General features: G+C 40.9%; 4 protein-coding genes and 2 pseudogenes across 11 annotated transcripts in view; 4 read left to right on the top strand and 2 right to left on the bottom strand.

The window, feature by feature from the left end:
- The first annotated feature begins 1484 nt into the window (after positions 1–1484).
- Positions 1485–84781, top strand: RNF169 (ring finger protein 169). Its single transcript, XM_019946579.3, has 6 exons — positions 1485–2011; positions 31784–31857; positions 56696–56842; positions 62308–62426; positions 82544–82643; positions 83095–84781. The coding sequence occupies exons 1-6, from the start codon at positions 1510–1512 to the stop codon at positions 84277–84279; spliced, it is 2127 nt and encodes a 708-aa protein (XP_019802138.1). The 5' UTR covers positions 1485–1509; the 3' UTR covers positions 84280–84781.
- Positions 39340–40651, bottom strand: LOC109551973 (small ribosomal subunit protein mS31 pseudogene; annotated as a pseudogene).
- Positions 43408–49181, top strand: LOC109551965 (glyoxalase domain-containing protein 4 pseudogene; annotated as a pseudogene).
- Positions 84782–86377: 1596 nt separating the features above from the next.
- XRRA1 (X-ray radiation resistance associated 1) lies at positions 86378–190973 on the bottom strand. 2 transcript variants are annotated; one of them, XM_033862277.2, is made up of 19 exons: positions 190756–190973; positions 188196–188252; positions 185243–185340; positions 172673–172854; positions 169531–169602; positions 168270–168342; positions 165097–165194; positions 159755–159888; positions 145319–145447; positions 144343–144560; positions 121450–121490; positions 118443–118568; positions 100538–100631; positions 99655–99770; positions 96521–96874; positions 93824–94022; positions 92945–93060; positions 92628–92733; positions 86378–92232 (listed from the first exon to the last, which is right to left on the bottom strand). In XM_033862277.2, exons 3-19 carry the CDS (start codon positions 185334–185336, stop codon positions 91976–91978), a joined length of 2409 nt encoding a protein of 802 aa, XP_033718168.1. In that variant the 5' UTR covers positions 185337–185340; positions 188196–188252; positions 190756–190973; the 3' UTR covers positions 86378–91975. The 2 variants fall into 2 exon arrangements, with proteins under 2 accessions (XP_033718168.1, XP_073664555.1); XM_073808454.1 differs by lacking the exon at positions 185243–185340 and adding an exon at positions 98548–98712 and having other exon boundaries at positions 190756–190969.
- A 98-nt stretch (positions 190974–191071) lies between these two features.
- Positions 191072–215241, top strand: SPCS2 (signal peptidase complex subunit 2). The gene is made up of 5 exons (XM_004327910.4): positions 191072–191228; positions 202909–202992; positions 203591–203751; positions 208325–208459; positions 214460–215241. Exons 1-5 carry the CDS (start codon positions 191115–191117, stop codon positions 214644–214646), a joined length of 681 nt encoding a protein of 226 aa, XP_004327958.3. The 5' UTR covers positions 191072–191114; the 3' UTR covers positions 214647–215241.
- A 10862-nt stretch (positions 215242–226103) lies between these two features.
- Positions 226104–244938, top strand: part of NEU3 (neuraminidase 3) — an 18999-nt gene continuing 164 nt past the window's right edge. The window contains exons 1-4 of one of the 7 annotated variants that reach the window (XM_073808457.1): positions 231072–231210; positions 231615–231678; positions 233322–233495; positions 240095–244938. The exon at positions 240095–244938 is cut by the window's right edge and continues 164 nt beyond it. In XM_073808457.1, the coding sequence (XP_073664558.1) occupies positions 240116–241171 (1056 nt within the window). In that variant the 5' untranslated portion in view covers positions 231072–231210; positions 231615–231678; positions 233322–233495; positions 240095–240115 and the 3' untranslated portion in view covers positions 241172–244938. The other 6 variants (XM_073808455.1, XM_019946587.3, XM_073808459.1 and 3 more) reach the window with 6 other exon arrangements.

Genomic DNA, 244938 nt, shown 5'->3' with positions numbered 1-244938 from the left:
CTGGTTTACTATCAGCTCAGGTACTGTTTCCAGGCAATCTCATGGAAACCCAGGGCCTCTGATGCCTTCCATTACATTATGTTACTTTTTTTTTTTTAATTTGCTCTCCTTACAAAACTTGTGCTTTCTTATAAAGATTCCCAAGAGGAAATGCCATTTGCTGAATGCCTTCCTGCTCCAAATCTACTTTAGTGCAAAAAAGCAAAGGGTGAGAGAAGCGCTGTAGCACAACCTTCTCTCTGTCAGAGGGAAGCTATTGTTTCTCTTGTACCCTCTGCATCCAGAAAGGGGACTGGCACCAAAGTCTGAGCACCTCACTCAGTGACTAAGCCAAGCAGGAATGGTGTGGTCAGAGCTGTCCTTTAGGAAGTAACCCTAAGAACTATGGAGGATGGATTGGAGGAAGAGAGTCTGTGGGCAGGGAGACAATTTATAGAAGCTTCTGCAATAATGTAGGTGAGAGATGATGAGACCTGAATTGGGCAGTGGGAATGGGATGAAGAAGAGACGATAGGTAGGAAAATGGTCATTTTGGTGGGAGAATTGACAGAACTAAGAAACTGACAGATGTGGGAGATGAGGGAGAAGTAAAGATTACCAGGTTTGGAGCTTGAAGAACTGGGAGAATCGTACCTTTACTGGAATGAGGGAAATAAGAAGAGCTGTTTTGAAAGGAGGGTGGTAGACAGTGACTTTAGTTTGGTACATGAGGGATGCAGACATCCAAGATGATGCTTCCAGCAGGCAGTTAACTATGCAGGGCTGGACTCAGGATGTGTGGACTGCAGATATCAATTCGAGAGTTTCAGCTGGAAGAAAATGTGAGGTGGGGTATGGGCTGGTGGGGGGGGCAATACACGGAAAGGAGTAGAGGACTGAGGCCTGAGCCTAGAGGAATACCCACATTTAAGCCCGAAACAAGGGGGAGGGCTCAGGAAAAGAGTCTGAGAAAGAGCTGAGAGAGGGAAAAAAAAAACAAGGAAAGTGTAGCTTTGCCAGCCAAGGGAGGGAAGTTTCAGGAAGGAATCTGGAGAGAGAGTTTACTGAGATGTGGACTGACAAGAAGCTGCTATTTTTGGCAGTTAGTTGCTGGTCAGGGTAGGACTGGTCTCAGTCACAGCAGCTATGAAGCAGAGGCAGGGTTCTGAGTAATTCACATACTCCCCAATCACATTAGCCTCAGTTATCAGGGTATTGCAGGATAAATAAGTGTAATTACTTCATAAAGTTTAATATCGCTCAGTTTCCAAATAAATCCCCTCAGTCCTCAACTTAATTTGGCCCACTAAGAGGAAATCGCAAAGAGTAGAAGGCGAGGCCGAAGACCAGATATATAAAGGATAACTAATAAATATTAATGAGGTTTCACCTCACGCCAACCATGTCCCGAGAGACCCTCTTCTGGCGCCCCGCCCCTCATGAATATGTATATAGCGGTGCCCGCCGCGCACTGCCCCGCCCTCTACTCTTCTCCCTCGCAACGGACTCTCCCTACAAACGGGAAACAAGATGGCGGCGGCAGGTCCGAGTACTCGGGCCTCTTCCGCGGCGGCAGCGGCAGCTCTGAATCGGCGGGGTCGGCGGGGCCGCTGTGACGAGATGGCGGCAGCCAAGACTGGGACCCCGGGCCCGGCCTCTGGCCCCGCGCTGCTGGTGTTGCCGCCGCCGTTGCTGCAGCCGCCGCCACCGCCGCGGCCGGAGGAGTCGGACTGCGCTGGGTGCCTGGAGACCCCGGGGGAAGCGGCGGCCCTGCCGTGCGGCCACTCGCTGTGCCGAGGCTGCGCCCAACGCGCCGCCGACGCGGCGGGCCCGGGTTGCCCGCGCTGCCGCGCCCGCGGCCCGGGCTGGGCCCGCCGTCGGGCCCGCGACAACTGGCAGCCCGACGCGGAGGTGCTGGGCGAGCGCGCCCGCCGCGGCCCACCCGAGCGCTGCCGCTCGCGTCGTGACGGGGGCGCGGCCGCCACGGGGCCCAGGCCCGAGCAGGAGACGCGCGGCGCGCCAGCGGAGCCAGGTGGAGTTTCCTCTCCTCCCCTTGGGGTCCGGAGCGAGGCCGCCGCGCCCCGGCCTGGCCTGGTTAGGGGGTGGAGGGTCCCAGGCCCTGGCCCTGCTCGAGCGGGTGTCGAGAGTTCTCGTGGGGTTGGAACCGGGCTTTGCCCAGGTGCAGTATGTGTTTCTGAATTTTGAACTTCGGGATGAAGTACGGGCACGATGGATTTGGAGTCAGAAGTTTGAAGGGAGCCATAGCATTTCTTGGAACAAGTTAGGGCCAGGTTGGAATTGGTGAGTGGAGGAGGGTACCGAACTTTGTAGGGGCAGTGGAGGATCCGAGAAGTGCTTGATTTAGTGTTGGGTGAAGAGCTTGGGGTTGAATTGCTTGTAAAGATGTGATCCCTGGGCCTGAATGGGTCAATGAGAGGTGTGGCATATACGGAGTTTGAGGGGCAGATTAGATTGATTTTGAGGATGCGAAGGGAGCTTTTCAGACTTGAGCGTCTGAGTTTACATGTGCAGTTTTCACAAAATCTTGAAAAACGCAAGAGCCTGGCACGTAGAGAAGACGTAATAAATGATGGCTATTTATATTTATAATAACTAATAATAAGCTCCAGCAGTGCTCTGCAAAAAAAGATGGATGGGGTTTAAAAGTTCTGGAAGCGGAGATTGGTTGGCGGGGGCTGCTTCTATCTCGATGGCAGTAGGTTTCCTACTATTTTCCTGGCAATTAGGAGTCCGTTGAAGGACTGTTGTCTACAACTTCTTTGCCTTCCCCCCGTCCTCCCCCCGCCCCCCCCCCCCCAGCAGCCTGCCACTCTTTGGTGCTGAGCTTGACATAGAAAGTGCCTGTTGAAAACATAAAACAAAACTGTTATAACTTGGGACTCTTTGAGACACACCCAGTCAACACAACAGCTAGAGTTCTTTGATAAAAGCTTACCTAGGAAGAGATTTTTCAAGAAACATAATTAGGAAAGGACAGATATTTGCACCTTTTGTGTTGGGAATTCTGCCATGTGCTATTTTCGGTAGGGAAAAGGAGACATTGCTTGTGTATGAAAGTGCAGTCACTAGAAACTACAGGTTCCAGAATGCAGTCTGTTTTGATTCAAGCAGTCAGACACCTGCCACTGTCCTAGGATACCTTATTTTTATTTCTGTCTTACTTTCTGTGTTCCTCGTTATTCCTTTTAAGCTTCATAGCATCCTTATGAGATAGGTACTTTTATTTCCATTTTATAGATGGAACTGAGGCCAAGAGAGGTTAAGTAAGTTGCCCAAGGATGAAAACCCAGTTCCACCTGATTGCTGCTCAGAAAAGGGATGAAGCCCTCCCCAAACATCATCTATGCTATTTAATTTGCTTCAAATTCTGAGATTATGGGGAAAAAAATTAAGACAGCATTTTTCTGGTCTCCATACTAGTACTATTGATTGTATGGTCACGTAGGATACAAATTTCTATTTCCGAAGCCTGTACTCCTTTGTGGAATATCAGGTCTGAGATTTGAACCATGAGAGGGTGTATGACTTGATGATTTGTGCATACTTTTTCCTTGAAGAAATTTGTGTATCAGTGATTAAGAAAAACAATATAAAATGAGATTTCAAATTAGGCTCTGTTGAGTCACTGAATATCCACCAATTACTTTATATGTTTGTATGAGGACCATTATGGAAAATATTTTTCCTTAAGTGTTCTTATTGTTGGATCATTGAGTGTATATAATTACATGCTTGTTAAGTCAAAACATTATAGAAGAGTATTGCTGAACAGGGTTTGGGAATAAACCCTGTTTATCTTCTAGCTTTAGCAAGTTGTCTAGACCTCTTGAGTTTATATGCAATATTTTTTAATTTAAAACTTTAATAGGCAATTCACATAATTCAAACAAAAATATAAGAAAGTATACAATGAAAAGGTTCCTCCTACTCCTTTCTTCATTTCCCATTTTCACCAAAGATTCATGTTGATTCTTCCACAGTTTCGTTATGCTTATACATGGAAATTCAAATATATTTATTTTATTTTTTGATCTTTTTACATAAAAGGTTATATGTTATATGCACTGGTGCTTTTTTTCATATAACAATACATGATGGATATCTTTTCATATCAGTACATAGAAGGTTTCTTCATTGTACTTATAGTTACAAGGAATTTCATTGAATGGATGTAACATAATTTACTTAATCATCTATTGATGGATATTTAGGTTGTTTCCAGTCTTTTGCCATTATGAATTATTGTTTATAAAATTGTTTTACAATATATATGTATGTTTTTATGAATAGTTCACCTGTAGCTTTCACCAGATTCTCCAAGTGTTGCAAAAAAAAAAGGTTAAGAACTTTTGTTTTAACCCAGTTCCCTCATTCTACTGAAGAGAGAACTGAGGCCCAGAACAGAGAAGAGAGTGACCAGGTCATTGTGGGTTAGTAGCAGATAACAAGGGCTGAAAGGCTAACCCTTAAATAAGGGCTAAAACATAACCTAATTCACAGTTAAATGTTCATGATGGTTTGTAATAGACAGTAAAAATACCAGTTTCATAATAATTACATCACACTTTTATTAGTGGGAAACAGCAACAAAATTAGCAATTTTAGGTTAATACAGAAGTATATTGCTTAGCAGTATTCTTTTGGCATAATTAGGTCAATTGATAAAAGAAAGGGCAGACCTGCTTTATAAAACTGGAAATAAAATTTTGTAGTAAATTCACTGGTATTTAAGTGAAATTCTTAACTTTTTTTTTTTTTTTTTTTAAATTTCTTGAAGTCCCATGGCTCTTTTGGAATTGAATTGAATTGAATTTTGGAATTTTTTTTGAAAAAAGTGCAAGAGTTTGTGTGTGTTGAAAATTTTGGTTGTGCTGGTGGTATTTTTGTTTTTTGTCAGCTTCTCAAGATTTAAAGTTCAGAACCTTAATAACGTCTGTATTAAGTGTTTTATTTTATTCTTACATACACTGTCAATTTGCTTTTGGATACAGTATCAGTTAATTTGTGCAGCAGTGTGTGTTGAAGGTTAAGTCAGTGATCATTTCAAGATGAACCTAGACTTCAACTGTATGTTCTATGAGGATCTGCAGCTCATTGTATGTATTGACATATTAAGTATTTGGACCATATTGAGCAATATTAAGCAAGTATGTAATGAGTGCCTACTCTGTGGCAGACACTGTTCTAGATCCTTGGGTGACATCAGTGAATAAAATAGTCAAAGATCCCTCCCTCTTAGAGCTTATATTCTAAATTTAGAAACAGTCCTGGTCCATTGATTTTTAAAAAAGAAGATTTACCATACAGACATACATAGGTAGATTTGCAAATATAAGAACATTTAAGCCTCATTGATAAGAATTTTTTTAAATTAATTAATTAATTAACTTATTTTTGGCTGCGTTGGGTCTTCGTTGCTGTGCGGGTTTTCTCTAGTTGCAGCGAGCGGGGGCTACTCTTCATTGCGGTGCGTGGGCTTCTCATTGCGGTGACTTCTATTGTTGTCGAGCGCGGGCTCTAGGCGCGCTGTCTTCAGTAGTTATGGTGCAGGGGCTTAGGTGCTCCACATGTGGGATCTTCCTGGACCAGGACTTGGACCCGTGTCCCCCTACACTGGCAGGCGGATTATTAACCACTGTGCCACCAGGGAAGTCCCAAGCCTCATTGATAATAATTAATTTTAAGAATTCATTTAGTCTTTTGAAATCAAGGATGATCATTCTAAATTATGCTGCCTTTGAACTTGAAACCAGGACCTTTTAAGGACAGTTCTTTGTCCTTTTACCATGGGTAATAATTGAAGAGAAAAGCTAGACAAAGGCTGATGAATCTTTAAGTTGGCAGTTTAATTTTTTTTCTATTTGTAGTGTTAAAAGTGCATTTCAAAAATTGAATAATTCAAAAAAATTGAATAGTGCCCCATTTATTCCTTCCCTTTATCCCACCCCAACCTCCCTGTTCATTTAGGGTTGACATTTATCCATTAAAAAAATTTCTTCTTTCTGTGAAAAACAAGTAGTTCTGGTTTATTACTCAGTTGGCAGACAATGTTTGTTATGTGTGCAAACCTAAATTGCATGTAGGACTAGTGAATAATGAAATCATATGATTGTAGTGTAAAAGGACAGGAATTTCCCTTGTCTGAAGGGATTTGTCTTAAAATGTATAAAATGACTCAACTTTTTATCCTAGTAACACATATTCCAGAATTTGAGTGTCCTTATGTGTTTTACTAATGTGGAAATATTTGCCTTGTGTTTTTTAAAACTCAGGATGAGATTACCTTATAAACTAAGCCTTAATTACCATTGACAGAATAGCTCCATTCTGTAGAATTCGGGATTGAGCAGCAGGAATTTAGGTGTTATTTGTTTTCCATTCATGTTTCTACTCCCTGTCTAATTTCCATTTAATCTTAGAAGACTTGACTGCCTTGAATTCATTTGAATCTGAGTTTGCTTTAGTGTAGGATGTAGGATATGTTTGTCAAATTTCATTCCACTATTTCAGTGAGCATTTAGGGCACACACTTGTGTAAGAGAATACAATAAAAAAGATGGGTAAGTCATGGTTCCTGTCCTTTAAGATTCCACAGTCTTGTTGGGGAAACACACCTTATCAAATAATATACAAAGTGTAAGTGAGGTAAATGCATAATGCCAAGAAGAATAGAACAGTGGGATAACTGACAGTCTTTTGAGGAAACTTGAGGAAGGCATTTGCGCTGTGTGTTGGAAAAAGAATAGGAGTTCACCAGGTGAGGGAAGAGGAGATGGCCATTCCTGGCAAAAGAACTTGCACATACAAAGGCATGAAGGCATTTGCCATATTCAGAGACAGACAGGAAGTTAAATATAGATGGAATGTGGGGCTGGAGTGGGGAAGGAGGAGAGAAGAGACTACAGAAGTTTGATCATGAAGGTCATGGTATGTCATGCTGAAGGAATTTGGGACTTTATCCTATAGACAGTGTGGAGCCCTTAAAAATATTTAAGTAATGGAATGATACTGTCATAATGTGCTTTAGAAAGACAGTATTGGTTGGAGTGTGGAGGAAAGATGTGAATAGAAACTGGAGGAAGGGAGTCTAGTTAGGGGACTGTTTTAGTAGTTCAGACAAGAGGTGAAGATGGGCTGGACTAATGCAGTGACTGTGGGGATGTTTCCTTTAGTTATTCATTAATTTAGTAACCATCTGAGTTGAGGGCCTTCTGTGTGCTAGGCACTGGGGCTGCAAATAGAAATAAAGCATAATTCTGTCTCTTAAGGTCAGTGTAGTTGAGAAGATTGCTATATAAATGTGTAACTGGAATGTGGGGTAATAAATGCAATAACTGTAACGCAAGATATAATTGTAGAACACAGTATGGTATATATTAATTGAGCAAGTTAATGGAACAGGATCTGGAGACAGACTATCTGTGTTCAAATTCCAGGTCTGCCATTTATAGCTGTTTGTCTTTGGGCACATTGCTTAATTTCTCTGTACCTTAGTTTCCTCATTTTGAAAATGGGGATAGTAGTGGTAGCAAAATCATAAGGTTGTTGTTAAGACTGAATGAGTTATTAGCATATAAAGAACTCAACAAATGTTAGCTCTTTTCACAAAAAAAGAGAACCCAGCTTGGATGGGTCAGGAGTGGCTTCCTGGAAAGGCAGACACTTGACCATGAGTATTCAGTAGGCAGATGAAGGGAGGATAAAACTGAGGGAAATAAGTACTTTTAAAAACATAGGAGTATGAAACAAAAGGAGAGTTCTAGGGATTGCAAATATGGGTAGTTGGAGCATAGAGTACATGTGGGAGAGTGGAAGGAGGCAGAATTGCAGAAATAATCAGTTACTGGATAATAGTGGACTTTGAATGCCATGCTAAGAAGGGGGGATCCACTGAAGAGTTTGAAAGAGGAGTACATCTTTGCACTCTAGAGAGATCACTCCTATAGGGGTAATGTAGCAAATGGATTGGAGATCCCAGATTTCTTTTAGCAAGATGGCTAACTTATCTTAGCTAAAGACTCTGTTGCTACAAATATCCAGAAAAGCTGGATGATAAACAACAGTTCTTTGAAATGCATTTCTGAGCTTGCAGGAAAGACAGGAAGATCTCTAGATTCCCAAAACAAAAATGGAACTAAAACCCAAAACTTCATTAAGAACTTGAGCTCATGCTGTGACAAAGATGAAGGAATTGAGTGAGGGGTTGTTTCTGGTTTTTTTATTCCTAGTGATTGAGTTTTAACTGTGGAAAAAGGAACCAAAACCAAGACTTTTGCATCAGGCTGGGATTCCTGATGTGCTGCATCCTAGGTGAAAGGGTGGGCTAGAGAAAAATCTTCCCACTGACACAAGGAAATAAGAAATCTCGTCTTGGTTTGCCTGGACTCTATACAAAGAGGAAATGGAAAAAAAGCTTCCCTGAGAAATTGAAGCACAAGACCTATGCCTTGCTCATATTTGCGACCTGAGTCGCAATATCAGGTATCCCCATGCTAGGAAATTAATATAAAAGCTGGCTCCAAGCTAGTGATACCACTGGGCCACCTGGAGAAAGGAAAAACAAGACTTGAAGGGGTACTGTCATATCTCAGGCCACAAGGAATTCTCACAGAAGAAATAAACCCCACAGAAGATGAATTTATAATTAAAAGTGACACACAAGGAAACAATTTTCTACCACAAATGAGAGTCAGCAGATATTACAAGCAGGAGGATTACAGCTCTAAGAACTGGGATAGTAGAATGTCAGTTTGAAAGGTAATTTAAAGTAGCATATTTTAAGTGACTAAAGACATTAAACAAGTAATTGACATCCCAATAAATGAATAAGACGTGAAACATATATTTGGAAAAGAACTAAACATAATGAAAAACAGAGAGGTTAAAAAAATGCTCAGTAGGGCTTCCCTGGTGGCGCAGTGGTTGAGAGTCCGCCTGCCGGTGCAGGGGACACGGGTTCGTGCCCCAGTCCGGGAGGATCCCACATGCTGCGGAGCGGCTGGGCCCGTGAGCCATGGCTGCTGAGCCTGTGCGTCCAGAGCCTATGCTCCGCAACGGGAGAGGCCACAACAGTGAGAGGCCCGCATACAGCCAAAAAAAAAAAAAAAAAAGCTCAGTAAGTAAGTGATAGTTTACACAGATGAAGAGAAAGTAGTAAGCTGGGAGTTAGATATAAGGAAATCCTGAGAATGCAGAACAGTAAGATGAAGGAAAATATGAAAGAGGTGGAGAAATGAAAGACTAAGCAAGAAGACACAACATCTAATAGCAGTTCCAGAAGGAGAAAAATAAAATGAGGGAAACATGGAATTTGAAGAGATGACATGAGATTTTTTTGGAATTAATTTAAAAAGACATGAATTTTTAGGTTTAAGCTCATGAGGGCCTAGCAAGAATTAAATGAGCAAACCAAAAACAAACCCCACAACTAAATACATTGCAATGAAACTGCAGAACACCAAAGACACTTTTATAAGCAACCAGAAAGGAAAGGCAAAGGAGCAAGAATCAGACTGAGAGCAGATGTCTCTTAATAAGAGAGGGCAGAAGAAACTTGAATAATATCTTCCTAGTGCTGAGAGAGATCAGAATTTCATACTCAGTTATCATTCAAGAGTGAAGGCAAAATAAAAGTATTTTCAGATGAACAAAAATATGGAGAATTTACCACACTGTTTCTGAAAGAACTATTACATGAAAGAATGCACTTCTGCAAGAAAGAAAGGTAACTTAGGGGAGCGAGAAGGATACAAGAAATCATGATAGGGACTTCCCTGGTGGCTCAGTGGTTAAGAATCCGCCTGCCAATGCAGGGGACACAGGTTCGAGCCCTGGTCCAGGAAGATCCCACATGCTGCAGAGCAACTAAGCCCATGCACTGCAACTACTGAGCTTGTGCTCTGGACCCATGAGCCACAACTACTGAGTCTATGTGCCACAACTACTGAAGCCCGCATGCCCAGAGCCCATGCTCTGCAACAAGAGAAGCCACTGCAATGAGAAGCCTGTACACTGCAACAAAGAGTAGCCCCCGCTCTCTACAACTGAAGAAAGCCCACGCGCAGCAACGAAGACTCAATGCAGCCAAAAATAAATAAATTAGTTAAAAAAAAAGAAATCATGATGAGAAAGAAATTGGCTCGGTAAACGAAGAATTGACTGTATAAAACAAAAATAATTATGACTGATTTGTTGGGGCTAAAACCAAAGTGGAACTAAAATATCAGATGAGGATAAAATGTAAGCTGGGAGGGAAAATGACCAGCATTAAAGAGTTATATATAGTTCAGAAGGAGGATAGAGATATTAATTAACTTTAAGCTTTCAGTCAGATGCATATTAAAAATTGAAGGATAACCACTAAAAGAAAAGAAATGCAATGTATAACTTCATCTACTATGTATATATAGAACCATACACTTCCCAAATTAGAGAATATACATTCTTTTTAATTAAAAGTGAAATTTTTATGTAATTTTATGTAATTTATGTAATTAGGCACAAAGAAATTATCAACAAATACCAAAGCTTGATATATCAACTATGTTTTCTGACCCCAATACAATAAAATTAGAAATTAATAACAAATATAACTGATTCTCCTCACCTCCTATCCATGTTTGGAAATTTAAAAAGTAAAAGCAAAAAATAAACTAAAAATAAATGGATGAAGAACAAATTCATGGAAACTGGAAAATATTTAGAATTAAATAACAGTGGAAACACTATATGTCAAAATCTGTGGAATACAGCAAAGCAGTACTAAGAGGAAAAATTTTTTTCATCTTTATTGGAGTATAATTGCTTTACAGTGTTGTGTTAGTTTCTGCTGTACAACGAAGTAAATCAGCTATATGTATACGTATATCCCCTTATCCCCTCCCTCTAGCGTCTCCCTCCCACCCTCCCTATCCCACCCCTCTCGGTGGTCCCAAAGCACCGAGCAGATCTCCCTGTGCTATGCAGCTGCTTCCCACTAGCTATCTACTTTACATTTGGTAGTGTATATATGTCAGTGCTACTCTCTCACTTCGTCCCAGCTTCCCCTTCCCCTCCTGTGTCCTCAAGTCCATTCTCTACGTCTGTGTCATTATTCCTGCCCTGCCACTAGGTTCATCAGTACCATATTTTTAGATTCCAATGTATGTGTTAGCATACGGTATTTGTTTTTTTCTTTCTGACTTACTTCACTCTGCTCTGTATGATAGCCTCTAGGTCCATCCACCTCATTACACATTACTCAATTTTGTTTCCTTTTTATGGCTGAGTAATATTCCATTGTATATATGTGCCACATCTTCTTTATCCATTCATCTGTTGATGGACATTTAGGTTGCTTCCATGTCCTGGCTATTGTAAATAGTGCTGCGATGAACATTGTGGTACATGTCTCTTTTTGAATTATGGTTTTCTCAGGGTATATGCCCAGTAATGGGATTGCTGGATCATATAGTAGTTCTATTTTTAGTTTTTTAAGGAACCACCATACTGTTCTCCATAGTGGCTGTATCAATTTACATTCCCACCAACAGTGCAGGAGGGTTCCCTTTTCTCCATACCCTCTCCAGCATTTACTGTTTCTAGATTTTTTGATGACAGCCATTCTGATTGGTGTGAGGTGATACCTCAATGTGGTTTTGATTTGCATTTCTCTAATGATTAGTGATGTTGAGCATCTTTTCATGTGTTTGTTGGCAATCTGTATGTCTTCTTTGGAGAAATGTCTATTTAGGTCTTCTGCCCATTTTTGGATTGGGTTGTTTGTTTTTTTGATATTGAGTTGCATGAGCTGCTTGTATATTTTGGAGATTAATCCTTTGTCAGTTGCTTCGTTTGCAAATATTTTCTCCCATTCTGAGGGTTGTCTTTTCATCTTGTTTATGGTTTCATTTGCTGTGCAAAAGCTTTGAAGTTTCATGAGGTCCCATTTGTTTATTTTTGTTTTTATTTCCATGGGTCAAAAAGGATCTTGCTGTGATTTATGTCATAGAGTGTTAATGCCTATATTTTCCTCTTAGAGTTTTATAGTGTCTGGCCTTACATTTAGGTCTTTAATCCATTTTGAGTTTATTTTTGTGTATGATGTTAGGAAGTGTTCTAATTTCATTCTTTTACATGTAGCTGTCCAGTTTTCCCAGCACCACTTATTGAAGAGGCTCTCTTTTCTCCATTGTATATTCTTGCCTCCTCTGTCAAAGATAAGGTGACCATATGTGAATGGGTTTATCTCTGGGCTTTCTATCCTGTTCCATTGAGCTATATTTCTGTTTTTGTGCCAGTACCATACTTTTTTGATTACTATAGCTTTGTAGTGTAGTCTGAAGTCTGGGAGCCTGATTCCTTCAGCTCCATTTTTCTTTCTCAAGATTGCTTTGGCGATTCAGGGTCTTTTGTGTTTCCATACAAATTGTAAAATTTTTTGTTCTTATTCTGTGAAAAATGCCATTGGTAATTTAATGGGGATTGCATTGAATCTGTAGATTGCTTTGGGTAGTAGAGTCATTTTCACACTGTTGATTCTTCCAATCCAAGAACATGGTATATCTCTCCATTTGTTTGTATCATCTTTGATTTCTTTCATCAGTGTCTTATAGTTTTCTGCATACAGGTCTTTTGCCTCCTTAGGTAGGTTTATTTTTAGGTATTTTATTCTTTTTGTTGCAGTGATAAATGGGAGTGTTTCCTTAATTTCCTAAGAGGAAAATTTAAGTGCCTATATCATATTTCATTGAATCTTAAGATGTCATCATTTGTGAGATGGACTATTACTTTCCAAATACAGTGCTTTCCTATCACTTAGACTTTGAAACTTTATGCTTACTGAAAGAACTCATATATATTTACTTAGATATAGATTTAGCATATCACTCATGCATATATTTATAAAAGGAAGGGAAGTAACAAATTAGTAGAATATTCCTGTGACTTCATATGCAGAGTTTGATTCTTCTAAATCACTTTCTGATGGAAGCACAGAGGTTTGTGTTTTTCTACATAGTATTGCTCACAATGTCATTGAGAGCATTGGTGATAGAACATTTCTTAAAAGAGTGCTCCACAGCTATGTCCAGCATTTTCTTTCAAACTGCTGGCACCCATCAAATTTTGATCCTGATGTTTTCTTGAACTGGCCAGCAGGTATCAACAAAAGGTTTTCAGATGAGACTCATAGTTCTTTGTCAGATGGTCTGTAATAGGTTTATTGACTAACATTGAGAAGTTCCAGTTGTCTAGTCATGCCACCAGGGATAACTGCCAAGTAACTACTACTTTTGCAAGCTTATTCTTTAATTGTTTATGTTCATACATAGATAAGCAATGACAGTTGCACCATCACTGCTTGCCCGACTGACGGTGATTGTAAGACTAATTGTAAGAAACATCCCAATTTCAGCAATATTAATATGAAAAAATTTATGTCCTAGAATCTGTAAGGTTTTTCAATAGAAGAAAGCCTGAAAATTATTAAGTGGCCAACTGAAGAAGCTAGGAAAGTAACAGCAGATTAAACCCAGAGGAAGTAGAAGTTAGGAAAGAATAAAGATAAGAATAGAAATTAATGGAGTAGAAAACAGTGAAGAGGATTAATAAAACCAAAATCTAACTCATTGAAGATATTAATATAGGCTCTATGTTATAGACAAATCTCAGGCAAGATTGGTCAATGAAAAAGAAACACAAGAAAGTGTAAGAAATGTTAGGAATGAAACAGGGAATATGACTATAGCTATGATAAGGATTTCTAAAACCCCATACATATTGAATATGGAAAACTTTATGCCCATGAATTTGGAAGATTGTGTAAAGTAGTCGGTTTCCTAAAAAATACAACCTATTGCAGCTGAGTCAAGAATAAGTAGAAAATATTAATAGAAATGTAACTAAAAAAGAAATTGAATAGTAAAATCTACCCACTAAGTAATGTGTGGATGCAGTGAGCAAAATCCGGAATGTGGGAAATTACAGGACAGATGGCCCATTTTTTCCCCACAAATACATGAAGAAGAAGGGGAGAAAAGCAATACATAGAAGGGAAACCTGCAGATTAAAAGACAAAACCAATTTAAGCGTATGGACTAATTTGGATTCTGATTTGAAAAACTGTATAAAAATATTTGATAGGAATTTGAATACTGACTGGATATTTGTTGGTATTAAAGATTATTAAATTTTTAGTGTGAAATCTTTTTTCTGGTTACATATTTTAAAGAGTCCTTATTTTTAAGAGAGATGCTAAAATGTTTATAGGTAAGATGATATGGTGTCTGGGATTTCTTCAAAACAATTTATTCAAGGGGAGAGGGAACAAGTAAAGATTTGGGAAATAGATGAAATAAGATTGACAATGGGTTGACTGTTGAAGCTGGGCGATGGATATGTTGGGGTTCATTGTACTGGTGTCTCTAATAAATATGTGAGTCATTTTCATAGTAAAAAGCAGGAAAAAAAAATCTATCCATTAAAGGAACACAAGGCACAGATGGTTTTACAGGTTACCCAAATATTGAAGGATGGATAATCCTTGTGCAGACCATTCCAGGGAATAAAAAATGTTTCTAGACTCATTTTGGAGGGCTTTTACAACATGACATCAAAATCACACAAAGGCAGTATAAGAAAGGAAAAATATAGGCCAATAAATGTAGATTTTAGAAGTCCCAAGTGAAATCTGCACTAGTCTAGTAGTGTATTTTTTTTTAAAATCACAATCAAGTAGTATTTATTCCGGGAATGAGAGTTCAGTTTAACATTAAGAATCTAATGTAATTCACCATATTAATAAAGAGTAAAACCATATGATCATCTCAATAGATGCTCAAAATAGCATTTGACAGAATTTACCATTCATTTATTATTTTAAAAGCTAGAACACTTGGAATAGAAGGGAATTTTTTTTTAATTTAATTTTTTTTAGTGGAACTTGTCAATACGAATGATTAGTGGCCAAGAACACTGAACCAGGGTTAAATAGTTTAAAAAGTAATTAAGGGTCCAGTAACATGTCCTCATATACTTGAATTTGGTAGATGACAGGTGGCATTACAAATCAATGGGGCAAAAATATTTTCAGTTGTGGATAGTTAGCTAACCTTACAGAAAACAAGGAAAAATAGATCTTTACCTCACACCATACATGAAAAGTTAATACCAGATCAATTAAAGGTCAAACTATAAAACTTAGAAAATACTAGGGGTATCTGTGAAAGTGGGATAGGAAGAATTCTTTAAACAAAAAATACAGAGTAAAGGAAAAGATTGATAATTTGGTCACATTAAAATCAAAACTTCTGTATGATAAAAGATAAAGTAGGGAGATGAACCACAGAATGTGAGAAAATACTTCCAATGTAATAACAAAAGATTAATGTCCAAAATATATGAAGAACTACAAATCACTATGACAGACACCTCATTAGAAAAATGGTGAGGGGATTTGAATAGACATTTCACAGAAGAGGGAAACTGAAAGGCCAATAAAACACCTGGAATGATTCTCAGTATCGTTAGTAGCTAGGGAAGAGATCTAGAATACCAAGGGAAGATTGAGCTAATACATGAACAGGGATATTTCTCCCATTCTGGTGACTCTGTACTCACTGCTGTCTAGTTCTGGACAATGTTAATTGTTTGAAATTTAAGTTTCTATTGAATTAAAATATTCTTCCCTAGTTTCAATATTCAAGTATTTAAAGACCATGATTTTTTCTATCTAACTTCTTAGGCTAAACTTCTCAAATTCATCTCTTTGCTCCTCTTTCTCCCTTTCCCAGATTTCTGGTCATACTACACTACTTACAGTTCTTATAATATAGTATGCTTTTAGAAACCTTTCTGACCTTTTGTCACCTATGATTATTCTGCCTGGAATATTCTCCCTGTTATCCTTCTGTCAGATTCTACTCAGGTGAAACAAGTGCTCTGTGAATTTTTTTCTCAAATAGGAGTTGATTGCCTTCCTTTGTGACACCACATGAGTATGTGTATTCGTCATGTCACTGGATTTCAGTCCCTTGTTTGTGTGTCTGTCTCTGGCATTATACTGAACTCCTTGAGGTCAGGGACTATGTCTTTGGGTATTCAGCACTTAATATGGTACCTAGAATGTGTTAGATACTCAGTAAATGTTTAATAGAGGAAAAAGAGTCCTAAAAAAATCCTTAAAAAAAAGATTTTTGATTATATATGATGATTCCTTTATCCTTCTGTTCATCTTTAAATATGCCACTCAGAATTGACGCTCATGCTTTAAATAATGCCTGACCAGTGCAAAATGTAGTGAGGTTTACCATCTCTCCATCTGGATGCTAAATTCTTATTAATGCTGCCAAAGATTGCATTGGCCTTGCTCATCCTGTACGTAACAGAACTACAGATTCAGGATGAGCAACTCAGTTCTCAAAACAGAACTGAGCCAGTCTTCCTCATTACATGTGTGTACAATTAAATTTTTAAGCCTGAAGACAACTTATATCCAGTTTTGGTTTTTATTTTTCTAAATAGCAGTGGACATATTTTCTCTTTACTTCTGTTTTGCCATTTGTGTTTTGTCTAGTGTTTGGTTCTGTAAAAACTATTATGATAAAACCTCAAATGATTGGACCCTGTTAATTTGTTGTTGACTTGGACTTTACTAAAGTTTACTTTTGGTTTCATTATAAAGAAAAGCTTTACAAATTGATCTTCTTTCAGACAACAAATTCTTTAAAAGATCTTAGTACAGTATGGTGCTGGTTTTAAAGCACTTTCTCATTGGTATATTCAACAAAAAAAAATTTAAGCCACTGTTTTATACTGAAACACATACCTAGAGATCATCCCAATAGGTTCAAGAAAATCTCCTAGTTTGGGGAATCAGAGGCAGAAACAAGTAATTATAACACAGGTAATAAATCCTACTACAATTGAGGTAAGTGCAGAATGTTGTGAGGACCTGCAGAAGGCTAATGTAATTCTCCCTGGGTTAAGTGAGAAACGCTTTGCAAAGGAGAGGGCAATAAACAGGGCTTTGAACTGATTATCATACAGTGAAAAAGAAAAAACATTGTGGGAAGAGGAAGTGGCATATGTAAAGAGACAGGGTCTGGCATATCTAGGAATAGTGATTATGTGTGAAGGCTGGGGAGGGGAGAGTATTGAGGGAATATGAGAAAATATGGCTGGGGTGGTAGACTGAGTCTTGTTTATAAATCTTGGAGGCAGAGGGAAGCCAATGAAAGTTATTAAGCAGGAGGATGATAGGGTCAGGTCTGCTTTATAAAGAACTAGGGAAGCAGTGTTGAAGATAGAAAGACAAAGAGTCTTAAGAGACAGGCCAGTTAGGCTACCATTTTAATGTGCACAGAATCTGTACCAAGAGGGTACTGGAGGATTAGATGAGATAAACATCCCTGTTAAAGTAGGTATTACTCCCATTTTATGGATGAAGAAACAGGCTTAGCAAGGATAAATACTGGTAGATACAAAGCCAGTGGGTAGTAGATTTGAATGCAGGTTGGTATGGTTCGAAATCCTACACTCTTTCTAATTTTGGTATCATTCCACTTTGTGGACTATTGTGGATGATTTTTCACCTCAAAAAGAGCAGAAATTAAGTCCAAAGGCTTTTGTCCAGGGTGGTGGTGGATATAGAGATGGGGACACCCACATGGTCTTGGTCTGCCTAGGCCTGCATGGCCTTCATCTCTGCAGCATTCCTGTACCTACATTTGCTTTTGTGACCTCCTTTATAGTGTGCCTCATGCTTGGACTGTGCTGAGCCAGTTTGGGCTGCCTTGCTGTGCCTGTTGTTTGGGCCATTTCTGGATTCAACAAGGAACCTTACACTTTGACTCTACTCTTGGTTAATACCTGCTTTTGCAAATTCTGTTGATCTCTACTCTCTTTGTCTTTTTCTAATCTAGATGTCTTAGTCAATTTGGGTTGTGATAACAGAATACCATGGATTGGGTGGCTTGTAAACAACAGAAATTTATTTATCACAGTCCTAGAGGGTGGCAAGTCAAAGATCAAGACTGGTAGATTCAGTGTCTCGTGAGGACCTGCCTGCTGGTCCTCACTTGGTGGAAGGGGCAGGGAGCTCTCTGGGGTCTCTCTTTTTTTTTTTTTTAACATCTTTATTGGAGTATAATTGCTTTACAATGGTGTGTTAGTTTCTGCTTTATAACAAAGTGAATCTGGGGTCTCTTTTATAAGCGCCCTAATCCCATTCATGAGAGCTTTGCCCTCATGACCTAATCACCTTTCCAAGACTCCACCACCAAATACCATCACACTGGGGATTAGGTTTCAACGTATAAATTGTGTAGGGGACACAAACATTCAATCTATAGCACCAGGGGTTAGGAAATTACATTCAGCAGGCCAGATCCAGCCTACTGCTTATTTTTGTAAATTTTTATTGGAACACAGCCATACTTATTCATATTGTCTATGGCTACTTTCATGCTACAATGGCAGAATTGAGCAGCTGTCTTTTGGTCTGCAAAGCTGAAAATATTTACTATCTGGCTGTAAGTCTACACAGACTTAGGCTGCTTAAGACTCATTATTCTTTCCAGATCGAGGTACAAATCAGGTTAATTTTTTAAGCTAAGGAAGCAAGATGCAACTTGGAATTTGAATATTTATCATTAATTTTTATTAGCAGTTAATAAGCACCATGTAGTTGTCCCACTTATATATAGAGAAAAAAATCTCTGATGCCATTTTTTTCTTACAATTCTGAGAAATTTCTATCTCTGAAAAGATTAAGTAGAATTTTTTCTTATAAGGATGTATCTAACACTTAATGAATATCAATTATATATCCAGCATTGTACAATACATTAAATCATGTCATTTAATCATTCATAACAATTTATTTGGGAAGTGGGGAAACTGAGGGCTAGAGAAGTTGTAGTGTGCTCAGTGTCACACTGATAAGTGATGGAGTCTGATTGTTCTCCACAGCCTGGGATCTTTCTTACTTTTGAAAGTTATCTGGCAAATGTATGGATGGTGAAGTGCTGTAACTGTATGGGGAAGATCCTGCCCAAATTTGGCATTGTTACCACATAAAATTAAGGAACATCTTATTCCCCAAGCATGCTGGATAACTGAAGTTTTATTGTTTATTAATAGTTTTATTAATATTAATAAGATTAAATATGGTGGTATCCTTGTTGATGACAGGATGAGTTTAGATTCCCTAGCCTAATGTTGAAGGTTCTCTATAATTTGGCCCCAGCCTACCCTTTCTGGCCTATACAACTCTCCTACATAAACTTTCTGCTCTAGCAGAATGTATTTATTTACTATCCAGGCTTCACACTTAAAAAAAATTAAAATTGTGGTAAAAAACACATAACTTGAAACTTACTGTCTTAACCTTTTAAGTGTGCAGTTCAGTAGTGTTATCACACTTTGGTTTTGCTTTGTTCACATGGATTGCTCTTCCTCCATCTTTTTTTTTTTTAAAGACTTAAAAAAATTTATCTGGCTGCGCTTGGTCTTTTTTTTACAAATTTATTTATATTTTTTAATTTTTGGCTATGTTGGATCTTCATTGCTGTGTTGGGTGGCGAGCGGGGGCTACTCTTTGTTGTGGTGCGCGGGCTTCTCATTGCGGTGGTTTCTCTTCTTGAGGAGCATGGGCTCTAGGTGCACGGGCTTCAGTAGTTGTGGCTCGCGAGCTCTAGAGCACAGGCTCAGTCGTTGTGGCGCACGGGCTTAGTTGCTCCGCAGCATGTGGGATCTTCCCGGACGAGGGCTCGAACCTGTGTCCCCTGCATTGGCAAGTGGATTCTTAACCACTTGCGCCGGGTCTTAGTTGTGGCACAGGGGATCTTTGTTGTGGCGTGCAGGCTCTTTGTTGTGGCATGCTTCGAACCCGGGCCCCCTGCATTGGGTGCGCGGAGTCTTAACCACTGGACCACCAGGGAAGTCCCTTTCCATCTTTTAACTTAATCTAAGTTTTACCAGTTAGACTCAGCTTCATCCAACCTTCCTAAAGCCTTGACTCTCCTTCCCAGCCCTTGTTCTCTTGCTCCTACAGATGTCTGTTGGAACATTTGCTTGTAAGATGCATTTGGCAATTGTTCATTTTGTGACTTTGCATTTGTCATCGTCTCTGTAATTATTTAAATCTCTTCTTACAACTTTTTATGACTTTGTCTTAGCTAATAAGCTATGTTAATAAGTGCTTTGGGGAAAGGGTCTCATGCCTTTTTTTGGTATATGTTCTCTTCCCACAGCACCTCCCTCTTCCTCACTGCTCATTTCCCTCTTTAACTTCCTGATCTCTGATAACAGTTTTCATTATTCTTACACACTTATGTGTGATATCTTGATATGTTATCATTAATATTTTCTTCTCCTTTTGTGACTTCTACAATTATATTGTTATTTCTTTTTCCATTTGTTATTTCCATTTCTATATTTAATGTTCATGTTTGAAATTATAAGGCATATTCAGTCTGGCGTCTGCATCTCTCATTTAACATAAATGGTTTCCTATCTAATTAAAGCAATATTGCATTTTTTATAATTTATTTTATTTTATTTATTTTTGGCTGTATTGGGTCTTTGTTGCAGTGCGCAGGCTTCTCATTGTGGTGGCTTCTCTTGTTGCAGAGCACAGGCTCTAGATGTGTGGGCTTCAGTAGTTGTGACTCACGGGCTCAGTAGTTGTGGCTTGCGGGCTCTAGAGCGCAAACTCAGTAGTTGTGGCGCATGGGCTTAGTTGCTCCGCGGCATGTGGGATCTTTCCAGACCAGGGCTCGAACCCGTGTCCCCTGCATTGGCAGGCAGATTCTTAACCAGTGCACCACCAGGGAAGCCCAATATTGCATATTATTAAAAAAATATTTCTATATAATTTTGATGCCAGGATAATAGTACATTGTATGGACTGTCTGTAATTAGCCTAATCATTCCCTCAATATTGGACATTTAGGTTATTCTCAGTTTTTGTTTTGCAGTTATGAACAATGTTGCAGTGAAAATCTTTTTATGTAAAAGTTTTTCTGTATTTTAGATTATTTTCTAAGATTCCTAGAAATTATTAGGTCAAAAGTTACAAACATGTTTTAAGTTCTTGGTATGTGAGTTGTGACATCTTGATTTCATTAGTTCTTTGCCAAGGATAGTTTTAAAACACAGTTTGAGTTACTATAGCAGTAATCTGCTATAGTGTTAATTATGGTACTTAGGTAAGCAGCTTTCAAATTTGATATGAATATTTTCTTAACTTTTAACTTTTTCTCTGTGCACTTCCTCTTCTTTCCAGGTAAACGCTCTTTATATTGCCTCCTGTAAATTGTTAATGTCTTGGGCAAGTAGGTAAAGGAGCAATTGCATTAGTTTAAGACAGTTGGTACTTGGCTGTCATCTGCACTCTTGGAGAGTTAGAAGGAGTAAACCAAAAAAATAGTAGACAAAATGGAAAGCACTTTAGTTTGGTTTTAGAACGTATTTGTGGTTCACTCCCCATGTTTCCACCTTCCTACTTCTAAATGGTATGCCTAATTTGACATTAAAGTTTCTCCTTTCGAATATTCCATTTGAAGGTAGTTCAGAAGTTTGGTGGGTAGTATAAGCAGGTAACCTTGAGATTAATATGGATAATGACCTCTTGGTTCCTGTGTATCTTTGCACTTACATAGGTTTTGTTGTAGAAGATGTACTTTGATTCATTGTCTTCTTTTGCTGTTGTGTACCTCTACCTCATGCTTTTCTGAGCTGCAGTCAGGTGTTTAGTTGTATAACTCTTCGACATTCTATAGTAGTTTCACTTGCATATGTTTTTCTTTCCCTAGTAAGATTGTAAGTTTCTTTAGGACTTGGACCTCACGTTTTCTACCTTTATTAGATTCCTTTCTTGACTTTCTTAAAAGAATATTCTCTCCTTTTGTCTTCTTCCTCACTGCTTGTTCCCTCTTTATTAATGGTTTGTGGTTTCATGACGAAAATCTTGTCTTCTCCACTGCTTATGAAGAATGTAGATTTTGCTTCTGGCTATGATGGAGCAGATTGTAGCAGACCAGAACTCCTGCTGAGAATAACTAGAAAAGCCTGATTTAAAAAAAAAATCTATATGAAGGCATTGGTAAATTGCCAAGGCAGCCAGGACTTCAGACATTTGTGGATTCTTGGCAAAGGGAGAGTATAGCTATTAAGAGGCAAAAAAGCCAGCAGAGCTTTCTTCATGGGGCTAGGGATACAAAAATTATAGTTCAGGACTGCCAAGGCAGCCAAAACTTGAGAGACCAAGATCCCAGAGAGAAGGGAGGTGCATCTCCCTGCCCCCACCCTCCGCCCCAGGCCTCTCTACCTGCCTTTTTTTCTCTTGAGGCATTTGCAGATTCTTTAACTGTGTAGGGTAAAAGGTTAAGAAGCTTCCCAGAAGCCTAATGAAAAACAGAGCACTCTTTTAGCAGTTCTTCAGTGTTGAGGAGAAAAAAGTTGAAGGCCTTCCAAGGAAGGCAGGCTTGGAAAATACCCTTAACTCTCAGTTAGATCCTCAGAGGGCTACAAACTAGGGTAGAACAAACTTTTCAAGTTTTACAAAGCCTGCAGCCAACCTTGAATAAGCTCATGTCCTGAATGGATTGTGAGGTGATCTACCCTTAGTCTAATTGCCTGTCAGAGAACATGGTGAATCTTCTGTAGGATGTTATATCATCCACAGCCTTTATAGTTTTTCATAACACAATGAATGGCATTCCAACAAAAATTACGTGGTAAACCAAGAAACCAGACCAGGAATAAAAACAGACAGTATAGGAAAGGATCCATTGTATCCCAGTCACTTATAATTTATTCAGTCATTCTAAAATAGAAGGACATTTAGGTTGTTTCCAGTCTTTAGTATTGCGATTGATCTGCAGTGAATATTCTTGTCTGTACATCTTTGTACATGTGTATGATACATCATTAAGATAACGAATACCCTTGCTAACTCTTGTCTTTATCAAACTTTTTTGATATTTGCTAATCTGATATATAAAAGTGTTTTGTTTCAGAAATTTTTAATATCTTGAAATGAGCGAAATTGAGCATATTTTAATTTGTTTACAAGTCATCTGAATTTATATTTCTGTAAACTGCCTGTTCATGTTCTTTGCCCATTGTCATATAGGGTTGTTCAGCTTCTTTTTCTTCTTCTTTTTTTTTTAATATTAAAGAGGTAATAAAGAACAGTGGGTAAGAGGACCAATTCTGGAGCCAGATTGCCTGAGTTTAAATCATAGCTCTTTCATTTACAGCAGTGTAGCCTTGGGCAAGTTATATGCTCTGTGCTTCAGTTTCTTCATCTGTAAAGTGGGGATAATAGCATCTCTCCATTGGGTCATTATGAAGATTAGATGAGTTAAAATATAGAGTGCTTAGAAATGGGCCTGGCATGATCAAAGTGCTATATAACTGCCAGTCATCAGAATGATACTGGTGGTGGAGATAGAGATGGAAATTAGCAGAGAGATTTTTTTATTTGCCCAAGGACAAATAACTAGTAAGTGGGAGAATTCAAATTAGGATCAAGATCTTGGGACTCTTAAGTCCAAAGTTCTTTTTCATTCTGCTGCACTAATAAGAAATTGAATGTACAGGGGTAAAAACTCAAGCATAGCCAGGTACCAAGGGATGTTTACCTTTGGATTTGAGAGTTATTGGGGTAGCGTCTTCCCAATATAGTTCAGTGAGGTTCTTTTTGTAATTTTGTATTGAGTGTGGATTCTTTGACAATGATACTTTATTCCTGAGGGTTTGGTGCAGTTAGCAAAATGCTAGTCTTATAGTTTGTTTTGTTTGTTTGCCTTTATTAATAACCAGTCACCCCACCCTAGAGAAAATCTTTTTCAGGAAGGACGATCAAGGAAATATAGCTGCTCCTACAGTTCACGTTAGACTGAATGCAGTACTCAGCTTTGGTCATTGGCCATGTGTGTTTGTCATTCTTAGGGTATTAATATCCTTAGAGAGTTTCTCTTTCAAACATGGTGCAGTTGACCCTTGAACAACATGGGGATTAGTGGCACCGACCCCCCTGCACAGTTGAAAATCTGTGTATAACCTTATGTGGATAAGTGGATTCAACCAACCTCAGATTCAACCGCAGATCATATGGTACCATAGTATGTATTTATTGAAAAAAAATCTGCATATAAGTGGACCTGCGCAGTTCAAACCTACGTTGTTCAAGGGTCAACTGTAGTTGTCAGAGGACAGGCATTAAGAAAGTACTTCCACCACTGGTTTCATTTATAAATACTAAGATACTCAGCAGCTCAGTGACACCTGGAATAGTTTCTAGTATTTCTTTTCTGTGAGATGAAGGAAGGGTGAATGGTTGTTTCTGTGCTACTGAAACACTTGAAAATCCCTATAGATTCTGGTGGAGGGATTGGTGGATTTTGGGACTAATTCCTCTGGACTAAGGAGGGTGATGTTGCCTTTTCTGCTTCTTTTGACATGTTGTTGCTGTGCTCCCCCACCGCCCCTGCCAGCCCAAGAATTTATTTCTTAGAGCAGTTTTAGTTTTACAACAAAACTGAGAGGAAGGTACAGAGATATCCCATATGATCCCTGCCCCCACACATTCATAGCCTCCCCCATTGTCACTGTCACTCACCAGAATGGTAGATTTGACTCTTGGTGTTGTACATTCTGTGGGTTTGGACAAATGTATAATGAAATTTGTCCATCATTATAATATTAGAAAGAGTCTTTTCACTGCCCTAAGAATCCTCTGCTCTGCCTACTCATCCCTACCTTCTCCGTCCTTGGAACTACTGATTTTTTAATTGTCTCTAAAGTTTTATCTTTTCCAGAATGTCATATAGTTGGAGACATACAGTATGTAGCATTTCCAGATTGGCTTCTCTTATTTAGTAATATGCATTAAAGTTTCCTCCATGTCTTTTCATAGCTTTGAAAGCTCATTTTTTTCTTTTCCAATCATAATTACATTTTATTTATTTTTTAAAATTTTTATTGGAGTATAGTTGATTTACAATGTTGTGTTAGTTTCAGGTGTACAGCAAAGTGAATGAGTTATATGTATACATATATCCACTCTTTTTAGATTCTTTCCCATATAGGTCATTACAGAGTATTGAGTAGAGTTTCCTGTGCTATACAGTAGGTTCTTATTAGTTATCTGTTTTATATATAGTAGTGTGCATATGTCAATCCCAGTCTCCCAATTTATCCCTCCTCCCTCCTTCCCCCAAGTAACCACGTTTTTTTTCTACATCTGTGACTCTGTGCTTTGTAAGTAAGTTCATTTGTACCATTTTTTTAGATTCCACATATAAGCGATATCCTGTGATATTTGTCTCTGTCTGACTTACTTCACTTAGTGTGATAATCTCTAGGTCCATCCATGTTGCTCCAAATGCCATTATTTCATTCTTTTTTTATGGCTGAGTAATATTCCATTGTATATAAGTACCACATCTTCTTTATCCATTCATCTGTCGATGGGCATTTAGGTTGCTTCCATGACCTGGCTATTGTAAAGAGTGCTGCTATGAACATTGGGGTGCATGTATCTTTTCTAATTAGAGTTTTCTCCAGATATATGCCCAGGAGTGGGATTGCTGGATCATATGTAGTTCTATTTTTAGTTTTTTAAGGAACCTGTATATTGTTTTCCATAATGGTTGTACCAATTTACATTCCCACCAACAGTGTAGGAGAGTTTCCTTTTTCTCCACACCCTCTCCAGTATTTATTGTTTATAGACTTTTTGATGATGGCCATTCTGACTAGTGTGAGGTGACACCTCATTGTAGTTTTGATTTGCATTTCTCTGATAATTAGCATCTTTTCATGTGCTTTTTGGCCACCTGTATATCTTTTCTGGAGAATTGTCTATTTAGATCTTCTGCCTGTTTTTTGATTGGGTTGTTTGTTTGTTTGTTTTTGACATGGAGCTGCATGAGCTGCTTGTATATTTTGGATATTAATCCCTTGTCAGTTGCTTCGTTTGGAAATATTTTCTCCCATTCTGAGGGTTGTCTTTTCGTTTTGTTTATAGTTCCTTTTGCTGTGCAGAAGAAGTTTAATTAGGTCCCATTTGTTTATTTTTGTTTTTATTTTCATTACTGTAGGAGGTGGATCAAAAAAGATATTGCTGCAATTTATGTCAAAGAGTGTTCTGCCTATGTTTTCCTCTAAGAGTTTTATAGTGTCTGGCCTTGAATTTAGGTCTTTAATCCATTTGGAGTTCATTTCTGTATGTGGTGTTAGTGTTCTGATTTCATTGTTTTACATGTAACTGTCCCGTTTCCCCAGACTTATTGAAAAGACTGTCTTTTCTCCATTGTATATTCTTGCCTCCTTTGTCGTAGTTTAGTCAACCATGGGTATGTGAGTTTGTTTCTGGACTTTCTATCCTGTTCCATTGATGTATATTTCTGTTTGTGTGCCAGTACCATACTGTTTTGATTACTGTAGCTTTGTAGTATAGTCTGAATTTGAGGAGTCTGAGTCCTCCAGCTCCATTTTTCTTTCTCAGGATTGCTTTGGCTATTTGGGGTCTTTTGTGTTTCCATATAAATTATAGAATTTTTTGTTCTAGTGCTGTGAAAAAATGCCATTGGTAACTTGATAAGGATTGCATTGCATCTGTAGATTGCCTTGAGTAGTATATTCATTTTGACAATATTGATTCTTCCAATCCAAGAACCTGGTATATCGTTCCAGCTGTTTGTGTTATCTCTGATTTTTTTCATCAGTGTTGAAAACTCATTTCTTTTTAGCACTGAATAATATTCCATTGTCTGGATTATCAACTTTCATATTATAATAGACAGTTATTTTACCAGCAAAAGTGAGTTTATTTGGGAATAGCCAGAGGAATTGCAGTTCAGGATATGCAAACTATGGCAGACCAGAGACAAATCCAGAGAACAAGGAAGTGGAACTTGCTTTTATAGGGAAAAGAGGGGAGTTGGGAAGAGCTGTAATAACCAAAGAGTCCATTGGAGGAAGCTGGGAGTCCAAAGTATGGAGGCTTCTCATCAGTTGAGCTGCTGCATATCTGATTGGTGGAGCTGTTTTTGGATGGAGAGAAGTTTTCTTCTTCCTGCTGGATAGTAAAGTAAGCAACACCTTCCTGTCATAGATGTAGGTGTATAGCTCTTCCTATTTGGAGTAACTGACAGATGCAGTTGGGGGGGGGGGCATGAGCGCTCCCCCTACAGGCCTGTCCCTACTCTGATTTTAGCTGAGGTTTCTTTAATTAATTTCACTGTATCTACCTCAGTTTATTTATCGATTTACCTTCTGAAGGATATCTTGTTTGCTTCCAAGTTTTGGAGGTTATGGCCAAAGCTGCTATAAACATTTATTTACAGGTTTTTGTGTGGATGTAAGTTTTTAACTCGTTTGGATAAATATCAAGGAGTGCAATTACTGGATTGTATGGTAAAACTATGTTTAGTTTTGTAAGAAATTGCTGGATTGCCTTCCAAAGTGGCTCTACCATTTTGCATTCCCACCGGCAGTGTTTGAGAATTTTTGTTGCTCCACATCCTCACCAGGATTTGGTATTGTCAGTGTTTTGGATGTTAGCCCCTCTAATTAGGGGTGTAGTGCCATCTCGTTTTAATTTGTAATTCTCTAATGACATATGATGTTGGGCGATTTTTTCATTTGTTTATTTGCTATGTCTTCTTCTTTGCCATATATTTTCTTTGGTGAGGTGTCTGTTAAGGTCTCTTGCCCGTTAAAAAAAAAATCAGGTTGTTTTCTGATTACGTTTTGATAGTTCTTTGTTTATTTTGGATAACAGTCTTATATCAAATACATCTGTTACAAATGTTTTCTTCCAGTCTGTGGCTTTTGTTCTCACTCTCTTGACATTGTCTTTTGCAGAGCAGAAATTTTTAATTTTAATGAAGTCCAGCTTATCAATTACTTATTTTATGAATCATGTCTTTGATATTATGTCTAAAAAGGCATCACCATACCAAGTCATCTAGGTTTTCTCCTGTTGCTCTGGTTTTATGATAGTATTGCAGGAGTTTCAATCACAATTTCAACTTTTGGAGTGGAGGGAGTTGACATATGACTCTAGGAAGGCAGAGGGAAGTAAAGAGAATTTTGAGAAAAGTCAAGTCCCACATCAGCAGACAGGAGCTATTTTATTATAAATGAGTGTTCTTTCTGTACTAAAAGTCAGGGAACCTGAAAGGTTAATCATGACTGATAAATATCTTAGTATAATTAATAATGTTCAGTGTATACATGTTCTCCAGTAAGCTTTAAGAGACACTGTAAAAGACTTTGATTTAAAAAGGGAGATTTTTATTTTTCGGACCTTTTTCAGGTGGATTGAAACCATATTTCATAAGGCTTCAAAGAAATTATTTTCATGTTATAGCTACTGTTATATAAGTTTAAAATCCTAATAGCATTTTTACCTATTATATTAAACTTTAATAGAGTATTTCAGAATTTAGAGAAACCTGTTGAGTAGTAAGTGAAAATGAAATAAAAATATTATTACAGGCATACCTTGGAGATATTGAGAGTTTGGTTCCAGACCACCGTAATAAAGTGAATACTGCAATAAAGCGAGTCACATGAATTTTTAGGTTTCCCAGTGCACCTAAAAGTTAGGTTTACCATAATTCAAAAAGAGTCATGTACCAAAATGTTCATTGCAGCTCTATTTACAATAGCCAGGACATGGAAGCAACCTAAGTGTCTATCAGCAGATGAATGGATAAAGAAGATGTGGCACATACATATACAATGGAATATTACTCAGCCATAAAAAGAAACGAAATTGAGTTATTTGTAGTGAGGTGGATGGTCCTAGAGTCTGTCATACAGAGTGAAGTAAGTCAGAAGGAGAAAGACAAATACCGTATGCTAACACATATATATGGAATCTAAGAAAAAAAAATGTCATGGAGAACCTAGGGGTAAGATGGGAATAAAGACACAGACCTACTAGAGAATGAACTTGAGGATATAGGGAGGGGGAAGGGTAAGCTGTGACAAAGTGAGAGAGTGGCATGGTCATATATACACTACCAAACATAAAATAGATAGCTAGTGGGAAGCAGCCGCATAGCACAGGGAGATCAGCTCGGTGCTTTGTGACCACCTGGATGGGTGGGATAGGGAGGGTGGGAGGGAGGGAGACACAAGAGGGAGGAGATATGGGAACATATGTATATGTATAACTGATTCACTTTGTTATAAAGCAGAAACTAACACACCATTGTAAAGCAATTATACTCCAATAAAGATGTAAAAAAAAAAAAGCAATGATAACATGACATCTCATAGAAATGTAGGGAAAGTCCACTGCACGCTAAGGAAGGAATGAGAGTAAAAAAAGCAAGTAACATCTTAAGAGTCTTAAGAATTTTTTGACCTTGTAGAGTCCTGGAAAGGTCTCTGGGACACCTAGGGATCAATGGACACACTTCAAGAATTACTGGTCTACATCTTCAGTGATGAAAATGAAGTATGAACTGTGAAAATGAAAGAAAAAAAGAAACAATTAGCACCAGCTTTTTTTGACAATCATCTTAAACCAGTATATACATGACAATCATTCTATGGTGTCTTTTATTTTTTATTTTCTGCACTAAAAAAATCAAGTTCTAACGCCTTACTTGAAAAGGTTTATTATTATTATCATCACCCTTTTAATTTCTCTAGGCTTCTTCAGAGTTTGTTTCACCCAGAACTTCACAACTCTAGAATTATATGGTCTGAGTTAAATATTATATGTATCATAAAAACTTGCGTGTCTGTTCTATTTTTGCCCAAAAAACCCCACAAAAAACTATATTACACAGAAATCCAGAGCAAGTAATGAAATTTGGCAGGCATCAAACAATGCAAATTCTTCCCCAAATGGCTTTTCTCTACATTAAGTCTCTTCAGTTTTCTTGTACATTAATAGTTGGATGGAGCCAAAGTAGTTATTTACTTTAAAAATGGCAGTAGCAATGAGAATGCTTTACAGCAAACTAAAAGTATATATAGAAAGCATATATACATATCTATATAGAAAGAAATTTGAATTGTGTAGTATAAAAATTACATGTTTTTAGTATAATTTTGGATTTATTAATTTCTCTTATAATCTTTTTTTTTTGCTCTGTTGTAGGTTCATACAAGTGCATAATTATTATAGCTTCTTGATGGGTTGCCTTTTTCATCATTATGTAATTTCCCTCTTTATACCTGTTAATTCTTTTTCTCTTAATTTTGCCATGTGCTTGTGCTAGTCCTGTGGCCTTGGGCAAGTCATTAACCTCTCATTTTCATTATTGTAAAATGGGTATAATAACTACTTTATAAAGTTTCTGTGACGATTCACTGAGAAAATATAAAGTATCGTTCAGGTAATAGGTTCTCCATAAATGGATTAAAAGAATTTTTTTGACTTAAGGGTTTTGCTTTTCTCTTCCTTCTTCCCCTCCTCTTTTAAAGCATCTAGTTTTAGATACTATTTGCCAATAATTAGAAATGTACTTAAGAGATATGATTAAAATAGTCATCAGGACTTTTTTTTTAAGTGGGTGAAGGTGATGTCGTATTTGCCTCCCAAGACCCGGGTCTAATAATTCTCTTGGTAGAGCTTTAAGTTACTGTTTTCTGCATCTGTATTACATCCAGTGTTTCTGTCTAAGAATCTTCCACATTTCTCTGGTGTATATGAGTCTTTTTAAGGTAGTTGAGACAACTGAAAAAGGACAAAAGTCAACTTTTTGAGGAGCCCACTTTTCTACAACAAATATTATCAACCTGAATAGGATATAGAGTTGTTAGTAAGTCTTCAAATAAATACTGTGTTTAAGTCTAAATATACATAGGGGTGTATCGAAGTGTCATGTACATTTAAGGAGACAGAAGTGTGTATTTTCTCCTTCCTTTTTGATAGCATTTAGGACTTATCTTTTATTCCTGTTCTTAAGTTGGATTTTTATTGTTTATATAGCCAGTGTGTATTGTGTGCCTTCTGTGGGCCTGGATATAGAGAAGGGGAGAAAAGAGAATTTCAGCTGAGAAAGAGCATAAAAGGGTTAGAAGTATATGGCATATATATATTGTAACCAGATAGTCAAGAGATGAAAGACACAGTGCTTTAGAAAGATAAAGTTGTGATCAGTCTCTGGAAAACCTTGAGTGACATATTGAAGAGTTTTGACTTTATTCTGTAAGCTGATCAAAACCACTGAAGGCTTTGAGGATAAAAAATCAGGTTATATACTGAAAATATAAGTTGTATACAGGAAAATAGTCTGTTGGCAATGTTGAAAAAGAAGTAGAAAGAAACATTAGTAACAAAGTATTATGAGTAAAACTTTAGCTTATTTAAAATGTTACTTGGTAACATTGAACTAGGAGCTTTAAATATAGTTTTCCTTGGGGTCTTTTAACATGTTACATTTATCAGTGAGACCCTTCAGACCACTCTATATATTGATAAACTAATCTTCCAGCCTGTGTTTATTTTCCTCCGTAGCCCTTAGTACCACCAGTTGTATTATATACACACATTTGTTTGTTTATTGTCTGTTTCCCCCCACAATATTGTAAGCTCCATGATAGTAAGGACTTTATTTGTTCAATGCTTCTCCCCAGTGCTTAGAACTGTGCCTGGTTTATACCCTTTAATAAGTATTCATTAAATGAATGAATGAATATTCAAATTGTGGAAGATGACCACAATTTTTATGTGGTTTATGATGTGGGGGCAGCAGTAGGACAAGATCTTGGTTCCTTCCTAGAAAGTTCTGTTAAAAAGTGTTTTCTTTTCCCTTTCCTGCAGAGTTTATATTCAGAGCACCAGTCAAATTAAGCAAGCCTGGGGAACTTCGTGAGGAATATGAAAGCCTGAGAAAGGTACAGTATAACAGTATACATATCATTATGCCATTCATTTTCTTAAAGTTAATTGAAATGATGACATTAAAGAATGCTTAGTGGGATTTTTGATTTACTAGGGATTTTTAAAATTTATAATGCAGAGCCTGTCTTTCTGTACCCTACCTTATACTGGTCTAGTTAGATTCTGTAGCTGTAATGGAAGTAGAGTAAACCTTAACTCAGAACCCCTTTTAAGCTGTCCTTTCAAAGATGAAAATGTAGCTCACACGGCCTATCACACACCTGCTGCAATAACTGGCCACCAAGAGTGGTATTCTTGGCATTTAAATGTTAGATAAAATCTAACATTTAAGCTTTAATAATAATAGCTTGTCTTATTTTTCTTTATCTTGCAAGGTTCCTCTAATTACATGTAGCTGGTATTATCTTTTACTGCTTTCACTCTCTTAAGTACTCCAGAAGAACTGTAACTTAGACTAGTAAGCGTAGTGGAATAATTTTCTAGTTAGGGAACGTTTACCATTGGGAAAGCTTTTAGCTGTGTCCACATCATCTTATTCTTGATGTTTTCAAGCTAATAGTCTGGGAATCACTTGGAAGATTAAGACTTCAGAAAGACTGGTAATAAGAAGTATGTTATAAGATTTGTATCATCCTTCCCTAGCCCTCTCCCTGAACCACCATCCCTTACCCAGGTTCATAAACGATTAGATAATCATTCTACATGTAGATATTTAATGTTTTATAAAGGCAAATAATCCACTTAATCTTAATCAGACATCATCATAAAACAGAGGCAAGACAATAACATGATGGCATTTTAGACTGAATGAAAAAGATCAGTATTTAATAAGGTCATGTTAAAAAGAAAAGATAAAAAACTGTGCTTAATTACTGTATATTCTTTGATCTTTTCTTTTAAATGAGAGTGTCAAATGCTGACTTGGGTCCTCATGCTCCTTTTGTATTGGTGTTGTGAGTTTTTTTGTTTTTCGTTTTAAATCAGTTACAAAGCTTTTTTCTACATAGAAACAAATTATTCTCGGGGGCTACATCAAAAGAACCACAGATTTCTCTTAAATAAGATTCCAGAATATGCAGATATTTAGTTTTAATATAACTTTTCAGAAACTTGGAGAATATGGAAATTTTGAAGCTGTCAGCTTGAAGATAATGAGAAAACAGGGACTTGGAGGTAGAAAAAGGAGGTAAAGCAGAAGGCATAGTGAGTGTAGAGATTTTTTTATAAGCCTTGGGAGAGAGAAGGATACCTTGGGGAACTGTTCCTTCGTCCTGTTAAGAAGGAGGGACAGGAAAATCATTTTAAAAGCGACTGATAACATAATGCTGTTGAGTGAAGCTAGGATAATCTCATTCTGCATAAACTGGATTGGGTTTGAAAAACACTCACCTGTGTCATTTGTGTTAAATAAATGTTAAATAGGTTTCCCCCCACCCATACTCCAAGTACCCAGGTTATCCTACACTCATTGTATAACCTGGAAAATGGAAATCCAAGTCATAAAATCAAAAGGCACTAATATGGCATACCCATGTAATGGAATACTATTCAGCAATAAGAAGGAATGAACCACTGATACATGCTACCAGATGGATGAGCCTCAAAAAGATGCTAAGTGAAAGAAACCAGATAAAAGAGACCACATATTGTATGTTTCCATTTATAGAAAATGTCTAGGAATAGACAGAAGTATAGAGACAGACAGTAGATTAATGGTTGATTGAGTAGGGATGAGAATGGGGATTAACAGTAAATGATCATGAGTGACTGTATTACAGCGATGAAGATTTCTAAAGCTGATTTATGGTGTGTTCCACAACTTGGTAAATTTACTAAAAATCATCGAATTATATACTTGAAATGGATGAATTATATAATATGTAAAAATATGCCTCGATAAAGTAAAAAAAATTAAGGCACTAGACATTTGGATGGAGAACTTGATAAAAAAGATGTCTCTTAGAATGCATATTTTCTGAAACAAAACAAATATATAATTATCTAGATGAATCCCTAGGGGAGGGAGATGTTTAAAAGTTTCTACTGAGCAAGCGATGGAAATTAATTCTATATAACTCATCATTACTAATTTGACGTGTAATACACTATTTAGTATACTTTATTATTTTGTTTAAATGACAGTAAAAACCTTTATAAGGGCTATAAAACGTTAACAGGAAATTTTATTCCCCTAATTCTTGTTCTTTTAAAAGATGTTTGCTTACTAATCATAGATCCCTCCACCCATGGTGTAGTGTTATGCTTACTGAGGTTACTATGTTTCTAAATTTTATGATTCTATAAATAGGCTTATATTTCTAAATATGTTTAAAATTTTCTTCCTGCCATGTGTTGTAGTTAATTTTGTCTTTTTTATGCAGGAATATGCAGAGCAAAATGTGAAAGTTCTCCTTTTTCTTATTTTCCACTTTCTTCCCCAGAGATAACGAGTGTCAACAGTTTAGTGTATATCCTAGATCCTTTATATATTTACACACACACACACACACACACACACACACACACTCTCTCTCACACATATGCTTTAGTCTTTTTTAGTATAAATAAGATCATGATGTATATTCATTTATTCATCATATATTTATTATGTCCTTACTGTGTGCCAGGTACTAAGAATATGATGCTGAAGAAGACACCCAAGGTTCTTGACCTCGGGGAGATTTCATTCTAGTGGGGAAGATGTACAGTAAATAAGCAAAAGAAATTTAATATATATTAGTAAAGCAGGGTAAGAAGAGTTAGAGGGGAGTGGAAGGGAAACTTGAGACACAAAAAGACTGTTTTTGATACAGTGATCAGGGAAAGTCTCAGAGAAGGCAACATTTAAGTTGCTACCTGAAAGAGATGAGGGAGCAAGCCAAGTAAACTTATGAGGAAAGAGCATTCCCAGCAAAGAGAACAGCAAATGCAAAGGCCCTGAGATAGAAACAAGTTTGACTTGTTTAAGGAACACTGTGGCTGGAACTGAGTGTACAAGTTGTGGAAGGTTGGTTTGGGGATTTGGTAAGATGTGAGTTGGAAGAGATAGAGGGCCAGATCAAAGAAGGCCTAGTTGCTTGGTAAGGACCTTAAATTTATTTTAAGTGTGATGGGAAGCCAGTAATATGATCTGAATTATACTTTTAAAAGGTCTCTGGTTGTTGTGTGGGGAATAAACTGTAATGGGTCTAAGAATTAGGAATTGGATTTACTGTGAATAGTAGAGACCCCAAAACAGTGACTCAAATAAATTAGGAGTTTTACTTTTCTCCAGTAACAAAAAGCTGGAGGTAAGCTGTCCAGGGCTGATTATGGCAGCTCTAGGACATCAGGGATGCAGGCTCCTTTTTGTTCTTCTGTTTAGACATCTTCAAGTGTGCCTGTCTCCTTGTGATGTGGATCAACCATCGTTGATCCTTCTGTAGAATCCCATCTAGACAGAAGGTAAGGCAGAAGGGCCTATGTCAGCTGAATTGGGTCTTTTAAAGAGCCTTCTCCAAAGCCGTACCGAGTGACTTCACCTGTATTTTGTAGTTGAGTGTCACAGACTCCCTCTAGCTGCCAGGAAAGCTGGGAAGCATAGTGTTTTAGCTGGGTACATTAACTTCCTAAGTAAAATTAGGGTTCTTTTATTTACTTATTTTTATAAATTTATTTTTATTTTTGGCTGCGTTGGGTCTTTGTTGCTGCACGCGGGCTTTCTCTAGTTGCGGCATATGGGTGCTACTCTTCGTTGCAGTGCACAGACTTCTCATTGTGGTGTCTTCTCTTGTTGCAGAGCATGGGCTCCAGGCGCGCAGGCTTCAGTATTTGTGGCTCGCAGGCTCTAGAGCTCAGGCTCAGTAGGTGTGGCGCACGGGCTTAGTTGCTCCGTGGCACGTGGGATCTTCCCAGACCAGCGATCGAACCCGTGTCCCCTGCATTGGTAGGCGGACTCTTAACCGCTGCACCACCAGGGAAGTCCCTAGGGTTGTTTTAGTAAGGAATGAAAGAATGAATACTGGAGTGAGAGGCCCGCGTACCGCAAAAAAAAAAAAAAAAAAAAAAAAAAAAAAATGAATACTGGGTAGGCAGCTAGGCTGTCTCTGCCTCATGGGACAAGAATGGAAATAAGACCAATTAGAACACTTTTGGAGTAAGCAATGGGTTGGGTTTAACGAGGATTAGGATTTTACCAAAAGTATGACAGAGGGAATGATGCTGTGGACTTGAAGGTGTATACGAAGAAGTTGTTGTAGTTTTGGACTGTGGTTATTTTAAGGAGGTTGCTTGAGGAAGGAATTGAGGACATGGTGGACAATGAGAGTGGTAGAGTCAGTGGACTGGAAGTTTTGATGGTGTTAAAGAATTATAAAAGTAGGGTGACTAGCATATAAGTAAAGTTGGAAACCTAGAAGTCGTCGTCTAAATGTGAGAGGGTTAAATGTGAGACTGGGTGGTGGTTTAGTTATTGAACATGACAGGGTTTAGGGTATGATTATGGGAGGAGGTGACTGAAGTAGGATGGAAGAAAAGATTTATCTAGAAGGAAGTGAAGAAACTGAGAGAATATACTGATATTGAAATCTTCAGGAATATCACTGGAGTAGCTGGGCAGAAACTTAAGTGCCAAGGTTTTCTGTGAATAAGGGGAGTTGACAGGTGACTACCTCAAAGAGGGGTTGTGGGTATTACAGTCTGATGGTAAATACTTCATAGAAGCTAGGAATTTTGAGGAATAATATGATCTGTTCTGTAACCAGTTTTTTTTTTTTTCCCTCTAACAATATGTGCTTTTTTTGTGGAGGGGCCGCAGGTGCTTTCATATAGGTACTTTTTTCATACTGAATGGTATTTCATAGTGTGGATGAGGCATAATTCACTTAACCATTGATCATTTAAATTGTTTTCCATTTCCCCCAGTTTTGAAGAGATGTTGCACTAAACACACATGAACATATCTGAGCAAATACTGCCTTTAAGTTAGATTGCTAGAAGTGAAAGTGCAGGTCAGATTGTATATACACTTCGTATTTTGGTGGATATTCAAAAGACTTCTTTCAACTTAACTCTCTTACTAACAGTAAAAGAGAGTCCCTTTTCTTTAAATCTTTGCTAAGCCTTTATCATTATTTTTAATATTTTGCTATCTGCTGAATAAAATATCTCATTGTTTTAATTTACATTGCCCTGGTTACTAGAGAGGAGGAGCATCTTGTGCTTACTGGCCATTTACAGGTTTTCTATGAATTGCTTACTTATAACCTTTAGGTGTGAAAACTAGTTCCATCTTTTGGATATTTGTGATCTTGATTGCTAATGGCATGCTGTATTTTCTGTGCTTTTATAGATGTATTCTATTAAAAAGAAGTTTTCTGACATTTTATGGTGTTTTCAGTAGAAGGAGAAAATTAGCATGTGCTCAGTCCTCCATCTTGTTACATTGATTGGGGAAAGAATTTTGTTATATTCATTCTTGAATATTTATATTCTTATTATATATTTTTTGAATTTTATTTTTTTATACAGCAGGTTCTTATTAGTCATCAGTTTTATATACATCAGTGTATACATGTCAATCCCAATGGCCCATCTTGTTATATTCTTGTCTGCAGTAAATATATGTTGAAATGAAAAAATAAGTTTTATGGAGAAATTATTTCAATATTGATCTCTTTATGGTTCTCATCTATATAAGATTGACTGTTGGTCATTTTGTGTTTTGAAATAATTGATTCATCCCTATAAATTCTATTTATTGGTTGCATTAAGCTTATTATTTACACCATTATTCCTTCTGCTTATGCAGTTTGTTAGGTGCTTAACTTTGACCACATGGTTAAATAATAGTTGCTTTATATTAGATTTTGGAAACATATAATCCAGCATGCCCTTGTTTGTCTTCGTTGAATCATTAGACTCTGAAAGGTTAAAGGTAGGGGAAAAAAAACAGCCTTTGCTTCGAAACTGCTTACCTCCCTGGTTTCTGTAGTGGGAAAGATGAACTGCTTTTGATAATTCTGCGGATCACATGAGTGGTTTAGGCTTTCTCTGAATTGGTTTACTGACCTATCCATTTTCTTTTTTCTCCCTCACCACTGGTTCGTTTTTGAGGAGTATTTTCTCCCCATTGCTGGCTGAATTATTCAAGTAGTAAGCATGCAGTTCTAGTCCTTAGCCAGAGCACAGAGTAATCAGATACAGTCAATGGGTTACTGAAGTGAGTAATGACTTTATAAGGCAGACATTAACTTTTCTGAAGGAGTTTTTTAAAGGTAAGTAAACTTTTAGGGCCTAATTATCTTTGAAATAATATATCTTTAAAGTTCCTTTTATTATTTTTCTGCCATAAACTGTAAAATATAGTGTACTTTATTAAAGCTTGAACATTTCACTTAAATCTGTTTGGCTGTACAGTGTATCATGAGCTGAATATTGAGCTGGCCTTTCCCTTATTTTTTTAATTTACTTATTTTAAAAGAAACTTGTATTTATTAAAATATATTCTGTTGCACCATGGATGCAGCAGGTTGTTTGCTTGTTTAAAACATTTTTTTCCTATTAGATTGTGAAATCTTTCAAGATGGATCTGTTTGTTTAGTCTCTTTAACTCTCCACCACATCTAATATAATATCTTGCACTTATATATTTATTACACATGGATTGAATTGTTCATCATCCAGTTTCAAAGCCCCTTCTTTTAAGAGAAATGACTTGTGTAAGGATATACAGCTGGTTCATGATAGAACTAGATGTATTTTAAGATTTCTAGAGTTCTTTTTACTACATTATTTTCTGTGCTTCTTCCTCTGAAATGTCAATATGTAATCTTTGAGGAAATGCATACTTGGGTATGTGCTGATGTGCATCTTTCTAGAATAAGAAATAAATACAGAATCTCATAGTACATCTTTAAGAGCAGGTAAGCTGTATGGTACTAAGAAGGAAAAACTCTCAAAAGAATAAGTTTTAATTTTGACTGCACGAGGGAACAACTGTTTAGTTTATAGGATGTTCAAAATCTGAAAGTGTTAACGTGGTTGTCTTTTGCTATTTACAACCACCCAGACAAGGAGAAACAACTTTATCAAGTTATATGCTTTTCAAAGAAAACAGCACATTTGGGAAATACAAAGCATGATCAAATTTAATTAGAATTGCAGGTTATTCATGTTATATCTGTAATGTCCTGTTTTTCCTTGTCTCTTTCATTTATGAGAGGAGACGATCAATAGTTATAAGGTTACTACATTAGTATAGTATTTTATGTGGTTTAGAGACTAGTTTAAATAAAATCATTTCAGTGCTCCTTGAAAGCCAAATGAGAGAATTTTCTAGAAATAGTCACAACTCTTCTGTCCCTTGTACAAAATAAAACATTTTGTTAAAGTATCTGATTAGTGAAGCTTATAGTAAATTTAAACAGCTTTATTTTTTCTTATTTATAAAAGGAAGCAGAATTATAAAATTCTGTGAATTGTAAAAAGAAAAAAAATTATAAAAAGATTTAAAGGAGAAAGGGAAAATTACCAGTAATTCTGCCACCTAATAACCATATTTAAATGTTTATTGTATTTTTTTCTAGTCAAATTATTTTGTTTATAATACCAATCTCCAATAGCTTGAAATAAAAATTTCCCGTTGAACTGTATGTCACTCTCTTTAAGAACATCCTGTTTTTCATTAAAGTAATTTCTAAACCACTCTAAGTGTTCGACCTTCTGCTTAACACTCAGATGGGTTTTTGGAAAGGCCAGGTCACCAGCTCCATGAAGTGGCGAGTTGATCCTTGTTTTGGAAAATCCTCCAGGTATTTATCCAGAAATATATGTTAATGAGATTCTGAACCCTTATCATCAAAACCTGCTTCATTGTTAATTGGGACTCCCACAGGTTCTCCTCTTTTGTCCATTGGCTCATCTCTTCAGAATCATTCTGAAAGGACTGTTCATTGACTGTGGCTAACTGCTTAGCAGATTCCACAATCCAAAGTGAAGGTGTTGTCTCTGTGTGTCAGGTGCCTCTTTAGTAACTGCCTTAAGCCCAAAAATATTAAGCCTCTTGCCTTTGAATATATTTTTCCTAAAACTTGTTCTAAGATCAGTGGTCTTAAGATCAGGTTGAAGATCCTGACCAACATCATCATCATCAGCTCCTTCATCAAACTGCATCTGATTCACTAGTCTTGTACTAACTCTAGCTGTGGCAGGCAGATCTGGCAACTTTCGTAGCTGATATGATGTTACTGAAACTAATTTTAGTTCTTTTGCCCTCTTTCTGTGCCCTTGAGTCTTCCTTGTGCTGCTGAAGCAGCTCTGACTTGGTCATCTGCTTGTCAAAAGGGGTAGTCTGCAACAGCAGGTGCAGCCACCACCAACTCAGGACTCAGGGATTCACTTCTCTTTTGGGGACATCTTCTGGAGCTTTTTGAAGCCTGCTAGTTGTAGCCTCCACACTTTTAAGTTGTCTTCTGTTGGGTGGCTTTGTTGTTTGTACATTTACTGTGCTTTCAACTTTCATGCCCTTAATAATATTTATCAAGTCTTTTTTCTTATTCTTCTTTACACTGTCTTGGCTGTCTCTCTCCTTGGAATCTCATGGATTGGAGCCAAATGCTTATCTTTCTTGCTGTAGATCATGCTGTTAGTACCAAAGTATCTTTGGATATTATTTTTTTTGTTCTGACCATTATATTCAGAGAAGGGAATAACACAAATTGCAGCTACCAATTCCTCTGGGCCTCCAGAGCACAAAGGGAGGTGGGAAAGGGGGCAAAGGGGTAGGGAGCCCCACACTCTTGGAAACATTGTGGAGAAACAAGCTGAAATGGGAATACAATGGGGGTAGTGCATCCTCTGCCAAACATGCCCCACCCCCATTACGCTTAGTGAATAAGTCAGACAGAGAGAGACCAGTACTGTATGATTTCACTTATATGTGGAATCTAAAAAACAAATGAACAGACATAACAAAACAGAAAACAGTTATAGATACAGAGAACAAACAGGTGGTTGCCAGAGGGGAGAGGGGAGGAAAGAAATAGGTGAGGGAGATTAAGAGGTACAGACTTACAGTTGCAGAACAAATGAGTCATGAGTATGAAATGTACAGTGTGGGGAAATATAGTCAATAACTATGTAATATCATTGTATTGTGACAGATCATAACTAGATTTATCATAGTGATCATTTTGAGTACAGAAATATTGAATCACTATGTTGTGTAACAGGAACTAACATAGTGTTGTAGGTCAGTTGTACTTCAAGAACAAACAAGCAAACTTACAGAAAAAGAGATCAGATTTGTGGTTACCAGAGGCAGGAGGTGGTAGGAAAGGGAATTGGATGATGACAGTCAAAAGGTATAAAGTTCCAAGTTATAAGATAAATAAGTATTAGGAGGTAATGTACAACATGATAAATATAATTAACACTGCTGTATATGAAAGTTAAGAGAGGGACTTCCCTGGTGGTGCAGTGATTAAGAATCTGCCTGTAATGCACGGGACACGGGTTCGAGCCCTGGTCCAGGAAAATCCCACATGTCGCAGAGCAACTAAGTCCATGTGCCACAACTACTGAGCCTGTGCTCTAGAGCCCACGAGCCACAACTGCTGAAGCCCGCATGCCACAACTACTGAGCCCACGTGCCTAGAGCCTGTGCTCCACACAGGAGAAGCCACCACAATGAGAAGCCTGCGCACCGCAATGAAGAGTAGCCCCTACTCACTGCAACTAGAAAAAGCCTGCATGTGGCAACGAAGACCCAATGCCCCCCCCCCAAATAAATAAATAAATTAATTTAAAAAAAAAAGAAAGTTAAGAGTAAATCCTGAGTTCTCATCACAAGGAAAAAAATTTTTCTTCTTTAATGTTGAATCTGTATGAGATGATGGATGTTCTCTACACTTATTGTGGTAATCATTTCATGATGTATGTAAGTCAAATCATTATGCTACACTTTGAACTTGTACAGTGCTGTATGTCAATTGTATCTCAGTAAAACTGGAAGGAAAAATGTTTATCATAAACTTAAGCTTAAGACTTTTTACAGAATAGATTTAGGATCACACTTTACATGCCCTTTTTACTGACTGTTTTGTTTAACATATCATATGAAGCTTTCCATATCAGTGTATTTTGATCCATGCCAACATTTTTAATGGCTGTATAAAATAACAGAAAATATCATTGTGATATATTACATGCGTGCCAATATTTTACTTAAAGCCAAACCATTCAAGAATCAGAAATCACTTTTAAAAATATGATATTTAAAAAAGATTCCACAAGATAATTTTAAAAATTTCCCATCTCTATCCAAATCTGTGTAAAAATTCACAGGTAATCCACTTTCAGTAAAATTGCCAGCTTGGTTTTATTTTTCTGGTTTCAGATGAGAGTTTAAAACCTCATTTGCTGCTTACATTTGAGAGTCCACTTTTTGTTTGTTTATGTCAAACTTTAAAAAAAATTGCAGGTGCTCAGTAAATCACAATACAAATGATGTGGCTATTTTGCCCTTAGCTGACAGGCAGTTTATTAAAGTGCTTAAGAGCCATCTAAGTTCAAATCCTGACTCTCCATGTGAATTTGGGCAAGTTAGTTCATCTCTCCATTTCTTAGTTTCCTGGTCTGTAAAGTGGACCCCATAGTACCTAGCTTAAAGGGTTATTGTGAAATAGTGCCTGGTACATAGTAATCCATATATAAGAATTATTATTATTCTTTAAAATTTGGAATTAAAAAAAATCTAGCACAGGGCTTCCGTGGTGGCGCAGTGGTTGGGAGTCCGCCTGCCAATGCGGGGGACATGGGTTCGTGCCCCGGTCCGGGAAGATCCCACATGCCGTGGAGCGGCTGGGCCCGTGAGCCATGGCCGCTGAGCCTGCGCGTCTGGAGCCTGTGCTCCGCAACGGGAGAGGCCACAACAGTGAGAGGCCCACATACCGCAAAAAAAAAAAAAGGAAAAAATCTAGCGCAAAGTAACCCCCCTCCATTACTGCCATTTTTTAATTTGTTCATTTGAGTGAGAAGTGGCTGACTGTCAAAAAGTCATGGTTGGAAGCTGGAAAGTTAGTGGTATGAACCATAAATGATTCCCAGTTTTCTTGAACTTTGGACAGTGAAGACCTGTCTTTGCCTTTTCATAATCAATGATTTAGAGCTCTTACTTTATACTTCTTGTGAGTGCACGCCCCTTCATTTAGCCTTTTAGCTTGGCAACTAAACATATGACTTAGTATCTGCTGGTTCAATTTATGTATAAACTTGAACGCTTAAAATTAATTTTATATGCATTTCTGTAGAGCACATGTAATAATTTAAAACCTATATTAAAGTAATTTAAAACACTTTATTACATAAAGGAGAAAATTTGTAAAATGTTATATTGGCATAAATATTTAAATATACTTTATTCTAAACATAACATTTAAATTGAAAGGTGTTTAAGAATTTAAAGTGAAGAGAGCATAGTGTTATCAGTTTGTTAAAATTAGGTAAGAATCATAAGAGCAAATAGTTGCTTTGGTGCTATTTATGTGATTGTTCAAGTAGAAGTCATGGCTTTTGCCTTGTATGCAAGATTTGCTATGATTTCTGGATTCTGTGAGATGGAAGCTTCAAGTAGTCCTTACTTACCCCAAACACTTGCTTTTTGTGGGTAGCATCAGCAGTAGTCACCAATTAGACCCTATATAAGTGGTAACTGTTAGTATCAAATGAGAGCCTAGGAACCAGATGGAACCAGATGGAAGATGCAAAGCATTGATCACTATAGATACCAAAGTAAATTGAAATGTTCTGATATTAATTTGAATATCTAACAAGTTCATCATGGTCTGGAGCAGTGTTTCTGAAGCAGTGGTCCCCAACTTTATCAGCTTATAATATATATTCTTTTCATAACCCCCTTAATAATTTAAAATATTGTTAATGTCTTCTATTAAAGAATAAGCCCTAGATAAGCAACAAAAATGTATTCAACCTATGTATTGAGGTATTTAGTGGGTAGAACCTTATGGACTATAAGTATATGATTTGTTAGATTGTTAAAAATATATTGAAAATTAAAGATTTCCATCACTACCTTTGTGAATCCTCTTAAGGGTCTGGGGTCCCAGTTTGAGAACCTTTGGCCCAGAGATAACTAGAAAATGTAGGAAATGAGTTATATATGTATAACTCATATAATTTACTATATGTTTTTATATATAATATTTTATAGGAAAAATCTGTTAGTTGTGTGTTAGGGGAAAGATTAAGGAAACACCATGAGGCTAGAAGGTCCTACAACTCTCACAAATTATTTCTGTAGTCTACTATCAGAGGGTGGTGGACCATTTTACCAATTTAGATACGAAAATGAGAAAATTATGGATGCATGAGCCTCTAATCTTTAAAGTGCCATTGGGATTACTGTGCTGGTGTCACCTGTGGGCAGCGCGGCGCTGTACCCGTGAGGGGTGGGTAGTGTAGGTGGTCATAGCGACTCTCAGGGCTCTGCACTTCATGTTCAAAGTGGAAAACCACTTCCAGATGTTTCTATTGTGATGTCCTGGGGATGAAGGCCTTATGATGGGAAATGGAGTAAATCAGTGATAGAATTTGGACCTGAGGATGATCATTTTGTTGCAGAACTGACTTACAGTTATGGCATCGGAGACTGTAGCTTGGCAGTGACTTCATGGGTATCACGCTTGCTTCTAGCCAGGCTGTCTGCAAAGCCAGGAAGCTGGAGTGGCCACTCAATGAAGTCGCAGTAGGTGTCTTTGAAACCAAAGCCCCCAGAGGATATAAATTCTATTTGCAGAACCGCAGTCCACCTCAGTCAGATCCTGTATTAAAAGTAACTCTAGCAGTTTCTGATCTTCAGAAGTCCTTGAACTACTGGTCTAATCTGCTGGGAATGAAAATTTATGAAAAAGATGAAAAGAAGCACAGAGTTTTGCTGGGCTATGCTGATAACCAGTTTAAGCTGGAGCTACAGGGCATCCAGGGGGCAGTTGATCATGCAAGCAGCTTTTGGACCAATTGCCTTTTCTTGCCCCCAGAAAGAGTTGTCAGACTTAGAAGACTTGATAAAAAGGGAGAATCAGAAGATTCTGACTCTCCTCGTGAGTTTGGACACTCCAGGGAAAGCAACAGTGCAAGTGATCATTCTGACTGACCCTGATGGACATGAAATTTGCTTTGTGAGGGAAGAAGCGTTTCGAGAACTCTCGAAGATGGATCCAGAGGGAAGCAAATTGTTGGCTGATGCAATGGCAGAAGTTAAAAGAGATGAATGGTTTGCTCCACAAAATAAACCAAAGGCTTCAGGTTAACTGAAGACATCACGTGGAACAGGCGTTAGTGATTCCTGTCAAACACCTGTGACGCCTGATGTGTGATAAATGCTCTCACAACTTGATGGTTTCCTATACAGGCAAAGAGGCTGGAGTGGTGAAAATTTGTGTATTTTAACCTTTGAGAGCTCTGATATATTTTAGAGAGAAAATCCTATCATTATCAGTCCATTTAGAGGAGAACTCTTGCTGACATCTGCGCTGTCACTGTAAGGGCAAATTCTGTGTGTGACTGTGTTAGATTAGTAATAAATTCTTCTCCAGCCTGGGACAGCTATATGGAACATTATCTTTGGTTGGGGATGGAGGGAATTTTGATAAGCATGTAGATTTAATGAGAACAATTAAATCCAAATTTAAAAAAAATGCCATTGAGCAGCACTCTTCCCACCAGCCCTGTGTTCATGGCACTGTCGGGTTGGTTACCTTTTATTGTGGAATTGAGAGAAGCTCCCCAAAGCATGGGGACTGGTAGAGTCGCCAAAATAGGTATAGTTTGTATTGCAGAGAATATTAGTTGGAAGACCTATTAAAAATTGATTAGTCCCATCATATCTTTCATTTCGATCACATTCTTATAGAATCTAAGCACCATGCAAACAGCTTTGTCATTTTTGATCAGGGCTGTATCCTCAGCACTAAAAGCAATGCCTAACACATAGACTGTAGTGCTCTGTAAATATCTGTGGAATTAAACTTATTGAACACAGGCCCTATGTCCAGAACTAAAGTGGGAGGGGGGAAATCAAGGATGAATAGCATGGTTCCAGGTTGATAGAAGCTCATAGTGTCTGAGGGAAGGGAAATTTGAAAACAAGCAATTGGACACAAGCAATTTGTGTTAAAAATCCGTGGTAGAAAGAAGTATGTTCTGGATGTTATGAAATGTATTTTAAAATATTTCATTTGAAACAGTGTGGTGTATATGTGTTTTGCTTTAAACTCTAAGGATGGCTAGTTAACATTGAAGTACTAATAGGGAATACATACTCTGGAGTAGTTACTTAGCATTTGAGAGACTATAATCAGAACTTTCTCTGCATAGGCTCCTATAAGCCCTTCAATTATTTCTATAATCACCCAGCATCTGAGGTTTTTTAACTTGCATAATGGATGTTATAAATGATTTCTAAATTGTGTAATATTTAAACAAATATAAAAAAACAATAAAATGAACAATAAAACCCCTGTATACCCATCACTCAGATTCTACAGTTATGAAGATAAATAATTTTTCATGGTGAAATGAGTATTATTCAAGATATATGGATTAGCTACAAATATTCTATAGGCATCTCCACCCTTCCATGAACAGGATTTAAGAATCTAGCGAGCTCAACAGTCTATTCCTTTGACGGCACCTTGCCCTATGGCTAGGAATTCTGTTTGCTCCTGTGTTTAGCTGTTAGACAGTTCAACTACCTGATTCTAATTAGAAGACTAGTTGAAGCCTGCTACTAGGATATTGCCTTGAGAAACCTGTCATACAGATTTTTTTTTTTTTTTTTTGCGGTACGCGGGCCTCTCACTGTTGTGGCCTCTCCTGTTGCGGAGCACAGGCTCGGGATACGTAGGTTCAGTGGCCATGGCTCAGGGGCCCAGACACTCCGCGGCATGTGGGATCCTCCCGGACCAGGGCACGAACCCGTGTCCCCTGCATCGGCAGGCAGACCCTCAACCACTGTGCCACCAGGGAAGCCCCCAGATTGTTTATTGTAGTATCTAAAAGGATAGAAAGCTAGCTGGAATTTCATGATACTTATATAATAGGTTGTGCTGTAAAATATATATGACATAAAATTTGCCAATTTAACCACTTCAAGTGTACAATTCAGCGGCCTTAAGTACATTCACAGTGTTGTGCAATCAAAACTGCTTTCTTTTTCCGAAATATTTTGATCACTCCAAACAGAAACTGTGTACCCATTAATATCTCCCCATTCTACCATCACCCCAGGCCCTAGTAACCTCTAACCTTCTTTCTACAAATTTGCCTATTCTAGATATGTAAGTGGAATCATATTGTATTTGTCCTTTTGTGACCTGGCTTATTTCACTCAGCATAATGTTTTCAAGGTTCATTCACATTGTAACATGTTTTAGTACTACATTCCTTTTTTTGGCTGGATATCCCATTGTATGCATATATCACATTTTGTTGATCCTTTCATCTCCTTCCCACTTTTTGGCTCTTGTGAATAATGCTGCAATAAACATTGGAATACAAGTATCTGTTTGACTCCTGGTTTTATTTTGGGTATGTAATTAGGAGTGGAATTGCTGGGTCATGGGAATAATTGAATGTTTAATTTTTTGAGAAATCGTCATACTGTTTTCTACAGCAGCTGCACCATTTTGCATTCCTACTAGCAATGTATGAGGGCTCCAATTACTCCATGTTCTTGTTAGCACTTGTTATTTTCTGAGTTTTAAAAAAATAATCATTCTGGTGGGTATCTCGTTAGGTTTTGATTTGCATTTCCCTAATGAATAATGATGTTGAGCCTTTTTTCATGTGCTTATTGACCATTTTATATCCTCTTTGGAGAAATGTCTATTCAAGTCTTTTGCTTAGTTTTGAATTGGGTTGTTTGTCTTTTGGTTGTTTAGTTTTAAGAGTTTTTTATGTATTCTGAATATTAAATCCTTATCAGATACATGATTTGCAAATATTCTCTCCCACTCTATAGGTTGTCTTTTCACTTTTTTGATAGTGTCCTTTGCACAAAAGTTTTTAATTTTGATGAAGTCCAATTAACCTGTTTGTTCTTTTTGGCATAAGTTGTGTATGCCTTTCTATTTGGCTTTTTTACTCAGCGTAATTATTTTGAGATTCATTCACTAATTACATGTATCAATAGTTTATTCTTTTTTATTGCAGAATACTATTTCATTGTATGGATATGTCACAATATGTTTATCTATTTGCCTGTTAATAGAAATTCGGGTTGTTTCCAGTTCTTGGCTATTACAAATAAAGCTACTGTGAACATTCACATGCAAGTCTTTGTATAGAATAGAATTTTTTTTCTCTTAGGTAAATACTTAGTCATGAGAAGGCTGGATCATATGGTAGGTGTGTGTCCTTTTTTAAGAAACTGCCAAACTTTTCCAAAGTGGTTTTACCATTTTAATTCCTACCAGTAGAGTATGAAAGTTCTGGTTTCTCTCAATCTTTGTCAGCGTTTGCTGTGGTGAGTCTTTTTAATTTTAGCAATTCTAACTGGTGTGTAGTGGTATCTCATTGTGGTTTTAATTTGTATTTCCCTGATGACCAGTGATGTTGAGCATCTTTTCATGTGTTTATTTGTATTTTCTTGCTGTTGAATTTTGAAAGATCTTCAGGTACAAGTCTTAACGGGTATATGCTTTGCAAATATTCTTCTCCCAGTGTGTGTCAGTCTTTTCATTTTCTTAGAGCCTTTTGATGGGTAGAAGTTTTTAACTTTCAAAAAATACAGTTTAGGGCTTCCCTGGTGGCACAGTGGTTAAGAATCCGCCTGTCAATGTAGGGGACACGGGTTCGAGGCCTGGTCTGGGAAGATCCCACATGCCGCAGAGCATTTAAGCCCGTGGACCACAACTACTGAGCCTGCGCTCTAGAGCCCACGTGCCACAACTCCTGAAGCCCCTGCACCTAGAGCCCATGCTCTGCAACAAGTGAAGCTACTGCAATGAGAAGCACGCACACCACAACGAAAGTAGCCCCTGCTTGATGCAACTAGAGAAAGCTGCTCACAGCAACAAAGAACCAAAGCAGCCAAAAATAAATAAATTTATTTATTTTTTAAAAAATACAGTTTATATATATTTTTTCCTTTGTGGATTTTGCTTTTGGTGTTATATCCAAGAATTCTTTTCCCAGCCCAAAGTCGCAAAGATTTTCTCCTATGTTTTCTTCCAGACATTTTAGAGTTTTAGGCTTTACATGTAGGTCTGTGATCCATTTTGAGTTTTTATATATGGTGTGTGTATGGATTTCCCAGTTATTCTGGCACCATTTGTTGAAAAGACTATCCTTTCTCCATTGGATTGCCTTTTGCACCTTTGTCAAAAATTAGTTACCCATATATTTATGGGATTATTTCTAAACTCTGTATTGTATCTGTACCATTGATCTGTTTGTTTATTTTCACACCAATACCATGCTGTTTTGATTATTGTAGCTTTATAATAAGTCTTGAAATCCATTAGTATTAATCCTCCAATTTTGTTCTTTTTCAAAGTTATTTTGGCTTCTTGGTTCTCTGTATATCCATCTGAATTTTAGTATTGGCTTGCCAGTTTCTACAAAAAAACTTGCTGGCATTCTGATTGGGATTGCATTGAGTCTATAGATCAATTTGGGGAGAACTGACATCTCAATAATTGAGTCTTCATATCCGTCAACATGGTATTCTTCTATTTATTTAGGTCTTCTTTAGTTTCTCTTGGCAGTGTTCTGTGGTTTTCACTTTCCAGATATTTTGTCAGATTTATCTTAAGTATTTCACATTTTTGGATATTACTGTAAGTGTTATAATTCTTGCGAGTATGTAAAAATACTGTTGGTTTTTATATTTTGATATTTTATCCTACAACTGTGCTAAACTCATTTAGTAGTTTTAGTAGCTTTTTTGTAGATTCTGGTGGATTTTCTACATGGAGGATCATGTTGTCTGTGAATAATGACTGTTGTTATTGGAGGACTTTACTTACAGATTTTAAAATGATAATCATCAAGACACTATGGTGTCGGCATAAGGAAAAGACATATAATCAGTAGAATAGAGTATAGTCCTGGAATAAACCCACTCATATATAGTCAGTTGATGTTCACAAAGGCACAAAAGTAATTCAGTGGCAAAAGAACAATCTTTTCAACAATGGTGCTGGAACAAACTGAATATCCTATGAATAAGTAAAAGTCAATCTTGATCTCTCCTTTATACCATATACAAACATTAATTCAAAATGCATCATAGACTAAATGTAAAAGCTAAAACTATGCAGAAGAAAACAGAAGAAAAAGTTATTGACCTTGGGGTAGGCAAAGATTTACTAGTCAAGAACTGAAAAAATCCTAATCACAGAAGAAAAAAATGATATTAAATTTTATTAAAGTAAAAAACCTCCACTCATTTAAGAAATACGCAGAGCAAAGACTGGGAGAAGATAGTCTCAAAATGTGTATCTAACAGTGGACTTTTATCCAGAACTTATAAAAAAAACTCATGCACCTGATAATAAGGTTAAAAAAATAGGATAAAAGGTTTTATTGAAAATAGACACGTCACAAAAGAAGACATGCTGCTAAACATATGAAAAGATGCTCAACATAATTAACCAGCAGGGAAATACTCATTAAAATCACATATAGGATATCCCCTACATCCTCTGGAATAGCTAAAATTAAAAGGCTAAGAATTCCACGTGTCCAAATGAGTATGAGAATGTAAATAAGCTGGAACTCTCATGCACTGTTAGTGGGAATATAATCCTCCCTCGGTATTTGTGGGGGAATGGTTCCAGAAACCCCGTGGATACCAAAATCCATGGATGCTCAAGTCCCTTATATAAAATCGCAGAGTACAGTTGGCCTTTGGTGTCTGTGGGATTGGTGTACATGGGTTCCACCAAAGACAGATTGATTTTTGATCTGTGGTTGGTTAAATCCACTGATGGTGGAACCCACGGATGTGGAGGGCTGACCGTGTAAAATGGTATAACCTCCATGGGAAACATTTTGGCAGTTTATAAATTTAAACATATACTTACTACTTGACCCAGCAATTCCACTTGTAGCTGTTTAGACAAGCAAAATAAAAACATCTGTTCACAAAAAGACATGAATGTTCATAACAGCCCCAAACTGAATACAACCCAAACATACAATACTTGAATGGATAAACAAATTGTGGTATATTCATACAATGGAATATAACTCATCCATAAAAGGAATATAATATAATAAACTTAGTAACATGGATGAATATCAAAAATATGCTGTGAATGAATCCTGACATAAAGGAATATATGCTGTATGATTTTATAACAGGCAAAACTAATCTGTAGTCATAGTTATAAGATTAAGGGTTGCTTAGGGCTGAGTGGCATGGGAGATTGATTACTAGTGGGTTTTTTTAAGTGGATTTTTTTTTGTCATTTGTCTTTGTTTTTGTTTTTGTCTGTGCTGCAAGGCTTGTGGGATCTTAGTTTCCTGACCAGGAATCGAACCTGGGCCCTCGGCAGTGAAAGCACGGAGTCCTAGGCACTGGACCGCCAAGGAATTCCCACTAGTGGGTTTGAAGGGACTTGTTTGGGTGGTAAAGATGTTCTATATCTTGATTAGGGATACAGTTACATGGATATATACATTTGTCAAAATTCATCGAGCTATGCATTCCATGTGATCATTTTATCGTATGTAGATTATGCCTTAACATAGTTGATTTTTTAAAAACCAGTTCAAAGTGGATTGTAGATCTAAATGTGAAAGGTCAAATAATAAGCTCCTTAAAGATACGATGAGAGAATTTCTGAAATGGGATATAAAAAACACTAATGTTAAATTAAACTGTATTAAAACCTGCAGCATCTTGTCTTTAAAAGGCACTAACAGGAGAGTGAAAAAGGCAAGCGGGCTTCCCTGGTGGTGCAGTGGTTGAGAGTCCGCCTGCCGATGCAGGGGACACGGATTTGTGCCCCAGTCCGGGAAGATCCCACATGCCGCGGAGCAGCGGGGCCCGTGAGCCATGGCCGCTGAGCCTGCGCGTCTGGAGCCTGTGCTCCACAACAGGAGAGGCCACAACAGTGAGAGGCCTGCGTACCGCAAAAAAAAAAAAAAAAAAAAAAGGCAAGCTACCGTGAGAGGGGAAAAAAAGTGTGGGTGTGTGGGTGGGTGTATGTATGTATCTTGTAGGTATATTTTTTTTCTTGAAAACTGCCTCATATTCAAAAAATATAAATAACTCCTACAAATTACTAGGGAAAATCCCAAATATTTTAAAGGAGAAAGGGCAACGATGTGAATAGGCACATCATAAAAGAGAATTTCCAAATAGTCAATAAAGACATGAAAAGCTGCTCTAGATCTTTAGTCATCAGAGAAATGCAAATTGAAGTCATAATGCAGTATCAATATATATGCACTGAAATGGCTAAAATAGACAATACTGTTAACAAGGTTGAGAGCAACTGTCATTCTGCTACATTGCAGGTTGGAGTGGGAGTGTAATTTGTACAACCAATTTGGGGAAACTATGGCAGTGTACCCGTGCGTTATGACTAAACAGCTTCTCTTTTAGAATATACCGCACAGAACAGTATGTGTATCAGGATACATACACAAGAATGTTCATAGCAGTTTATTTGTAAATAGCTACAAATTAATAACTATGCAAATATCCATTAACAATAGAATTGTTGTTTTGTAGTCAAACAATGGAATACTATAAAACAATGAGAAAGAACAACCTACTACATGCAACTACATGGATGAATCTCACAAATGGAATGTTGACTGAAGGAAGACAGATTCAATACATATATAAGATTCCACTTATATAAATTTCAGAAATAGGTGAAATGATTCTTTTTGGTGTGGGAAGCTGGGATCATGGTTACTTTGGGGTGAGGAATAGGCACAAGGGGTACTGCTAATATATTGTTTCTTGATCTGGGTGGTAGTTACATGGATGTGCTTATTTTGTATAATTTGTCATGCTTTACATTTATGATTTGTACACTGTATATAATGCTTTGATTTTTAAAAGTTTATTTTTGGGAATTCACTGGCAGTCCAGTGGTTAAGACTCTGTGCTTCCACTTCAGGGGTTCGATCTCTGGTCGGGGAGCTAAGATCCTACGTGCCACGCGGCCTGGCCAAAAAAAAAAAAACAAAAACGTTTATTTATAAAAATTAATGATGAAAAAGTAAAGATATTTTGAGGAAAAAAATTACATTGTACTCTTGATAGTGTGGCTGAGAATGAGATTACTGTACAGAAATCAATAGTTTTTCTTTAATAATTAGCGTCTAAAAATGGAGGCAGGGACTTCCCTGGCAGTCCAGCGGTTAGGACTCCCCGCTTCCACTGCAGGGGGCATGGGTTCCATCCTTGGTCAGGGAACTAAGATCCTGTGAGCTGCTGGGCGTGGCCAATAAATTTAAAAAAAAATGGAGGCAGTAATAAGCATTCCACTTACAGTGGTGGGCGGCTTCACTTGGTACAAGCTGAGATCTCTTTTGTTTTGGCTCCTACTGCTTGCCTCTTGCTTTTAGCTCTAGGGCTTCTCTGTGGTTGCTGCTGCAGTCCCTACCATGAGAACTTACTTGAGCCAGCGTCAGGGGTATTTAACATCCCGTGGAGCAAACTTTGGTCAGCAGGAAGTGGGAGTCTCTCTCTCTCTCTCTCTCTCTCTCTCTCTCTCTCTCTCTCTCTCTCTATGCTTCCCCCTTTCTCACTTCTGATTGATAGTCTTGAGCTGCATTGCATACAGTTTCTCATATTGTCTTCTGTAGCCAACTGTCAAGCCAACCACTTTTTTTTTTTTTTTTTTTTTTCCGGTACGCTGGCCTCTCACTGTTGTGGCCTCTCCCGTTGCGGAGCACAGGCTCCAGACGCACAGGCTCAGCGGCCATGGCTCATGGGCCCAGCTGCTCCGCGGCATGTGGGATCTTCCCGGACCAGGGCACGAACCTGTGCCCGCTGCATCGGCAGGCGGACTCTCAACCACTGCGCCACCAGGGAAGCCCGAGCCAACCACTTTTATTGGCTTGCTGTCTCTCCTTGTTATACTACTCGATCCTTAACTCCTGCTACCCAATAAAGTATTCATGAATAAGCCTTCTACTCAGACTCTGACCTGCTCCCCATAACAAAGAATTACCTAACCCAAAATGTCAGTAGTGCTGAGGTTGAGAAACCGTGGTATTTGAAGCCAGTGGTTTGCTTTAAAATCTAAGCTCTTCGATATTCAAACACTGACTTCAGGAAATAACCACTGAATGTTAATTTTTGTGTCTATAAAATGATAATGATAAGGTAAGCTCTATAAACTTAATGCCCAAAACATGGAAGAGTTCAGTAAACAGCAGCTATTGATACTTCTTATTCAAGTTTATATGCTATTTTCTGACACCAAGTCATTTTCGCTGAATATAAAAACTCTTTCCTAGATACCAAGTTCTCAAGTCCTTATAAATAACCATCAAAAGGGACCAACAAAAAAGCATCTGCAGAACCCAATATAGAGAAAATCTTCATGTGAAGATTTAAATGTATATATGGGTTTTTCAATTTTGTAAATTTTTACCTTTAAGGTGATGCTGTGTTAGCAGAGACTCAGCATTGCAATGAGAAGATTGTTTTGCCAACAACACACAAGTTTATTGTCAAAAACTTTGAGAGCAGCCATAAACATTATTAGGAGGCAAAGGATGCATTCTAAAACACTAGAAAAGCCAGAGAACATAGTATGTAAACACAAGCACAAAACAAAATAACACTAAAATACATAAAACAGGAAATTTAATATTTAGTTTTTTTGTTTTTTTGTTTTTTTTTTTTTTGGTGGTACGCGGGCCTCTCGCTGCCGCGGCCTCTCCCGTTGCGGAGCACAGGCTCCGGGCGCGCAAGTTCAGCGGCCATGGCTCACGGGCCCAGCTGCTCCACGGCACGTGGGATTCCCCCAGACCGGGGCACGAACCCGCGTCCCCTGCATCGGCAGGCGGACTCTCAACCACTGCGCCACCAGGGAAGCCCTAATATTTAGTTTTTTAAAAATAGCAACGTCTGTGTATGTATATATTGTTGGGGGCTATCCTATGCATTTCGGATGTTTAGTAGCAGTTCCTGGCCTCTACCCACTAGATGCCAGTAGCACCACACACCTTATCCCCTCAGTTGTGACAGTCAAAAGTGTCTCCAGACATTGCCAGATGTATCCTGAGAGGCAAAATCATCCTTGGTTGAGAACAACCGAGGTAAACATAGGTTTGAATTCCAGCTCCAAGGCTATGGCTCTGTGAATTTGCCATAGTTTTTTTTAAACCTTAGTTTTTTTTTAATTTTTAAAGTAGAGATAATGAGATAATGTAATAGTGCTTTAGCTCTGCACCTGACACGTAGAGTTCAGTAAATGATAACGTGATGCTAAAACCTGTTTTTTGTGTGTGCCACTCTGCCTTTCTATCCTCTAAAAGTGAAATGCCCCTTTGTAGCCTGTGGTCATCTAAGATCATTAAAAGGCATTGATGTAAGATCATAAAAAGGCATTGATCTTTCATGTGGGCAGTTAGCATAGACTTCAGGTTTGCTTTCTGCCTAGCTATGGGTTAGCTTTCTTCCTCTTGTGTTCTTGTTTGACTTGGGCAGAGTTGGGAGTACATTATTTCATTTGAGTCTCCTCCTGACGTAACATTGTTTATGGTGTTCTTTGCATATTCATAACCTCTTGAATTAGACCCAGCATGTTAAAGACTAGTTCAGGCTTATTGGAATCATACCTGTGGAAATTGGAAAGATAAGACTAAATCTTATTGTTGTTTATTGTTATTGTTGTTTTTGTTTTTTAACCCAGTTGACAGCCAATGAAAAATATTTATTTGTTCTTTAGTTTTATTTTATAAGTATGATTAAAAATATTAATAGCCTAGAATTGCTTTCATATACATTGTCATTTAAATTTTATTAAAATCCTAGGCAATGAAAAGAGAATAAAGGGAGGTTAGGAAAGGGAACTCTTGATATACTGTAAGTATATAGCAAGATACTGCAGTAAATACTTTATATCATTATCTCATTTATTTCTTACAACGATATCTGCAAAGTAAGTAGAGTTATCCTGTTTTGTAGGTGAGCATATGGTGGTTCATTTGCCCAAGATCATATAGCTGCTAAATAAGTGACAGAACCACTAGAACCCAGGTTTTAAATTCCAAAACCCATCTTATTTTCATAATGCCATGTTACCTCCCCCAAATGAGGAGCATATTAGTCTGCCTTAACTTTCTTTGTAGACAATGTATCTTGACCTATCCTGTGGATCACAAGATCCACATAAATTGTAGGACGATGGAACTGTGATAAGCCATTTTTTCTGTTTCCAGTAGGCCCAAAGACCTTTCTTGCCTAGACCAACTTCTCTGGCCCTCTGTGGCCTACATCTTTGCTGTTCTCCTGGTCCAGTGTAGTTATATCTGGTTTATGGGAGTAAGGAAAGTTTTTAGGTTCCACCTTTTTTGGCTAAGTGAATAAACCTTATTTTTTGATTACGTGTATTATCTTAGCCTTTGTGATTTCATATTGCTCAAGAATGCAGAGAAGTTAAATCTTAAGCCATGAAGGGAATGTTTGGCAAGATTCAAGTAAAAGTAGACTTAAAAATTAAGAGGGCTTTATAGCAAATAAGAAAATAGTCTCAAAACTTTCCTGTTTGTTCTAATAGACTACTGAGTAAAAGATGGTTTTAAGTCTATAGTTGCCTAAAACTACTGTCTTGGTGTGATTTGTATTTTTAGCTGAGAGAAGAAAAGTTACAAGAGGAGAAAACCTCTGAAGATCAAATCCACAGGCTGTTAACAGAGGATACAGAAATGGGAAAAAGGAAAATGGATGAACAGAAAAAAAGAGATGAGCCATTAGTACTGAAGACAAATCTAGAGCGTGTAAGTAGATCACCTTTTTGATGGACGCCTGCCTCAAAATCAGCAATTAGCCCAGGTGATGTGGATCTGAAAAACCTTTGTTGGTGAATAGTAACAGTCATTGACTGTGCTGCTTAAGAGTAGTGAAGAACTTAGCATTCAGGTGGAGAGCTGGAGAAAATGATTTGTGAATGGGACAATGAGACTTGTGTGGAAAGATTAAGGGGGAACAGTGGGGAAAAAAGGTGAGTGAGAGGAAAAACCTAGTATAGTTTACTACTTGTGGTAAGTTTTATACATATATTGTCATTTTGATTTATGAGTTGTTATTTGACATCTGAGTTCTGTATGTGTTATATCCTCAACTAGATTTCCTTATAGTTTGTATTTTACTTCCCTTTACTCTTTATAATGCCCCAAACAGCACAGTTCTATTTACAAAGTATGTCCTCAATATTAGATTACTTAGTTTAAACTTAACCTAATTATACTTCTAATGGGCCAAATCTTGCCTGAATTTTTTTTCATTACTTATTTACCAAGCGAATTACTGGAAAATGTTGTAAATGGTATATTTAACTAATACAAGAAAGCACTTTTGGAGGATCCACTGATTATGGTTCAAATGGATGATTACAATTGTTTTTTTTTCTTTAGTAATTCATATTGGATTAGACATCTTCTATTGATATATGTATATCTTAGCATACCTTTAGAGTCATATCTATTAAAATGTTTTGTGATTCAGGCTTGTTAGTATTTCAGGCTATATTTTTAATTAGGTGGATTTAATAAAACTTTACCATATATAAAGACAGACAACATACCAGAATAGAGGGAAAAAATATCTCTAGACCTGAAGTCTGCCTGTTAAACAGGTCCCAGCATTGTAACAGATTGTACGACTTTGGCCAGGTTACTTAATTTCTCTGTGCTTTAGGTTTACTCTTTGCAAAGGCATTTTTCCTGAACTTCAGAATTTGAGATTACTTAAGCTTTCTTGGATTGATAGTATTTGCTGACTGTCAATGTATATGTGGGGCTTTTTTACCCCAGTTATAATAATAATAATTGCTACTATTTAATTATTGTTAAAAACAATCATTTGCATTCCAACCTTCTAAAAGATTCAGTTTAACAAATATGAAATGCTTATGTACTCTCAATGCTCTGTTCATTGGGAACTACAGAAGGAAAAAGACTGCTTTTGGAGAGAATACAGTTTATCTAGGAAGGCAAGAATAAAATATATGGTAGTCTTGTGCATATAGTATGTCTTCTGACTAATAGCCCCAACTGTTGTCTGTAGTCTCTAAAGACCGCAAACTCTGCCTCTTCACCCCAACAGGACTGTCCATTAGTGTCCTCAGGGAAAACAGCCCAGAAAGACATTTCTTTTTAGGACAAACCAATTTTGACAAAGAGAGCTTACTCTTTACTATGGTCCTTTTGATAGAAAGAACCTATTGTTTTTGGCCTTGCCAGATCTAGGTTTCCTCCAGGAAATGATCTCTAGTATTAATTCATAGCAAGGATGGGAAATTGCTCTAATTATTTTTTCTTTTGCCACTGTAATCTTTGAAGTAGAAATTAATTACATCAACCTAAAATTTAATCTTAAAAGGAATCAGGAAGTACAAATCCTGATTGGCAATGGCCAGTTTTGCAAAATTTCCTGTACATTGAATAAAATCAGATCTATGAACACTTTAAGTTTTAGATTTTTGTGATTTTACCTTTTTTCCGTTTGCTTTTATATTTTTGAGGACTTTTAAAATTTTACTTTAAATATGTCTTAAGAAATTTTGGTGTTGAACAAATAATTTCATTTAGTTTAGCCAAGGATGCATTCATATTGGGACTGAAAAGAAGCTCAAGTGGTCTCAGTGAAAAGCCAGCTGAAGGATTATATTTTATATAGAGAGTATTATGATTAGAGCTGGACTGATCATTTCACTGTCCTGCTCCAAAAACCTCAGTGGCTCCCCATTTCCTGTGGAATTAAATGAGAACTCTTCACCCCAACATTCAGGTCCTTAGTATTATTCTAGCTTATCTTTCCATTTTTGCTTACATTCGAGAACTCCAGGGAACAGAGCTGTTTGCTTTCCCCCAAATGTATAATCTATGTTTTCCCTCCTGAGAATCCTTGCTCTTGCGTTTCATCTCATTGAAATGCCACTGACCTTACCTGTTGAAAGGCTATTTATCTTTCCATGTCCAGTTCAAAAGCTGTCACCTTCCTGGAACCTATAGGGATTCTTCACTTTTTCTCCACTCCCATCATCCATTCTCTTCAAGTTTTCTCTCCTCACTTTGTAACTTTTATAGGACTTATTTCATTCTTCCTTACATTATGGTTATTTGTGTGTTTGTGTTTCTCTACTTAATTTGTAAGTTTGTTAAGTATAGGAAATGTGTCTTACTGTTTTTTAAATATCCCATAGTACCTTGCACATCACAAGTGTTTGATACGTGTTTATCAAGTTGAATCCAAATAGAGGAAGAAAAGTGCTTATTCTAGAAACAGTTATTTATTCAGAAAGAAAATAAAATAGGCACGATGTTTAATTTATTACGATTTGTTATGGTGCAGTTAATACCGACAGCAGTGCAAATTGTTGGAAAACAATTTGGTGTAACAATTATAGTCATACTAAAGATTATAAAGTTGAAAGTGAAAAACTGCTTGTCATCCCATAGCCTAGAGAAAACTCCTATAAACATTTTGGTGAATATTCTTCCAGACTTCACTTCTAAGTGTGTTTGTGTGTGTGTGTGTGTGTGTCTGTGTGTGTGTGTGTGTGTGTGTGTGTGTGTGTATAAAATGTACTGTTTTTCTTTTCAGAAAATGTAACCCAGTATACATACTGTTTTATAACCTTCTTTAATAAATTATAAGTCCTGGATGTCTTTCCATGTAAATAAAGAATCCCGTATCATTATTTAGTGGTCTGCTAGTTATTCTTTACTGTAGAATTTATCCAGTTAATTAATCTGTTGATATTTTGCTGTCTTAAACCGCTGCTGTGATGAAATCCACATGTCTCATTAGTTCCTTATAAATTACTAGAAGTGGAATGATCAGATCAAAGGGAGTGTACTTCTTAAGACTTTTTGGTACGTATTATTCAGTTGACCTCCAGGAAGTTTGTACTAAACTTTGAACTTTAAAGTTTGTATTAAACAGTAGTAAACAAATGTGCTAAACTAATTTCCTCGCACCCTTGCCAACCCTGGGTATTATCATTCTTTTAATTTTTTTTAGGCACAACGTTTAAAAAAATATCATTTTAGAGATTTCCATTTTAGGAATCGATAGTCCTGTATGCTTGTTTTTATCCAAAGTTAAAGGTGAGAGGTAAATATTTTCCTATCTTATGGCTCTAGGTTTCGTGAGGGTAGAAATATAGAGGGATTGGGGGTCAGGGTACCTTCTGTTTATATAATTATTTATTTATAATAATGTAAATTTATTTTCAACAATTAAAAGGAACCTGGCATATACCTATTATAATACCAGAGTTTTTTCTTAAAAGATTAATAGTATTAAAATTGATATAAATAAAATCTACCTTTTGTTGAACACTTACTACTTGTGAGCTAATGCACCATGTGTTTTTAATGGTTTATCACAATATACGTAGTAGACAGATCATTTTTAATTTTATAGATGAGAAACTGAGGCTCAAAAAGGTAAAGCAATTAACCTATAGTGACAGTGATAGCTAAGTAATAGAGCAGGAATTTGAACATTGTTTTATTTGGTACCGAATTGATTATGCAGAAAGACCTAAAAAAAAATTGCCATTATTTATCCCGTTGAGTCTGTTGATGTCAAAACTTTTTCTTTCTTTCCAATAAATTTGGTAATGGGTTAGTGCTATTAAAGTTTCTCCAGTGAATAGTTTGTACAACAGGGTTCTTTAAGGAGGGATAGATACCCTACAGAATGGAAAAGCTTCTCTGTAAATTGTAATCCTTCAACTATTTCTTAAAGGCTGTTGGAAACATAGCCTGTTGTATGAATGTGCCTATCAACCTAGAGAATAAAAGGCATTTAAGGAATACAGGGTACTCTGAGCCAAAAGACGCCTTGCATGCCTCTGTCTACAACTCTAGCTTTGATAGTCATTGAATCATTAGAAAACTGGTTAATCATTAGATTATTAGACTTTTTTTGTTTACCTACTATATAATGGTATCAGAAGTTTTAAAGAAAAGGTGGTCACTTGCTCTCAAAGGGTCTGTTGTCTACAGCAGAAATCAGACTCCTAAATAAGAAGCTACAGTTCAGTGTGATTAGTTGCTCCCCCTATAAAGAAGACACTCATATTGAATCATGAGCAGATCCTCATATGTGTATGCAAAAGACACACGTAAAAGAAACTTTGAATGTAAATTTAAAGTCTCTCAAAAAGAGACTCTAAAATAAAATGAAGGTAAATGAATGAGTGTCAGCAAGATGGAAAAAGCTGATCTAAGGGTATTTGGAAGCGAAAGTGACATTTAAGATGCCTCTGAAAGGCCAGTGAGTATTTTATAGGCAGAGAATGCGGAAGGAGAATCTTAGGCAAAGGGACGAATAGCATGTGCAAAAGAATAGGAGTTTTGAAAGACTGTGATGGTACATGTGGAGAGTAGAAAGTAGTATGATTGCAGTAGAGCTCAAGGAGTTCCCTGTGTCGGAACTGGTGGGAGAAAAACTTAGAGGAAGATTGGATCTAGTTTCTGAAGGTTATTGGATCATGCTGAGGTATTTAGACTTTATCCTGAAGTCACCAACGGTTAAGCAGGGGAGTGATGGGATTCTGTCTGTGTGTTTGATAATATGGAGGGGGTTGGAGGGAAGAAAGACTGGAGAGAGCAAGACCCATAAGTAGATTATTGCAGTAGTCAAGGCAGAAGATGATGAGAATCTAAGGAAAGGCAGTGACAATGAGTATTCATGAGAAGAGTTAGATCTGAAAGACATTGGAGTAGAATGGAGCAAAGTAGAAATAACGTGGAGGCAATTTGGAGACAGATGCTCTGGATCACAGTACCAGCGTTATTAACTCTACAATCCTAGGCAGGTTAACTATTCTGAGCCTCAGTTTGCCATCTGTAAAAGGTAATAGTCCCTTCTTAGTGGGGTAGGTTAAAGAGTAGATGAAATAAAATATTTGGATGTGTTGGGGTACTCAAAACCTCTATACAATGTTATTATGACTTTGAAGAAAGGAAAGGAAAGAGTCATGGGTGACATTGAAGCTTCTAACTGGGTTGGTAGGGGGACTTAGAGAAGAGAAATATTGAGTTTGATTTTGGATATATTAAGTTTGAGCTGCATTTGGGATATCCAGATTGGGATCCCAAGAGGCAGTTGGAAACATAGATTGGAACTCAGAGAGAACATATAATAGAAAGAGAGATTTGAACAATAGCTTTGGGAGATTCCATGGGAACCCCAAATGGACAGTGTTGTCTCCCTTGTCTCCTGCCAGTGTCCTGCACGTCTCTCAGATTCAGAGAATGAAGAACCTTCTCGAGGCAAGATGATACAGACACACCGCTCGGCATTTGTTTCCAAGAACAACTCCTACTCCTTATCTTTCCTGGCAGGGTAAGAGACTGATACTGAATCCAGTCAGGGTTCTTTCATTTTGGGATATGAGACAAAAGAGACTGGGGGAGCTTTAAAGTGTTTGTTGTAGCTACTTTGGGGGAGGTGGGAGTGAGGGAAAATGGGGGAACTGGCTTTCAAATATGGGTTAGGAATAAGGGGCTGACCTGAAATTTTAAAAAAAAGTAAATTTTACCCATTTCGGGTATCCTCAGGGTAAGATTGTACTAATTGCTCTGCTGCAGAGTTGAACTTTCTTTTCTGGGAGGAAACAACAAAGCCTTCTTCAACAACCATTGATAATGAAGACAATATCCATGGATTTTCTTTGTGGACTTTTTTCCTCTTAATAGGAACTTGAGACCAGAGTTGATGTATTTTCAATGCCTGGAACTAAAATATATATTGATAGGTTTCAGGAGGGCAAACTAAAAAGTTTTTAAGACGTTTGTCAAGGCACTTCTTGTTCCTTTAGACTTTGCAGGCCCTGGGGAGGAAAGGAAGGAGGAATTGGATGAATGTTGGGTGATGGAAGAATAATGAAGGGCTTGGTGGAAGGAAGGAAAGAAGGATGGATAGATGGATGGATAGGTAGGTAGGTAGGTAGGTAGATAGATAGCAGGAGGGAAAGGAAGGGAAGAAGAAATGAAAGAAGGGAGGAAAGCTGGAAGGAATCATTTATTCAACAGGCAGGAGGTACTATGTGCCATGCCCTCTCTTTTAATATAAAAAGATACAGTCTTTACCCCATTTTGTTGTCTTTTTTGATTTAGAGCTGGCATTGCTCACCCTTATTTCTAGGGTTCTTCTCCTTCCCACAGCACTATGAAGTGTATCTCTCTTGCTGTTCCTATGGACATGTACCTGGACCCTTTATATCTTAAGGCTTTTTATTGCTACCCACTAATAAATATGACCAAAAAAATCTACCAAGTTTAAGAATGTTATAAAGTTCATACTATTGTGAACCCTGTTCTTTTTATATCTGAATCCTTTTGGTATATGTTCTGATTTTCCTGTTCTTTTTCTTTTTTAAATTTTAGTGGAGTATAGTTGATTTACAATGTTGTGTTAGTTTCAGGTGTACAGAAAAGTGATTCAGTTATACATATACATATATTCATTCTTTTTCAGATTCTTTTCCCATATAGGTTATTACAGAATATTGAGCATTTCCTGTTATTTCTGTGAGTAAAATTCGCTAAACCTCTCCTCTTAAATGCCTCCCCTTCTCTGGGTGATGGTAACTCCTTCCAGGAAGGCCCTTTCCTAAACAGTTTATTCACTCATTTGACATTTGTTGAATGGCCACTGGATTGTAGCCACTGTAGCTTGACTGATGAAATGAGAACCCAATACGTAAGATGTAAGCCAGTGTACTTAACCTTTTATGGTGATGATGAAACTCTTGCTTTATGCATATGAGCTTGAACTATAGATGCCCTGTAAAGTTAAAAATTTCAAGATTGCTTGACTAAGAATCGTCAGCTTCTGAATGTGTATGTGGATTTTTCCCCATTTATAGCGGGTGTATCTTAATGTTTATTAGAGGGATCTACTGAAAAGAGAAGATCATATTAATTCCAATCAAGTCACCATAAATATCCCCTGAAACAAATAAATGTTGCTTTAGGCAGTCTGTGATTAGTTAGTTAATATCTCTTCATTTGAAATTACTTGGGAAAAAGGAAAATTTTATTAAAACCCAAATATGATGCCAAGGCCAAATTGCCCCAGTTAATTGGAGTGGACACTGGATAGGTGAACTACTTATTACCAATTCCAGTCTCTACCCCTGTAATTCATTCTTTTAAAGTGGGTAGAAGGTTAATATGTTGTTACTTAGAAATGCCTACCAAGGAACTTAGAAAATTCTTCTCTAAAGGGCAAAATGTAAAGTCTATACAGAGGAGTGTGCTTTTGATTATGTGTGGCTCTGGAATATGTGTGGTATATCTTCTTTTCCTGCTCCTTGGCCCATCCTTGCCCTTAGTATGTATCGTTGAGTCACAATGGGATTAATTTATAAGAAAATATTTACTTAACATGTTATTGTTAAGAAATGTTGCAATGAGTATTATACATATATGGATTTCAGCATTTATTTTTTCAAAATATCCAAGGTTGTGGGCTGAGTTCAGTTATTAGTACAGTTTTTTAAAAAATTAATTGGATTTGGTTGGTAGGGTTATCTTTTTAGGAAATAGTTTGCTGATGTCATGGAAACTTTAGGTTGGAAAATTTATTATGGTAATACTGTGAATTGCATCTCTTATTTAGTCAACATGTTTTACTTCTTAGTTAAGAAAATATTAAGTTTCAATTCTAAATGATATTTAGGAAAACAATATGAAGTTGTTAGTGCTGACAATGAGATGAGGCATATGGATATATTAAAAAAGAATTAGCATGGTGATGGTTGCATAGCGATGTGCCTGTAAACTTAAAATGGTTAAAATGGTAACTTTCATGTTATATATATTTTACCACAAGAAAAAAAGAATTAGCATTGTTAACAGTTTTGGGATATTTCAAATGCATTTTTTTCTGTCTGTTAAGCAATAACAGAAGAATAGGTTTTTCTCTGCAAGTTTGTTTCCTAAAGAGAGTTCATCTGTAAAAGTTTTAAAGTTTTTTACATCTGTATTTAAATCAAATTAATCTGCATTTATTTTACTTATCTACTTTATAAACTTTTCTTTCTTAAGCCCAAAAGCATGGAGTTAAGAGTGAGTAGTCCTGATAGGATGGTTATTTTGGAAGGAATCCATCAATAGATTCTGGCTGAGTCTTGCCAGTAGCTCAGTCTATTTTCATTTGAAACATTCAAAGCAAAGAATGTTTTGCAGCACTATTAATAAAGTTCTATAGCCCTTTGAAAATGAAACTTCTTCCAAATAGGCAGATAGAGTAATAGTTAACCCAAGGTCATTTCTAAGTAAATTATAAAATATATGTGAATTGAAAAGAATTAACTTGAACCATAAGATATATAATTATAAAGTTAGGCTTTTATTTTAAATATCTGAAAAACTGGTTTGTTTATTTGTTTACATTTATTTCCCCTCATTCCTCATGCCCTCTTCACCACTAGAAGAATCAAACAAAAAACGTGGTTGCAAGTTATTCTAAAAACTCAGTCTGGAAAAACTTTCTCTGTTGAGCTAGTGTCTTTTCTAAGAGCTACACGTTCAGTTGTGTTTTCCTCTTTGCTTTGGCTGTCAGGAAGTTTAGAATTAAGACAGAGTTTTCAATTCAGTCATCATGACCTTCCAACATGGCATATAATTAAAGAAATAATTTTTGGCATACTCTTCTCATATTTATTACTTAATGTGGTCTTTATTCTCTATTAATGCTCATTCTTTATGTATTTTTACTGTAAGTCACTTAAAATTCTTCTTGGGAATAGGGTATAACCATAAAAAGAAATATAATCAAACCATCTATCCTCCTTCCAGTTTAAAAAATAAAGAAAAGAAGGCGATGCAGTAATGCCAGTACTGCCATTCTGTACAAAACTATATCTTAAGTAAACGGTGCCTAGTGAGATTACTGGCATATGATAAGCCTTCAGTGAGTATAGCTGCTGCTATTTTGTTATCTTCTTTTAGAACTCTTAGAACTGAAAAGGATCTTAAATATTGTTTTATCTAATTCCTTTGTTTTATGGGTGAGAAGACTAAAGCTCAGCGAGAGACCATGGCTTGCCAAATCTTAGACTGCTAGAGTAGTAGGACAATGAGTTAGAACTGAGATTTCTTGGCTCTTTCCACTATACCCTTTTGTCCCCCATGACTTTCTTATAGATCACTATGCTGCCTCTGCCCATTTTCCCACTAGGCTTTAAATCCTTTGCAAGCAGGGACAAAAGTCTTGTTGACCATTGTATTCACAGTACTTAGTACAGTGCCTGGCACATAATAGAGGCTCAATAAATACTTGTGGAATGTTTAATGAGATAGGTCTTGGTGCCCTTGGGTAGGTTAAAGGGGGCTTTTTCAGAATTGTCAAACTTGCAGAGTCTGTAGGAGGGAGGACTCTGGGAGCTGTGGAGGAAACAGATTGGCTGGTGGCTGTTGTTTAGACTAGATTCCATAGGATTAATATGGGATTTAGGGGGAGTCTAATGACCACATTGATAAAGCTTTTATACTATAAAGTTGTCTTTAGCTCTTTAATACATTAACAGTAGCTTATGAGGATCCTTTTTATACATTCTGTAAAAGAAAAATCTGTGTTACACTGAGTAATAATTAAGCCTTAATTAGGTAGAAATTAACTACATTATATTGTTTTCTAATGTCCAAATACTTTAAGCCTGGGTCTGTGGTTCAGAGTCGGGTGCAGCAAAAGAGACCTGAAGTGTCTATGCTTCCTCTAAGGTGTGTGTGTAAGGAGAGATAGAGACAGAGACTGACTGCAGACTCAGTCATATTAACTGCATGCCCAGCCAGTGTTGGAGTGAATTAAAATATGCATACTTGTTCCTCTTTTTTAAAATGAACGAATGAAAATATAGATGCTTTCAGCGGACAGATACCAGACACATAAATGATGTGATACTGGAGGACTAGCTTTATTATTTTTTAATTATTTTATTTTTGGCTGTGTTGGGTTTTCGTTGCTGTGCACGGGCTTTCTCTAGTTGCAGCGAGCGGGGGCTACTCTTCCTTGTGGCGCATGGACTTCTCATCGCGGTGGCTTCTCCTGTTGCAGAGCGTGGGCTCTAGGCACGCAGGCTTCAGTAATTGTGGCTCGCGGGCTCTAGAGCACAGGCTCAGTAGTTGTGGCACGCAGGCTTAGTTGCTTCGCGGCATGTGCGATCTTACTGGACCAGGGCTTGAACCTGCGTTTCCTGCATTGGCAGGCGGATTCTGAACCGCTGCGCCACCAGGGAAGCCCTGGAGGGCTAGCTTTAGAATTGATGAAAGGAGGCAAACCAGAGAGATGAGGGTGGAGAAGCCAGTCTAGGGAGTTTTAGGGAATTAGTGGTGTGAGCTTGAGTAAAATCAGTTGACCTCCTTCTGTATCATTTATGTAAAATGCAAGTTGTTATGCCCTACCTATTGCTGGGCAGGGGATTTCCCTGAATGATTTCTTAAGACTCTTTTCGCCTCTAAAACTGAAGTGTCTAGAAGTGGCTTAGAGCAGGGTTTTAAAAGGTGGAGGAAATGTGACCAGGGCATGAAAAGGAAAGGGTAAGGGGCAGTTAGTGAGTTCTGTAAAAATCTCAGGATTAGACTTAGCAAGTTATGTGTGGGGAATAGTCCAAACAGTAACCACGAGGGAAAGGAGACTATGAGAGAAAAATGAGGTAGTGATTTAAAAGAAACCACAAGGCTTGATGATGGCCTGGGGCAGGTCGTGTGTGTGCGTGTGTGTGTGTGTGTGTGTGTGAGCGTGTGTGTGTGTGTGTGTGTGTGTGTGTTGGGGGAGGGATAAAAGAATAGAAGCAAATCAAGTGGATGAGCTGGTTAAGAGGACAAATCTTGTTAAGAGTATGGAGTATGGATGGAAAAGGAAGATAGCTTAAGGAGAAGTGATGTGGAATTTAAGGAGCAGGTTTTAGAGGTGTCAGTAATCTCTCTGCCATACTAAAGTAGGAATATACTGGTGGTTTTCAGAGGGGTCTGGCAGGATGGTGAAGGGTAGCATCAGGGAACTAGCTTTTTCCCAGGGCTTCCTGCCATGTTCAGTACTTTACATACCTCATTTCCTTTAGTTCTTACATTAATCCTATAAGATTTATAACATTCTCATTTTTCAGCTGAGGAGAATGCAGTTCAAAGAGGTTAAGTAACTCACCCCAGAACTTCTCACCTGAGTAGGGTGACAGAGATGGAATTGGAACTCAGGTCTCTCTTGACTCCAAACCTATGCTCTTTCTAGCAAACCATTGTCAGAACCCTGTGACAGAAGGCTCTGTGCTTAAGCTCTTTGTCTTGAAATGATCTACCTTTACAGCAGAAAGCTTCCTTCCTTCTGTTTGTTTAAATAATTTATACCCTGTCTTGTTCTAAAATAATACAAGATTGTACAGAGGTGGGTAAGAAGCTGTCCAGTTATCCTCTTGTTTGAGGGGACTCAAATCCTTTTGCATTACTCTAGGCCTTTTGAAATACAGCTGTGGAAACAATGTTCCTATCCATCAGCAAACAAATACTAGTGCATGTCCAGAATAGGCAAATATGTAGAGACAGAAAGTAGATAAGTGGTTGTTTAGGGCTGGAGGAGAAGGCAGGGTTTAGGAGTAAGAGCTAAAGGGTATGAGGTTTCTTTATGAGGTGATGGAAACGTTTTAAAATTGTGATGGTTAAATAACTCTGTGAATATACTAAAAACCATTAAATTTTACACTTTAAAAAAAGAAAGAGGGACTTCCCTGGTGGCACAGTGGTTAAGAATCCGCCAGCCAATGCAGCGGACATGGGTTCGAGCCCTGGTCCGGGAAGATCCCACATGCCGTGGAGTAACTAAGCCTGTGCGCCACAACTACTGAGCCTGTGCTCTAGAGCCCGTGAGCCACAAGTACTGAAGCCCGTGTGCCACAACTACTGAAGCCCACCCGCCTAGAGCCCGTGATCTGCAACAAGAGAAGTCACCGCAATAAGAAGCCCGTGCACCGAAACGAAGACCCAATGCAGCCATAAATAAATAAATAAATAAATAAGTAAGTAAGTTAGTTAGTTAGTAAAAAAAAAAAAAAGAAAGAATGCTAGTATACACAAGGCAGATAACCCAACAATAAATATACAAGGGAAGGATTGTAACAAAATCTTACCCATTTCTGGGCGCGTGGCAGCTACAGCTAGGCCTAAGGAAGCTGCTGCTTTTATTCAAGTATGTGTGTGGGGGTGGGAGGCCTCACACACCCAGGCTAGGGGCTGGGAGGAGGATCCTCTCTGACCTTCAGCCTCTTGGTGGAACTCAGCTCTGCCAGACCTGAGAGTTTGATTAAAAAACTAATGTGGTATGGGTATGTGAGAGACAGAGAGAGTGATGAGTGAGCAGTTAATAACATGAGCTGTCTAATGTTTTATATCATGTAATACCATTTGAAAACCCTTTAAGCAGTGCTTTATAAGCATTAAATCTTCTGGCTTTCCAGCTGCATGTTTATACTGGCTGCTCCTCCTTTTCTTTGTTTGTAAGTCAGATGCATTGTGGTTGTGGGTATTTTTAGCTTAACTAGAAATCCCAGAAACCATCTGGTCCCTTGGCAGTGGAAATTTTAAGCTAGTTGCCTTTCAGACAGTGCTGCTGTCTCTTGTTTATGACTTCATTATGTGTTTGGAAGAGAGAACTTCTCTAGACGTGCTGGGTCTATTCTGTGGCAGAGTAGAGTAGAATGTAATATCAGTATGCTGTGGTAGAAAGAGCACAGGCCTTAGAGTCTTGGAGATACAGGTTTAAACTTTGGCTTCAGCTATGTGACCTGGAAAAATCACTTCCTTCAGTTCTTTGTCTGTAAATTGAAGATGCTGATTTATAGGGTTTCTATATGGATTAAATGAGGTACAGTATATTTAAAACACACAATGCCTGACAGATAATAGAGTCCTAATAAATGATGAAGTTTTCTTTCCTTTCCTTAAGAATGTCGTAGGCATTTCTGTATATATTTTTATTCACTTATAAGAAATTTATTGAATATATCCACTATGTGCCAGGCACTGTGTGAGGGTTTAGGAATATAGAAATGGATGTGCACAAAGATGGGAGGAGTAGTTACTTCCTCTATTTTTTAGCAAAGGTATTGTTTGAGCTCTTAAATCTTAGGAACATTATCAAGTTTACTGCTGATGATTCTCAGCCAGCATTGAAGTCTCTTAACCTGACCAAATACTACAATAATAATATCTATATATTATATTGATGGTTTACACGATATTTTCACATTCATGATTTTTGTGACTCTTCATGTGACAATAACAACATTGGGGAATATAGTTATATAGGAACGAAGTTTATGTATGCTATTGAAATTGAGTTGGTATTAATTTGAAATATATTGTTTTCAATTACGATGTTAATTGTAATTCCCCAGGGCAACCACTAAGAAAATGACTAAAACATACATAGTTAAAGAAATAAGAAGGAAATCAAAATGGTACAGTAGGAGATATCTAACACAAAAGAAGGCGTTAATGTAGACATTGTGGAACAAAAAGGTACAAGACATATAGAAAATAAATAGAAAAATTGCATAAGTCCTTCCTTATCAGTAATTACATTAAATGTAAATGAATTAAACTCTCCAATTAAAAGGCAGAGATTGGCAGAATGGATTTAAAAACAGTATAATCCAAATATATGATGAGACTCACTTTAGATCCAGAGACAGAAGTAGGTTGAAAGTGAAAAATGTAAACAGTGACCAAAAGAGAACTAGAATAGCTATACAATATGAGACAACGTAGACTTTATTATTACAAGAGACAAAGAGAGGCATTGTATAATTTTAAAAGGGTCAGTCCGCAAAGAAGATATAACAGCTGTAAACACATGTACACCTAATTATGGGTCCATAAGATATGTGAAGCAAAAACTGACAAAATTAAGGGGAATAATAGACATTTTAATATTAATAGTTGGAGACTTTAACACCCACTTTCAATGATGGGTAGACTATACAGATGAAAGATAAACAAAGGATATAGAAGACTTGAATAATACTGTATACCTGGCTAGAGACAAAATACCTAACTGATTCAAGAAGAAATTGAAAATCTGAATAGACCTATAACAAGTGAAAAGGTTGAACCAGTAATCAAAAAACATCTGGCAAAGAAAAGCCCAGGACCAGATGGCTTCACTGGTGTAACTACCAAACATTTAAAAAAGAATCAACATGAATGTTTCTCAAACTCTTTCAAAAATTAGAAGAGGAGTGAATACTTCCCGATTCATTCATTCTTTGAAGCCAGTATTACCCTGATACCAAAGCCATATGCAGACATCACAAGAAAAGAAAACTACAGGCCAATATCCTTTATGAATCTATATTCCAGCACACCATTGGAGGAAAAAAAGTACAAGCTTTGATACATTAGAGAGGGTAAGAGAAACACTTTGACTTAACCTGCATCACCCCTACCCCAGGGAAGCAGAACTCAGGTTCAAGAGAGATTTTCCTGGCTGATGATTGCCCCTGTGGGAGAAAGTAAGAGAGTGTGAGTGAACACCTGGCTTCTCCAACTTTATAGGAAGCCCATTTCTCTCCTGCCTCAACCAGAGTATTGAATTATGATCTACAGACCTAGGGGAAGGAAGAGTCTGGGAAAGCAGCAGATAGGGCTCTCAGAGGGCATTAAAGGGATGAGGATCTTACTAACTACATTACAGACTCCACCCACAAGTCACTGGGGAAGCCTCACCTATGGATCCTCCCAACTGGCCCATGGGCACTCCCATCGCTCCAGATGCCTCATTCACACATGCTTCCACTCTGTGGCCAGTTCCCTGTGCATGCTCCCAGTGGCAGTGAGCGAGTTTTGGCATATGGCCAGTAAGCATGTGTAGAAAGCCAGCTAGAATCTGTGGGCAAGGGAGAGACCACAAATGAGCTTTACTGCCACCCTTGGGAAAACAAAATGGAGGCTGTCAGCTTTCGGCCGGGTATGTTGGAGGGTCAAGAGAAGGCATACAAGCTTGAGAATTTTGCCACAGAGGGAGAAAGCAACGAGCTGGTGTATCCATAGAAGATCTGAGAAAATACCAGCATCCCTACCAGAGCTGTTGGAAGGTTTTTCTCTCCTGAAGGCAGTTAGTAAAGTTCGGAGGAGGTGACTGCTACTTCAATGTGAGGACAGCAATGCAAAATGTCAAGGAACATGAAAAATCAAGGAAACATGACAGCATCAAAAGATCGCAACAGTCTTCCAGTATTGGATCCCAAAAAACATGGAGGTCTGTGATTTATCCAACAAAGACTTCAAATTAGCTGTTTTAAGGAAGCTCAGTGAGCTACAAGATATGGGGATATATGTATATGTATAGCTGATTCTCTTTGTTGTACAGTAGAAACTAACACAACACTGTAAAGCAATTATACTCCAATAAAGATGTAAAAATAAATAAATTAATTAATAAGAGCTGAGAACGTCCCAAATCTGGGGAGAGATTTGGATATCTAAGTTTGTGAAGCTCATAGGTCACCAAACAAACTCAACTTAAAGCCATTCTCTCCAAGACACTGTATTATCAGGCCGCCCAAGATGGCTGTTCTCTTGCTCTCTGTACATCCCCTGCTCAACTAGTCCCTGCTTCACCTACACCCTACTCACATAACTGACCTTCCCTCTTAATCATAGCGCCTAATCAGTAAATGCCTATATACTTGTACCCCCTCCCCCCTCCCCATCTAGTGATTGTTCTAATCTTTAGATCAGAACATCTCCACCATGATAGCTTATCAAAGGGGCAGTAAGGGGCGTGCTCCTCTGCTCGTGCCCTGGTAACTGATGAGCCAACCTGACATCAATTCCCCCTATAACTGGTAACCTCCCTCTCCCCCTGGTAGTGAAGACCACTGCCATGTCTTGCCCACTGTCTGCTGCACACAGTGGAGTGTCACTCCAGGACCTTGCTTCAGACATGTGAGATCCCTGTTTAATCCCATTAAACTATTGATGTCTCTGTTGCTTACTCTGGGCTCTTTCTTCCATCTTGAGGCTGGGCAAGTACAGGGCTTACAGGCATACAAGGTATGGCTCAACAGACACATTATGATAAAACTGTCAAATATAAAAGACAAAGTGAGCATCTTAAAAGCAGCAAGAGAAAAGGATTATAACTTACAGGGGAACTCACATAAGGCTATCAGTAGAATTCTCAACAGAAACGATACAGTCCAGAGGAGTAGGATGATATATTCAGAGCACTGAAAGGAAAAAAAAAAAACCTGCCAGCCGAAATACTCTATCTAGTAAAGTTGTACTTCATATATGAAGGAGAGGTAAAGACTTTCCCAGACACACAAAAGCTGAGGGAGTTCATCACCACTAGACCTGCCTTACAAGAAATGCTGAAAGGAGTTCTTCAGGCTGAAACAAAATTATACTAATTAGTAACATGAAAAGATATGAAAATATAAAACACTCTGGTAAAGGTAAGTATATAGTCAAATTAAGAATACTTTAATAATGTTAACAAGGTGATATGTTAACCACTTAACTCTAGTATAAATGTTAAAAGGACAAGAGTATTAAAAATGATAGCTAAACTAATTTGTTAATGATGACACAATATAAAAAGACATCAAGTGTTTTGTGACATTAGAAACAAAATGGAGGAGAGTAAAAGGGTAAAGTTTTGTATGCAATCGAAGTTAAGTTGTTATCAAGCATAAAATAGACTCTTATATCTATAAGATGTTTTATGTAAGCCTCATGATAGCCAAAAAGCAAAAACCTACAGTGGATTCACATAAAATAAAAAGGGAATCAAAGCATACCTCTATAGAAAATCACCAGTTCACAAAGGAAGGCCACAAGAGAGGGATTAAGGCACAAGAGAACTACAAAACAGCTAGGAAACAATGACTAAGATGGCATTAGTAAATCCTTACTTATCAATAATCACTCTAAATGTAAATGGATTAAATTCTCCTCCAATCTAGAGTGGACTTGCACAAGCCTCTTAGATAGCCTCATCCACCAGAGGGCAGACAGCAGAAGCAAGAAGAACTACAGTCCTGCAGCCTGTGGAACAAACACCACATTCACAGAAAGATAGACAAGATGAAAATGCAGAGGGCTATGTACCAGCTGAAGGAACAAGATAAAACCCCAGAAAAAAACCTAAATGAAATGGAGATAGGCAACCTTCCAGAAAAACAATTCAGAATAATGATAGTGAAGATGATCCAGGACGTCGGAAAAAGAATGGAGGCAAAGATCGAGAAGATGCAAGAAATGTTTAAAAAAGACCTAGAAGAATTAAAGAACAAACAGATGAACAATACAATAACTACACTAGAAAACTACACTAGAAGGAATCAATAGCAGAATAACTGAGGCAGAGAAAGGATAAGTGACCTGGCAGACAGAATAGTGGAATTCACTGCTGCGGAACAGAATAAAGAAAAAATTTATTCTGCGGAACAGAATAAAGAAAAAAGAATGAAAAGAAATGAAGACAGCCTAAGAGACCTCTAGGACAACATTAAACGCAACAACATTCGCATTATAGGGGTCCCAGAAGGAGAAGAGAGAGAGAAAGAACCAGAGAAAATATTTGAAGAGGTTATAGTCGAAAACTTCCCTAACATGGGAAAGGAAATAGCCACCCAAGTCCAGGAAGTGCAGAGAGTCCCATACAGGATAAACCCAAGGAGAAACATGCCAAGACACATAGCAATCAAATTGGCAAAAATTAAAGACAAATTATTCAAAGCAGCAAAGGAAAAATGACAAATAACATACAAGGGAACTCCCATAAGGTTAACAGCTGATTTCTCAGCAGAAACTCTACAAGCCAGAAGGGAGTGGCGTGATATACTTAAAGTGATGAAAGGGAAGAACCTACAACCAAGATTACTCTACCCAGCAAGGATCTCATTCAGATTTGATGGAGAAATCAAAAGCTTTACAGACAAGCAAAAGCTAAGAGAATTGAGCAACTCCAAACCAGCTCTACAACAAATGCTAAAGAAACTTCTCTAAGTGGGAAACACAAGAGAAGAAAAGAACCTATAAAAACAAACCCAAAACAATTAAGAAAATGGTCATAGGAACATACATATCAAAAATTACCTTAAACGTGAATGGATTAAATGTTCCAACCAAAAGACAGAGATTGCTGAATGGTTACAAAAACAAGACCCATATATTTGCTGTCTACAAGAGACCCACTTCAGATGTAGGGACACATACAGACTGAAAGTGAGGGGATGGAAAAAGATATTCCATGCAAATGGAAATCAAAAGAAAGATGGAGTAGCAATACTCATATCAGATAAAATAGACTTTAAAATAAAGAATGTTACAAGAGACAAGGAAGGACACTACATAATGATCAAGGAATCAATCCAAGAAGAAGATATAACAATTATAAATATATATGCACCCAACATAGGAGCACCTCAATACATAAGGCAACTGCTAACAGCTCTAAAAGAGGAAATTGACAGTAACACAATAATAGTGGGGGACTTTAACACCTCACTTACACCATTGGACATATCATCCAAAATGAAGATAAATAAGGCAACAGAAGCTTTAAATGACACAATAGACCAGATAGATTTAATTGATGTTCATAGGACATTCAATCCCAAAACAGCAGATTACACTTTCTTCTCAAGTGCGCACAGAACATTCTCCAGGATAGATCACGTCTTGGGTCACAGATCAAGCCACAGTAAGTTTAAGAAAATTGAAATCATATCAAGTATCTTTTCTGACCACAATGGTATGGGATTAGAAATGAATTACAGGGGAAAAAAAGGTAAAAACCACAAACACATGGAGGCTAAACAATACGTTACTAAATAACCAGGAGATCAATGAAGAAATCAAAGAGGAAATCAAAACATACCTAGAGACAAATGACAATGAAAACACGACAATCCAAAACCTATGGGATGCAGCAAAAGCAGTTCTAAGAGGGAAGTTTATAGCTATACAACCCTACCTCAAGAAACAAGAAAAATCTCAAATAAACACTCTAACCTTACACCTAAAGGACGTAGAGAAAGAAGAACAAACAAAACCCAAAGTTAGCAGAAGGAAAGAAATTATAAAGATCAGAGCAGAAATAAATGAAATAGAAACAAAACAATAGCAAAGATCAATACAACTAAAAGCTAGTTCTTTGAGAAGATAAACAAAATGAATAAAACATTAGCCAGACTCATCAAGAAAAAGAGGGAGAGGACTCAAATTAATAAAATTAGAAATGAAAAGGGAGAAGTTACAACAGACACCACAGAAATACAAAGCATCCTAAGAGACTACTACAAGCAACTCTATGCCAATAAAATGGACAACCTGGAAAAAATGGACAAATTCTTAGAAAGGTATAACCTTCTAAGACTGAACAAGGAAGAAATAGGAAATATGAACAGACCAATCACAAGTAATGAAATTGAAACTGTGATTAAAAATCTTCCAACAAACAAAAGTCCAGGACCAGATGGCTTCAAAGGTGAATTCTATCAAACATTTAGAGAATAGCTAACACCCATCCTTCTCAAACTCTTCCAAAAAACTGTGGAGGAAGGAACACTTCCAACTCATTCGATAAGGCCACCATCACCCTGATACCAAAACCAGACAAAGATACTACAAAAAAAAAGAAAATTACAGACCAATATCACTGATGAATATAGATGCAAAAATCCTCAACAAAATACGAGCAAACAGAATCCAACAACACATTAAAAGGATCATACACCATGATCAAGTGGGATTTATCCCAGGGATGCAAGGATTCTTCAATATATGTAAATCAATCTGTGTGATAAACCATATTAACAAATTGAAGAACAAAAACCATATGATCATCTCAATAGATGCAGAAAAAGCTTTTGACAAAATTCAACACCCATTTATGATAAAAACTCCAGAAAATGGGCATAGAGGGAACCTACCTCAACATAATAAAGGCCATATACGACAAACCCACAGCAAACATCATTCTCAATGGTGAAAAACTGAAAGCATTTCGTCTAAGATCAGGAACAAGACAAGGATGTCCACTCTCACCACTATTATTCAACGTAGTTTTGGCAGTCCTAACCACAGCAATCAGAGAAGAAAAAGAAATAAAAGGAATACAAATTGGAAAAGAAGAAGTAAAACTGTCACTGTTTGCAGATGACACGATACTATACATAGAGAATCCTAAAGAAGCCACCAGGAAACTACTAGAGCTAATCAGTGAATTTGGTAAAGTTTCAGGATACAAAATTAATGCACAGAAATCTCTTGCATTCCTATACACTAATGATGAAAAATCTGAACGAGAAGTTCAGGAAACACTCCCATTTACCATTGCAACAAAGAGAATAAAATACCTAGGAATAGACCTACCTAGGGAGACAAAAGACCTGTATGCAGAAAAGTATAAGACACTGATGAAAGAAATTAAAGATGATACCAGCTGATGGAGAGATATACCATGTTCTTAGATTGGAAGAATCAATATTGTGAAAATGACTATACTGTCCAAAGCAATCTACAGATTCAATGCAATCCCTATCAAATTACCAATGGCATTTTTTACAGAACTAGAGCAAAAAAATCTTAAAATTTGTATGGAAACACAAAAGACCCCAAATAGCCAAAGCAGTCATGAGGGAAAAAAATGGAGCTGGAGGGATCAGACTCCCTGACTTCAGACTATACTACAAAACTATAGTAATCAAGACAATAAGGTACTGGCACAAAAACAGAAACATAGATCAATGGAACAGGATAGAAAGCCCAGAGATAAACCCACACACCTATGCTCAACTAATATGACAAAGGAGGCAAGGATATACAATGGAGAAAAGACAGTCTCTTCAATAAGTGGTTCTGGGAAAACTGGACAGCTACATGTAAAAGAATGAAATTAGAACACTCACTAACATCATACACAAAAATAAACTCAGAATGGATTAGAGACCTAAATGTAAAACTGGACCCTATAAAATTCTTAGAGGAAAACATAGGAAGAACACTCTTTGACATAAATCCCAACAAGGTCTTTTTTGATCCATCTCCTAGAGAAATGGAAATAAAAACAGAAATAAACAAATGGGACCTAATGAAACTTCAAAGCTGTTGCACAGCAAAGGAAACCATAAACAAGACGAAAAGACAACCCTCAGAATGGGAGAAAATATTTGCAAATGAATCAATGGACAAAGGATTAATCTCCAAAATATATAAACAGCTCATGCACGTCAATATTAGAAAAACAAGCAACCCAATCCAAAAATGGGCAGAAGACCTAAGTAGACATTTCTCCAAAAAAGACATACAGTTGGCCAAGAAGCACATAAAAAGCTGCTCAACATCACTAATAATTAGAGAAATGCAAATCAAAACTACAATGAGGCATCACCTCACACCAGTTAGAATGGGCATCATCAGAAAATCTACAAACAACAAATGCTGGAGAGGGTGTGGAGAAAAGGGAACCCTCTTGCACTGTTGGTGGGTGTAAATTGATACAGCCACTATGGAGAACAGTATGGAGTTTCCTTAAAAAACGAAAAATTGAATTACCATATGATCCAGCAATCCCACTACTGGGCCTATACACAGAGAAAACTATAATTCAAAAAGACACATGCACCCTAATGTTCATTGCAGCACTATTTACAATAGCCAGGTCATGGAAGCAACCTAAATGCCCATTGACAGGCGAATGGATAAAGAAGATGTGGTACATATATACAATGGAATATTACTCAGCCATAAAAAAGAATGAAATTGGGTCATTTGTAGAGACGTGGATTGATATAGAGACTGTCATTCAGAGTGAAGTAAGCCAGAAAGAGAAAAACAAATATTGTATATTAGCACATATATGTGGAACCTAGAAAAATGGTACAGATGAACCAGTTTGCAGGGCAGAAATAGAAACACAGATGTAGAGAACAAACGTATGGACACCATGGGGGGAAAGCGACGGGGGGCGGTGGGAGTGATGGTGTGATGAATTGGGCAATTGGGATTGACATATATACACTGATGTGTATAAAATTGATGACTAATAAGAACCTGCTGTATAAAAAAATAAATAAAATTCAAAAAACAAAAAAACCAAAAACTCAGAATAGTTATGAATACATTTAACCAAGGAGGTGCAAGACACGTACACTAAAAACTAGAAAACATTGTTGAAAGAAATTAAAAACTTTAAGAAATGAAAAGATTTTCTGTGCTCATGGATTAGAAGACTTAATATTGTTAATATGGCAATACTTCCCAATTTGTTTTTTACACATTCATTACAATACGTATTTAAATTGCAATCTCTTTTTTCACAGAAATGAATAAGCTGACCCTGAAATTCACATATGGAATTGCAAAGGATCCCAAATAGCTAAAACAATCCTGAAAAAGAACAAAGGTGGAGGACTCACACTTCCTGATTTCAAAACTTACTGCAAAGCTAAAGAAATCAATAGTATGGTTCTGAAATAAGGAAAGATATATCAATCAGTGGAATAGAATTGAGAGTCCAGAAATAAACCCATACATCTATGGTCAGTTGATTGTCAGTAATGGTGCCAAGACCATTCAGTGGAGGAAAGAAGAGTCTCTTCACATATGGTGCTGAGACTACTTGATATCCACATGCTAAAGAATGAAGTTGGACTCCAACTTCACACCATGTACAAAAATTGAATCAAACTGGTTTAGATACCTAATTGTAAGAGATAAAACTATGAAACTTTTAAAAGAAAACACTTGAAGAGTTTAGTTGTATAATTACTGCTCTCTAAAGCCCCTTTGTGGTATGTTGTGGTGAACTTCAGTGACTGAATGCTTCTGTAGGTCAAAATTATCTTTTCATCAACCTGTCTCAAGTGCTTTGCACAGAGTTGGTGCTCAGTATAGTCTGCTAATCAAATGAATGGAAGAGACAGTGATGGTTTCAGCCATACTGAGGTTTACCCAAAAGATTTTAGATTGTCAGAAACTATTTAGGTGTCCTTGTTGTGTGCTTGAGTGCTGCAAGTGTGAGTTTCTTCCCTGGGCCTTTTCTTTCACCAAAACAGAGTTTAGAGGGCAGGTTAAGAAGTTCTCCCCAGCAACAAGTAGTTGTCGTTTGTACATCAGATAACTTGGGCATGTCGCCAGTGTCTTTAAATTTGACTGTTATTGCTGACAAAATGGATGCATAGCCTGTTTTTTAAAAAGTATATACATTGGGCTTCCCTGGTGGCTCAGTGGTTGAGAGTCCGTCTGCCGATGCAGGGGACGCGGGTTCGTGCCCTGGTCTGGGAAGATCCAACATGCCGCGGAGCGGCTGGGCCCGTGAGCCGTGGCCGCTGAGCCTGCGCATCCAGAGCCTGTGCTCTGCAACGGGAGAAGCCACAACAGTGAGAGGCCCACGTACCGCGAAAAAAAAAGAAAAGTATATATATTAAGCTAATTTTAAATTTTGGAATGTTTGTTAAAGTGTAGATCCAGCCTCAGTTTGAACACCTCTAATGACATGGAGCTTAGTACTTCCCAAGGCAGATATCATTGAACTGCTCTTACTATTGAAAGTTATAAAGTTCTTTCTTATGTTGATCAGGAAACCTTTTCCTTTAAGTTTGTACTTGTTTCTCCAATGGAATCATGCGAAACAAGTCACATATTTGACATAGTAATGCTGTCTCTTTCAGCTCTATATCCATTCCTCTTGACCCAAAGTAAATGTTATTCACCCCAGCATTTTAATATACTATACAGTTTACTTTTGGGTAACTTGCACCACTGACAGTTTTTGTGAGTTCTGGGAATGCAAATGAATTTCAGTATTATTCTAGGTAAAATACAAATCAAGCTGACTTGTAAGCAGCTGCCTTTATAGGGTAATGTTGAAGTTTCCTTCTTGCTCCAAAATATACCTCCCACCAGATGGTACAACTCTCACATTATTTTTATTTTTTGGTTCAGTGTTGAATTTTTTTGGTAAAATGCAAACATGTGATACAGGTTGGCCATCATTTTCTCCTATTAATACCATAGCATAGATTAGTTCATCAAATTGGAGCCATCTAGCAAGGTGATGTGGCTATGAGACATAGGATGAGAGGGGTTTGAATGGGAGGAATAACACAGAAATGCTGGAATAGGTAGGCTAGGCCTTCACTAGAGATGTAGGGAGAGGAGAGGAACTCTGGGAATGTACCTTATTGCCTCCTTTATAAGTTTTCTCTGAACTAATCTGGCATAGTAAAATTTTAAATCTTTTGCTCCAAAGAGTAGATATGATTATTCCATTCCAGAGCTAAATAGAATCACTCAAGGAAATAATTTCTGTTTGGGATCCTCTACATGGCTATGTGTCCATCTTGCCTTCTGGCAAATTCTTATTTATCCTTCAAAATACATATGCCGTAGGAAGGCTTTTACAACCCTGCTCTCACTCCATCCCAGGTAATTAATAACTCTCTCTTTTATGCCATTCTTAGGCATCATTTTTTTGTTGTACCATTTCACTGTATTGTATTGAATTATTTGTCTGCTTCACTGGACTCTTGATTCCTTGAAGACCTAAACTGTACCTCATTCTTTTCTGTATTTCCAGCGCCCAGATAGTGCTCATCAGTGACTGGCATATAGTAAGCGTTTGTTAAATGCTTATAGAGTAGAGTTGTATCACAGGTAAAATATCTCTTGCAAACATTTGTAAAAGCATTAGTCTCACCAGACATGTATTAGGCAAGAGTTGGAGAGTAGAAAACAAAGGTGAGTAATAAGATAGTCAAGAATCCCTACTTACAGTCTCTGGGGCAGGTGACAGTCATCTGTACATAATTCTTACACAGTAAGATTAATGTTATAATACAGGTACTTTGGTTTTTGGTTTGCATTGTAAAGTCATAATGTAATGCATGCGTAAGACAAAAAAAGAAAAGTCATGTGTTCTTGAAACCTTAATTCCAAAGGATGTAGGCCTCTGGAAGCTCAAATGTAATGGATTAAGGGAGAGACTATATTTAATTTTTACTCCTTGCATAGGAATCTAGTGCATTGCTATGCATTTTATAAGTACTTAAATACTTGTTTCATGGCTGATTTAGATTGCTTGAGGAGAGGTTTGGGCCTAATCAAAGGAAAAAAATGTATTGTTTGTAAAGGTGATTTAATACTGTATCCACCCTATTAAGGAAGGTGAGGTGTCCCTACATCTCTCTAAGCATGAGTGAAATAGCCATTGGTCTTGCGTTACTTAGGCAGGATCTGAGTTTGGAAACAAAGGCTTAAACCAGATGTCCTCTCTGGAGAACTCCCTCTCTCTTTGGACAGGATTTGTTCTTAGAATGTATTTTGTTAATAAATGAATTCATTTTCTATTGTAGCTGTGTGGCTTTGAAAGCACAGAAGAGATTGTCATTCTTTTTCCTTAGCAATCATGGGCTACTTTTAACTACTTGTCTTTTATTTATTCTCTTTTAGGAACCTAAATTCCAAGATGGAAAGGAGTCAGAGCTGCAGTGACACTGGTCAGGACAGAGTGAAGGGCAGACTGAGAGCAGCCCCAACCAGCAAAGCCAAGGTAGACCTCAGACACAGGCTTCCGGGGCTCTCCAGTCCCATCCTGCGCACGGCCACAGGAGAAACTGTTCCAGATGAGAAGAGGCAGAATGGGTCCTAGGCATACTAATTATGTTGGAGAATTTTATAAAATAGATGTGAAGGAAGAGAGTTTGAATTAGTAGCCAGACGAGTGGAATGAGGGCCACTAGAAGAACCTTCTTAAAAGTTCTGGATGAGTTTTTTTTACCCAGAATTTTCAATTTCATTAATTGTTTCAAGTATGTAGGAATTTCTGCAAATGGTGGGTGCATTCTAGGTTAGGGATTTTCCACATTTCTTAGGCTCATATGACCCTTTATCCCTTTTCTTACCCTTTTCCTCTCTATCCCTCTACCATCAAGAAGGAATTACGAAGAAAAAAAAATATGTATATATATGTATGTATCTGTAATCTTTTAAATTTCTTTCAGGTCACAACCATGACCCCAGCCTCCAACCCTATCATTGGTGTCCTCTTGTCCACCCAAAACAACCGCTGCCTCTCAGCCCCTGACTTAACCATTGAAAAGCGTCTGCCCTTCAGCTCCCTCTCATCCTTGGCTTCCCTGCATAAGCCAGAGCGCTCCATCAGCCCTGAGAGCAACGACAGCATCTCCGAAGAACTAAACCATTTCAAGCCCATTGTCTGCTCACCATGTACTCCTCCCAAGAGACTCCCTGATGGCCGTGTACTGAGTCCCCTCATCATCAAATCAACACCCCGCAACCTAAACAGAAGCCTGCAGAAGCAGACTTCTTATGAGGCCAGTCCACGGATCCTCAAAAAGTGGGAACAGATCTTTCAGGAGCGGCAGATCAAAAAGACCCTTTCGAAAGCCACCCTCACCTCCCTGGCTCCAGAAACAGGGGAAGACTTACTCGTCACTGAAGTTACCCATTCTAGCAAGGAGAAGCCACTTCTGGCTTTAAATACAAGACTCTCCAGTGGGCAAGTACTCTCTGAGTATACAGGACCTACCCCCACTGACCTTGATTATTTCCCCTCTGTTAGCCAGACAAAAGCAGAGCAGGGCAGTGACAGTAAAAGGAGCACTGAGATCCCATTAGAAACCTGCTGTTCTTCAGAACTCAAAGTGGGAGCCAGTGGGACTTCTTTGGAGAGAGAGCAGTTTGAAGGGTCAGGGTCATCCCCAGATGCCAAGTTAGATAAAACCTGTATAACAACAGCTATGAAAATCTCAGCAGTTAGTTCAGTGCTACCTAAAAACAGTGTTTTGGGCGGGGTCCTCAAAACAAAGAAACAGCTGAAGACAGTGAATCATTTTGATCTGCCTAATGGTGTTCTGGCAGACAGCCTAGGTGAGGAGCCACTTCCTTCCTTGCGTCGGGGCAGGAAAAGACGCTGTAAGACCAAGCACTTGGAACAAAATGGCTCCCTTAAGAAACTGCGACAAAGCAGTGGTGAGGTGGGTCTGGCCCCAGCAGACCCAGTACTGCGAGAGATGGAGCAGAAATTGCAGCAAGAGGAAGAGGACCGGCAGCTCGCTCTGCAGCTGCAGCGCATGTTTGACAATGAGAGGCGGACTGTGAGTCGGCGAAAAGGAAGCATGGATCAGTACCTCTTGCGGTCCAGTAGCATGGCTGGGGCCAAGTAGCACCCAACGAGCAGCGTTACCTATTTTTCAGAGGTCTTTGGGCTTGATCATTTACCCTGAAGAAATGAATGTTCTCACTTTGGGTTTCTTTTAATGGCAAAACACTGTCTAGCATGATTCTGAGAGGTCTCGGGCCTTTGTAGTATATATAGCCAAGGAAGCTGCATCTCTGCCCCCCTGTGACCCGGGCCAGAAGCGCTCCTCACCCCCTAAGTGACCCACCCCTTAGGGCGTCTGGGCCAAATCTGGCAGCCCCTGCTTGGGGTGAGATTCAGGAGCACAATGGCCGGGGTTAGAAATGGTAGAGGAAAAGGGGACACCTTCTCAAACTGACAGACCTCCTGACTTCTTTCAGCAGGTGTTGTTTTAAATCAGCCATGCAGATAAAAATTAGTTCCATCTTTTTTCAAAGAAGTGGAACAGTGTAGTTCTTTGGCAGATCCATAAAGATTATGTTCCCCCTTCTTACCCTTGCCGCAAGTAAATATTCCTAATTAAATCAGTTTTTATGCTTCTACAAAAGTTAATTTACATTCCTTGTTTAAAAAATAACATTTGATTAATGCTATATAGTTGACAGACCACATTCATAGTCATTGTTTAATTTGGTCTTTTCAGGAGACCTAACATGTAAGTGGTATTAGTCCCATTTTTAGATGATGAAACTGCAGTGCAGATGTTCAGTTTCTCTCAACTACTAAGGGCATAGCCCAGACTGACTGCTGGGTCTCCCAACGACAAATCCCATGGATTTTCCACACTTAAAGAGGTTGCCATAATGGACAGCGATCCAAGGACGTACCAGGGGAGCCTAGAGAAAGCAAGCTGGGCTTTGAATGCTGATTGTGCAAAACCCACATGCAGATAATTGAGATTGACTGGAAGTGTAAACATATACTGTGCAATTATCCCCATCCCTACAGTGTACAGCCTTCTGTTTTCCTGGGGTTCCACTCTGTTAGATAAACTACAATTGGACTTCATTGTTACTCTCCATATGGCCAAGAGTTATCTGCAGTGTTGATCTAAAATCCAGAAAATTTGCCCAGAAGTCAGGCAAGAACAGTACTGAAACTCCCTACTGTGGAAACAAGGAATCTAGCTGGATACAGCTGGTAAATTCAGTCCCATGGACCTTTGGGGTTTATTTTCCTTAGCAGCTGACACCATGTGTCTTTTGCATCTCTGGTGGTGCTTGGTGCTTCTGCCCATCTGGGCTCATCGAAAGTAGGGATTAAGATACGATTTTAGGGAATCTCAGGTGGCCTGGCATTCCCTGTGCATGTATGAGCTGTTACTATAAAGTCATGTGACTGGCATTTTAACAAACCTTTCAGATCTTATATATCCCAATGTATGTTGTTCCCCTCAGGTGGCCTCAGCAGGATGCTGCATAGTTTTTCCAATGATGTTGCCATTGGTGAAAACATCTCTGGAACTGTCCTCAAAGTATAGAGACATCTAGACATCTAATGTTCCAACTACAAAGGATGTTAATGGTCATCTATTCCAACTTCCTCCTCTTACTAAGGCAGAAGCTAAGATCCAGAACGACTCACTTATCAAGATCACAAAGGATTTACTATATCACCTACTTTTGCTTCTTCTCAGATTTGCCTCCCTTCTTCTCGGCAAATCTTTCATCTTTGGGGTTATAGGAAAGAGAATTTTAGTTTGAAACTAGTCAGAAGCTATTTGAAGCTTCTGGAAGAGAAGGTAGGTTACCTAGGGCTTGGAGTCAGAAATGAGGTGCATCTGTAAAGCAGTCAGAGCAGTTTTCTTGGGCAGCTCATAAACAGTTCCCAAAGAGGAGTTCCAGAGATGTCTGAAGTATTTTGGCAATCACTGAGATATGTGGAACCTCCTCAGTGACTACTTTGGTGGGGAGTGTCACTTACCTGAATGTATGTATTCTGTGTTCTGTGTGTTTGTGCGTGCACACGTGCAGATGTTTGTTTAGAAAATATACATCAGTACTTTATATTCATACCACTTCAGTTTTAGGTCCTACCAGCAACATACGCCCTCCAAAGGCTGCTGGAGGGCATATTGGTGCCCAAGATAGAAGAGCTGGCACTGGTTTGTAGAGACAGGGAGGGTGACTTACTAAATGCCCTCAGAGAAGACATCAGTTACTGCCATTTCATGGAGTTCCTTTTCGATCTTAGTAAATGTTATTGGAAGGCTAGTCTCATTGGTAGTAGGAAAGACACTTATTTTTCCACTTGTCACCTTTTTCTATATCTTCAATCATTTGAAAAACACTCCAGTTGGAACTGATTTTTGTTTTTGGAAAAAAGATAAATATTTTTAATAGAAAAGATATATATTTTAAATATTTCCCCAAAATAATACTTTCATTTTAAGAAATTGCTTAGCAGTAGCAACAAGTTTTAGCATCAGGTGCAGAGTGAAAATTTCTTGTTAGGCAAATATTCCAACAGCTGGATCCAGCTTACTGACCACCTACTGTGGAACCTCGAATGGTACTGACAGTTGTAGTTTCCAAACTTCCAGCTGAGCAGCAGTCCTTCAAATATAGACAAAGCAGTTTAGGTTAAGGAGGGAGGAGGCTTAATCTTTAATCTTCTTGGCTTTGGAGGAGGGTAAAACCACTAAGGTATTATCTGTATTTTAAGATGCTTCCCATACTTAACAACTAAAACCTGAACACTTCTTTCCGGAAAATTTCCCTCTCCTGTTGCTTGATTGTGAAGTTGGTCACAAATGGAGTTGTTGACGTGAATTCTTTGGAGAAAAAGACGAAGGAAAACGATGGGGAGGGTTTGTGAGCTAGAATGAAAGATACACTATCTCAGAAAACAAACATTTCTCACAAGTCACTGGACTCTGATTCACCATAGAAATTTCCCATGTTCTTCTAACTCTGTTCCTTGTGTATATGCTTTCTGTGTTTTTTCTTATTAAAGGGGAAGTTATGAGAGGTTGGAGGGTAGAGGTCATTCTGATGGGTAATCCAAGAAATGTAATGCCCTAAGAAGGGGGCTCTCAGCCCTTTTTTTTATCAAGTGGGAAAGATACTTTGGGAACATGTTCGTGATCCGTTGATTGTATCTGCTGAAAGAAGTCATCTGGGCCTGTTGGGTTAATGTCAGATCTGGGGATTATGTATCTAGCCCTTGGCCCCTTTCATGTAATTGCCTCTTTTTAGAAGGCTTCTTGGCTGAAGCTTCCCAGGAAAACCTTTTTTAAGTGGCTTCATTTATTTTTTAAAATTTAATCTTTAAATTTTTGCCTGGAGGAAGCATTGGTGATGAATGCTTTCTGTGTGTTTTGTTCATTTCCTCTTAAAGAAAAATGCCCTTAAGAGATTAAAGCTGCTTAATTAATTGCTATGATATTACAAACAGACAAACTAAGATGGAAAGTTGCCATTGTGCTTGACTGGTGAAGCTGATGACCGAAGGCTGTGCCGTTTGTCCTTTTTGTTCCATTTGACAGATATTTCCTGAGCTTCGAACTTGTGCCAACCCTGTGCAAAGTCATGGATATAAAGATGGAAAGGACAGTCTTGCTCTTGATGAGCTCAGTGTCTACTGGAATGTATTTGAATGCATGTGTGGCTGGAGAGCTCGTTAATGGTTTCACGAAAGACCATAGTGATGATCTTGGATGGCCCGTTCAAAGGTACTGTCCAGCACCCTTGAACATTTTACATACCCCCATCAGTATTTGTGAATTTGATTGCAATACTGCTCTCCATTTCTTAAGTAATTTTACCAGTGGAGAATGATTTTTCTCCTCCAGTGATTATAGGACAATAGCATCTCTTTAGGAGCTGCTTTTAGCATAAAGCCCCAAGAAATGAGGAAGGTTGTGGATCATTGACATGATCAGAGGAGGCTCACTCTCAACTTAGTAACCTACTAACCTCTTCCCCAACCAGACCTCTCACCAGAGCTGGCAGCAACTTGGGATTCCTTTCCTTTTTCCTGCGTGGCTTTCCATTGAGATGGAAGGCAAGCAGGTGAGGAAGGGAAGAAAAATGAAGGCTGGATCATAATCATAAAATGTTATGTAGCTGGAATGGGCATGGAAATTATCCAAGTGAAACTATACCCCCTGATGCCCTTTTTTTTTAAGAAATGAGGAACTTGAGGTTCAGTGCCCTGTGTCATATTTGTACTGTAGTTGTCTAGGGTCTGAATGAATAGTCCTCTAAGTTACACACACACAATCTGCTAATGAGGGGGACACCCGAATGATTGTTTTAAGTTTTTTCTTCCTGCTTTTTTCAGTTAGAATTAAAATGTACCCAGATCCCCTGAATACACACCCAGGCAGGGAAAACCCCCACAGTGAGAGTAATGTGAATGTGAAATCTTGGGAAGTGATTGGAATAGCTGTTATTTTAACTACCAAGGATTAGAACCCAACCAACCCTTCACTTTTCTTTGAAAATCAAGAACTCCTTAGGGACTTAATTTTTCTCAGCCAGCCTTTTCCTTATCAACCCAGATTGGTCTTTTGACTTGGCTTTTAGAAGTGAGTATAGCTGTTTATAAATTCTTGTGACTCAATGAGAAAGCAGGTCTTTTTTTTTTTTTTTTTTGGAGGGGTGGGGGTGGGATTCTAGGAAAAGAGGGTGCTGAATAGACTTTGCTCTAAAGATGATCCAGAAATGCATCTTTACACGTTATCCACAGTGAATATATACAGAAGTCACCAGTTTAGAAATTGGTTAAATTGGATGAAGGAAAAGTGCCAAGACTGAATGTTCTATGTATTATCAGTATTTTTTTTTCCTAAGAAAAATATTTACACATTTTGCTTTGTGAGAAAATGCTTCCTTAATGCCTTGTCTCAGTAATTGTGGGAGGGAACCTCAAACCGGGGGCAGGCTCCCTTTCTACCTTTTCTGGTGTCTTAAGAACTAGTTGGACAAAGCCAGGGTAAGGCCAGGCTTGTTCTTCTTCCTTTCCTCTCATTTAATAAGGGGTAGAAACAGGGAATGTACTCCTCAAAGATCAAGCCATGAGAGCTCAGGAGCAGCTTTGGGGCCTGGCTCCAGACGGCGGCAGCAGATTCTCCCTTGTTGGCCCTGCCCCCTCTCCAAGCTGTGCCAACAGTAGGAGCAGGGCTTTCCCTCAGTGGGTTCAACCCTTAACCTCCAGCAGAACCTTCAAGTCCTAATGAGAATGGGTAACTATGTAAAGGAAAATGATTATCTTAAATGCCAACTAATGGATTTTTTTGTCTGTGTGTGACTGATGTACTATTTACTCTTAGTTCTTCGTATAAACAGCTGTCCTTAGGGCCTTATCCCCTCCAGCCTAGAAATAGAAAATGGTTTGGATTTTGGTTTCATTCAACCTGCTGTCTGCATTAGATTGCAGAAGGGGCCCAGACCCTTGGCACTGCCATTGCTGGCTGCCTCCCCTCCAGCTCATCACAAGGAGCTTTTTGACAAAGACAGAGGACTCAGAACAGGCGTGCCCTGTCAGGGATGCTTCTGCTAAGGGATCAAATGGGATGATGTGTTGTTTAAACAATACCAAAGTGCATTCTTCAGTGCAGGCTTGCCAGGTTGAGGAGAGGCCCAAGTTGAGAATACAGTAAAGCAAACTCATGAATGTTCTGTTTCTAGTCAGTCTTATCTCTGGAGAGCAATCTCAGGCAAATCTGAGCTGAGCTTAGACTACGTGTGTTTGAGTTTGGGGCTATCTTTGCTCTGGGAGATGCCCTGTGTTGGAATGTCTTGCTTCGGCATTCAGAATGATAGGAGAACCAGTTTATTCAGATGGTATCCCATGTGGAATAACAGAGAAAGTTAAGAGCATCTGGCCTAGATAGGTATATCCTCTTCAGGATAGTCTCATATCGGTAAAGGGCCAGCCTGGCGGGGCAGAGAGAGCAGATATACTCTGGGCCCAAAAGCAGAGTTAGGACTACTGAGGGACCTTAGGCTGATGCTTAGTCCAATGGCTAGAGCCATCCAATAGTTTTCCCAACAAAGGAAGGGACAGCCTTTGTAGGGAATGAGCGCCCTGTCACTAGATGTGCAAGCAGGAGCTGAATGATCTGTTGGGGAGATTGCAAGAGGCTTCCTACCTAGAGGCTGGGATAGGATGTTCCCAGGAGCCTTTCAGGCCTGAGAGCTTATGGTTTGATAGTGTTTCTGGCTGAAGGGAGCATTGCAAATCTCCCGAACTTGAACCTAGCGAGGTTTACAGTGTGAATGTTGGGGTGGATTCTCCTTCCTAACATTAGCAGAAGGATGATTTTGGGCCTAGAAGATCCAACATGGTAAGTCAGCAACATGCCCCAGCACATGTGTGCTGCTGAGGGTAGCACTGTGTTTATTACCTGAATCTGTCCAGGTGCCTGTGTGAATGAGTGAGACGTAACTGACTTTGTAACTTGATATGTGTATGGGACTGTATGTGATCGTGTATGTGACCGTCTGAACTTGAATGTGTGTGTCTGGTATGACCACAGCTTGGTGTAAATATGTAACTGGCCACATGTATGTGACTGTGGTTGGTTGAGTGTGATAATATGCGAACATTTGTGTCCTAATAGTCTCGCACTTGAAATACAGCAGATACTGCACCACAGACCTGTGGCTACAAGACTGTATTTCTATAATCGTCTTAATTGCACCTTAGGTTGTGGGAGTTGGTACCTTGCTGTGGGTCCTTAATCCTTATGCCACTGCTTCCTGGACCCTGGGAACTGCAGGCCTTCTCCCCAGGCAGGCACCTCCAGGAAAGCAGCCCAGGTGACTAGGTCACACCCAGCACCCACACCCAAATGCACATCGCTGCAATTCAGCCCAGTGGCCTTCTCCTGACCCTCCTCTATAGCAGGTGCTGACTACTATGCATTCATAAGAATGGGGCAACCCCATAGGCTGCTTTGGCCAGAACTAGCTTACTTAACCTGAGTCCCGGTTGACCTTGCACAGTCCCAGGGTCTGTTTTAGAGCCACATCCCACTGTATTTGCATATGGGACTTCAGCTTATGTCCTGGATTAGAAAACCTTGGGAAACTCCATGTAAGCCCTCCCTTCAACTTGTCCCAACTTTGTGGTCATGGCCATCTAATAAGGAAATTCCCAATCCTCTCTCTCTTCCCTCTCCCCACATTTGCCCTGACAGTGGAAAAAGCTGCCCAACAGAGAAAGCCTAGAGGCTTTTGGGGGCCTAGAGGCCTGAGTTTTGTTACCCGCCCTGCTCCCAACGCACACACGCGCACACACACACACTCACTCACTAGTGGCTGTGGGCAAGTTAGTTAACTTCTCTGAGCTTTGGATTCTGTGCTGTTTCTGTTTCATCGACCCTGTTTTCTGTCCTACTGCTTATCCCAGCTCTGTGGGATAACACAGTGTTATCACTCTGTGTGACTCAGGCAGGTTTCCCACAGGACTCTAGGGATGCGCATCAGCTGGGGTTTCTTTCCCCAGTGCGACAACCTGGCCTAGGCTCCAAAAAGGCATGAGGCCTACCTTGCTCTATGCACCCACTCTTTATTGCTGTTGGGCCAGGTGCCGGTTCCTGCCCGGCCCAGGGCGGGGCGGTCCTGACGAGCTCCCCACTCACAGCGGCCGGCGAGTGAGGCTGAGCAGAGCTCGGAGGCCCGCACCCATCCCAGGGAGCAGTCAAGGGCACGGAGCCCTTGCGGAGGGTGTGGGGCGCAGGTGGGGCGGCGCACATGGCCCTGTGCGCAGCCCTAGCCTTTCGAGTCACTGGCCGTGGGCTCCTGGCAGAACTGATCCATGAACTCGAGGAAGTGGCCGAACTTCTTAGGCTGGCCCTCGCTCAATGCCAGGTGGACCTGGGGTGGTGCCGTGGCCCCGAACACCGACCGCAGTGAGCAGCGCACCAGCCGCCGGTACCGTGCACGAAACTCCTTCAGCAGCCTTTTGGCCTGCAGGTACTGCTTCTGGTTCACCAGCTGCTGCTCTGTCCGCTGGCACAGGACAGCTCCTGCAGGGAGAAAAGCCGGGAGGGGCCCCAAGGTCACCCTGGGTCCCACCTAGCCCAGAGCAGCGGGGACTGGGTCCAGAGCCCCTCAGAAAGTGGGAGGGGGTGGGAAGAGGATGTTAAGGGCCTGAAAATGGTCTCTCCAGTTTGGGCACTAGAAAGCCAGAGGTATCCCCTTCTGATTCTGTCTCAAGCCGTTGGTAACATGCTGTGTGACTTTAGGCAACTCTCTGCCTCACTCAGGCCTCAGTTTCTCCATCTGCACACAGGAAGGTCTGGGGCAGATGCTCTCTAAGGGCCCTTCCTGCTCCAACACAAGCCCTTTGCCTATACCAGCAGGTGAGTAAACTTCTAGATCTTGGATCCTGGCAGCTAAGGACTGGGGGTCAGAGCCGTACCTAGTGGTGCCTCAGTAATGTTCCGGGGGTCCCGCATGCGAATGAGGATGTCATCCAGCAGCTGGGCTTGAGTCTTCCGGGGGGGTGGAATAGGGATCCTCTGGGTCTGACGGGAGGTAAGAGAGCACAGTGTTGTCCCAGTCTTCTACTCAGACTTTCATGGCCTCACCTCCTCATACAGTCACAATGACAGGCAGGGGAGAACTTGGGGGCACTAGGGAAAAGCATGGCTCTTTGAAGGTCCCAAGGTGACAGCCACCTCTGTACTTGTGGGGTCCTGAGGGGCAGTTCACATACACAGTGTGGTGGAAGTTTACCCGTTTCTCCTTGGGAACATAGTGTTTCTGAAGAGTGTCCAGCCTGGCCTTGCAGGAGCGGTACACGAGCGGATGTTTCAGCATGTGCTGCAAGGCCTGTGCATTCTTCTGGATTCCTAGGGCAAAAAGACAAGGTCAAGGTCCATCCCCCTCCTCCTGGATGCCTCCCCCAATTTCTTCATTCCCCATTTCATAGCAGCCCTGGGTAAAAAGATGAGGGCCTCCAAGAAGAAAACACTGTTCCCATATCCTGCCCTGATCTGTTGTGGTGCCAGAAGTTCCATCATTTGTTCAGTGAATACTTGTTTCCTATGTGCACAGATCCTGATGGAAAAATAGCATAGGAGTGGTGAAAGGGAGTGACACCAAGTAACCCATTAACCTCAGGGGGTTACACTGCAGAGAATGACACCCAACAGAGCACAGCTGAGCACCACTGCAGATTCTGTTAATACAGCAGAGTCTGAAATAAGAGGCCAGACGAGGCACTGCCTCCCTTGTCTCAAACCACACAGGGAGGATTTTGGATGTTCGCTTTGGAGATTAACTGGGCTGGGGAGGACCTTGGGAATCTGACCAGTCTGAGTGTTTGTTCATCACACCCTTCCTGGAGAGACTTTTCCAACCAAAGCAGTTGGGTCCAGACTGGCTGGAATCTCTGAACAGCTGTGATTCCCCAAAAGCCAATGAAGGTCCAGGCCAGGGGTCCTGACAAGTAGGGCTCCAAACCAGAACACCCTCAGGGGCCCTTTGACAGACATTCAGACAGAAGATGACACCCTGGCCCGGAAAAGAGGCTTGGCACCCACCTTGGCTTTGCCCTGGCTTGCTCTGGGCCATGGAAAGAGCCCCTTGCCCCGAGCCATTCTCCTCACGTACCTTTCGGCTCAGTGAAGGCTGGATCAGGCTTGGTTGTCAGCAGCTCCTCGGAGCCATGGTACTTTCTGGGGAAGGAGGCAGATGGGAGCTTCTTCTGAGTCCTCTTCACCTCTCTGGGTGCTGTGGGTGGTAGTCTTTGGTCTTTCTCCTTTATCTCTGTATCATCCCTCTGGAAGATGGAGGAAGACAGCCCACTGACCTGTGCCCCAGAAGAAAAAGAAAATGCATTCCCTTAACACTTCTGAGTTCTGTGTGGGTCCCCATACTGGGTCCTGTTATGGGCAAGAACTCAGACTGGGGTGAGAGGAAGCAGACATGAAAACAGAAATTACCATACATTGTGATAAATGCTGTCACAGGAGAGAGCACAAGGGTTCAGGGTGAGCCCACAGGAAGACCTAACCAGCCTGGGGGGCCAGGAAGCTCAATGGAGGGTTGTTGCCTTAGCCTGAGCGAAGTCTGGAAGAACCAGGAAAGCCATCCCCAGGTAGGCGGCAAGCGATGAGAAAGGAGGACTGTGGCAGGCAGGGAAGAGCATGGGCAAAGATGCAAAGTTAAGACACAGCAAAGTGCATTTGTGGGGAGTAAAATATTGGTGTGGTTGGAGGGTACCATAAAGAGATAGGCAGCTGGAGCAATAAGCAGGGCCCAGCTCAGTAAGGGCCTTTAAATGCCAAGCTGAGGGTGTTTGTTTTGTTTTTGTTTGTATTTTCTTTACCCTCACTGTAATGGCAAGCCATGGAAGAGTTTTAAAAGGGGTGAGTGAATATTGTCTGAATTCACTTTTTTAGCCTTACTGTGATGGTTATGAAACCAGTAGGAATGTTGTTACACCCTTAGTTAAAACTTATGGCTGACTAAAGAAGAAATAGAAAATCTGGGTAGACCTATAAAAAGAGATCGAATTAGTAATTTAAAAACTTCCCACAAAGAAAAGCCAAGGATCAGATGGCTTCAGTAGTGAATTCTACCAAACATTTAAAGAATTAACACCAACCTTCATAAACTCTTCCAAAAAAAAAAAAAAAAATAGAGGAAGAGGGAACACTCATTCTCTGAAGTCAGTATTACCCTGAAACCCAAACTAGGGAAAGACATCACAAGAAAGGAAAACTACAGACCAATAGCCCTATGAATATAACACAGAAATACCAACCAAATACTAGCAAACTGAACCAGCAACATATAAAAAGGATGATATGCTATGTCAAAGTGGGATTTATCCCAGGTATGCAGGGTTGATTTAACATCTGGAAATCAATTAGTGTAATATAGCAATAGGTAAAGGACAAAAACCACATTTCGCAACAGACACAGAAAAAGCACTTGGCAAAATCTAACACCTCTTCATGACAAAATATTCAACAAACTAGGAATAGAAAGAAATTTTCTTGACCTGATAAAGGGCATTTATGAAAAACCCACAGTTAATCATAATGATGAAAGACTGAACGTTTGTGTGCTAAGATCAGGAGGAAAAAGACAACATTGTATTGGAGGTTATAGCCTGGGCAATTGGGGGATTGTTTTTTTCAGTCATGGTGACTCATAATTGACTGTATTGCTTAGGCCGCTAGGAAGCTCGAACTGCATTTTGGCAATAGACCTCTATTATGAGAGTGGCAGTGCACGATGTGCACATTTGAGTGACAGAATTGGCCTTGCACTTATTTCCTTTCCTGTGCATATCTTCCTTTTATCCAACTATCTCAATTATTTTTAAATACTTGTTTGTTTATACTCTGTTTTGTTCCAAGAAGGTTCTGATTTAGTTCATAAAGATACTTTTATATTGTACGAATTTGTATGTCACTATAAGTCATGTGTGGAACAAGTAAGAGATGAATAGAGAGTTAGATAATTTATGGGTGGATATACATCTTGGAAAGATCTGGCAGATTGGAGGGGCAAGACTGGAGGCAGGAAGATGGGAGGATAATAGTGTTACAATAATAAAGTTCAAGGGGGCCCTACCAACTCCTCCAGCCTAAACTTCCCTTTTCCTACATGTCACCTTTCTACTGTATTTACACTGAATCATTCATCGTTCTGTATGTACCATTTTAATTTCCTTCCTCTGTACCCTGCTTCATGCTGCTCACTCTGCCTACAGTGTCCTTGCTGCCCAGCTCTTCACCTTGTTAACTCCTACTCAGCCTGCAAAGCTCAGCTCATTTGAACTGCTTTTAGGAAGCCCTCCTGGTCTAGGACAAAGGTATCCCTCCTTCCTCTAGGCTCCCAGCCCCTGAGTTTTCCTCAGTCTCAGCACTGACTGCATGCATTGTTCCTGTCCATCTCCCCTATTAGACTGAGGACACCCTGAGGGCAGGACCCATGTCTCATCCATCTGTGCTCCCAGGATTCAGATGCAGCATCAGAAGTGAGGTGACCTTATGCAGATAGGAAGAGGCAGCAGCAAACCCTTCCAAGAAACTGGTCTGACCAACGCCCCAGCCAAATCCCAGATGTTGTCTGTGCCACAGGACCATGACTTGTCCCCATGGCTGTCCCTACCAGTAGCCTTGGATCAGTGGAACTCCCAGAAGGGGCTTGCAGGCTCTGCCAAGGGTGCTTTCTGGTTTCCAGAACTGCCTTGTGCCTAGTTCCAGCTGCCTACAGTAGTCCAGCCGTCTAAGGGTTGGACAGGAACACATGGGAGCTGGGAACAAGTGCGCAGGGGCAGGTGGGTCCAGGTACCTGGGTCAAGAAGATGGACTCTGTGCTCTTGGTGTCCTCATCTGACGGGTGGTCTGGGCTGAGGCGGCCAGCAGCGTTGCTCCGGCGGGATGTGTCCTCACTATGCACAGTGGAGTCGGAGCAGATGGGAGGCAGTGGCACGAAGGCCCGGTGGGAGAGGAGAAGGCCCTCCGGGCCCTCGATGGGCATCTTTCGCTCCACAGAAATGGTCTTGGTGGTGGGCAGCTCTTTAGTCAACTCTGCCTCTGCTTCCAGCATCTCCTTTGAGGAAGACTTGATTGTGGTCATGGTGGTCATGGGTGGGTGATGGAGAATCAGAGGCTGCTTTGGCACCTTTGGGACTTGGGTTTTCACCTGTCATGGAAGAAGGGCTGAATTGGTTTGCTTCCTAATCAGAATCTCTCCTCCTGGATATCACCAGCCTAAGGCTAACTGGTATAGTGGTCAAAGCACTGGGTGAGGTCTCATAGGGGGAGGGAGGGGGCAAAATCACACTTACTGGGCATCTACGATGTACCCCATACATGACATGTAGTTTTATTTACACCTCAAACTACCCAGTGAATAAGTGTCCTCATTTTATAAATAAGGAAACTGGGGCTCAGAGAGGTAAAATGACTTGTCCAAGGTCACAGAGTTGTTCAGTGGCAGAGGCTCCAGGCCTCATTCTAGATGCCTGACCATATCACTCTGGCCTACAGCAGCCTCATTCCTCTGATCAAGGTGTCCCACAGTGCCCTTGACTCCCCTCGGGGACTCCTAGGAGGGCCTGGGGGAGGTGGGCCCACGTTCTCCGGAAGGCAGCAGCACCAGGCCCCTTTCAGGGTGCTAGTCCCTGCACCTCATATAAAGACCCCTATGTAAGGCAAATCTCAGGGTTTAGACCCAAGGCAATAACTTCTTTCTCACTGAACTGCTCAGCTTCCTTAGTTAGCAAAAGCCTGTCACCCTCCTCCTCTGCGTCATCTGCCAGGAGACAGCCATGGGCCGTTTCCCTCATCTGGGCCTAGTTCTGCTTCCCCTCCCTAGTTATACAGTGAATTGTTTTTATTCTTTGTCAAAGGTATTTGGTCCACTTATATCTAGCTGTACTTTGACAGGCCATGCAGTGCAGTGGAAAGATCTCAAGCGCAGTCTATCATTTGAGCTTACAAAATGGGAGAATAGTCCCTGCCTGCCTATCTTGCAGAGTTCTCCCAAATGAGATGGTACGCACAAATGTACCTAACAAACTAGGGAGTGTGACGGATGACTTTTATGTAATAGGATTTATAGGATTTACAAAATAGGATTTTATAAAATAGGATTCTTTTTAAGAAAATATTTCCTTTTTGAAATATGTAAAATCTCAGTGTTTAGACTTGAAGCCTGAGGGACCCAGAGTCTTTTTTCAGAACTCATGCCTCAGTGTCCAAAACACCAAGTGCCGTCATTTGCCGGCTGGTGGAGAAGGGGCCACATTTATTCCTCCCTCTCACAGGTCTGTGCTGGAGGAGTGCTGGGGACGCTCTTTCTCTATCCCACCACCACTTTCCTGAGGGAAGACTGGATAATCTGATTGGTCAGAGGTTGAGAGTCATTGGACCCTGTGTCCCAGATGGGCTGGACTGCTGCGCATCAAGGGCAGGCCATTTTATCTTCCATTTGTGTTCTCACACATAGAGGCCTCATACAGTTTTTTGGTTACACGTTGGGTGGGTCTCCATTTTCCCCCTGTCTTGTCTATGCCTAGTATGAGGGAGGGCCAGCAATCTTGGTCTATGTAACTGAGTGAGTAAAAGGCTGTACATCCAGCCCATCTCTGGGAGCACACAGGGAACATGTAGGCATCTCCAACCTGCCTGCAGGCCACACAACACTCTCCAGTCTAGCCTGCATTGGAGGTTAGATGGTGTTTGCCTAGATTCACAAAGCATTGATGTGCTTCTCATTCGGCCACTGATACTTGGTGTTTATCCTCTACTAGTTGGAACTGTAACGGTGCCCCTGGACCCCAACACTACCTTTTAACAAATAAGTTATTTCACCTCTCTGAGCCTGTTTCTTTGTCCATGGTGAGGGTCACAGGGTAGCTGTGTGCAAGTTCTCAGCATGGGTGTTCTGTACGTGGGAGACAGGATTATGTACTTAGCATCCGGCTCACTGATTGTGCCCTTTCCCAGCTGGCTGATGGGAAGGGAAGCAGCAGGATCCTTAGAGGAGGCAACAGACAAGGGGAAAGATGATGGAAACCCTCTGAATTTCTATTTCTGGTTTTACATGCTGCTCTGGTCCTCTGAGGGCTCAAGACAAGAGCTTGGCTGTACAGAAGCAGACTGGGGTTGGGGGGGGCGGCATTGGGCAGGGAATAACTAATTAACTTTCGGGACCAGCAATGCCAAGTCCAGCTTTTGGCTATAGGAAGATTAAAGTTCAGGAGGGAGCAGCATTTCACAGAAATTTCTGAAATCCTTCAGATGAAAGAGGGATTTGACTTACTTTACGGCATCCCAGAAGGCCAATCTAAGACCACTAGCTGGGGGAGGTACTGAGGGAGCAGACTGCTCTCAACGGTAGGAAACGCTTCCTAAGATTCAGGCAGGAGATGTGTATTCTAGGCCTGGTGCAGCCATTCACGATTACCACAGGTGACTATAACCTGCATTCGTAGGGGTTTGGGGAGTTTATAAAGTGTTTTTATATCTGTTGCTTCATCCAGTCCTCTCAGCAGCTCTGAGAGGTTTTAGAGTTGAGAAGCTGAAGCTCAGAGAGTGGAAATCTTGCCCAAGTTCAGGCAGCTAGAAAAATGATGGAGCCAGACTCTCACCCGGGTCTTCTGACTGATTTCTCTCCACTTCTCCACAGTGTCTTCTCTGGACCTCAGTTTCTCTGTAAAATTAGGGGGTCAGACTCAATGCCCTCCCCGGCTCCTCCCTACTCTGACTTTTGGGTCTCTGACTGGCTGTCTTGTCTCTCCTGGGTATATCTGTATGTAAGAGAGCGAGGGAAGGAGAAGACAAAACTGCGGCTACAAACCTAACAGAGGGATCCCAGATATTGTGGGAGGGAGCAGCTCTGCTGTCAGGTTGGTCTGCAGGCATTAAAATAGGCTACACTCCCCCTGGGCTTGGAGGGTCCTGCCTTTGAAGGCTTACCTTCCGAGAGTCCTTCCGAGGCATCAAAATGTGACGCTTAGCCTTTACCATCTTCCTTCGAATTAAGTGGATTCCCAGCTGCTCCTGGAGGAAGCTTTTTAGCAGTGGAGGGACCCCTGGAGCCATGGTGGGAAAATAAGATTACTATTAGCTAACATTTTACTGGGGGCTTCTGTGTGCCAGGCACTGTTCATGTACATGTATAAACTTACTTAATTCTCGCACGAGCTCTAGGAGGTAGGTACCTATATTATGCCCATTTGACAGGTGAGGAAACTGAGGCACAGAGAGGTTAAGGAATTTGTCCAAGGCAATGAAGACAGTGTAGAGTAGAGATTAGAATACCCTAGTGTCACTCCAGGGCCCAGGATTCTAAAATGCCTCCAGCTGCTGCATCTTGGACAGTGGGTTCCAGTACTGACAGAGCATCTACTGTATTCAGCGTGCTCTGGGTGGGGAGGGCTCAGCAGTTCAGCCTCCCACTCCTCCCTAACTGGGAAGTGGGGAGTGAGGTCACAACAGACCTGTCCCACAAAGCAAAGTGTCATTATAGAGCCCATGCAGGATCTAGATAATTCTGTACTCCATTCCCAGCACTGCCTCTTTGTTGCTGTGTGACCTTGGGTAGATTGTGACCCTCTCTGATCCTCAGTTTCATCTACTGTGCACGGGGACAAAAATGCCCACTTCACAGGTTTGCTGTCAGGATGAGTTAGTGCAGAGCATGTGCTCAGAGGTCTCTGTTGTTTTCTACAGCCCCCAATGCACTATGAACCTTGTCCACCCACGACGCAGAGCAGGGCTTAGCCCTGAGGTAGCGATGAGGAGGCCCACATTGCTTCTTGGAGACTGGGTTCAGGGGGCAGGTTTGTGGGTACCATACCTCCTGTATGGGCCACCAGAGGGTTGTTATGAAAGATGAGCTTGCAGAGAGATGGGAAGAGAGCTACCGGCAGAATGGCATCTTCCTTTGCAATCTGTAAGGAATGCGGGAGAGCATCAGATCAACACCGCCCTCACCTCTGCCCAAATGCTTCAAGGCCCCACAATGCAGGGCTGCATGCTTGCTAGGTCTGGGGCGAGGGTGGGGCTGGAGGAGTTAGGCTGCTAGGGACAGGACTTACTGCTGGGCAGTGTCTTATCCTGCAGTTTCACCTGTTCACTCTCAGAATACCTTTGCCCCTCCTGTTCAAAATTCCACCATCTGTTTCACATTTGAAAGGTAAGAATTTTTTTCCCTTCTCCACACTGGATAAGCAGCTTATACCAAATATTAAGGATGCTGGTGACAAAATAATAAGAACAAATACATTTAGTACTTGTCTCCCAAGGAGGCTAGAAATTTGGCAAGGCATGGACTTTGACTTCAGGATACATTTTGTCTGACACTTCACCTTCCTCAGTGCAACCTCTACATACCTGGTCAGTCTGTCAACAGCACTGATAGTCTCTTTCACTAAAGCCTGTTCTGGGGAGGGATAGGGGACAGGAGGTCAGGGGGACACACGCATCTAAGGGATAAGCAGAGCCAGTGGGGTAAGGGAGACCTTGTGGCTGTCTGGGGCCCCGACGCCACACTACCCCTATGAGGCCAGCCTCTGAAGGGCAAGAAAAATACACAGTCCTTGTTGAGAAGAGTGGCTGGAACATCTGGGGACAGCCTTGGGCAGGGTGTCTATTAGCAATGGAATAGTATCAGAGGGGCCAGGAGCTGGGCAGTGGCCTTTCGGATGCCTAGACACACTGAAAGGTATTGAGTCAGATTTGTGACCCACAGATAGCACTAAGGGCTGGGAGTGGGATGGTATTTCAATCATCCTTCCCAAGGATGGGCCAGACCAAAGATTAAACCCATGAGATGAAGTTTTAGAAATGTGAGGACCTAGGCTAGTGCTTCAGGAGGGGGATCCAGATGGTAGAGTAAGAGGATGTGGAGCTCAGCTGACCCCACAAACACATCAAAACCACATCTAGATGCAGAACAGTTCTCATGGAAAACTAACTGGAAATTGGCAGAAGAACTCCTAAACGACCAAGGCTGCAAGAAAGATTCCCACGTAATCAGGTAGGACAGAAGGAAAGCACTTGGTCAGGACCTGTGCCCCGGGGAGGGGACTAAGAGGAAAAGGGAGATCGCATGGGTGGGGAGTGAGCGCGTTGAGCCACAGAGTGTCCCCGGAGGGGACGAGGGGTCCTGCAGGGAGGAGAAGTGCTGGGACAGATAGAAAGGCTGAGGAAGCCTAGACTCCACTTGGGAGGAGCGCACAGGTGCAGGCTCACCCCCAGACAGGGTGGAGAGAGGTTTGCCTAGCAGCTGCTGCCGCACCGCACCCCCCAATGCCAGCCGAGAGAACCCCCCCAGTGGCGCTCTTCCATGCCACAGCCTGGCACGGGATCTAGGGCAGTCAGGTCTTGGGAAAAGACTCCATCTAGGGTTGGAGAGGTGGCTCGGGGGGCCTGGGGTGTGGTCTAGGTGGGCGGTGGCAGCCACTGTCGCACTTACTCAAATAGCACTACAGAAGCAGCCCAACTTCCGACAGCTGCGCAGAGCTTCAATTCCTGAACCAAAACACTGTGATCCCCAGTCCCAGCCTAGGGAAGGCTCCAGCCCTGCCCACTCTATGCCACAACCTTGCACTGGATCTGGGCCAACCATAACGGGGAAAAGATGTGACCTTGGGCTGCAGCTGAGTGGAGCTGCAGACGCCTACACAGGAGGAGCACCGGACCTCTATAAGGGCACAAGCCCCGTGTACTTCAGCACTCCCTTCCTTCAGGGCAAGGCCCCAGTGTGGGGAGAAGGGAAACACACACTTAAAGGGAAAGGAGCCAGCTCAAGCTGGACCCTCAGGGCTTCTGCTCCAGCAACTAGGCAGCAGGCCCCACCCCCGACAGAGTGACGGTGGCCACTGAGCAGAGGGGAAGTCCTGCCTCACACTCTGCTGGAGGCTCTAGCTAATCCAACACCAGCCACACCCTCATCTTAGTGGCCAGCACACCCTGAGGAAAGACGTGGCTGCCATCCACATCAGATCCAGCCATCACCCCGAAGACACTGGGTACACCCAGTCTACATATGGATGCTCCCACATACAGACATCCATTCAAGACCGGGGATTGGCCAAGATGGTAGAGTAGAAAGACCCTAAGCTCACCCCCTCTCACAGGCACACCAAAATCACAACTATTTACGGAACAGCCATTGATGAAAAGGACCAGAAGCTAACAGAAATGGTCTTCTATGCCTAAGGATATAAAGGAGGAACCACAATGAGATGGGTAGGAGGGATGGAGTTGCAACATAGTCAAGTCCCATACCCTTGGGTGGGCAACCCACAAACAGGAGAAAAATGACAATTGCAGAGGTTCTCCCAAAGCAGTGAGAGGTCCAAGCCCTACACTGAGCTCCCCAGACCAGGGCTTCTGCACTGGGAAGATGAGCCTCCAGAGCATCTGGCTTTGAGGGCCAGCAGGGCTTACTTTAAAGAGTCCCAGAGGGCTGGGGGAGATAGAGACCCCACTCGTAAAGCACACGAATATCTCACACTCCGGGACCCAGGGCAGATGCAGTAATTTGGTATGAGCCTGGATGAGACCCATCTGCTGATCTTGAAGTCTCCTGGAGAAGCAGGATGCAACTGGAGCTCACCCTGGGGACCTACACAGTGGTGGCAGCCATCTGGGGAGCTCATTCTGCCATGTGGACACTGGTGCTGGCAAGCGCCATTTTAGAATCCTCCCTCTAGCTTATTAGTCCCAGGATGCAGTGATGCCCTGGTTCAACAGTCTGTAGACATCAGTACTGGGAGGCCTCAGGCCAGGCAACTAACTGGGAAAGGACACAGCCCTACCCACGAGCAGACAGGCTGCCTTAAGAACCCCTGAGCCCACAGCCACACCTGGACATGGCCCTGCCCACCAGAGGGCCCAGGACCTGGCCCCATACACCAAGGTGCAGGCACTAGACCTGAGGCACTGGGAACCAGCTGCACCTACCAGTGGACAGGCCCCAGCCCCATAATCCCTTGTACCCAGCCCCACCCTCCAAGGATCCTGCTCTAGCCTCAGCCCATTTTTACCCACCAGTGGGCAGAGAGCAGCCATAAGAAAACCGCAGCCCCCCCAGTCTGCAGACATGGCCTGCCCAATAGCAAGTCAGACCCTGCCCTGGGACCTGCTGGACCGTGGCCCTGCCCACCAGAGAACCTGGTCTAGCGTCAGACCCAGCTTTGCCCACCAGCAGGCAGACACCAGCCACAAGAAAACCACAGCCTTGCAGCCTGCAGAACCAGCCCACCCACTAGGAGGCCATATCCTGCCCTGGGAATGGCTGGGCCCTGGCCTGCCCACTAGCAGGCCGACATGCACTTCAGGATACCCCAGACCCCACAACCAACTGTGTTAGGAATCGGCCCACCCACCAGCAATCTGACACCACCTCTAGGACCTCTGCGCCCTGCAACCAGACCCCAGGAAACATCTCTGCCCACCAGTAGTCCAGGACTAGCCCCAGAACCTTCCTTCACCCACCAGTGGACACACAATAGACTGAGGTCTCCTGGACCCTGATTCTGCCCACCAGTAAGCTGAACCCAGGGCACCCCAAGGTTCTGCAGTCAGCCACCTCATGACTGGGTCCTATGAACCAGCGACAGGCAGCCTCCACAGAAGGCAGGGTCTGGCAATCAACAGGACCGGGGACCAATCAAGTCTAGCAGACCACCCACATGCTCACACACAGTCAGCCTGCCACAGAAGATCCACACAGCATACACAGCTCTGGTGATGAGAGGGTAGTGTACTGCTGGGACACACAGGACATCTCCTACAGAAGGACACTTCTCCAAAGCCGGGAAACAGAACCAACCTGCCAAATCCATAAAAATAAAAACAGCAACAGGCAAAATGAGGTGAAATAGGAACATGTTCCAGATGAAGGAACAAGCGAAAACCTCAGAAGAAAAACTAAGTGGAGATAGGCAATCTACCTGAGAAAGAGTTCAGGGTAATGATCATAAGGATGATAAAAGAACTTGGACAAAGAATGGATGCACAGAGAGAGAAGTTAGAAGTTTTTAAACAAAGAATTAGAAAATATAAAGAATAAACAAAGATGAAGAATGCAATAACTGAAATGAAAACACTATGAGGAATCAATAGTAGACTATATAACACAGAGGAAGAGATCAGTGAGCTGGAAGACAGAGTAGTGGAAATCACTGCCACTGAATAGAAAAAAAGACAAAGAAATGAAAAGAAATGAGGACAGTTAGAGGCCTCTGGGACCACATCAAGTGCACAAATATCTGCACTATAGGGGTCTCAGAAAGAGAAGAGAAAGAGGCTGAGAACAACTGAAGACATAATAGCTGAAAACTTGCCTCACTGGGAAAGGAAACAGACATCCAAGTTCAGGAAGCACAGAGAGTCCCATACAGGATTAACTCAAAAGAGGAATACATCAAGACACATTGTAACTAAAATGACAACAATTAAAGAGAATACAAGAAGCAGCAAGGAAACTCCTATAAAGCTATCAGCTGATTTTTCATCAGAAAATCTGCAGGCCAGAGTTCAGAGTAAAGATTGTAAACGTGATCAAAGAACTTGGGAGGACAATGGATGCACAGAGGGAGAAGTTAGTTTTTTTAAAAAAGAGAAAATATAAAGAACAATCAAACAGAGGTGAAGAATACAATAACTGAAATGAAAAATACACTAGAAGGAATCAATAGTGGTACGGAAGAACAGATCACTAGAATTTGAAATTGAGATCAGCAACTTAATACAATCACACACACACACACACACATATATATATATATATATATACATCTACATATATATAGAGAGGCAGAGGGAGAGGGAGAGAGACTGCTATACAAAAACTTCATGGTAACCACAAACCAAAACCTGTAATAGATATACACACAAAAAAGAAAAAGGAATTCAACATAAAACTAAAGATGGTCATCAAATCACAAGAGAGCAAAAGAAGAAAGGGAAAAAAAGACCTATGGAAACAAAAAACAATTAACAGAATGGCAGTAAGAACATACGTATCAATAATTACCTTAAATGTAAATGGGCTAAATGCTCCAACCAAAAGACAACGAGTGGCTAAATGGTTAAAAAAACAAGACCTGTATATATGCTGCCTATAAGAGACTTATATTAGATCTAGAGACACATGCAAACTGAAAGTGAGGGGATGGAAAAAGGTATTCCATGCACATGGAAATCAAAAGAAAGCTGGAGTAGCAATACTCATATAGACAAAATAGACTTTAAAATAAAGACTGTTACAAGAGACAAAGAAGGACACTACATAATGATCAAGGGATCAATCCAAGAATATATAACAATTGTAAATATATATGCATGCAACATAGGAGCACACCAATGTATAAGGTAAATGCTAATAGCCATAAAAGGAGAAATCGATAGTAACACAATAATAGTGGGGGACTTTAACACCCCACGTACATCAATGGACAGATCATCCAGATAGAAAATCAATAAGGAAACACAGGCCTTAAATAACACATTAGATCACATTGACTTAATTGATATTTATGGAACATTCCATCTGAAAGCAGCAGAATACACATTCTTCTCAAGTGCACATGGAACATTCTCCAAGACAGATCACATGCTGGGCCACAAAGCAAGCCATGGTAAATTTAAGAAAACTGAAATCTTATCAAGCATCTTTTCCGACCACAACGCTGAGATTAGAAATCAACTACAAGAAAAAAAAACTGTAAAAAACACAAACACTTGGAGGATAAATAGTATGCTACTAAACAACCAATGGATCACTGAAGAAATCAAAGGTGAAATTAAAAAAATACCTAGAGACAAATGAAAATGAAAACACGACAATCCAAAACGTATGGGACTCAGCAAAAGCAGTTAGAAAAGGAAAGTTTATGGCAGTACAGTGTTACCTCAGGAAATAAGAAAAAATCTCAAACAACCCAAACTTACACCTAAAACAACTAGAGAAAGAAGAACAAACAAAACCCAAAGTTAGTAGAAGGAAAGAAATCATAAAAATCAGAGCAGAAATAAATGAAACAGAAATGAAGAAAACAATAGAAAAGATCAATGAAACTAAAAGTTGGTTCTTTGAAAAGAAAAACAAAATTAATAAAACTTTAGCCAGACTCATCAAAGAAGGAAGGGAGGGGACTCAAATCAATAAAATCAGAAATGAAAAAGAAGTTACAACTGACACCACAGAAATACAAAGGATCATAAGAGACTACTACAATAAACTACGTGACAATAAAATGGACAACCTAGAAGAAATGGACAAATTCCTAGAAAAGTACAATCTTCCAAGAGTGAACCAGTAAGAAATACAAAATATGAACAGACCAATTACCAGTACTGAAATTAAAACTGTGATTTTAAAAAGTCCAACAAACAAAAGTCCAGGACCAGATGGCTTCACAGGCAAATTCTATCAAACATTTAGAGAAGAGTTAACACCAATCCTATGAAACTATTCCAAAAAATTGCAGAGGAAGGAACACTCCCAAACTCATTCTGTGAGTTCACCATCACCCTGATACCAAAACCACACAAAGATATGACAAAAAAAGAAAATTACAGGCCAATACCACTGATGAACAGAGATGAAAAAATCCTTAACAAAATACTAGCAATCCAAATCCAACAATAAAAGGATCATACACCATGATCAAGTGGGATTTATCCCAGGGATGCAAGGATTCTTCAATATACACAAATCAATCAGTGTGATACACCACATCAACAGATTGAAGAATAAAAACCATATGACCATCTCAATAGATGCAGAAAAAGCTTTTGACAAAATTCAACACCCATTTATGATAAAAACTCTCCAGAAAGTGGGCATAGTGGGACTGTACCTCAACATAATAAAGGCCATATATGACAAACCCACAGCTAACATCATACTCGAAGGTGAAAAGCTGAAAGCATTTCTTCTAAGATCAGGAACAAGACAAGGATGTCCACTCTAGCCACTTTTATTCAACATAGTTTTGGAAGTCCTAGCTACGACAGTCAGAGATGAAAAGAAATAAAGGGAATCCAAATTGGAAAGGAAGAAGTAAAACTGTCACCATTTGCAGCTGATGCAATAGTACATACAGAAAATCCTAAAGACACCACCAGAAAACTACTAGCGCTCATCACTGAATTCAGTAAAGTTGCAGGATATAAAATCAACATACAGAAATCTGTTCCATTCCTACACATTAACAATGAACTATCATAAAGAGAAATTAATGAAACAATCCCATTTACCATCACATCAAAAAGAATAAAATATCTAGGAATAAACCTACCTAAGGAGGCAAAAGAACTGTATTCGGAAAAGTATAAGACACTGATGAAAGAAAAAGAAGACAACAAACAGATGGAAAGATATACCGTGTTCTTGGATTAGAAGAATCAATATTGTTAAAATGACCATACTACCAAAGGCAATCTACAGATTCAATGCAATCCCTATCAAGCTATCAATGACACGGGGGGGGGGGGTAGGGGAAGCTGGGACGAAGTGAGAGAGTAGCATTGACATATATACACTACCAATTGTACAGTGGATGGCTAGTGGGAAGCTGCTGCATAGCCCAGGGAGATCAGCTTGATGCCTTCTGATGACCTAGAGGGGTGGGATAGGGAGGGTGGGAGGGAGACTCAAGAGGGAGGGGATATAGGGATATATGTATACATATAGCTGATTCACTGTGTTGTACAGCAGAAACTAACACAACATTGTAAAGCAATTAAACTCCAATAAGGATATTAAAATTCAAAAAAATATGAACGGCATTTTTCAAAGAACCAGAACAAACTATATTAAAATTTGTATTGAAACACAAAAGAACCCAAATAGTCAAAACAATCTTGATAAAGAATAACAGATCTGGACGAATCAGGCTCCCTGACTTCAGACTATATTACAAAGCTACAATGTAATCAAAACATTATGGTACTGGCATAAAAAGAGACATCAATGCAACAGTAGAGAGAGTCCAGAAAAAAAACATGCACTTATGATCAATTAATCTATGACAAAGGAGGCAAGAATATACAATGGAGAAACGATAATCTCTTCAAATAAGAGGTACTGGGAAAACTGGACAGCTAACTTAAAAGAATGAAGTTAAAACGTTCGCGAACACCATATACAAAAATAAAGTCAAAATGGATTAAAGACCTAAATGTAAGACTGGATACTGTAATACTTTTAGAGGAAAACAAAGGCAGAACAGTCTTTGACATAAATCATAGCAATATTTTTTGGATCTGTTTCCTAAACCAAAGGAAATAAATGCAAAAATAAACAAATGGAACCTAATTAAACCTAAAAGTTTTTGCACAGCAATAGAAGCCATTGAAAAAAGGAAAAGACAACCTCCTGAGTAGGAGAAAATGATATGACCAATAAGGGATTAATATCCAATATATATATAAATAGCTCATACAACTCAACATCAAAAAAACCAAACAGCCTGATTAAAAAATGGGCAGAAGAACTGAAGACATTTTTCTAAAGAGCAAATGCAGATGGCCAACAGGCCCATGAAAAGATGCTGAACACTGCTAATCATTAGGGAAATGCAAATCAAAACCACAATGAGATATCACCTCAAACCTCTCAGAATGGCTATCATCAAAAAGAACACAAATATAACAATTGTTGGAGAGGATGTGGAGAAAAGACAACCCTCATGCACTGTTGGCGGGAATGTAAACTGTACAGCCACTGTGGAAAACAGTATGGAGGTTTCTCAAGAAACTTAAAATAGAACTACCATTGACCAAGCAATTCTACTCCTGGGTAAATATCTGAAAAAAACAAAAGCACTTATTTGAAAAGGTACATGCATCCCAGTGTTCATAGCAGCATTGTTTACAACTGGCAAGACATGGAAGCAACCTAAGTGACCATCAACAGATGAATGGATAAAGAAGACGTGGTATACACACACACACACACACACACACACACACACAATGGACTAATACTCAGCCATAAAAACGAATGAAATCTTGCCATTTGCAGCAACATGGATGGACTTGGAGGGTATTATTTTAAGTGAAGTAAGTCAGAGAAAGACAAATGCTGTATGATATCACTTAGTTGTGGAATCTAAAAAATACAGGAAACTAGTGAATATAATAAGAAAGAAGCAGACTTACAGATATAGAAAACAAACTAGTGGTGACCAATGGGGAAAGGGAAGGGGGAAGGGGCAATATAGGCATAGAGAAGAAAGATGTACAAACTATTAGGTATAAAACAAGTTCCAAGGATATACTGTACAACACGGGGAATATAGACATTACTTTATAGTAATTATAAATGGAGTACAACCTTTAAAAACTATGAATCACTGTATTGTACATCTCTAACATATAATATTGTACAGCAACTATATTTCAATTAAAAAAATTTTTTAATCACATCCAAAAATACCTAGGAATAAACTTATCCAAGGAAGTGAAAGCCTCTATTTGGAAAACTGTAAAACATGGATGAAGGAAATTAAAGATGATTCAATGAAATGGAAAGATATCCCATGCTGGAGGATAGGAAGATTTTAGTATTGTTAAAATGGCCATACTACCCAAAGCAATCTACATATTTAATGCAATCCCTATCAAAATACCCATTACTTTTTCCAGAGAACTAGAAGAAATAATACTAAAATACACAAAAGACCCAGAATTGCCAAAGCAGTCCCGAGGAAAAGAACAAAGCTGGAGGTATAACCCTCCCAGACTTCAGACTATACTATAAAGCTATATAGTAATCAAAAACAGCATGGTGTTGACACAAAAACAGACACATACATCAATGGAACAGAATAAAAAACTGAGAAATAAAGCCACACACCTACGGTCAATTAATCTATGACAAAGGAGGCAAGAATATAAATGGAAAAAAGACAGTCTCCTCAGTAAGTGGTGCTGGGAAAACTGGACAGCTACATGTAAAAAATATATATATATATTAGAACATTCTCTTGGGAACTCCCTGGCAGTCCAGTGTTTAGGACTCCATGCTTTCACTGCCAAGAGCCCAGGTTCAATACCTGGTCAGGGAACTAAGATCCCGCAAGCTGCGCAGCGCAGCCAAAAAAAGAACATTCTCTTACACCATATACAAAACTAAACTCAAAATGGTTTAATCACCTAAATGTAAGACCTGAAATCATAAAAGTCCTAGAAGAGAACATAGGCCAAACACTCTTTGACATAAATTATAGCAATATTTTTTTGCATCACTTTCCTAAGGCAAAAGAAATAAGAGCAAAAATAAACAGATGGGACCTAATAAAACTTAAAAGCTTCTGCATAGCAAAGGAAACCACTGACAAAGCAAAAAGGCAATCTGTGGAATGGGGGAAAATATTTGCAAATGATTCAACTAACAAGGGGTTAATATCTAAAACATACAAACAGCTCATACAACTCATTATCAAAAAACCCCAAATAATCCAATTGAAAACTGGGCAGAAGATTTGAATAGATATTTTTCCAAAGACATACAGATGGCCAACAGTCACATGAAATATGCTCAACATCGCTAATAGAGTAATGCAAATCAAAACAATGAGATATCACCTTACATCTGTCAGAATGGCTATCATCAAAAAGTCTACCATGGGACTTCCCTGGTGGCGCAGTGGTTAAGAATCTGCCTGCCAATGCAGGGGACGTAGGTTCAAGCCTGGTCTGGGAAGACCCCACATGCTGCAGAGCAACTAAGCCCGTGCACCGCAACTACTAAGCCTGTGCTCTAGAGCCAGTGAGCCACAACTACTGAAGCCTGCATGCCTAGAGCCCATGCTCTGCAACAAGAGAAGCCACCACTATGAGAAGCCCGTGCACCACAACGAACAGTAGCCCCTGCTCACTGCAACTAGAGAAAGCCTGCGTGCAGCAACGAAGACCCAACACAGCCATAAATAAATAAATAAATAAATAAATAAATAAATAAAAATTTACAAATATTAAAAAAAAGTCTACCAATAACAAATGTTGGAGAAGATGTGGAGAAAAGGGAACCCTCGTATACTATTGGTGGGAATGTAAACTGGTGGTATTACTCAGCTATAAAGAAAATGAAATAATGCCATTTGCAGCAACATGGATAGACCTAGAAAATATTACATTTAGTGAAATAAGTTAGAGAAAGACAAATGCTGTATGATATCACTTATACTGGAATCTAAACAATAATATAAATGAATGTATATACAAAACAGAAACAGACTCACAGAAAACAAACTTGTGGTTACCAAAGAAGAGAGTGAAGCAGGACAAATTAGGGGTATGGGATTAAGAAATATAAACTATTATATATAAAATAGATAAGCAACAAGGATATACTGTATAGCACAGGGAATTATACTCAGTCTTGTAATAACCTATAATGGAATATAACCTGCAAAAATATTGAATCACTATGCTATACACCTGAAACTAACACAATATTGTAAATCAACTATAATTCCATAAAAAACAGAAATATGGAGACTTAAATTTGACAGGACTTGGATTAGATATGGGTGGGGAGGAGGGATGTACAGGAGAGAGAAGTATCAAAGATGACAACCAGGTTTTGGCTCAAGTACCTGAACGGAGTCAATAGCTCAAGTAACTCAGCTATTGACAACGATATGGAATCATGGAAGAACATCCATTTTTGAATTGATAAGATCATTAATTCACTTTGGATATGTGTTTTTGGAGGTGCCTTTTAGACCTCCAAGTAGAAATTCAAGTAGACAGTAGATACACTGGTCTCAGGTATAAAGGATTTATAAGTTTGTGAGGCATTGGTCATGGGCAATGGGTATGTGAAGCCAGCCTCGGGAGAAAACACAGAGTAAGAGGAGAAAAGGGACTCAAAGTAGGCCTTGAAGGACTTTCACATTTGATCATCTAGACCAGAGATCAGCAAACCTTTTCTGTCAGAGGCCAGATAAATGTTTTAGGCTTTGCAGGCCATATGGTCTCTGTTGCAACTATTCAACTTTGCTGTTGTAGCACAAAAGCAGCCATAGACAATTCATAAGTAAGTTTTCCAACAAAACTTTATTTATGGACTCTGAAATTTGAATTTCACATAATTTTCATGGGTCATGAAGTATTATTCTTCTTTTGATTTTTTCAACCATTTAAAAATGTAAGTATCACTCTTAGCCAAAGAATATACAAAAACCAGGGTCAGCAGATATAGCCTGTTGGCCAAAATCTGGGTCCCTGTCTGTTTAATAAGGTTTCATTAGAACACTGACATGCTCATTCACTTATGTATTGCCTTTTGTGCTACAAGGGCAGAGTTGACTAGTTGTGACAGAGTAATATATTTACTATCTGTCTCTTTTACAGAAAAAGTTTTGCTGACTTCTTATCTAGACTGTAGAAAAAGAGGGAAGAAAGATGAATCTACAAAGAAACCTAATATGTGTTGATAAATGACTATATAATGATGGTTAAAGAGGGTGCAGAGTCACTTTTGTGCAAATCAAGTAGTCAAGAAGCAGTCACCACAAAATGGGAGATGGAGAATTTAATTTTGTCAGGATGCAAAATTACATCCATCCAAATCAGGTAGCTAAAAAGTTGAAGAAGGTTACAATTAAAACTGGTGGAGGGACTTCCCTCATGGCGAAGTGGTTAAGAATCCGCCTGCCAATGCAGGGGACATGGGTTCGAGCCCTGGTCCGGGAAGATCCCACATGCCGCGGAGCAGCTAAGCCCGTGCGCCAAAGCCTGTGCGCCACAACTACTGAGCCTGCACTCTAGAGCCCGTGAGCCACAACTACTGAGCCCGCGTGCCACAACTACTGAAACCTACACGCCTAGAGCCCGTGCTCCACAACAAGAGAAGAAGCCACCGCAGTGAAAAGCCCGCGCACCGCAACGAAGAGTAGCCCCCACTCACCGCAACTACCGCACGCAGCAAGGAAGACCCAACGCAGCCAAAAATATAAATAAATAAATTTATTAAAAAAAATACTGGTGGAAAGTTGAACAATACCCAGGGCACGTGTGCCATATTTTCTGTGAAATTAAGTCCCAGCTGAAAGATATAGGCTTAGGATTCTGGCTGATTATTGTAAGCAGAATTTGACCATCAGGTTAGCTTGTTCCTTATAAGGTGAGTTTAATGCCCCTGGAAATAAATTCAGATTCCAATGACACCTTGAAATTTCTGCCCAATTTTTCATTGGGTTAGGGTGAATATAACTTAATAGTCAAACTTATGAAGTAAGTAAATATTAGTTAAAGGTGGAGTCAAAGTGATTATTTTACTTTTGGCACAAAACTTACTAGATTTCTAAGTGAATATTCTAGATGTATATAAATTCTGTTTGAAGGCATAACTGGTTTTAAAATTTTTAACTTTAATAAATTGAATATTAATTTCAACACAGGTTGCCTGAGTACTCCTTGACATGATCAGAACATCACTCATTCATCTCACAAACATACTGAGCACCTAACATGTATCAGGTGCTATTTGAAAAGATGATGAAATAGTTGTAAGCAAAACAAAGTCACAGCTCGCAAAAGAACCTACATTCTGGCAGTAGACAACTGATCACAGACAAAAAGATATATGTAAGGGGGTAACTCTCATAAAGAAAAATGTTTAAAAACTCAAGTGAAATGTAGAAAACAGGAAAGACTGCTGCTCACCTCCTAACAACAATATAAAAACTGAATAACCTACACCTGCACAACTTTTCTTGAGTGCAACAGAGAGCTAAGGTCTCAGGGCAATCAAGTGGCCTGAAATATAAGGAAAGTAGGGCACCTCCAAGGAGGGATGGGACACGGACCCTGGCTCACCTGTGGCAGAACGTGGGAGGAAAAGATGATGAGTGGCATTTAAGTATTTAAGAAGTCAGCTAAAATTTTTAATGAACTGCTAAAGGCCAAGTGTGGGCTACAGTAGGAGAATAGAACTCCTGAGAGCTGCAGACACAAGGGGAATTCACGCCCACTTGTAGGCAAAAGACTGGACACAGTGAGGGAGACTGGAGAAAGCCTTCCTTGGGGTGTAGGTCTGGAGGAGGAGAGCAGCTGCCACTGTAGGAAAGGCAGGAAGCCCTGCCAACCCTGCTCCCTAGTGAACAAAAGCCTGAAGCTGCTGAGGAAGGTCAACAAACCCTGTTGGGCCCAGGGCCCTGCATCTGGGGAGGGAAAAAATTAAAACCTGCTACTCCTGTGGTAGGGGAGGAATTCAACCTGGCCCATTTCATTAGAAGTCGCCTACTGCTGGGACAGGGGTAGGACCCCTGAGAAGGGTACATCCTTGAGACACAGGAACCCAGGGCCTACTTAAGACAGGGGTTGGGCCCTCCCACTGGTACCCTACCATCAGACTAGCAAGCACTAACTAACAAGTGAAAGCAGTCACTGCTGGGGGAGGAACAAGAGTGTGGAGATAAACCCTCTGAGGTGTAGGAACACAGAAAAGGCTGCAAGATGAGGATAGAGCAGGAATGCTGAGAAAATGCTCCAGCATCCCAGCAAGAACCAACTATATGCTGTCTCAGTGAGATACACTTTAAATACAAAGTTATAAATAGGTTGAAAGTAAAAGGAAAGAACGATACACCATGCAAACAGTAAGCATAAGAGAGCTGTCCATCTATACTAAAATCAGACAAAATAGACATTAAAACAAGGAGTATTATTAGAGGCAAAGGAAGACAAGTCATAATAACAAAAGGATAAACACATCAAATAGATATAAAAATTCTAAATGAAAATGTACCCAAGGGTAGAGCTTCAAAATACATGCAGCAAAAACTGACAGAACTAAAGGGAGAAATAAATCCACAACCATGGCTGGAGATTTTAGCATACTGCTCTCAATAATTAATAGAACACATAAAACAATAGTACATAAAAGATCTGAGTGACACCACCAACCACCTTAACTTAGTTGATATTTATAGAACACTATCCCCCAAAACTGCAGAATATACATTTTTTTCTAAGTGCACACAGAGTGTTCACCAAGCTAGAATATAGGATGGACCATAAAATAAGTTTAAATAAATTTCAGAAGAATGAAATCTTACAGATTATGTTATCTGGCCACAATAGAATTAAATTAGAACTCAACAAATGTAAGTTATCTAGAAGATCCCCATATATTTGGAAATAAAACAACTCACTTCTAAACAACCCAAAGTCAAAGAAGAAATCATAAAAAAATATAAATATTTTAATTGAATGAAAATTATGACACAATTTGTAGGATGCAGCTCCAACAGTGCTTAAAGAAGATATTTATAGCTGTACATGCTTATATTAAAAAGAAGAAAGGTCTAAATCAATGATCTAATATTATACTATTTATGAATCTAGAAAAAGAAGAGCCAATTAAGCTCATTGTGAGTAGGACAGAAATGAAGTTATGAGCAGAAATCAATGAAATGGAAAACAGACTACAGAGAAATCCAAAGAAACCAGCACCTAGCTTAGTGTTTTTTTTTTTTAAGTCCATAAAAAGGATAACTTCTAACTACTTTGGATCAATAAAAGACACAACTTACCAGTTTCAAGAATGAAAGGAGGGGGCTTCCCTGGTGGCACAGTGGTTAGGAATCCGCCTGCCAGTGCAGGAGACATGGGTTCGAGCCCTGGTCCGGGAGGATCCCACATGCCATGGAGCAGCTGAGCCCGTGTGCCACAGCTACTGAGCCTGTGCTCTAGAGCCCACAAGCCACAACTACTGAGCCCGTGTGCCGCAGCTACTGAGGCCCGTGTGCCTGGGGCCCGTGCTCTGCAGCAGGAGAGGCCACCACAATGAGAGGCCTGTGCACCACAGTGAAGAGTAGCACCCATTCACCCCAACTAGAGAAAAGCCCGCGCGCAGCAACGAAAACCCAACACAGCCAAAAATAAATAAATAAATTTAAAAAAAAAAGAATGAAAGGAGGACCCATAATACATCTATGATCCACTGATTTTCAACAAGGGTGAGCAGACCACTCAATGGGGAAGGAACAGTCTTTCCAATAATGGTGTTGAAGGACTTCCCTGGTGGTGCAGTGGTTAAGAATCTGCCTGCCAATGCAGGGGACATGGGTTTGAGCCCTGGTCCGGGAAGATCACACATGCTGTGGAGCAACTAAGCCCGTGCGCCACAACTACTGAGCCTGCGCTCTAGAGCCCGCGAGCCACAACTACTGAAGCCCGCGTGCCTAGAGCCCATGCTCCACAACAAGAGAAGCCACTACAATGAGAAGCCTGCGCGCCAAAACAAAGAGTAGCCCCCGCTAGCTGCCACTAGAGAAAGCCCGTGCACAGCAACGAAGATCCAATGCAGCCAAATATAAATAAATAAATTTATTTAAAAAAATAAATGGTTTTGAGAAAACTGCATATCCACATACAAAAGAATGAAGCCGGACCCCTATCTCGCACCATATATAAAGATTAACTCAAAATGGATCAAAGACCTGGGCTTCCCTGGTGGTGCAGTGGTTGGGAGTCCGCCTGCTGATGCAGGGGACGTGGGTTCATGCTCCGGTCCGGGAGGATCCCACATGCTGTGGAGCGGCTGGGCCCGTGAGTCATGGCCACTGGGCCTGTGCGTCTGGAGCCTGTGCTCTGCAGCGGGAAAGGCCACAGCAGTGAGAGGCCCGCGTACCGCAAAAAAAAAAAAAAAAAAAAAAAAAAGGATCAAAGACCTAAATGTTACAGCTAAAATTATAACTCTTAGAAGAAAACACCCAGGAAGGTTGGCTGTACTAACCACTTGCCTCAGAAGGAATGTAAGCAGAGTACCTTAAAAGTTGCCTGCATTTCACACCTGAGTAGGGCTCAATTAGTGGGGTTTACTGGAAGTTTTATAGGACATAGCTGTTGGAAAAATATGTTAACATAAAACATGTTAAGGGGGGGCTTCCCTGGTGGCACAGTGGTTAAGAATCCACCTGCCAATGTAGGGGACACGGGTTTGAGCCCTGGTCCAGGAAGATTCCACATGCCGTGGAGCAGCTAAGCCCGCGAGCCACAACTACTGAGCCCATGCGCCACAACTACCAAAGCCCGTGCACCTAGAGCCCATGCTCAACAAGAGAAGTCCACCCACCGCAACGAAGAGTAGCCCCCACTTGCCGCAACTAAAAGAAAGCCCGTGTGCAGCAACGACGACCCAACACAGCCATAAATAAATAAATTAATTAAAAAACAAAAACATGTTAAGGAAACACATGTTAAATCTGTCCCATGGACTTTACATCTGCTGCTCCCTTAGGCTAGAACATTTCTCACTTCACTCTACCCTCAGTCTTCACCTCAATAAACTCACTGATTCCCATCTCAGCTTAAACACCACTCTGCAGAGAACCTTCCCTGATCCCAAATATTAGGTAAGACCCCCTGCCCTGTCACATACTTCATAGCACTGTGAATGTCTTCATGACACTGAGCAGTCTTATATTATAATTATTTGTCCAGTATCAGTCTTCAGATTCAGAGGCTGAATCTTTCTTTGCATACCTGTATCCCCAGTGCCTGGCACAGAGCCTGGCACATGTTAAGTGTTACATCAATATCTGTGACTGAATGGATGGACTCCTGCCTTGGCCTGCATGCCCTCTGCTTCCCCCCACCCTGAGAATTCCTGAGCCTGCATACTGTTGATGAAGGGAACGGGAGGGTTAGCTTTCAGGCCAGAGCAGCTCACACCCCACCCTCCCGTCTGTGCCCCTGAGGAAAGAGGTAGAGAAGCAGAGAGTCACCTTGTTGTAGGCCAGGCTAAGGTACCTCAGCTCTGGGAAGGGCAGGGCCAGCGTCTGGTTCCTCGCTTTCAGTGACTTCAGGGGAAGAATCTCGAATATGGGAGGAAGCGCACATACCTTGGTTGTCTTAGAAGGAAAAGAAAGTCAAAGTCAAAGTGCCCTGGTGATAAGAAGTGGGCCAACAGACCCTTCCTAGGGAGTGTGGTGGATAGAATGACCATTCTAGAGAGGCTGGGTCAAAAGAGACATCCAGGGTCATAAGGGGCGATGTCATCAAGGGCCCAGAGTTCTGGCTCCAAGTTTCCTATGTCACATGGTGAGCTAGTTCTCTGGTACGCAAAGTTCCAGTTTCAAGTTCTCTGAAGCCAAAGTACAATACAGCAGTGCACCACTGCTGAGGCTCTTTGCTCTCACCTCTCACTTTCTGCCCTATAGTGGCTTATCCTGAACTTGCCCCTCTATACAGTTGGGTTAAAATTTCTCCAGAAGGTGAAAGGGCAGGGCTTGCATTGTTAAGGGGACTTTTCCTAGTGAGGAGACAGAGCAGGAGTGACCTGAGCCTTGAACACCTGCTCTGATGGGCTAGTCCACATCCTACAGTGGAGGCTCTTAGTTCCGAGATAAAACGACAGCTAAGTCCTGGACAATTTCCGGCAGGCTGTGGGGCCTGGGTGTGGCCAGTGCATCTGGCTCACTTGCAGCGTCAGTCATGGTCTCTCAGCACACCTCAGCCTGCCTTAGGGTCAACATGTTTGATCAAGTAGAAAGTGGAAGTCGCTGGATTAACCATCTAACCAGGGTAGATGCTGGGCTAATGACTGGGTTCAGATGAACTAGATTCATCTAAGCTCCATTAATTGCTGTGTAATCTCGAGCAAGTCACTTAAATTTCCTTTGCTCATTTAATGACCATTTGTGGAGCACGTACTTTTTTTTTTTTTTTACAGCAATTCCTTTTTATTTATTTATTTATTTATTTATTTATTTATTAAGTTTTTGGCCACACCCCATGGCATGTGGGATCTTAGCTCCCTGACCAGGGATCGAACCCACGCCTCCTGTGCTGGAAGGCAGAATCTTAACAACTGGACCGCTGGGGAAGTCCCTGGAGCACCTACTATTGGCCAAGTATTTTTGTCCTCTCCTGGGGTCCAACTTGTACAGCCACAAGTGAGATGGATAAGTCATGGGTGACAGTAAAACAAAAACCAGTGGCGGTGCTTGGGAACTCTCCTCTCAAGGAAATCCGAATGCAATCTCCAAGAGGCTGAGTGGAATGTGGTGGTGGTCTGGTAAGGTATCTCCTCAACTGTGCAATTCCCTACCCGGAGCGAGGCTGTGTGAGCCAAAGTGGGCAAATCAGACTGGAGCACAGAGAAGAAAAAGCCAGACAGGCTTGGGGGTTACCTAGCCCTGTCCAGGGGGCCGGAATGTCCTGATCTGAGGGCATGACTGGCTCTGCCGGGGACAGAAAGGGCCCTGTCTTAGAGTGGGATGTATCTGACAGTGATAGAGAGGCTGCTAAATGTTTCAACCATTCAACTCACTCTCTACATTCTCAGATGCCACACAGTTGGGATCTGAGCACTAAGCAACCTAATTCTGTGGCCACAAGCCCCTCTATCCCTTATGCATGCGCTTGTGTGACCTTGCTGCTCCTCCCATTCAGACGTGGAGTCTGTATCTCTTAATCCCTTGAAACTAGACTGGCTGCTGTATAATAAAGAATTTGTCTGGTCTTTGTCTTGGGTTCTTGGCACTGACCTTCTAAAACCCTTGGAATCTCCAGAGTGATAGGAATGTCTTTGTTATGCATGACCCTTGGATCATACCCGAGTTCACGCTAATGAGATGACTTAGGATGGCAGCTGGCCATACTATAAAGACAACCGTGTGATCAGAGGATTGGAGTTTGAGCCAGCCTGACCTCTGGGGAAGGGAGAGGGGCTAGAAACTGAGTTCAATCATGTGGCCAACGGTTCGATCAATTGTGGCTATGTAATGAAACTCCAATGAAAGCTCTGAACACTGAGACTCAAGTGAGCTTCCTGGTTGGTGAACACATCAGATGTGCTGGGAGGGTGACACACTCTCATTCCACAGTAAGAGGGCAAAGAGGCTCTGTGTTTCGAACCCTCCCAGCCCTCATTATGTGTCTTTTTATTTGGCTCGTCCTGATTTGTATCCTTTATAGTCAAACTGTGATTGTAAGTATAGTGCTCTCCTGAGTTCTATCTATGAGTCGTTCTAGCAAATTATTGAACCCGAGGGGGTCACTGGAACTTTAGAATTTATTGCCAGTAGGTCAAGTAGCCTGGGGACCCCCAAACTTGCAGCTAGTGTCTGAAGTGAGGGCAGTCTTATTGGGGACTGTGCCCTTAACTTGTGGGACGCATGCTAATTCCAGGTAACTAGCATCAGAATTGTACTGCAGGAATATACTGGCCTTATGACTTTCTTTGACCAACAGAAAATGCCATTGTTTGAATTTCAGAGCCTTGCTCTCTTGGAACCCTGATGCCACCATGCTGTAAAGAAGTCCAGGATGAAAAGACAACAAAAGATGCCAAGCCTGTGACACCAAGGATTAGACCCCGGATGGTGGTGTGTTTAGCCAGGATCACTCTAGCTTTGGGGTTTTTTTGTTTTTCTTTTTCACTCTAGCTTTCGGGCAGGGTCTCTTGTTAGGAAGCTATTGGGCTTCATCCTGGTGGCAGCCTCACTTCAATGCCAGCTTGATCACGTGAGGTAGCAACCATTACTACTGAACAGCATCTGAGACCAATGGAAGCTAGTCTGTGGGCAGTGTGAGGTCTGGGACCTGCCTGTTGAGTCCGCTGCTGCATCTCCATAGGCCAGCTTAGTGCCTGGAACATGGTCGGTTCAGTGAATGGGCCTCCTCAGTGTTATATATGTAAATGCCTCTCATGGCTCCATTAACCTATTTTTGTTTATTAAAATTAATGTTTTGACTCAAGGATGCAAATATAAAGTAGGCAGTTCCTACCTCTGAGGTTGAAAATCCAGGATAAGATGAGAACACAACCTCTGAAATAGAAGAGAAACAGAATGAAGGTTGGTGAGAGCACTAACTGATCCCCGGAGAGGCCAGGGTCTGGGGCTACCACCCATTGTATGCAGCAGGGTACCTCCTAGAGGGAGTACTCATTGGCCCTGAGCTTCAGTGCTAACTGGGAAGAGGAACAGCTGTGACATGTGTCAGGTAATAAGCCCTTTGCGCTTAGAAAAAAATTCAAACCCCTTGGCCAGGCTTTTGAGGTCCTGCCTGATCTGGCCCCTGCCTACTTCTCTAATCTTATCTCATGCTACCCTGCCCCTCACTCACTATATTTCAGCCACACTGACCTTCTTCCTGACTTTGCAACATGCAAGCTCTTTCGAGCCTCAGAACTGTTGGGCAGTCAGTATTGGTCAGAAGGCAAACCAACTGTCTTAGAAGAGAAAAATGTATATAAAAGATAGTCTGTCAGAGGATTTGAAAATACTATTTGTTATATTAGTACAAATAGAGTGTGTTAAGACAGTGAATTCAGGAGAGATAAGTAACTAAGGAGGAGGCTGCAGAGTGATTTCATTCTTGGGATCATCAGACTAAGATGAGCCAATAAAGAGCTCAGTTCAACCTAATAAGGCAAAGCATCTGCTGGGACTGGATCCTGTGCAGGGACCACTCACCTTTGCCCTGACTAATGGGATCCCTTCCACATGTTAATGATATTAGGCAGAGAAGGTTACATTTAAATGAAATAAGCAATAGTATGGGTGGAACATCACACGGCATAAACAACTCCTATGACAAGGGTCTGAAAGGAATTTGGGAAAGGTTTGTGCAAGGAACAAAGTAGGAGTTAGCTGAGAGATGGGCCGTGGTCACAAGTGTAGGTGCTAAGCAGTGATCTTCTGGGCAGATAGAGAGCCCCCATATCTAGAAAGATGAACTGAGGTGCACTCTATCCAAACTCATGTCCTGGCCCTCCCCAAAATTACAGGAAGCAACTCCAGAAACCAGAACGTGCATTCTAAGTTTCAGACTGGAGACTGTTCAAGAGAAAGATGCACAGTCAAGCACTTCCTAATGTCTGAGGAAAATTAACAATATGAAAGAAAGTTATGAAATATAAAAGAAGAACTAGCATCTGAAACAAACAAAATTTAACCAAAAGAATAAAAACTTTAAATAGAATAATTAGTGTCCTCTAAGGAATTCAAAAGGCTATTTCATTCTAGAACAAAATCAGTCATTACGGAAGAGAAACTTAATAATTTTGTAATTTTAAAGTATGATAATCAAATAAAAGATTTAATAAATGTGTTGTACAGAAGAAAAGACCCACTTGAAGAGCTAATTCATAAAACGGAGAATGGAAAGGGGATAAGAAAGAAAATTTTTCCAAGATGACAGAAACCATCTTGGAAAGAATACAAAGTATCTAACAGGATAAACAAAAAAGAACTGCACACCCAGATGCATCTTACTCAAATTTCCAAAGGAAAAAATGGAAATCTTAAGAGATTCCAGGGAGCAAAAATAGGTTTCCTACAAAGGGATGGGAATCAAATTAGTGTCAGACTTCTCATTGGCAGCAATGGATTTAGAAGGCAATGGAGTAATATCTTCAAAGTTTTCAGTAAAAATTATTTTAAGGCTAGAGTTCTCTATTCATCAAACTAGCATTCAAGTATGATAACAAAATAAAGGTAATTTTGGATATTTTATGGGCTAAGAAAAATCTACTCTATGCAAACCCTCTTTGAAAGAATCATTCAAACAGCAAAATGAAAAGAAATACAGAATAGGAAACTATCTTTGTGACTATGAGAAAGGGAGATACTTCTCAAACAAGAACCCAAAGGCATAAACCATAAGATAAAATTGTATAGATCTGGTGTGATGCACTGAACTGTGTCATTCCCCGCCACCCCCCCCCCCCCGGCCAATTCATATGTTGAAGTCCTAACCCCTAGTACCACAGAATGTGGTTGTATTTGGAAACAGTGCCTTTAAAGAGGTAATTAAGGTTAATAAGGTCATTAGGATAGCCCTAATTCAATATGAAAGGTCTCCTTGTAAGAAGAGTAGATTAGGACATAGACAATTCAGACAGAGGGAGGACCAAATGAGGATACAGCTAGAAGGTAGCCTTCTATAAGCCAAGAAGAAAGCCCTCAAAAGAAACCAAATCTGACAACACCTTGATCTTGGACTTCTAGACTCCAGAACCATGAGAAAATAAATATCTATTGTTTAAAACAAACAGCCTATGGTATTCTGTTACAGCAGTCTTAGCAAACTAATATATTTAGGTAAATCAAAATTAAGAACTTCTCTTCAAAATGTCATCTCTACCATTACAGATGAAGTAAACAGACAGGTGATGACAGAATAAAAGAAGAAATTGAAAATATTAAAACTATCAAGGGATATGAAATAGCAATTCATAAAAGTTGAAAACCAAATGGCTAAGTAAATGAAGAAATACTTAACATCAAAAATATTTAGAAAAATGGAATTTAAAACAATGAAATATCACTTTATACCTACAAAATAACAAAACTTAGAACAATTAAAAAGTTGGGGAATATCAAGTGCAGGCAAGGTTGTAAGGAAACAGGAACCCTGATGTACTACTGGTGTGAGTGTACACTAGAGCCACCATTCTGAAGAAGCACCAGGTGGCCCTTATTTAAACTACTTATGCATATATTCTGTGATCCAACAAAACCACTCCTAGGTAAATATTCCAGAAAAACTCTGGCACAGAGGTATATGCAAGAAACATACACAAGGTAGGCGACCTAGGTGTCCATTAGCAAGGGAATAGATGAATTAAAGTGTGGTTAGAGCATAGTGTGGAATATTATGCATTAGATAAAAGGAAAGAACTGGATGGGCATACAGCAATAAGAACAATCTTAAAAACAGCGCTGAGTGAAAAAACTTAAGTAACAGAATGAGCTCAACAGCATATTACCATTATATAAACTAAAAACACATTACACACAAAATAATATATACTTTACAAGATACATCCACATATCCAGGAAAATATATCTAGCAAAAAAACCCAGATACTTACATGAAAATAGGAAATGGGTGTAGGGATTAAGAATGAAGGAGAAAAAATAAAATAGGGCAAGAGGAGCTTTATAAAGACTAATGGTTAAAGTGCTAATAACCTGAATTTTATTATTATTATTATTTTTTGTGGTACACGGGCCTCTCACTGTTGTGGCCTCTCCCATTGCGGAGCACAGGCTCCGGATGCGCAGGCTCAGCGGCCATGGCTCACGGGCCCAGCTGCTCTGCAGCATGTGGGATCTTCCCAGACCGGGGCACAAACCCGTGTCCCCTGCATCAGCAGGCGGACTCTCAACCACTGTGCCACCAGGGAATACCCTGAGTTTTATTATTAAATCAACTCTCTGCTCCTAAGTTATACACAGACACACAATAGGGAATGTAAGAAGGAGGAAGATCTGAGATATGAGCAGCTGTGGTGAGTACAGAAGTAAGTAAAACTAAGAGTTCAACCTTTCAGTGTAACTGCTGATGTGTAATTAAAAAAAATTAAAACCACTCAAATCATTATTAGTGTTTATTACTTTATGGGAAGTGATGGGGTAGGGTGGAGTAGGTAAACATATATTAAGATTTTTTTCTTATTAAAGAATAACACTTGAATTTGGTTGACTCTAGGTATTGATAGACAAAGGTGAGTTTAACTATGTGGATTAAAAGGTCTAGGGTAACTACTGAAATGGAAATGAGATGTACAACTTTAAACAACTAGGGAAAAAGTAGAATTAAAAGAAAACTCATTCAGTGCTCACAGGAGGCACAAAAGAAGGAAAAAAAACATGGTAAATAGAAAACATATGGAGAAGGAAATCAAGATGGTGGAGCAGAGGGACATGGAGCTCACCTGCTCCCACAACAGTTCTCACAGAATACCTACTAAAAGCTGGCAGAAGATCTCATACAACCAAAGCTGCAAGAAAGATCCCCATGTAGCCAGGCAGGAGCAAAGGAAAAGGGAGAAGAAGAGGAATTGGGATGGGACCTGCACGCTTGGGAGGGAGCTGTGAAAGAGGAAAGCTTCCCTTACCCTGGGAACCTCCTTCACCAGTTGGGAGGTTTGCCAGGACAGACAAGGAGATTCAGAGCCCCGAGAGGAGAGTGTGGGAGCTGGCCTGCAGCCCCACAGTGTAGAGACTGACCAGCACAGATGGTCCTGGCCACACTGCTGCATTTCCCAGCCTGAGACACGTGCCTGCTGGTGTGTGTATTGGGTGCTGAAACTTGGGCTTCAGAGAACAGACCCCGGGAAAGGACTAGGTTTGCCTGTGCGGAGACAGCCCGAAGCACCTGGAGCATGGCCCAGCCCACAACTGGGGGCACATGCAGGACAGAACGTGAGTCCAGCAGAGGAGCCCCACTGTCAACACGGGAAAGGAGGGGAATGGGTCCACCACAGCAGACTTATTGTCAGCGTGCTCACAGCAGGTGTGGCTCTGGCTGCTGCAGGTTCTGTGCACTTGGTGGGCCCATGGGCAGATGCACGCCTGAGGGATGTCTGAGCTGATTACCGGCAATCCCACTGCTGGTGCCTGGGATGCAGCTCTGGTGGGTTCTCACTGGCGGGTTTGGGGGCCAGGACTGCACACACAGGCCTGAGGGCCATCTGAACTGACTATCTGTGGGCTTAGGGGACACAGCTCCTGCAGGTTTATGCACCAGCGGCTTTGTGAGGGCACATGAATGCCTAAGGGACCTCTGAGCTGAACACCGGAGCTCCTAAGCAGAGGCGAGCACCCAGGACAATGCCAGCAACAGTGATCTTTGTGGGCACTCACACAGGGTGGCGGGTAGCATCATAGAATCACACGTTCTGGCAGACAGCTCCTAGGGAAGAACACTCAGTGGCTCTTTTCCCAGTAGGAGCACTCCAGTCCCACTTACCTCACACCACAGCTTAGAACCGGATCTGGGGGCTTCTACTCCAAAAGCTGGGGAGCAGACTCTGCCCCCAACAGGGCTGAGACAACCAAAGAGCAAAGAGGAGGCCCCGCTTAATATCCAGTGCAGGCTCTGGTCACCACAACACCAAACGCACCCCCTCTATCATGGGGACAAAGGCCAGCAGACCCTTAGGAAAGATGTGGCAGGCATCCATACTAAACACAGCCCCTGTACCAAAAATATTGGACACAAGCAGGCTACACAGGGAGGCTCCCACACGAAAACAGCCCTTCAAGACCACAGTAGATAACTGTTTCTCCTAAATTCATAAAGTCTGAGATATACAAGAAAAATGAAAAAGCAGAGGAATTATTCCCAATTAAAAGAACAAGAGAAATCCCCTGAAAGAAAACAATGAAACAGACCTCTGCAGTCTACCAGACCCTGAGTTCAAAAAGGAGGTAATAAAAATGCTGAAGGAATTAAGAAGGGCTATGAATAGAAATGTGGATCACTGTAACAGGGAACTAGAAACTGTAAAGAGGAGCCAATCAAAATTAGATAATTCAATTGCTGAGATGAAAACTGAGTTAAAGGCGATGAACAGCAGGTCAAATAATGCAATAGAACAAATAAGTGATCTGGAAGGTAGAATAACAGCAATCCACCCAATCAGAACAGCAGACAGAAAGACAACGGAAAAAAAAATGAAAGCAACATATGAGATCTATGAGATAATATAAAGCATGCCAATATATGCATAATAGGAATCTCAGAAGGAGAAGAAAGAGAAAGGAGATTTAAAATGTATTTGAAGAAATTATGGCTGAGAACTTCCCAAACCTAAAGAAGGAAACAGATATCCAGGTATAGAAAACACAGAGGGTCCCAAACAAGATGAACCCCAACAGACCTACTCCAAGACATACCATAATTAAAATGGCAAAATTTAAAGTTAAAGAGAGGATTCTAAAGGCAGCAAGAGAAAAACAAAGTCAGTTACAAGGGAACCCCCATAAGGCCATCAGCTGATTTCTCTACAGAAACTTTGCAGGCCAAAAGGGAGTGGCAAGATATATTCAAAGTACTGAAAGGGAAAAACCTGTAACCTAGGATACACTACCCAGCAAGATTATCATTTAGAGTAGAAGAATAGATAAAAAATTTCTCAGATAAGCAAAAACTAGAAGAATACAGCAATACTAAACATATCTTAAAAGAAATATTGAAAGATCTTCTCTAAACAGAAAAGCAGCAAGAATATATAGGAAAGGGAAAATCACAATAGAAAAGGTAAATATATAAAAGGACTGAAGATCACTTAAATAAGCCAGTATATAGATTAAAAAAAAACAACCAAATTATATGAAAGCAATTATAACTACAGTGAACAACAAAAGGATAAACATGAAGATGTAAAATAGGACATCAAACTCATGAAATGTTGGGGAGGGGAGTAAGAAAATCTAGATCTTTTAGAATGTGTTTGAGCTTATATGACCACCAGTCTAAAGCAAGTAGATATGGATTAACATACTTGAAAACCAGGGTAACCACAAATGAAAACATACAATAGATTCACAAAAGCTAAAAAGAAAGGAACTCAAGCATAATACAAAAGAAAGTCATCAAACTACGAAAGGAAAACAAAAAGAAGAAGAAAGGAACAAAGAAGAAATACAAAACTGACTGGAAAATAAGATTTTAAATGGCAGTAAATACATATTTATCAATAATTACTTTAAATGTCAATGGACTAAATGCTCCAATCAAAAGACATAGAGTGGCAGATTGGATAATAAAACAAGAACCTACAATATGCTGCCTACAGGAGACCCACTTTAGGGTGAAAGACACATACAGATGGAAAGTGAGGGGATGGAAAAAGATATTTCATGCAATGACATGAAAGCAGGGGTAGCAATACTCATATGAGACAAAACAGACTTTAAAACTAAGGCCACAAAAAAAGACAAAGGATGCTATATCATGATAAAAGGATCAATACAAGAAGAGGATATTACACTTGTTAACATATATGCACCCAAAATAGGAGCACCTAAATACATAAAACAAATACTAACAGACATAAAGGGAGAAATTGATGGTAGTACAATAATAGTAGGAGACTTTAACACCCCACTGACATCAATGGACAGATCTTCCAGACAGAAAATCAATAAGGCAACAGAGATCCTAAATGACACAATAGGACAGTTAGATTTCACTGATATCTAAAGGACACTACATCCAAAAAAACTGGAATACACATTCTTTTCAAGTGCACAGGGAACATTCTCCAGGATAAATCACATACTAGTTCACGAAACAAGCATCAACAAAGTTAAGAGAATACAAATTATTTCAAGCATCCTTTCTGACCACAACAGCATGAAACTAGAAATCAACCACAGAAAGAAAAATGAGAAAAAAGCAATTACACGGAAACTAAACAACATGCTATTAAAAAACCAATGGGCCGACAGTAAAATCAAAGAGGAAATAAAAAATATCTCAAGATAAACGACAATGAAAACACAACCATACAAAATCTATGGGATGCATCAAAAGCAGTTTAGAGGAAAGTTCATAGCAATACAGGCCTTCCTCAAAAAAAAACAAGAATAAAGATGGCGGAAGAGTAAGAAGCAGAGATCACCTTCCTCCCCACAGATACACCAGAAATACATCTACATGTGGAACAACTCCTACAGAACACCTACTGAACGCTGGCAGAAGACCTCAGACCTCCCAAAAGGCAAGAAACCCCCACACGTACCTGGGTAGGGAAAAAGAAAAATGAATAAACAGAGACAAAAGGATAGGGACGGGACCTGCACCAGTGGGAGGGAGCTGTGAAGGAGGAAAGGTTTCCACACACTAGGAAGCCCCTTCGCGGGCGGAGACTGCAGGTGGCGGAGGGGAAAAGCTTCGGAGATGCAGGGGAGAGCACAGCAACAGGGGTGCGGGGGGCAAAGCGGGGAGATTCCCACATAGAGGATTGGTGCTGACCAGCACTCCCCACCCCAGTCCAAGAGGCTTGTCTGCTCCCCCGCCGGGGCGGGCGGGGCTGGGAGCTGAGGCTCGGGCTTAGGTCGGAGCGCAGGGAGAGGACTGGGGTCGGCGGCGTGAACACAGCCTGCAGGGGGTTAGTGTGCCATGGCTAGCCGGGAGGCAGTCTGGGGAAAAGTCTGGACCTGCCAAAGAGGCAAGAGACTTTTTCTTCCCTCTTGGTTAACTGGTGCACGAGGAGAGGGGATTAAGAATGCTGGTTAAAGGAGCTCCAGAGTCGGGCGCGAGCCACGGCTAAAAGCGCGGACCCCAGAGACGGGCATGAGACACTAAAGCTGCTGCTGCCGCCAACAAGAAGCCTGTGGGCGAACACAGGTCACTCTCCACACCCCCCTTCCGGGGAGCCTGTGCAGCCCACCACTGCCAGGGTCCCGTGATCCAGGGACAACTTCCCCGGGGGAACGCACAGCGAGCCTCAGGCTGGTGCAAGGTCACGCTGGCCTCTGCCGCCGCAGGCTTGCCCCACACTCCCTCCCTACCCCCGGCCTGAGTGAGCCAGGGCCCCTGAATCAGCGGCTCCTTTAACCCGGTCCTCTCTGAGTGAAGAACAGAGGCCCTCCAGCGACCTACACACAGAGGCGGGGCCAAATCCAAAGCTGAGCCCCTGGGAGCTGTGAGAACAAAGAAGAGAAAGGGAAATCTCTCCCAGCAGCCTCAGAAGCAGTGGATTAAAGCTCCACAATCAACTTGATGTACCCTGCATCTGTGGAATACATGAATACACAACGAATCATCCCAAATTAAGGAGCCATGTGAATGAACGGCTCTTGGTGCTGCAGCCAGGAGTTAGTGCTGTGCCTCTGAGGTGGGAGAGCCAACTTCAGGACACTGGTCCACAAGAGACCTCCCAACTCCACATAATATCAAACGGCGAAAAGCTCCCAGAGATCTCCATCTCAACACCAGCACCCAGCTTCACTCAACGACCAGCAAGCTACAGTGCTGGACACCCTATGAAAAACAACTAGCAAGACAGGGACACAACCCCACCCATTAGCAGAGAGGCTGCCCAAAATCATAAGTCCACAGACACCCCAAAACACACCACCAGACGTGGACCTGCCCACCAGAAAGACAAGATCCAGCTTCATCCACCAGAACACAGGCACTAGTCCCCTCCACCAGGAAGCCTACACAACCCACTGAACCAACCTTAGCCACTGGGGACAGACACCAAAAACAACGGGAACTACGAACCTGCAGCCTGCAAAAAGGAGACCCCAAACACAGTAACATAAGCAAAATGAGAAGACAGAAAAACACACTGCAGATGAAGGAGCAAGATAAAAACCCACCAGACCTAACAAATGAAGAGGAAATAGGCAATCTGCCTGAAAAAGAATTCAGAATAATGATAGGAAAGATGATCCAAAATCTTGGAAATAGAATAGACAAAATGCAAGAAACATTGAACAAGGACCTAGAAAAACTAAAGATGAAACAAACAATGATGAACAACACAATAAATGAAATTAAAAATACTCTAGATGGGATCAATAGCAGAATAACTGAGGCAGAAGAATGGATAAGTGACCTGGAAGATAAAATAGTGGAAATAACTACTGCACAGCAGAATAAAGAAAAAAGAATGAAAAGAACTAAGGACAGTCTCAGAGACCTCTGGGACAACATTAAATGCACCAACATTCGAATTATAGGAGTTCCAGAAGAAGAAGAGAAAAAGAAAGGGACTGAGAAAATATTTGAAGAGATTATAGTTGAAAACTTCCCTAATATGGGAAAGGAAATAGTTAATCAAGTCCAGGAAGCACAGAGAGTCCCATACAGGATAAAACCAACGAGAAATACGCCAAGACACATATTAATCAAACTGTCAAAAATTAAATACAAAGAAAGCATATTAAAAGCAGCAAGGGAAAAACAACAAATAACACACAAGGGAATCCCCATAAGGATAACAGCTGATCTTTCAGCAGAAACTCTGCAAGCCAGAAGGGACTGGCAGGACATATTGAAAGTGATGAAGGAGAAAAACCTGCAACCAAGATTACTCTACCCAGCAAGGATCTCATTCAGATTTGATGGAGAAATTAAAACCTTTACAGACAAGCAAAAGCTGAGAGAGTTAAGCACCACCAAACCAGCTCTACAACAACTGCTAAAGGAACTTCTCTAGGCAAGAAACACAAGAGAAGGAAAAGACCTACAATAACGAACACAAAACAATTTAGAAAATGGGAATAGGAACATACATGTCGATAATTACCTTAAATGTAAATGGACTAAATGCTCCCACCAAAAGACACAGATTGGCTGAATGGATACAAAAACAAGACCCATATATTTGCTGTCTACAAGAGACCCACTTCAGACCTAGAGACACATACAGACTGCAAGTAAGGGGATGGAAAAAGATATTCCAGGCAAATGGAAACCAAGAGAAAGCTGGAGTAGCAATTCTCATATCAGATAAAATAGACTTTAAAATAAAGACTATTAGAAGAGACAAAGAAGGACATTACATAATGATCAAGGGAGCGATCCAAGAAGAAGATATAACAATTGTAATTATTTATGCACCCAACATAGGAGCACCTCAATTCATAAGCCAAATACTAACAGCCATAAAAGGGGAAATCAACAGTTAACACATTCATCGTAGGGGACTTTAAACCCCATTTTCACCAATGGACAGATCATCCAAAATGAAAATAAATAAGGAAACACAAGCTTTAAATGATACATTAAAAAAGATGGACTTAATTGATATTTATAGGACACTCCATACAAAAACAACAGAATACACATTTTTCTCAATTGCTCATGGAACATTCTCCAGGACAGATCATATCTTGGGTCACAAATCAAGCCTTGGTAAATTTAAGAAAATTGAAATTGTATCAAGTATCTTTTCCAACCACAATGCTATGAGACTAGATATCAATTACAGGAAAAGATCTGTAAAAAATACAAACACATGGAGGCTAAACAATACACTACTAAATGATCAAGAGATCACTGAAGAAATCAAAGAGGAAATAAAAAAATACCTAGAAACAAATGACAATGGAGACCCAAAATCTATGGGATGCAGCAAAAGCAGTTCTAAGAGGGAAGTTTATAGCAATACAATCCTACCTCAAGAAACAGGAAACATCTCGAATAAACAACCTAACCTTGCACCTAAAGCAATTAGAGAAAGAACAAAAAACCCCCAAAGTTAGCAGAAGGAAAGAAATCATAAAAATCAGATCAGAAATAAATGAAAAAGAAATGAAGGAAACGATAGCAAGATCAATAAAACTAAATGCTGGTGCTTTGAGAAGATAAATAAAATTAATAAACCATAAGCCAGACTCATCAAGAAAAAAAGGGAGAAGATTCAAATCAATAGAATTAAAAATGAAAACGGAGAAGTAACAACTGACACTGCAGAAATACAGAAGTTCATGAGAGATTACTACAAGCAACTCTATGCCAATAAAATGGACAACCTGGAAGAAATGGACAAATTCTAAGAAAGGCACAACCTGCCAAGACTGAATCAGGAAGAAATAGAAAATATGAACAGACCAATCACAAGCACTGAAATTGAAACTGTGAGGAAAAATCTTCCAACAAACATAAGCCCAGGACCAGATGCCTTCACAGGCGAATTCTATCAAACATTTAGAGAAAAGCTAACACCTATCCTTCTCAAACTCTTCCAAAATATAGCAGAGGGAGGAACACTCCCAAACTCATTCTACGAGGCCACCATCACCCTGATACCAAAACCAGACAAGGATGTCACAAAGAAAGAAAACTACAGGCCAATATCACTGATGAACATAGATGCAAAAATCCTCAACAAAATACTAGCAAACAGAATCCAACAGCACATTAAACGGATCATACACTATGATCAAGTGGGGTTTATTCCAGGAATGCAAGGATTCTTCAATATACGCAAATCAATCAACGTGATATACCACATTAACAAATTGAAGGAGAAAAACCGTATGATCATCTCAATAGATGCAGAGAAAGCTTTTGACAAAATTCAACACCGATTTATGATAAAAATCCTGCAGAAAGTAGGCACAGAGGGAACCTTCCTCAACATAATAAAGGCCATATATGACAAACCCACAGGCAACATCGTCCTCAATGGTGAAAAACTGAAAGCATTTCCACTAAGATCAGGAACAAGACAAGGTTGCCCACTGTCACCACTCTTATTCAACATAGTTTTGGAAGTTTTAGCCACAGCAATCAGAGAAGAAAAGGAAATAAAAGGAATACAAATCAGAAAAGAAGAAGTAAAGCTGTCACTATTTGCAGAAGACATGATACTATACATAGAGAATCCTAAAGATGCTACCAGAAAACTACTACAGCTAATCAATGAATTTGGTAAAGTTGCAGGATACAAAATTAATGCACAGAAATCTCTGGCATTCCTATACACTAATGATGAAAAATCTGAAAGTGAAATCAAGAAAACACTCCCATTTACCATTGCAACAAAAAGAATAAAATATCTAGGAATAAACCTACCTAACGAGACAAAAGACCTGTATGCAAAAAATTATAAGACACTGATGAAAGAAATTAAAGATGATACAAATAGATGGAGAGATACACCATGCTCTTGGATTGGAAGAATCAACATTGTGAAAATGACTCTACTACCCAAAGCAATCTACAGATTCAATGCAATCCCTATCAAACTACCACTGGCATTTTTCACAGAACTAGAACAAAAACTTTCACAATTTGTATGGAAACACAAAAGACCCTGAAGAGCCAAAGCAATCTTGAGAACGAAAAACGGACCTGGAGGAATCAGACTCCCTGACTTCAGACTATACTACAAAGCTACAGTAATCAAGACAGTATGGTACTGGCACAAAACAGAAAGATAGATCAATGGAACAGGATAGAAAGCCCAGACATAAACCCACGCACATATGGTCACCTTATCTTTGATAAAGGAGGCAGGAATGTACAGTGGAGAAAGGACAGTCTCTTCAATAAGTGGTGCTGGGAAAACTGGACCCGTACATGTAAAAGTATGAGATCACTCCCTAACACCATACACAAAAATAAGCTCAAAATGGATTAAAGACCTAAATGTAAGGCCAGAAACTATCAAACTCTTAGAGGAAAACATAGGGAGAACACTCTATGACATAAATCACAGCAAGATCCTTTTTGACGCACCTCCTAGAGAAATGGAAAAAAAAAACAAAAATAAACAAATGGGACCTAATGAAACTTCAAAACTTTTGTACAGCAAAGGAAACCGTAAACAAGACCAAAAGACAACACTCAGAATGGGAGAAAATATTTGCAAATGAAGCAACTGACAAAGGATTAATTTCCAAAATTTACAAGCAGCTCATGCAGCTCAATAACAAAAAAAAACCAATCCAATCCAAAAATGGGCAGAAGACCTAAATAGACATTTCTCCAAAGAAGATATACAGACTGCCAACAAACACATGAAGGAATGCTCAACATCATTAATCATTAGAGAAATGCAAATCAAAACTACAATGAGATATCATCTCACACCAGTCAGAATGGCCATCATCAAAATATCTAGAAACAATAAATGTTGGAGAGGGTGTGGAGAAAAGAGAACACTCTTGCACTGCTGGTGGGAATGTGAATTGGTACCGCCACTATGGAGAACAGCATGGCGGTTCCTTATAAAACTACAAATAGAACTACCATATGACCCAGCAATCCCACTACTGGGCATATACCCTGAGAAAACCATAATTCAAAAAGAGTCATGTACCAAAATGTTCATTGCAGCTCTATTTACAATAGCCCGGAGATGGAAACAACCTAAGTGTCCATCATCAGATGAATGGATAAAGAAGATGTGGCACATATATACAATGGAATATTACTCAGCCATAAAAAGAAACAAAATTGAGCTATTTGTACTGAGGTGGATAGACCTAGAGTCTGTCATACAGAGTGAAGTAAGTCAGAAAGAGAAAGACAAATACCATATGCTAACACATATACATGGAATTTAAGAAAAAAAAATTTCATGAAGAACCTAGCAGTAAGACAGGAATAAAGACACAGCCCTACTAGAGAACGGACTTGAGGATATGGGGAGGGGAAAGGGTGAGCTGTGACAAAGCGAGAGAGAGTCATGGACATATATACACTACCAAACGTAAGGTAGATAGCTAGTGGGAAGCAGCCGCATAGCACAGGGAGATCAGCTCAGTGCTTTGTGACCGTCTGGAGGGGTGGGATAGGGAGGGTGGGAGGGAGGGAGACGCAAGAGGGAAGAGATATGGGAACATATGTATACGTATAACTGATTCATTTTGTTGTAAAGCAGAAACTAACTCACCAATATAAAGCAATTATACTCCAATAAAAAAAAAAAACCAAGAAAAATTCCAAATAGACAACCTAACCTACAACCTAAAAGAATTAGAAAAAAACAAACAAAACCTTAAGTCAGCAGAAGAAAGAAAATAACAAAGATCAGAGAGGAAATAAATAAAATAAAAAAGGAATAGAAAAAATATCGATAAAACCAAGAGCTGTTTTTTTTGAAAGGACAAACAAAATCGACAAACCTGTGGCCAGGCTCACCAAGAAAAGTGGACCCAAATAAACAAAATAAGAAATGAAAGAGCAGAAATAACAACCAATTCCACAGAAATATGAATTTCATAAGAAGGTATTATGAACACATATATGCCAAGAAAATGGACAACTTAAAAGAAATGGACAAATTTCTAGAAACATACAGCCTACCAAAACTGAATCAAAAAGAAACAATCTAAACAGACTGATCACTAGAAGTGAAACAGAATCTGTAATTTAAAAAAAATAACAAAAACAAAAACTCCCTACAAACAAAAGTTTAGGACTGGATGGCTTCACTAGGGAATCCTACCAAAGATACAAAGAACTTATACCTATCCTTCTCAAACTCTTCCAAAAGACTGAAGAAAAGGGAATACTCCCAAAGTCATTCTTTGAAGCCACCATCATTCTTATACCAAAACCAGCAAAGACACTACCAAAAAAGAAAATTACAGGCCAATATCTCTGATGAATACAGATGCTAAAATCCTCAACAAAATATTAGCAAACAGAATCCAACCACACATACAAAAGATCACACACCACAATCAAGTTGGATTCATCCCAGGGTTTCAAGGATGGTTCAACATACGCAACTCAATGTGATACACCACATCAACAAGAGAAATGACAATAACCACACAGTCATTTCAATAGATGCAGAAAAAGTATTTGATAAAATTCAGCATCCATTCATGATAAAAACTCTCACCAAAAGTGGGTATAGAGAGAACGTATCTCAAATTAATAAAAGCTATTTATGACAAACCTATAGCCAACATAATACTCAACTGTGAAAAGCTGGAAGCCTTCCAGCTAAAATCTCGAATAAGACAAGGATGCCCACTCTCACCACTTCTATTCAACACAGTATTGGAAGTCCTAGCCACAGCAATCAGGTAAGAAAAAGAAAGAAAAAGTATCTAAATGGGAAGGGAGGGACTTCCCCAGTGGTCCAGTGGATAAGACTCCACGCTCCCAATGCAGGGGGCCCAGGTTTGATCCCTGGTCAGGGAACTAGATCCCACATGCATGCCGCAACTAAGAGTCCGCATGCCACAACTAAGAAGTCTGCATGCTGAAACTAAAAAAAAAAAAGAAAAAAAGATCCCACGTGCCACAACTAAGACCCAGCACAGCCAAAATAAAAAAAATAATAAATAAATATTAAAAATAAATAAATAAACTGCAAGGGAAGAGGTAAACTTGTCATTATATGCAGATGACATTATACTATACATAGAAAACCCTAAAGACTCCACACAAAAACTACTAGAACTGATAAATGAATTCAGCAAAGTAGCAGGATACAAGATTAACATACAGAAATCAGTTGCAATTCTTTACACTAACAATGAGATATCAGAAAGAGAAAGTAAAAAAGATCCCTTTTAAAATCACATCACAAAGAGTAAAATACTTAGGAATAAACATGACCAAGGAGGTGAAAGACTTATATGCTGAGAACTATAAAACATTGATAAAGGAAATGAAGATGATTTAAAGAAATGGAAAGATATACCATGCTCTTGGATGGGAAGAAGGAATGTTGTTAAAATAGCCATACTATCCAAAGCAATCTACAGTTTAATGCGATCCCTATCAAATTACCCGTGACATATTTTACAGAACTAGAACAAATAATTTTAAAATTTATATAGAACCATAAAAGACCAAAGTTGCCACAGCAATCCTGAGGAAAAAAGAACAAAGTTGGAGGAATAAGGCTCCCAGACTTCAGACAATACTACAAAGCTATAGTAATCAAAACAGCATGGTATGGCACAAAAAGAGACATATAAATCAATGGAACAGAATAGAGAGCCCAGAAATAAACCCACACACCTATAGTCAATTAATGTTTGACAAAGGAGGCAAGAACATACAATAGAGAAAAGAAAGTCTCTTTGGCAAATGGTGTTGGGAAAGCTGGACAGCCACATGTAAAGCAATGAAGTTATAACACTCCCTCACACTATACACAAAAATAAACTTAAAATGACTTAAAGACTTAAATATAAGACATGACACCATAAAACTCCTAGAAGAGAATATAGGCAAAACATTCTCTGACATAAATCACAGCAAGGTTTTCTTAGGTCAGTCTTCCAAGGCAATAGAAATAAAAGCAAAAATAAATAAATGGGACCTAATCAAACTGCAAGCCTTTGCACAGCAAAGGAAACCATAAAACAAAACAAAAAGACAACCTACAGAATGGGAGAAAATACTTGCAAATGATGCAACTGACAATGGGTTAATATCCACAATATACAAACAGCTCATACAACTCAATAACAAAAAATAAACAACCCAATCAAAAAAATGGGTAGAAGGCGTAAATAGACATTCTCCATTGAAGACATACAGGTGGCCAACAGGCACATGAAAAGATGTTCAACATTGCTAATTATTAGAGAAATGCAAATCAAAACTAAAATGAGGTATCACCTCACACCAATCAGAAGGGCCATCATCTAAAAGTCTACAAATAATAAATGCTGGAGCAGGTGTGGAGAAAAGGGAACCCTTGTACACTGTTGGTAGGAATGTAAATTGGTGCAGCCACTATGGAAAACAGTATGGAGGTTCCTTAAAAAACTAAAAATGGAGTTACCATATGATACAGCAATCCCACTCTTGGGCATATATTCAGAAAAGATGAAAACTCTAATTCAAAGTGAAACATGCACCCTCAATGTTCATAGAAGCACTATTTACAATAGCCATGACATGGAAGCAACCTAAGTGTCCATAAACACATGAATGGATAAAGAAGATGTGATACACACAAATAGAATACTACTCAGCCATAAAAAAGAATGAAATAATGCCATTTGCAACAACACACACGGACCTACAGATTATACTAAGTGAAGTAAGTCAGACAGAGAAAGACAAATATATGATATCACTTATATGTGGAACCTAAAAAATAGTATAAATGAACTTAATTACAAAACAGAAACAGACTCAAAGATATAGAAAACAAACTCATGGTTACCAAAGGGGAAGAAGGGAGAGGCATAATTGGGAGTATGGGATTAACAGATGCATACCACTATATATAAAGTAGATAAACAACAAGGATTTACTGTATAGCACAAGGAACTATTTTCACTATCTTGTAATAAACTAAAATGGAAAAGAATCAGGAAAAAAGAATATAGATATATACATATATATGTGTAACTGAATCACTCTGATGTACACCTGAAACTAATACAATATTGTAAATCAACTATATTTTAATTTAAAAAAGGAAAAAAAAGAATATATATTAAACGTTTAAAAAAGAAAATATACACTACTGATGATAGAAATAAATCAAAACATCAATAATCACAATGTGAGTTAAATTCTTCTATTAAAAAAAGACCTATATTGGGGAAAATAGGAGGGTTATATTGTTTTTAAGATATTACAAAATAAGTGTTCATATCAAACCAAATCGAGGCCCAGGCTGAGGCCAAAAGTATTAAGATAAGGTGGAGTATTTTACAGTGATTAAAAGATACAATGTACTAGGTAATAGTCATGATCCTCATAATGGAACTGAACCAATTTAATAATAAAAAGCGCCAGAAACATAGGAGATACTGACAAACCCACAATAGTGGTAAGAGACTTTAATATACCTCTTTCCAAAGTTAACGAACCAAGTAGACACAAAAATAATCTTGGGGAAAATCTGAATAACATAATTGTGCCAATTATTAAGCTATTATTTTTTACTGCCAAACCCACTCTTCTCTATTCTGCTTTGGGGTGTTGGAGCTGGGGTTCTGAAAACCATTCTTCTGCTTTGCCAGTTGCTTTCCTGTTAGACTCTGACAATAGGGGTTGGGGCTAGAGGAAGACTGCAAAGCTGGAAGAGGAAGAAGAGGCTTGCTTCCACCAGTCTGCTTCCCATGGGTTTCCCGACTGCTTGTGATATGAATGTCGCTGGAGTAATGTCACTTCATGAGAGTTTCAGCAAGTCTCTCCCCAGCAGCAGCTGAATCCAGTTTGCAGTTTTCTAACCTTTATAAACCAGCTTCAGGGATATCAGCACCAGCCAGTCAGTCTCCTCCTTGCAGAGATTTGGGGTCTCAGCTCCATGAGGCCCCTCTGAGCTCAGAGACACCAGCAGCCAAGCTCTAAAGGGCTTCTCTTCCAAGCTTCTGAATTTTAATAATTCCAACCTCTTCCCACAAAGGAAAACCCAGGCTCAGATGGCTTCATGGTGAATTCTTCCAAAATTTAAGGAAGATATAATCTCAATCTTATACAAACTTTCCCAAGCAACAGAAAAACAGTGAATATTTCTCCAAATGCATTTTATGAGGCAAACATAACTCTGACTGTAAATCCTGACAAGAACGTTATAACAAAAGAAAATAATATACCCACATATCTCCTGAACATAGATTTTAAAATCCTTGACAAAATATCAATCAGCAAGTTAAATCATGACCAAGTGGGGTTTATCCTGGGAATGCAAGTCTGGTTCAACATTCAAAAATTGATATAAAATAAACAGGTGGGATTATATCAAACTAAAAAGCTTTTGCACAGCAAAGGGAACCATCAACAAAATGAAAAGACAACCTACTGAATGGGAGAACATATTTTTAAATTCTATATCTGGACAAGGGGTTACTATCCAAAAATATATTTTTAAAAAACTCAGAAAACTCAATAGCAAAAAACCAAACAATCAAGAGGATATGAATAGACATCTTTCCAAAGAAGACATGCAAATGGCCTACAGGTACATGAAAATATGCTCAACATCACTAATCATCAAGGGGAAGCAAATCAAAACCACAATGAGATACTACCTCACACCTGTCAGAATGGCTGTTATCAAAAAGAAAAGAAATAACAAGTGTTGGCGAGGATGTGGAGAAAAGGGAACTGTTGTTCACTGTTGGTGGGAATGTAAATTGGTGCAGCTATTATGGAAAACAGTATGGAGGTTCATCAAAAAAACTGAAAACAGAACTACAAGTTCCACTTCTGGGTATTTACCCAAAGAAAATAAAATGCACCCTTATGTTCATGGCAGCATCATTTACAATAGCCAAGACACAGAAACAACCTAAGTGTCCATCGATGGACGAATGGATAAGGAAAATGTGATTTTATACATATGTACACACACACACATATGTAAATTATTCAGCCGTAAAAAAGAATGATACCTTGGCATTTGCAACAACATGGTTAGGCCCTGAAGGCATTATGTAAAGTGAAATAAGCCAGACAGAAAAAGATAAATACCATATGATCTCTCTTAAATGTGGAATCTAAAGAAAAACACAAAAACCAACCCAAACCAAAACAAAAAAATTGAGCCCATGGATATAAAGAACAGACTAGTGGCTGCCTGAGGCAGGGGGTGGGGGGTGGGCGAAATGGGTGAAGGGGGTGAAAAGGTACAAACTCCCAGTTATATATGGGAATGTAATGAAAATAGCGCGGTGACTATAGTTAACAGTACTGTATTGTGTATTTGAAAGTAGCTAGGAGAGTGGATCTTGAAAGTTCTCATTACATGAAAAAAATTTTTTTGTAACTAGGTATGGTGACAGATATTAACTGAACTTAAAAAAAAATCAATGTAATGAACCATATTAATAGATTAAAGAAAAATCACATGATTGTCTCAATAGATGCAGAAAAAGCATTTGACAAAATTCAATACCCATGCATAATAAAAACTGTCAGCAAACTAGGAAAACAAAGAAATTTCTTTGATCTGATAAAAGGCATTTACAAAAATATCTACAGCTAACTCATAATTTTGAAATACTGAACAGTTTCCCCCTGGGGTTGGGAACAACACAAGGATGTCCACTATCACCACTTCTCTCAACATCGTACTAGAAGTCTTAGCCAGTGAAATAAAGAAATAAAAAGGCATAAGAGGCATAAGATTGGTAGAGAATAAATGAAATGGTCATTATCTGTAAACGTCATGATCGTGAACATAGGTAATCCGAAAGAACCTGCAAATGACTAAAAGTGATAAGTGAATTTAGAAAGGTTACTGGATACATGTTCAATATTGGAAATGAAATATAAAAAAGCAATACCACTGATGATAGCATAAAGAAGACCAAATACCTAGGAATAAATCTAATGAAAGATACGCATAACCTTGCCATTGAAGCCTACAAAGCATTGTTGAGAAGAATTTTAAAAGATCTAAAAAATGGTAGGATATATTATTTTAATGAGGCAATTCTCTCCAAATTGGTCTGTAGGTTCAATGCAATTCCAGTCAAAATTCTAGCAGGATTTTGTTTGGAAGTTGATAAGCTGATTCTAAAATTTGCATAGAATTTGCATACTGTTTGTATGCAAAGGTCTTACAATACCTGTAGCAATTTTGAAGAATAACATCACAGCTGTAGAATTTCACCATCAGTTGTCAAAACTTGTTACAAAGCTATAGTCGTTTAGACACATACACTGTCACCGCCTTACCACAATGCCTCCCCAACAACTCAGTGGGGAAAATTATAGTCTTTTCAACAAATGGTGCTGGGTCAATCAGATATCCATATAAAAGAGTTAACTTTGACTCTACCTCACACTATATACAAAAAATAATTCTAGATAGATCAGAGACCAAATATAAAAACTAAAATAATCAAGCTTCTAGAAGGAAATATAGAAAAATATCTTCATAAGTTGAGACATGCAAAAAAGTCTTGATCAGGAAATAGAAAGCACTAACTATAAAGATTGATGAATTGGATTTCATTAAAATTAAGAACTTCTGTTCACCAAAATTCACCAGTAATATGAAAAAGCAAGTCACAGACTGAGAAAAGATTTTTGTGATATATGGATCTACCAGGAACTTGTATCCAGGATACATAAAGGACTCAAATCAACAACAACAACAAAAAGGCTACACAATCCAATTTAAATACAGCCAAGAAGCAAATAAGCACTTCCAAAAGAGGATATCAAAGTGACCAATAAACATATAAAAAGGTACTCAACATCATTAGTCACTTGAGAAATGCAAATCAAAACCACAATGAGATATCACTACCTATCTACCAAAACCAGTAAAATGAAAAAGACTGATGGTACCAAGTATTTGTGAGGATATGGAATAACTGGAAATCTCTTACATTAATATGGGATCGACAATTGCTACAACCCCACTGGAAAAGTATTTGGCAGTATCCACTAATGCTAAACAAATTTTACACTCTGAGACTCAGCAATTCCACTCCTGGGTACATACCCAACAGAAGCAAGTGCTTATGTCCACCAAAAGATGTGTAAAAAAATGTTCACAGCAGCTTTATCCATAATAGCTCCCAAATAGAAATAACCAAAATGTCTATCAACAGTAAAAAGTGTAAATAAATTGTGGTATAAATGGAATAAATAAGAGAAAAAAAAAGAATGAACCACTGACATAGGCAACAACATGAATGAATCCCACAGATTTAACGTTGAGTGATACATGAATTTCAAATCAGGCGAAACTCATCTGTGTTGACAGAAGTCAGAACAGTGGTTATTCTTAGAGGAGATACTGATTGGGAGGTTACCACATGGGATGTTGAAAACGTTCTATATTGTAATATGGGTGATAGTTAAAAGAGTATATATATATGTAAAAACTCAAGCTCTGCACAAGATTTCTGTATTTTACTCTATGTAAATTATTCCTCAATTTAAAATAAATGTTAAGGAAAAACAGTGTGGTATTGGCACAGTAATAGAGAATTAATTAGATCAGTGGAGCAGAATATGTAATCCACAAATACACTCATGCATTAAAGGGATTTTGGTTTATAATAAAGGTAACGGTTCTTTCATTTTCTGCCTCCAAATGTTGCCATCTGGATGTGATTCTTGGGACTGTGGTAGCAACCTTGAGACCTCAGTGGGAACCAGCCTAAAAGAACAAGCAAGAAGGACAAGCAAGCAGGCCAAGGATGGAGAGGAGAGGATGGAAAGAGCCTGAGCCCCTTGAGAATATCAATGCACCCCAGAATTAACCATCTCTGGAAAGCCTTACTTCTCAGTTTCTCGTTATTTGAGATAAAAAGGAAAAAATCCACTTGTAACTGGGTTGTAAAAGCATCTTGACTGACAGAACCAGTTAGGAAGTTATACAAATAGTTCATGTAGGACTGCGATCTCCCCTGGCTCAGCAGTTGAAAAGCAGCAGCTCCCCAGGGAGCCACAGACTCTCAGAATAAACTCTTGGAAGCTTATCACACCATGGGTCTAGCATCTGCAACAAGTGGTATCACTAACCTGTCCGGTCAACATCCTTTTTCATGGGCAGTACAGTATAATCCAGTTGGTCATCCGAGGCCTCAAATATCCACGACTTGGGCTGCAGCATAGATTGGGGCTCTTTCCTGGAACTCCCCCTGCCTCCAACCCAGTCTCCAGACCCATCTCGGAGCTGAACCTGCTGTAGGTACGGGATCCGGAAAATCTTGTTTTGGTCCAGGCTTAACTTCTTCAGTCTTCAATTAAGGAAAGTGAATACAGAATCACAGCAGTAATGATAACCTCAGGGACATTTACCAAGCAACTTTAGGGAAAGAACATGGAATCAGGCTTCGACAGTTACTCCTCTTGGGTGACCTTGAGCCAGTGACTTACCCTCTCTGGGCCTCAATGTCCCTATCTCTAAAATGGGGATAGTATTTATTAACCTTTCAAGGGTCTTGTGAAGATTAAATGAGACAATATGTAAATGCTGCCACAAAGTAGTGTTCAGTAAATGGTATTTGAATCCAAAGTAAATTTTCCAGGGATCTAAAGCTTAAGCATTTAAATGCCAGCATTTCATTACTTTAATCAAATATAGTCAGCCCTCCATATCTGTGGGTTCTACGTTGGTTGAATCTGTGGACACAAAACCCAGATACAGAGGGCCAACTACAGGTAGAGCTCAGAGTTTAACTTACCTTTCTGATTCTCTTTTTTTTTTTTTTTTTTGGCTCCTCTATTAGGGTCAGGATCCCATATCTCCTCCTACCCTCCTTTCTCTTTACTGCTTCTAATCCAGTCACATGATCAGAAATATCTTTACTGATGCCTCACTTTTTGGCTTGAGCTAAAGCTTAGAGGGGAGATGACTTACTCATGGCCACACAGCAGAGATAAGTGATGGAGCTGGGATTTAAACCCAGGCATTTTGGCTTCCAGAGCAGCACTCAAGGTGTGAGAAAGGCTGGGGGTTATAGAGGGCCCTGTAGAGAGAGGCTTCTAGCTTTACCTCCTGAGCCCGGCCAGGCTGGCAAAGCAATTGGGGTTGGAGAGTTTGTTGTCATCCAGCATCAGTGTCTCTAGCGCCGGGAACCTCAGGATGTACCTCTTGCTGGTCAGCGATGTTACATATGCCTCCCTGGGGGTGCAAAGACCTTGGGTAATGAACAAGAGCAGGGGACAAGCTCTACCACTCCCAGGAAGAAATGGAGGATAGGAAATCAATTAAGAGGCCTAACCAGCTTGGGAACTACTCTACTGCCCAAGAGTGGTCTCCGCAGTGAGGGACCAAAAGGTGTAATTCCCTCTTCAACTGACCCCCTTCCCCAAACCCCACTCACACATACAATCTTTTGTATGGAGAAAGGTTGCACATATTCACTGATGGACTCAGTGAGACCAGTTTGCAGCAGGATGGAGGGGCACTAGTAATGTTCATGGAAAACACCAGGGTGACAGAGTTAGGGGAAGCATTCTGTAGGAACAACACTACACAATTTTGGGTCAGGGCAGACTCCCAAGTATGCTGTGTCACCCCAAGAAGTGGTAACCATGGAAGTACCAGGAGACAATGCCCTTGGCAGAGATTAAGTGGGATAAGGTACGATGGATGAAGGGCACCATCCCTAGCCACAGTGAGGCTCTCCTCTAAAGTGACTTGGTAAAGTGCACACATCAGTATGGAATTGGGAAGTCTTTTCTTAAATTCAAACTCTCTGAGGATTCCCAGAAACACTTGAGAGCGGGATTTAACAGGCTGAGGTCCTGAATCACACAGGTGGGACAGGAAGTGGTGGCATCATTGATGGTGGTACTACCATCAATGATGTGACCTCATTTGTGTCCCCAGGTGGATGAGGCCTAGGTATTTATTTTTAAGCACATGAAAGGCAGATGACTCACATCGTGTTTTCATTCCTCCCTCCAACTCCATCCTCTGTATACACGAAAACACATAGGGATATCCAGTCACAAAACACACATACACATATGTAAATCAAAGATGTGCCTACAATAAGAGGACAGGAAAGCAGCCTTTCTTCTGAGCCTACTGCATTCCTGGAATTGTTAGCTGTTTTATACATGTCATCTTAGAATAGCACTGAGAAGGACTGGTGTTATCCATCTCCTTTTCAGATGAAGAAATTCAAACTCAGAGTCCCTTGCCCAAAATCTCACAGCCAGAAAGTGGTAGAGCTCAAACTCAACTCCAAACCCCAGGCCCTTTCCACAGCAGCACCCGCCTCTCACATCACATCTTCAAGCTCTCTGTGGATTAAAGGATGGGGAAGTGGAACGGTAGCTGTTGGCTGGGCTGGAGAGAACTTGACAAAGGTAGGCAATGAGTTCAAAAGTCCAAAAGGACTGTAAGAGTACACCTAAAGGCAGGAATACCTCAAAGATGAATTTCAAGACAGCATATAGCCAGCCGTGTAGTCATTCATTCATTCATTCACATTCATGAATTTCTTCAACACGTATTTGTGGAGCCAGGGACTGGGAATACAAAGAGAAAAGGAACACATCCGCCTCTCAAGGTGCTTATTAGAGTCTCGTGGAGGAGGTGGATGCACAGCATACAGTGAGACAAATGCCACAGCAGAGGCAGGCATGAAGCGTGATGGGAGTCACCGACCCCGGTGTGGAGGACTCAGGAAGGCAGTGTTTAAGCTAAACCATGAAGAATGGAGCGGGAGGGAATTCCCTGGCAGTCCAGCGGGTAAGGGTTAAGACTCCATGCTCTCACTGCTGAGGGCCTGGGTTCGATCTCTGGTTGGGAAACTAAAATCCCATAAGCTGCATGGCGTGGCCGAAAAAAAAAAAAAAAGAATGGAGAGGGAGTTTGCCATGTTCTTAAGAACTGCGAGAGAGGGAGAGGAACCGGAGAAAAATCATTGCTTTGTGGCTGGAGCTGTAATATTTTTAGGAGCTCTGGCCAGTCATGTGTAGCCCATCACGGGGCCCAGAGAGAGACAGGTGCTCACCTGTAAAGACAAATGGAGCGAGTCACAGAGACGAGCATATGTGAAAGCTGAGAGACAGAACTTCTGGGCTTTTCCACAATGCTCAGGACCTACATTCAGTATGTCCCTAAGGCATGGCTGTCAGATGCCCCATTGTTCTTAGAGTAAATTCCTCCTTTTTTGTTACTCTAATATTGATGGATTTCTGTAGATTATAACCATGATAGTTCTGACTAAAAAAAAGGCAAAGGTCAGATATGGTTTCCGAAAGAGCCCTGGCAAGGTGTGGGGGAAGAGGCTTCAAGTCCAAAGACCAGAGAAACTCAACAGAGAAGGAAAGAAGCCTTTAGTTCATGGTACTTTTCCGGGTCATGGATGACTTTTCCTCTTCCTGAAAGGACCAACTTTCATACACTGACATTTTAATCTACCTGAAAGCAATTACAGGACGGTGCCCAGAAGCTCTGTTGATTTATAAATAACTGGCCAATCTTTATTTTACTCCAGTGGAATATGAAACAGCTAAGAAATAAGCCTTCAAAAAATTCCTCTTAAGCCCTGAAACAAACCTTTTTAAAGTTCAACTCTAATTATAACATAGAGAAGTTTCATTCTGTCTCTAAAATAGATGTCTTAAAATAGGGGGGCCATCAATAGGTAGGTGAGGAAGACAAGATGCAAAGCTTCACAGGAAAGCATCAGACTCCCTCAGTGAGCCCTTCCTGTGGCAGTTTTGGGAGAAGAGCTTTTTGAAGTGGCAGGTGTCTGTCAGTAATGGAGAAACCGAGGTTTCCAGCTGTTCAGAGTAGTGCTATTTTTATTATACCTTCTCTTGGCAAAAGGAACTGATACGATTTAAAATCTGATAGCTTTTTTTTTTTTTTTTTTCGGTACACGGGCCTCTCACTGTTGTGGCCTCTCCCGTTGAGGAGCACAGGCTCCAGACGCACAGGCTCAGCGGCCGTGGCTCACGGGCCCAGCCACTCCGCGGCATGTGGGATCTTCCCGGACTGGGGCACGAACCCGTGTCCCCTGCATCGGCAGGCAGACTCTCAACCACTGCGCCACCAGGGAAGCCCCTAAAATCTGATAGCTTTAATGGAATTTTTTAGCAGGTATGCCCCAGTGGTTGGATTCCCATTCAGGAATGGGAACTCATGTCCCATTTTAGAAAAAGCATAGGAGTGGGGATCAGAGGCCCTGGGCTCTGGTTCTGGTGGTGCTGCTGCTTTGCTTGCTGTGTGATTTCTAGTTGGTGTCAAGCATCTCTGGGCCTAGTCAGTTCCTCCCTCTATCTATATGATGGAAAAGGATTTCTTTTACTTTACATTGTAAGACTTTGGATTAGGCTAAAATTATTGTTCAACAGACTAGACCAAGGACTATAGCAAACAAGACAAAATTTAGCAAACACTAATGTTTGTTCAAATTCAGTTCAGCTTCTGTGATAAGATACAGAAAACCCACCATGCAAACACAGGATGCGGGAGACATGGCTTAACAGCTTACTTGTGTAAGAAAGGACTTACGATGTGGCTGCTAAAAGCTAGTGCTCTTTCAAGTGGCATTATTAGGAAGATAGTGATGAGAAAAAAGGAGGTCACACTGCCCCTCTGCTCCGTGCTGGTCAAGCCTGAGAGCCGACTCTTGAGGTCCAAGGGGGAAAGGGAATAGGCCTAATGGGAGAGGCAAAGTATCAGCTGTCAGTCAAAACAAGTAAGAGAGCAGTCTGAAGATGGAGTAGGTCAAATATGATTCCCCTAACTCATCCAGACAGACCATGATCTACCCGGAAATGGAGATATAAATAGTTCAGAGTAGATGAGGTATGTTGTGAAATGGAAAAAAGGAGAACAGAGGATGGAGAAGTAGGCAGAGTCAAGTAGTGAAAAGCCTTGTAATCAATATTAATGGAGTTTAGAATGTTGGGAAGCTGCTGAAGGACTTTAAGCAGGGCGGTGATAGAATCAGATGTGCATTTTAGAAACATCACTCTGGCTGATGGTGAGGATGGACTGGGAGGTGAGAAACTGGAGACTGAGACCAAACAGGAGGGTAACAGAAAAGGGCAAGTTTAAGAAAAATTTAGGAAGTACAATTCACAGAATCTGGCGACTGAATGGATGTGCAAGGTGAGGAAGGAAAGAATTCAGGCTGCTGACCGTGTTTCTAGCCTGCACAACTGCACAGCAGATGAAGAGCAGTGCCCACCACTGAGGACAGGGACGCAGGAGGAGGAGATGTTGGCATGAGCATGTGTCTGATGAGTTTGGTATGATAAGCAGGATACGTACGCGTATAGCTCAGAAGACAGAAGTGAAGTAGAGAAATAACTAAGACTTGGGAAGGATGAGACCACTAAGAAAGACTGTAAAGATTAAGAAAAACGGTGGGTTGAGAGTGGACAATGGGGGACCACCAAGATTTAAGAGATTGGCAGAAAAGGGGAATCCATAGAGCATACTGAGTGTGGACAGGTGTGCAGGGAGGAAATGACAATAGTAGTTGTCTGGAGTCTCATCGCTTTCAAAGCATAATTATTTCAGTTGATACTCTGATGTAAGCAGGAGTACATTTATTCTCCTTTTCTTATATGTAAAGAACTAGGAAGTGCAGAGTGGTGGAGACTTGCCTTATTTTATGTGATAAGACTTTCCACTTGAAAACAACTAGAATGATGAATAAAGTATAAAAAGAAAAAAGACCCATCATTTAGAGCTACCATATGATCCAGTAATCCTGCTCTTGGGCATATATCCAGAGAAAAACCATACTTTGGAAAGATACATGCACCCCAATGTTCATTGCAGCACTATTTACAACAGCCAGGACATGGAAGAAACCTAAATATCCATCGACAGATAAATGGATAAAGAAGGTGTGGTACATACATACAATGGAATATTACTCAGCTATAGAAAAGAACAAAATAATGCCATTTGCAGCAACATGGATGGACCTAGAGATTGCCATACTGAGTGAAGTACGTCAGAGAAAGACAAATATCATATGATATCACTTATATGTGGAATCTAAAAAAAGAGTACAAATAAACTTATTTACAAAACAGAAACAGAGTCACAGATGGCGAAACAAACTTATGGTTACCAAGGGGGAAAGGAGGGGGGAGGGATAAATTGGGAGATTGGGCTTGACATATACACACTACTATATGTAAAATAGATAACTAATAAGGACCTACTGCATAGCACAGGGAACTCTACTCAATACTCTGTAATGACCTATATGGGGAAAGAATCTAAAAAAGAGTGGTATGTGTATATATATAACTGATTCATTTTGCGGTGCACCTGAAACTAACACAACATTGTAAATCAACTATACTCCAATAAAAATTTTAAAAATAAATAAATAAAACCATGTAAGAGATGCAAAGACAGTAAGGAAGTAGTGTGCCAAAATCTAAAACTCCAGAGACAGAAACTGAGCACAAGAAGCCACTTTTGCCTTAAGGATATTTGCTGATCTTATACAAAGGCAGGCATGTAATTGGAGACGCCCCACATGAATCTGGGATCCTAAAGAGAGGTACCCTCAGGAGAGAGTGAACCAGAACTAAACCCATTCCCCTCATCCCACAACCAGGGGAAAACTGCCTTGGAGTGAACAGAGAAGGGGAGGGGCGAGGGCAGGCTGGTCCTCTTGAAAACTCTAGCCCAAATTTGGATTGTCAGAGTGTTTCCTAAAATATCCAGCTAGTTTAGTTTATTTTAAAATGGTTCCATACCAGGCACCTAGGCACCTGGCCAAAATAAATGGAAAAGCTTTGGGTCCTGCAGACTAAATAACGTGAGGCAACTCTCCCCTAAGTATAAATTCTAAAATCCAGACAAAATAGATACATTAAAAATAATCTTCTTTAAGACATCTGGGAACTAACAAGCTGTGAAAAGTTGGGGGACCAAGATTTAGAAGAAGGAGGAAACCCAAAGGGATTCATGTACCATTTGGGGCCACTTTTCCCCTACGGCTCCCTGCTAACTACAGAAGTGGATGAGAGGCTAAGAAGCTGAGCAGAGATTCTGACAACCTTGTTAGCCCAGGAGGCCAAAAATTGGAGTCCAGGGTGTGCCACAGAAAGGGAGCCCTAATCAACTGCCCCTGTTTTAAGTTAGGGCAGTGGAGGACTAAATCCTAGGAAGAAGTGTGAACTAGAAACAGTGTGTTCCTTGCAGGGATTGAAGACTAGCTTCAACCAACTTCAATTTCTGTAAATGAATTAACACGATTTGGAATTATTGGTGATCTATATAACCAAAAACTCTAGATCTGGTGAGAAAAAAAAAGTGATTTGAGTTGCCCGAAGGGAGAGTCATGGTCTCTCATTCAGTTCCTGACTATTTACATTTAAATTAAAACTAATTAAACTTAATAAAATGAAATATTCAGCTCCTCAGTCACACTAACCACATTTCAAGTGCTCAATATGACTAGTGGCTACCATACTGGACAATGCAGATATAGAACATTTCCAACATTACAGAAAGTTCTAATGAACAATGCTTTCAAGAATTACTAGTTACTAGAAAATATCTACAGATTGGTGTTAATGTCTGGGGATATGAAAGGCATGGGTGGCCCACCATGCAAAGTGGGGGATTGTGAAGATCTGATGGGAGAATGGAAATTTAGCCTGTGAGGACCCAGTGAAGTCACAAACCTACTGTGTGGTTATATCCCCAGTTCCTGAATGTATAAACAGACATACTAAGCAACTGACAGAATAACCACACTTGTTTTACTGACCAAAAAAGCAAGGGCTATTATAATAGGAGGGGCCAAATCGAAGCCCTAGGAATTTTGCTTCCAAAACAGTAAACCAAAAATAATTCCACAACCCAGAGGTAATTGCAGAGATTACTGCAAACACTAAACACTGGAAAGGGATAAGGATAATGAGTCCTATGACATCCCTGTTTAACTTGTTTATTTGGCTTGTACAGAAGACGGGTCTTGAGTAATTACTGTAGATTACTATCAACTCAATCAAGTGGTGATTCCAATTTCAGCTGCTATTCCATATGTAGACTCTTCTAACTGTAGCACATTAACACAGCCCCTAACACTTGTGATACAGCTAAGGACATGCCAGATGTTTCTTTCTCTTTATCAATGAACAAGAACTACCAGAAGCCATATGCTCTCGCCTGACAGGGACAGCAGTATACCTTTGTTCTCTTCTTTGGGGGCTACATCAACTCTTTAGCCCTATTATAATCTATTGCACAGGGATCTTGATTATTTTGGTATTCCACAGAACACCATGTTGATTTGAGCTGATGGGCAGGAAATTCAAATACCTCAGATGCCTCAGTATGGAGTGTGCCACAGGATGGAGGTAAACCTTGTAAAAATTCAAGGAACTGACACCTTGATTAATTTCCTTGATGTCCCGGTATCTGGAGCATGTTGGAATATACCTCCAAGGTGAAAGACACCTTTCACCACCTGCTACTAAGAAAAAGGCACAAAGCTTTGTTGGCCTTTTCTGATTTGGGCAGCTACGCATAAAACATTTGTGCTATTCTGCTCCATTTACTGAGGCTGCCAGTTTTGTGTGGGATCCAGAGCAAGGCAAGGCTCTGCAACAAGTCCAACTGCCATGCAAGCTGCTTTTTGGGCATTATATCTTTGGCCAAGGGTATTGGGTGTTATTACTCGGTAGGTCCAGCTGTGCTGTAAATGTCTTAAGGCTGCATAGATAGGGTTACCATACATCCTGGTTTTCAAGGACAGTCTGAGTTTTCACCTGTTATCCCAAAATAATTAATAGTGGTACTTTTCCCCCTCAACTATGTCTTGGTTTGGATGATAAATTAATGGTTGCTCATTCTATGAATAGAGCCTTTTAAAGGCACCAATTACAGAAACATTTTTGAGCAAAGTTATGCTCTATTCTGCAGACAACTATTTTCCTTATGAAAAACAGTTTCTGGCTTACTACTGCATGTTGGTAGAGACTGAACACCTGACCATGGGACACCAAGGCGACCATGCCTCCTGAGCTGTTCAACATGAACTGAATGTGCAGAACTCCCTCATCAAATGAAAGCAACATTGGAGATCAGGCTCAAGCAAACCTGGAAAAGTTGCATGAACTAATACTGCTTAGACTCCTGTGATACCTACTCCTGCTGTACTGTTACTTCTCCATCAACCCATAACAAACGTCCTATGACCACTGGGTATAGGAGAAAAATCTGCAGCTACGTTTACAAATGATTTTGCATGATATGCTGATACTAACCAAAACCAGACTGTTGCAGGATTATAACTCCATACAAAGGTGGCTCTGAAAGACAGGGGAGGAGAAATCCTCCTAATATGTAAAACCTAGAGCAACATATCTGATTGTTCATTTTCCTTGGTTGGCGAGATAGCCAGAAGTACAGGTCTATGCTGATTCATGGGCAGTGGTTTAGCTGAAGAGTCAAAGTTTGGAAAAAATAATGTAAAACTGCTGACAGGGAGGTCTGAGGGGAAATCATGTGAACAGACCTCTCAGGATGAAAAGGATGTGTAAGGACTATTTCGATCCCATGTGAATGCTCCCAAAGACTTCCACTGCAGAGGAGACTCTCAGTGATCAGGTGGACAAGATGACCCATTCCATGAATGTCAGCTGGATACCCTGGTGCTTGCAAAATGGCCTTGGCAGCAGGGAAGGAGGCTACACACTCACCCTCAACAAAGCACATCTGCCTACCACCCCTGCTGAGCACCCGCAGAGGCCAATGCTGAGCCCCTAACATGGCACCATTTCTGGGAGGATTAGCCAGTCACCCAGTAGGAGGATGACTACAGTGCACACCTGCCTTCATAAAAAGGGCAGTGATTTTTTTTCTTACTGAAATAAATATGTATTTGAGATATGGATTTTCCATCCCTGACCACAATGTTCTGCCAGCATCACAATCTGTGGACTTCAAGAATGTCTTATTCATTATTCTGGTAGCGCATATAACATTGCTTCTAACCATAGAACACAATTCATGGCAAAGAAGTACAAGAATGGGCTCACATACATGGAGTTTAATTTTTTACCATATACTCCATCACGCAGAAGTAGCTGACCTAACAGAATGTCAAGATAGTCTTTTGACAACTTATTTATTGCACTAGCTAGCAAACTACCCACTGTGAGGTTTGGGTGTGGACTTACAGGATGGAGTGTCACACAAACTAGCAACCAAGACTGATGCTGTTTTTCTCACAACCAGAGCATAAGGGCCTAGGAATGAATGAATGAAAATGAAAGCAGCTCCTCTTATAATTATACACAACAATCCACTTGCAGCTTGTAATTCCTGCAGCTTTGAGCTCTTGAGTTAGAGGTTTTAGTTTCCTAGGGAGGAATACTTTTACAGGGGACACAAGAATAGTTCCACTTAACTGGAAATTAAGTTCACTACTGGCCACTTGGGCTGCTCATTCCACTGAATCAACAGGCAGGAAAACAGGGGTTTATGATATTGGCTAGGTGACTGATATTGACTATCAACAATAGGTATGACGGCTGCTATACCTTGAGGGCAAAAAGGAATATGTTTGGAATCCAAGGAATTATCTGGTGTTCTTTTTTTTATCATCTTTAATTTCTTTCATCAGTATCTTATAGTTTTCTGCAAACAGGTCTTTTGTCTCCCTAGGTAGATTTATTCCTAGGTATTTTATTCTTTTTGTTGCAATGGTAAATGGGAGTGTTTCCTTAATATCTCTTTCAGATTGTTCATCATTAGTATATAGGAATGCAAGAGATTTCTGTCCATTAATTTTGTATCCTGCAACTTTACCAAATTCATTGATCAGCTCTAGTAGTTTTCTGGTGGCATCTTTAGGATTCTCTATGTATAGTATCGTGTCATCTGCAAACAGTGACAGTTTTACTTCTTCTTTTCCAATTTGTATTCCTTCTATTTCTTTTTCTTCTCTGATTGCCGTGGCTAGGACTTCCAAAACTATGTTGAATAAGCGTGGCGAGAGTGGACATCCTTGTCTTGTTCCTGATCTTAGACGAAATGCTTTCAGTTTTTCAACATTGAGAATGATGTTTGCTGTGGGTTTGTCGTATATGGCCTTTATTATGTTGACGTAGGTTCCCTCTATGCCCACTTTCTGGAGAGTTTTTATCCCTCTATGCCCACTTTCTGGAGTGTTGAATTATGTCAAAAGCTTTTACTGCATCTATTGAGATGCTCATATGGTTTTTATTCTTCAATTTGTTAATATGGTGTATCACATTGATTGATTTTCGTATATTGAAGAATCCTTGCATCCCTGGGATAAATCCCACTTAATCATGGTGTATGATCCTTTTAATGTGTTGTTGGATTCTGTTTGCTAGCATTTTGTTGAGGACTTTTGCATCTATATTCATCAGTGATATTGGTCTGTAATTTTCTATTTTTGTAGTCTCTTTGTCTGGTTTTGGTATCAGGGTGATCATGGCCTCATAGAATGAGTTTGGGAGTGTTCCTTCCTCTGTAATTTCTTGGAAGAGTTTGAGAAGGATGGGTGTTAGCTCGTCTCTAAATGTTTGATAGAATTCACCTGTGAAGACATCTGGTCCTGGACTTTTGTTGGAAGATTTTTAATCACAGTTTCAATTTCATTACTTGTGATTGGTCTGTTCATATTTCCTATTTCTTCCTCGTTCAGTCTTAGAAGGTTATACCTTTCTAAGAATTTGTCCATTTCTTCCAGGTTGTCAATTTTGTTGGCACAGAGCTGCTTCTAGTAGTCTCTTAGGATGCTTTGTATTTCTGCCGTGTCTGTTGTAACTTCTCCTCTTTCATTTCTAATTTTATTGATTTGCGTCCTCTCCCTCTTTTTCTTGATGAGTCTGGCTAATGGTTAATCAATTTTGTTCATCTTCTCAAAGAACAAGCTTTTAGTTTTATTGATTTTTGCTATTGTTTTCTTTGTTTCTATTTCATTTATTTCTGCTCTGCTCTTTATGATTTCTTTCCTTCTGTTAACTTTGGGTTTTGTTTGTTCTACTTTCTCTAGTTCCTTTAGGTGTAAGGTTAGATTGTTTATTTGAGATTTTTCTTGTTTCTTGAGGTAGGGTTGTATAGCTATAAACTTCCCTCTTAGAACTGCTTTTGCTGCATCCCATAGGTTTTGGATCATCATGTTTTCATTGTCATTTGTCTCTATTTTTTGATTTCCTCTTTGATTTCTTCAGTGATCTCTTGGTTATGTAGTAATGTATTGTTTAGCCTCCATGTTTGTGTTTTTTACCTTTTTTCCCCCTGTAATTCATTTCTAATCTCATAGCGTTGTGGTCAGAAAAGATGCTTGATATGATTTCAATTTTCTTAAATTTACTGAGGCTTGATTTGTGACCCAAGATGTGATCTATCCTGGAGAATGTTCTGTGCGCACTTGAGAAGAAAGTGTAATCTGCTGTTTTTGGATGGAATGTCCTATAAATATCAATTAAATCTATCTGGTCTATTGTGTCATTTAAAGCTTCTGTTTCCTTATTTATTTTCATTTTGGAGGATCCGTCCATTGGTGTAAGTGAGGTGTTAAAGTCCCCCACTATTATTGTGTTACTGTTGATTTCCTCTTTTATAGCTGTTAGCAGTTGCCTTATGTATTGAGGTGCTCCTATGTTGGGTGCATATATATTTATAATTGTTATATCTTCTTCTTGGATTGATCCCTTGATGATTATGTAGTGTCCTTCCTTGTCTCTTGTAACATTCTTTAAAGTCTATTTTATCTGATATGAGTATTGCTACTCCAGCTTTCTTTTGATTTCCATTTGCATGGAATATCTTTTTCTATCCCCTCACTTTCAGTTTGTATGTGTCCCTAGGTCTGAAGTGGGTCTTTTGTAGACAGCATATATATGGGTCTTGTTTTTGTATCCATTCAGCAAGCCTGTGTCTTTTGGTTGGAGCATTTAATCCATTCACGTTTAAGGTAATTATCGATATGTATGTTCCTATGACCATTTTCTTAATTGTTCTGGGTTTGTTTTTGTAGGTCCTTTTCTTCTCTTGTGTTTCCCACTTAGAGAAGTTCCTCTAGCATTTGTTGTAGAGCTGGTTTGGCGGTGGTGAATTCTCTTAGCTTTTGCTTGTCTGTAAAGCTTTTGATTTCTCCATTGAATCTGAATGAGATCCTTGCTGGGTAGAGTAATCTTGGTTATACGTTCCTCCCTTTCATCACTTTAAGTATATCATGCCACTCCCTTGTAGCTTGTACAGTTTCTGCTGAGAAATCAGCTGTTAACCTTATGGGAGTTCCCTTGTATGTTATTTGTCATTTTTCCCTTGCTGCTTTCAATAATTTTTCTTTGTATTTAATTTTTGCCAATTTGATTACTATGTGTCTCGTTGTGTCTCCTTGGGTTTATCCTGTATGGAACTTGCTGCGCTTCCTGGAATTGGGTGGCTATTTCCTTTCCCATGTTAGGGAAGTTTTTGGCTATAATCTCTTCAAATATTTTCTCGGGTCCTTTCTCTCTCTCTTTTCCTTCTGGGACCCCTATCATGCGAATGTTGTTGTGTTTAATGTTGTCCCAGAGGTCTCTTAGGCTGTCTTCATTTCTTTTCATTTTTTTTTCTTTATTCTGTTCCGCAGCAGTGAATTCCACTAGTCTGTCTTCCAGGTCACTTATCCATTCTTCTGCCTCAGTTATTCTGCTATTGATTCCTTCTAGTGCAGTTTTCATTTCAGTTATTGTATTGTTCATCTCTGTTTGTTCTTTAATTCTTCTAGGTCTTTGTTAAACATTTCTTGCATCTTCTCAATCTTCACCTCCATTCTTTTTCCGAGGTCCTGGATCATCTTCACTATCATTATTCTGAATTCTTTTTCTGGAAGGTTGCCTATCTCCATTTCACTTAGTTTTTTTTTCTGGGGTTTTATCTTGTTCCTTCATCTGGTACATAGCCCTCTGCCTTTTCATCTTGTCTATCTTTCTGTGAATGTGGTTTTTGTTCCATGGGCTGCAGGACTGTAGTTCTTCTTGCTTCTGTGGTGTTCTTCTTAAGAGGGTCATATCCATCAGTCAAAGCTGATGGAATTTTTGCAAGATGAACAGAGTTTTGGAGCAGGATGATGGTGATGGTTGCACAACAATGTGAATGTACTTAATGTCACTGAATTGTACACTTACAAATGGTTAATATGGGAAGGCTTCTCATAGGGAAAAGAGGACGGTCTGAGATAGCCCTCGGAATATGTACAGAATCTACATAAGAAGAGAATGTAATGGTCGTAAGCAGGGTCTCTGAAGTCAGATGGACTTGGTTCAGATTCTGCCACTTATTAGCTTTGTAACTCTGGTTGAGTTATGTAACCTATCTGTGCCTCAATTTCCTCATCTATAAAATGGGGATAATAATAGGGCACTTACCTCATAGGGTTGTGAGGATTAAATGAGTTAGTATATGTTTAGTGTGACAGAAGAGTATTGTCTGACACATAGTAAGCATTACACATGTATCGTTATTATTTTTTTTTAAATTAAAATTTTTAGTTTAGTTATAATATTGTATTAGTTTCAGGTGTACAACATAGTGATTTGATATTTTTATAAATTATACTCCACATAAAGTTATTATACAATATTGGCTATTTTCTCTGTGCTGTACATTACATCCTTATATGTTATTTGTTTTTGTTTTTTTTTTTACATCTTTACTGAAGTATAATTGCTTTACAATGTTGTGTTAGTTTCTGCTGTATAACAAAGTGAATCAGCTATGCATATACATACATCCCCATATCCCCTCACTATTGCGTCTCCCTCCCCCACTCCACCCCACCTCTCTAGGTGGACACAAAGCACTGAGCTGATCTCCCTGTGCTATGTGGCTGCTTCCCACTAGTTATCTATTTTGTATTTGGTATTTTATATTTTGTTATATATGTCCATGCCACTCTCTCTCTTCATCCCAGCTTACCCTTCCCCCTCAGAACCATTTTTTTTTTTAGATTCCATATATATGTGTTAGCATACGGTATTTGTTTTTCTCTTTCTGACTTACTTCACTCTGTATGACAGACTCATTGCTATTATTAAGCGAGGAAAGACCAGTACATTCTGGCCAGAAGGCATGGCTCAGCAAATGTGCAGAATGGGAATATGCAAATCTTATTTAGAGGGTTCCTGAAGGGGAATAGTCTGGCAAGAGCAATAGCCACAACTTACCAGTGACCGATCAGAGGGAGGGAAAGTGACTCTCCAGACACCGGCGTCTCTCCTAATAGCACAGAGGAGTGTGGGACACCCAGCTGAGGCCTCCCGAATCTTTGGGGCTCTGTTCCCACCAGTGCCTTTTCTGGGAGCTTCAGTAGGTGGCATTCTACCTGCTTTGAGCACTCACAGCCTGTCCTTACAGACCTTTTGAGCTGCTTTGGACTATATCTTTGGACACAGGTACCCAGACAAAGGCTCAGGAGGGAAACACATGGGACAGACTCCGGGATGTAGAACTTACCGCTCTGCGACAGCCAAATTGGGTGGCAGGGAGGTGAGCCCATTGCCTGTGAGGAGCAGGACACGGAGGTGTGGCAGAAGCCCCAGATCACAGATGGCCTCCGCAGTGAGGCTGTTGAAGGAAAGGTCCAGGAACTATGGCACAAAGATATAAGATGGGGAAATAGAAGCACTACTCGTGACAATGATGCTCATACATGAGGTGGGAGCTGGATTTTTTTTTTTTTTAAACCTTCCAGGAGGGCCCATCGCCCACAGGCTAAAACCCTCCTGACTCTCAGGATTAACTTTCAAGGTCTACTAGAGTCATTCTACTATGTCCAACCTATTTGCCAGCCTCAGCCCCCATACTGCAAGCCTTTGTTTACCCCATGGTGCTGGCCAAAGTGACTGCTCCCCATTCCTTGCCACACCCCATGTAGAGATCTTTGCTTGAGCTTTTCACTCAGGAATGCCCTTTCTCCATGTATCTGAATCCAAGTCCTAAAAGGCCAGTTCAAAAGCTGCCTCCTTATAAAACCTTTCTTAATTCCCCAGCCAGATGGAATCTCCCCCTCCTGACTTTGAGTGCTTTATCTAGACTGTTCTGAGGTTACTGCTCACAGTCAGCCAGGTAACTGTGATAACTGGACATAAGCCTGAGGAATAAGGTACTGGTACATGGATGTGCTGAGCAGGTGCTGGCACACAGTGGTGGACTAGGCTATAAACTCTCTGAGGTGAAGCACCTTGTCACTGTATCGATGTATCCTTAAAATCTAGCATAGTACCTGGCACATAGTAGATGCACATTAAAAAACCAGCTGAAATGAACTGGCTTATTAGGACAATGACCCAAACTGACACCTCATCATAAAGCACTTTCTAACTAGCCATCTAGATTCATGAGATAGTTGACTTGAGTTAGGAGACCAGTCAGGAAACTGAGTTTCTCTCTGCAAAGACAAAGGCAACTGTGATAAATTATATCACCCCAGTCTCTGGTCTCCCTCTTCTAGAAGAGCCTCTCTGGACACTCACTTTAGCTCTTATGTACAAGTCTGCTCCCTTCCCTCTCCCTCTGTAATAGGGAAGAACCTTTGTACTCTATCACAAGTTAATCACTAAAGGAATGTTGCCTATAAGCTTAAATTATATGTAATGGCCCATCTCTGGGAACCCCACCTCCCAGGTAATGAGCATTAAGCTAAAATACCTTTATCTCACAGGAAACATCCTGACCAGGCCCACCTGTGAATGACTGCAGGAAGGAAGAAATTAACACATCCCCTCCGGAGGCTGACCAGAAGCAGGAAATCTTAGACTTTACTCCCTCCTCTTTTAGTATAAAAGAAGCCTAAATTCTAACTCAGGCAAGATGGTTCTTTGGGACACTAGACCACCATCTTCTTGGTCTGCTGAGTTTCCAAATAAAGTCGCTATTCCTTGCCCTAACACCTTATCTCTCAATTTATTGGCTTGCTGTGTGGCAAGCAGTACTCGGTAATACCTCCACCAACACACACCCATAGACGCCTACTGAATGGGGCCAGTTTCCGCATCTTATCCCACTGGTGCAGGGACAAGGTTTCTGGTCCGCCACTTCAGTGAAATACAGTCAGTCACACATACACAACTGACTGCAGGTCATTGCTGGAGGAGGACTGGGTTTGGTACTCCACTTTAGTACTTAATTGACAGGCTCTGTAGACCTGGGTTTAAGTCCTGGCTAATTGTGTGATCTTGGGCAAATTACCAATACTTAACCAAGTTTCCTTATCTATAAAGTGGAAATAATAATGGATTTTTATGAGGAATTATGTAGGTAAAGCCTTTAGCATGAAGCCTAGTGCACCATAAATGCTTAATGTTGGCTGTCATGGTCATCACAATCCCTTCATTCAAGGCCCCTATACTGAAGGCTTACTTTGAACCAGTCCCTGCCCTGTGTGAGCTCACAGCCTAGTTGGGCAGCTAGATACATATATGTGTCTGTTTAAGTAGCAATGCTGCTGGGATAGATGTTTGAGCTCCACCAGGGGGTCCAGACGGGCTTCACAGAGCAGGTGATGCTTAAGCTGTCCTCAGAGACTAGTCGGTATTCACCAAATTGTTAAGGGCAAAAAGGCATACAGCACAGCAAGTGGCATGTATAGAAGCCAGGAGGCAGCCTTCCTTATTCTGAGAACTGCAAATGGTTTGGGTATGACTAGAGTCCATGGTATACAGAGGGCTTGATAGGACTGCACAGGCCATGAAAGATGCCCAGCACCAAAGGAATGCCGAGTTCATGCTGCCATCAGTAAATTCCAAGTTTTGAGAGTTCACACAAATGGTGATCCCACTTGGCAGGGGCAGAGAGAGAAGCCTTCAAGGATGAAGACCTGGAAAGCTGGCTTGGATAAACATAGATAAACATGGGGATCATTCTCTCCTTCATACACATATGTGGACAGTCAGCAATGGATTCTACCTCAATATCTCTCATACTTGTTTCTTCCAATCCATGCTTTATACAGCAGCCATGCCACACTGGTTTTTCTAAAATACAGTTCAGACCCTATTACTCCTCAGTTCCAAATCCTTCAATGGACCCCTGTTATCCATAGGATAAGATTCAAAGTCCCTCTAAGGCTCTCTACAGTCTCTCTTCCGTTACCTCGCCAGGCTCATCTATCGCCACACTCTATGGTGTCTCACTCATTCCAACCATACTGGGCTGTCCCATCAGTGTTCTAGCTCAGAAATTGGCAAACAAAGGCCTGTAAGCCAAATCCAGCCTGCTGCCTGTTTTGTATGGCCTGTGAGCTAAGAATGCTTTGTACATTTTTAAATGGTTAGGAAAAAAGCACAAAAAGAATAACATTGTATGAAAATTATGTAAAATTCAAATTTCAGCATCATAAAGTTTTATGGGAACACAGCCCTGTCCCTTTGCTTACATATTGTCTACAACTGCTTTCCTTCTACAAGAGCAGAGTGGACTAGTTATGACAGTTATGACTAGTTATGACTGTACGGACCGCAAAGTCTAGAATATTCACCGTCTGGCCTCCTACCAGAAAAGTTTGCTGACCCTTGCTCTGGCTGCTTTGGCTATTTCATGTCGGGTCCAAATCTGCTCTCTATGGAAGTAAGGGCAGCTCAAAGAAACGAATAGTCTTAGAACTGCAGGTCGCAGAATTTCACAGCTGGCCCAGAATTTACAGAGGGGGAAACTTAAGTTCCAGAGAGGTAAGTTATTTGGCTGAGGAGGTATGGCAAAGTAGTGGCAGACCAAGACTAGAAACGAGGTCTCCTGACTTTCAGGGCAGAGCTCCAGCTGACTCTTTTTCAGGCCCGTATGCAGAGAATCAAATCATGACAAAGCTGTTTTCCTAAACTGACTCCTGAAGAGTTCTACTCTGGGTGACAGCCTTTCTGGCAAATAAGGACAGAAGATTCCTAACTTGGATGCTGCATCTGCTGAGTCACATCAAGTTTTATTACACATCAAAGTATTCACTGCCATGAGCTGCAAATTCAGGACATTTGACAGGTTTATCCTTTTTCTTAGAGAACCCTTTCAAACCACAGAGAGATGAAAACAAATGATTGGCCAGGAGATTTCCTCTTCTCATTTATGTTCTGCATCTTGACTTTGGTCTGCTCTCTTATGTAAATAAATTCCCTTGGGTAGGGCTGGTCTGCTGGATAAATAATCTTCATCAGTTGTTATCAAACTATGAAGTAGGGCCTCCCAAAAGTCCATTATGATCAACCAGTAAGTCAGCTGTGGGGTCAGAGCCTCTAGTCATGTCCCCTCCCTGTGGCCCACTGGCACTTGAAGTAGGGGTTTGAAATGGTAAGGATGAGGAAGGTAGGCTGCCTGGCACAATGCATGATATATAGAAGCTCAATAACTACTTTTATAAGAAGCAAAATAAAAAATTAATGGAAACTTATAATAAGCTCCCAGGCCTATAGGTGAGGGAAGTGGCTCCCTGTATCTCTAGAGCATCTGGAACCAGTTTCCCACTGTCTATAATAAACTCTGGTATTGTGCTAGGTTTTTAACCTAGCACAAAATTGCATCAGTTGTTGTAAATTTACTCTCTCCCTCTCCCTGTATTATTGGACCTTCAAGAGCTTTGCTTCCTGGATAAGCATGAGGACCACTCCTGTCAGAAATCATAGTAAAGCACTGTTATCCTCAATATGGCTGGAAACCATGGAGAAAAGGTACCATTACATTCAGTATAGCATGCTTTAAAAATGCAAGGACTTATGATCCATTTTAGGAAGATTACCATCCCAAGCGGTTAAAACTTCTTAAAACTTTGGCATGTAAAGGGCATCAACTCTTAAAAGTTCAGTTTTGTGGAAGGTCTCTCTCTGGCCAGACCAGGTTAAATGAGGTTTTTATGAAGAATGGCCGATTCTTGATGTTTGTAGATTAAATAATTTAAGTTACCAGCTCTTTGGGGTAAACCCCAAGGCTCATGACATGCAGACATTTTGCTGAGGTGTGACTCTGAAGCTCTTCTAGAAGGCCAACATGTGGGGAAGAGCCCATTACTTAGTGTGTGAACCTGGCCAGATGCCCGCCCCACACCTCAAGCCAGCTCTACTGTTCTCTACTCTCCATGTATGCAGACTCCCGGGTGGTGACAAAAGCTTTGTTTCTTTGCGAAAAATGATCCTAAAGTTTTCATGGATGTTGAAGAGGTGATTAACTTGAAGTATGAGAACATGTATAGAAAATGCGTGACGATGGGAAATTTAATTTAGGAGAAAGCCAAGAGTGCCAAGTTTTTTGTATTTGTGAATACAAAACAGCTGTGGATGTATAGAACTTATAGCAGCCCTACTTTATTTCACACTCATCCCTGGGTCTATGGCCCATAACCTTATCCGAGCTCATTAGAACCAATCTGGCTCACTCATACCAGGATGGGTCTCTGGAATCGGTCCATAACGCCTCTAGTTCAGCAAGTCCAATTTGCTGTGCCTAGCACTTAACCTCCATGGCTCAACCCCCACTGGATCCAGATCTCCCCTCAAATTCTCCTTCCTACAGTACTCTATTCAAAATCACTCCTCTGCACAGACTCCTTTGGACATGACCTTTGGCATTTATTTTCCAAGACCACGCCCCGTGGCCATAAGTATAATATATTCTCACCCACTGGCCACCACCTCCACCAGCCCCACTCCCTTATTACCACCACCAACTCCACCACCCACCCCAGAGGAACACCCTGAAGCAAGGTGGCTATAAAGGCCCAGAGAGCCCCTTCTCAACAGTTTTAATCAGTAGACTCCTTACACCCATTCCTTACAGGGATACAGGTGGGCACCAAAAACTCCCTACCTCCAACTTACTTCCAAGGACTTAAAGTCTCCATCCTTCACGTAGACTGTTTTGATGCCATTAAATGCAAGCTCCAGTTCCTTTAAGACTGGAAATGTGTGAAATGCCTCTACAGGGGGAGGAGAAAGAGAGAAACGGTGGCTTGTGAAGGACGTAAGAGAAAGATATTAACAGTGGTCATTTACTGGGTTCCCACTGCGTTAGGCCAGACACTGTGTAAAGTGCTTTACATACATGGACACTAAATCTCTAAAAACCCTGAAAAATAGGGATTACTACTTCCATTCCACTGCTGAAGAAACCAAGGCTTAGCTAGGCTAAGTGATTTGCTAGAAATAGAATTGCTGGTAAGTGGAAGGGCCAAGGACTGAATCTAAGCCTAATTCCAAAGCCCATTTAAAAAGTGATCTTTATTATTTCTGGTTATAAAAGTGAAACATTCCCACCAAAAAGCTTTAAAAAACATAGAAACATAAAAGTTCCCTTTAATCTCAACACCTAGAGGTAACTATTCAAAGCTTCATGTACAATACCCCAGACCTTTTCTCATGTGTATACTGACACACACACACACACACACACACACAAACTTCTTTTTACAAAAAGGGAATCATACTACACACGTACTGTGACTTGCTTTTTTACCTTAACAATATGACTTAAAGATTGTTCCAAGTCAAAACAGAGATCTGCATAATGTCTGAATTATGTTCTGTTGTATAGACATACCCTATTTTAGTTAACCATTCCCCTAGTGATAGTCGCTAGACTATCTGGATAAAAGGTTAAGAACACTCTTCCCCTTCTGCTTGAGAACTGGACCTTGGGTTAACTTTCTAGCCTTCTTCCCTTGGTAACATGAAACAAATGGTATGGTCACTGTGTTATTAGGCAATATTGCTATGGTAAAAATGACCCCAGGTTAGTAAACCACATCTGGACTAGGAGAAACTATAAATGAACTATAACGATCTCAAGGGGGCACTATAACTTTGGGCGTCTCTGTGTGTGGTGATGCCTATAACTGGACATGTCCTTTGCAGGAACTCTGGGAGCCATGTCTATGGAGTGTTACAACAGCTATCTGATCCCATGGGGAACAAGGTTTCTAAGCCAGAGTGGCTCCTGCATCCACCCAATGAGAGTTTCATTGTTTTGGCCCTGAGCTAGGGGCCACAGAGAATGGCTCATGGATGGCTACATGAACAGCAGTGAGGATTCCACTGAAGAGGAACTGCTGACGCTGTGCTGCTGGCATACTGTGTGGAATTACTCAAAGCCTTCTAAGTGAACCTGGTGTCAAGTGTGGCCTATGGTGGTTTTGTGAGTTGGAATGTTCTGTAGAGCCTAATAGAAAGATGTGCTTTCGGGATGTTTCCAATGAACATCCTTGTACAAGTGTGTTTCTGTAGAATAAATTCCTGGGAGTGGAACTACTAGATGATGTTAAGAGACATCGCCAAACTACCTTCCAAAGATATTGCACCAATTTCTTACACTTGATTATGAGAGTACCCATTTCCCTACCAATGCTGGCAGTCATCAGTCCTTCTCATTTTTGTCAATATTTGATAGGCAGAAAATAGTACTTGGATGCTATTTTATTTACTAGTGAGGATGAGCATCTTTTCATATGCCTGTTGCCTGTTTTTCAAGCCCATGCTCCTGACAGACCATGCTGTTTCCTCAAGGGCAGGGACTTCGTCACATGCTTCTTTAAAAACACCCCTCAATCTCAATGCATTCAAAACTAATTCATCTTATTTCTCCCTAAACCTGCCTCTCCTGTAGTCTGTCTGTCTCAGTAAATCCTCTTGGTTCCTCCCTTTCCCTACATGCCCATTAGTTACCAAGTCTGGTTATTTCTACCTCCTCTTGAATCTCTCTCAATCCCCTCCACCCTTACTGCCACAGCCCTGGTTGAGGCCTCACCTCCTCTCTCCTGGAAAAATGAAACCATCTTCCAGGTTTCCTGGCTTCCATCTTATAATCCACACTCCTCACAGCCACCACTGAGCCTCTCTATTTCAAAGCCTTCCAAGGCTCTCTTTTGCCTGCAGGATTAAGCCCAAGTCACCCAGGGCCCCTGATAATATAGTCCTTGCCCACCTTTCTAGTCTCCATTCTCCCCTACCTATATACCCTGCACACATACAAAGCTTCCTCAGGGCCCCTGATCACTGCTCCATTGGCCTGAAATGCCTTCTCACCTTCTAATTCTTGAGTCACTCCTATTCGTGTTTTAGGTCTCAGCCTACATACTCTTCTCAGAAGTTTCCTCTGACACTCTAGGCCCGGTTGATGGCCTGGTTGATTTTCTGATTCCCTCTATCATGGCAGTGACCGTATACCCTGCTATAACTGAGCTCACCAAAACAGGAACTGGACACACAGATTTCTAAAAGCCAAGCAGTCATATAGTCCTGACACCCAGCAGGGGTCGCTGTGGATCTGCTGAATAAACAAGAAGGCTTTACAGTCCTACAGGAGCTTTCAGGGACTTCACAATTTCTTACATGCAGTCCCTTGGTATCTGCAGGGGATTGGGTCCACCGCTCCCACCCTAACGCCCACCTCCACCACCATCCTGCATCACCACCATGGACACCAAAATCATGGATGCTCAAGTCCCCTGTATAAAATGATGCAGTGTTTGCATATAACCTGTGCCCAGCCTCCTGTATACTTTAAATCATCTCTAGGTTACCAATGATACCTAACATAATGTAAATGCTCCGTAAATTGTAAATACAATGTATATGCTACGTAAGTAGTTGCCAGTGCATGGCAAACTCAAGTTTTGCTTTTTGGAACTTTCCGGAATTTTTTTTCAAATATTTTCCATCCATATTTGGTTGAATCTGTGGATGTGGAATCCACAGATATGGAGGGCTGACTGTACTTATCTCATCTGAGTCTACAAGGTATCCTGCCTTGGGGAGGAAAAAAGGAAGGGCATTATCTCCATTTACAGTTAGAGAAGCAGGAGCTCACAGAGAAATGTTCTGAGTAGGCAGTGCCAGCTCTGGACTGGAATCAGGTCTGTGTGTTCTCCCTCACCCAGCCTACTGCACTCCAAAAAAAGGGATGCGTGGCCAGTCACAGGTGGGCAGGCAAGTTCTAACACGAGAGACTGGCTGTGACAGCCAAGAGGCAGAAGGTAGTTTTCAGGAAGAAAACTTACCTAGAGGCAGTAGGTTTTCTGAGGCATTGATGTAAATCACAGAATTAAAATGCTTGAAGTCCTTTTCCTTAGCCTGCGAGAAGGCATTTCAAAGAACACAAGATTAGTTCCCTGCCTGCAGGCCTTGCTGAAGCTCCAGAGCTGCTGGCAGAAGGAGCAAAGACCTCAAGGGGTAAGAACAAGAGCAGAAACTTGTTAAAGGCAGGAAGGTCTTTTCTGCTTTTTTTTTCTATTATGAAATAATTCAAATGTTCATAAAAGTATAGTGAATGTTACTCTGAAGGCCCGAGTAACCACTATCCAGCTTTAATAAATCCCAATATTTTGCTGCCTTTGCTTCAAATCTCCTTAAAGAAACAGAACACTACAGAGAGTTGACCACCACTACTCCCCCTAACGTATCCATCCCCAATCATACTCTTCTCCCTCTTTCCCACAGATAACAGCTACCCTGAATTGGCGATTATCACTCCCATACCTGTTTTATACTTGTATTACATGTATGTGTATCCATAAACCATAAATACAGTGTTATTTACATGTTATAAAACTTTATATCAAATGCCATCATACTGTAGATATCATTCTGCAACCTGCCTTCTTCACTCAACACTATGTGTTTGAGATTTACTTGTGTTGAGACACATAGATCTTTTTAGATTTACTTATGTTGATACATTTTAACTGCTATGTGGCATTATATAAGCAATCTCTCTTTATATGCCATGGAAAGCCTACAAACCGAAAATATATGCCATATGTGGTAAACAGCAATACACTGGCTAATGGCAGGCCACAAATCTAGCTCCAAGCTACCTATTAGCCAGTGCAAAGAAAGAAACATGACTCATTACATAAGTCACAGAGTCTGCGAGTTGAGAACAAACCAGCATCTTGGGAGAACCACTACCACTCCTGGCACTGAAACCTGACAGACATTTCTCCTGTAGGCTCTTTTGATGGGAACTCAGTGTCATACAATGAATCACGCCCCAATAAAATTCTATGCACATTCAAACCACTTCCATAAGGCTATTTATTTCCTTTAACTCACTTCACATGGGATAATGGCAACACCAAATATATAGCAAAAGATTGTGTCTGTGAATGTTGTTCCCACCCAGTGAGTCCCTGTCTGACCCTCCCCCTCCCTATGACCAGATTCCCAGTCCCCAAGGACTCTGGAAGTACAATGGTCCAACAGCCAGGAGCTACCTCAGGTCTGGCTCACCCCAATCACACCTCTGCTGGCTGGCCTTACCTTGGAGAACTTCAGGCCGCTCACGTTAATGGTGCATAGGTCGGACGGATTCTTTACACAGTGGTGCTTCAGCTGGAACACAGTGCAGACAATCAGCGTCAAGGCCCCAACAAAGCTTATGTAATTGGCCAAGACAACAAATGACTCCCTGTTGAGGAGGGCAGCCTGGCACAGTGGAAAGAGCACGGGCTTCGGAGCTGCTCAGAATCAAGCTGCCACCTCAGCTCTCCCACCTCTATTTCCCATCTGTAAGGTGGGGATGGAAACATTGACTTTACGTGGTTCTTAGGAACAAACTTTCTCCTAATCCTAACTGAACTCTTTGACATAAGTATGATGATGTCTCTTCATAAATGAGAAAAGCAAGGCTAAAAGAGATAAAGTGACTTCCCTAAGGTCCCACAGCTAGTAAGTGATAGATCTATGATTTGAATCCAAATCTGTAATCACTAAACACTATGCTCTTAGGACTACCATACGTTGCTCTTCACAATTAAAAAGTCAGAAGAAAATCTCAGCTTTGGAGTTTCTATTTCTGTTTAATCAAACCCCATTCTTTTTTTCAGTTAATCATTTAGTTATGGTACCTTTTATGTTTAGGCATGGAACTAGGAATTTATGAGACAATGTATAAGAAGCAGAAATATTCCATGCCTTCTGAAAGCTTAAAACTGCATGGAAGCCAAGGAGCAAGCAAGTATTTATAAACGTGATAATATTTTAAAGGAGAAATTCAAGATGCTATGGGAGACAGTAACAGGAGGTCCTAACCTCAGTGTGGAAGTGAGGAAATACTCACTTGAGGAAGTAATATTTCAGCTGATACCTAAGTGCTGAGTAGGAGTTGGTCCCATGAAAGTGGGTAGCAGGGGTCATGAAAATTATCAAGGCAGGTGAAAGCAAGGTGCTTTTGAGAGGATGAAAAACAAAGTAAGGCTAGGGAGGCAGTCATTAGATCATTTGTGTCCATGTTGGCTCTGTAAAGGAGCGTGGATTTTATCCTATAGTCAATGGAAATCTGTCAGAGGTTTTTTGGCAGGGGGCTAATAGAAATTTTATAAAAATTGCTATGTCTGACACACGCAGAAAGGATGAGAAGACAGGAAAGGGTGGTGAGAGACCACTGTACTAGACATTGTTAACTGGCTTCTCTAGAGCCACTTCTCTACTTCTTCCTTGTTAAAGAACCCCAATATCATTCACATTTCTCTGAGTGGATATATCCTTCAACTCCAGCTCCACAGGCTAAGTCTTGACTTTGTCTAATCCAGTCATGGTGGTCATGTTCCCCTAACCATTGACTGTTGGGATTTGTGATACAGGTTTGGCCAAGGAGACGCTGGCTGCTGGGGGTGGGACGCCAGTTCTGGGAAGTTCTTACCTTTAAAACTCGATATAAGACAGTGACAATCCCTTTTCTACCTCTGGACATTATCCTTTAAATGTGATGACCAGAGCTCAGCAGCCATCTCAGGATCATGAAGGCAATCAGCCCAAGAGGACAAGCTAATGTGCCAAGGATAGAAAAGCAGAGAGATGGAGGAACCTGGGACTTGGAAGAAGTCATTAAACCAATGAATTAACCTACCCTAGAATAACAATGCCTCTGGCTTCTTTTCATGTGAAACAAAAGCATGCTAGTTGGTTCAAACTGTAATAGTTAGGAAGTTACTGAATTAGTCCAATAAAAGATGATGGTAGCTGAGATTAGGGTGGTGGCAGGGCAGATGAAGAGAAGAATACAGATTTGACAACTAATGAAAGTACCAGGGCTTGGTAATGGCAGGGATGAGGGTGGTGAGGGAGAGGCACGTGCCAAGGATAACCCCAAGTTACTTGCTTAGTGACTGGGTACATAGTATTGAGACCATCATTGAGACCATGCATTGAACACTAGAAAAGAGGTGTTTCGGGGACTTGGAGTAAGGGGACTGGTGTAGAAGGTCAATATGAAGTGCCAGTGAAACATTCATATCCAATAGGCGGGTAGGTACCCCATTACTCTGAAAAACATCCTTGATGCTTCTGCTATCCAAAGTGGCAACATGGGTAACAAGCTATCTCAATTAATGGGGGATGTACATGTTGAAAACAAAGGGGAAAAGAAGAGTCCCCTATGGGAAGTGTTTCTGCCCCTCCTCAGTACTGTTGCTTCAGTCTTCCTCATTCCCAGTGAGAAGTGGACCTAATAATCAAAGAAATTCCACAGGACTCTGCAAAAAGCTTATACTATCCACCCTGAGCGGAGATGTAACCAGCTGCCTCCTTGAAGCTCTCTTTCAGCATCTGATCTGTGCAGAAACCTATCTCTTGGGAACCATAAGCAAAGCCTGGGTACAAAGTAGGCTGCCAGGGAGTTCTTAGGGAGCTATGAGCACTGAACTGCACATGAACATTGGTTTACAAAATGTGTCTTTCTTTGCAAAGCCACTGCAGCGTTGCAGAGAGCAGATGTGAAATTACCTGGCTGGTCTCTAACACAGCCACCCCAGTGACCTTTGTAAAGCCTGCCCCAGACACTGGGTATATCTAGTCGGCATCCCTGGCTTTCAGCCAGACACTAAACCCAAAGGACAAAGGTTGTGGTATGTGGGGCCTCCCCAATCCCCCTGCTCCTAGAGAGATCTCCCCAGAGCAGAGCAGGAATCTTTATACTCTACTAGGTGCTAGAATACGATTTTTCAATTTACTGTTCCCCCTGACCTACTGCTTTGCCTCTCTGGCTCAATTAAGACTTTTTACCTGATAATATATAAAGGCACAGCCTTTGCAATCGGTAGACCAGAGTTCTAATTCTGAGTAGTTCTAATCCTGGGTAAACCAGAGTCCTAATTACTAGCTGAGGGACCTTGGCCAAGGCAAATTACTTCTTGGGTCCTCAGTTTTCTCATCTGCACAATGGCAACAACATAATAGGGATGATAATACCTATCTCATAAGGTGGATGTAAAGAAAGCTTTATATATAAAGAAAGCTCTGGGTCCCTTCATCATCCTGGCTATACTCAATTTGCCAAGATCACTCTAATAGTTTGGGGTGGATTGGGGGTAACTGTACCAGAGGGAAGCAGGGCAAGTCCTTGCCCCCACCAAGACAGTCGTCAGCTGGTGCTGCCAGCCTTTCAGGATGCATTTACTCTCACCAGAAAAGCCTGGTCCAGCACATGTCCCGGAGTGTCCACTTGGTTTTCCTGTCGAGACCCTTTCTTTCCTCCAACCTCGAAAGAAACCTTCTGGCTTTCCTGACCTTCAGCTCGTGCTTCAACCACACCCCTGGGCTTCTTCTTGAGGCTACATTTCCGAGCCACTAACCAGTGTCCTCGGCCTGTTGAGAAGATCAGAACAGTGACAAGGAGCAAACTCCTCCAAAGCCACAACTTGTGCACTTACAGAATGTTTATATTTAATACTAAAACAAAAATTAGCTCCTCATTACCTAATATGCACCAGATACCGTGCTGCAGCTGGGGAGGGGGAGCGTCTATATACCTGTCTTATTTAATTGGCCCCCAACCCCAAACCCAGTGAAGACATGCTACTGCCCCCATTTTACAGACAAAAAGGCTAAGACTCGAAGTGTAGAATGACTTGCCCAATTCCTTCCTCCACATTTTTGCCTCCAAACTCTAATTGTTCCTTCAAGATTGTAGATAAAGTATTTCCTATTCTGTGAAGCCTTCCCTGACTCTCCTCAGCAGAGCTGATCATTTTTTTTCCTGAGCCAGCTAGTTATTGCCCCATTTGTCATCTCTTGGGTAAAGGTAAAGCCCGTTGTGTGACACCAACTCAGTGGGCTACATCTTCCCAGAACTTACCCTGGATTCTATCATTATACAGCAAAAGTTGCATTAGGAGCTCAGGATAAGAAAGTGAGAGGACAGCTGGCATTTTTTAAAGACCCAAAAATACATGCTCACTGTAGAACGAACTAGAAAATGTATGTTAAGTAAAAAGAAGAATATGAGGTTTACTAGTAAGCCCACCTAACAAAAATCATGACAACGTTCTGGAATCTGTTCTCTCCTTCATCACTAGTTTATTCATTGTAATCTGTAATTATTGTATTTGTTCGCTTGTTTATTGTCTGTCTTGCCCTGTAGAGTGGAAGCTCCATGAGAGCACAGACTTTGATTCACTCATCTCAGTATTCCCAAGGCCTGCACAGAGCTTACCACACTGTGAGTGTTGCTGAACTTACCCTGAGCCACAGCTCTCACCCACAATCATCCATTCAGACCTTTTCTGAGCATCTACTTTGCGCCAGGAGCTGGGGCTATGGAGAAGGATACAACGGAGGATTCGAAGGAGCTCAATAACGTAAAGGGTGCTGTGAAGCCCAGAGCGGGGAGCTACCAGCCTAGGGCATGAGCTAGATCTTGTATGTTGAAAGTTGACTAGGTGGAGATGGAAAAACCAAAGATTGGGACTGCACAGAAGAACAGCACAGAGCTGTGGGAACCAGCTTGGTGCCCCTGACCACTGGCTCTCTGCCTGCATAGCCCACTACCCCTGCCTCAAGGGCTTGCCTTCACTCACCTGACCACTGCTGCTAATCCTGCGTCTTGGATGCAGCTCCCATCCTACGTCTGACATGAGCCAGCTCCTATTCCCATCCTGGGCCTGACAGCCCAGGCACTCATTTCCCAGGGCTGCCCCATCTGGGCCATGGACCTTTGTCCTATCCCAATAGCCCAAACTCCTAGAGCCTCCAGCCAGAGTTGGTGCCAAAACTGCCAAGAGAGCCAGGAAGGAAGGCCTGGAGTGTGTGGGGAGATAGACCTGAGGGAAAAGAGATGAGGCTGGAGAGGTCAGCAGAGTCAGATCTCAACCGGAATAAGAAGTTTGGGTTTTAATGGGGTAGGCTTTTAGCAGGAAGAGTATTCATGGGAAGGTTTTTTTCCCCTGTAAATTTTCATTTTGAGATAATTTCAGACTTCCCGAAAAGCTGTAAAAATAATACAGAGTTCCTGTACAGCTTTCACCCAGGTTCCCTAATGTTAACATCTTACATAATCATAATACAATGGTTAAAACCAAGAAATTAACATTGGCATAATATTAGTAATGAATCTACAGCCTTTCTTTGATTTTTGTCAGTTTTCTCACTAATGTTCTCTTTCTGTTCCAGGATCCAATCCAAGATCTCACATTTCATTTAGTTGTCACATCTGCTTAGTTTCCCCCAAACTGTGACAGTTCTGTAGTCTCTATTTTTCTTGTGTGATCTTGACACTTTTGAAGAGTACTAGTCAACTGCTTTATTAAATGTCCCTCAATTTGAGTTTGTTTGATGTTTTCCCATAATTAGACTAAGGCCTTGCAGTTTGGCAAGAAGTGATGCTGTGCCCTCCTCAGCACAAAATGTCAGGGCATACGTGATGTCAATATGTCTTATTACTGGTGATGTTTATTTTGATCACTCGGCCAAGGTGGTATCGGCTTAGTTTCTCTTAGTTTTTCTTAGTTACTAAGAAGTTCCTTTCTAATTAATAAAGATAGCTCAAGACTATACAAATATCCTGCTTCTCATCATACTTTGACCCACTAATCCTAGCATCTGTGATGATTAATTTTGTGTCAACTTGGCTAGACTATGGTAAGCAGTTAGTCAATCAAACACTAATCTAGGTGTTGCTGTGAAGGTATATTGTAGATGTGGCTAACATCCACAACCAGTTGACTTTAAGTAAAGGAGACTATCCTTGATAATGTGTGGGTCTCACCCACTCACTTGAAAGACCTTAAAAGCAAATACACCTCCGGGGAAAGATAGCAGAAGAGTAAGACGGAGATCACCTTCCTACCCCCAGACACACCAGAAATACATCTACACGTGGAACAACTCCTACAGAACACCTACTGAACGCTGGCAGAAGACCTCAGACCTCCCAAAGGCAAGAAACTCCCCGCGTACCAGGGTAGGGCAAAAGAAAAAGACAAAAGAATAGGGACGGGACCTGCACCAGTGGGAGGGAGCTGTGAAGGAGGAAAGGTTTCCACACACTAGGAAGCCCCTTCGCGGGTGGAGACTGCGGGTGGCGGAGGGGGGGAGCTTCGGGGCCGAGCCGCGGAAGAGAGCGCAGCAACAGGGGTGCGGGGGGCAAAGCGGGGAGATTCCCGCACAGAGGATCGGTGCCTGCTCACCCGCCGGGGCGGGCGGGGCTGGGAGCTGAGGCTCGGGCTCCGGTCGGAGCGCAGGGAGAGGACTGGGGTTGGTGGAGTGAACACAGCCTGAAGAGGTTAGTGCACCACGGCTAGCCGGGAGGGAGTCCGGGAAAAGGGCTGGAGGTGCCGAAGAGGCAAGAGACTTTTTCTTCCCTCTTTGTTTCCTGGTGCGCCAGGAGAGGGGATTAAGAGCGCTGCTTAAAGGCGCTCCAGAGACGGGGGCGAGACGCGGCTAAAAGCGCGGACCCCAGAGATGGGCAGGAGGCGCTAAGGCTGCTGCTGCCGCCACCAAGAAGCCTGTGTGCGAGCACAGGTCACTATCCACACCTCACTTCTGGGGAGCCTGTGCAGCCCACCACTGCCAGGGTCCCGGGATCCAGGGACAACTTCCCCAGAGGAACGCACGGCACGCCTCAGGCTGTTGGAACGTCACGCTGGCCTCTGCCGCCGCAGGCTCGCCCCACACTCCGTGCCCCTCCCTCCCCTGGGCCTGAGTGAGCAAGAGCCCCCAAATCAACGGCTCCTTTAACCCCGTCCTGTCTGAGCGGAAAAACAGACGCCCTCTGGCGACCTACACGCAGAGGCGGGGCCAAATCCAAAGCTGAGCCCCTGGGAGCTGTGAGAACAAAGAAGAGAAAGGGAAATCTCTCCCAGCAGCCTCAGAAGCAGCGGATTAAAGCTCCACAATCAACTTGATGTACCCTGCATCTGTGGAATACATGAATAGACAACGAATCATCCCAAATTGAGGGGGTGGACTTTGAAAGCAAGACTTATGATTTTTTCCGCTTTTCGGGAGTGTGTATGTGTATGCTTCTGTGTGAGATTTTGTCTGTATAGCTTTGCTTCCACAATTTGTCCTAGGGTTCTATCCGTCCGTTTTTTTTTTTTTTAATTTTTTTCTTAATAATTAATTTTAATAACTTTATTTTACTTTATCTTCTTTCTTTCTTTCTTTCTTTCCTTCCTTCCTTCCCTCCTTTAGACAACGAATCATCCCAAATTGAGGAGGTGGACTTTGTGAGCAAGATTTATGATTTTTTCCCCTTTTCCTCTTTTTGGGAGTGTGTATGTGTATGCTTCTGTGTGAGATTTTGTCTGTATAGCTTTGCTTCCACCATTTGTCCTAAGGTTCTATCCGTCCGTTGTTTTTTTTTAATTTTTTTCTTAATAATTATTTTTTAATTTAATAACTTTATTATATTTTACTTTATTTTATTTTACTTTATCTTCTTTCTTTCTTTTTTCCTTCCTTCTCGCCTTTCTTTATCCCACCATCCCTCCCTCCCTCCTTTCTTTCTTTCTTTTCTTCTTTCCTTTTCTTTCTTTCTTTCTTCCTTCCTTCTTTCCTTCCTTCCTTTCTTTCTTCCTACTTCTACTAATTCTTGCTCTCTACTTTTTCTCCCTTTTATTCTGAGCTGTATGGATGAAAGGCTCTTGGTGCTGCAGCCAGGAGTCAGTGCTGTGCCTCTGAGGTGGGAGAGCCAACTTCAGGACACTGGTCCACAAGAGACCTCCCAGCTCCACATAATATCAAATGGCGAAAATCTCCCAGAGATCTCCATCTCAACGCCAGCACCCAGCTTCACTCAACAACCAGCAAGCTACAGTGCTGGACAACCTATGCCAAACAACTAGCAAAACAGGAACACAACCCCACCCATTAGCAGAGAGGCCGCCTAAAATCATAATAAGTCCACAGACACCCCAAAACACACCACCAGACGTGGACCTGCCCACCAGAAAGACAAGATCAAGCCTCATCCACCGGAACACAGGCACTAGTCCCCTCCACCAGGAAGCCTACACAACCCACTGAACCAACCTTAGCCACTGGGGACAGACACCAAAAACAACGGGAACCACGAACCTGCAGCCTGCAAAGAGGAGACACCAAACACAGTAACATAAGCAAAATGAGAAGACAGAGAAACACACAGCAGATGAAGGAGCAAGATAAAAACCCACCAGACCTAACAAATGAAGAGGAAATAGGCAGTCTACCTGAAAAAGAATTCAGAATAATGATAGTAAAGATGATCCAAAATCTTGGAAATAGAATAGGCAAAATGCAAGAAACATTTAACAAGGACCTAGAAGAACTAAAGATGAAACAAACAATGATGCACAACACAATAAATGAAATGAAAAATACTCTAGATGGGAACAATAACAGAATAACTGAGGCAGAAGAACGGATAAGTGACCTGGAAGATAAAATAGTGGAAATAACTACTGCAGAGCAGAATAAAGAAAAAAGAATGAAAAGAACTAAGGACAGTCTCAGAGACCTCTGGGACAACATTAAATGCACCAACATTCGAATTACAGGGGTTCCAGAAGAAGAGAAAAAGAAAGGGACTGAGAAAATATTTGAAGAGATTATAGTTGAAAACTTCCCTAATATGGGAAAGGAAATAGTTAATCAAGTCCAGGAAGCACAGAGAGTCCCATACAGGATAAATCCAAGGAGAAATACACCAAGACACATATTAATCAAACTGTCAAAAATTAAATACAAGGAAAAGATATTAAAAGCAGCAAGGGAAAAACAACAAATAACACACAAGGGAATCCCCGTAAGGTTAACAGCTGATCTGTCAGCAGAAACTCTGCAAGCCAGAAGGGACTGGCAGGACATATTGAAAGTGATGAAGGAGAAAAACCTGCAACCAAGATTACTCTACCCAGCAAGGATCTCGTTCAGATTTGATGGAGAAATTAAAACCTTTACAGACAAGCAAAAGCTGAGAGAGTTAAGCACCACCAAACCAGCTTTACAACAAATGCTAAAGGAACTTCTCCAGGCAAGAAACACAAGAGAAGGAAAAGACCTACAATAACGAACCCAAAACAATTTAGAAAATGGGAATAGGAACATACATATCGATAATTACCTTAAATGTAAATGGACTAAATGCTCCCACCAAGAGACACAGATTGGCTGAATGGATACAAAAACAAGACCCATATATATGCTGTCTACAAGAGACCCACTTCAGACCTAGAGACACATACAGACTGAAGTGAGGGGATGGAAAAAGATATTCCATGCAAATGGAAACCAAGAGAAAGCTGGAGTAGCAATTCTCATATCAGACAAAATAGACGTTAAAATAAAGACTATTACAAGAGACAAAGAAGGACACTACATAATGATCAAGGGATCGATCCAAGAAGAAGATATAACAATTGTAAATATTTATGCACCCAACATAGGAGCACCTCAATACATAAGGCAAATACTAACAGCCATAAAAGGGGAAATCGACAGGAACACATTCACAGTAGGGGATTTTAACACCCCACTTTCACCAATGGACAGATCATCCAAAATGAAAATAAATAAGGAAACACAAGCTTTAAATGATACATTAAACAAGATGGACTTAATTGATATTTATAGGACACTCCATACAAAAACAACAGAATACACATTTTTCTCAATTGCTCATGGAACATTCTCCAGGACAGATCATATCTTGGGTCACAAATCAAGCCTTGGTAAATTTAAGAAAATTGAAATTGTATCAAGTATCTTTTCCGACCACAACGCTATGAGACTAGATATCAATTACAGGAAAAGATCTGTAAAAAATACAAACACATGGAGGCTAAACAATACACTACTTAATAACGAAGTGATCACTGAAGGAAACAAAGAGGAAATAAAAAAATACCTAGAAACAAATGACAATGGAGACACGACGACCCAAAACCTATGGGATACAGAAAAAGCAGTTCTAAGAGGGAAGTTTAGAGCAATAGAAGCCCACCTTAAGAAACAGGAAACATCTTGAATAAACAACCTAACCTTGCACCTAAAGCAATTAGAGAAAGAAGAACAAAAAACCCCCAAAGTTAGCAGAAGGAAAGAAATCATAAAAACCAGATCAGAAATAAATGAAAAAGAAATGAAGGAAACGATAGCAAGATCAATAAAACTAAATGCTGGTGCTTTGAGAAGATAAATAAAATTGATAAACCATTAGCCAAACTCATCAAGAAAAAAAGGGAGAAGACTCACATCAATAGAATTAGAAATGAAAACGGAGAAGTAACAACTGACACTGCAGAAATACAAAAGATCATGAGAGATTACTACAAGCAACTCTATGCCAATAAAATGGACAACCTGGAAGAAATGGACAAATTCTTAGAAATGCACAACGTGCCAAGACTGAATCAGGAAGAAATAGAAAATATGAACAGACCAATCACAAGCACTGAAATTGAAACTGTGAGGAAAAATCTTCCAACAAACATAAGCCCAGGACCAGATGCCTTCACAGGCGAATTCTATCAAACATTTAGAGAAGAGCTAACACCTATCCTTCTCAAACTCTTCCAAAGTATAGCAGAGGGAGGAACACTCCCAAATTCATTCTACGAGGCCACCATCACCTTGATACCAAAACCAGACAAGGATGTCACAAAGAAAGAAAACTACAGGCCAATATCACTGATGAACATAGATGCAAAAATCCTCAACAAAATACTAGCAAACAGAATCCAACAACACATTAAAAGGATCATATACCATGATCAAGTGGGGTTTATTCCAGGAATGCAAGGATTCTTCAATATACGCAAATCAATCAATGTGATAAACCATATTAACAAATTGAAGGAGAAAAACCATATGATAATCTCAATAGATGCAGAGAAAGCTTTTGACAAAATTCAACACCGATTTATGATAAAAACCCTGCAGAAAGTAGGCATAGAGGGAACCTTCCTCAACATAATAAAGGCCATATATGACAAACCCACAGCCAACATCATCCTCGATGGTGAAAAACTGAAAGCATTCCCACTAAGATCAGGAACAAGACAAGGTTGCCCACTCTCACCACTCTTATTCAACATAGTTTTGGAAGTTTTAGCCACAGCAATCAGAGAAGAAAAGGAAATAAAAGGAATCCAAATCGGAAAAGAAGAAGTAAAGCTGTCACTGTTTGCAGATGACATGATACTATACGTAGAGAATCCTAAAGATGCTACCAGAAAACTACTAGAGCTAATCAGTGAATTTGGTAAAGTTGCAGGATACAACATTAATGCACAGAAATCTCTGGCATTCCTATACACTAATGATGAAAAATCTGAAAGTGAAATCAAGAAAACACTCCCATTTACCATTGCAACAAAAAGAATAAAATATCTAGGAATAAACCTACCTAAGGAGACAAAAGACCTGTATGCAAAAAATTATAAGACACTGATGAAAGAATTAAAGATGATACAGATAGATGGAGAGATATACCATGTTCTTGGATTGCAAGAATCAACATTGTGAAAATGACTCTACTACCCAAAGCAATCTACAGATTCAATGCAATCCCTATCAAACTACCACTGGCATTTTTTACAGAACTAGAACAAAAAATTTCACAATTTGTATGGAAACACAAAAGATCCTGAAAAGCCAAAGCAATCTTGAGAACGAAAAATGGAGCTGGAGGAATCAGGCTCCCTGACATCAGACTATACTACAAAGTTACAGTAATCAAGACAGTAATGGTACTGGCACAAAAACAGAAAGATAGATCAATGGAACAGGATAGAAAGCCCAGACATAAACCCACACACATATTGTCACCTTATCTTTGATAAAGGAGGCAGGAATGTACAGTGGAGAAAGGACAGCCTCTTCCATAAGTGGTGCTGGGAAAACTGGACAGGTACATGTAAAAGTATGAGATTAGATCACTCCCTAACACCATACACAAAAATAAGCTCAAAATGGATTAAAGACCTAAATGTAAGGCCAGAAACTATCAAACTCTTAGAGGAAAACATAGGCAGAACACTCTATGACATAAATCACAGCAAGATCCTTTTTGACCCACCTCCCAGAGAAATGGAAATAAAAACAAAAATAAACAAATAGGACCTAATGAAACTTCAAAGCTTTTGCACAGCAAAGGAAACCGTAAACAAGACCAAAAGACAACCCTCAGAATGGGAGAAAATATTTCCAAATGAAGCAACTGACAAAGGATTAATTTCCAAAATTTACAAGCAGCTCATGCAGCTCAATAACAAAAAAACAAACAACCCAATCCAAAAATGGGCAGAAGACCTAAATAGACATTTCTCCAAAGAAGATATACAGACTGCCAACAAACACATGAAAGAATGCTCAACATCATTAATCATTAGAGAAATGCAAATCAAAACTACAATGAGATATCATCTCACACCAGTCAGAATGGCCATCATCAAAAAATCTAGAAACAATAAATGCTGGAAAGGATGTGGAGAAAAGGGAACACTCTTGCACTGCTGGTGGGAATGTGAATTGGTACAGCCACTATGGAGAACAGTATGGAGGTTCCTTAAAAAACTACAAATAGAACTACCATATGACCCAGCAATCCCACTACTGGGCATATACCCTGAGAAAACCATAATTCAAAAAGAGTCATGTACCAAAATGTTCATTGCAGCTCTATTTACAATAGCCCGGAGATGGAAACAACCTAAGTGTCCATCATCGGATGAATGGATAAAGATGATGTGGCACATATATACAATGGAATATTACTCAGCCATAAAAAGAAACGAAATTGAGCTATTTGTACTGAGGTGGATAGACCTAGAGTCTGTCATACGGAGTGAAGTAAGTCAGAAAGAAAAAGACAAATACCGTATGCTAACACATATATATGGAATTTAAGAAAAAAAATGTCATGAAGAACCTAGGGGTAAGACAGGAATAAAGACACAGACCTGCTAGAGAACGGACTTCAGGATATGGGGAGGGGGAAGGGTGAGCTGTGACAAAACGAGAGAGAGGCATGGACATATATACACTACCAAACGTAAGGTAGATAGCTAGTGGGAAGCAGCCGCATAGCACAGGGAGATCAGCTCGGTGCTTTGTGACCGCCTGGAGGGGTGGGATAGGGAGGGTGGGAGACGCAAGAGGGAAGAGATATGGGAACATATGTATAACTGATTCACTTTGTTATAAAGCAGAAACTAACACACCATTGTAAAGTAATTATACCCCAATAAAGATGTTTAAAAAAAAGTGCAAATACAGGCTTCCCAAAGAAATATGAAATTTTGCCTTAAGACTGAAGCATCAGCTCTTCCCTGAGTTTTCAGCTTGCCTCTCCTATAGATTTCAGACTTGCCAGCCTCCACATTTCATAAACCAATTCGTTAAAAATATGTAATTTATATATGTGTGTTGGTCCATATATATAAACACATATACGTATATGAAAACAAAACTTGTAGGAGATACACACACACACACACACACACACACACACGGACGAACATACACACATCTTATTGATTCTATTTCTCTGAAGAACCCTGACTGATGCAGCATCCATAGAAGTTTCTTGCCTGTAAAAGTTATTACTGTGATGTTTTAATAGTGATTTTCCCCCAAAAAAGTAATTTTCTATTTCCTTAATTCCTTCTACATTTATTAACTGTAATTCTATTGTAAGGAAGGACTTTTCCTTCTCCTCCACTTATTTATGTATTCTTAATTTAATTGTATCAGCATGGGATCATGACTATTTACTTATTCTACGGATTCCAACCCAATTCTACCTTTATTTATTTTGCCGCTCATATTGTTCCAGCTTTGGCCATTGGGCGCTCCTTCAGTTTGGCACCTATGTCCTTTCAAATTGCCCCCATCATTTTTCTGAGCACTGCTTTATTTTCTGGCACCACACAGTGTTCCAGGCTCAATATGTATTTTTCTTGCCTCAGCCCTAGAAACAGGTTTTTGTCTTAGGAGCCCTGGCTTTGTTTACTGGAGAATGGTATTTAGAAATCAACATCTAGGCGGCAGGCATGCTCTTTGCGACTGAGGTACCATTGCCCTCAGTGGGCCAGGAAGTACATGTACATATACCAACACATGCAGATACATATGGCTATATTTATTTCTCTATCTGTCCATCTATGTGTGTGTGAGGGGGTGTGGATGTGAAATCATGAGTGCATACTGAGAGCTCCATGGGAGGGTTTTCAACAGATAGGTGGCCAAAGAAGGTCTCTGTGTGAAAAATGAAATAACTCAAGAGAAGTGGGGAGCACAGGCTGGAGGAGAAGGTTCTTCTACTATTCCATGTACAGAGCGACCAGCATGTCATTTCATCTAGGGTAAGCTAGGGGTACTTCTCCCTTGCTTTACCCTTTCAAAGCAGCAAATCCAATCCAGTGAACCCACACTTCTTGGCAGCGTTCCATCTGCAGGACTCTGCTCAGCATAGGTGGAGTCCCTGCCCCAGGGGAGTCTTTAACTAGATAAATGTTTGAAAAACTACTTAGCAGAGTCAAGTTTAAGCCATTTTTTAGGAGCTGGGCAGACTATAATTACGCATCAAGTAAGAAACACAGAAAGGAAGACGGCTTTCAAGAGAGGATGGGCACTGAGGGATGGAGTAGCTGGATATGGCTTACTGGAAGAAGTGGGAGAAGGGCTGGGCCTTGCGGGATGGGAGGAGTTTGGATAACTGGGATGAGGGCTGGAACGTTCTGGGCGAATGTTAAAAAGCTATGTGAAAATATTATAAACACTATGGAACAGGGCATAAATCAAGGAAAGGGGTTGTAAAAAAGGATAAGGGGGGGTTAGAGCAGAAGGTAAAGGAACTAGCAGTGAGAAGTCACTAAACAGAAGGGAACACTATGGTTAGATGTGCAGTTTAGAAGGTTCCCTGAGAACCCTTGTGCACTGTTGGTGGGAATGTAAATTGCTGCAGCCACTGTGGAAACACTGTGGAGGTTCCTCAAAAAACTAAAAACATAACTACCATATGATCCAGCAATTCCACTTCTGGGTATATATCCGAAAAAAACAAAGTCACTAATTCGAAAACACACATGCACCCCAATGTTCATAGCAGCATTACTTACAATAGCCAAGACATGGAAACAAGCTAAGTGTCCATCAACAGAGGAATGGATAAAGAAGATGTAGTACATATATACAACAGAATACTACTCAGCCATAAAAAAGAATGAAATTTTGCCATTTGCAACAACATGGATGGGCTTGGAGGGCATTATGCTAAGTGAAATAACTCAGACAGAGAAAGATAAGTACTGCATGATATTGCTTCTATGTGGAATTTAAAAAATACAACAAACTTGTGAATATAACATAAAAGAAGCAGACCCACAGATACGGAGAACAAACTAGTAGTGATCAGTGGGTGGGGTGGTGGTGAAGGGGCAATATAGGTGTGAGAGAGTGGGAGGTACCAACTGCTGCGTGTAACTTAGGCTCAAGGATGTATTGTACAACACGGAGAATATAGCCAATATCTCTAAATGGAAAGTAACCTGAAAAAAACTGTATAAAAATAAAAGAATTCTAATAAATAAATAAAATTAAAAAAAAATAAGGCTCCCTGAGACTGCTGGGGGGAGATGGATTGGAAGGGAAGGGATTGTGTAGGGGCAGGGAACAGCACGGAAGGGGTTGAAGGGAAGAAATGGGTGTCAGGGACATTCTGAAGCAGGAGCTGGGTGTGAGGCAAACGTACTGATCCGAGAAGTCACCTGACCTTCCTCTGGCATCCGAAGCAGATTTTTGGCCGGAAAGCAGTTGCTCAGATAAGGCTTCCCATCATCCAGTTTGTAGACTCCTGAGGAGGCCATGTCCCTGAGAGCCAAGCAAGGAAAGCAAGAAAGTAAGGAGTGAGAAGGGACAGGGCTGCTCTCTCACCCCAACACAGTCTGTGAACTCACCAGGACCACCCCTAACACACACCCTAACTCCGAGGCCCTAGAGGCCCACTGTCTTGCTTCAGAAATGGGCTGGCCCTTTAGATAACAAGGGAGATAGGCCCTGGGTTTTTCGGTTCAAATCAACCGTAGCTCAGTGAAACGGTAGAAAAAGCATCACTTTTGGGCTCAGACAGACCTGGTTTGAATCTTGGCTCTTGCCTGACTCGCTGACTGGGAAAATTCTCTACCCCTCTAAGCCTCAGTTTCCTCGCCTGTAAAATGTCTACCTTAATAGACAAAGGAGAAGATCAACTTGGAAAGGTAGTGCCTGGTACATATTAAGTGTTCCCTAGCTATGTTCTTTGTTTTGAGTTCAGGGAAGAGGGCTCTCATACTTTAGGCAAGATGATGTGCAAATACTGAGATGTGAACTGGATAAATTGGGTTTGAGAGATGAACTGAGTTTTCTGATAGAGAGAAGGATAAGCATTAATAGAAAGGGCCACAGGATTAAGGGCACGGTGGTGGGTACATCTGGCACAGTAAAGAAAGAACCTGACCCAGGAAGGGGAAGGAGGTGTGTTTGGGAGTTTTGGACAATAAGACTGAATGGGAAGGATGGTGCCTGCTTCTGAAGGCCTTCAGTGCCAGGCTAGGAGCCCAGGCTCCACACTGGAGGTAACGGAGAGACGTGGATGATATCTAAGCTGGGGAGAGCCATGACCCAAGCTGTGCTTTAGAAAGAGAGGTCTGACAAATATAATGCCTGGTGAAATGGGATTCCATTGGTCAGGAGTCACGAAAATTCCAGCTCAGAAGTACACTCACCTCTTCCATTAAATCTTTCATCGTCTCCCACCTAGAACACTGCAACAGTCTTCTGACTGGATTCCCACTGAGCAAGCTTGAGCCTGGTCTTGAAGGCCCCTGGAGACCTATGTCCTAACGTTCCAGCTCCAGTCACTCCACCCAAGAGGCTCACAGAATCATTTTCTATTCCCCCAAACACATTCGGTCTTCCATGCCTTTGTTCTTAGTGTTCCTTTGGCCTAAAATAGCTCTATCCACCTTGTTCATCTGGCAGATCTCATGCTTTAAGATTCAGCTCAGGGCTTCCCTGGTGGCGCAGTGGTTGAGAGTCCGCCTGCCGATGCAGGGGACATGGGTTCGTGCCCCAGTCCGGGAAGATCCCACATGCCACGGAGCGGCTAGGCCTGTGAGCCATGGCCGCTGAGCCTGCGCGTCCGGAGACTGTGCTCCGCAACGGGAGAGGCAACAACAGTGAGAGGCCCGCGTACCACAAAAAAAAAAAAAAAAAAAAAAAGATTCAGCTCAAATGCCACTTCCTTTAGGAAAACAATCTCTTATCAAAGATCTAAATTTTTTGAACCTTAAGCTCTTAGAGATTGAGATTTTTCTTTAAAAGGATCCAGTCATTCCCTAATCTGCTTTGGGATAGCTTCAGACAATTTGGGGTAGCAGAGGTTTGGGAACCTGGCCAGGGGAAGGGAGACCCTGGCAAGAATGCGGAACCCTGAGATGGAGGGTCTGGGAAGAGATTCAGTACAAAGAAGGAGCAGAGTGGAGAGCTGGGATCAGGTGTCCAGAGAAAATGTTTCCTGGAAGTGACAAATATGAAAAGTAGAGGGGTGCAGTAGGAGGCGGCAACAATTTTAGAGACAAGAGACTTAAATTTGAGACTAGTTTCTACTACTAAGTGGAGTGACCTTCTGCAAATCACTTTACCTCTTTGGGCCTCAGATTTCTCACATATAAAATGAGGATTAAAACCTGTGCCTCAGGGAATTGTTGTGAGAATTAAATGAGGTAATAGAAAAAACAAGCTTCTTTCTAGACCCAGTCCAGATGCCATCCCTTCCATAAAGTCCTCACTGAACCTACCAGAGGGACATAATTGCTGTTTTAGCTAAACTCTGGAGTTTTTCTTCTGTAAGTCTTTCATGGCCAGACCCCTTTCTACCTCATAAGATTACTAACAATCATGAGGGGGTTGTTTCAATGGCCTCTGAACCTCCAAGTCTGGAAACATGTCCAATTCACTGTCATTCTTCCACTCTTGGAAAGCTCATAGGAAACACCCAATAAACATATGTGAGCCAAATGAAGGGTACAATGGTACTCCCAGGGCCCAAGGGGTTTTATACATATTTCTAATCTCCCTGACTAGACTTTGAGCCCCTCCAGGAGAAGGACAGCACCTATGGTGTTCACCTCTTTACTCCCAGTACCTAACACCTGGCACATAATAGATTCCATAAGTACCTGTGGAATGAATGAGTGATCTTGACATCTCCTTTGGTTCAACACAGGGCATTGTGAATTTCCTGATACCTGACCACTCTGAAAAGGGTTGGGGGCCCTTTCTATGTGCTTCCACGATACTCCATACTTCTCCTAGTATAACACTTATCATTTTATTATAATTGTTTTCTCCCTTTACCAACTTCCCACCTGCTATGGGGCCTATAATACGTAGTGACCTATATAATCCTAGAGCCTAGCATAGAGCCTAGAACACATTAAAAATGTGCTGGGAAGATGAAGGGATGGATGGATGGTTGGATAGGGAAGACGGTCATCCAGTCAATCTGTCTTTCAGGAAATCCCTCTTGTGACCAATCATCACACCTATCTGCTAGATGGGTGAATGGATGAATGAATGAATGAGTATATAGCTGCCTGGAAAATGTTAGAGAAGACGACTGCTGGAGAAAACTCCAGTAACTTACAGAATATGGGGACCTTGGTTCTGATCTGCATAGTACTTACTTGATCTTTGATCTTGGGAAAGACCTCTTGACTTCCTTTTTTTTTTTGTTTCTTCACCTGTAAAATAGATATTACACTCCTTCTTAGTTTGCCATTTAGAGCTCTTGAACTTTCTCATTAATTATATCCTACTGTGACCCTTTGATCCAAAATGTCTCACCTGAGGCCTAGAAAAATACTACAGGACTAAAGATCCCAGAAACAGAGAGAAAAGAAATAGAGATGGAGACATAGACAAGGGGGTGGAACAAGAGAATAATTTTATGACAATGGGGTGGGGCTAGAGTGCTTAATAGGAAGTGCAAATCACAAATTAGAAAGGAAAGGATCATTTATATGTCCATTTACACAAAATAAACTTATGCATGATAAAACCAGCAAAGACAAAGTTGAAAGGTAAGACAGACACACACACACACACACACACACACACACACACACACACACACACAGAATAATGCTTCTCATCTGCATACATTTGCTTTTTCCATTCCTTCGGTCTATCACACTTCTGCCCCTCTTCTTTGCCTGATGCATACAGAAGAACTTCCTGTATATCCCCCTCCTCAGGTTGACCCTCATCTGTGTTACCACCTCAGCCCACCTCTTAATGAAGGCACCATGCCACACTGTATTATAATGGCCTGCTTACCTGTCTGTTCCCCACTCCTTACACCCTAAGTGTGAGCCTCTCTAAGGCCAGGCCTGGGTCCTACCTATATCTTTATCCCCAGCACCTCAAACAAGGTCTGGTCCATTGAAGAGGCTCAACTGAGTGCTTACTGAACTAAATGGAACCATGAACACAATACTATGGAGTTCTCCATTCTGTCTGCAAAGAAGGAAGAAGGATCAGGGAAGTTTCACAGCGCAGGTGACATTAGAGCTGGGTCTTGAAACATAAGTTATAAAAAGATAAAAAGCTACAGGGCCATCTGACTGGATTGCTTCACAGAGGTGAAGAAACTGCATCTAATAGTTTTTAGTAATAATTATGGTCAGGTGGGTGTTAGCTTTATCAAGACGGGTGTTTTGTCTGTTATTCAGGGGTATGTGCCCAGGGCCAAGAACAGTGACCACTCCATAGTAAGTACTGTTTGTTCAATCATTTGGACACTTATATGAGGAATTCATGGGGAGTTAAAAAAAATGATGCAGTGTGGTAGATCATTATTAAGTCCTATTATGTGATAACTCTAAGTCATTAGAGTAGGAGTTCCATGAAAGTAGGGAACAGGTCTTTTCTGATCCCCTAGTATCCCTTAGTGCAGTTCCAAGCAATGTTGGTGCTCAATAAATATTTGTGTAAAACAAAGAATTAATAAAAATCTGGAATATTATTACATCCTAAAACTGTAAAGGCAGGGCGGCAAAGGTGAGATAGGTTGAGACCTGTGACCCTTTACTAGAGTGCTTGCACCTGGACAAACAACTCCTTGAACAACAAAATACAAAGAAACTCGAAGGGACTAAAAGTAACTGCATGCATGCACAGCTGGGGCAAATTATGAACAGTAAGACACAAAAAGGCCAGAAGCCAACTGCCATTTCTGAGGTGTTAGGAGCAAAAGCAGGGTACTGCCCATGACCCCTGCACACAGCACCACCAAGGGGGTGGGAAGACCACCTAAGCCCCCCCTCCCACCTCACCCACCCATCCCCCCACCCTCACCCCATTTAAGGGACCAGCTCACCCGCCACCCCTCCATCCCCACCTGTTTCTTGTTGCTCCCTCCTGCTGCAGGACGAGTCCCAATAAAGCTTTACCTGAATTCCCCGCCTGGCCTCTTACCAATTTCTATTGATTAAAGAGTCCAAGGACCCCAGGTGGTAACAAAGGGAGCATGACACTGGTTTGATGTCAAAAAAAAACATCTGGGGGCTTCCCTGGCGGCGCAGTGGTTAAGAATCCGTCTGCCAGTGCAGGGGACACGGGTTCGAGCCCTGGTCGGGGAGGATCCCACATGCCGCAGAGCAACTAAGCCTTTGCGCCACAACTACTGAGCCTGCGCTCTAGAGCCCGTGAGCCCCAACTACTGAAGCCCGCGCGCCTAGAGCCCGTGCTCTGCAACAAGAGAAGCCACCGCAATGAGAAGCCCGCGCACCACAACGAAGAGCAGCCCCCGCTCAGCGCAACTAGAGAAAGCCCGTGTGCAGCAACGAAGACCCAACGCAGCCAAAAATGATAAATAAAATAAATTTATATTTTAAAAAATCTGGCTGCTAAACTAGGTTCTGATACATGCTATCTGGCCTTGGTTAAGTGCCTTAGTTTCCTCACCTGACTGGTCCGTTAGGAGACTAAATGAGAGGATGGATATATACGCACTTAAGACAGTGCCTGGCAGGCAGTAGGCACTCAGTGAATGTGAGTTCTCTGTAACACGAAGACAATGCTAACAGCTAAGATGACAGTCACCAAAGAACCAGTACGTACAGTTTTACAGGGCTAGAAAAGGATGAAGGACGAGCTCCTGCCCCCTCCTTGCCAAACGCTACATCTGGGGCGGGGGAGACTCTAACCCGTCACGCAAACTAAGTTTCCAGTTTCCAGCCGCACCTGCCTCCGGCGTCGCTTCCGCCTCCGAGACGTCCGCGGGGGCGACGGCCCGGTCTGGCGGGTTGCGCGCCTGCGAGCCTCCCGGGGAACTCGGAGCCGCTCCACCGTGGCGCCTGCCACTACCTTCTCCACTCCTTAGTAACCGCGACGCGGCGGCTGCCCGAGTAGGCGGCAACTGATGACTGGAGCTTCTAATTACTACAAGTTCCGGCAACCCCGCGGCCACTTCCGCTGGCAACCTCGCGTCAGCCAGCCCTAGCTACGGATCCCGATGGACTCCGCGCGGCACGTCACGCCGTCAGCTCCAGCCAATCGGCTTCGGACAAGTAGGAGGGGAGGGAGACGCAGAAGCAAGCAAGATGGCGGCGGCGGCTGCACAGGGAGGGAGAACTGGTGGTGGCGGAGGCAGTAGTGGGGCTGGAAGTGGTTCCAGCTGTGGGACAGGCAGTAGCCGCAGCGGCTTGCTGGACAAGGTGAGAAGTCGGTTCTTGGGGGCAGGCGAGGCCTGGGGACGCCCGGGAGGCGGCGAGCCCCCTTTCCCATCCTCGCCCCCCCTTCTGCGGCTTCCCAGGGGGAGTGCTCGTCGGGCCCACAGTGGGAACCCTACGGGCGCTTATAGCCAGCTCCCTACACACCTCAAACCCGGGCTCTCTCCTCTTTAGGACTTCTTTACTTCTCGGAAGTGATCGGTCCTTAATGCCGGCCACTACAGCTTCTTAGGAATATTCGATTATTCTCACATTTCAGTGCAGCCATCGCTTTTTCCTTGGTGGTGCTGGGGGTCACTGTTGAATGTGCCCATTTCACCGACAGGGAATTGTGAATCCTGACTGAATGAAAGCCGCTGTTCGAAGTCAGTAGCCTCCAATCTCCCCATCACGACCGCCACACTTGCGTGCTGCTACATATTCCAGAGTGCTTTGGGCCTTTTGCTTACTGAAGTTTCTAGGCGTTTTACCTCGATACGCCGAATACTGAGCTTCGAGTATTGACTTCCCCTACGCGCCGACAGGAAACCTTTAAGATTTATCTTTTTTCCTCTCTCCTTCACCCTCCCCCTTCCTTCCCTTCCCCCTCCACGCCAAGTGCCCTAGGTGAATCGTATTCATGAGCTTGTTACCTGCTCAAGCTTACCTCTTCTTCCCCTCTACCCATCCAGTTGTGGTTTTTTGTTTTGTTTTTTGTTTGTTTCTGTTAATGTGGTCCTAACAACAAGGGTTTAAAAGAAAAGAAAAAAAGGCAGATTCTTTTCCTGGGTTGGCCCTTCTTGCCCTTTGCATAGCATCTCGAGAGAAACAGTTGCGTGTAGGTCTGGGTCCTAGTACTGGTTCTGCCTCTAATTAGCTGTGTGACCTTGAAATGTGCTTGTTCTCCCTGTGTTTTGTTTCCTCATCTGTAAAATGAGGGACTTAGCCTTAATGTACCCTAAGGTTCCTTCCAGTACTCTCATTGTAGGGCCCTAAGCCAGTTTGATGAGAAATGTTAAGCATGGGGTCTTTAACATAGTAAATAGTCAGGATTGTTTACTTTAATTGAAAACAGCTTTCAGACTTCTCTGTGCTTAACACATGGTAGGTGCTTAAGAAATGAATACATGATCATATTGAGGGGCTTGGATCCAGATCTTTTTGCTTCTCTTTTTGGGTGTCATTGGTTTTGAATTACATGGTTCTCACACTCTTAACCCTTCTTAAGAGATAGGAACATGTTCTGGGAGTTGGGATGGTAAATCGCTCCAAGGTGTGTGAAAGTGTTGAGAATTGATGGTCATTTTCATACACAGATCCTGCCTTCCTGCTGGGTGAACACCTCATGGCCTATGTTTATTCTGTCCCATTGAGTGTTCTTGCTCTTTGCTCCACTTGGATCATCACCAGCAAACATTAAGCATGGACAGTCTGCTAAGGCAGTGATTACTGAAAAGTGTATGGCATCAGTGCGTTTTGGAAGAACCTGCGTTTGGGGGTCATAAGATTTGGGCTTTGACATAGATCTGCTAGTTTCAAACTGTATGAAGATTGGCAAGTCATTTAACCTCACCAAGCTTTCCTTTCTTCACCTGAAATATTAGGGTTTTGGGGAGAATCAAATGAGATGATATACGTTAATGATCTCTGTAACCTATAGTATCTAATACAGAGGTGTAATGGCAGAGGAAAAGAATCAAGAATCCTACTGCCAGAAAGTACTCAGTATAGCTGAGTATAGGACATGGGGTACCCAAAATATTAAACATAAAACTATTTGGTATTCACATGTGTACTTTTTAGAGAAGTTAAAGTGAGAGAATGATCCCTGAGATCTAATTGATAAGGGGATGAGAGCCCTAGGGAAAGACCTCATGTTTGAGAGTGGAACTGGGACCTTATTTTGAGAGAGAGACAGAGACAGACAGCCTACCAGTTAAGAATGTCCTTGAACAAAGGTACACGGTGCCTGATGTTTCTCAGGTACTGTTGACTGACTGTTCTCTAAGACAGGGGTCCCCAACCCCCAGTTCCTGTTAGGAACCAGGCCGCACAGCAGGAGGTGAATGGGGTGCCAGCGAGCAAGGCTTCATCTGTCACTCCCCATCGCTCGCATTACGGCCTGAACCATCCCCGTCCACCCACCCCAGTCTGTGGAAGAATTGTCTTCCACAAAACTGGTCCCTGGTGCCAAAAAGGCTGGGCACCGCTGCTCTAAGAGACCTGTAATGACAAATAGGTAGAATCAGATGAAGAAGGGCATGGATTGCTTGAAGTAGAAGTAGGAAGGAAGCCTGTTGAAGGTTTTTGAGCCTAATATATAAAGTGGTTTTAGAAAAGTTATTCAAATAGTTTGGAGTGGTAGAAATTAGAAGTCTTCTAATAAATCTTCTCATACCATACTAGTATATGGGGTTTAATATAAAAAGAAAGACAAGTTTGAGTTCTAGTGCAGCATGTTAAAAACTACATGGTGTTGGATAAGTTTGATATCACTGAACTTAAATTTCCTTATGTGTACATTGTGGATGCCCATACATATGGTAGGCTTGTTGTAAATATTAAGTCATAATATTGGTAAATGTTCTTTGTACAGGGCTATAAAAATAGAATGATAAGGTGAGGAGAACCCTAACTTGAGTAGCAGAGATAGATAAAAGGCCTCAGAAAGGAGCACTTGGCAGAATTAACTAAGAAGTGAGGGGCCGAGAAGAGAGAAAATAAGTCAGGAGCTGTTTAGGTGCTTTTTCTTGGAGAACTTCATTTCAGCCTTACATTGAGGTGTTTTTCCTCTGAAGTCTCTGGCATTTATTGCACATGGGAATTCAGCTGTCACTTAATATGACATACTGTTTTATATTGTTCTACCAATTTGTCCAGTTTCCCATGAGACGTTCTCTATAGTGATCAACACAGAATAAATACTTGGAGCATTGAATTTAGCAGAGAAAAAACTTCAGATCTGCCACCCCAGTCTTCAGAAACTGCCTTAGAGGATGATGCCTCTATTTGAAAACTGAGGGTACTGTGGAAGAGAAAATGGGGAAAAGATGTTACTCTCAGTGGAGCAGGAGCTGAATGAATAGAGAAGCTTTTGCTCTGTGGGAATGAGAGGCTGTTACCTTACAGTTTCTTTAATTTGATTTGTCTTGATTTTTTTGGAGGGTTTTTATTTTATTTCTTGCAGCTTTGGTTTTACTTGCCATGAAGAAATGTAATAAAGAGATGCAAATGTGCTTGTAGTTTTCCCTAAGCAGATGTGAGTTTCTGCTTCTATGAAACTGACTTTGAGAACAAAGCAATTTTAGTTTCCTGATCTTAAAGATAGGTATGTAAATATAACCTTCCAGCTTCCATCACAGAATAACTTAGATCATTGCAGTAAGTTATTTTTCCCAAAATACATCAAAGCATTTTGTTCTACGTAGCAGGCTATAAAAATTGTTTGCTTAATTTGTTTTGGCTATTAAAATTGACATGTGGCATTAAAACATGCTTTCCAGAACTATATCCAAATTCTTTTAACCTCATAGTTGGATTTCTGTCTCCTGGCTGGATTTTTTTTGGCTATTAAAATTGTTTTGGCTATTAAAATTGACATGTGGTATTAAACCATGCCTTCTAGAAGTTATATCCAGGCCCTTTTAACTTCATATGTGGATTTCTGTCTCCTGGCTGGATGGTTTTTGGCTATTAAAATTGTTTTGGCTATTAAAATTGACATGTGGTATTAAACCATGCTTTCTAGAAGTTATATCCAGGCCCTTTTAACTTCATACATGGATTTCTGTCTCCTGGCTGAACTGTCAACCTGATCTTAAAGTACCCCTTTTATACCTTAGTAGCTGAGAACGTAGGTTCTGGAACCAGGCTGGCTGGCTGGTTTTGAATCCTTGCTCTGCCACTTAACAGATATATGTTCTTGGGCAAGTTAATAAATCTCTTTGTATCTCAGTTTCCTCATCTGTAAATTGGGGATAATAATAGTATTTACCTTAAAAAGTGGTTCCTGGCACATAGTAAGCACTCAGCAAAACATGTATAGCTGCCACTAACTAGCTTGTTACTCTGGATTTCAGCTTCCTTAGATAATATTTTTTATAACATACGAAGACTGTCTACATCAGACTTTCTTGGGGTTTTAGTAAAAAATAGAGATTTCTGGACCTCATCCCAGACCTGAATCAGATTCTCTGGGGGTGGGGCCTGGACAGCTGCATGTTTTCACACATAGCTGTTTATTTATTTATTTCCTCTACAGTTTAACAGGTTAAGAACTAAGGGGTTTTTTTCTTGTTTGGTTTTTAACTATTCTGCTTAATCAATAGTGACTTCTCGAAAATGTTTATAATGAAGAGACCTTGAAGTTCATGTGTTCAGCCTCCTCATTTTATAGACATGGACACATGGAGAGGGGAAGATGAAGCAACTTGTCCAAGAGCACACAGCGAGTTAGTTACAATTCCAGAACCTGGCTTCCCAGCTCTTAATCCAGTACTCTTACCTTACTTAGTACATTGCCTCTCATACTGGAGCAGACCATGTGCTAGCTAATGTAGTAGTGGAGAGAGCATCTGTTTTGAGGTTGGAAGACCTAGGCTGAAGCCTTGGCTTTGTCACCCACCAACGTGTGTCCTTAGACAGGTCTTATATACTCTTTTGCTCTCTTCGATGGGATCTTAGCTTGCCAGACTCGAACAGGGTAGTATGCCTGTACCCTAACCCAGCTCTGACAAAGAGGGTGAACAGTTTTATGGCAGTACTGTGATGTGTGTGTTTGTGTTTAAAGAAACAAGATGCAGGCTTTTAACACTGTTTTGCAAACTAAACTTTAAAAGCATCTCAAAACTCATTATTTTTGACTTCATCAAAATTAAAAACCTTTTTGTGTCAAAGGACATTATCAAGAAAGTGGAAAGACAGTCCACAGCATGAGAGAAAATGTTTGCAAATCATATATCTGGTAAGGGTCTAGTATCTAAACTATATAAAGAACCTTACAACTCGATAATAAAAAGACAAACCAGTTTTTAAAAGAATAAAGGATGTTGGAGTTCCCTGGTGGCGCCGTGTTTAAGAGTCTGCCTGCCAACGCAGGGGACATGGGTTCGATCCCTCCGGGAAAATCCCACATGACACAGAGCAACTAGGCCCATGCGTCACAACTACCAAGCCTGCGCTCTACAGCCCACGAGCCACGACTACTGAGCCCATGTACCACAACTACTGAAGCCTGCACTACTAGAGCCTGTGCTCCACAACAAGAGAAGCCACCACCATTAGAAGCCCACACACCGCAACAAAAAAGAACCTGTTATTGCTTCCCCAACATTGATTTTAAAAAAAGCAAAAAAAAGGATAAAACATGTGAATAGATATTTCTCCACAGAAGATATGCAGATGGCCAGCAAGCACATGAAAAGATGCTCAACACCATTAGTTATTAGAGAATGCAAATCAAAACCACAATGAGATACCAGTCGTATGGCTATAATAAAATAAGAAAAATAACCATTATTGGTGAAGATGTGGAGATATTGGAACCCTCCTACATTTCTGATGGAATGTAAAATGATGAAAGTTAAGAAGAGTTACCATATGACTCAGCAGATCCCACTCCTAGTTATAAACTCAAGAGAATTGAAAATGTGTGTCTACACAAAAACTTGTACACATGATCACAGCAGCATTATTCACAATAGCCAAAGGGTGGAAGCAACCCATAAAAGTGTGGTATATCCATGCAGTAGAACATTATTTGGCCCTAAAAAGGAATGAAATACTGACACATGTTACAACATGGATGAACCTTGAAAATGTTATACTAAGTGAGAAAAGGCAGTCACAAAAGGCCACATATTATATGATTCCATAGATATGAAATGTCCACAATAGGCAGATCCATGCAAACAGAAAGTAGATTAGTGGTTGCCAAGGCTGGGGGTGGGGTGGTAGTAATTGGAGTGACTGCTTATGGGAATAGGGTCTCTTCTGGGGGTGATGAAAATGTTCTGGAATTAGATGGTGATGATTGCACAACCCTGTGAGTATAATAAAAACCACTGAATTGTACATTTTAATTTATTTTTAAATTTTATTTATTTATTTTGGGCTGCGTTGGGTCTTCGTTGCTGCGCGGACTTTCTCTAGTTGCGGTGGGCGGGAGCTACTCTTTGTTGCAGTGTGCAGGCTTCATTGTGGTGGCTTCTCTTGTTGCAGAACACGGGCTCTAGGCGCGTGGGCTTCAGCAGTTGTGGTGCACGGGCTTAGCTGCTCCGTGGCATGTGGGATCTTCCCGGACCAGGGCTCGAACCCATGTCCCCTGCATTGGCAGGCAGGTTCTTAACCACTGTGCCACCAGGGAAGGCCAGAATTGTACGTTTTTAAATGGTGAGTTTTATAGGTGAATTAGATCTCAATTTTAAAAACATTCTTTTTATTTTTACAGGGTTTATGGAGTAACCTTTAAAGCTTCAAACTATTATTTTTTTAACTATTTACCACTATATACACAGTGGTATCAAAGATTTTAACAACCTCTATCAGCTCAAGTCCCTTCTTTAGCTGTTGCCTGCACCATCTCTCTGTTCTGACCTCCGTCTTGTCAAATCGTAGTGGTTTTTCTTATTACCTGGCCTTAAGTATTTGACTCATCGATCACTTCTTTCTTGAAATATTATCTTTATGTGGGCTCTAGAACACCACTTGCCCTGGTTTTCCTCTTTCTCCACTTATCTGTCTTTATTGTTGTTATTTTTTCTTCTGACTTGTATCAGCAAGCCCCTGGCCCTCTCCATGTACACTCATCCCAAGGAGATAAACAGTGTCATGGCTTAAATTCCATCTTTAAGTTGATGACTTCCACATTTATATTTACAACCTAGACCTCTCCTCTGAGCCCAGATTTATATGTCTAAATGCTTGCCATCTCCACTTTGATATCTGTTAGGTATGTTAGACTTAAGTAGCCAGATCCAGTCTACTTACCTCCAGTTACTCTGGCGTTGCCACTGATACTCATGTTCATAATTATCGTGTGGTCATTTCTAACTTCCAACTTAACTCCAGTGATAACTGCAGCCAATAATAAGCCACTATTAAGCAAGTAATTTTCTTTGCAATATTTCTTGCCCATTTTTATAAAAAATAGATGGAAATTGAAGATTAAGTATGTTGCCAGGAGCTATAATATCTCTCTTTGAGATATCCTGGTATTTCTTAATCGGAATCTAAATTAGATGACAGTAAGCATTCTCAAGACAGACATCGTTTGCTCCCCAAATTGAACATTTTTTCCTTATTTTGAATTTACTGCTTTCTGATCTTTTGCAAAATGAGTGCATATGGGAGGTAGGGGTACGTATTTCCAACTCAAATAGTATCTCAACTTCTGAGTCTGCCATCAGTTTTCATAATCTTATTTTGGTTTAGAAAATTCTGAAGTCAGTGTAACTGTAGAGCTTAAACATCTCAAACTCATCCTATACAAATGGGTATTTCTTCTTTTTCCTCCTCTGTTTCTTCTCTTGGAAAACAATATGACAGCTCAGAGAGTTATCTAAGCCTGAATTCTAGTAGAATGGTCATCTCTATCTTCTCTCTTTGATGTTTCTTGTAACTAGTCTGATGTTAAGTCCTGCCAATTCTACCTCATAAATAATCCCCTTTCATCCCCTTGCTGCTGCTCTAATTCAGGCCCTGCATCTAAATCAGGCCCCATCTGATGTGTTTATCTCCATTGTTACTCCCCTCCAGACCATCTGCTAGGTTGCCACTAAAAATGACTTTTTTAAAAAACATAAGTTTGATTGTGTTGTTCACCTGCTTAAAATATTCTCCACTGCTTGTTTCAGAATAAGGTCCCAAGTCCCCTAGCCTAGTAAATAAGGCCATCTAGGATATGCTCCCTCCGTCATGTGCCTCATCTCCTACTGCCTTCCCCCTTTGTAGCCTACATCCACTTTGTAAACTGAGAGAGACCAAAGAAGAGAGAAAAAAGGTCTATTAATTTTTCTTAGAGCCATGCTCAGTTCTTTTAAAATCAGAGCAGGGTCCTTCCATTGGCACAGCTCACTTCTGGTATCCTTCATCTCTTCAGTGTGAATTTGAGGAATCCTTTGAGTCTTACTGCCCAGTTGTCAAGCTAAGGAACTTTATGAAGCAATCCACGGAGGTCTTTATCACTGCATAACTTTACTTCTGTTTTCACTGCTGTTAAAATCTTTATATTATTCAGATTTGCAGTGGAGAATAACTGAAGTGAGTCTTTGTAATGTTCTATCAAAGCCATCAAATGCATAATTTTTGTGTATAGTTCGTCATCCAGGTCTGGCATCAGTCAGTGTGCTGGTTTGATAAAGTGTTTTATGTTGATAGTGGCAGGGAAGTAATTTCTTTAAGATAGGACTTTTTGAACTGTATTTTCAGTCAAATAGCAGTTGGTTTTAACTGGAGAAAAATGGAAAATTCCAAATATTTTGTATCCTGCAGGTTTTGTTGGCATATTCAAGATTAAAATCTTTTTAAGATTTTTTTTTGTTATTAACTATAACTTATTAGACAAGAATCAAGATACTTTGTATGGCTGTCACTTCAGCAGTCTATGTCCTTTTGTTTTTATGGCTAATAATTCCTTTCCTTATATTTTGTGGGAAGCAGTGTAGAATAATGAAAGAGCACAGGTTTTGAAATTATGAAAACTTGATTGAGTCCCAGCTTTACCACTTCCTAGCTTTCACCTTGGGCAAATTTCTTAAACCCTTAGTGTTATCTGTAAAAGGAGGATGCTAGTCAGTTTGGGCTGCTCTCACAAAAATACCATAGACTAGATAGCTTAAACGACCAAACTTTATTTCTCACAGTTTTGGAGGATGGGAGGTCTGAGATCAGGGTGCCAGAATGGTTGGGTCTAGTGACAGCCCTCTTAACTGGTTACAGACAACTTTCTTGTATCCTCACATGGTTAAAACAGAGTAAAAGCAGATTCTCTCATGTCTTTTTATCAGGGCACTAATCCCTTTCACGAAGGCTCTACCCTCATGACCTAATTACTTCCCAGAGGCACCACCTCCTAATACTGTCACATTGTGGTTTAGGATTTCAATTTACAAATTTGAGTGGTGGGAGGAGGGTGGAGATGATGGACAGGGGCTGGAATAGTAAACCAAGAAAAGAGTAAGTCATGGTACCTAAGAAAAGGGGGATTAGCCCAAGAGAAGGTTAAGGGAACTCCCCGGGTCATAGTAAAGGGAGATTCCAGGATGACAGTTAATACAGCAGGACTGGAAAGAAATCCACCTAGATTGAAGCAGTCCAGAAGGCTCCAAGAGAGATTTCTCCAGGAAGATGAAATTCACAGAATGCTGAATATGATTGCAAATATTGAAAGGAGAGTTAAACAATTGAGGGAGAATTTGAGAATATATTGGTGAGAAATACCTTGTAGGATTAAAAACAGCAACAAAAACAATAGTAGCTCCAAGAAAAGCAAAAAGCTATGCAGGAAAGAAAAAGTAATCCTAATATACATGACTCATCTGTGAATAGCATTTATGGTCATATTGTAACCTCCAAATAATGATCTAGCAAAAACTAAGGTATAAGACCAAATCAATATTGATCTACTATAACTATATTAAAAAGATGGTGAGGGAGGAGCAGGAAAAATAAATGAGAAAGTGGCAGGGGATGAAGTGGTTAAATCTCATCTTTCATAGTGAAAAGTCAATAGATTTAATGCTGAGAACTGAAAATAATAATATAAACTTTTTTTTTCCCCCAGAGATGTGGATACCCAAAAAATCAGCCAAAGGAGTTGAAATTAGTGCCTGTCTCTGGAGAGTGGGAAATGACAATAGAAAGAGTCTTAAGGGGAGGGGAAGCAGGACTGCTATTTTTTTTTTATAACTTACAGAACTCTTTAAACCATGTATATATATGTATGATGTTGGTGCAAATAATAACTAAGTCAGTCAATACTTGTGATTGTTGATTGTGCTCAATATACACATATCTATAATACACAGGAGGGAATGCAGGGAAGAGGAATTGTGTGCAGAGTTACCACATCCTTACAAAAGGAAGGTAATTTGCACTTAGGGTTGAGGAAGAGAAGAGTGAGGAAAAGAAGATAGTCCTGAATAGCAATAGAGAGTACATGACCAGGATCGTACATTTTAGTTGATGGGCAGTTTTTGAGAATGATGGAAAATGTCCATTTTCCTGCCTTTTTTTCCAGATGTATCTCTGTACTACAGCAGAGATGCTATTTGCTTCGATATAGGCTAAGGTTTTTCATTTACACAGAATGGATGATGCTCCTATCTCTTCAGAAATCAATTATAAACTTTCTTGTTTATGTAATTCACTGGAAATGTTCCTGTGCCACTTACTGAAGATCCTTCTAGGTACCAGTGGAGTTAGAGCTGAGACTATTTTAGCACATGTTGTAATGGCTTCTTCTCTGTTTTATCCCCCAAGATTGCCAAGAAGTTATCCTCTGAATTGTAGAGGCAAGTTTCTTTTCTGTGATGCACTGCAGGTAGTGATGGGTGGCTGGGTTTCTCTGAGAACATAATTTTTTTTTTTTTTTGGAACGAGCCAAAAAATTTTTAATGACTTTGATTCACAAATAATTCAAATTCTGTTATGGATTCTGGCTATACCAGTTCTTTCTTTTGCTTGCTATTGTCAAAATGGGATTTACTAAACTAAGTGTAAGCAAGCTATTTAGCTAGATAGCCTGTGAATTTCTTCTTGGTTCAATTTGTATTTTTTAAATTAAGTGTCATGTTTGATTTGTAGGCTGGCAGGCTATGAGAATCATCATTACAACATGCTTCCACTAGTAATTTTCTCAAAGAAAATTCTTGTTTTTTTGAGACATAAAGGGGAAAGCCTTGATTGAGTTTTAATCACTTGAGGTATGACTGTTTTAGTTAATGTTTTTTCCCCCAACAAACTTCACAGGATAGTTTTTCTTTTTTGTGTAATAGTATATACAATCACAAAATTAAGTTTGATGAATTATATTTCTACACTCCTTTAAAATCTTCTCACGTTTTACAGATGTTTGTTCCATCTTTATTTCTTGTATGCAGCATCTCTGAACTTGTTCTCAGTCAGAACAAAGTCATGTACCTAACTGGTGACAGGACTTAGTTCAAAATGTTCTTTCCAACAGACTACACTGGATTTGCTGTTTTCCTACAGTTAAGACATGCTGATAAAATATAAAAGTTGTTAGCAGACAAAAATGTATTAAAGGAGACCTTTGTCATTTTGTTAGCATCCGAAAGTTCATGGATGTATATTGTCTGGATTTTGTAGTCACAGAATGAAAGGATGAACAAGTGCAATTCCTTTCTATTCCCACATTTTTGTAAAATGGGGATGGGATATTTGAGTTCACACTATAGTCTCTGCAGCCTATGTAAGTGTTCTGGTTTTGGCCGTGTACATTTGACTTTCTAGCATGGAGACTGGCAACATCATACGAGTACCACCAGATTCTAGTGACCTAGTCTCCTTCAACTTCATTTTCAAGTGTTTTGTCTTTTAGCTGTCCAACATCAGAAGAGAGAATAAATGTTATATATACTTGAGAATGCTCTTAAGGAAGTAGTTCATTTTACTTTTAGTAAGATGCCATATCTCTTAACGCACAACTTATCTGTTTGATTTACAGTGGAAGATTGATGATAAGCCTGTAAAAATTGACAAATGGGATGGATCAGCTGTGAAAAATTCTTTGGATGATTCTGCCAAAAAGGTACTTTCTTTGGGGGTGGGGAGCGGGGAGTCTGTTACTATGTATACAGCTGATGGCACATCTCTTGCAGGGTTTTTTCCTTCTATGACTTAGAATGACTTTAGTTTTCAGTGTTAGGAATTGAGCCAGAAAGCATTTTCTAAAATCCTTACAGTGTATATGGGGGAACAGGTGTTAAAATATAATTGTTAGTTACCTCAAATTTCTCTTCAGAATCTCTAATTTTTGAATTCCAGAAAGCTGGTAGTCTATCATTTTTGAGGTTAATTAGCCTAGAGGCAAGAGGGTTGAGGGAATATAGGGCATTCAGCCATGATGGGTCATCTCTGTATTTTAAAAGGGAAAAGAAAAGTTTAGCTTCATTCTAGGGAAATGAGGATTTAAAAAAAAAAATGTATGAGAAGTTGATGAACTTTTTCTCTGGGATCTTTGTAAACAGGTTGAATATATTTTTGCTCAGAGTGGCAAAATTCTGATTGGAGATAACAACTTGATCATTTATATGATTAACATAACTTTCATCATGGAAATTAAGAATAAAAGCAGATACAAAGAGGGAGGTATTCCTATTAGCTTGCTTCCTTCTTCTTCTCACTAGGTACTTCTGGAAAAGTACAAGTATGTGGAGAATTTTGGTCTAATTGACGGTCGCCTCACCATCTGTACCATCTCCTGTTTCTTCGCCATAGTGGCTTTGATTTGGGATTATATGCACCCCTTTCCAGAGTCCAAACCTGTTTTGGCTTTGTGCGTTATATCATATCCTTTAAGCTCAGGTTTGTTTTCTACTGACAGTTTTTTAAAATCTCTACTGGTACTCTTCTCTGCTCCTTACAAAAAAACAAACTTTCATCTTGGGGCCTGCTCATGTTATGATTTAACATTATGAAATGTAAGCATCTGTAAATTTATGTCATAATTATCATTGATATTTTAGATTCAATACAGTTATTTTATCTTTAATTCTGTTTAGTTATTAATGTAGAGGTTATAATCCAAGTGTGGGCACCTAATAGGAAAACACATAGGAATAGTGAGACCCAGCTCTTCTCATTTCTAGCCTAGAACTTAACCCATTAGACCAGGTTGCTTCAAGCCACTCATGCCAGGGTATAGGTATACCTCACTTTATTGCACTTTGCTTTATTGTGCTTCATAGATAGCGCATTACTTTTTTTAAAAATTGAAGGTTTGTGGCAACCCTGTGTGTTGAGGAAGTCTGTTGGTGCCATTTTTCCAACAGCATTTGCTCACTTTGTATCTCTGTCACATTTTGGTAATGCTCACAATGTTTCAAACTTTTCCATGATCATTGTATTTGTTATGTTTGTTATGTTTGTTATATTTGTTATTTATATTTGTTATTTGTTATGGTGATCTGTAATCAGTGATCATTGATTTTACTATTGTAATTGTTTTTTGAGGCACCACAAACCACACCCATGTAAGACAACTAACATTTTAATGGATAAATGTTGTGTGTGTTCTAACTGCTCCAGACCAGCCATCTCTCCATCTCTCCCTCCTCTGGGCCTTCCCTATTCCCTGAGTCACAGCAGTATTGAAATTAGGCCAGTTAATAACCCTTCAGTGGCTTCTGAGGGTTTAAGTGAAAGGAAGAGTTACATGTCTCTCACTTTAAATCAAAAGCTTAGAAATGATTAAGCTTAGTGAGGAAGGTGTGTTGAAAGCTGATATAGGCCAAAAGGTAGGACTCTTGTGCCGGTTACCCAAGTTGTGAATGCAAAGCAAAAGTTCTTGAAGGAAATTTAAAGTGCTACTCCAGTGAACACATGAATGACAAGAAAATGAAACAGCCTTAATCCTGATATGGAGAAAGTTTTAGTGGTCTGAATAGAAGATCAAGCCAGCTACAAGATTCCCTTAAGCCAAAGTCTAATCCAGAATAAGGTGCTAACTCTCTTCAATACCAAGAAGGCTGAGAGGTGAGGAAGCTGCAGAAGAAAAGTTTGAAGCTAACATGGGGTGGCTCATGAGGTTTAAGGGAAGAAGCCATCTCCATAACATAAAAGTACAAGGTGAAACAACAAGTGCTGATGTAGAAGCTGCAGCAAGTTATCCAGAAGATCTAACTAAGATAATTAATGAAGGTGCCTATATATACTAAACAACAGATTTTCAATGTAGGTAAAACAGCCTTATATTGAAAGAAGGTGCCATCTAGGACTTTCATAGCTAGAGAGAAGCTTCAAAGGACAGGCTGACTCACTTGTTAGAGGCTAATGCAGCTGGTGACTTTAAATGGAAGTCCTTGCTCATTTACTATTCTGAAAATCCTAGGGCCCTTAAGAATTATGTTGTATCTTCTCTGCCTGTGCTCTATAAATGGAACAACGAAGTCTGGGCAACAGCACACCTGGATGACAGCACATCTGCTTACAACATAGTTTACTGAATATTTTAAGTCCACTGCTGAGATCTACTACTCAGAAAAAAAGATTCCTTTCAAGATATTACTACTCATTGACAATGCACTTGGTCATCCAAGAGCTCTGATGGACATGTACACCAAGATTAATGTTGTTTTCATGCCTGCTACACAACATCCGTTTTGCAGCCCATGGATCAAGGAGTAATTTCAACTTCAGGTTTTATTATTTAAGAAATACATTTTGTAATGCTGTAGTGCCATAAATAGTGATTTCCTCTGATGGATCTGGGCAAAGTAAATTGAAACCTTCTGGAAAGGATTCACAATTCTAGATGCCATTAAGAACACTTGTGACTTATGGGAAGCAGACAAAATATCAAACGTTAACAGGAGTTTGGAAGAAGTTGATTCCATCCCTCATGGATGACTTTGAGGGGTTCATTACCTCAGTGGAGGAAGACACTGCAGATGTGGAAACAGCAAGAGAACTGGAATTGGAAGTGGAGCCTGAAGGTGTGACTGAATTGCTGCAATCTCATGATCAAACTTTGACAGATGAGGAGTTGCTTCTTGTGGATGAGTAAAGAAAGTAGTTTCTTGAGCTGGAATCTACTTCTGGTGAAGATGTGAAGATTTCTGAAATGACAACAAAAGATTTAGAATATTACATTAACTTAGTTGATAAAGCAGCAGGGTTTGAGAGAAGATTGATTCTAATTTTGAAAGAAGTTCTGTGGGTGAAGTGCTATGAAATAGCACTGCATGCTACAGAGAAGTCGTTCATGAGAGGCAGAGTCAATGAATGCAGCAGACTTCATTGTCTTATTTTAAGAAACTGCCATGGCCACCCCAGCGCTCAGCAACCACCACCCTGCTCAGTCAGCAGCCATCTGAACATTGAGGCAAGACCCTCCACCAGCAAGAAGATTACTACTCGCTGAAGGCTCAGATGATGGTTAGCATTTTTTAGCAATAAAGTCTTTTTTAATTAAGGTGTGTACATTGGTTTTTTTAGACATAATGCTACTACACACTTAATAGACTACAGTATATGTAAACATAACTTTCATATGCCCTGGGAAACAAAATTTGTGTGATTCAGTTTATTTTGACACTCCTTTATTGTGGTGGTCTGGAACCAAACCCGCAATGTCTCCAAGGTATACCTGTTTTAGGAAAGGATCAGATTTTGGAGGTTCAGATCTGTGTCAGGTTTCCTTGAAGCTGAGGGGCTAGACCGGGAGTTACTGAGCATGAGGTATAGGTGTGGCTTGTGTAACAGCTAGAGAACCTGGGTTTGAAATTTCAAGTTGTTTTTGTGATAATTACTTTTTGGAGACTGTTTGAATGCTGCTTACTTATAAATATGAGTAATACACACTCAGAATTATTATAAAGATCAAATGAGAGATTTTATACTATATTTAGAATATAAAGTTAAATATGTTGATAGTTTTCTTGTGGTCCCCACTTCCTCCTCCCCAAGTCAATCTATACATACTGAACTTTTCTTTTTAACTTAAAAAATATATTGAATGTCTTTCCATATTAGTATATATAGGACTACCTCATTCTAAATAGCCACCTCGTGCTATTGCATGTCTGGTATGTACTGATATGTACTAGTTGTTGAAAACAGATCATTTTGGTAGGCAGTTTACTTTTCATAACAATCTTACAACCACCTGAAATATTTCTAAAAATTCCACTTTGGGGATTTTTCTTCAGAGGCAGTTAGAAAGCCATTGAATAAAGCAGGTCCTGACCAAAAGTGGTATTATCCAAATTGATCTCAGATTATAGTCACAGAATTTGCACCTTGACTGCTTACAGTATCAGATAAATCATCCCAGTATGAACTTTTTCACTATTAAGGCAGTTCAAAAGAATATGCCATAGGTTCTAGAGACAGTTCTCAAAAGAGTTCCAAAGATCTTTGAACAATGACAGCAACCTTATTATAATCATATGGCCTCCCAAGAGAACAGCCTTGATGGAATTTCATTTGTTTGATTATATTTGTTTAAAACAAAACGTGATCTTGCCATTTTTATAATCATGTCATTTTTATACGTAATAATAGTACCATTATAAATGTCTTCTGTGTGGTGTACACTAAAAATATATATACCATCACTAAATCTCATGACAATTCTAAAAAGTCAGTTCTATCCCCATTTTAGAGGTGACAGTATTAAGCCTTGGGATAAGGAGTAATTTGTCACGGTTACATTGGTTAAAAGCCAGAGTTCAAATCTAGGACCACTTTACTCCAAAGCTCATACTTTGTACTATACTTTCCTGCCTGTCCCTTATATAAAATTTAAATGACACATGTACACAAAGCTCTTTTGCCAGTTTCTGGCACACAGGTACTCAAGTATGATAGTTAATACTGTCAAAAACTGAGTATAATAATAAGCCTACATGTATGGAGGAAGTAGTTGTCCTTCTCGTAAACTAAATTGTGGTAGTCGCCCAGCTAGCTCATTTGGTAGAGCATGAGACTCTTATAGTAAACTAATTTGAAGTCAGTTTTCCTCTTTTAATGACCCTTGAAATTGGTTGAGTGTGGTCAAGTCCACTGTGATTATTAGTTTTGTATTGTATGGAGAAATAAGCACAAGTCTTGACAAACTAGGTAATAGAGGATCTCTTTATATATGTTGTCCTTGAACAGAAAGATGAGAGCTGATTTATGCCCTGTACCTTTTTCCTTTCTTGTTGTTTGAGATGTTCTTTGCAGAACTAACCAGAGAGAGCCTTGCTTCTCTTGCATAAACATAAGGATGAAAATGAAATAGTTAAATTTTCAGTGTTTTTACAGCAAGACAAAACTGTCTTCTTTAGGCCTATCATTATGAAAGTTTTTGTAGCCCTTGCTTGTCAGTTTGTGCTATTTCTCTTTTGTGTGTATTTTCCCCTTAACTTGATCTGAACCTATTTTGTGATGATGGGGATCCTGACCATTTATACCTCATATAAGGAGAAGAGCATCTTTCTCGTGGCCCACAGGAAAGATCCCACAGGGATGGATCCTGATGATATTTGGCAGCTGTCGTCCAGTCTCAAAAGGTATGACTATCCTCACAGATTCTTAAATCCTGATGTTGGGTTTTCTCTGGGTGTTAGTCATTATCAACAGACTATTGTATACCTACTCTTTGCAGATCATAGTGCTAGTCATATAAAATGAAGAAAGGATTGTGAACTAGAAGGTTTTCCTTTGTATTGCACTTCTGAGATTCCATTATCACAGAAGTGCTCTGAGGATAAATTGTGGGAGAAAGTATGTTGGTGGAAGAATAAAGAATGATTTTCTTTTTCCTTGTGGCCAATAAACTGAGCCAGTTAGAAGAACTATAAACTATATATGTATCTGTAAAGGCCAAAGGTATGAAGTCAGTTGTCTTTGAAGAACCCCATTAGCTTCTGTGTCTTCTGTCAACCTGACTGCAGTCTGTGGAATCAGGAATCTCTGAAACAATGCACTGGGCAACTCAGAGAAGCACAATTCAGTCAGCAATGGGTGTAACTTTGTGCAGCTGACACCTCAGGTCTTTCTAGGTATCTAGAACTGGGTTCAAATTCCAGCTTGTCTCTTTCTAGCTGTGTGGCTTTTCGTATATCAGGTAAACTATTTGAGCTTTAATAGAGTAAAAAATGATTCGTACAGTTTTTGTGAGGATGCCAACTGGTATATATAGTTGACTCTTGAACAACAAGGGTTTGAACTGCGTGGGTCCACTTATACATGGGCTTTTTTTTCCAATAGTAAATACTGAAGTACTGCACAGCCCATGGTTGGTTGAATCTGCAGATTCGGAACTGTGGATACAGAGGAACCACCTATATGGAGGAGTGACTATGAGTTACATACACATGGATATTCAACTGCGCAGAGCATCAGCACCCCTAACACCCTCTAACACCCTCCCCCTGCCCCCACAGTGTTCAAGGGTCAGCTGTATACCAACCATTATGAAAGATGGCATCTGTTGAGCATTTACTATATACTAGGTATTGTGCCAACTGCACCGTCTCATTTAAACCTTAGAACAACCCATTTTAAAGATAAGAACCCAGGTCCAAAGGGTTTAATGAATTATTCCAGGGTTATAGAGCCCAAAAGTGAATCTAGCCACATCTGAACTCATGCTCTCAGTCACTATCCTAAAAACACATGGTATAGTTCCTAGCACATAGTAGGCTCTCAAATTTTAAGTACAGTTACTCACATATATGAAGGTAAGTATAGCATCAACGCCAAACAGCCTCTCATTACCAGCTTGTGGAGATATCTGTAAGGAGGAGCAGACCTTCATTCTGATGTTGCACCTGAGTTCTTATCTCCTGGCAGGACTCATAGCTGCCATTTTGGTCTCAGCTGTCATAAATCTGCACCCTGTGCCAGGCCCCTAAAGCAGAGTTTCAGAATTCTAGACCCTAGCAACATCTTGATTTCATTATTTACATGCTGACTTAAGTATCTTTTAAACAGCTTTATTGAAATATAGTTCCTGTACCATATTTCACCTATTTAAAGTAGTTCAGTGGTTTCTAGTGTTTTTAAAGATGTCTACAACCATCACCACAGTCAACTTTTATTTATTTATTTAAGTTTTGGCTGTGTTGGGTCTTCGTTGCTGTGCACAGGGTTTTTTTAGTTGCAGAGAGCGGGGGCTACCCTACATTGCGGTGCGCAGGCTTCTCACTGAGGTGTCTACTCTTATTGCAGAGCACTGGCTCTAGGCGCACAAGCTTCAGTAGTTGTGGCACGCAGGCTCCAGAGCGCAGGCTCAGTAGCTGTGGCACACGGGCTTAGTTGCTCTGCAGCACGTGGGATCTTCCCGGACCAGGGCTCGAACCTGTGTCCCCTGCATTGGCAGGCGGATTCTTAACCAGTGCTCCATCAGGGAAGTCCCCTACAGTCAACTTTAGAGCATTTTTATCCTCTCCAAAAGAAACTCTGTACCCTTTAACAATCATCTCCCTATCCCCTCATTCTCCCAACCTGAAGTAACCACTAGTCTACTCTGTACATTTTCCTGTTCTGTTTATTTCATATGAATGGAATCACGTGTAATATGTGATCTTTTGTAACTGGCTTCTTTCACTTAGCATAATGTTTTCAAGGTTCAGCCATGTTATCAATATTTCATTCCTTTTTATGCCAAATAATATTCCATTGCATGGATATACCACATTTTGTTTATCCGTTTATTAGTTGAGGGACCTTTGAGTCATTTCCACCTTTTGGCCTTTAAGAATAATGCTGCTGTGAACATTCATGTACAAGTTTTTGTGTGGACAAATTCTCATATAATATACCTAGGAGAGGAATTGCTGTATCATATGGTAACTCTTTTTAATTGCTTGAGGAACTGCCATACTGTTTTCCAAAACAACTGCACCATTTTACAATTCTTCTAGCAGTATATGAGGGTTCTGATTTTTTTCACATTCACTGCTGACTTTTACCAACTGCCACATTGTTGGTGCCTGTAGAAAGGAAATATGCCACCTCTGTTCCTTCTTGCTGTAGTGAAATACAGGCTCACTCCTCTTTCCTTAGAGGTGGCTCCTGGCTCATTGGCACTCTCTTTAACATAACTCCTTTCAGAAGGCTTGATTGATGATTTCAGTATCCAAGTAGATGATTACTCCAGTACTCTGGCCTCTTAGTTTTACTTCCTCTCCTCTGATTATCTTGTTTTCTGCCATGTCTTAAATACTTATTTCCCTGGACATACCCTAGATCTTGCTATTACTGATAACTAATTACCTTCAATAACTTCATTTTTAAGTATCCCACTCTTTGACCAGTGCTTTATATTTTTCTAGTTTATCTCCTTCTTGTTCTCTTGTCCCAGCAGTTCTTCAGCCCCAGTGGCATCCATAATCCATTGAGCCTACCACCTTTGCCCTGGTCCTCTTCTCTTCATTGTCTCACTTCCTCCTTACCTAGCTTAGATTCCGTGGCATTTCTGTAGTGCAGTTACTCTCTCACTGTCCTAGAGGATCTTTCATACCTTCTTCTGTATCCTCAAACCTCTTGCCCTCCTCCCCCACTTCACTCTCAGCTTCTTTTGTTTCTGGGAAGATAGCAGCAGTCAGAATTCTCCCATCATTATCCACTCACAGTGCTCATCATACTCTACCTTCTTTCTCAGTTCCTGTCTGAAGCCTCTTCTCTATTTGTCCACTAGATTCTATCCCTTCTCATTTACTTGATGTTTCCCTCTCTGCTTGGTTATTCTTCCTGGCATACAAATGTGTTGTAATTTCTCCCACCTGAAAAGTTGTTTTTCTTTTCACACATTCTCCTCACATGGTCTTCTCATTTCTCTGCTCCCCTTTTTTCTTCTCCCATCATCTCTTGGATTTGCATATCTTCACTTCTCTTTCCTCATTGTATTTGACCTGTCAGCAGCATTTGAACAGTGGATCACTCTCTCCTTGTTAAATTTTTTTTTTAAAGTAGGCTTGTAGGATACTGTAATCTTCTAATTTTCTTCTTACCTTAGTCTCTGTTCCTTAGAGTCCTGTGTGATTCTTCATTATCCCGTCTCTGAATTTGAAATGCCACTAGTGCTCGTTCCTAGCAGCTCTTCTCTATCTGTATTCACTTACTATGTGTAATCTTATCCAGACTTTCAGGACTTTAAATACCTTCTATAATGATGAAGATCTCTAAATCTGTATTTTCATCCTAGACCTTCTCCAAACTCCAGCTATGTCCCAGATTTCTGTTTGACATTAGATCCTAATAAGCGTCTCAAAATTAACATATCCAAAACCTAACTCTGCTATCCCTTACCTAAACCTGCTTTTCCCCATCTAAATAGATGGCAGCTCCATCCTTCTAGTGACTCAGGCCAGAACTCTGGAATCATTTTGACTCCTTTATCTCAATCCTTTGAATAGGTTGTCAGCAAATTCTGTCAGCTCTACCTTCTAATTATATTCATTCTAACCACTTAGTATCTCCACTGCAGCCATCATCTCTCAATTAGGTTACTGTAATAATGTCCTAATGGACCTCTGCAGCTGCTCTCCCTGCCCACAGTCTCTTTCCAGTACAGTGGGCAGAATGATCCTTTTAAAACATCAGGCAGATCAACTCAATCCTCAGCGCAAAATCCTCTCACATAAAGACTGAAATCCTAAGCATAGCTTAGAAGTCCATGCTTATCTATTCTCTGCAGCCCCACACCCATGGACACACACTCCGCATCTCCTGTGGCTTTTATCCTGTCCCTCTCCATTCTGTTTGCATTGGCCTCCTTTCTGTTCTTCAGACATTCTGGGCACGTGCTTACCTCAGGGCCTTTGCATTTAGTGTGTCCTCTGCCTGGAATATTCTTTTTCCAGATAGCTTGTTCTCTTACCTCTTTAGGCTCTGCTCAAACATCTGCTTAGTGAAGACTTTCCATATTTAAAAGAATATCATAATTTTTATTTTATTGTTCCCTCACACAGCAAGATAAAAGTCTCAAAAGACACATTTGTCTGTTGTGTTCACTGATGTATATCCTTAGCATCCAAAACTGCCTGACATATATGGTTAGTCCTGAATAAATATTTGTTGAATTAATGAGTAACTTTTTAAAAATGCATTAGATCGTGTCCTGCCATCAGAGCCATGGAACTGAGCTCAAAAGTCCAAAAATTACTGTGATATCAGTTAGCAGCAGTTGATCAGAGCTTGAGAAAAATTTTTGAGGTGTTGAAAATATTCAAGGACCTTTACTCCTAGCTATCCAGGTTGGAAGTAACTGGCTAGACAACAATTTATTGAGCTGTGATTTTTTTGAGCACTGGTTAATGATAGGCACTGTTATAACCATAACAGTGATCCTGAAAAATAGGTGGTGCTTTTCCTGTTTTAAACATGCAGAAAAAAGCAGAGGCTCAAGCCTCTGCTTCCTCTAAAGATAATACCAGCCTGACAGTCCACCGAATATGCCCTAATTAAATGGAGACAGAAACAGGTGCAGTTGCGGGGAGAAATGTCAGCCTGCCAGGGGTTGATGTTATAAACCCTCTTGAATAAGTAGAGATAGTAAAAGCCTTCAAGATACCTTAAGGTGTAGCTAAGGGATCTCTGGAGTTCATGTAGTAAAAGATATCCCTGACCTGGTAGAACCTGGAACTAGATTGATTACAGGGAACAAGGACTGAGCAGCCTGGAATTGGGGAACATCTGTGAAAACAAGGGTTCTTCATTTATCAATAAAAATTTGATTGCCCAACAAACTCCAAGCTTAGAATAGAAAATAAGACAAAATCCTTGCCCTCAAGAATCCCTGAGACAGGGACTTCCCTGGTGGTCCAGTGGTTAAGACTCCATGTTCCCGATGTAGGGGGTACAGGTTCGATCCCTGGTCAGGGAAGATCTCGCATGCTGCATGGTGCAGCCAAAAAATTTAAAAAATAAATTTCACAAGTGATACGTGAAAATTTAAAAAAAAGAAGAATCCCTGAGACTAGTGAAGAACAAAAAATACGTAATTATCATTTCAATAGGTAATTTCACTGACAGCATAGGAGCCTGTCATTAGACCTAGCAGATGATAGGCACTGAGTAATTGGGTTGACTATTAATTGACGGTGCATGGATGACAAAGGCAAGACATCTAACCCAGTTTGGGAAGGTTTTCCCAGAAAAGTTCATGCCCAAGTATGAACTTAACAAATGGGAACGTTTGTTACAGACAAATTAGTCTCACTAATGAGTGAGACTGGAGAAAAGTGTCTACTAGGAGTACTCTTCTAGCATAACAACGAAGCAAAGCCCAGCAGTGAGAGAAGATGGTCCGTGTGGTTTAACAATCTATGACAAGGTAAAGGAGGCACATAGTAATTAAATCAGGGAAGACATGGCAACGCCTATGAACCAGAACTTCTATCCTGAAGGTGCCCTGGAATTTTTTTTTTTTCTGGAAACGATAATGTTGTATGTTCCCTATATCACTGGTAGCCAGCTCAGCCCTATTTTTCAAAAACACTTGGTGCTCTGTTGTTACTGGCTGAATGTCTGTGTTTGGTTTTTGATTTGTTATCTTTGCTTAGGTTCGATGACAAATACACTCTGAAGCTGACCTTCATCAGTGGAAGAACAAAGCAGCAACGGGAAGCCGAGTTCACCAAATCCATTGCTAAATTTTTTGACCACAGCGGGACCCTGGTCATGGATGCATATGAGCCTGAGATATCCAGGCTTCATGACAGTCTTGCCACAGAAAGAAAAATAAAATAGCCACTTCTAAAAGCAGCCATCTTTTGGCTGGATCATGCTGAATTGAGGGGTGAGGGAGAAAGAAACAGAACTTAATATGGATAAAGTAAGAAATGTAAAAAATGTCAGTTTTGTCTTGAAATTTTAGTCCATTCTGTATAAATAGAATTTTCTAGCTCAGATATGAGAAGTTGTAGCTCTGATATCTAGCTGTAGCCTCTTTGGTCTGCTGATTGCATTGTTTTGATTTGCTTTTCTGGAAAAGCATTTTTGCTAAAAACCATACAGACTTCCTCCTTCATACCTAGCAGTACTTTATATAGTATAGCTTTGTGTCATGCAGCATTTGAAGACTCAGTTTTTTAAACTGTTAACCTGTTGCTGACTTTACTGTGTTAATTCCCATTTCAACAGCTGTTTCCCTTAATTCAGAATACAACTTCTTGTGTATGACAGTTTTCCTTCACACACCATTTTTGTGGGTGTGTATATATCTGACTTGGGGAGAATTGGGGAAAAAAACCCACAGCTTTTTAATTTGTTTAAAAGAGACTTTCTGCCTGTTACATTTTGTGCTCTTAACCAATTAAAGAAGCCAATGGCATTTTTAGTTTTATTTTGTCTGTTTTCCACTAGTATATCCCTGTTGATTTGTTTGTGCCCTTTATCAACTGCCATTTTCTAAAATTTTTTTCAATAAAAGGAAAGAAGATGTGAAAAAATGGAGTCATGGTCTTGATGGAAGGAACAGAGCAGCACATGTTAACAGTTTTACTGCTATAGGTTCCTTTTGTTTCTAGGCTGTTTCACTGGTCAGAGGCCCTTGAGAACCTGTAGGTGAAGAACTGCTAGCTTTCCAGTGGTAACAGTGATGACACTCAGTACTTACTTTGTGCCAGGTAGTGTTCCAGGTACTTTACATGTATTAACTCACTAGTGCTCACAACTGTCCCAAGAAAGTAGGTACTGATATTATCTCCATTTTATAGGTGAGGAAACAGAGGCACAAAAATTGAATAATTTGTCACACGGCTAACGTTAGAGCTGGGATTTGAACCTGTTGTGTCTGGCTGCAGAGTTGTGAGCAGCACCGTTTCTAGTATTTTCCCACTATGGTCAGAGAAGAACTGGGCAGTTGCCCAGATCCTGTGACCTATAGGAATATTGTCCGTCTAGTCTTACATAAATACAATTCCAGCTGAGCCTGGTACCTAAAACTATAATCAGCTTATAAGAAATCCCAGTTATCACATTTTCCTCTTTGACTTGGGAACATTGCCCTATTTAGCACCACGCAGTAGGGGACTGTAGAACATCACTAGACAGGGAGTTGAAGCCTTGGATTCTATACTCTGTTTCCATATACCTTGGGTAGGCCGTGTAATTCTTTGAGCTTCTAGTTTCCTCTCCCCCTCCCCCCCGCCCCCAGGTGAAAATTCTATTCTGTCAGCTACTTGAAGCTTTTGAAAGTGTAATCAGATAATCGTATTCTTACAGTGAAGAAGTTACTGTTGGACACAGGGGCCCCAAAGCTCATGGATATAGACAAGGAATAACCCTCTCCATGATGACTCCTTGGAATTCTTTCACATCAGTTATATCGTTTTCTTTACATATATAAACATGTATTTTATATTTTTTTATGAAAATTGAATTATGTTGAAATATGTTGTTTTTTTTTAACTTAATATTTCTTAGGTACGTTCCCTGTCAGTATACATAAGTCAAATGCATTTTTTTTTTGGCGGTACGCGGGCCTCTCACTGTTGTGGCCTCTCCCGTTGCGGAGCACAGGCTCCGGATGCGCAGGCTCAGCGGCCATGGCTCACGGGCCCAGCCACTCTGCGGCATGTGGGATCTTCCCGGACCGGGGCACGAACCTGTGTCCCCTGCATTGGCAGGCGGACTCTAAACCACTGCGCCACCAGGGAAGCCCTAAAACATTTCTGATTACAAAGAATATGAATGCTATAATCCCTTAAATCTGCCCATAAACCCCACTTTGAGATTTCTTAGGCTGCATGGCTATCTTAAGGTTTCTCCCTGACCAGTTGAGGCGGTATCCATTTGATAAAGAAAGAAGTGGGTTAGTAGCCCAGCCATGCGGTCATCCTGCGTGCACCCCAGCCCACCCACCTACCCAATTGTGGTATTCTAGGATAGTTTCCTGTAGTTTCAAGTGATAGTTTATCACTTGAACAGGCTCAAGCCTCAGCATGGTGCAATTTGTGAGGCTGCAGAGCACCTCTAGCCAGCTTTTGACACGTGCGTCAACTGAGTGGTCACTCCAGCCAGTTTTGAATGTCGCTGGGCTGTTCTTTACTCTCTTTAGTAGGTCTGTAGCACCCTTCCACCAGGAAACTGACATCCATCACATTTTCCTCTCGACTCTCAACTCCTCACATCTGCCGAGGAAGAACTTAGGTCTTCCAAGTATTTAAGACTGCTGAGGAGAGTGGGGAAAGACAGCTGTGTTTTTCATTATTTGTAAATTTGAGCTGCTAATGTTTATTTGACAATTGGTGCTGTATGTATTTTTAGAAACAATCTTTTTGCTTCAGAACAACCTTAGGGAATGGAAGAAAATGCAAAAGTTCCTTTGAATACACACAAGTTGTATTTTTCTCTGGGTCCAAGTTCCCACTCAATTTAGAGCTTTCTCTCACCAACTCTCTGTCATATTACCACTCCTGGCTAGACACCCCTTCCCAAACTTTGTCTCCCTGATGGAAGTTACCTGGGGAAACTGCTAATACCACAATATTTTTTGTAAAATATCTTGTCCCCACTGACAGCCTCTAATGTTATTAAATAGAATATTCATAACAATCCAGCCTGAAAGCACATGTGCTCAGGTGACTCCTCTGATATCCACAATTATTCAAGAATAATTGATGAGGATAATTAACCTCTTTTTATGCCATGGATCTTTTATGACAGTCCAGTGTTGTCTATGACCCCCTTCTCAGAATAATGTTTTAAATATATTATTGCCTGCTAATGAGGATTAGGGAGGTGGTTGTAGGCTCTTAGTACTGGGAAGTAGGTTCAAAGACAATTGCTCGGAAGGTGTGCTGCTTGGTGCTCACTTTCCCCTGAACAGGAGGACTTCCTGACTAATCTGGCAGTCACCTTCGGCTTTGCCCCATCATAACTACTGACACTAATATTCATCCCTGGTGGGCAGCAGATTCCTCTTCCTTTCAGACAGCAGTTACAGAGACACACACCTACACAAGCATGAAAGGAGGGAAGTTCCCTGCTTCTGTGAACAGAAACCAGGTGAATTGTTAGAACTTTGGCTGGTTTGCTTGGGTGAGGAGGGATGGCAGCTGTTAGACTGTCTGGCAGCCAGCCCCCTCCTGCAGTTTATCGTGCCAACCTTAGATCCAGCCAGAGACAACAGTAAAGGTCTCAGAATGTTTTGCAGTGGGTCTTGGCTGCTGTAAGGGAGCTTTGGCTCTTTGGGGGAGATTTCCCTGTGACTGACAAACTCCTCTGGGAAACTGCTGATTAGTATTGAATAGTATTCAGTATCAGTATTCAGGCTCTTAGTGCCCTGGATCTGGTTTATAATGCTGTCAAAGGTGACCCACTGGAGAATGAGAAAGTGTTGGGAGAGGCAATCTGCCATGAGCCCTAAGCATCCCTGCACGTTCTTGCTTCATATGAATGCAAGACCCTGACCACTCTTTTCCTGGGCTGTATCTCAGTGTTCTGTTGATAGTGAGCCATCTTGAGAGAGGAGGTAATGTCTCTTCCCTGGGAGCAAGTCTGCCCACTGTTCACTATAAGTGTTGACTCCCCCGAGCTCAGGGTTCTCTTCCCATGACACAACCCACTGCACGTGTAGGCATCCATCAAGGCCTATCTGCGTCACTTTTGCTGGGGCGGGGGGTAGGGGGAACTGGCATTGCTGCTTGCTGCGCTATAAGTAATAAAGTTCTTTGATCCAGGAGTCTCATGTCATCTGCCAGTATCCATGAAAAAATAATAGGTTAACTTGTTAGTCTGCAAATAGGATAAAATTTGAGATCCTTCATAGACTACTCTTGACAGTTTGGTAACAAGGATGGGATCCTGACAGACAAGGCTTTCCAGAAGAGAAAGGTCATGGGCCAGGTGAGGATATGAGAAGATAACCTGGGGTCTGGTAGCAAATGTTGCTGAGCGAGGAGAGGAATAAGCGTCCCTAGTTGTCCTACGTGTTAATGAATGTTTTGAGGCTGAGCAGTGAGAGGTAGGATTGAAACACATTGTCCAACTGGTACTTAGGTTGTTGCTCATTCTCTTTGGGGCAGGAGGAGGAAAGGATGTTTTGGCAATGAGGCAGCAAGCCTGTGGCCCCAGCTGAAGGCAGTATGGCTGACTGATGAGTAAAGGCTTCCCCAAAGGTGAAATAAGTGGTGTCAGCAATAAGGATGTAGAGCTTTGAGTGGACCCAAACCATTAGGAGTCCAAGCAGGTAACCACTTGAAGCAAACGTAAGTACATGACCTGATCCCTCTTGCTCCCTCTCCTACTTTAAGGAAAGAAGCTGTGTATGCTGGGGGATCTTTAAGGAGGGGAGGGATTCCTCTTTTCTAGCTCTGTTGAATATAAGTAAGTCACCATCCTCCTCCGCCCCATGGGGACAGGGAGCCCTGGGTACAGGAATGGTCAAAAGTGCCAAGGACTGTGAGGCAGATGCACAGTGGTGTACAGGGGGGCAAAAAACCCCAAAATAACAGTCCCTGAGCTGCAGGTGCTTATCGGAGCCAAGAGGTACACAAAGGAAGAGGCAGCACTGACCCTGGAGGAGGAGTCAGGAGCAAAGTTCTCACGGACCCAGCCTGTAGGTTAGCCTCTCCCACTCCTGTGATGTCCCCACACTCTTGGCTGGGAGAGAGCAGAGTCTCTTGGTGGCTGTGGCTGTGGCCTGCAACATACCTATTTTCAGCTACTTGGTTTGGGTTCCCGTGATGGGGGGAAAGTACCTGAATTCAGCTGGTGAGGTTTGGACGCAGTTTGCAAAGGGAAAGGAAAATTAAAACGACCTGTAGAGGGAGCCTCTAAACGGATTCAATGTACTAATGTTTTGTGGCTTTCGCATCAATGTGTTATTGAGAGCAACTGGACATTTGATTGAACTGTGAATGCTCTTAAGTCTCCCATTCTGCGGCTACTACTGCATAGAGAGAAGGGACCCCTGTCTCCTCTTGGGTAGTCTAACAAAAATAATATAGAATTCTAAGAGGAAAGATGAAAGCCACAGATTTAGTTGAAAACCTGGTGACTGCTGGAGTACTCAGGCCATTTCCCAGCACAGCAGTGTACTTTGCAGGCACCAAGTGCCTCCTTTTAAAAAGGTGGACAGCTGTTAGGCTACTACAGAGCTACTGCTGAAACTAAACACCTGACGAATAGAAGCCTCACAGCTCTGGCCTAGCATCCCCATCTTGGGCCATATTAACTCAGATTTGACAACTAACAAAAAGGAGCCCAGGGGCTTCCCTGGTGGCGCAGTCGTTGAGAATCCGCCTGCCAGTGCAGGGGACACAGGATCGAGCCCTGGTCTGGGAAGATTCCACCTGCCGCAGAGCAACTAAGCCCGTGCACCACAACTGCTGAGCCTGTGCCCTAGAGCCCACAAGCCACAACTACTGAGCCACAACTACTGAAGTCCACACGCCTAGAGCCCGTGCTCTGCAACAAGAGAAGCCACCGCAATGAGAAGCCCATGCACAGCAACGAAGACCCAACACAGACAAAAAAAAAAAAAAGGAGCCCAGCAGTCCCCTAGTCAAGAGGAAATGGCATGTTCTGGGATGCAGCCAGCCTCACCATCTTAGTTTTACATGAAAAAGTGACAGCTACTCCCTCGGAGGAAATGTAGTCCCCATCTGGCTGCCTGAAGTAAAACTACTGACTCACTGGGGTCCTTGATCCAAAGGCATTTCTCCAATCAAATTCCTGGGCCTGATTCACTGATGTTGCAGTTAAGTTGAAAGCTGTTGGTGTCCAGTGACAATTCTGGAAGACTGACTACAGTAAGGGCTTGATCAGCACAAAGGGCTGAATTGAAAACTGTCACTCTTACCCTAGACAGTATTACTGGGGACCAGACAGGTTATCTTTTCACTGACTCTTGGCTGTTGCCAAAGGCCTGGTCTTCTGGTGTGTCACTTGGAAGATTACAGACTGTCAAAGATACTCTTCTTTGGGGCCCCAAAATAGAAATGAATTACAGCTATTAATTGAACTGTCTGGGTCATTTATGTGGGGGCCTATTCAGTGGGGGCCAACTACAGTCAAGCTGCCAGTGGATCCATCATCGCACCAGACATGGCATTACATGCATCGTCACAGCCTTGGCACAAAGTTAAATGGCTTATGCTTCTGAGGCAGAGGCTACCACTGCATACCACACTTGTGACTCCTGTTTGTCTAGCCATGAGTGAGGCTACCTAGCACAGGGCATGGCCTCCACCCACTCCTGGCTGATTACCAGTAGTGCCTCACCACTCTTGACACTTTTTCAGGTTACAGGGTTGTTCTCGTCCAATCCACTAACTCCAACCACACTATTTTTGGTCTTGAAACCAATCTGCTTTATGTTTTTCTTGTCTATATGCAGTCTGACTACGGTACACCTTCTATTGCAAAAGTCACCCAATAGTGGGCTAATAGTCAAGGTATTTGATGGACCTTCCACTCTTTCATCCACAAGCTTATAGTGTTGTTGAGTGTTGGAACAGCCTACTCAAAAAATGTACTCAAAACATTTCTGATTCTACCTCTCATCTCATTCTAGTCAATACATCTTGGTAAGGTGGTGTGGTCACTGAACGTGGCTGTCCCCAGATCAATCACTTCCTCTTTATTGCTGTATTAGGGTTCTCCAGAGAAACAGAACTAATAGGATATGTTTGTGTATATGTAAAGAGATGTATTATAAGGAATTGGCTCACATGATTATGGAGGCTGAGAAGTCCCATGATCTTCTGTCTGTAAGCTGGAGACCCAGGAGAGCTGCTGGTGTAGTTCCAGTATGAATTCAACGGCCTGAGAACCAGGAGAACCAATGGTGTAAGCTCCATTCCAGAAGCAGAAGACGACTGATGTCCTAGCTTGAAAGCAGTCAGGCCGAGAAAGTAAATTCTCCCTTACCCCAACTCTTGTTCTGTTCAGGCCTCCAACAGATTGGATAAGGCCCACCTACATTGGGGAGGGCAGTCTGCTTTACTGAGTCTACGGATTCAAATAGGAATCTCTTCCAGAAATGCCCTCAGACATACCTAGAATAATGCCTAACCAAATATCTGGGCACTATCCCAGTTAAATTGACACAAAATATCTGTCCCAGGCAAGCTGACACATACAGTTAACTATCACAGCTGTTTACTGAGTAATGATCAGAATGAGAAGGGCTGGGGATTGTTGTACAGGTTTATTTTGAAAATTTAGTATATGCCCTGACCATTGTTGGGCATGATGTTTCTTTGCCCTAATAGCATTTGCAGGCCAGCCTAGGTGCTACATCCCCCGGGTGACAGCTAAGCCAGAAGGAGGCCTAGAGTCTTCACATTTAATTCTGGTTCAGCCACCTGGATTCTCTTGTTGCTTTGACATAGTCCTAGATCATAACATTTGGAAAAAGAGTCAACCCTGGAGCCTTCCTCTCAAAGGAAAATGGCCTAGTACAACTATCTCAAACTACTGCAAGCTCCTTAAACTCAACTAACTGCTAGGTTTGCTGTCCCCACAAGATGGCTGTGACCACAGTTTGATTCCTTTTAACCATTCCTTTTAACCTACGGAGAAGTCTTATCAGAAACATCAGGTGTACTTTCAGCTCCTATAGTCTCATGAAAAACACATGTCACAGGCTCTAGACATGTGTCCCTCACCCTCATTCTTGTAGCTATTGCTCAGTCATCCTGTGGAATGGACAGATGCTACTTGACTTGTGGTGTGGATGCATGGGATAGGTTGGACTAACCTATCAGGCAGTCTTTCCAAAAATAAGGACTGGTTTCAATGATTCTAGATGAACTGGGAGGGACTTCCCTGGTGGTGCAGTGGTTAAGAATCCGCCTGCCAACGCAGGGGACACAGGTTCGATCCCTGGTCCGGGAAGATCCCACATGCCATGGAGCAACTAAGCCTGTGTGCCACAACTACTGAACCTGTGCTCTAGAGCCTGCAAGCCGTGACTACTGAGCCCGCGCGCCTCAACTGCTGAAGCCCACGTGCTCTAGGGCCCATGAGCCATAACTACTGAAGCCTCCGTGCCTAGAGCCCGTGCTCTGCAATAAGAGAAGCCACCACAATGAGAAGCCTGCGCACCACAACGAAGAGTAGCTCCCGCTTGCCACAACTAGAGAAAGCCCACATGCAGCAATGAAGACCCAATGCAGCCAAAAATAAATAAAATTAAATAAATAAATGAACTGGGAACTCTGAGGCCTACCAGGTGGGCAAGAGGTTTACATTAGGGACATTGTCAATCTGTGTCCCCTGAATGATGTAGATCCCACTTGGGAGGCCCCAGCAGTTGTAAACAGGGACATCATATATGTCCCCAGGACTATACTTCCTTTGTGGAAGCCAGGCATTAACTTGCCTTCCTCCCTGAAAACATGGTGTCTTGCACCATAGGGAGGGTCATGATCAACCTTCAAGCGTTTAAGGAAGCACCACCAGCAGATCATGTAGCCTTCAGATGACTGTGGAGATGGCTCCAACATGAGGCTACCCTTGGTTACACAGGGGACCTTCCTGGAGGAGTGACCTATTCATTTATGCACTTCTGCAGGAGGTTATCCCTATCTTGAGAGTCGTCCTATTAGAAATGTTGATATGAAATTCGTTCCCGACTTTAGCTGAAGCCATCAATAATATACCTCAGCCCTGGAAGGCATTCAGGTGAACTTCAACTCACTGGCCACTGTGGTTATGAATGATAGAATTGTTCTTGACTTCCTTGTGAGCCAAGGCAAAGTCTGCAATGGCTAATATAACCTGCTGTACTTGGATTAATGCCTCAGGCAGGGTACAGGTCAATGCATAAACTAGAGAATACCACCTGGCTTTCCAAGATAGATCTTAATGGCTTATGGTTGGTTTTTCGGTTGTTGTTTTTCCAGCTGGTTGGGTCCAGGCCCTTAGTTGTGGTTGAGGTCAATTCTGCAGATTGGTCTCATCCTGTTGCTTGGATGTATACTTGGATAGTATCCTTAATTAAATGCTGTATGAGACCATTAGAATAGATTTGGTTCCATCTCTATCAGATTAATCAGAGTAGCCGATGAAGTGGCAAACTCAGAAAATTCATCAGAAGCCATCTGTACAAAGTGCTGTGGAGGCCAGAAGAGGAATAACTGTTTAGCATGGAGGCCTGGAAGGTCCTTATACAGGAAATGAAATGTATTTGATCTGAGCTGTGGATGAGGAGTGGGGCCAAGTGTGCCCTCTTTACAGATGAGGAACCTGAGGCACAGAAGTTAAACAACTTGCCAAGCTTACTCAGCTAGGAAGTGGGAAGTCAGGATTGGAGTCAAGATCGCTTCACCTCCAAATATAGAGATTGCTACTAAATTTCACTGCCTCAGGCATTAGACTGAGACCAGGAAAGAACTGAGAGAGACTTGGCATTAGCTCTAGATATTTTTCTAAAACTGACTTGGTGATCCAAGTTGGTGATTGTGTGCTTGGAGAGGTCTGGTGAAAAACCCTAGGACTTTGTATGAACCAATCTTTAAAAATGAAATATTTTAGACAAATAATAAGGCTTAAAGAATAATAAAGTGAACACCCATGAACCCACTGCCACCTTTAAAAAATATGTTACCGATACAATTGAAGTCCCTTGGGTTTTCTTAATCACACCCTACTTCCTGCACTCCCAGAAATGACTATGATCCTGAATTTGCTGTTTCTTATTCCTTTGCATTTTCTTCACACATGTGTCCACTAACAATACATACTATTATTATTTTACATGTTTTAAAACTTTATATATTGTATTTGGTTGAGCGTTCCCAAGATTCAGATTCAGCCCTAGATTCAGAGATTTGCTAGAAGTACTCACAGGACTGAAACAGGAGGGAAGGGGGCAGGGCACAACCTTTAAAAGAATAACATAACCGGAGGACACAACATAAACTGATTAGAACCAAATAGGTCCAAGGTGGCAGACGAGTCAACTTCCACTATACCCTCAGTATATGCTCATTGTAACACATAAGCAAGCTAAATGACACACCTACAGGCGCCATGATAGTTCCAAGGCTGACCATAAAGGTAAAAAATTAGGCAGTGGCCTGATTCCTAGAAATCCCCGCCCCTTCTCCCAAATAGCTGGAATACTCCTCCCACTCATTAGCCTATGCAATCACCCACCTCTATAAAAACTGACAACCCCATACCCTGGGGCTGCTCTCGCCTTCTGAGATGGCCCACACTCTGTGGAGTGTGTTTCTCTCCAAATAAATCCACGTCTTACCTCTGACTTTGTCTCTCACTGAATTCTTTCTGCGATGAGACATCAAGAATCTGAGCTTCATTAAGTCCTGAGACCAGGTGTGTGATCTCAGTTAAAAGACCATGGGTTCAAGTCCCAATCTGGATTTTGGCTGGGTTTGAGTCCCGGCCGGTGGGTTCAAGTCCCAGTTGGAGTTACACGGTTTCAGCACTAGGCTATAGTTGTACTCATGGCTAGATTGATTACAGCAATGTATTTAGTATGGACACACACTGGATCATCAGAGAAAAGGACTGCAGGCTGAGTCTGAAAGAATCCATGTATAGGCTTTCTTATGCTCTCTCCCTCTCATGAGAGATCACACTAAGCACACACTTTCCCCCAGCACAAATGCAGCATGTGTGCCATGTTTCTGTCTAGAGAACCCATTAGAGACTCAGCACCCACAGTGCCACGTGGGCACTCTCTTCCCAGCATGTTTCAAAATTCCAGACTCTCAGAAGGAAAGCAGGTGTTTAGCATAAACCGTAATATGTTCAAATAGCCTGTGCATGGACTACTTTCATAAATTGAAATTCTACTATAGGAAGAGCTTTCCTTTCTCCCCTGTTTATAATATTTATTCAGTTGTGCATATCGATGTGGACTTGTGGGTTTTTATCTTATTCAGCGGGTCGTAACCTAATATTATTATTTTCTCAAAAAATATATACATATATAAAATAACACATATAAATATAATTTTTATTTTCTTAAGGGTGGGTTGCCCAATGCTCTGAATCTCTGGACCTTTTAGTTGAGTCCCCTCTGAGGCCCGGAACCTTCGCTTCACACTCAAGCTGTCCAGGGAAGTTTTAAGCGTGATACCCATCAACAGACCGGCAACCAATAGGTGCGAGCGTGGGAAAAGGGGACCGAAGACAGAGGAGCGGAATGGAGGGGTGAGGGGCGGAGCCAGGGAGCTGCGCAGCCATTGGAGGGGGTGGTGGTCGGGGGGTGGAAGAGGAAGGGGCAAATCCTAAGGCACCGCTGGGTCGGGACTGGGGCCCGGAGAGAGGAGGGATATCCCAGCCTGGGCCGCGAAGGGACCGGGCGGCGGAAGGAGAGGGGTGGGGCTTTGTTTGAAATGGCCCGAGGGGGCGGGGCTAACTCTCCGCCGCAGCCTACGGCCTGTCCCAACCTTAGGCCGGCTGCGGCCTCTGCGCGTACGGGACCGGCTTTCCTACCTGCTCTTCTCGGTGTCTTGGGTCTGTCAGCCCCGCTGCCGGCCTCTCGAGGTCTCTGTCGGCCTGCTTCTTTACTTTTCGTGGTTTGTGTCCGCGTCCGCAGTCCCTTTCCTGTCTCCCCAGCGTTGGTCATTCTCCCAGGCTTCAGTGTCCGAGACGTGAGGGCTTGACCCCGCGCCCAGACCTACCCCAAGAGAGATGGAGGAGCCGGGGTCCCGCGCAGGTGAGTGGGGCTGGGAGACTGGAGAGCCCCCCAAAACGTGGGGCGCTGTGACTCTGGGGACAGGTTTGGCAGCACTTTCTGGGCTTAGGGAATCCAGTCTGCGGGGAATATTGGGTCAGACACACCCCAGTTGGCTAGGGTCTCAGACAGAGCCAGAAAGTATTTTTGGCTAGGTCTGTTTTTGTTTTCCTTCGACAGAAGCCAAACTTATTTAGAGATGAAAGGGATCTGAGACTGGGAAAACCCTTCTTACTACAGGGGGTCTGTGGGCAGCAGAGAGCCCTGAGCTGAAACTTAGGAGACTTGGGCCTTGGTCCGGGTTTTGTTACTGACTCATTGAGTGGCCTTAGAGGAGTTTATTCCCCTCTGTGGGCCTGAGTTTTCCCACGTGTACCATGAGAAGGGTTTGGACCACAGGATCTTCAAAGGCCTGACATATGATGGGTGCTCCTTAAGTAATAATAGTTAGGGGTGAATAAAGAAAGGCCTCCTTCTGGGGTTCACTGGAGGCTGCTTGGCGCTCTGGATTAATTGGAGTCTGCGGAGTTACACTTGAGAAAGCTTGAGAAATAGGTGATATTATCTCCATTACAAGTGAGGAAACTGAGGTTCAGAGGTGAATTTGACTTGCTAGTGTCAAAGCCAAGTCAGTCTTCAAAGTCCATGCTACACTATACTTTGTTCCAGTGAGAGAGCAGGGAGGGCTTGATTGAAAGGTGATTATATGGATGGCAGTTAATCACGTTGAGTCCTCTGCTAAAATGAACAACTCCAGAGCAGAACTGTATCTGATTCTTCTCTATCCCTAGCTCCCGGCTTATGGTTTGTGCAAAACAGTTTGGGTATCAATGCCAGAGTCACCACCTGTGTTACCACTGTCATCAACATGATCAGCATAATTAATGAAAAGTAATGATAGGGACTCTAATTGTTATAGTGATAGCAAAGCCATAAGTGAAATTGTGAAGACATCTGAATTTATAATACTTTTACTTACATAGTGCTTTAAAGTTTATAAAACATTTTTGAGTGGTTCTTCATTCAGTCATCTTAGGTAGGTATTATTGTCATCCACATTTTATAAGCAAGGAATCCAAGACCTAGAGAGATTAACTGACTAGCACAAGGTCACGCAGTAAGAACTTGTGCTTCTCCTTACGTGCTCTCTTCACTTCCTCTCCTTTTCTTTTTTCCTAGTCCTCCCTGCCCATTCCCATGCTTATTCTGTGTTTCATTCTTCTTACCACCCAGAGACATCCTGTTTTGGTGCTAACCAATAATCATGTGTTGGCTGATGATTAATAGTATTGATATTAACTTATATATCTTATAAGAGTTTAAAATATGACCTCTCCCAGAGGTGCAGAGGGATTCAAATACTTTTAAGAAGGGGAGTTGTAATTGTGGTTGTCGTTATCATCATCATCATCATCCACAGGTGTCAAGGAGTAAAACTAGAATATGTAGTGATTGACAGTCTAAAAATAGTAACTGTCCTATATTGAGCTCATACTGTGTCATGGGCCCTGTAACAGACAATTAAACTTTTTAACTTAATTCTTTCACTCATTCTACTGAATCTTATAAATGAGGATCCAGAAGCATAGAGAAGTTAAATAACATGCCCAAGTTCATGCAGTCCTGGCCTGGTCCACACCTTATGTTCTAAACCATTACACTAGCTTGGCCCAGGGGCAGATCTTTACTTAGAAGAAAGCCTGACCCTCTGGCAGGAGAGCCTGAATTGGGGAGAGAGGTGTGCTCACGTATGGTGTAAGGAAGACAACTGAGAGCCCAGAATTGGAATGAGGGGAGGCTTTTCTTCCGGACTCAGGAGGCCACCTCCCCACTCCCTCAGATAGTGAGCTGTGATTCTTCTCGCTTTAGGTTAGGAACTAGTGAAATGAATTATTCATATGCTAAATGAATTCATATGCTAAATAAATCATTCATATGCTGTCAATGACAAAGCTTGTCTTGATTGACACTATGAGGCTGTAGCCCAAAGCAGTGCAACTTTCCCCTTCAGTTCATTGCCCCGAAGGCTACCTGAGAGAGAGGTCTTAAATGCATACTTGATCTTGACATTCCTCTGCCAAACACTGTTGAGTGGCTCCCTACCTGTGGGAATAAACACCTTAATAAGGTATCAAAGCCTCCCAGGATTTGCACTCACCTGACCCCTTCAGTCCTACCTTTGCTCACAGCTTTTGCACTCCACTGTAGTCTCCTGGATTACTGCAAGTCCCCACAGCTCACTGTGTTTTCTGTGACCTTTAGGCTTTTCACATCCACTCCCTCTGCCCTTCTCCTTTTCACCCTTCAGTTGGCTATAACCCACTGTTCATCCTTTAAGATCCAGCTCACCCATTCATTCAATCATTCAATGAATATTTGTCAAGTGCCTGTGAATTACCAGACAAGGTTCTAGGTGTAGAGGCATATCAGGGAATAAAACAGACATATCCCTGCCCTTCATGGAATTTCTATTCTGTGGGGTATATTAAATAAGTATAATATACGGGTGATGGTAAGTGGCATGGAGAATAGAGCAGGAAAATGGGATAGAGAGGGGCAAGGGAGTTGTCAGGGAAGACCTCACTGATTGGATGATGTTTGAATAGAGCTAAAGGTGAGGGAGTGAGGTCTGCCCATCTGAATGTTCCCGGCCCAGAGTATAAGGATGTGAGACAGGAGATCCCATGGCTTATTACCCCTCCAAAACTCCACCGCTGCTGCCTTCATCTAGACAGTTGCCCTTTTCTGTTTTCCTGCATGCTCTCATGTTGACCTCTAAAGTAGCACTTACTACATGATATTGTAATTGTCTATGTATATGTCTGTTTCGCTCACCTGGATGTGGGTTTCTTGAGGGCAGGGACCTCCGATTCCTTTCTGTCTCCTCAGCACCTACCTTATGGTCTAACTTTCTGAGTGGGCACTCAGAAATATTTATTAAATAAATGAGTAAGGCCTTATGGGCCTCATTTTTACAGCCTGATTATTTTTACAAGTGATTTGGAAGACAGAGCTTGGATGACAGGTGGTGAGAGAAAATATAATAATTCTAAGCTTGGTTCTGTCTGTCTGACTGGATTCCCTTTTTGGGCCTCTGAGAAGTTGAACACCTGATTTTCTTTGAGAAATGTACCTAGAGATGTCCATTTTCAGCATTATGGCAGGCTAGCTAACCTGTAAAATGGTGGATAAATATAACAAAGTCTTTTATAGCTGAATTTGCAAGAAAGTAAGAGAAATCCCCAGGCCTAAAAACCAAGAGTAAACTGAAAACTGGAGAAGTTAGCCCCTTTACCTGACCTCAGCTGCCCTAGATGTTTGCATCTCCCACTTACCTAGAAGCTTGGGCTTTAATATACCTGCTGTTACAGTGAATGAAACTCTGGGCCCACCGGGGTTTGACTCTGGTTGGAAGTGAGATCCCCGCATGAAGCTAGATGCCTTGAAAATCTGTATCCTCTGATCAAATGGAGAAGGAAAAAGAAATCTTACTACTGACAGAGATGACAAAGAAGATTGCCTCTTCTAGGCTCCAATAGAAGGGGAAAGTTTGCCTAGAGAATTCTTTTTTTTTTTAATAAATAAATAAATTTATTTAAAAAAAGCAAGGGCTTCCCTGGTGGCGCAGTGGTTGAGAGTCCACCTGCCGATGCAGGGGACACGAGTTCGTGCCCCGGTCCGGGAAGATCCCACATGCCGCGGAGCGGCTGGGCCCGTGAGCCATGGCCGCTGAGCCTGCGTGTCCGGAGCCTGTGCTCCACAACAGTGAGAGGCCCGCGTACCGCAAAAAAAAAAAAAAAAAAAAAAACAGGACAAAGATTCCCATATAACTTTCATACAGACTTATCAATTTGTAACATTTTACCCCATTTGCTGTATCATTTCCTCCATGTCTCTGTCTCTGTCCTTGTCTCTTCATGCATACATACATACATACGTACATACATACATGCACACATACATAAGTGTGTGTGTCTAATATTTCTTCAGAATCACTTGAGACCAAATTGCACACATCATCCGCATCTACCTGCCTGGAGAATTCTTAACCACAGCCATTCCCTCATATGGATTTGGGTTTATGTTTATATTACCTGAATGGCCTAAAAACTCCACGCCAAGAAATTGACATTAGAAACCATCCGGACTGGTAATACCTCTGAATGCTCGGCAGAAGCACATACAGAATCTCTCTGGAGAGACACTTGACACAGGCTGCATAGGATTCCCACAGAGTCTGGAGGATAGACCTGTTAAATGAGAGTGCCTATTTTATGCTTTGTACTATTGAGATCATGATGTTACTTTTGTATAAAAAAATAAACATTTGAATACATCTTTGCCTCCCAGTGATCTCCAGAAATGGAATGATAGAGCAGAACTTGTATACAAGCCAGCATTTGAATGTGGACACACGTTTATCTGCCTCCTATCCTTGCAGAGGTCATGGAAGAAATGACATCGTGCTCCTTCAACAGCCCTCTGTTCCAGCAGGAGGACGAGAGAGGGGTCACCTACCGGATCCCAGCCTTGCTCTATGTGCCCCCTACCCACACTTTCCTGGCCTTTGCAGAGAAGCGCTCCTCGAGCAGGGATGAGGATGCTCTCCACCTGGTGCTGAGGCGAGGGTTGAGGACTGGGCACTCAGTACAGGTGACTCCTTATCCCAGATCTGAGCCTGGGCCTCAGTTTCTACACTGCTCTGCGTATGTCAGTGTCTGTGTCTTTTCCCATCAATGCAAGAAAAGCCTTGTGTCAGAGCTGAGGAGGAAAAAAAGCAGTAACAGCAATGCTTTCAGTTACTGAGTACTTACTGTGTGCCAGGGGCACACTGAATCTCACAGCCATTCTGTGATGTAGGAACTATTGTCAGTCACATTTTACAGATGAGGAAACTGAGGCTCAGAGAGGTTGCTATTTGCTCAAGGTCACACAGCTATAATAAAGCAGTAAAAGCAGGCTTCCAACTCAGTCTCTGACTAGAGGCCTCCATAGTTTGTTCAGTTTGGCCAACATGTGATGTGCTTTTCATTCACATTCTCCTTTATCCTCGTAAGTCATCGAAAGAAGTAAGCATTGTTAATCCAGTTTTGCTGATGAGGGATCCTGGTGCTCCAACAGGTAGGTGGCTCGTTCACGCCCACAGCTACCAGGAGATGCGGGGTAGGATGACAACACCCATACTCCCGCTTCTCTTCCCCTTCCTGCTCTTCCTCTCCCCTGTGCTTTATGTGAGGTAAATATTATGAGGCCCGTTTTACAACAGGAAACTGGAGCTCGGAAGTAAAGTGACTTGCCTTAGGCACACACCTAATAAGAGGCAGAAATGGGTTTGGTGCCCTTGTCACTAAGTAGCACATGTTTACTGTGTTTTTATGGGGGAGAGAATGGTTGCTGCTCTTGGGCCTATGAACTACAGGGTTACTTCAGATCCCATTTTTCTCATTGTTGCCTTTTATCTCTCAGAGATTGCTGAAGTGAGGATGAGGTGAGACAATGGGTTTGAGAGTTACACACATACATACATTTTTTATAAGAGGTACTTTAATCCCTCTAACCTGCTCTGCTTTTCTACTCACAGAAACCTCACCATTAAAACTTCATGTCCATAGGGATGCCTTGTTTTGCTGTTACAGTGCAAATGCTGTTCTGCTGATGGTGGCCCTTGCCAGCAACCCCTGTCTTTGCTTTTGATGACTTACTCACATTTCCCTGTAGGGAAGTTTTTTACTTCAGGGAATTTCCATTCCCTGCTCTTACACCTTGTCACAAGTCTTTCTTATGGCTTCCCAGGGTCAAACCTCTGCTTATATCCCAGGTGTCCTGTAGCCCAACTTGGAGTTCTAGCTCTTTTGTTTCCTCCAGGACAGGCAATGCCTGTGGTTATGTTGCTCTGCTTTCTGTCACAGACATTTGGGTGGTTAAGCGTTTTTTATCAGACCGTACCTGTTACATAACCTCACTGCCCAGTAGTCACACACATTCACAAATGTGTCCACTTTAACTCATTCTCTCTTCTCTTTATTTTATTCACATTAATTCTCTCATTTACTTAATTGTAGTATCTTAAAGTTAGAAGAATTATCAGCCCAACCTCTTTCCCAATATAGAAATCTTCTGTATTCCATTGGTAGCTACTAATAGCTTAATGGTTAAGAGCCTGGCTTTGGAGTCAGGCAAGACCTATCATTTATTGGCTGTGAACTTGAATACCTGACTCTTCTCTGTTTCATTGTCTGCAAAATATAATTAATAATAGTAGGAACTCAACATTAGTCATCTTCTATTAAGGGTCTACTTACACAACTCCTCAAATTAGGAACTTAATCCTGTAGCAACTGTTTTTGAATGAGACGATCTGTACTTCTCTATAATTACCCATTGGTCTTGTCCTACCTTCTGTACATTGTTTAGGTAAAGTCCCTTTTCTGGAGAACTGCTCTTTGATGTATCTGAAAACGGTATTCACACCCTCTGAGTCTTCTACTTTTTGGGTTCAACAGCTTCAGTTCTTTTAGCAGCTGCTTAGACCATAGTCTTGATTTGGTTTCTGGTCCCTTGAAAACTGTGATTACTGTCCTTGGGACCTGGTGTGGGATGTCACTGTCTTTTTTCAAAATATGGTACTCAGAATTGAACTTAGGACCCTAGGGGTAGACTGACCAGCTCAGCAGTGAGGTGGCTATCCCACCTTGTATCCTTTTTTTTTTTTTTTTGCGGTATGCGGGCCTCTCACTGTTGTGGCCTTTCGTTGCGGAGAACAGGCTCCGGATGCACAGGCTCAGCGGCCATGGCTCACGGGCCCAGCCGCTTCGCAGCATGTGGTATCTTCCCGGACTGGGGCGCGAACCCGTGTCCCCTGCATCAGCAGGCGGACTCTCAACCACTGCGCCACCAGGGAAGCTCCACCACCTTGTATCCTTTTAATATAGCCTAAGGTAAAGTGACATTTACTTTTTTTTTTCTTAAATTTATTTACGTATTTATTTATTTTTGGCTGCATTGGGTCTTCATTGCTGTGCGCCAGCTTTCTCTAGTTGTGGTGAGCGGGGGAGCTAGTCTTCGTTGCGGTTCGCGGGCTTCTCATTGTGGTGGTTTCTCTTGTTGCAGAGCATGGGCTCTAGGCACATGGGCTTCAGTAGTTGTGGCTCATTGGCTCTAGAGCGCAGGCTCATTAGTTGTGACGCACGGGCTTAGCTGCTCCGTGGCATGTGGGATCTTCCTGGACCAGGGCTCAAACCCATGTCCCCTGCATTGGCAGGCGGATTCTTAACCACTGACCCACCAGGGAAGTCCGACATTTACTTTTTTGGTAGCTGCATAAACGTTAAGTAGATGGTCACCTAAAACCTCCAAGACTTTTTCACATTTTTTGTTCTTTTTAAAACAATTTTAATTGTGGTAAAATACACCTAATGTAAAACTTTCCATCTTAACCATTTTAAGTGTACATTGCAGTATTGTTAACTGTATTACATCGTTATGCAACAGGTCTCTAGAACTTATTCATCAGTGCATGACTGTAACTTTATACTCATTGAACAACTCATTTCCCCTACCTCAAGCCCCTAGAAATTACTATTGTACTTTGTTTCTATGAATTTGATTACATTAGATACTTCATGTAAGTGGAATCATGCAATATTTTGTCTTTTTCTGATTGGCTTATTTACTTAGTATAACATCCTCAAGGTTCATCCATGTCATAGCATTATGTCAGGATTTCCTTCTTATTGTATGTTAATCTGTTATTTCATTTATCCATTTCGTTTATCCATTCATTCCTTTATCCATTTTGTTTATCCATTCATCGGCTGATGGATGCTTAAGTTGCTCCCACCTTTTGGCTATTGTGAACATGGGTGTGCAAATGTCTCTTCAAGACTGTTCTTTGAATTCTTTTGGATATAGACCTAGAAGTTGAATTGCTGGATAATGTGGTAATTCTATTGATATTTAAAATTTTTGAGGAACCTCCATACTGTTTTCCACAGTGACTGCACCATTTTGTATTCCTCCACATCCTCACCAACACTTACTTCGTTTTGTGGGGAGGTTTTGATAGTAGCCATCCTAATGGATATGAACTGATTTCATTATGATTTTGATTTGCATTCCTCTAATTATTAGCAGTGTTCAGTATCTTTTCATATGCTTGTTGGCCATTACATTTGTTGTTCTTTAATCACATTTCTCCATCTAAATTTTTAAGCCCAAGACTTGTTTTATCTCTGTCAAGCCTCAGCTTGTTTGTGTGCTATTGCTTCCACCTGGTTGAGATCATTTGGCTTCTGACGCTTTCATGTTTTGTTCACATTTTTTTCCAGCTTCATGTCAACTTTATATTAGACATATCTGGCCCATTTCATTTTCTCCTCTCAGCTAGTAAGGATGGCTGAGCTTCTGACTTCGCAATGACTAGACTGCCCAATAATTTTTTTTTTCTTCCTGTTCTTAAAGGGAGTATCTGTGTGAATGGATTTCTTATATCTTCCTGGATCCTGCTCAAGGTTGTTGATCGGAGCAATCTTAACCATCCAAATGAGTTTGCAGCTGTTACTTCTCATCAGATCACATATTCAGTGCTATCCATGAAGTGTTGGTTTCCCCACAGGGTGCTAAGGACACAGGGGTACTATCCCCAGGGTGACAATAGAAAATTAAATCTGCTCCCCAGACCCGCTTATTGGCACTTGGAAGGGAGAGGAGGCACGTACTGGAGGAACGTGGAGAAGAGCCTCCATACATTGTTTATAGAGTATTGTTTCCATCTGAGAGCACTTCTGTGATCCTTCTTCCTTGCATCCCTTCTTCCTTCCTCCCACTTTCCTCCATTCCTCTCTCCCTCTGTCATCTTTCTTCCTTTCTCTTTCCCTTCCTTTTTTCTTCAACATTTATTGAGCACCTACCAAGTACCAGGCATTAAGTCAGGGGATGTTGTGAAGGGAGGGGCATACAAAAGTTGATAGACTCTGACCCCTCTTTGGGAAGAATTTGCACAACCAAATTGTAGAGAGAAAACAAAGCTGTGCACAGAGGTAACTGTCCAAAACTCCCACCCAGAATCCACAAAGTGTCACAAGGCAGGTTTATGCAGAGTGAGGTGTTTCCTTAGGAGTTCAAATGCAGCTGGGATCAGAGAAGCTGTCGTGCAGGGCATGGCATCTAAGCTGATACTTGAAGTGGGTGTGTTAAAGATGAGCAGAATAGAAGGTGATTTCTCCCTGGATTTCCCATATCCAGACACGGTCTTTTCCTTCTCTGACATCCACAGTGCTTTCTTTATCTCCTCTCTCTGGTGATGTCTTCGAGGCTCTGGAGTCAGCCCTGTGGGTGCCTTTTCTCTCCCTCTCAAGGCAGGCCTGGCTGCCCCTTCCTGCTGGTGGCCTTCTGAGTTTTGATTACCCAAGAGTCACAAGGAACTGAGGTCCCTGCCTCCATTGGTTTAAAATGCAGTCAGGGGGCTTCCCTGGTGGCGCAGTGGTTGAGAATCTGCCTGCTAATGCAGGGGACACGGGTTCGAGCCCTGGACTGGGAGGATCCCACATGCCGCGGAGCAACTAGGCCCGTGAGCCACAACTACTGAGCCTGCGCGTCTGGAGCGTATGCTCCGCAACGAGAGGCCGCGATAGTGAGAGGCCCGCGCACCGCGATGAAGAGTGGCCCCCGCTTGCCATAACTAGAGAAAGCCCTTGCACAGAAACGAAGACCCAACACAGCAAAAATAAATAAATAAAATGCAGTCAGATCAGACAGAAATGTGGACTTCTCATGCATATAGTTTCCAGAGAGGAAGAAAACCATTTGAGAGGACTTAGGAAGCAATCTTTGATCAGGTAGCCAATATGGGAGAGCTTGGTGGAGGAAGGTGGGCTTCTGCCCAATAATTAAGTTGACTTTGGCACATGATGTTTGAAGTGTTTACAGTGTACAAGGCACTCTGGTATAGAATGGGCTGCCCCAGAGATAGTGAGTTCCCTGTCCCTAGACCAGTTCAAGGAGAGACTGAATGGCCTTTATCCACAAGACTTAGAGGAGAATCTTCTGTAGGATGTGAGTTAGCACAAGGTCCTTATAACTCTGAGATTCTATGATCTGAGCATTGCTTAATAATAGGCTTTCCTCATTCATGCAGGAGTTAATTTTTTAAAATCTTATTTTTTGTTTTGGGTAGTTAACACTTTCATATTGCTGAAGAATAAAAAACATTGTAAAAAGGTGTATACATCCCATTCCCAGTCCTCTGCCTCTTATAGGCAGTCACTATTGTTTCTTACGTAGCCTTCTAGTGCTTCTTCATACAGAAACGAAGTACAAGTATATAGTCTTTTTTTAAAAAATTTTAAAAAAATTTATTTTTGGCTGCATTGGGTCTTGGTTGCTGCGTGCGGGCTTTCTCTAGTTGCAGCAAGCGGGGGCTACTCTTCGTTGCGGTGCGCAGGCTTATCGTTTCAGTGGCTTCTTGTTGTAGAGCACAGGCTTTAGGTGCATGAGCTTCAGTAGTTGTGGCATGCGGGCTCAGTAGTTGTGGCTCACAGGCTCTAGAGTGCAGGCTCAGTAGTTGTGGCACACGGGCTTAGTTGCTCCACGACATGTGGTATCTTCCTGGCCCAGGGCTCAAACCCTTGTCCCCTGTGTTAGCAGGCGGATTCTTTTTTTAACCCCTTTCCAGACAGGATATGAGGCAACTGATTATAACACTGTACTTTCTGTGTTAATTAATTTATAACATTAGACTAAAGATGGAGTAACTTTAATATATTCTAAACATTACATCTTGAGAAGCCTTCACAGTGTCTTTTATGTTAAAGGTGGACAATATATGTTTTTTATATAAATAAATGAATGAAGTCAAACAACATGACCAATCTCAGTGAACTCTGTAACTCCACAGTTATGTTATGTAACTATTAGAGTTATTACATTGTGGTGGCAGGCAGATTCTTAACCGTTGCACCACCAGAGAAGTCTAAGTATATAGTCTTAATACTACCTTAAAAATGTTTTTCATGTAAAGTGATAACAGATACAGAAAACATAAAACATAATTGTCAAATGCACAACACATAAATGTCAGCTCTGTGAATTGACAAAGTCAACACTTGTGGACTCACACTCAGCTCAAGAAATAGAATATTGCCAGCACCTTAGAAGCTTCTCATTCCCCCTCTCTTCTTCCCCAAAGGTAATTACTAGCCTGATTTATAGCTCTAGAGTTTTGCTTGGTTTTAATCTATGGACTCTTTATGTTTGGCTTCTTTTGTTCAGTATTCTTGAGGTTTATCCAGATTGTTGTATACAGCTTTATTTGTTCATTTTCATTGTTACATAATTTTCCATTGTATGACTATACACAATGAATTGATCCGTTCTGCTGTTGTTGCCAATTCAGGTTAGTGATTATGTGTATAGACACTGCAGCTCTGAATATTCTGCACGTGTTTTTCAGTACTATGTGCATGCTTTTTGCTGGGTTGATATCTAGAAATGGTGTTACTGGATTATAGGGTATGTTTATATTCTACTTTAGTAGGTAATGCCAGCCAGTTTTCTAGAGTGGTGGTTGTGAGGGCTGGTCTACTCCAGTTTCACCTGCACTTCTGGGACTTAGCCCTTTAAGGGTCCAACTCAAAGCCTGGTGGGTTTACCAGGGCCTCTAATTTTTGTCCTACTAGCCCTGTAGGGCTGTCAGATGAGTCGCTTGGCTTCTCAGCTTTTCAGTTACCTCTTTGAGAATTAGTAGAGATACCTGAGGGGAAAAGGTACTCAAAATACCACATCAGCCGCTCTGAATGAACTTTCAGTTCTTGGCCTATAATTCTTCATGGCCTTGTGTGCCCTCTGGTGCTTTCAAATGATGTTTTTGTCTTAATTTTTTTTCATCTATCCTAGTTCTCAGTAGAAAGTTTGGTTCAAATTACCTGGTTTGTTGTAATTGGAAGTCCTTTTCCTTCACATTTTCATTTTTTCTTCTCTTTCTGTTGAGTTGTCTGATCTTGCTCTTTGCCCAGTTCTGTTGGGGTTTTTGGAAATTTTCTTACCAATTTCTAATATTGTTTTAAAAATACATTAAGGAAATTAGGTCTTTGTGGTATGTCTGATTAGGCATTATTTCATTTTATCCTTACATCCCCTCTGTGAGCATGTTATTACATCCTCCATTTAATTGATGAGGAAATGGAGGTGAAGTGAGATTGAGTAACTTGCCCAAGATCACGTGATGAATGGTGAAGGTGGGGTTTGAACTAGGTGTCTCTGACTCCATGCTTGAGTTTTTAATGACGTTGTTATGAATTGCCTCCTGGGGTAGTAGAGGAAGGAAAAAAAATCTTTGTCTTAAATTTCCCTTTATTTGCCTAAAACTCCTATGTGTTGGCCTTTCTTTTTCTTTCTTTATTTTTTGGGGGGGGGAGGTGTCCTTTCTTTTTAAAAATATTTATTTTGCTCCTATCATGTGCTAGGCACTGGCAATACAAAATCAGAATAATTTGGTTTTTACCTTCAAAGGACTCATAATCTAGGAAGGGAGCCAGGCACATAAAAAATTACAGACATACCTCATTTTATTGCACTTCGCTTTACAGTGCTTCACAGATAATGCATTTTTCACAAACTGAAGGTTTGTGGCAACTTTGCATCAAGCAGGTCGGCACCATTTTTCCAACAGCGTTTGCTCACTTTGAGTCTCTGTGTCACATATTGGTAATTCTTGCGGTATTTCAAACCCTCCACCAGCAGAAAGATTGTAACTTGCTGAATGGCGGTTAGCATTTTTTTAGCAATAAAGTATTTTTAAATTAAGGTATGTACATTGTTTATTTTTTTTGACATAATGCTATTACACACTTAATAGACTACAGCCTAGTGTAAATATAAATTTACCAAAAAATTCCGTGTGACTCACTTTATGGCGACATTCGCTTTATTGCGGTGATCTGGAACCGATTGTCTTTGGTAAGGGTGGGGAGGGAACCTCATGCAAGGCTTCATAAAGGAGGTGACTTTGAGTTGAGTTTTGGATGATGAATTGGGCATGTAGACAAAGTGCAGAAGAGTGTTCCAGACAGAGGGGACAGCACGTACAATACCTAGCATTGCCTCTTTGCAGCTGATAAGTTATCCCATAATATTTGAGAATTCAGTGAACACTTGGGCCTTCGTGATTTTATAGATTTCAGTACCATTTATTTCTTATCTCTGAGAAGTATTCATGCTTTTTTATTTATTTATTTATTTATTTATTTATTTATTTATTTATTTATTTCTGGCTGCATCGGGTCTTAGTTGAGGCACGCAGGATCTTTTGTTGCGGGATCTTTCCATGCAGCATCTTTTGTTGTGGCGCACGGGCTCAGTTGCCCCGCGGCATGTGGGGTCTTAGTTCCCCGACCAGGGATTGAACCCGCATCTCCTGCATTGGAAGGCGGATTCTTAACCACTGGACCGTCAGAGAAGTCCCCAGTATTAATGCTTTTAATGAGCCTCATGTCTTCCTATTAGTCTTTCACTCCTGCTCTTTCTCCCTTCCCTTGTCTAGTGGGAACCCCTGAAGCCACTGATGGAAGCCACATTACCTGGGCATCGGACCATGAACCCCTGTCCTGTGTGGGAGCAGAAGAGTGGCCGTGTGTACCTATTCTTCATCTGTGTGCGGGGCCATGTCACTGAGCGTCGACAGATTGTGTCAGGCAGGAATGCTGCCCGCCTCTGCTTCATCTGCAGTCAGGATGCTGGCTATTCATGGAGCGAGGTGAGGGACCTGACCGAGGAGGTCATTGGCCCAGAGGTGGAGCACTGGGCCACGTTTGCTGTGGGCCCAGGTCATGGCATCCAGCTGCAGTCAGGGAGGCTGATCATCCCTGCATACGCCTACTACATCCCTTACCGGTTCTTTTGCTTTCGGCTACCATATAAAGCCAGGCCTCATTCCCTGATGATCTATAGTGATGACCTAGGAGCCACATGGCACCATGGCAGGCTTATTAAGCCCATGGTGACAGTGGAGTGCGAAGTGGCAGAGGTAACTGGGAAGGCTGGCCACGCTGTGCTGTATTGCAGTGCCCGGACACCAAACAGGTGCCGGGCGGAGGCTCTCAGCACCGACCATGGTGAATGCTTTCAGAAACCAGCTCTGAGCCAACAGCTCTGTGAGCCCCCTCATGGCTGCCAAGGCAGTGTGGTGAGTTTCCGGTCCCTGGAGATCGCAAATGGGTGCAAGCACCCTGCTGGCAAAGATGCTCCTACCATTCAGCAGAGCCATCTGCTGGACAGCTCACTGAGGCTAGAGCCAGAAGCTAGAACCCTGTCAGAATCATGGCTCTTGTACTCACACCCAACCAGTAAGAACCGGAGGGTCGACCTAGGCATCTACCTCAACCAGAGCCCGCTGGAGGCTGCCTGCTGGTCCCGTCCCTGGATCTTGCACTGCGGGCCCTGTGGCTACTCTGATTTGGCTGCTCTGGAGGAGGGCTTGTTTGGGTGTTTGTTTGAATGTGGGACCAAGCGGGAGTGTGAGCAGATTGCCTTCCGCCTGTTTACAGACCGAGAGGTCCTGAGCCACGTGCAAGGGGACAGCACCAGCCCTGGTAGGAACTCTGAGCCAACTCAAAACTGATTGGCTTAGGACCCAACTTCCCATCGAAGGACTACCATAGGAGGCAACCACAGCCTGGACAGTGGAGGCCAGGATAACAGAGGTTACTGAAGTCTGCAGAGAATCCAAAAACGTAATATCTTCACTTCTCCAAAGAGCAAAATGAAAATGTTGCCATAGCTACTGCAGTCGAGAGGGCACTGACGTGTGAGTTGAGAGACCATGATGCAGTCCTGGCTTTTCCACTGGCTTGCTTTGGGACCTTGGGCATGTCACCTGTACTCTGTGGGCCTCAGGTCTCCATCTGTAAAATGAGAGGATTGGGTCTGTGGTTTCTCTTCTTCCCATCCCTAGGAAAGGCAGAGCGCCTGCATGCTCCCTGATCAGCACGTCCTGGCTGCATATAGGACTCTTATCTCAAAATGGAAGTCAGAGGACTCAGCTTTTCAAATGACTCGCCACTCATCCAAGTATGAGGTTGCAAGCAGGTGTCATGGCACAAAGGAAGATGTGGGTGGATTGTTATGTTTTTAACAACAAAACACACACATCCTTCTAATCATGCTCAGAGCTCTACAGGCTCACTGTTCTAGAGGAATTGGGCAAAATAGTAGAATCATGAGGTCACTTACCTTCTCCAGCTTTGCAGCTCTACTCAACCTTCCCTTATCCAGAAAGCATTATCTCCTAGGGAGAAAATGAGAAGCTCAATGTCAGTGGTCCTTGATGATGGTACTTATTGTTTCTGATGGCATGACTCCTATGAAGGATCAACTTGAAGTTCATTTATTAGGATGGTTCTTGATGGGAAATGGACATGGGTTAGGACTTTAAAGCATTGGACAAAACTTCCCACAGTCTCTGCCCTCAAGGAGTTCACAGTTTATGGGGCTAGAAGAGGGAGAAAAGTCAAGAAAATAAATGCAGCTGGTAGGGTAGGTTGTAGATGTTGGGCTGTAACTTGGGGTGATGGTAGCTCCTGATGTCATTATCTTAGTTGTATCCTCATTGTGCCTGGAGTCATCTGCCCCAGAGCTTGCCCAGACTGCTGGCTTTCTCAGTTTGTTTTTCTCAGAATGTTGTCCTGGCCCAGCCACTCCTTTACCCATGGAGAAGGTCTTCACCATTAGGAAGGTCTCTGGACTCCCAAAGCTCTGAATCAGGCGTATTTGTTCGGACCTACTGGAATCACTGTTGGGGAAGTAAGGATGCCTCTTTGTCTAATAGATTTGGGGCTGAACTTTGCCCGTGCTGGTTCTCTCAGACGAAAACAGATGGTCGCTCTTACTTTTGACTGTTTCCCCCATGAGCCTGTTACTGCAACAAATATTCTATCATGAGAGATATCTTTTTTTGTCCCTATTTTGGGAGGATAATGCCTTAAACAGGCATCAGGTAAATATATTTCGTGCTGAGTAATGACCGTGGAGAGCAAGTCTTAGTCATGGAACACAGCCTAGGAAGCTGGGGGTTGCAGTCATACCAGTCAGATGGCAGACAGTGCTACAGGATGGAAGTAGAGATTAACTTCACCTACTTTAGTGTATGGCTTAAGCCCAGGGCTTAGAGGGGCTTTTAAAAATCCCCTTAGCCTCTCATACATTTGCTAAAGTTATCTTCCCAATACACAGTTATGATCATGCATTCACTCATTTATACATTTATCTAAATATTTCTGTAATTGAGTGTCTAGGCATAATGTGAGATACTTTCTATTGCCATTCCCTGGTTGAAAATCATTTGTGGCTTCTAATTGCCTACTAAAGGGTGTTTACATTTAGCCTGGCCTGTAGGACCTTCAGGTGTTGGGTGAAATAATGAATACTCATCTGTACTTCTTTATATTGAAGCCACTCTCAGAGAAGGCCTCTGTCAAGTTGGCAAGTGGAGGGGATGGGGCTTTGGGAGTGGGCGGAGTCGGTGATACAGGGAGGAGCTGGGGAGGGGAGAGGACTGAAGGGCAGTCCCCTCCTGACTAGTGGGAACTCCGTGTTCAGCAAAGCTGTCATGGGCACCATACCCCAAATAGACAGGAACAGGGAAGGTGGCTAAGTTCTAAAACCAGAGCTAAAGGATGGAGAAAATGAGAATACGAAGACTTCTTTGGGGCCATCCAAGAAGGGAGTCAAAGAAGGGAGCTCAGTCACACGCCAGTGTGGACCACAGATGTCCAGTTCTCGTAGGAAGTCCATCCATGTCTAAATTGCCCTCCCCTTTCTCCTTCCCCTCTGCTTCATGTTTGCTTCTCTTCGGTGCCTAGCGGTGAAACTCTTAATAGGCGCAGGGCCTATGTGCATATTTCACGAATAGCCACAAAAGAGGATCGGGGACAGGGGTAATCCGGAATGAGGATTAGAGAGAGGAACAGAGGGGTGATGGCAGCTGTGAAGGAAAAGAACAGCAGGTAGGAGTCCTAACACCTTTACGAAGGGAGAGAAAGGGGTGCAGACATGAAGCCCAGGCTGGAGAGATGGTGTAGGTGGTGGCCGCTGTGAAGAAGAAATGACAACAGGCTGCAGCTAGTCCCTGAAATGTGTGGGAAGGGAAAGAGGCCCGCACAGGTTAGGCTGCAGACAAGTTCCGACCCAGCCCTGTAACTTTAAGCTGTCTCTGTGCCAGGTGACCAACAAAAACAGCTGTAGGCGCTCCAACTCTGTTAGTGTCAGTTACCCAAGGTCTTCAGGGCCCTGGGACCTATACCATGATACTGGTCCCCTAACTGAGCCCATTTCAGCCACTGTCAGGTTGGGAGAATGGAAAAGATAGGGCAGGTGATGGCAGCTGTGAAGAAAAGAAAGCAGACTGGAGGTCGCTAATCTAGCGCATGAAGAGAGGACGTGTAGGCTGTGGTCCTTTGACCCCGAGGCCGTCCTGGTTCACTCACTCCTAGGCTCCTAACCTTTACCATGGGCCCTCGTTATTTGGACCTGTTCCTCCTGGTCACCAGTCTCCCCTCAGATATCCACAGGATGTCATGCAGTTGCATCCACAGATAAGAGACCTTGCACCCTGCCTGTTGGATAGCCCAAGGGACCCACAGAGGTCAGCCGGAGGCTGCACAATCCCCTCCCCGAGGCAGTAGGATTCATTACTTCCACTTTGGCCAGATTAGGCTGCTCAGTCTTCTCTAAGCTGTGAAATTTCCCCACGGTGTCATCCGCTGGCTGTGTCATCCTTTCCTGTGCTGCCAGAGCACACGGCCTAAGCCTCTCTTTGGTCCTTATCACGGGCTGCCCTGTGTTATTGTCCGTGTTGCTGCCTAGCCTAGGCCTCTGCTAGGCTGTGAACTCCTCGAGGGCCAAGTTTGTCTGACTGCTTTCTGCATCCTTTTTACCTTGAGTCACAATGACTTATTTATAAATACATGATTTTTCTTTCATATTCTGAATTCCCTGAAAGTAAGGACTGTGTCTGATTCCTCTCTTTGTCCTCTGCACCCGGCACAGGGCCTGGCACAGAATAGACAGCAGTAAAGTTACGCTGAATGGACAAGAAGTCAAAGGCCCTTGGCCTTCTGGAGCTAAGTGAGAGGCCAGGGCAAGTTTCCCCAAGGGAGAAGCATGTTGTGTCCCTCGGTGGCTTGCACTCTCAGCCTGCTGAGCACTTGTCCTAAATGAGTCTTCTCTGTGGGGGCCTGTATCCAGGCCAGTCACGGTACTTCCTGGGAATGAGCTGCTCTCTGGCTTGAGCTTGGTCCTGCCTGGAGGTCCCAGGTTTTAGACCCAAGTCTAAAGCCAAGCCTTGACCTGGGGTTCCCGTTTCACTGGCATGTCCCCTCTGTCCCTGAT

This window comes from Tursiops truncatus, chromosome 8 (genome assembly GCF_011762595.2).
Source record: "Tursiops truncatus isolate mTurTru1 chromosome 8, mTurTru1.mat.Y, whole genome shotgun sequence".
Lineage (NCBI taxonomy): Eukaryota > Metazoa > Chordata > Mammalia > Artiodactyla > Delphinidae > Tursiops > Tursiops truncatus.
The sequence above is the reverse complement of the archived record's forward strand: the minus strand, read 5'-3'. Positions and strand labels throughout refer to the sequence as shown.

Excerpts from the sequence above, each read along its gene's own strand:
- RNF169 (XM_019946579.3), top strand. The coding sequence starts at position 1,510 with ATGGCGGCGGCAGGTCCGAGTACTCGGGCCTCTTCCGCGGCGGCAGCG. Across the intron at positions 31,858-56,695 it reads AATATGAAAGCCTGAGAAAG|CTGAGAGAAGAAAAGTTACA; the intron begins GTACAGTATAAC and ends TTGTATTTTTAG. Across the intron at positions 62,427-82,543 it reads TCCTTATCTTTCCTGGCAGG|GAACCTAAATTCCAAGATGG; the intron begins GTAAGAGACTGA and ends ATTCTCTTTTAG.
- XRRA1 (XM_033862277.2), bottom strand. The coding sequence starts at position 185,336 with ATGGCCTCCTCAGGAGTCTACAAACTGGATGATGGGAAGCCTTATCTG. Across the intron at positions 159,889-165,096 it reads GAGACTTTAAGTCCTTGGAA|TTCCTGGACCTTTCCTTCAA; the intron begins GTAAGTTGGAGG and ends TTTGTGCCATAG. Across the intron at positions 144,561-145,318 it reads AGCCTGGCCGGGCTCAGGAG|ACTGAAGAAGTTAAGCCTGG; the intron begins GTAAAGCTAGAA and ends CCTTAATTGAAG.
- SPCS2 (XM_004327910.4), top strand. The coding sequence starts at position 191,115 with ATGGCGGCGGCGGCTGCACAGGGAGGGAGAACTGGTGGTGGCGGAGGC. Across the intron at positions 202,993-203,590 it reads TGGATGATTCTGCCAAAAAG|GTACTTCTGGAAAAGTACAA; the intron begins GTACTTTCTTTG and ends TCTTCTCACTAG. Across the intron at positions 203,752-208,324 it reads TTGGCTTTGTGCGTTATATC|CTATTTTGTGATGATGGGGA; the intron begins ATATCCTTTAAG and ends CTTGATCTGAAC.